Raw genomic sequence first — 288,358 nt, 5'->3', positions numbered from 1 at the left:
AAATATCAGCAGTACGTACGTCGCATTACTCGCATTAACCCCCCAGAGCTGTGTAAAGTTCGTTTATGATGGATGGATGCACTTTTTTGAGCTTCAACCTGGTTGCAATCCACTGCCATTATAAAACTGGACAGGACTTTTTTTTTTTATATATATAACTCCGATTGTATCCGTCTGAAAGAAGAAAGTCATATACACCTATTACCTAGGATGGCTTGAGGGTGAGTAAACCATGGGCTAATTTTCATTTGAAAGTGAACTAATCCTTTAATGAAATAAAAGGCCACTTAAGGTATAGTTCACCCCAAAATTTAAATTCTGCCATTGATTACTCACCCTCATTTCGTTGCAAACACATAAGACTTTTGTTCATTTTTGGAACACAAATTAGATTTGGATGAAATCTGAGTTTTCTGTCCCTCCATTGACAGCTACACAACTACCACTTTGATACTTCAAAAAGTTCATGAAGAGATCGTAAAACTAATACATATGAATTGTAGCCTAGAAATCTAGACGCACCCTAGCGGCAGCAAAATGTATTTTGCTTCCAGGGTAGTCTAGCAACTCTCCATAGACCTTCTAGCTGCAAAAACCTAAATTGGGTCAGGCCAATCACGTCGTGTATAGAGTATGCGGGGCGGGCTTAACATAATGACGACAGAGTTGCGGCGGTTTCCTGCTACTTGAAAACAAAGAATGACGGCTGCTTTCGAATCGGCTTTGGCCGCGACTCTGGAGGACTTGGAGTTAAGTTTTTCTTTGAGAAAAGAGCAAAGAACGGCGCTTAAGTCATTCTTAAAAAAGGAAGATGTGTTCGTAGTTTTGCCGGCCAGATTCAAAAGTTGAATCTATCAAGTAACGTTAGCTCCGCTGTTGGGAAAACGCTCTGGTTGGTTGAAGCGCTGTCCTATTGCGTGCAGAGGGAATTTGAAAGACAGCCGTTTATCCCGCCCCTCGGATTGAGCCGTGTCTATGGTGAGTTGCCAGACCTAACATCTTGATGTAGGTCTGGCTTGCCAGGCTATATGAATTGAGTGGTTTAGTCCAAATTTTCTGAAGAGACACGATCTGATTCAATCTGTTCAGCATATAAAGTGATCGAGTCTCTTCAGATAATCTTGACTAAACGGCTCATTTAATATGGATAATATTAAAAAGAAAAATATTAATATTTAAAACTTTATAAAGTTTTATCAAAAAGATCTTAATTTGTCTTCCAAGGATGAACGGAAGTCTTACGGGTTTGGAACTACATGAGGGTGAGTAATTAATGACAACATTTAAATTTTTAAGTGAACTATACCTTTTTGTCCTTAAAAGAGTGCACTTTCATGACTACTTAAGTGGTCAAAAACACTCTAAAGTTAAGCTAATTACATTTAATAGAAATTTTAACTATAACACATTTTCATTAAATTGCAATCAACTTGCAGTTAGGTGCACTTAAGTAGATATTTTTTTAAGTATATTATTTCCTTTTTTTAAAGTATGCTACTTATTTTTCACAAGGGATGCACATTCACTGATCAAAATTTGATTAGATTAGATTATTGTATTGTAAGTGTGAGTTTTTAAAAGCCAGTTGTAACACTCAAACGTAGTAAAAAATAATCTTTATAAACTATATCCATTTATAGTTCCGCCTTCTGACTTTCACGGACCCTCATTCTGCAACATCAACTTCTCTGACTTTCTGTATCTTTTTGTTCAATAGTAGCCTAAAGAATTTGACTTTTCTCACTTTCAAAACACCCCCCTATTTGATTTGACTTTCGCGACCTGCATAAAAAGGGTTTCCCGGCTCTCCTTTTAACTTCTCCAAGAACTGCTATCTTTGGCTTTACAGAGTCTCAGTCGATGAGGCCCCATTTTCTTTGGATTACCCTGTGAAGCCCCAAGGTTAGCTTCTGTCATTGATCTTTGGGGTTGACACTGTCTAAAGGGTGACCCATACGGGACGGGACCAGCTGGTGCCGACGCTGTGCTCTTGGTTGGGGACAGAAAAGTCAGAGGTGATGGACTCAAACTGTCTTTTTGGTTTTTCGGTGGAGGCTCATATGCAACCTTTGCCTTCCACTCGGCCGGGGGCTCGGGTAAGAGCTTAGTCTGAGCGGCATAGCGCAGGTTGGAGGCAATAGACTGTTGAATGTCCAGATATGTAAAAGCTTCATCCACGAGCCCCAATGGGTGGCGTGAGGCAGCTTCCCACGGGCTGGGCGGCTTGTGACCCCTGTCTAGCCGGGCAGTCTGTGGCTGAACAGAAGAGGGTTGTGATGCAGATCTGGGTGATGGAGAAAAGGAAACCGACCTTGGACTGAGACCTGCTGCTGACAGTCTAACAGGTGGTGACAAGGATGAGCTCCTAAGCCCCTGAAATGAGCAAACAAATAAGTTTAAAACAGTTTTCATGGGAATAAACAATCATAGGTGCAGATTCAAATCAATAGTAAAGAGAGATAAAAAAAAAGGGGGATCACTGATATTACACAGAAAAAACGTTGGTGAAGCAATTTTCACTAGTAAATTTTACAATTAATTAAGAAGCAGAAAGTAACACTGAATTAAATGTGAAATAGTATTTTCTTGTAAATCATATTTCAATAATCTTTGTTTTATTTACAACTTTGAACAATCTTTGTACATATCCACATACAGTGTATGTGGATATCTACAACAATTTTCCACCAGGTTTCCACACTGAGTGAACAGATAACTAAGCTTAACCAGAAAGACTGTGCTGCCACCTTCAGGTTAAGATATGAACGTGCAGGTCTCTAATTACTACAATTCACTTGAAAATCCAACTCTGCAGGATGAATAAAATTAGCATAAAAAAATTAAATAAAAAAAACTAGGCTATCTATCTAGGCTTATTTGCTTTAAAAACAAAAACAAAGGACAATTGGTTATGAGCTAGTCATGAAGACATGAGATTCTATTAATGATACATTTTAGTGAGTTTGTAGTATGACAAATGCTGTTGCTAAAATCTACAGAGCCCCTAAATGGACATAGTGGTGGGAAAAAAATGTATGGGAGGAAAAATGCTTTTGCGTTCTTTTGCAAATGTTTTGCGTTCCCCCGAGAAACGTTTCATTCGCTCACAAAACCTTTAGTATTGAAATATGTATAAATACAGATATTTTTCCTCCCATCCCATATTTTTTTCCACCACCACGTCCCTTTTGAAGCTCCATACTGTAGAGCAGGGATAGGCAACTCTGGTCCTGGAGGGCCACTGTCCTGCAGAATTTAGCTCCAACCCTAATTAAACACACCTGAACAAGGCAATCAGTGTTTTCAGGATTACTAGATAGATACAGGCAGGTGAGTTTTTATCAGGGCTGAAGCTAAACTCTGCAGGACAGTGGCCCTCCAGGACCGGAGTTGCCTATCCCTGCTGTAGAGGTTCCATACTACGGATATAGGGGGGAAAATTACTTGTCAACGATTTTGCATTTTTTTGCGTTCCCCAGAGAAACTTTGCGATCAGTCGCAAAATGTTTACATTCCCCCGAGAAACTTTGCGTTTGCTTGTAAAGAACACTAAGGTTTTGCGAGGGAACGCGGGTTGCCTTTCATAGTTCACTTAACGCTGCGATAGCCGTCGCTATGTGAACACCTTCGGTGTGATGAATGTCTGAAGCCCTTATACCATTACGCCATTTCATTGGCCAGTAGCGCTTAGCACTGCCTGGAGAATACGTGCTATTTCATCAGATTTAATTTTCTTCAGGAAGCGAATCTTCTGTTGCCCATAAGAAAGCGTTTTCTCGTGTTCATACTTTTCAGAGCAGTTTTCACTCCTCTCAAGCGGACACGATGAGCTATAGGAGATGTTTCGATCCGTGTGACAGGTTCATAGCAGGAGGAGACACTCATGACATATGCGTGCAATGTTTGGGCCTTCAGCATGCTCAGGCGGTGCTTAACGATTTTTTACCAGCCGCACCCCTAGCCCAGCCCCTTAAGCCTCTCCCCTTCTTCCAAGACATCTACCATGAGGTATCAAGGTCTTGGAAGCAGCCCTTTTCGGCGTGCATTACTAATCCCACTGCCGCTAACTTCGCCACTGTTTCCAAGATGGCGGAGCAAGGTTACGCGGCGATGTCGGTCATGGAAGAGACTCTCTTCGGCTCCGACTTGGAAGTAACGGCCCCTGCTGCCATCCAAGCCGTGTTAGTATTACTTCCGCTTAGTCGGAAAATCTTATTCTACGGCCTTACTCAAAGCTTATAGAGCAGACTTGCATAAGGAGCTGGATGAGGGAGAGGGCCTGACTCCAGAGGCTGTTAAGGAGCTCAGATGGGCTACTGACTTGGCGCTGAGAGCTACCAAGCATACTGCCTGGGCAATAGACAGGTCCCTCATCGTGGCCTCCTGGCTCCAGTTTTAACCATCCCACCGCAGATTGCGCCTCAGGCGGTTTTAGGCTGAGCCCTCTCGACAAGCAACGCCTCAGACACTCCATGCATCCCAGCCTTCGGAGTTCGGAAAAAAGCCCTAGGGTCATGTGCGCATGGCCCGTTTATGACGGCGCTCAAAGCTCCCACTGTCGATGCCCGATCGGGCGATTGGACAGCTTCCTGTTTTAGAGCTTACCGTCACTCAGGTACCTCGGGGTACTATGCAAGGAGATCAGTCTATATTGATTAGATCAAATGTGGTCTCTTAACATTGTCCTTCCTGTTTTCGCAGACGCCAGAGGCTCTCTACAATCAGAAGATGTATTGGTACCTGTGGTTTGGCAGTTTCCAAAAATATAACGGTTAAGGTCCCTGGCGGATTACTTGGCAAAGCCTGCCCGAGATCTAACAGTGGGTATCACATACCGTTTGGCACGGTTACACCATCCAATTTCGGAAAGGCCCACCTCCTTTCAGTGGGATTCTTCCCACAACAGTGTGTCCCTGGGATGTCTCAGCTTTGAGTCAGGAGATTTTATCACTCTTAGAGAAAGGGGCTATATTAAATACCGAATACAGTGTTCAGTTATTACAGAGCTGTCTAAGTCAGTTCAGGACGGGATGTCCGGTTCACGTAGGTTTAGAACTCAGGGAACCAAGGTTACATACGTAACCGAGACATTTCTTTGGGGAATGCAAAACTTTTGCGAAATATATTTTTTTCCATTGTCATGTCCCTTTAGGGGCTCCATAAAAATCAAATGCAAAATTATGAATGTATTTATTTTGTAAAATTAATTGAATGTGTTGTTTTAAAAAGGCAGTATTTCTAAAATGTTAAATAAAGAATAGTTTCAGTGGTTGAATGTTCAATGCCAGTAATGACTGGATTAATGCTGACAAATATATCGGTGTTGCTGTTACACATTTTCATTTAGTCTCTGACTTTGTATAAAAAACATAAATGAATAAGTCTAAAGTGATATAAAAGTGACAGGTGCCATGAGGCAAAGTGCTCTCCTCCTCTGCGTTTAAGTCATGGGACCAGAGATCACATTTCTCCAAATATAGCTCCTGGAGCAGGCCTTGCAGGGCATTCATTCATATCATTTCCACTTTTCCCCAATTATGAAGTACGTCTTACTTAGCTCCTGAAAGTATGATGCAACACAGATTTAAATTTAGAACAATACTCACGGCTTGCCTTTAGGTCGTACTTATTTTAGGCTGTCAAATGATTGATTAGAAACATATCACTTTACTGCAAATAAAACTTTTGAAAGAAGGATTGAATAGGATGTAAATAATAATAGAACATATCATTTCATATACACCTAGAAAAATATCTGGATTTATAAAATTACATATCTGAAAGGATCTTATGTTAAATGTAATCTACCTTCATTGTGGGAGAGCAAGGATTGAGGGTTCAATTGTAACAAAATGTATCACGTTCACAAATAAGCTACAGTAAAGTAACTGGTGGTATTAAGTAAATAAAATGTATAACTGAATTGAATGATTAAACCTAAGAAATGTTTTATGAACATTTTTCCATTAAAATATCTACTGACTTTTATTTCTTGTATTAAAAAAGTATCTGTAATGATTAAAAATGATTGAAGTTAAGTCTTTACTTACCTTATTTAAACTGACCACTACTGAAAGATACTTTGAAAAGAATTATGAAAGCAGAGAATAGTGAGGTGGAAAAATAATGCAGATTGGCAAGATGGAAGTGATTGGTGCTTCGAAGTGATTCAGAAAGATGGTGCATGCAAAAACAAACAAACAAAACTGAAATAGTGATTTTAATGGCACGGTACATTTTACAAATAGTGTACTATGAAGAAAATATCACACAAAAAAATGAACAGAAGACAGCAAAAAGAACAGAAGACAGCAGTCAAACTAAAAATAAATAGTTTTAGAACTCGTCCACTTCTTATATCTGTTTTATTTGACGTTCTAGTTGAACTGATGAAAAAAAAAAAAAAAAAACCTTAACATAAATTCCTCCCTCAAAAAATAAACAAGATTCTACATAAAGGCTACTTATCTTCATAAAAAGTAAAAATGAATAGCTCTCCAACTATGTACCAGCTGTTAAACATTGAAACAGTGACATTATTCAACCTACTTGAAAAAACTCACATACTGAGTACATTCATTTCTTCTTTTATGAAGAAAGTCTAAAACATTAATTACAATTTAGAAATATAACAGTGTTTTTTCTCAGAAGGTGAGAGATGATTGAACCTCCACCATAATACATTATCTCTCTGTTATACAGTATCTCCTTGCACTGTTAGCCAGAAGTTAATACATTGTTTACTTGCATATTCCAAATATCATTGAACTGTTCATATATTTATTTCTGTCTGTCAACTGAGGTATTGTAAAATATTATCATATACACATATGCTTGTGTGAAAGTTGATACTGCAAATCCTTTTATGCATTTTAAATATGATTATATAATAATTGGTTTTTAAAGGATTGCCAGCAAGCAATAGCCGTCATTTCACCGTCTAGGTTAACTAGACCCGATAGAGTCTGGCCAACTTCTAGCCAAAATAACCTTGAATTTGGTTACATGTTGTTTTTGCTAGAGTAACTTGTGCGCGATGTATGATATTCCATCATGTAAGCAAAGTCAACTGTGATTAAAAGTTATTTGGTTTCATTTCTTTGACATATTCTATGCGCAGCCTTTGCGTCTATTCTTGGGCTATGGTTAAAGTCTATTACGTTTTTACTGACAGCCCAAATTTTGCCTTGTTTTAGCCTAGACGTCAGGGCTGTGTTTGGACGGCTATTAGACGTCTTTTAAATGTAAAATTGCTTGCTGGGTTACATCCTTAAGTTGTATTGCAAATCAGTTACTCAGTAGCCCTCATAACAGACCCTTATATCTATCTCTCTTTTTCACCTGCCATAATTTTCCCAACATTAAGCATCCATGTTTCTCTTCTCAAACTCACACTCAACACTGATTCCCTTTGACAAAAATTGTCTAACACATTTAATTAGTTGTTTTTGAGCTGACTAAGTACAAGAGCTTTTTACCTGTTGCAAGACAGGCTATAAAATATCAGTATAAATCAGAGCATTATTCTAACATCATGTGATGTCATTTTGAAATGTCTATGCCCTCTTCTTTGTTGCTTATTTGACATATCTTAAACGTAATTTGTAACAAACAATATTTTGGTTTGGAAGTTGGATATGTTCTACAAAAAGTATCTGAATCTTAGCTTAGTTCTTGTTTTTACCTTAGTTCTTAAGGTAAAAACACTAGGAGAAAAACTATATCACTATATCTATTTTTCAGCAGTGCTTGGCTTCCACACCTGAGCCGCACTCTTCTTGGCTGAAAATTTGGGCTTTGGAGCAGCAGTAATACTGCCTCCTGAAGTGGAGTCAGCCCTGGCTGCTACTGGGAAAGATGGCACAACATAAGAACTAGGGGCTGGTTGGTAGGCCAATGCAGGTCCGGCTTGATATACTGGATTAGGACCTGCCTGATAGGAGGGTGGGGAGGGCTGTTGGTAGGGAGGACTTGGCGCTTGTTGGTAAGGATTTAAAGGAGGTTGTTGGTAAGTTTGTTGGGGGTTGTATTCTTGTTGAAATGGGACTTGATGAGGATGTTGTTGATAAGCATTTTGGACAGGCTGGTAAGTAGCAGGAGGGACTTGGTGGTAAAGGCCATCATGCATAGGTGACTGATCAGCCATTCCATAGGGTTGCTGGGCCTGCTGTGGCATAAAACCATAAGGGGGAGGACCTTGATTAAATGTCAATTGCTGGTTTTGATTTGGAGCACCTAGTGCTTGGGCTTGAATTTGGGCCTGGGCTTCAGCTGCTTTTTGAGCAGCTAGCTTTTCAGCTGCCTCCTTTTCTGCAGCAAGTTTCTCTGCTGCTGGGCCATAGGTGAAAAGGGAGGATTTCAGCTGATAGGGCTGATGTTTCATGACATCAAGAACATGAAGAGGTTTCGGGGCAGGTTTTCCCTTCTCTTTGCTTTTGTTCTTGTTTGTTGTTGAAGAGCTAGAGGGGGGAGGCTGCTTGATAGCACCTGGTGGATATGAGGGTGAATGAATCGGATTGTATGCCAAAGGCGGGGGAGCCCGGCAATTTGGTGAATATTTAAAGGAATTTGGCATAGAAGGAGAAGGTGAAGATGGTCTTGCCTTATTTGACTGCACTGTGGTAGAATCCACAATGTACTTCTCCATTCTGGATTGCCTCTTGGCGAAAAGTTCAGCTCCTTTCCCTCTCAAGGCTGGCATCTCGAAAGCTGAACCAAAACCAGAGGTTGACATAGTACTGCTTGTTGGAACAGGGGATGGTACCTTTGTCCCAGTGGTATATGAGTTCATTCGTCGTGGAGGAGTGGCCTGAGTGGTCTGAGATGGACTCCAAGGCTTGATTTGTTGGGGAGGCAACTTCTGGTTTGCAGTTTGGGCTATGTTTCCAACTGAACCTTGCTGGTGTTGGGGTGCCCAAACATTTACAGCTGGTTGAGACTGAGATTGTGGTGGTACCCATTGGCTCACAGGTGGCGGTGATGCCTGCTGTTGAAGTTTCGGTGCCCATGGAGGATGCGCCTGAGGCTGAGTTTGTGCCATTGGCTGAGGCCAGGGAGGCTGAATTTGATTCTGTTTAGGTGTCCAAGAGTTCATTACTTGTTGAGGATGTTGTTGAGAAGCAGGTTCTTGTCCCCACTGTGGATGTGGTTGGGACTGGGCTGGCATTGGTGGCCAAGAATTCATGGGTTGCTGCACTGGTGCTGTGGGCTGAGGTGGTGGTTGAGTCTGTTGAGCCCATGGAGGCTGTGCTTGAACTGAACTCTGTGGTTGAGTCCATGCATTTGCAAATGGCTGTGTTGGCTCTTGCTGTTTAGCCTGAGAGACCCAAGGTGGTTGGGGCTGTGACTGCCTCTGAGGTTGAGCCCAAGAAGGCTGTGGCTGTTGCTGAGGGGGTGATGCCCTATGTGGCATTAACTGAGATGCTTGGAACTGTTGTTGTTGGGTCCAGGTTGGCTGTTCCTGAGCTTGATTTTGATCTTGTTGCCAAACATTAACTGGTGGCAGTGCAGGTTCATGGGGCTGAGACCATGGGGCTTGTGGTGTTGACTGATTTGGCCTTGGTACCCAAGAATTGATTTGGGGCTGAGGCTGTGGTTGATGCTTGGATGGGGGTGAAGTTTGAGGCTGTGCTACCCAAGAAGCCTGGGATTGTGTTTTAGAAAGCACTTGCAATTGTACTTCTGAAGAATCCTGAGACTGTATCATCCATTGTGGCTGTGTTTGAGATGGGACTTGCAATTGGACCTCATTTGGACCCCAAGTACTTACTGGAAGCTGCTGATGACCTTGAGTTGGAGCTGGATCCCATGATCTGGCAGACGGATCTGGCTGCGTAACAGGTAGCGCGACAGGATGAGCAGAATTAATTTGGAGCTGGGGTTGTTTCTCGTTCCAGGTTTCTGGTTGCTGGTTCGGGTCCATCTGAGATTCTGGTTGTTTCCAGGCATTTCCTGGAGCAACCTGTTCAGGACAGTGTTGAATAATTTGGGATTCAGGGGCCAATGTAGGTTCTATTTCAGACATGGTTGGGACCCCTGTTTCAGGGGCAGGAGTAGTCTCAACCTCTGTGACTGGAGCTTCTGCGGGTACTGGGACACTGTTTGCGGTTTGCTGTGGGATGGGTTGGTCAGTAGTTTCTTGTTGAACTGACCATGGGGGAGAAGCGGGGTTAATGTGAGGTTTAGGAGCTACTGGTGGTGGAATTTTGTGTTTCATCTTAGGAGACTGAAGAAAGTTGCAGGCTTCAGCTCCTAAGCTTAAATAATCTTCTTCTGGGCAAGACTCAAAACCTGCCTTCTTGTCATTTCTGTTGAGGAGATTCAACAGAGCAGGATTAGGTGAAACCTTTGGAGACTCTTTGAAAGTGAACATAGGTTTATTGACACTCCTCCTGGTATCTTGCAAGATACCAGTCTTGATAGCAGGCACAGATATACGCTCATCACGGGAAGCAATCTGTTCACCTTGTCCCAATGAACACCCAGACTGCTCTAGATTATCTGCACTTGTGGGGGAGGAAAATGGAGCGGCCACTCTATTTTGAATTGAAAATGGTTTGGCACTTCTGTTTGTGACTGAAGCATGCATTTCGTTCTGCACTTGCTGATCGAACGTGCCATTCATATGATGTGAATACTGTTGCACTTGCTGCTGTTGGAAGTGTTGTTGCTGATTGGATGATTGGATGTTTTGATAAATGTTTTGTTGCTGGTAGTCTTGCTGTTGTTGATACTGTTGTTGCTGTAGCTGGTATTGTAGCTGCTGCTGGTAGTCTTGATACTGCTGCTGTTGCAGCTGCTGTTGTTGATAGTACTGATCTTGGTACTGATGATGTTGTTGCTGTTGCTGCTTTTGAGCTGATATGCTGTGGTGTAGATTTACATCCATGTAATTTTGGGTTTCTTGTGCATTCAAATAAGTGCGTTCCTCCATTTGTTGGTATGTTTGATGTGTCTCAGGCACCTGCATCGCTTCAACAGGGATCCCCTTACGTCTCATCTCTTCATGTTCAGCTACTATGTCATCCATGCGCTGTTTACGCTGGGCAAACATGAGGGCTCCTTTTCCCTTGGTCTCAGGTAGTGCTTCCATATCCTGCTTGTTGTCAAGCTTGCGCTCTATCTCAAGTAATCCGGTATCCCAATCAAAGCTCACAATGCTTTTCTGAACAGAGGCATTGGTAAAAAAATCCTCATCAATTTCTGTTTCACTTGTGGCTAGAACAGTGAACTCAACAGCGTGCTCCTCCTTGTCGTCTTCGTCGTCCTGATAATCTGGCTCGTCCTCACCAGTACCGTAGCTTACAATTGTATACTTCTTGGCCCTCTGTCTATGCTTCTTAAACATCAACACCCCCTTGTTATTAGCGTTGGGGGCAGGGGCAGACAGCAGGAGAGCAATGCGCTTGCATTTGGACTTGGCCTCTTTCACCTGCTTCTCTGAAAGGCTCTCACTGCGCCGGAGCCCTAAGAATGACACAAAAAGCAGGAGTTAAGGGTATGGGGCGGATGAGGTCATAAAATAGGGATATTGCAAATGGTTGGTCTTGGAGGCCTAATTCACTGAACGTATATGAAGCATATAAATAGCACTGTTATGTGAGCAGCCAACAAGTCATTTCAAATGAGAGGTCTTGAACTGACAAAATACAAGTGTCAAGTAAGAACCATGTCGCTAACCTATTTTTATTTAATGTGAAACCAAATACATAATTGTTTGTTAAAATATACATGGGAATATATGCAATTGAGATTTTGTTGTTTAAAATGAAACAATGCATGACAATGTGTATCAACATGTGTATCAAAATGTATTTTAGGAGAGTTGTGTCTTCTCCGCTAATCAAATGATGGATCCCAGGAATTTCCTTATCCCCTGACCCACATTATTCCCAATGACCCAATAAATCATTCTCCAAACAGAGATTTGATAACAACCTCACCAATTAACTAAATCTCTGATCCATGTATAACAGCCAGACATTAACATAAGCCATTTACAGCTGTGAATGTGTCTAGAGCACGTTAGTGAGGCTGAGCCAATAGCAGATCCAGCAAAGAAAAAAAGAGAGAGAGAGTAAAAATAGCCCTGGGGCCGTGTGTGGACTTGCTAGTGCCAGACTGCTAATACAAGCCCATATGTGTAGCTCCAAAAGCTGTAAAAAACTAAACCCCTGCCCTGTTATAGTCAATATATGTACAAGTTCCGTAAAGACCCATATTCCCACCAGACTATGTCAGTCCATTCAAAATAGGTTTGGCTAAAACATGATACATTTCTGATTCTTGTCTTTCCAATCTCAAGGTGGCGATAGCCATAGATGAGTGCTCCTTCCATTTCAGTGCTGCTAAGATGGCCAGTTTTAAAGGATCGGGTGACAGGCCAGAGTTGCACATGTCGATGTCTGTCAAACGGCACTTCTGCAAGCATAATTAGCATGCCCATGTTTTATTCTTAACTTTACTAGTCATGTCACCCTGCAAGCCCCCACCCATCACTACATTGAATCACTGCCATGTTCTTTTTTGTTCTATCTATCTATCTATCTATCTATCTATCTATCTATCTATCTATCTATCTATCTATCTATCTATAAAAAATAATTTATATTAAAGTATTACAAAACATTTATGCATACTCTTCACTGAAAATATGCATAATACAGATCATAACAGAAAAAGTAATTCTAAACAGGGGTTAAAAAGAAACATACAAACTGGACATGAATTGAGTTTAAAATTTTTAAACCATAACTTTAGAAATTACAAGCACAAATAATCCACAGCTGACTCCGTCAGTTCACTGATGCAATGTTTATAACCTACGATTTAAAAAAAGAAATTATTGCTATTTTGCAAACAGATACCATATCACGCTATAACAAGCAACTGAAAATCAGATGTTACTTACTGGCGTGCTTTGCCCGGTGCTTGTTGGGCTTGTTGACCTCCCTCTCCGATTCAGAGTCCCACTCCTCTGAGGGAAGTCCAAAGGACACAGAAGAGGAGGTGGGAGCTTCTTCAATGTGCCCTCCTTCTTCCTCACCAGAATCCAACCGTTCACTGGCCTCTACCCCCTCCTTTCCAGAACTGCTTTTAGATAACTGCTGCACTGTCACCTCCACCTGTCTTGGCAAAGCAGGGGGTTTGCTAACCAACACACCCCACTGACCAAGGGGTTGCCGGTCTTGTCGGGGTATATATAGAGGGCTATCTGGAGAAAATGCGGTGGTGGTATAGTTGACGCTCTCATCCGTCTTTCTATGATGGATGTCTCCCACAAATCCGCAAGCACTGCCTAATGCAGCACAATCTGGCTCTTCCAGGGTGGTCTTGGAGAGCGAGAGCTGCAATTCGACCACAGATCCTGGGGTTACATCCAAACTGGTGTCTCCACCACCCTGGGCATAGGTGCCTCTACCTTTATTCCTAGAAGCAGGTATTTGAACTTGCGTCCGGACCAATCGAGTCCCCACAGGAAACTCCCCATCGCTGTCTGTTTCCCCATAATATGCTTCATCCTGGGACTCAGAGATGTATAGTTTCTGAGGGTCTGGATGAAGCCTGGATGGAGATGGGATCCGAAAAGTGGTACTAACCACTTCAAGGCTCTCTTGAGGTTGACTACAGCATCTGCAGGGAGAAGTCGTAAAATCATGTTATTTGCAGTTAATCCGTCTACTTGTTTATAAAGCAAATCATTGATTGAAACTAAGAAAATTATCTTAACTTTTAGTTAAAATTGTGAATCATTCAATTTTCTGTGAATCATGTATTAGTGTTTTATAAATCTACATTAATCTAGGTGAGTGATTTTGTAGTACACAGTGGGTGATTTAGTACGTCTGTTATTTCAAAGGGTCAAGACAGTCATAAACAAGACTTTTTACCGATGCTATAAAATGCGAATAATGATACAATTTAATGCATCACAATCAGTCTAGTATGAGTGACAAAAGAGGTGAGGAGTAAATACTGCATTAACCTCTAATGCTTCTAGAATGAAAAGACCAAAGCAAGGCCTAAATCCTTTTTGCTAGACTAAAAATCTCATATCGCACAAATAAAAGATGCAATACATTGAAACAAGTAAAGAATCAACCATAGTGCATCAAGGAACATTTGCCCAAGTAATAAAATACCTTTTGACAAGCAGCTGTAGACAGTCAGCAGAGGCTTCAATGAGATCAATAGCATCTGAGAGACTGAGGTTAGAGCAAGGCTTTCCATTCACTGATGCCAGTTCATCATTCTCACACAATCCAGCTAGGGCAGCGGGACTACCATCCTCTATCTAGAAGAAAGAAATATCACATATTTATTAAAGGGTAGCTTTAGCAATTAAAACTATATAATGTAACATAAACCTAAGGTTATGTAGACATTGCAATGCACATAAAAAAGTGCTTTTAGAATGTTATTTGAGTACAAAAATAATTACTTGAGTAGTAGCTTAATGTACGCATATAATTAAGAAGAGGAAATACATTTCATAATAAATAAATAAATTGTTTTCATGAAAAAAAATATACTGATTTAAAAAGACAAAAACACATTTTTACACTCAAACACTAATACTGGTGAACTGGTTGTATGTATGTGTGTGTGAATCAGGTGAACCTTACGTTATGGCAATATCTGAAATTCTTGTCCTTGTGTGGACATTATTTTGGTCCCCATGAGGAAAAGAGCTTATACATTTTTGTTTATATAAATCTAAAAAGGTTTCTGTGATGGGTAGTTTTAGGATTAGGGGATAGAATATACAGTTTGTACGGAATAAAAATCATTATGTCTATGGAAAGTCCCAATAAAACATGAAAACCCAATGTGTGCGAGTGTGTATTTGTAAAACAATGTGCACATAATACTGTTCATATTGGATGAAATAAAGAACTATAACTCCATCCTTGGTTCATAGACAGTGTGTCCTAATTTAGACCAAGAGCCTCTAATTTACGCATCACAACAGCTGCATGTCAACTGACTAAACAGTGCTACAGGCCAGAGCAGGTCTATGACCCATAAACCTTGCATACAGAAGCAGAGACACTTCAACGTTAGATTTAATATCAGCCTATCTGTAACTTTAAGTGCATCACAAATCAACTCTCAACTATAAGGTCAAGTCATAAAGCAGAATAATTGTTCGGCTAAGATTGCTTGATTTAGCACATGGTATTATTAAAACGTTTATGCAATGACACAAGATACAAGCTGGCAACTGAAATTCTCTATATTGAACTACTGAAATCTTAAATATTTTCTTATGGATGACCTGAGTAAAAAAAAGTAACAGAATAATTAAGTCCTAAAATGACCTTGTTTATTCAAACATTTGCATTATAAGTATAATGGCAGCATTATGAAAACAAATCTATTTATGACCATCTACCACTGATAAAATACCTTCACCTAAAATAAACTTCTATGATAAATCGCCTAAGATCCTGAAACTACAGATGTCATGTCATGCCTCCTGAGGGCATCATTTATACTGAGCAATTTCAATCAGGAACTGTGAGATTAGTTATTTTAAACCTCAGTAATGTCGCAACTCACCAGGCATGCGCACACAGCTGCTCAGGCCAAAATAAATAAATAAACACATTTGCATTCCATTTCAGGTTTGTACAACAGAAAATTGTTTGATTTGATAAGAATGCTTGAGTTAGCTATATCTTAAGTCACCATGAAATCAAAATGTACAATTCATATATATATATATATTTTTATGGAATATTGTAGTATTTATTATGACAAATAATAATATAATAATGACTTATCCATGCACATTATTGTTATTATTATTAATTTATGTGCTCGATATTTAATAAAAAAATTAAGCGACTTATCTTCTCTTCTCTGATGACATCTTTACTGGCGTGACAACCTGTCACTCACACGAAATTGACCAATTGCAAACCACAACCATCCACAGACAAAATCAAGTCCCGCCCTACACTTTTTCTTGTCCAAGAAGCCATTTCACTCAAAACAAGACTATCGCGACTTCCATTTCATGGCGACTTTAAGGTTATAAATGTTCTTTATTGTCTGCCTATCATGCTGTAGAAAGGGTCCCAATGATGTCACTTAGCCTACTAGGTTTCACGATTTAATAATACAAAATAAAAAAAAAAACCGTTTTATGGGGAAACAGGTGGCAGCTTTGTTAGAACAAATTGTATTGTTAGAGAAAAACTAACTTAATTTGTTGAGTTAGTTTGGCATCAATTGCATTTACAGTTGGTGATTTACTGTAATCGATATCTAACAACAGTTTGACTACGTTGTTTTACACAGGCGAGTCCCTCTCCTATCTAGCCTAAGCTTTTCTAGCTCATAAAATCACATTCTCAAACAAAAAAATTGAGAAAAGAGACATACATTTTCAACATTTTATCACGTCAATAAACTTTGTAAGAAACTACACCTTTGGTGATAATAAGGCAGTTCACATTATAATGATAAGTACTATATAGCCTATACTATAGCTTATATAAGCTGCACACTCTTGGGTCCTGGGCATCAGTAAACAGATGACACTAATGCAATAATAATTTTTGATTGCCTTATTAAAAAGCATATTTAAAAAAAAAATCCAGTTTCAAAACAACATGCTCGAAAATGCTGGGCCTACTGTCTTTAGAAGACAGTATATTACCTATTAATCAACACTAGAGGGCAGTGTCCAGTCAGTAAAAGACAACTCGTTTCATATATTATTATTCTTAGATGAAAAGTAAATGGTCGTAGTGACATTAACATATTCGAGACTCACAAACCTGCCACAATAACTGTGATTAACCACAATTATGCTGAAATGTTCTGTCTTTAGAGGTTTGTCTTCTCTTGAATATTTAGACTAAATTGTATGCCTATAAATATATGTCCAAATCGCACAACACGGCCACAGAGTGAAACATTTTTCATTAACACAGCTGGCTCTCTGTAGCTTTACAATACATTATGGTGTAAATATTGAAAACATCACACACTCATATTTACTATGCAAATTCATTAACGGTGTGGCCTAAAAATCTGGCTACTCAATCATAATATTTTGCACACAAACAATCCTCAAGCCTTTTAAAGCCATTGGCATGATGCCCAGCCAGTTTAAAGTTGAAGGTTCTTTAATTGAATAAAACCATGGAGCTGTTGTGGGATTGTTATGAAGCTGTAAGGGAGACAGCTCTGGTCACCGTATAAGGGCTTTTCAGAGGGACAGAGACGATATAATCACTGCTCAAATGGACAAGAATACAGCACTTCTCATCCAAAAAAGGAGGGGAAAGAACCAGCTAGCAATTGTACTTGTGACCTTTGCTTTAAAGACGTACAGTACACTTATTTTGAAGCGTTGACTAACATACTAAAGCACATGTAAAGTAATTGATTAAACTTTTAGTAGTAGTGTGTTATTCGATATTACATTTAAAGTTAATAGGCTTTTAAACACTACATTTTAATTTAAACATTACAAATGTTATATGTTATATTTAAATACATGACACAAGTTTCAATAAAAAATAACACTGAAGTATATTTTAGTTTACCATAAATCCTTGTCAATACATGCTGCAGTACTTGAACCATAATTCAAAGACAATAGAAGTAATATTGAAATTACATATGAAGATGTACTTAAGTGGGTCAAAAAACAAACTTATTTGCAGCTAACTGCTTTTAATAACATTATGTTATGTATGCTTTATGTTAGGCAACGCATCAAAATAAGTGTACCTTAAAGTATGACAAAACATAAAAAACAAAGTAAATCTTTTAATTTGACATTATTACAAAGTGCACTTTTTACTAAATGTACTGTGTGTGCTGAGAAACAGCCATGAAAATAAACTGTCTTTAAGTGGCCTTTTCTACCTAATAACCTTAGGTGACTAATATTGCCCCCCCCCCCCCGTTTCTCAGATTGGATTTTCTGAGATAAAAAGTCGCAATGAACTTTTTTTTTTCTTTTTTTTTTTCATGGCGGAAACAAGCATTAGATACAGTTGCAGTACACACTAAGAGAGAAAACTGAGACAAAATGTTTTTTTTTTATCTTATAAGAATGTTAGTTCACGCAAGTGAAACGGGTGAGTGTGTAAAGCAGGAAATCTGTGAAAAAGTAAGTCTTAAAAAACTGCGGCTTCAAACCATAAGCATTCTTATTTTCATTTGTTTGAAAGCAAGGCTGCTTGTGTCATAGTGCATTTGTTACTCAAAGATTGTAATCAAACATTATTTGGCAGAAAATTTTGGAAGAGAAAGTCAAAAGCACAATTACTTTAGTTTTCTTCCCATACAGTAAACACAGCATGCTGGAAAGTTTTCATGCCTCTCAGCTTCTGGTCTCCCACAGCTTACAGCAATTATCTTTCAGTGTTTCCAACAGATATTTCAGGTAAAATGAACCACGGTGGTCCAAAGACTGTTAAATCCACATTATCTGGACTTCATAAACTTGTGTTGCATGGGTAAGTTAGGTAGCAGTTTACCGCAGCACACAGGAGTGAATCCAGCTGTAATGTTCAATCCAGCTCATTACTCTTTATTACAGAGTTCTGAAAGCCTTCCAACGCTTCGTTATGAAAATATTTATGTAGGTGCATGTTTAAGAGACTGTATCAATCTGTACTTGTAATGAACTCACATTGGTCCCTTTTGTAGCCCCTTACATATGCCAAAAGATCCATGTGCAAGAAGACAAAATAAAAAAGCAAACTAAAGATTTTTACCATTGTGTAACAATGCGGTACAGCATATACAATTTATGAAGCATGCAAATGATAAATTACTGCATGTCTATTATTTGTGATATAAACATAACACACATTAATGCATAAATACCCTACTTTATTGTATTGAATGCACACTTGTAGTATACTTGAAATCTTGAAAGTACACTTAAAAAATTGTACTCGCAGATAATATAATACTAATTTAGCAAAAGGTCACTTAAGTAAACTTTTAAAAGGTGCACTTTTGTAATAAAGTCAAATTAATATATTTTAAAAGAATACTTAAGTGCAAACTGAATATGTTTTCAGACACTTAATTGAATGTTAAAGGGGTGGTTGAATATGATTTCACTTTTCTAACTTTATTTAGTGTGTAATGTTGCAAACGTTACAAAAAAGTTACAACGCTCAAAGTTCAAAGCAAAGGGAGATATTTTCTGTTAAGGAAATTTCTTTTTTAAGGACTACAACAAATGGCTGGTAAGGACTACACAACATTCCTCCCGGCTTAGTGACATCACTAACCCTAAAATTTACATAAACCCCGCCCCCGGGAACGCGATTTATAGATTATCAAGACAGAATATGCTACACATAAGCTACATAAATTCACCAACTAACCATTCAGAAATGTTGTCTACATGTTGTCACTTCTTCTCGAGTTTCTCCATCATTGTCTGACTCCGGTTTGAACATAAAAGGCTAAAGGTTTTTGAAATTTCCAGTGCATGTCTGTGTGAGGTAAAAGGACACAAGCTCTTGAAGCTCCGCCCCCTGTACTGGGAGCAGCAGCTCATTTGCATTTAAAGGGACAGACACAAAAATGGTGCGTTTTTGCTCACCCTCAAAAAGTGACAACTTTAACATGCTATATAAAAATAACTGTGGGGTATTTTGAGCTAGAACTTCACATACACACCCTGGGAACATTAAAGACTTATTTTACATCTTGTAAAAAGGGCATTATCCCACCCGTTTGATTGCAATTAAATTAAAATGTGTTATAGTTATATATATTAAATGCAATTAGCTGAAGTTCAGAGAGCTTTTTGACTCACTTAAATAGAACTTTAGTACATCTTTATATGCAATTTCATAATTAGTTCTATTGGCTTTGAAATAAGGATAACGTGTATTGCCAAGCATTTATAAACTAAAATATACTTTAATGTCATTTCTATTGAAAATTAAATATACAGCATTTGCAATTACACATATGTAATTAAGTTGCAATTAATTTACATGTGTTTTTTTTTAGTAGTCAACACATCAAAATTAGTGTAGGCTACTTCTTTAAAGAACAACAAAAGGTCATTAAACCATAATGATTTAATGTGAACTTTAAAGTAAAACTTTATTTACATAAGAAGTCTTTTAACAGGAATGCTAAAGTGTGCTTCTTTTTCACAAGGGTACGGAAATAATGACTATTGACATGCATACAAAGAGCATAACATATTTTATACTCAGTTGAACACCATTATGCATCACACTGAACAGCCGTCCATCATGAACAGTATTTATCAGCTTTATGTTAACATACATTTTTAGGCATGTTTCTCTGCCGACGAGTTTGCTCTTAGATGAGTCAAGTACAAGTTATGTCTTCCAGATGACTTAGAGGAGCATGGGGTCAGTCCACAAAGATGGAAGCACGTATCTGTGAACGTTCAGCTCAATCTCTCTCATGACAGCGCAGGCAAGTATTTGACTGCTAAGCTAAAAGGGCGAGCTCACATATGTCAACAACCTCACAGAAAAATCCTTGTTATCAAATGCTTTAAAAAAAAAAAAACACACACATTTTAAATAACAAAAGATATCAGGTATCAGATATGCTTCAGGATATGTGTATTTTAATACTAAGGTTAAACTTGTGAGAGATTTACCTTCAATTTAATTTTTTAATGGTCTCTGAAAATTCTGAAACATTTAAAAGATGAATGCATGAAAAATGCTTAAAAAAAAAAAAGAAATCAATTTTATGTGCTAACATTTTGAGAACATTGTTAAAGACCAGATAACTTGAACGAATGTTCTATTAACATTACTGTTTATTCATACATCTTCGAAAGAACCTTGCCAGAACGTTAGCAAAAGTTCTGAGAACATTCTGGGATGTCCTCTGCTTGTCAACAATGAAATGGACGTTTTCATTGAAAACTCGATGACAACCTACAGCTATACTGGAATGCATGATTAATATTTAAAGTGAGGGGGAAGAGATGTGATAGATTAATTAAAACAAGGACCATATTATTCATCAACATGTACATCCCAAATAAGTTTAGAAGTTATTTTAGCAGCATGTTTGCTTATTGTTTAATTATGCAGTCCTAAAATATATAAATTAGAATAGACAAACAATAGTTTCACTCGGATTTATGAGTCAAGGCTCTGTGGGTACACTGCATTTCTCCAGTAGAGATTTATTTTAAAGGTTTTAAAATTATAATGACACAAAAAACAGAAGCTTTCTTTGCCAGCTATACTTTTATGAGGGTTTAAAGGAGAACTCCGGTCAATTTTAACATTGAGCTCATTTTTTTGTACATTTGGAGTGCTGTCAATACAGAGAACAACGACAAAAATCGGTGTTGCCTACACCGAGTTATTCTATTTTTAAAATTTGCACCCTATTGACTTCAATGGGGCAAGTAGTAAGCCTGCTTTTTAGCCTCTTAACATCCTTTAAGTGTCATTACAAGTGCACAGAAAATGTGAGTGATTCCTTCCGAGTGAACACGGGTGGATCTGACTGCAGTAGATGTTAGAGATATTAATAAAAATGAAGTTAATTCAGCCAGCGCTCATACCTTTGTTTACATCCTGTTTTCGGTGGAAGGCCATAGTAATCGATTGTCGAGTTCACGCGCATAGGTTTAGTACCTATGATCACGCGCGTGAACTCGACAATCGACTACTATGGCCTTCCACCGAAAACAGGATGTAAACAAAGGTATGAGCGCTGGCTGAATTAACTTCATTTTTATTAATATCTCTAACATCTACTGCAGTCAGATCCACCCGTGTTCACTCGGAAGGAATCACTCACATTTTCTGTGCACTTGTAATGACACTTAAAGGATGTTAAGAGGCTAAAAAGCAGGCTTACTACTTGCCCCATTGAAGTCAATAGGGTGCAAATTTAAAAAATAGAATAACTCGGTGTAGGCAACACCGATTTTTGTCGTTGTTCTCTGTATTGACAGCACTCCAAATGTACAAAAAAATGAGCTCAATGTTAAAATTGACCGGAGTTCTCCTTTAACTTGTGTATAGTCAAAAGTTTGCTAATTAGGAGTTTGCCAAAGCTAAAGTGTGGGAGTCTATACTAAAACCAGCCTGTTAGGGGCCATACTAATGGCTATTTCTGGTTTACTGAATTGTAAAATATGTCTATATTTTGCGCAAAACACTTTATGGAGTTACACATAAATGAGCTTTTCAGCTGACAAAGAAATGATTGCTTAACTATTTTTCCACTGGCCAGGAACACTGATCATCCAAAATGACCACTAGGTGACCCCAGACTCAAGTCTTGACTGTTATTGTCAATTATCTGTCAGTTCTTGTACCTATACAGTAGCTACATTTACCAGAGTATTTCTTTTGGTGTATTATCAGTTACATTTGCTGGAGACAGAGTTGGAAAACATCTATTTGTATTTTTTATGCAAGAGTAAGTTCCGGTCCTCTAATCCGATTAGGGCGAGCGGTGTTCCAAGTGTGCTGTATAAAGGATAGTTCAATTCTGTCATTAATTACTCACCCTTGTGTCGATATGATAAGAGACTCGATCGCTTTATGTGATGAACAGATTTGATTTAGGCTATTATATTCACATGTAAACATTCATCAACTCACACATCAGTTGAGCTTCAGCAAGAACCAATGAGGTTCGGTTGAGCTTCTGTTTATGGTGAATAAAAGCCTAAAGTTAATGTGTTCATCATATAAAGCGATCGTGTCTCTTAAGGAAATTTGGACTTAACCGCTCAATTCACATGGATTAGTTTTACAATCTCTTTATGAACTTTTTGAAGCGTCAAAGTGGTAGTTGCGTAGCTGTCAATGGAGGGTCAGAAAACTCAAAAAGATCTTAATTTGTGTTTCAGGATGAACTAAAGTCTTACGGGTTTGGAACGACATTAGTTAATGTACAGTTGACAGCAGCCATTGACTTCCATAGTACTATGGGAGTCAATGGGGTCCATCAACTCTCTGGTTACCAATACCAACATTCTTTAAAATATCTTCTTTTGTGTTCAGCAGAAGAAAGAAACTCATACAGGTTTGGAACAACATTGTACATTTTTGGTGAACTATCCCTTTAAACATAGTTTAAATACTATTTCATGCCTTTGAAGATCTTTTAAACGTAAATAATTTTGAGTAAAAACATACAGTATGTCTTTGTCTCCACATGCAGGGTCAGAGACCGTGTTGAGAACAGTCAGAATATTCATATATTCTAATTTGACACTCACAAAATCTGCTGATATAAGAAAATAAGTTTTACTAACGCTCATTATCACTAAATCAACGTTTCCTCGATAGTAAAAAAGATCAACAGATGATTCCAGCCTCTCAATACTAACAGTTTAGATTCTTGATTTCTATGGGAGTGATGACAGATACCATGTACTTGGCCAACAAACATTGTTAGCTTTGCTGTGACCATATAAGGACCCTTGCTGAAGTCTGGGACAGGCAGAGACTGCACAGCACAGATCTCCCTGTAAAATTCAGCTAAAGAAAAACAACTTTGGCGGTGAACATTTATCAAAACAACTGCCGATTTTGAACTCAGCGGGTGGCCACTAAGATATGTTGTCATTATGCAAGAATCTGTTTACAGCATTGCCCATATCCATCAAAGACAGACATTGTTTTGTGTTATTTCCTAAATAAGAGAAGAACTATATTTATATATAAAACCTTCATCCATGGCCATACACTGTAGACAACTCTAAGGACCAGCCAATTATCTTCCACATATTCTCAAATGTACTTTAAACTCACCTTTATCCAAGACTGTATCACCAAAACTTTCATGTTGCCTAACATCAACTTCAGAAAACTTTCACCCTGATGAAAAGAACTGCTTAAGCCAGCCTAGGTTGGTTTGCTGGTTTAATCTCAGTATGTCCACGCTGATTTAGTCTATCCAGCTAAAAGTGCCCAAAACCCTACTAAAGCTAAGACCACCAGGGTCTTGTGAAAGGGCATCTGTGTGCTTTATTATAGCATTTAAATCCTCCAAATGAGATAAATAGGAGAAACAGCTAGCCTACAATGGTAATAGCCAAAACTATGGATATCCATCAGCGTCATCAGGTCCTCTGCCAACAGGTACTAAAAACTGCGTCCTCATCATCACAATAGTAGCCTATAGTCTCACCTCAAGCACCTGGAGAGGATGTTGAGGGTCTTGCGCGTTCTGGAGGAGTCTGAATCCCCACGGCGCGCCGCCACGCAGCGTCACGCACACAAACTCCCCCGTGCCCATGGTCCTCCTGCAGCGGTCCTCCAGTGTGAGAGAAGTCCAGTTTGTTCAGTGAGATATCGGAGGCTGGCTTTGGTGGGTGTAAATCCACAACATCTGGAGTCCGGCCCTCTTTTCGGCGTCATCCTTCAGAGACTAAAGGAGAGGAACTGTTCTTGACTTGCACGCGGGTTTAACCGTCACTGGAAAGCAACGCACCACATACAAATACGTTTCAAGTACGTATTAAAAACGTTGTATTCAACTTTGTGAAAAACATGCTACACCTGAAGTAGCGTGCAGTGGTGTTCTGAAATGAAGAGGCAAAGTCCTCACAGTTTATTTACCCCCACCCCACATTTCCTGGTTAAATAAACATTAGCTGCATTACATTAAAGAAGAAACTAAATGCAATTCTATTTTGTATTTTTACATTAACAATATTATTAATGTTCTATTTATTAAAACCAAGTATAATCTCATCAAAGTAGAGTTTTTAAGCATTTTTACATTTATTTCAAAAACAACTTTAGTTATGAAACAGTAATAATTTAAACAATATGTTTCATTTGTGAACTGAAGTTCAGCTGTTCTAATAGTCAATTTATTTTCATGCCATTTCAAGTTTGATTTTGACGTGACAAAGCGATGATGGCTAAGTGGCTGTCTGTGTTGTTTACTTACTTTTTAATTAGTCTTCCCATTAGCTGATTAGCAAAAGCAGAAGACAGACAAGAGGCAGGATTTGTCGCATGAATCAATCATATCATACGAGCGCGATGGTGGCATTGCCTCCTCTCAGATGACATTTCCTCATTCATTCTTAATGACCCCCCACTGAACCCACTGCATGGGGTCTGCTAAAAATCAATGGTCTCAGGGGAGGCACGAGAGACGCAGTGTCCCGCTGTAACTTTACCTGCTGGTGTCGCTGTTGGACAGTGTTACTATAGAAAACCGTGATTTATACACTTTTAATGTCACATTTTGTAATATGTGAGTTGTTTAATTTTTGTGATATGGATTATTTTCACATTCATTTTTTGGGGGGAGGCACTGCCTCCCTTGCCTCCTCGGAGGAAATGCCCTGCATATTTCTAAAAAGAGTATTTATTTCAGAAATAATATGCAATAAAAAATATAATTCAGTGCAAACTGAATGTAATGTTTTCGGACACTCAACTGCATGTTAATTGCAATTAAACAGAGTAAAGTGTTCTCTGGGCAATTCTGTTGGCCAAACCAATATTTTGATATTATGTATGTTAGCTTTTTCACTTTTGTTGTTTCATGAATTGTTTTGTTGTTTAATTATTGCTGAAAAACCTTGCCATTCATTACATAGTTTTTTTTTTCTACTTTAGATACCATTTTAAATATCCCCGAAGGTATTCTTCTCAAAAATATTCTTCCATTGTGACTGGACAACAACACTTTTAGGTAAGTCAATGTTAGAAGTCTCACAGAGCCAAAGCAGTGTCAGTGGTAATCAAGATGCTCATTAGCAAAATCAGATTAAATCAATCAGAGACACAAGGACAGAATATTTAACATGCTAAATGCCACTGTTTATATATCTGTGGGAGCTCAAAAAGATAAGCGGCAGTGCTAATATTAGTAAATTGCTGTATAATAAACTTTATGAAGTCCATTTTCCCATATCTTATAATATGAGAAGTGTGCTTAATTGTATTTATTGCGCACTTTTACTTCAAATCTTAAAAGTGTATTTTTTTAATCTACTTGGAGATAATATCATACTAATGAAACAAAAGGCCACTTAAGTGTACTTAAGGACTATATTTCTTAACACACTTAAATACACTTTCAAAAAGGACATTTTTGCATAAAACTGTACATACAGTATAATGTAAATTATGATGTTTTAATAATCTTTTGCTATGCTTTAAAAAAGTAGCCTACACTCATTTTGATGTGTTGACAACACACTGAACCTTATGTAAAGTACTTAATTTTTATTTAATTTATATAATAAAAATGTAATACATTTTATTTTATTTTAGTGTTATTCAATACTGCATTTAAAGTTAATTAATTTAATAGGTAATAGTTCATAATTTTAAAATTTATCAAATTGCATCTTCAGCTTCACAAATAAAAATAAATTACAAATGTAATTATAAATAGGCTATATTTTACATGACATACAAGTTTCAATAAAAATAGTCTATTTGTGTAATAAGAACTTTTTCTAAAAGTAGGCTGAAGTGTACCTCTTTTTCACAAGGGTATACTGAGAGACACAAAACAGAAATTATATATATATATAAAAAAAAAGGCTGATCAAAAGTAGTCCTTAAGGTCTCATAGTATAGTTTGACTTGGATGTATCTGACTGTGACTTATATAAGTTTCTATTTTCTATACGGGAAAACAAGAAACCTGAAATAGTGAATTAGAAAAGTATATGTTATAATGTCTTAAGAATCCCTCAAAAAATAGGCTACAAAATATTATAAATGTTTCTCCATAGTGACTGGAGCACTCTCATATTCATTCAACATATTGTGCACAAAACGAAACAACAGAAAAATATGTCCACGATGAGCAATCTAGAATAATATTATATTATTTTGCCAATTTATATTAATTATTCATCAATTTCTCATTCTCTGTATCTATACAGGCCAGCACAGAATGGCTTCTGCTCGCTACGCACATCTGTGTACTTGCTGACGTGTAGTGGTTCCCACCAGTGTGCGCATGCGCAGAGGCGCCTGCTGTATGACGCCGTGTACGCGCAGACACCGGTGCGCTGTGCTGGAGTTTGACGTGGCACTCTCGGCACGCAATTCAACATCAACAGAGGAAAGGACGCAGTTCATCGTTTTCTCTCAGGTAAGTCTCTATTATTTTGGTATGTACTAATAAACAAACACACTAAAGGTGTTTTTTTTTTTAAAAGGCACCCTTATTTTGAATGTAGGCTAGTTTACTAGCGCCATTCTTTAAATCATGTAAGTTTGGCTTATACGTCAGTTTCCGTCTCTAGCAGAAAATATTTCGTAACTTTGTATCACTGGAGTGACAGCTGGTGCGCGCGCTTCCTTATCACCGGTAATCAATCGATTCTTGCTGAAGTGTTTCAATATGGACTTTATTCAGTAAAGTCAGCTGTAGCTCACTGAAAGATTACAGGTCTGTCATAACGGTCTTTGACGTGGCAGTTTCGGGCAGTGGCAGACTGATACTGTACTGTACTGTATCACTGAAGCATCACTGTTTCTTCTCTGTTCTGAATATCGTGTGTGTTGAATAATATTAGCACAACTTGATCTTTCCATGAGTCTAAGTTCTAAAGGCCTCTTACAGAAATACTGACATGATTTCTCAGACAGGCCACTCTTGACAATAATGAGAGTAAGACCAGCCATGTTCAGAGGACCAGAGGACAGTTTAGTGTTTATTTTCTGGAGTTTTTTTTATATAGCTCTGCTGTGTTACATATGTAGTAGAATTTTTATTTATTTTGATAAAATGTTAACTATGCGTACTGTGGGTCTATAATTACATAATAATCGTAGTTTTTTTTTAATGTGGATTCAGTTTTAATTAAGTAAAAACCTGATAATTGAATAGATGTGAAAAAACAATATTATATTTGAGAAAACCATGCATTTTACTGGTTTATTTAAAATAAAATAAATATGAGTCACCTTTATGGGAAATTCCTTGCATGAACCAACACTTGTTTGCCTTGTTTTTCTTTTGAGTGTTTTATGCTGCATGGTATGTTGCGAAGTTGCATTTAAAAAAAAAAAAAATAGGCCATTTTAGGTCATCATGTGGCCTTCCGTTCTCTTACCACCATTATAAACACCAGCACATTTTCATGTAACAAACAGAGTGAAAATCTCAGATAGGTTGATATATTAACATTACATGATTTAATCAAATACAGAGTTAAGACATTTAAAATATACAGTTACCAAAATGCTACCATATTATTTACGGTAAGTTATTAAGTTAATTAATGTGATGGCTGAATATATGGCCGGTATATTCACATTTTGTACTGTATGTGCTGGTTTGTATTCTTGACCGATTGTGTTATCATAAACTCCTCTTATCTCAGTCAAGTGTCAAAGTTTCCTGATCACACGTGCTTAGGGTTCAAATAGGCTAATGATATCAGGGAAACTCAAAACTGTAGAAAACTTTTCATTATCTCATCTTTATACCCTAGGCAATATTTTACCTGGTGCCCCCATGCAACACAGCCCATTTCACCCCATTATTGTTTTCATGATATTATTTAGCCTATGTATGTATGTGTTAAAGGCTGATGATGGTTAAACTAGTGTGAAGAAAATAGTGTCATAGTCCAGCTTAATTAAGTTCAGTGATGGTTCATTTTTGTTGTAAAAAAAGTTCTCAATTTAGTTCATTTATATATATAGCCGCTCTGGAGAAAACAGTGATGTCATCGCCCAGATGTCATTCATGCACAAACTATTCATTGAGCACCAGCAGCAAAAGTGTTTGTTTTCCAGTTGATGGCAGTAATCTCCCACTAAACTATGGCACGCTTCATGTTTTCACCATGAATGAAACTGAGACATGTAGATCTTCTTTAATGTGAATTTTACATAAAATGTTGCTAGTTTAAATAAACCTGTATAAACCTCTAATTTCGGCAAATACATTTTTTAAATGTCTTATATCCCCCCAAAACCGCTTAACTTTTGAGGAAAACATTAATAAAAAAAAGTGATAGTACATAGCATGCGTCTAAAAACTGACGAGAACTGCATCTGGAGAACCCAGAACAGCTGTTACTAAGGTAACAATAACTGCCATTAAATTATAGTAGGTGTAACGTGTGAATCTTTTGTTAGTATTATGCTGAATGCAACCGATTTGAAGTAACCGTGTAAAGGTGATGTTTCAAAACTAAACATTTATGTCTATTTCTGCATTTTCTGGTAATGTCTATTTTAAACCTGCAAAATGAATAACATTTGTTGGAAACATGTGGGACGTGACATTGAAAACATATAAAGTAGATTGTAATTCAGCCTGTTTTTTTCTTCTTCTCCAGGTCACCTTTTTTTTTGTCCCAGACTGGAATGACAGAGGTATAACAATAGGATGAGTCAGCAAGGTTATGTTGCCACCCCTCCATATTCCCAAGCCCAGGCTGGAATGGGGGGATACTCTACTGGATTTGGGAACCCCCCACCTCAATCGCATTATGGGGCCTATGGATCCCCACCACAGGGTTATTCTGCCCCACCGACAGGTAAAATGAAAATTCTTACGTTGATATTTTTTAACTCGTTTTAGTACTGGCAAGTTTAATATTGGAGTCTCAGCAAAGCCTCAGCCTAAATGAACCGAGACAAACCATTAGGAAACTGCTCTTCATTAGTTTCATCTGATATATCATCCCTTATGTTCTTGTAAGGCTGCTTGATTATGCCAAAAGTTCATAATCAAAATTATTTAAGGTAATGATATGATATGTGATATAACCAAAATAGTATTCAAGTCATTTTTTTTCATGCATCCAATGTATTTTCTAAATGATCACTCAAGATAACCTACTGTGTTTATGTGAATACTCACCATTTTACAATGGTCACATTACATGATTTGACTGATTTAGATGTTTGGGGTGAAAGAGGGGCGAAAGTGCACCTCTTTACAGAAAAACAGCAGAATCCAAATACTCTGTTGTTTATATTCTGTGTCTCTTTTTATTCTTCACAGTATTATGTACTCACATTAAAATGAATGCTGTTTTTCTAGGTGTGCTCAAGCCACCTGGCTCCTCTCCTTCTGGGATGCCTCCAATACCAGTATCTAACCAGTATGGTGCTAACATTCAGCAGAACGGGGCCCATCCCAACAGGTAAACACTTCTTCACTATTGTTGAAAGTGAATTACTTAATAATATATATTACTAATATTATACTAATATTTATTTTTTACTCCCATCAGTTTCGCTCCTCCTGCTGCTTCAGCTCCATCCATGTCTTCTTATGGGCAGCCTCCTCAAAGTGCTTTTTATAGTATGGCACAATCCCCACCTCCAGCTCAACAGCTGACTAATCAAATGAGTTCCATGAATATTGCAGGATATGGTAAGTTAGATACCATTTTATATTAATTTGAAGTTCAGATAGTGGATGTTTAACTGGCCCATTTTATACCCATGCACCGTGATCTTTAGGTCAAAGGCCAATGCAGTCTCCTTCAATCTCAGCAGCGCCACAACAGTTTCAAACATCACCACCACAACAGTTTCAAACATCACCACCACCTGCAATGGGACATCCTCCTCTTTCTCAACATGGACAGCAGCCTCCTTCATTAGGGTCTCCTCCACCAATGGCCACTATGGGATCTATGTCAGCTCCACCTATGGGAATGTCTGGCCCTCCTGGTCCAGGTGTCCACCAACCACCACTTGGACCCCAAGGCTATCAACAGCAACCAGGTTAGAACTAGGAAATTTTGCAACAATGACAAAGAAAGAGTTCATTTAACTTACATTTAAAGGTGAAGTGTGTTGTTTGTAAGTGTTAAAATGCTGTTCTGATTTTTAAACGCTTTGAACACCTTTTACACTACTGGTCAAAATGTTTTTGAAAATATTTAAAGTAATAATAGTAATTTTGTTAAATATTATTACAATTTAAAAGAACTATTTAAAAATGTCATTAATTCCTGTGATGCAAAGCTACATTTTCTTCAGTGTCACATGTTCAGTTATGCTCAGTTATTATTGGTACTCAGTTATTCATAATGGTATTTTTTTTAATGCCATTTTTTTTAAATCAATGTTCAATACAGTTTTTGCTGCTTAATATTTTTGTGGAAAATGTGTTTTTTTTTTTTCAGAATTTTTTTTATGAGTAGAAAGTTCAAAAGAACAGAAACACCCCAAACTTTTGAATGGTAGTGTATCATGATTTCCACGAAAAAAATATTAAGCAGCAAAAACTGTTTTCAACATTAATAATAATAAGAAATGTTTCTTGAACAGCAAATCAGCATATTAGAATGATTTCTGAAGGATCATGTGACACTGAACACTGGAGTTATGATGCTGTAAATACAGCTTTGCATCACAGGAATAAATTACATTTTTAATTGTATTAAAATAGAAAACTATTCTATTGTATTACCATTTCAGTCTTATCCGAGTCTTGGTGAGTCTATGGCCATCTCTTGCCATAAACGAGAGACTGTCCATGAATTTTTTTGGCAGGTCTTTCCCCTATTTTTGATCAAATAAATACAGCCTTGGTGAGCATAAGAGACTTCTTTCAAAAACATTACAAAATTGTAATTATTTCAAACTTTTGACTGGCAGTATACGTATTAATCCTTAGTCCTAGTAAACACCAATCCACCTTCACAGAGTTTGCTCAATCTTTGACCGGCCTCAGCCCAACTCAGCAACATTTACTTAAGCAATGGTGTGAGTTTGGGACGGGACTATCTGTCTGACCAAATGCAGAAGGATGGTGTGTTGTGTTTGCAATACCTGTTTGAGAACTATCTGTTTGTTGATGTAGAAACTATACACTTCACCTCTACACTATTTTTAGGGGCAAATGTTAACAAGCCTAAAAAAAACCCATTGTTTTTGCTTCTGGTCTAAAGGAAGCCCAATTGCAGGCCCGTATGGTGCACAAATGGCAGGACCACAGATGGCAGGGCCACAAACAGGCGCTTTCCCAGGAGGCTTCCCTGGAGCTCCATCCCAAATGGCAGGCCCTCCTCAGAAGAAGCTGGACCCAGACTCTATTCCAAGCCCGGTAATAAAAAAGAGAACCAAATGCTACATTACAGTGTAAAAGTATTTTTATCTGTGCACATTTCAAGGTACACTGACTTGTCTCCTCCAGACGCAAGTGATTGAAGATGACCAGGTTAAGAGAGGGGGCCAGGTGTACGTCACAAACGTTAGGGGCCAGGTGCCTCCTCTGGTCACCACAGATTTCACAGTACAGGATCAAGGTAAGCATCTTTTCACTTCACTCTAAATATTAGCATAAAAGTACTTTTGTTTAATATATAAATGTTTTGTTCTATTTTAAGGGAATGCCAGCCCAAGATTCATGCGGTGCACAACATATTCCTTCCCTTGCACTGCTGACCTTGCAAAGCAGTGCAAAGTGCCTCTGGCAGCCATTATCAAACCCTTCGCTACCGTGCCCAAAAATGAGGTATGCAGCATTTTAGCAGCACTCTGTTTTTTTTTTTGCAGTTCTTCAGGTTTGGGTTTATGTACTAGATTTCTATAATTTTTTTTTACATTTATTCATTTAGCAGACATGATTTCTAAGTGAGGAATGCTACAACATAAGTGACCATTTCTAAGGAATTTTTAGTTTTAAAATGTAAAAAAAACATGAGGAAAGCACCTCATTTTTAGTGCACAAATATATATTTATATCTTTAAATGCAAACTGAATGTGATGGATGTATTCGGACACCTAATTGCAGATGAATTGCAATAAAATAAATTATAGTTTCAATTTATATGAAATGCATTTAGTTGAGTTTTTTTTTGACAAGTACATCTTCATAGGAAATTCCATAATTGCTTCTATAGTCTTTGAAAAATGGTTATAGTATACTCCTGAATGCACTGAAAAGCATTTATGGTAAACTAAAACATTCATTAATGTAATTTCTATTGAAACTTACTTGTATGTCATTTATTCAAATATAGGCCTATTTGTTACACATTTGTTATGAAGTTGCAATTTAGTACATTCAAAATATATCAACTTTAAATGTAATAATCAATCAAATTTCAGTTACATTATTACCCCTGTCAAAAGATTATTAAAACATAATTATTTAAAATGCGCTTTAAAGTAAAATTTTAAAAGTGCATTTCTTTAAAAAGTCTACTTAAGTGTTCTAAGAAACAGTCATGAAAGTGCACTCTCATCAAGTTTACTTAAGTGGCATTTTATTTCATAAATACTATATCATCTTCAAGTACAGTAAAAATATATATTTTTAAGATTTTAATTACAGTAAAAGAGCACATTCAATACAATTAAGCACACTTCTTTTTCACAAGGGTTGTTCTAGGGGTTTGCCCAAATGAAAATTTGCTTCAAACCATATGACTTTCCTTCTGTGATAAGCAAAAGGAGATGATGACGATTTTTTTACTCTTTTCCATGCTAACAAGGGAATGATCCAAAAATGACAGAAAGAGCACAATAAAAGTACCATAACAGTATTTTATATGATTTGTGCTGTATTCCCAATCTTCTGAAGTCATACCATAGTTTTGTGTAATGAACAGATCCAAAATTAAGTTATTAACTTATAACTTATTTCTCTCCACCGAAGGTCTCTACTATCTTTTGTGTTTGTTTTGAATATGCACATAATAATTCAGCATCATCTTAGATTTAATGTGATTTGAGAGGGGGTTTTTTTTGTCCCGTTTGTACATCATTCACTTTCATTGTATGGAAAAGAGTTGTGTGAATAATATTCTGCTAAACATCTCCTTTTGTGTTACATGGAAAAAATAAAATCATACAGATTTGGAACAACTCAAGTAAATAATCCTTTGTTTTAAGAACCAACACTGTTGTCGATGGTGTTGTCTTTGGAAAATACTGCCTTTGGAATATGTTCAAACCCTAATTCATGGCTGTCCCCAGTTTATTGTGACAGTAGTTTAATAGTGGTTTTGATATCTTCAAGACTGGTTTAACTGTGGAATCTTTCATTGCTTTACCCTTCATCATTATACTTCAGAGCCTTTTTAGGAAGTGTTAGTATTCTCATGAGAGGCTAGTGGGTTTAAGTGCAGTCTCCAAGGAACGTGTCAGATAAATAAATTATTGTACTGTCAAATTAAGGAGGAAATCACTCCACATTTTGATTTTGATCTATATGACTCCATATTGACTGAAAAAAGAAATTGAAATTCAATATTATATTAGCTTAACCTTTTTTATTTTTTTATTTTAAGATCTATGTATTTTATATCTTATCTTTGTAAACATCATTTGAACTGCACAATAACCACAACGCTACAGATCAGTATGATGTATTTGTTTGTCTTCAGTTAATGAAGGTAACAATTTGAAATTTTCATCTAAAATGAAGTGATTTAAAAAAAATAAACAGTTGTATACATTTGATTAAAATACAGTAAACGTAATATTATGAAATATTATTAAATGTAAATTAACTGTTTAAAAAAAATATATATATGTATGTGTGTGTGTGTGTGTGTGTGTGTGTATATATATATATATATATTATATATATATATGTGTATGTATATATATATATATATATATGTGTGTGTATGTATATATGTGTGTATGTATATGTATGTGTGTGTGTGTGTGTGTGTGTGTGTATATATATATATATATATATATACACACACACACACATACATACATACATACATATATATATATATATATATAAATTTATTTTTTATATTTTTATATATATATATATATATATGTATGTATGTGTGTGTGTGTGTGTGTGTGTGTGTGTGTGTGTGTATATTTATTTATATTATATATTTAAAAAATTAAATAAAAATTAGGAAAAATCCAACCTTTAAGGACACCAAATTTTTTTTGTGAATGAATAATGTATCGTAAATAAATAAATGTTCTTCCTTAAAATACATGGTGCATAAGTGTGTACACCCCTATGTTAAATTCCCATAGAGGCAGGCAGATTTTTATTTGTAAGTATTTAAAAAAAAAATTTTTTTAGGATACTATGCATCCTGATAAAGTTCCCTTGGCCTTTGGAATTAAAATAGCCCCACATCATCACATAGCCTTCACCATACCTAGAGATTGGCATGGTTTTATTTCAGTTAGCCTAATAGCTAGTTTGATTTGCATTGAGAGATGATCTTATGGAAAGTACCCCATGCCAATCTCTAGGTATGGTGAAGGCTATGTGATGATGTGGGGCTATTTTAATTCCAAAGGCCAAGGGAACTTTATCAGGATGCATAGTATCCTAAATAAAAAAATTAAAAAAAAATTAAAAATAAAAATCTGCCTGCCTCTATGGGAATTTAACATAGGGGTGTACACACTTATGCACCATGTATTTTAAGGAAGAACATTTATTTATTTACGATACATTATTCATTCACAAAGAAAATTGGTGTCCTTAAAGGTTGGATTTTTCCTAATTTTTTTAATTAAGGCATTAAGTTCAATTTCCAAAATATGATTTTTTATTCCTCTTTTTAGTCAACTTTAGCATGGGTGTATTCACTTATGCATAGCACTGTATATACTTTTTTTTAATTTTTTTTATGTAACCCTGTTATGGCAAAACTGAATTTTCTAACATCATTACTCGAGTCTTCAGTGTCACGTGATCCTTTAGAAATCAATCACATATGCTGATTTGCTGCTCAAGAAATATTTCTCATTAATATCAATGTTGAAAACAGTTGTGCTGCTTACTATTTTTGTGGAATCTGTGATTCTTTGATGAATAGAAAGTTGAAAAGAACAGTTTCAGAAGTCTTTTAAATAGACCTTTGTAACATAATACATGTTTTTACTGTCACGTTTGATTAATTTAATGCATCCTTGCTGAATAACAGTATTAATAAAAAAAATGCTGACCTTAAGCTTTTGAACAGTAGTGTTTGTGTAACTTTATAGAAGCTTTCTGTTTAAAATGGTACAGCATATGTTACAGTAGTACTTATTTGTCATTCTCACTGTGATCTGCTTGTGCTCTATAGACTCCTCTGTACATTGTAAATCACGGTGAGACTGGACCAATCCGCTGCAACCGCTGTAAGGCCTACATGTGTCCTTACATGCAGTTTATCGATGGAGGACGACGCTACCAGTGTGGCTTCTGCAGCTGTGTTAATGAAGGTTGGTACTGTACCATTGGACACTGCTGAGATCTTTTTTTTTACACACAGCATGTGTACTCTGTGTTTCCTGTCAGCATATGGTAGGGATTATTTGTCTGTGCAATAATAGCAAAAAAAAAAAAAAAAGTGTTTCTAAAAATGTGTTTCCACTACCTTAGTTCCAGTGCAGTATTTCCAGCATCTGGACCATATGGGGAGAAGAATGGATATGTATGAGAGACCAGAACTGTCTTTGGGCTCATATGAGTTCAGTGCCACGTTGGATTACTGCAAGGTATCAATCTTCATAACATTCAGGTTTAAACAATGAGAACTTGCTTTTTGTTTTTGTTGTACACTTTTTATAGAAATCTACAATAGTCACAGTCAGATTCTATTAGATTAGTAAGGTTTATTATTAATAGAGTACATTTGATTTATCTAAATAAAGTCAATTTCCCTCTAGACATGTAATGGTATAAGAGAGTGTGCAGATTATTAGAGAATGTGTGTTTTGCCCAAATGGGGTCAGCTTGCCCCGGGAAGCAGCTGAGAAAGGTTTCTTTCTTGGCAGTCACATCACATATTTTGTTCAGGCATATACAATTAAAGGGGTCATGCACTGGCTTTTTAATTTTTTTTATATTGTTGTCTGAGGTCAACTTATGACGTTCGCTTGGGTTTTACATTCAAAAACATCAAAACGAATGAATGGTTTTGAGCCTAGCTCCTGAAACGCTCGGTTTTTATGGGCGTGCCGCATGTAAACGCCCACTGCTATGATTGGATAACAGTTTTGCATATTCATGTAATGCGTGAATTGGTGGGCGGAGCTAAACAGACAGTGTTGAAGTAGGCGTTGATCTTCTTCTGCGGAGGCGGTGTTTGATACCCTTTGACGTCATAGATCCCCACTTCGTTCGCTGTGCCTGGTGTCAATAAAAGCTTTTATTGGGCTAACAAGGATGTTTTCAGTTCTGAAACTTACAGGATATAGTATGATGACCTCTTATATGTCAAAATGATTTCTCAGTTCATCACCCCTTTAAATCTTGAGAGTAAACATATGATATGTTTAAAATGAGGACAATTAATTTATGCTCAGCATACAAAAAAAAATAGACCCTTTAATTGATTATACAGAGGCAGGTTTGAATTAAGTGAGTTGTACATTTTTAAGCTGCTCTGTCAGCTGAAAGTTAACTTGCTTTTTTGGAAATACATAGTATGTGTAAATACACAATATTAATGAAAATTCAATACAAAGTCAAAATATTAAATTCAACTTGCAGTATCTGCAGAATGTTAAAATTGTAGTACTGCCCTATATAATTACAGTATAAGCTATTTCACATTACAGATGTTTACATATAGTCCACAAGACAAAGAAAAAGTGAAAAGAAAAAATTCTATTAAAAAAGCTATTACAAAAGCTGCAAACATTCACTGATGCTTAAGAGTCAGTGAGTGTAAACTTTTGAAACCTTTGATGCATTGTGTATTACATTCTCACGGTTCAGGGTGAAAAGTAGCTTGTAATCTCAAATGAACTTGATTTCAATTCATTTATCGGACTAAAGAGATCCATGACACATTTTTGGCCCTAGTCCGTGCCTGGGTTCCTCATCTCAGCCTGACACCATAATCTGCTGTCTGGGCTCCTATTTCTCTCAGATGTTTATTAATACTTGAGGATCAGCTCCTGCAGTGTTTAATAAAATCATCACAGCTCATCTTTATTGCATAGGCCGATTGGGAGTCAAAATAACCACTCTTTACCTTGATCCTACTGCCTGTGTTTGGGACTTTGTAATGCGTGCAGCTTGCCATTTCTTTATATAAAAAGATAAAAAAGCTTTCTCATGCAATTGATGTGCTTTTACAGAATAATTGCTAACTTTATATGTATTCTCTGCCATATGAAATGGCTCAAATATGTACCAAGTCTGTAAAAAAACAAGCAAAAATAGCCACTTTGAAGTTTATGAACTAATAATTCATTCTGTGATGTTCTTTTCTGTCTTTAAGAATAATAAGCCTCCCAATCCTCCTGCCTACATCTTCATGATCGATGTCTCTTACAACAACATAAAAAGTGGACTTGTCAAACTAATATGCGAGGAACTGAAGACATTGCTTGACCGACTTCCAAAGTAAGTTGAGAGATAATGTTTGCTGTCTATATTTAAAATGCATGTTTGTGCCGTTTTAAAGGCTTTTTGAGCCGCACAAAGACTGCTGTTTAAATATGAAGTCTGCATGTTCTCTGTCTCGTTTGATTGAGCATCACAGTTTTGTCTGTTAATGTATACAGTGAAACTGCATTTTGTTTGCCAAAGGAATTGTTAAAAAGTTTTTTTTTTTTTTACATTTTAAAATATTAATTAAGCCTCTAGCACTCTTCTGTCATTTTTTATCAAAAATGTTTACGTTTTAGTTTTTTAGGATTTATACTTCCATCAGAATGGTTCGAAACTTGTTTCAGCACTTGCTATGTGAACACACACACAAAAAAATGATGGACATGATTTGAAAAGGTGAAATGGTCCTGAAAAAAAGAGTCACACTTGTGCTCCTCGTGGTCAGAAATGACTGCTTTGGAAATGAATGGGATTTCATTAATCTAAATTTCATCTAGTGGAAACGTTCGGTACTGCGCCCAAACAAAATCTTACTGAAAGCTCTTTTTTTGAGATGTCATCAACCTCAGATTTGGAACACAACTGGTTTAGATTTATAGCTTTGATTTTCTCACAGTCTAAGAGTAAAACATGTTTTGAAAATATATATATTTCATATATAAATAGAAAATAGTATTCTAGTATAACAATAACTTCTATAACCTTTTTTTTAATTTCCCCTTTTTTAAGCTTTTCTCTTCACATTAATCTGCCAAGTGTCTTCTTTAAAAAGAGACCAAAGCATTTAAGATTTATGACAGTTTAAGTTGTAAATGTAATTTTCAGGTCCATGCTCTCAGAAAGTGGTTAACAGGTAATAAATGGATTATAACTACTATATAAATATAGTTATAGTATCATAAAATCCCCTAAAAATACAAAATCTTAAATAAAAAAACATTATCAAACTAAAATATAGTACATTCATTTAATTGAATTGAAAAAAAAAAAGGTACTTTTTGACCACCATGGAAGGGTTAAATGTTAGTTTTATGCATTCATTAATTATTGATAGTAAATTATAAAACACAGAATCCACAGAAGCAGACAACACAAAAGATCTGAAAAAAAATAAAACAAATTCTTAGGGCACTATTGTTTTAAACATTTTTTTTAAATAATTTCTGAATTGGTTAGACATCGTTTTGATTATTAAAATGGTCATAAAATCCAGAAAAATAAATAATTTTTTTTGTGTGTGGAATTGTGAAAAAATAAAGCAGATTTCATAGGGTCTTACATGTGTCACACTGCTTGACATGTCAGGTTAGCTTCCCATGTGCTTCTTTCAACTCTGTAATGGCCAACAGGCTTAAAATTGTCAGTGCGAATAGATCATTATAATAGCATTTTATTGTTTGGACAGTTTATCGTGTAATAATCCAGGTTTGAAAGAAGATATATGATTGCTTTCATCCCCCATCTCACACATTGAGATGGGAGACCAGCTCCAGGTGTTTGGCTTGGAGGATCTGTGGAGTAAAGTTGAAGCTTTGAGCAGAAGCAACCCCTCCGTATTCTTTCGGCACCTCTTAGGTGGAACACATGTTCATCTCAGCTACTATCAGCCTGGAATGTGAACGAATCCAGCTGAAAAAGAGCCACGATCCACTGCCAAATATGGTAACTGGAGAACAAGCAAGCAAAAAAAAAAAAAGAAATAGGGAAAGAAACAATTCCAATATCTCATCTTTTGAAAATGTCTGCCTGAAGGAAGTCAGGAGGTTGAACGACTTTAGTACTGCAACATTTCCAAGCATTTAAAAGTTTCGTGGGACACATGGCTCCAATTATACCGTTTATTTGGGTGACAGCCAGCTGAAAGGTGAGCTTTGATTCACCTCAGAAGAACTTGCATATTTCAGACTTTTTTTTCAAACTCCCAGTCCTTACCTCTCATCCGCTGGTTCCTAAGGGTACGTCCTTATTTGTTTGGGAGCTGACCTCACTCTGAAAGCAGTCCGGTAGTGCACTCCAAATAAGCCTGTGGTATTATATCTGATTTCTCTCCTCTGTTCCTGGCTGTGCTTGCTAGATTACTTAGTTAATGAAAACCACATTGGACACTCTGAGCTGATGGGGTCGGTTAAGATGCCTGATAGGGTTTGTGTTGGAGAGTTTGTCTCTAGTTTAATGACAGACTTGGCATATATGGACTGAGTGATCCAAACCTTCGCCATGTTTTACAATCTTGTAAATGTAGCTATAGAGAGCTACAAACCCCAGATGCAGATGTCAATGTGGGATGCTTGTAATTTACTGGCCAGCACAGCTTAGATGCAGCTCTCCACTATCAGCTATTACACAGTGCTCTGGTATACACTCACCTAAAGGATTATTAGGAACACCTGTTCAATTTCTCATTAATGCAATTATCTAATCAACCAATCACATGGCAGTTGCTTCAATGCATTTAGGGGTGTGGTCCTGGTCAAGACAATCTCCTGAACTCCAAACTGAATGTCAGAATGGGAAAAAAAAGGTGATTTAAGCAATTTTGAGCGTGGCATGGTTGTTGGTGCCAGACGGGCCGGTCTGAGTATTTCACAGTCTGCTCAGTTACTGGGATTTTCACGCACAACCATTCCTAGGGTTTACAAAGAATGGTGTGAAAAGGGAAAAACATCCAGTGTGCGGCAGTCCTGTGGGCGAAAATGCCTTGTTGATGCTAGAGGTCAGAGGAGAATGGGCCGCCTGATTCAAGCTGATAGAAGAGCAACTTTGACTGAAATAACCACTCGTTACAACCGAGGTATGCAGCAAAGCAGTTGTGAAGCCACAACACGCACAACCTTGAGGTGGATGGGCTACAACAGCAGAAGACCCCACCGGGTACCACTCATCTCCACTACAAATAGGAAAAAGAGACTACAATTTGCACGAGCTCACCAAAATTGGACAGTTGAAGACTGGAAAAATGTTGCCTGGTCTGATGAGTCTCGATTTCTGTTGAGACATTCAGATGGTAGAGTCAGAATTTGGCGTAAACAGAATGAGAACATGGATCCACCATGCAGGCTGGTGGTGGTGGTGTAATGGTGTGGGGGATGTTTTCTTGGCACACTTTAGGCCCCTTAGTGCCAATTGGGCATCGTTTAAATGCCACGGCCTACCTGAGCATTGTTTCTGACCATGTCCATCCCTTTATGACCACCATGTACCCATCCTCTGATGGCTACTTCCAGCAGGATAATGCACCATGTCACAAAGCTCAAATCATTTCAAATTGGTTTCTTGAACATGACAATGAGTTCACTGTACTAAAATGGCCCCCACAGTCACCAGATCTCAACCCAATAGAGCATCTTTGGGATGTGGTGGAACGGGAGCTTTGTGCCCTGGATGTGCATCCCACAAATTTCCATCAACTGCAAGATGCTATCCTATCAATATGGGCCAACATTTCTAAAGAATGCTTTCAGCACCTTGTTGAATCAATGCCACGTAGAATTAAGGCAGTTCTGAAGGCGAAAGGGGGTCAAACAGTATTAGTATGGTGTTCCTAATAATCCTTTAGGTGAGTGTATGCTAGTTGGTGAAATGTGCACATTTCTTTTTTTGTTTTGTTGCTTTCTTCTGCTGAACACAAAATAAGATATTTTGAGGAATGTTGGTAACCAAAGAGTTGTGGGTCATCATTGACTTCCATAGTATTTTTTTCCACTTACTATTGAAGTGAATGGTGCTCCACAATTGTTTGGTTACAAACATTCCTCAAAACATCTTCCTTTTGCGTTCAACAGAAGAAAGAAACCCATACAGGTTTAAAACTACACGAGGGTGAGTAAATGATGACAGAATTAAAAAATTTGGGTGAACTATCTCTGAAAAGGCTTAGAAAAGTGAAGTTTTGGGAAATTTGTTAGCATAGGCTAAATGCAAAGATATAGTTCTTCTATTAGTTTTGAGTGTGACTTCAATGTCCTAATTCTTTTAGCTTTTCGCTATTATTATTTATCTTTTTGGTGTTACTGATCGCTTGATTTGGGTGATACTGCAGATATTGATTGATTTTTCTGATGTTCTTTGTGTTTTAAAGAGAGGAGGGAGCCGAAAGTTCAGCCATCAAAGTGGGCTTTGTCACCTACAACAAGATCCTGCACTTCTATAATGTGAAGAGTGCTCTGGCCCAGCCGCAGATGATGGTGGTCTCTGATGTGGCCGAGATGTTTGTACCTCTTCTCGATGGATTCCTCGTCAATTTCCAGGAGTCTCGGCCTGTCATCAGCAAGTATGATCATTTCTATCTGAAGACACTTCTGGGCTTCTTACATCGAGTCATATACAGTATTCACATATATCTGCATATTGGTTATTCGATACTTAAACATTACATTCATGCATTTGGCAAACGTTTTTATCCAAAAGTGACACTGCATTTAAGGTATACATGTAGCCTATGTATACAAAGAATTATGCATACATCACTAACAAAGCCACACATGGAACCATTTTGGTGCTACAGGTATGAGTGTTGCCTTAGAAATATGAATAATTTCTCAGAGAATGTCAACAGCTACATTTTAGAACAGCTAGAACTACAGACTAGTGTGTGTGTGTGTCTCAAACCTTTATATCTTCACACACACACACACACACACACACACACACACACACACACACACACACACACACACACACACACACACAGACACAGACACAGACACAGACACAAACACAGACAGACAGTGAAAATATAATAGTATATTACAACATTGCTCATTATATTTTAAGGTATAGTGGAGGATTTTCTTTTTCCGGGTGGATCATCAAGACTATTGGTCCTCCTAGTTGTCAATCATTCTGGTGATATGTTTACGTAAGGCCGTCGTACGTGCTCGTCCCTAGGTAGTTTTCACTTTCTGCGCATGCGCACTTTCAGGTGTATATGTGTGGTGAGCCGTTTATATACTGTCTATGGTGGTGAGCTACGGTTTCAGCCATTCATTGAAGCTCGCCGTTCTCACCGGGTTTTTTCAAAATGTCTGAGGGTCGCAAGAGAAAAAGTGTCTACGAATTGTATGACAAGAAGAGAAAGGTCGCTGAAGAAAGAAACAAGACCAGAGTGTTTTTGGGAGAATAGTTCACACGCTGGCGTGCGCTAAAAGCACAGGTTGGGCTTCCCACTGATGCCTCAGTCGCGACGTTTCTACTCGACAGGTAAAGTTTGTCATGCTATTTGGAGAAATCCATTTAAAATTACTGCTAGTAAAAGTTAATGTAAGCTATGATTAGCGATGCTAGCCCTGGCACAAGTCACGCACCGCGCAGACACGGTAAACATCTCAATTTGTCTAAAGTAGCCTTATGACCAAATGGTAAAAGGTATCACTCTGAAATGTTCCAAAACCTTGTGTGTTCATTTTTGATAATTCCAATGTGTTCACCATAATATTTATTACACAAATGCAACAAACTACTTCTCCATTGCAGATCATGTCTTGAGTCCTCACTCAATCGATCAGTATAATAAGTCAATAAAACACGGAAGGGCATTTGACATCTTGTCTTGCATGAATGTTTTTGAGTTAGTTTATAATTTGCAACATAATAGTGCAAATCTTCTTTTGGAAAGTAGGCTTGTATGAGCCATGCCAACAGCAACTTGTAAACAGAGCATGCACGAGGAGAACTAGGCTCGTGCATGCTCTCTCGTGCACACGTTTAATAGGCGTTCCCTCTCGGGAGCAGGTAGAGTGTTGCGCATGTGCATTTTTTCAAAAAGTGGAGAGGGCGGTTCTTTTCTAAAATTCATGAAAATCCTCCACTATACCTTTAAGAATGGCTTGACTTTGAGGCACACGTTGCCTATTCTTGCTGTTAATGTAATTTTGTGTATTATTTTCTTAAGCCTTTTAGATCAGATCCCTGACATGTTTGCTGACACCAACGAGAGTGAGACTGTTTTTGCACCAGTCGTGCAAGCTGGTGTGGAGGCCCTAAAGGTACATATTAATAGGCTGAACTATTTACCAAAACTATTTACTCCCTTTCTAAACGTACTTGCATACTTAGTTTTTATTTCTACATTGTTTAACAAAAGTGCACTTAAATACTGCACACAATCTTTATTTGATAAACACAGTTGTTTCTAGGGTCGTCATTTAAATTCACAGGCCTGGGACAATGTTTCCACTTGTCATCCCTGGCGACAGCACTGGTTGTTTCATAATCTCAATGACATGTTCAGTCTGTGACTTAAGTTGTTTTTTGGTCATTTGTTTTTTGATCTTTAACAAATAAATTTAATCAAGTTCTCTTGATGCATCCAGATCCCCCAAAAAATTTAAATAAAATAAAAAATAATATATATATACTGATATAGTGGCAGTGAGAATGTTTTATGATTTTATTAGTGCTGTCAAATCGATAAATCACATCTAACATAAAAGTTTGTTTATATATATGTGTAGTGTGTATATGCACGCACACACACACAGTGTATATAATATTTATAGAAATATAATAGTATATATACACACACACAAATTTTAATGTTAGATACGATTAATCACATCATTTTGACAACCCTAGATTTTATATTTTCTATATATTTTTTCTCTCTCCTCAGGCAGCTGAATGCAGTGGCAAACTCTTCATCTTCCACTCCTCCATCCCAACAGCAGAGGCTCCAGGAAAAATGAAAAACAGAGATGACAAAAAACTAGTCGGTACAGAAAAGGAGAAGGTGAATATTTATTGAATATGAAATTGAATGAAATTTCCCCATTCAAAAATCTCAGCTACATACTTGCATCTGCGTAAAATAGTATTAAACATCAAAATCCTAAAATGAATGATTTGTTTGTCTGTGTTGTCAGACTCTGTTCCAGCCTCAGCGGGGGGTGTATGAGCAGCTGACCAAAGATTGTGTGGCTCAGGGCTGTTGTGTCGACCTCTTCCTGTTTCCCAACCAGTATGTGGATATCGCCACCATGGGCGACGTGCCCTCACATACTGGAGGCTCAATCTACAAGTACAGCAACTTCCAGGTACAACATGTGCACACACTGAAACAGAGACATCTTGAATATGGTATCAAATAGGGGCTGAACTCTGGGTTTAAATTGCTGCCCTCTTGTGGTCAAACCTCAAACCTTTTTATCTTTTCAGGTGGAGGTTAATGGTCAGCATTTTCTCAATGACCTCAAGAGAGATGTGGAGAAGTCCATCGGATTCGATGCAGTCATGCGTGTCCGTACTGGCACAGGTAATAACATTCTAGAGAAAAGTACTTGAAAACTATGTAAGATTAAAACCACTATGTACACTACTGTTTAAAAGTTGAGTAGGATTTTATTTAATTTTTAAAAAATTTGGCAAGGATGCATTAAATTGATCAAAAGTGACAGTAAAGATTTATAATATTACAATTAATTTCTATCTCAAACAAATACTGTTCATTTGAACATTGTATTCATCAAAGAATCCTAAAAAAAAAAAATATTAAGCTGTTTTCACCATTGATCATAATAAGAAATGTTGCTTGAGCAGCAAATCAGCATGTTAGAATGATTTCTGATGGATCATGTGACACTGAAGACTGGAGTAATGATGCTGAAAATTCAGCTTTGCCTCAAAGGAATACATTATATTTTAAAATGTATTCAAATAGAAAACAATTATTTTAAATGGTAATAATATTTCAAAATATTACTGATTTTAAATTTTTTCATTTTTGATCTTAACAGCTTAACAGACCTATTTCTAAAACATTAAGAAATCTTACCGAACCCAGACTTTTGAACGGTAGTGAGTGAATGTATGGCATATCTTAATATCTGCATGATTCTCAAGGCTTCAGGGCCACAGATTTCTTTGGTGCCGTACACATGAGCAACACTACAGATGTGGAGATGGCAGCAGTGGACTGTGACAAGGCCTTGACGGTGGAGTTTAAACATGACGACACACTCAGCGAGGAGTCTGGAGCTGTGATGCAGGTCAGTCTTCATGTATAACACTGAGCTTTGAGACAATGACAAAGACAAGACTGTTAAAGAATAAAAAAAAGACATTTGGGAATACTTACTGCATCAAAACTGGTATCACTGTTCGACATAATCTGTAATACAGTTGTTTGATGCATAATATTTTTTTCTTGGTAACTCGAGTGCATTTGAGTCCTCATTGAACTGTTTTGTTGTGATGCTCTTGGAATTCACTTGCTGGTAAAAGCAACACAAATAAGTTTTTTTTGTATTAATTTTTTTACTCTGGTTTCCCAGTGTGCTTTGCTCTACACCACCATCGGTGGACAGAGGAGGCTGCGAATTCACAACCTCAGTCTGAACTGCAGCACACAGCTCTCTGAGCTCTTCAAAAGCTGTGAGACAGATGCCCTTATCAACTTCTTCGCCAAGTCAGGTGACCAGCTTTCTAACTCTTACAAGAACATACATGAAAAGTTCATGCTATTGTTACAGATTTGAACATAACATGTGACATAATGCTAATTATTTTTTTTTTTTATCAATCTGTAAAATAATTTTCAAGTCTTCTCCAGTTGTGCTTTTGTCTTTTTTATATATACATTTATTTTTTATTTCAGTTTGAGTAATTATAGCACTTATTTTATTTCAGTTAGTTATTCATTCAGTGATTGTGGTGGTTGCTTTTCTCCTTTAGCGTATCGGGCCATGCTCAACCAGCCACTGAAGACGGTGAGGGAGATCCTGGTAAACCAGACGGCTCACATGCTGGCCTGCTACAGGAAGAACTGCGCCACTCCTTCAGCAGCCAGCCAGGTCAGTGTCACACTTCACATTCATGTCCATCCGTGTTCATATGACATATACACCCTTATAAAAACATCTTCTCCCGTCATTAATGCTTCACACACATATCATGTGTGAACTTATTTAAACTAAGTTATAATGCAGCAGTGCTATTTTAGTATAAAAACAGCAGATTATGCACAATTACAAGCAACTAACCCTAAATCAAACCCTTATCTAACCCTAATTAGTAGTAGGTAAACAGTTGATTAATATTACTCAGTACTTAACTGTAATACCCAAATATAGAAAAAAATGAGCAAAAATTTTTTTTGACCTCCCAGATATTGTTTTAGGAGGCCTCTGATGTAGAAATGAAAGCGTTTTCAGATTTTTTACGTTTTAGTAAGTTTTTAGGAAAATGTTGTAAATTTGCAACGTTGGCCATTGTTGGGAGCAGAACTTCTGTGTTTGTACTCACTTTGTCTGAACAGATATACAGAACATTTAAGCATTAATTTGCAGGGTTGATTGCTTACTTAGCCCCATAACAGTATATATCATGAGTAATAACCACACAACAATCATAGTTTTATGAATAAGCATTTATTAATAAAAAATATTGGAAAAAAATAATTACAAAACTTATCGTAAAAAAAAAAAAAAAAAAACTGTGGTTTGAAGGCAGTCTGTGTTCACTTGCAGTGATAGTCCCTAAAACAGTTCTTTTCATCTGTTAAGCACAGGCGAACATTGCACTTGCTACACAGTGTGTTTGTGTATCCATCATAAAAGACCTTTCTGCGCTGGTGGCATTCTGAAATGGAAAAAGTAAAAAATAATGAGGTTAAATATGTGAATAATACATATGGGTCTTACATTGTAGTAGATAAACTGAAAGAATAGACAGGGTGGTAGACCATGTGGGTAGAAATCTAAGTATTTCCATTAGCATGCCCATAAGTATTATAATTTCAATGAAGTGATAATCAACATTTCACTACATTCAAACAATACTGTCTATTGCAGCCTATTATGCTCTCTACTTATCATACTAAAGGAACACATGCATCCCCCCAGAGCACTTACAGGTTCACATTCAAGACCATTCGCACCTGTCCGGACAATGCAACAGGCATCCCAAGAATTCCAGAACATTCAGAATCTGTTTTTCTATCTCCTAATGCTACTAACTGCTGCTTGGGCAACACTGAGAAAAAATGGCTCAGGACCATTTAGAAGTTAAAAAACAAACAAAAAACTACAAAGATACAGGGAGTTTCAAATACTGCTATAGATGCTGAAGTTTCAAATATTTTTTTCAATTTGTGATCATTTGAAAAGTGCAGTGTCCTTATGTAATGTGTAAGGTGCACAGGCTATTTTGACTACCACTCTGACCCAATGTTGTAGAATTACAACATAGACATAACAAGCTCTAAATCAAATTTGATGAAAGTTTTCCAAAATAACTAAATATGTACATGTTCTAGACATTGAAATAAACACCCCAAAAAAATATTTAAGCAATTTTACTTACTTTAATCCTGACAAATCCAGTCATGCAAAAAAAGGAGATGAGCTCAGCGGGAAGTTTGCAGGTAGAGTGAGTTCATAGCCAGATGACCGGACCTATAAACACTTCTTCTATCCAATAGCATTGTGAAGACAAACAATAGGACCCATTAACTATGTAAATGTGGTTTTGAGAGAAAAAAAACATTTGCAGGCATTTTTTCTGAATTGTTAAAAGTGATGTTGTAAATTTGCAACCGTGGGTCTTATGTATAATTACACTATAACAAGGACAGCTTATAATAAAATGTGATCTAATTTAGTTTAAGTTTTAGCCATTTTGTTATGTGCTTTTGTCATTGTTATTAGTTTTCATTTGAATATTTCTATTTAACTTTGATTTATTATTATTTCACTCTGTTATTTTAGTTTTCAACTCATTTTATTTCACTAAGGCAATATTTCAAGTTTTTCAATATTTATTTTATACTTTATTTAAATCAAAGTTTTAGTTTTAGCTCACGTTTGAAATTCAGAAACCATTTTTTAGACATTTTTTATATCTTTATTAACTTTATTTTTTAGACCTTTTTTTTTCTTCAGCACCAGGTCTCGGTCATATTTTAATTATATTAATAGATTCATATCATCATCTTTGCACTGCACTGTAAGAAAAAAATCGCTAGAAAAACATAATATCCTAGCAGAAAATGATCAGTACCTTTTTCGTTACATTTTCAGCTATTTCCTTCAACCATAAAACACAATGCAATGTGTAAGTCAAAATAAGGGTAGAACACCTGTAAAAAAAATATTCATATTCACTCATTCTCATCCTTTTTCAGACTTTTTTTGAGTGTGTATCTCTGATTTGACATGTAAACTGACTGCTCTTCTTGAACATTTTACCCTACAGCTAATCCTGCCTGATGCGATGAAGGTGTTTCCCGTCTACATGAACAGTCTGTTGAAGACTCCATCTCTTGTGGGCAGTACCGAGCTCTCCACAGATGACAGAGCCTTCTACAGATTCATGGTTATGGCGATGGGAGTGGAGGAAACCCAGGTCCTGCTCTACCCTCGGCTCATCCCGCTGGTGAGTTACACACATAACATGTATATTGTTTCTATCATTAACTTCAAACACTGTGCACTACAGTTTAAGCATTTGCTCTCTCTCTCTCAGCACACTATGGATGTGTCCAGTGAGTCGATCCCAGCTCCAGTGCGCTGTTCTGAGGAGCGGCTCAGCGAGTCAGGCGTGTTCCTGTTGGAAAACGGGCTCTCTATGTTCCTCTGGCTGGGACAGGCCTGCTCACCTGATCTCATCCAGAACCTCTTCGATGTGCCCTCTCTCGGCCACCTGAACTCAGAAGGGGTATGACATTATTCTTAATAGAATAAAACCCATTAATATTTAATCTCTTAATAGAACAATACTGACCAATACTTAAATCTCTTAATAGAACGAAACCAACCGATGTTTAGATCACTTAATAGAACTATACAGATAGATATTTAGAACAAAACCAACCAATATTTAAATCTCTTATTTCAACAATACTGACCAATATTTAAATCTCTAAGTGCCTTGAGTGCTCAGATGTGTGCGAGAGTCACTGCGGCACTGATATATGTGCTAGACAACACTATAAATACAATATAGCTAGATCAAAATCTGGAGAATCACTTGAATCAATGTTATATATCGTCATATCTCCCAGCACCAAAAAGTTTGCTGTGGTAAAGCACTAAGCTATTATTGACATAACAGTATGACTTTCTGTAAAACTGCTTTGAACCGATGCATATTATGAAAAGCACTTTACAATTCAATTTGGCTTGATATATAACAATTTGAACAAAAAAAATAGACATAGAAGAAAAAAATGATTTATCCTATACAGAAGTTTGAAACTATATATGTAGGTGAATAAAAAAATAAAAAGCTTTGGGCAACTATTATTTAACTTGTGCTTGTACAGTAACTTATCTTTGTTTAATTGGATTATATCTCTAACTAATAACCTTATTCCTCTTTGCACTTTTGATCTCACTGCTTGTGTTGCTTTAATGAAGGAACTGCTCTTTTAGTTCGTTTCATTATGGAAACCAGCGTCAGAGCCGCAGTGGTAACTGTAGAGGTGTAATTGTCTTTCAGCAGACGTCATTACCTGTGCTGGATAATGCTCATTCCAGGAAACTCCATTCAATCATCTCCAGCATTTCGCAGCAGAGGGCCACATCCATGAAGGTACAGCTCTCTCACCATCTCCTCTCTCCTGCATCTGTCTCGGTCTTGTTATAAAGAGGTTCGGTGTTACTGCGATTTTTCAGCTTGTAATGTGAATAATGTGACTGTGAGGCAGTATTAATACAATAAAATGAATATAAAAATTAGACATTTAATTACTGCAAACTTTATACTAGTAGTTTCTCATATATATATAGTAAATACACTACCGTTCAAAAGTTTGGAATAATTGAGATTTTATTTTAATGTTTTTGAAAGAAGTCCCACCAAGGCTGATTTAAAAATACAGTAAAAACAGTAATATTGTGCAGAATATATAATTTTCTATTTGAATATATTTTATAATGCATATCATTTCTGTAATGCAAAGCTGTATTTCCAGTCTTCAGTGTCACATGATCCTTCAGAAATCATTCTAATATGCTGATTTGCTGCTCAAGAAACATTTCTTAATATTAATGTTGAGAACAGTTTTTGGTGCTTAATATTTTTGTGGAACATTATACACTTCCATTCTAAAGTTTTGGGTAAGGATGCATCAAATTGATCACAAGTGACAGTCAAGACATTTATAATGTTACAAATTATTTTAATTTAAAATAAATGCTGTTCTTTTTTGAATTTTTTTTGTAATAATGTGTAATAGACCCATTATTAATAATTGATCACCAATAATGATTAATAGTAAGTAACTGAGCAGCAAAACGGCATATTAAAAATGATTTCTGAAGGATCATGTGACACTGAAGACTGGAGTAATGATGCTGAAAAGTCAGCTGTACCATCACAGGAATAAATTATTTTTTGAAGTATATCAAAATAGTTATAGCATTCCACAATATTACTGTTTTAACTGTATGCAGCCTTTGTGAGCATAAGAGACTTCTTTCAAAAGCATAATAAAAGAGTATTTTTTTTCTTTCTCTGTCCTGATCTGTGATCAGCAGTGTAATCGATGTGTCTCTGTGTGCAGCTGCTGATAGTGAAGCAGAAGGACAGAGCAGAGATGTTGTTCCGGCAGCTCCTGGTGGAGGATAAGGGTCTTCACGGAGGGGCGTCTTATATGGACTTCCTGTGCTACGTCCACCGTGAGATCAGGCAGCTGCTTACTTAACTCTCTCTCACACACACACACACACACACACACACACACAGATAAGTGTGTTATAGCGCACAGGCATCTTCTCTTATAACCTCTGCAGCTGCCTATGATATATGAACAAAATCTTTTTCTGCAGTTGATTATGACCTTTGTGCTTTATTCCTTTCTGTTTCACATGAGGGATGCTGGTAAGTGGGTGTTTAGATTGAACACCTTCAAATGCTCCACATCTCTTTGTTCTGAGAAGCCATTATGTTGAGAATCTCTCAATGACTTTATTAAATCATCCCTCCAGATTTAATTTACCAAAGGGAAACATTACTTTGAAACCTTCACACAGTCAACACACAGCAAAATGAACAAAACAGGCTCGTAATGTGTGGATTTGAGTGGAAAATCTGTGCTGTGTCTATTAAATTAATAGATGACATCTTTGTGACTGGAACTATACAGTACCAAACTTGCTAATATATATTTTTTTTGTATGACTTCAGGGAGGACACCATCACACATAACTGAAATCTAGTCATGTACAAAAATTAAAACCATTTTTTTTAAAGAACATCTTTGTCTTAATTTTTTTACTCGCTGTTATTTTGCTCATCAATGTTTCCAATACTTCAAAATGTGTAAAGGGATGCCACACTGCTTTTCAACATCATGCCTGTGATTTCCATAAGACTTGGGCGTTCCTGTTTAACCATTAGACATTTAAAGAAACATATCAGAACACTTTCTTAAATCAAAAGAACTGAATGTTGATTAAAGGTGGAACGTCCCTTTTATTTTGTAATTAATGTCAGTCATTATTTGTCATTTATACAGTTTTGCTCTTTGAAACATTTCCAAAGTTGAGATGTTTTATAAAGTGAGCAGTTATTATACTAAATTTGCCTTATTTTTTCTGACTTCTAATGGTACGTCTCTGGACCAATACTGTACATTTTATTACAGTTTGAGATCAATTTTAAAGACTCGTAAGCAGCTATACCTCAGGTCACATGCATTTAGCCTTTGTACCTGCTCATTAATGCTTTGGATCGGACACACGTGTGCTTCTTCGTACTGAACACAGAAAAGATTCAGTTCTGTAAGCCAAAGGCAGCCTGTCATGTACATTTCAATCTGAAGCCTTTATACAGCTGTTTTTGAATAAAGGTATAGTCCCTGTTAACCTTGTAAGCGTGTATGTTTCGTGTTTATCTGAACTCAAATGAATGGCTTAATCATAGCTATTTTGTAGGCATTAAGATTACCAATGATTCCATATACAATGAACCAGCAGGGCAGTACATTCTGAGCGGTTTATTGACTATGTTACAAAATGCACTCATCTAGTTCCACAGAGAAGCTTGGGATAGGCACACAGAGCACTAGATCTGCTCCAGACAGCGCTTCCCATCACTAAGGGCCAATCACTAACACCGTAAAGCTGGTGTAGGCAACTCTGGCCCCTGAGATCCATTTTCCTGCAGAGTTTAGCTCAGTCAGAACCTAATCAAACACACCTGAACAAGCTAATAAAGGTCTTCGGGATAACTGGGCTGCGTTTAACTCCACTTTTAGATATCGGGAACTTCCCCTCGGGAGAATGCCTGCCACCATTTTAAAGTGCGTTCTACTTCGCCAAGTGGGAGAGGGAAGTTTATTTGGACAGACCCCTGACCCATCGATTTTGACCGAGGGAGCGAGTCCGCTCATGTACACATCAGGCAGATCCATAGACCACAATGCAACACGATTGTGACGTCACAACAGCAACTCCATAGCAGATTCCAAGGCTGCAATCCAAAGTTTAAAACTGCTGCCTTCGCAGGATGCATTCCAAGGTAGGAAGGCATCAAGGCACGTCTGAATCCAAAGTTAGCTTGAGTCTCTTGAGATACCTTCATCCGATCAATTTTTGAAGGCATCATACAGTAGATGCGAATACTTTGCTGCCTTTGATATCCCACAATCCAGTGCTTTGCATTCTGTGACAGTTGAGCTAAAAAATAAATATGGCATCTGAAAGTTGTGGATGGTGGTCAGTTTGTGTGTAAATGTACATTTTTTGACCAATGTTTTCCACTTTTGATGTCATTTCTAGTGAGAAATTATTGTTGCTGAAATCAAATATTTGCTTAGTTTTCACCAAAGCTCACTCTTTTGCTTTAGATCATTAAACCATTATGCTGTCTCAGAAGTCTGTCCGAAATCAGTTTCGTGAGGTACCTTCGTTCTTAAGGCAGCGAGGCAACAAGTCAGCTGCCTAAGTTTTCAGAAGCAGCCCAAGTGATCAAGGGCTTAGGGCGTTCCATTGCAAGGATTCCTCAAGTAGTGGGCACTCGTGCAATGTAAGCTCATCTAGTCATCCTACTACCTGCCCTCTAGATCCCATCCCCTCACACCTTCTACAAGCCATCTCACCTACACTTTTACCAGCTCTCACACACATCATCAACACATCTCTGTGCGTACTGGCATTTTCCCCACCGCATTCAAGCAGGCTCGGCCCCACTGCTTAAAAAACCCACATTAAACATGTCACTTGTGGATAGTTACAGACACGTCGCTCTCTTAGCATTCATAGCGAAAACACTTAAACGAGGTGTTACAACCAGGTGTTTTCAATCAATCTTTCATCTCACAGAATAACCAGCTGGATGTCAACCAAACTGGTTTCAAGAACTGCCATTCAACCGAGACTGCATTACTGTCGGTCACTGGATGGCGAAAGCTGATTCCAAATCTTCAGTTCTCATTCTCCTGGATCTATCTGCTGCCTTTGACACTGTGAATCATCAGATCCTTCTGTCCACCCTCTCATCACTGGGCATCACAGGAACGCCTCTTCGCTGGTTTGAATCCTATCTCACATGTAGGTATTTCAGGGTTGCCTGGAAAGGGGAGCCCATCAACTGATCACCGGGGTTCCTCAGGGTTCAGTTCTTGGACCCCTCTTCTTCTCCATACACACTACATCACTGGGACCCATCATACAGGCACATGATCTCTCCATACAGGCACAGCTCTACCTTTCATTTCAACCAGATGATTCCACTGTAGCTGCATGAATCTTAAGCTGTCTGGAGGACATCTTGCCATAGATGAAGGAACGTCACCTGCAGCTCAACCAGGCAAAGACTGAGGTTCTCGTCTTCCCTGCCAATCCGACTCTACAGCACAATTTCACCATCCAGCTAGGTTCATCATCAATTACCCCATCAAGTCGGCAAGAAAACTTGGGAGTAATCTTTGAGGACCTGCTGACCTTCAAAGACCACATTGCAAAGACAGCTCGGTCATGCACTACACAACATCAGGTAGATCAGGAAGGCCTTTCCTAACAGCATGCAACACAACTTCTTGCCTTTGATATTCCACAATCCAGTGGAATCCAGTTTCCATCCAGTGACATTTGAGCTAAAAAATAAAGATGGCATCTGAAAGTTGTGATTGGTCAGCCTGTGTGTAAATGTATGTTTCTGACCAGTGTTTTTTTTCTTCTGCTGTCATTTCTAGCTAAAGATTAGTATTGCAGTAATTACCCAGACAGTAACATAGTGTCGGCCCAGATCCGGGCCACATCTGGTACATGTGGTTTCCACGCGGGATCTGGACCGACACTAGGTTGCTGTCTGGTTAAATATTTGCTTAGTTATCACCAAAACTCTCTGTTTTGTTGTAAATCATTAAACCTTTATGCTGCCTCAGAAATCAAATCAGTTTCGTAAGGTGTACCTTCGTGCGCAAACGCTGCCCGCAAAGTGATAAGGCAGAGAGGCAACAAGTCAGCCGCCTTTCAGACGCAGCCCTAGAAAGCTACAGGCTGGTGAGTTTGATCTGGAGCTAAACTCTGCAGGAAAGTGGATCTCGATGGCCAGAGTTGCCCACTCCTGCTGTAAAGCCTTCTTCACGCTCTACACATGCAGCTGGTTCTCACGTCGCTTGCAGGAAATTGTGCATTATTAGAATGTTATTGGGTAACCTCAAATACAGCAATCAATGACAGCATTGTTTTCAGAAAAGGACTTAAAAGGATCATGTTCAATGCTGTAACTCAATTACAATGAAGTCAGACAGAAAATACAGTTTGGGATGAACATTAACAAAGAAAGGCACTGATTTCTAGAGTAGGGAAAAGCTCATGCACTCTTCTCCTGAAAAAGCTAATGTCATTCAGGCATGCAGGCATCGCAAAACTAAAAATTGACAGACAATCAAGTGTTCTTTTTAGACAGTTAATATAGAACCCAAAACAATAAACATTATTTGCATATTCTGAATAAATAAGAAAAATGTAGGATCTGAAAAAAAAAGAGATGCATCAAAAATGCCCATTTGTACGGAGCCCCTAGAGGGACATGGTGAAGGGAAAAAATATGAGATGGAGGAAAAAATATTTGTCAATGCTTTTGCGTTCTCTCGCAAATGTTTTGCGCTCCCCCAAGAAACTTTTGCTTTTGAAAAAGGTTTTGCGGGCGAACGTTACGTTTCTCGGGGGAACGCAAAAGCACTGACTTATTTTAATCTCATATTTTTTTCCCACTACCATGTAACTTAAGGGGCTCCGCACTTTGTAACTTATGAAATATCTACACACATTTTAAATACAAATCAGTGTAATAATTTATTTTCTACAAAGCCCCTAAAGGGACAAAAAGCGTTGACAATTTTTTTCCCCTCCATCTCATATTTTTTTTCCTTTACCATGTCCCTATAGGGGCTCCATACTTTTCAACCCCGATGTCTGGACTGGCCTCAATTTATATTTCTTATTATCTCTCTCATTCTCTGGTATACAGGTTATCTTTAGACTTCCATTAAAGCCGCATGATCACTTTTGAGATCAAATTTTGAGAATTATCGTGTGGTAAATGCTCCACGTGACTAACCAAAATGCATGTTGAAGGAAACATACATCCAAGGATTCAGCTTAGATTCGTATACTAGTTATGTTATGATTATGATTGTAATGGAAGCTTGTTGCAACTGGGCCCATGTGTTTCTAATGACAGCATTAGAATATTGGAAAATCTAAATATTGACAGTTTATTTTGGCGGTGTGTTATCGTGTAATTATCCAATTTTTCTCTACATGTATGTTGTCAGCCACGTTGTGCTGCAACTGAAGTCACTTACCACTAGGTGGCGACGGTGGAGAACTCTTGTTGGACTACATTTATAATTGATTTGTTTTTATGATTTTCCCACAGTTAAATCATATTCGATAACAATTCTGTGGGAGGTAATATGTTTTAACATCCTGAAATCAACTGAAGATGCTAATAGACAGGTTTATACAATGCACTGAAAGACACGAGACATTTCTTTGACATTAACAGAGCTCTTTTGCAGACACAAATACTGATGGTCAAACAGAATAAAAACACAGGCTACTGTACGGCTACAGGCAGCCTGATGCGCTTATAAATAAACCCACACAGCAAGATGCTTTGAGAACAGTGATACAGTGTTAGAAACATGTAAACATAATGTGACATTTTTCACAAGGACTTTAACTAAGATACATATAAGCAGCATTACTTTGTAACAGTGTTTCCTAAGACAAATACAACATGTGTGCTTTGATTCGCTTCCAAATCTATAATATAACATCTTGTTCTAGTTGGCAAATGATTCTGAAAAAAAAAACAAAAAACTGTAAAGATCTATTTTAAATATATTTTCGAAAACAAACATCTTTATTTTAATCTTTCCACCTGTTTTGGCTGGACCCGCTGTTGTAATAAGAACATTCTGGAATGATTCTGTAGAAATGTAAAGGCTGCAGATTCACATGTTTGTACTTATGGAAAGAAAGAAGGCAAGAAGAATGAATTATTACTGACTGTTGTGCTTAAGAACACCATTAATCAAGTTATGTGATAAATTTGTACTATGCCATGTACCTTTATGTGTGGCACATTAGTAACTTAACAAATGAGTTGATGTGACAATGAGTGTTAAACCATGAGGGCCAAATGGTTGTTCAATCAATGAGTAATCATTGTAATTGTCTGTCAAATATTCTTTGTACATTTATGAATGGAGGGCAAATGTATGAAATGTACCTCTAGATGTAAAATGGCTTCTAGTCATTTTCAATTTTCAGAAAAAGCTGATTTATGAATCTATAGGATGGATAAAATAAATAAATAAAATAATATTTTTTATCATAAATAAAAAAGGTAATTTTTCAATTGCAGGTTTATATCTCACAATTCTGACTGGGTTCCGTAAGTAAAAACTCCATTCATTTTCTCCATAGGGAAAGTGATTTTTAATGATAACTTTTAAAGAAACCTACTGTGAGCTACGAGGTTGTAAATCAAATCAAATAATATTGTTTAACAGCGGAATTTGTGGTGAAAAACTACATTATCCATGATGCTGAACAGAAAATTCCACTAATCAGAGATCAAACCAATCAGAAGAGCTCTTTAGCTCCGCCCACTCCCATGAAGCACGAGTAATCGAGTCTGCCTCTTAAAATACATAAATTGTTGTTTTTATATATTCATATTTTGCAATAAACTTAAATTATGCTGTGGGATTGTAGTTCTTTTCAGTCAGATTTGTGAGATAAAAAGTCACAATTACCTTTTTATTTATTTTTTTCCATGGTGGAAACAGGCTTTTCATAAATTGCTGTACTCTAAACGAAGGTATAATTTTATATTATAAAAAAAAAGAAAATTTTCTTTGATATTAAAAATGCTGTAAATTTTGGTTTATGGGTGATTCACTGCTAGTAATCAGACGTGTCTCATCGAGGACTTCGGAGTTTGTGGAGTATAAAGGTGGTTATATGAGCTGGCCCGCCAACAGAGTCCATTCAGATGTTAAATGACGTTCTCAAAAAGCTGCATTGATCTCATGATGTTCTCATCCTGTGGGGAGCAAATGGACACACAGGTAAACACTTTAATAATGGACAGTCCTCAGGATGACTCTCTGCCGCAGGCTCAATGAATAAGAAGCTTTTCTCTTTACTCAAGAAAAAACCTATTGTAAATGTTTTCAAGAAAGGCATTCATGCAGAACATCACATTCATACCAAAAATAGGCTTACATTTTGACAGCAGTCTATAAATTCATCTATAGTGACCACTCCATCCCTGTTTTTGTCCATTTTCTGTCAAGACACAAAAAGGGTCACAAGGTCAATGTGCTCATTTGAGCTTGCTCACAGTTGCTTAGAATTACATCTAGACAATCTATGATGACATTAGCAGAAACTAGATCTGTAAGATTACTGTGATGCATAACAAGACATAGATAGGAAAACATTCTGGAAATGTACTTGCTTTACCAGTAAATACTGCGGTGAAGTACTATTCAGTCCCACTTTATATTAAGTGTCTTTCACTGTACATACTCTAATGTATTATACAATACACAGTATATACATAAATATATATACGGCCGAATCACAGCTGTGCTGATATACAGCCATATCGCACTGCTCCTTGTGTGGTATAAAGTATATATATGGACAATATGTGTGTGTGTGTGTGTGTGTGTGTAGTAGTAGTAGTAGTAGTTAAAGGCACCTAATATAAAGTGTGAGCCTATTTTCTATTTGAAAAACAATCAAGATGGAATAAATTAGATATGGGATATACTGAAAATAATCAATCTCACCTGGAAAAATATCTCCACATGCTGTCGTGGAGTTTCCTCTTTGAGTGTGGGATATGTGCATCTTCCCATCATGTCATAGATAGACTTTATGATATCTAACATTTCCTGTGAATACCAAACAATAGACAGGCATGTTGTTTGTTGGTGTTTTTACATAATCGCTTGTCATGTGAGTGATTTTCCGACAACACTTTGTAATAAGATTTAATTAGTTTATGCATCTTCATGAACCGACAATACACTGGAAAAATCGTGGTGTAGAAACATTTCCACTCAGAAATTGCTTGTAAATTTCACAAACAATTACAAAGAAATTGCTAGAAAAACTTAATTAAATCTGTAGTTAGTACAATATACTATTTACTTTATATACTAATTAGTATAATCATTTTTACAGTGTGCAAAATATTACAGCATTTATTAATCTAGGTAATAATAGTTCCCTTTCTGTCACTCACTTCGACGTTGTTTCGAATGAGAGACAAACACCTCTGAGGTTTTTTTTAGAAAAGGCCAATGGAATTGGCGTGTGGAATTTGCATCTCTGGCCACGCCCCTGGACATATGGATGACTCGTCTGTGCTTCCACCTTCGTGTGTGACAGTACAGTCTGAGTAGCCGTGCTTTCATGGGCCGCCGCGAGCATGGGGCTCAAGTGGACTCATCCGGTCGCATTTGGATGATTGGTTCCTGGGGTCTTTTCCTCTCCATTTTGGCCTTCCGTCCACACTGAGACAGCATTTTCATTAATGAAAACAAAGCTTTTGAAAACGCTGTTTTCGCGCAGGTGTGGATTGTGAAAACTGAGGTATTTGAAAATGATGACGCATGTTTAATCATGTGACGTATATTGAACCCAAAGATATTCATGTTTATACCGGTATTGTGCCTGTTATTTGCTATTCACTTTATAGTCCCTTTCAGGATGTCCCTTTCTCCTCGCGTCTTCACGGAGGTCGCAGAGGCTGCCCTTGCCTCGCTAAGGGACATGTGTATTTGCATACTTTTCCTTAAACAACGGGCTAATCCTAGCCCACTCGTGAGAGTTGTTGTGTGCACACAGGGACCTGGTCCTAGATCACCTAGCCTGATTGGGACTTCAGGTCAACTGGGAAAAGAGCAAGCTCTCCCCAGTGCAGAGCATTTCTTTATTTCGGTGTGGAGTTGGACTCGCCATGACAGCACGTCTCTCACAAGACCGTAAACAGTCAGTGCTGAACTACTTGAAACTGTTCAAGCAAAATAGCATGTAACCATGACATGCTGGTCTTTGGGGAAGCACAACCTGATTGTTAGGTTCCTGTGAGGTGCATAGAGGTTGAATCCTACAAGACCTTGCCTTATCCTCTCTTGGATCTTTCTCTGGTCCTACACTTCCTCCTGATGAGAGAGATGAGAGCTTGTCTTTGCTGTGTCCGATGCACGCTTTTCACATATACCTGGACTGCGTGCAGAGCTTCAGGAAATATTAGCAGCTATTTGTCTGCTTTGGAAGCAAGCAGAAGGGGAAGTCTGTCTCCAAACAGAGACTGGCCCACTGGATCATGGACACCATACTCCAGGCTTATCAGACCCAAGGTGTACCGTGCCCATTGGGAGTAAGAGCTCACTCCACTCGGAGTATCACAGCCACGTCAGCTCTGGCGAACGGTGCTCTGCAGGCTGGGCTACACCACTTCGCAAGATTTATAATCTCTGTATGGAACCAGTTTCTTCTCGAGTCTTAGGTAACAACAGGTAAAATTCGGGCAACTGGTCCAGTTAGAGTTTCCCTTGAGTGGTGAACCCTAGGCCACCCTTCTACATCATTAAGCACTGTATGTATTCCACATACTTACCTCCCCTTTTAGGTAGGATGTGGTCTCTATAGTGTTCTTTTCTCAATGAGAAAGAGAACGCTTCTCAATTTTAACAACCAGGTATACTTCGGCCTTGAAATAAAACTTCTTTTCAATCAGAAGAGGCCCTACGGCTGGAGTGACCTCTTCTTAGAGATGAGGAGGTCCCCTTCTTAGGGAGACCTGATGTCATTTACCCTGGGAGTTGGTAGGTTGCGAGTTAGCGTAGCTGCACTTGCTGTTGGCACGTGGAGGCTTGCCTACATCTGTACCGCCATGTCTCGTGACACAGTTCATTTGTGGCAATTAGTATAAGCACCCCTTGTGTCTCTCATTTGACAACGTCGAAGAGTGAGCGACAGAAAGGATACGTCTCGGTTACTGGTGTAACCAGGTTTTGCGTCCCTCCTGCCACAACTTGAACTGTCATTGAGGGGTTGAGACACCATCTTGGCTCCTCAGAACAAACCTGAAGTGTGTGATGCATGCCTTATATACCCTTATGTCCATTCCACATAACAACTCCATTGGCCTTTTCTGCAAACATCAGAGGTTTGGGGCTCCCAAGTGCGACCCCTAGTGTCTAATCGACACAACACCTCGTTCCCTCCATCAGGGAACGGAGGTAACACCAGTAAACCGAGATGGTTTCAAGTGATTTAATAATGTATGGTGTGGGTTACCCCTCAATTTATTTCGGCATGTCGAAATAGCGTGACCTGCGGTGTTTCACTAAACGTTGGAGGAAATCCTTTTGCTTTAATATTATTTGATAAAACCTGAAATATTAAAACTATTTGTGTATGTTAAAAGAAACTCTAAACTAGAGCAATAAATGCTGTTCATTGTTAGTTCATGTCACCTATCAAATTAATTTGTTAATGAAATGACCCTTATTATAAAGTTTTACTGATTTTCTTCATGTTACCTCTTTAGTTATATATCCATCTTTATTTATATCGTACAGGTTAAATGCCCAGTTAAGCTTCTCTTGAACGGTGCCTCGTAAGAGAATGGAAAGGCCCATGACAAAATCCTGTGATAAAATGAAAGAAAACATTGAGAAATCAGTATAAGTTGCATCACAACATAAATGTGTAATTTACAGCTAGAACATGATTCATGATTATTCTGCTAAACAAACTGTTTCATTTCACAAGATGATGTTATACCTCATGGTATTTTAATGGTTGTATGATCTCACTTATTCAGTCGGCACGCAAAGGGCATAATGAATGGTTTGAGTTCACATTTCTCTTATGTGAATGGAAATAAATGTCTTTAATAACCACATAACCATTTTTCTCCAAAAGATGAGAGAAATTCTTTCTGGCTGAATTTTTCACATGAGCATTCAATGTTTTTAATTACCAGATATGACAAAATAAGTCTTAGTGGGAGCAAAACGGCTAAAGGACAAGCCAAGCGTTGTTATTAAAAAACAAGATGAGGATATTCTCATTTAGTTTAATTACTGTATCGCTGGGGACCAGCGATGTTTGTTTATAGCCAAAGAATGAAATCCTTGTTATGTGCAAATTGAAGGTTCAGTGGTGTTTAAAATGTTTCCTAATGTCTCAGTAAGATTCAAATAGCACAATATGTTGTCAGTCAAGACATTGATGCAACAGTGGTCAACTTGAACAAATCATTTATTTCTGTAATAGCTCCAATTGTGTTTATGGGTAGTTGGTGCATAACATGCCACTGAGGTTTTTTTTTTCATTTTTTTTTCAGGTTTTTAGGTTAAAATCAATAGGGGAAAGAGTATTTAGGTGCTCTGTCTGGTAGAGCTGCACGATTCTTGATTGAGAATTGAGATTTTTTCTTCCACATTTTAAAATAGAGATCACTATTCTCCCACGATTCTGAATATACAACGGAACAAAATAACATATCATATATATATATATATATATATATATATATATATATATATATATATATATATACACACACACACACACACACACACACATACATATATATATATATATATATATATATATGTGTGTGTGTGTGTGTGTGTGTGTCCAAATGTGAAACTGCAATCCAGTATAAATGCTGTATTATTAGGTTTACTATTAATGCCATGCATGCAAGAGAGATTGCATTCAGTCAGAATGCTCCATTAGTATTATTACTTACCTCAAAACTGACAGAGCCATTGTGGTCAGTGTCGAATGCATCGAACAGAAAATGAGCATACGTTGATGCATCTGAAAAATAAAACAGAAAACTGCTTAGCTTCAGTCACAGCAATGTCATTAACTCATTGCACAGCTAATTATGTTCAACAACCAAGGGGATGCATACGCTATGATCCATTATTCTATAAATAATACAAATAGTGTGTGTATGTGAATGGGCAGGAAATGAGTAGAGTCACGTGAGAGAGATTTGTCACAAACCCTGACAAATGATGTAGAGAAGCTCAAACCTATAATTATAAAACTACTCCTTTGACTGTGCAGTGGCACAAATCATGTGACTCGAAAGAGAAGAGAATCACCATTTCCTCTGAGAGACTTCCAATCAGATCAGTGGTGTGTGTGGTGGACTCCTGAAATGATGGCTTTTTAGTCCTATAAGGTCATGTTTGATTTCTATTTTATGTTATACAGTTTCTAGGTTGAAGACATGGGGAACATCATTCACCTTACACTATCAATAACAAAACAATATATTATATTATTTAAGGAATAATCTACAGCTAGCGTATGCATTAAATGTTTTTAATGTTTTTAATGCACATTTAGCCTTTGATTATCCCACTTATAGCTATCATGGTCATTTGCCAGCACTGACAAGTTAAAGCTGTTACTGATGTTTGCAGCACAATATTTGACCGGAAGGATAAATATAACGGTTATTTTCGTCAGTTACATCTTGTTAGATCTAGCATTCTGCTCGCTTTGAATCAGACACAGCAATAAAGTAGTACAGTAAAATGACATTAATGTGAATTAATTATCGACAGAGAGAGTGAGAGAGATGTGTGTGTGAATTACCTGCGTCTGTGCAGCATCTTTCTAATAATAGTGAAGCTGTGAGGTTCAAAAACAGCGATGTTACCCCCTCTCTGCTAAGAAATATAATATAGTGTTTCAGTAGCGAAGATATTTATAGTTGCAGGGCAGCGTTGAGAAATTTCTGTGCTCCTGAATGTTTCTGTGTGTGTGCAGCTAAATCTTCGAGCTCTGTGCGCGAGTGCATTAATATACTGGAACTACATGTGCATTAAACGGTTTTATCCAATGGTCTGTCTGAATACTCAATTATGATTGGCTGGAAGGTGTGCATTAAAACTGTTAAATGCACAAGTATTTCTAAAAGTTTAATTCCATGTGTAACTTTAATTATTTGTGAAATTTACCAGCGATCCTTAAGAAAATTCTTGTTTTTAAGTAAATCCTACGCCAAATATTTTTGAGAGTACTCCAAGTTACACCAACAAAATTTAATAAAAGGTCAGATCAGGTTATATTAAAAATCACACTATACTGTATGTGGTGTAACTGTAAAGGAAATAGTACTAGAGAATATATGACTTTAAACACACTCACCTCCCTGTGGAAAGAACTGAGAGTAAATTTCCTTAAATGTGTCTTCATTGACCACACCACTGGGGCATTCCTGCAAACACAGATACAGGCATTTCCATTACAATCTTCTTGAGATGATATTGGGGAGTGATTTGATGCGCATACAAATCCAAATATGAAAAGACATCATTCCTAAGCAATAAACACAATATCCATTGTCCATTCTCGCCATTGTGATGCATTCTAATGTGCATCATAAATGAAAATGAGAGTGAAAGTGCATTTGCTGCATTGAACATATCATATTATGACTCTCCATTTCGAATAAATGAGCTCAGAGAGATAGCAAATGCTTGTCAGACTTGAAATTTGCCCACTCTGTAATATCACTTATCATTAGATACTGATAAACCTCATATACGATTTATAGCATTCGACATCGAAGTTTGCATTTGATTTTAGTTGATGACTTGTACTAAAAACGATGCTCTGAAAATGAGATTGACCTCTTCAAGATGACCAACCAATAGCTTAAGCTGTCAAACTTGTCTGATGAAACGGTCTCACGTGTTTTAGTTAAGTAACACGTTTATGAGTGGCTCTTCTGAAATGATCCTTTCAAGCCTGAGCATGCACTGAGCATGCATTATGAGAGGATGGCTGGTGCCTCAGAACATCAGCAATGCAGTTTATTTATTATTCTTGTTAAGGGAATTGTGATGGCTGTTATCCAAGATGTTTACTGAAGCCAAAAACATATTTTATTATTTTCGAGATTGCAGTAGATATAACAGATGTACATTAGTGTTGTTATTCAAATGTCATAAACAAGTGATAGTCTGACAGTTAAAGCGATTACAGACTAAACTTTATAAGACCTGTATTTAGCAAACCTTTATTAGCCAGTTACAGCATTACTCATGTGCTTCCCCTGATATGATAAACCAGCTAAAACAAAGGGGAATCACTTTTTTAACAATACATCTCCCTTGATGACAGACATGAAAACAATATAATGTCTTTGTCTCGAGGAAGATGCCACCGCTTTCTATTTTGAATAGTTAGATGTATTGTTTTAATTCACATGTTTATACCAAAAGAACGGAGAACTCTAATGTTCTTTTAACTAGTTTATGGAAAGCACAATACAGGATTCTGACATCTATATAACATTTAACTTTATAAGGAGAAACAGATGAGTAAAGTAGCAAAGAAAGTGTAGCAGCAAAGTAGCTTTAATATTCAATTTGAGGTCATGTATTCATCCTGCCTGTTGCAATTTAAAGTGAGTAATAGAGGTGTCATTTTTGCTGACAAGCTGTGCATTTATATGATGATAAATACAAAACATCTCACACAGTAGAAAACAAAGTCAAATCTGATGTTTATGTCCATTTATTCTTATTTTGACCATCATCAGCTGTTTTAACTGGGCTTTTATGCTTGGAACTTGTGTCCTATTCATTTTGTCCTTTAAAAACATATTTTGTAGTTCCATATATGGCATAATTTAAGCATTCTATCAATACTGCACTCCTGCAGTGATAAACACACGATTCTGTATATCATATGAAGGATCTTAACAAATGATCAATCCAAAGGCACTATCAAACTTTAAAATGTCCGGAACTGTGTTATTTGGACCCCAGGAATGAGATTTTTCAAGATGATTGCTGTTGCTTTATCACAAATGGTTTGGGAATTGCAGCAATTATGAAATACGCTTTTAAAGTATAACTATTTCAAGCAAGGTAATTGCGGAAAATTGCTCAGATGTCCTTAATCCACAATAAAGAGAGGTTTCAGTTATTGTCTATGATCACAAGTTACTAAATAATCTAAATCATCCACTTCATTTATATATAGATAGAGAGAGAGAGAGAGAGAGAGAGAGAGAGAGAGAGAGAGAGAGAGAGAGAGAGAGAGAGAGAGAGAGAGAGATTGCACTCACAATTGCACTCACAAAGAACAATTTTATCAGCGGAAATAGTTCAGAGTTGAGCATGACTAGAAAAATGTACATCTTGTACAAATGTACGTCTCTTGTAAGATGTTCTTAATTTCCCTGTTTTTCTCAAGGAAATGAAAAGCACAGTTTGAAAATTGTCATATATTTCCAGCCTTGCCTTACATTTCCAGGTTTAGACTGTAAAAAAAGATGGACGAAGCATCTCCATTTTCTTTTCACTGTCAAAAAGTGAAGCCAAAATGTCCCAGAAATGGTCGTTGACATCATGCGCCGTTGACGTAATTTGGAGTCCGAAGCGGCGGTATCAAGGGTCCCGCCCCCAAAGACTCAAACACAAGCACAGCCGTCAATCATGACGTTACACCTATTTATAGCATCAAATAACTAACTAAAACCAAATGCTTGAACATACATCACTGTGATGCGAACTATCTAAAATGACAGAAACTATCTTTGGGAAAAAAATTATTTAAAGAGTAATTGGTAGTGGCAACTCATCAGGGGAGGCAAGGGAGGCACAGCCTACCCAGAATTTTGAGGTGAAAATGGAAGAGGGACATCTCAGAATGTGTATTTTTTGTTTGTAATTTCACCATTGTAACACCATAAAATATTACTGAAGTCGGAACTACCACTGCCCAAATGTGCCGAATCTACCAATGTAATTACAATCGTTCGGAAAACTGGCGAGTCTGAGGAGAAGGGGAGGGGGAAATCCATAGCCGGGGGTATACAATAGGGTTTGATGAAAAACAAACTGAAATTTAATGTATTATTTAACGAAATTCTTGACCTTGCCCGTTGGTCTTCTCTGCACAGCTGCACGACGTGCCACAATTCACTCCATCTCGCCCAGAAAAAGCACACAAGCTTTGAGAAATCAAGATGAACAAAAACACATGAAATACAACTCATGTACTTTCCTTTCTTCTCTGAGGTGAATATATCTGTTGTGTTTGTCGTCGCAAGAAGTTATTTCATTCACATTTGTCAACATTTTTTGTCCATTTGAGCGAAAGATCTGAAAAAGCCCGTACATTTACCCGCCAATAGACCCTCCCCTCGAAGAAATAAAGTGGTTGAAAGTGAAAAGAAATGGATTAAAACACCAGGTGTAAATGAGAATGTGTCTCCCTCATCTACCTGCGATTCGATCAACCAAAACGCATCTTAAAGGGCCCCTATTATGGATTTTTGAAAACGACCTTTAAAGGGGTCATATAATGGTACATGCACTTTTACAAGTTGATTGTACTGAAATGTGTGTTGGCAGTGCCTGTACACAACCATCATATAATGATAAAAATCCATCCAGTGTTTTTTTTTTAAATCTCCTTATATGTTTTCCCCTGTCTCAAATCGAGCCGTCTGACCGTGTGACGTCACACGGTCGGACGCCCCTCCCACGATTGTTAATTGACAGCAGCGTTTCAACACAGACCCGCCCTGAGCGAGCTGTCATCATAGTCCGCCATTGTTGATACGCTGGAGCAGAATGGCGTCTAAGCGATTGTGGTGTTCTGTTCTTGGGTGTAATAAGGAACACAGCAGTCATTTTGATGTTGCTATATCCGAACCGCTGAAGACGCAGTGGCTGAGTTTTGTTTTCGAAGGGAATATTACCCACGATCATCGTCAATGCTTTCATGTTTGAGCAAATCATTTCTCACCAGACTGCTTTATAAATGAGGGTCAGTATAAAGCTAAAGTAAAAAGTTTTTCACGACCATTAGCTGTAACATCAATCTGTCAATGAACTAACGTACACATCAGTAAACACCTAGCATTCGTATCTCACTACTCTACCCTGCCAGTACATACAAAGATAGATCAAAGTGACATTACGTTAACCAACCATTCAGAAACGTCCTGTTCGAGCCTTAATTGTCGAACTTCTTCGGGGCCGTCATCTTGTTCCAGGAACTTGAACTGCAAACCGGCAGCTGATTTCTGTGGATACTGGATAGCATCATGTCGCGGAGAAGCTGTGCTCTACAATGTGACGGTAAAGCCAGTTTGTTTTCACTGCCCAAGGACGAGCATGTGAAGAATCAGTGGTCAAAATTCATCTTTACCATGATACCACAGCAGTATAATCCTAAACTTTTGCTGTGTTCCCTTTATTTTACTGATAGACGACTGCTTCTCAAATCTCAGAGTTCAATGCAGGATTCACAAACCGCTTGCTCTTGAAAGATGGTGTTCAAAATACTTTTTGTATTTTGTTGGTTTGAGTTTCGTATTGTGTTGGTCTCCTGCTAACTGATTACTCACATTATTACTGTCTTACTGAAATACTTCTGCTAATCAGTTGTGGGCCACTATTACCTAAAACTGTGTCTATTAATGCAGATTGTCTGTCGTTCTCACAACTTTGAGTAAAGATTAAGCATGGAGCAAGATTTGTTTTACCAACATTTATGTTACATCAGTCATTCACGCTAGAGCTCGGCTAATGTATGCACTGTTATTGATACAGTTTCCACATGTTCACCGAATCACTGCAATTAGTAAAATAATCGGTTTTGTTGATGGACATACACTTGTTAATGCTGATGGTGAGGAATTACAGTTGCAACATCTCATAATGTACCTCAAACTGAGTAGCGTGTCACTGAGAAACGTCCTGCTCGAGTTGTCCTTGCGATGGAGGTTCGGGTTAAATTAATTCTTCCAGTGTTTCATCATCGCACTCGCGCTCGGATTGATATGGTAAAATCAACGTCATTGTTCGTTACTGTCTTTAGTTTACGGTGTAGGAAGCCTCGGGACAAGCAGAGCTGATGTTGTTATGGCAGTGGACGTTTTTGTTTTCGACACGCGCGCTGTACACGATAGACCAATCACAACAGACTGAGCAGCCTGGCCAATCAGAGCAGAGTAGCTCACGGAAAGAAGGGATTTAGAGAGATTGATTCATCTGACGAGTCGTTTGAGAATCATTGAAAATGTGGTGACGTTCAGATGTATATTATGAGACAATTAAACAGTTTTTTTACCTTTGATGCATGTAAACCTGTTAAAGGAGACTCCAAAACAACATTAGGAAACTTTAAAATAGCATAATAGGGGCACTTTAATACCAGGTGTAAACAGGGCCTCAGTGAAAGTACACAGATACTTTTTTGGGATTTCTAGGCATGTATTTCATGTAGTGTTTTTGTTCATCTCGATTTCTCACAGCTTGTGTGCTTATTCTAGACGAGACGTAGTGGACTGTGGCATGTTGTGTAGTGAAGGTCAAAAATGTCATTAAATAATACATTCAATTTTAGTTTGTTTTTCACCAAACCCTATTGTATACCACCAGAACACTTGGAATATTCGACCGACATGTGTTGCATGGGATCATTCTGTGATACTTTTGTGTAACGGAAGCAAGCTAGACCTGTGAGTGTAAAACTCACTCCGACTGACGCTAGAGACCACTCTCTTTAGCACCCTTGTTAGCACGTCCACCTCCCAAGCCGGAGATGCCGGTTTCAAATCCTGCTTGGAGAGGGTTGAGTAGTTCTTGGTTACATTTGAGTCTTTTAAAAAAATCTTTATGTTGGTTGCTAATCACTGCCATTATATGGACGAGTGCGAGCGGTACATAAAAAAAAATGATGTAAATGATGACTTAATTTTCATTTTAGGGTGATATATCCCTTTAAGGACTTCACAATGGGAGACATTGTAATGTTTTGAGCTGAATAAGAGTCCATCTGCAGGGCAACCTAATTGAAGTTTATAAAGTGTACACATGTAACAGAACATGGCAAAACTCTCAGCAATAAAATAACATGAAAATCAAATAATGAGAAACCAGCCACAGGCATTCAGAGCCAGATATGAAACCTAATTACAGTATTCCCTTTGCGGTGTATTGAGCAACTAGAAGAGGAGGACTGAGAGGTGGTGTGTGCTGAGCTGGGAAAATCTTGCAGTTTTTGACACAAGCACAGTACAGGAGGGATTTGTTCTTTGATCATTCTTCAATAAAAGACATTGTAAAACTGTCTGTTACACTTTCAGAAAACAGTTTGAATCTGCTGGCCCGGTTAAAGGGATTCAGTCATGCATAAATGGATTTACTGTACAGAAACATTGTATATCTTTAATATACAGTTTGAAGACTTTGTGAAAGCTTGACCTCGTGATGAACTTCCACTGTCCCTTTGTGCATTTCATCCGAGTACAGTGATGAAGCCAACGTAATCTCTGCTGTGTGCTCTTAAAATTAGAGTTTAGGACCTAAAAAAACTGTATTTATCAAGTTTTCTGGAACAAATCAGACTCAGTGGATGCCTCTTAACACATTCAGTTCATCCTCATTTTCCCTTGAGACTTACATTTAGGACATACATAGGCTATAGATGATAAGCTTCATCTTTTTGTTGCAAAATTTTTAAGGAGATGGATGGACTAAATACCAGTATAATACTATTACACAAAATTTATTGTCAGTTTTCTTTCTAAAAGACAACTACCACAAGGCCATAAACATGTCTTTTAAACATGTCAGGGTGTAATGGTCTTTTTATTGACTATTTATGGGATAGTAAAGTGTCCATCGTATGCAGGTCATCCGGGTACTTTTTGCCTACTCTTTTATGGAGTACTGTAAATTCTGAACATACTTCTTTTGTCACATACTGAATTTCGCCTACTAAAGTAGTGAAGCAGCCATTGTCTCCTAAAAGAAAGAATCGTTTCTGAAATTCCAGTCTCATTTCCTGTTATATACACACATGACAATATAACCAATTGCATAAGGCCTATGATCTTCATTGGCTGACCGCGAACAATGTCTTCTTTGACCCTCGAACACTGTTGTTAGCTGAGACAGGAAGAGTTTGGTTTGTGTTGTTGACATTCCATCGACTCCTGCAGTGGGAGTCGGGAGTCGGAGTCAACTCCGAAAAACTGGAATCGAACACCCCTAAATAGGCGTTTTGTTTCTGACATGCACTGTAAGCAGTAGACCAATCACAACAGACTGGGCCAGCTGACCAATCAGAGCAGAGTAGATCAATCAAAACAGACTGGGCCAGCTGATCAATCGCAACAGACTAGGCCGGCTGACCAATCAGAGCAGAGTAGATCAATCAAAACAGACTGGGGCAGCTGATCAATCGCAACAGACTAGGCCGGCTGACCAATCAGAGCAGAGTAGATCAATCACAACAGACTGGGCCGGCTGACCAATCAGAGCAGAGTAGATCAATCACAACAGACTGGGCCGGCTGACCAATCAGAGCAGAGTAGATCAATCACAACAGACTGGGCCGGCTGACCAATCAGAGCAGAGTAGATCAATCACAACAGACTGGGCCAGCTGACCAATCAGAGCAGAGTAGGCTCACAGAAAGGAGGGGTTTGGAGAGGCTGAATCTTTAAACAAACCGTTTTCAGACTCTTTGAGTGATGAGGTGATGTGCAATATTATGAGAAAATGTACGTGATTTTTGACCTTTGAGGCATGTAAATCTAATGTAGGAATTTTATTTTATTTTATTTAAACAATTGAACGTGACAGCTATAGTGATCACAATGAATATTGCACATTTTCTTTAATGGAAAAGAGCAGATTAACATTTTGATATCTCCTTTTGCATTGCTATGGAAAACATAAAGGTGAGTAAATATTGACCCAAAATTCCTTTAAAATGTTGAAGATCTGTTAAAATTTTAATTTAGTTTTATTTTATTTGTGACGGGGTTAGACTGACCAAAATTAAGCTTAATGCTTACAGTACATTGTCACAACATGCATGTTTTACACAACCTTCTGCATCCAGATTTGTTTTTTAAATAAATAACAACAAGAATAGTAAGAAATGTGTCCTCTGCACCATCAGTTACCATGGGCTGTGGTACACCAAAGAAGCCCAACAGGAAGTTGACTTCTCATCTTTGACATAAAAGGCTGTGTCTGAGAAAGTTCTATGTTGTTACAGTGAGCTCTGGTTAATTAAAAGAGATTGTTGTGTGTTGCTGTCATCCACTGTCTCTTGTGCACGCAGCGTGAGAGAGACCCTGTGTAATTACCTTTTAAGAGACACACCGCTCTCATCACAAACCATCACTGCCAAAGTCTTCTCAACATTATCAAAACTCCAGGAGCAATGCAAGGTTCATGAACACCGTTAAGATACACAGGCAGTAATTAAAATATTTTTTCAGCTTACTGAACCATGTTCATTCACCGACTGCACACAGAGGATCAGAGACAGGTTATCTGGCATATTTGGGTTTCAGTTTACCACTAATTCATTGGAGTCAAAGGATAATACAACTGGAATGACACACAGGAAAAGTCTTAATGGAGGCGAGAACATTGTGAAATACTTTGTTAGTAGTAAAATATACTACAGCTTATTTGCAGATAATCAAGTTTAATTTAGATCCTGATCACTTGTAGAGTGTAATTAACCTAGTAAGAAAAAAGTATGACCACCATCTCATCATCAGCAAAATCCACTATGAACAGATTCTTTTGCATGATCTACAAGGTGAAATTCTCCTAAACAAACAGCCTCAAACTGTCTCAGCACTATTTGGTTTATAATAGCTTTTTTCTTTTCTTTTTCTGAACAACTGACCTTGACAGCCAGTGATCACCATGAATTTCTTGTATTTCCTTGTATGGAAAAGAGCAGATCTGACATTTTGATATTTCGTGTTCATCTGTAAACATGAGGATTAGATATTGACATAACTTTCCATTTAAAGGGTTAAGATCTGCACAGTTTGTGGCTGGTAGGATTTGTAATGTACAGTAATACTGTGAAATATTAGTATTACTATTATTATTATTATTATAAATTATTATTTATAAGAAATTATTATTACAATTTAAAAGAACCGTTTTCTATTTGAATATTTTTTTAAATGTAATTTATACCTGTGATCAAAGCTGAATTTTCAGCATCATTACTCCAGTCTTCAGTGTCACATGATACCTCAGAAATCATTCTAATATGTGGATTTGATGCTCAAAAAACATAAATCATTATCAATGTTGAAAGCAGTTATGTACATTTTTTTTTTCCCAGGATTTTTTGATGAATAGAAAGTTCAAAAGAACAATTTATTTGAAATAGAATCTTTTGTAACATTATACATGTCTTTACTGTAACTTTTGATCAATTTAATTCATCATTGATGAATTAAAGTATTCTTTCTTTCCCCCAAAAAATAAAATAAAAATTCTTACTAACTGTTTTCAACATTGTGTCACAGTGTCTGGTTTATGTTTCCCCGGGTGTCCACTAGAGGTCTCTTCCCCATACTGTCACCATTCACTCTGGAACTGCATTTCCCATAATCCTTTGTCTGTTCTCATCACTCGTGATTGCACTCAGCTGTTCCCTATCACATTGTTAGTGTCTGTGTATAAATACCCTGTCTGTTTTAGTCCTTGTCACGGAGTCATTGTTTTATTGTCACCACACGTCAGAGGTCTGTGTTTCTGCCTGTTTCTGCCTGTTTCTGCCTGTTTCTGCCTGTTTCTGCCTGTTTCTGCCTGTTTCTGCCTGTTTCTGCCTGTTTCTGCCTGTTTCTGCCTGTTTCTGCCTGTTTCTGCCTGTTTCTGCCTGTTTCTGCCTGTTTCTGCCTGTTTCTGCCTGTTTCTGCCTGTTTCTTGTTTTGTTTATTTGTATTTGTATTGCTAACATGGAGTTTGAACCTTGCCTGGATGACGATGAGTTGGATTATACTTTAATAAATCATTACTTCCATACTGCTTTTGGATCTACCTATTTTCCCGTGTGTCCCTGTGACACATTGATAATAATGAGAAATGTTTCTTGAACATCAAAACATCATATTAGAAGGATTTCTGAAGAATGAAAACAATATTCCACTGGAGTAATGAAGCTGAAAATTCAATTTTGCCTCACAGGAATACATTACACTTTACCATATATTCACATAGAAAACAGCTGTAATATTTCACAATATTTCTGTTTTTTGTATTTTTAATAAAATAAATGCAGCCTTGGTGAGCAGAAGAGACTTCTTTTAAAAACAATAAAAATCTTACCGATCAAAAACTTTTGACTGGTAGTGTATATATAAAAATCTTACTGACCCCAAACTCTCAAACCATAATGTATGAAAGGATGATTTCTGCCAGTTCTTAAACAAATGCTTTTTACCTAATTGTGCAACATTATTAGCAAAGATACCAATATTGAATTGTATAGCAAGTTAAACAGGAGGGGTTTAGTCAACACAATGATTCTTCCCAAAAGCTCAAATGAACATGCTCTCAATCCGTGTTTAATATTTCTCTGTCTGGTATAAACAAAAGTACCAGTAATAGTGAGAAATTAAGGATCAGTAATAAAAAGCAGCGCTGTCTGCCTGTTTCCAATAAAAACAAAACAAAACATTAAACCCTTTCTCTTTGACTAACACTGGCATACTTTGAAATACAGAAAAAATGTTAATAGATGAATAGAAAATTATGGCAAGGGTCTGACTATAACTGTTCAAAAGGCTGTTATCATGTGCCAACAAGTGCCACTTATTTATTCACTTTGTGTGTTTTTCCTCTGTAATCAGGCATGGACCAACAAAGCAACGCATCAACACAAGAATAACAAGCTGTAGTGAAACCAGGCCTGTCCCACATGACACACTTGAGGAGTTGCAGACTTGCAATAGCTGTTGCGTGTGTGTGTCTGTGAACTTCACGAGACTGTGGGGTGGACAATTTATATTTCAGAAGGAGCTCACGTGCCCCCGATATGCCCTTTTGTTCAGCTCTACAATTACACCATCAAAGTGTGGAGTCAGAGGAATAACGTGAGGCCTTGGGGCGGCATTTGGAACAGGACCCTTGACAATGATTTACTAATTAAATCTATTTTGAAGGATTTTAGTACTTCACAGTCAAAAATCAAACAAGTAGAAACGTGAAGTGGAAATGTCAGGTGATATTAAACGTGAAATAATACAAAAGCAAAGAGATTTAACATTTACAATACAGAACACAACATTGGAAAATGAATAGTGTTGGGAAGGTTATAGAAATGTAATGGGTTACAGAGGTTAGCCTAATATTGATTTCTCTCTAACAGAAGCAAGAATACATTTTAGTTTCATTCTCACTGGCAACTTCTGATTTCTGGATGAAAAGATTTGTAAATTTCCAACACTGGAACGCATGTTTGTCACTTGCCATGGTGGCATCTTTCAGACAGGTTGTAGCTTAAAGCTTTCAACGGGAATGTGGATTGATGAAATTGACAGACTTGGTGCGCTGCAAATTCAAAGAAGAGAACCAATAAGCATCAGAATAGCATCGCTTCACTAAGCGGCCTTTAACGCAGGAGGCATCGTTGGACAAAGAAGGCTGTCGTGTTTACAACTGTAACAATGAGCGCTTATCAGGAGCAGCTAAACGCTGGATTTAAAAAAGTATGTCAAGTCTGTAAAGTTCGCAGCATAGACTCTTTAAAATACTTCCAAGAGTTTTACACACCGATCTATTATTGTAAGGACATCGACGTTACATTTTCACACCTCTAAACATGACGCGGAACAAAACGAACAGTGATTGGTTGCTTCACATGTCAGTCAGACGGCCTCTGGGCGGTCCTTGGCCAATGAAAGCTGCTATGGAGTCCAGACCTTCTGCTGTCAGTCTGAAGGTCTGGCAACGCGAGACTAATCAGGACCCGGGTTAAAAACCCACTGATATAGAAACTGGTTCACAGAGATCATTGCCCCCTAGTGGCGAACCACTGAAATTTTGTAACATTTCGAAACAGTTATGATATAGCGAAGCCTCATTTACTGAAATCATGTGATTTTGCGCTGAATAACTGGTTAGAAACAACTGATTCGCAAAGGTTTTTAAAGCTTCACAAAGCAGTGTTTCAAAAGTGGCCATCACTATAACTATAAGACAGGGTGCTAGCAAAACTGTGTAGTCACCTGTCAGCGGCGTGTGTGTGGTCTTAAGGAAGAATTCTGATTCCTCCCCTTGAGAGTCTGATAATAAAGGACCATTGTGCCACTCTCATGCTCTGTCACCTGACAATTTAGGTCAAGTTAATTCGGTGTTGTCTCATTACATTGTGCACCAGAGGTAACAAAGGACATTTATGCCTCAGGGACACTCTAGAGACCTTTCCTGACCTGATTATTGTAGCAAGCGTGACAGATTTTCTGCCAAGTTTGGCATGTTCCACATCAAACCAACATTCAAAAGGAAAACTTTGAACTAAATGCAATCTAATTCAAAATAAGAGAAGAATAAATAGGAATCAAACTTTGCATTTTAACATCAGATATGTTGTTAGAAGCATTATAACTCACATTCTTGAAGCCCCGGTAGAGGATTTGAAGCTCTTTGCGTGAGAAACGCGTTTGAGCCTCCAGCAGCTCCAAAGCTTCTGGTCGATGCCGTACAGCAGAGAGCTCCAGTTCATCCTCAACACTATCTGTAAAGAAACACAAAACCGGATTATGATTCAACTACTCATCTTAACAGCACTGATCTAGTTATTAATTAGTTAATAACACTGATTAATTAATAATTAGCGTACCAAATAATGACAAAACAATTGAGGACTTTATATTTCACAGGGGATATTAGATGTTCAACATTTAATGAGATCCAAAATATATATTTTTTCTACATTAGTACTTATAAAACAAATTTGACACGAATGATCGTTGACTACTAAAGCCACAAGTGACTGTATGAGTGAGTCATTGAATCATTCACTTCAACCAATTTGTTAAAAAAACACAAGTGACTGACTATATCCGAAATTGCAGTACTTTTTTTTTATTATTATTTTTTTTAATAAGTACTTACTTTGCAACTGTCAGAAAGTATGTACTATATAGTATAAATGAGTGTAGTATGAATGTAATCTGGACGTACTACATTCGTCATAAGCTTCACAGGCATTCACAAATACTCTTTCATGGCCTCATGGTATATAAAAGTGTGAAAGTTTGATGCAAACTTTAAAATCTCAGTGCTAGTGCTACTTTTTGCACACTTTTATAAATACTGTGAATTTTGGACATTACTCTTTACACATAATGTTTTTCGCCTACTATATAGTAGGCAAGTATGCATATTCAGTTACAGCCAGTCTTTATGAGTGAATCACTGAATCACGTCAACTGATTTGTTTAAAAACACTGATTCATTTATGACTGAAACAAGTGAATGTCTGTATGAGTGAATCACTGAAGCGTTCACTCAACCAGTTTGTTGAAAAGCACGGATTAATTTATGAACAAATACTGTGTGTTGCTCACAGACTTGCAACATTATGCTTTGGCTTTGTTTGAAACAATTTTCCTTGTCAAAGCAAAAATACACAAAGTAACTGAGTATTGTGTCTAAAATGTACATTACTCAACATTAACTTGTTGAACTGTTGTATAAAAGCAGCATCACACATTCAATATTTCAAATATGTTCCATTCATTCAGAGGTTCAAGATGAAACCTCAAATATCTTTCTAAGACTTTCCATCTGTCCATAGTATCTTAATGGGTCTTGGTGTCTCAACCTTATTAGCCTTAAATCTAAAAAAGCTTTCAGCTCATATTTAAGCCCGTTCACACCAAGGACGATAACGATAAAGATATAGTTCTAAAAATAGTTCTCAATATTAAAGAATAGCAGAGTTCACACCACAGCTATAACGATAACGATGTAGAGAAACGGTATGGTTGGGATCACTTTCGGAGCGATTTTTTTCCAGCTGTTGAACGATAAAACACTGACAGCCAATCAGAATTCATTGTAATTTAAGGGCTCGCGCATTTAAAACGGCAGACGACATTGCGGAGAAGTTAATCGCCGAGGTCCAGAAAAATCGTCCACTGTATGACAAGTCAAGCCCCTTTTCAAGAAAATGTATTTGGAAAACAATCGTTCATACCCTCTGAATAAATGGTAGAAGTGGGTCTCGTTTCGTTCGTTCCGTTCCGACAACACTGTCTTGCTTCCTTTGAAGTTGTGGTAAAAAAGACAAGGTGTTGTTTTTATTCCATTATATTGACTAACTTACGTCATCTGAATTCACTGTTAGATTATTAGATCGATTACACTAACTTCACTCAAAACATAGCATGCTGAGGACATCTACTGGTTAAAGCCGTGCAAATGCAACAAGAACCGCAAAAACATGTCCAATAACGTTGTACACACTTTGAAACAGCAGCGCACGAGCTTAGAATAAACAGACCGTTATCGTTCATTGGTGTGGATGCAAATACAGTTATCGTTATGGTTATCGTTCTTGGCCCCTTTCAGACATTGCATTTCTCTAGCTCAGATCATCTAGCATATGATTTGACTTGTGCCTGAGATTTACACATTATTTACACTCCTAAAGGCTAAATAATCTTTAAAAATAATCACTGTGGAGCAGGAGCCAATAAAACATTAATCAATGGGAGGTGATGGTGGCTATGGAAGGCACAGTGATTACTTTGACACCTGAAGCGTGGAAGACAAATGGCAGACATATGACCCTGTGATCCACAGAAGACGACTCGTCAACCGTTTGGCAAACAGAACTGACATGTATAAACATCATTTTCTCATCCCAGAAGCGGCCCTCTGGGTGTATAGCAATCAAATGTGACAGGCTAATTGTAGCATCATTACCACTTCATGCTAACAGCCTCGTTTTCATAAAATGATGGATATGTATTTCAATAACAGCATTCTTTGGCATCTAAATGTGTTCGTTAAAAACACAAAACGGAGCATTTAACAATCAGCAGTTAATATGACATTTCATCATTTGCTAGTCTACTTCAAGAATTCAATACAATTGATATTCGCTACAATTTTGCAGAGGGTATTCAGCGGATATAACATATCCAGTATAATACTCAGCAGAATGTCTTTGGATTACATAAAAATAATGAAAAGAGTGAGAGATACAGAGAGGTCAAACATGAAATAGTTAAGAAAAGTTAAATAAAAAGAAATGAAAGGACTGAAATTACCCTTGCGAAAAACAAGTCCGCTTTTAAGAGTACTTATTATGGAAATAATAGGCCTGCACTTTAAAAGAATAGGCCTGCTGTATAATTCTATCAAACAGCACTCTTCAGCTAATTGCATTTAATATAAGTTTAAATTATAAATTAGATTCAACATTACATTAATTTAATAGGACATCTTTACATGCAATTTCATAATTCTATTATATCTGAATTATGGCGAAAGTGTACTGCTGAATGTGCTGATAAGCATTTATGATAAACTAAAATTATTATTTAATACCATTTCTATTGAAAATTGTATGAATTTAAAATATACTTGTAATTACACATTTGTAATAAAGTTGTAATTTAGTACATTTCAAATATATTAAATGTGATATTGAAAAATACACAGTTCTTACAAGTACTTTACATGTGATTTATAATGTTTCCTCAACAAATCAAAATAAGTGTACTTATTTAAATATCAACAAAATATTTAATGATTTAAAATACTTTACAATATTACAAATATTAATATATATATATATCTAGCAAGTACAAGTACAGTTTTTAAAAGTATACTTTTAGGATATGAAGTTTAACAAATTTAACAAATCAAGTGTACTTCTTTTTCACAAGAGTATGGACAATACGCTGATAGAAATAGAGCTGTTTGAGGACAGATACTGGAGACTTGTGTTGAAAGAGGACTTGCTTTGTGTACTGATGGATGGGGCTTTGGTAGAAGAGCATAGGAACAGCTTCTTGAGCCGTGCCGTAACACCACGCCTGCTGCCGTTCGGAAGGCAAGCGTTACCTAGGAGATACAGCGTGAGTGTCAACACAGTAACCATGGTCGAACGGAGCATCGGGCGGCGGCATGCTGACATGAGTTCATGAGGCATGGGTGTGCAGTTTGAGTTTCGTGCAGATCCAGGATCAGTTTTTAGCTTTGTTAGTCTGTTAGAATAACTTGATGACTTGTTCTTTTTTTTAACGATGCTGAGCGAATGATATTTTCTATTCTCTAAACCTCGACCCAACCATCACATAAATCTTTCTACATCTTTTGATTTTCATAAAGACTTGGCTTATTAAGCTGGTTTCCTTGTGGGTACACTTTGCTGGTTCTCACAATGTGCAGTAGGTGATTTTACTGTCTTTGTGGAGACATTAGATCCCTGCCATGTAATGTAACTTGCTGATTAACTACCATAGTATGATGCATCGTTGGAGAAATTAATCAACTATTCACGACTGTTTCTCGAAATTGTAGGAACATGGTCGCTCCTCTGTCGTTTGAACCACATTGATTCAGCAATAGGACTGTCGTTAATAACGTCACACGTAGGTGGTAGAGTAATAACTTCTCCAAGATGCTGCTGTAACAATCATGGCACCTAAGACTACTTCACTGTTATTGTTCAGAGTCATTTTGCTTTATTTGATGTTTGATTCATCGTAGTTCCCTTGCGCATTTTACGCAAAAACAGCAGTAACTGTTGGCACACTAAAATATAACTTAAAATGTATATACAATGAAAGATATGGGGCCGACGCAGCCCGACGCAGTTATCATTTTCACGTCCTGTGCCACGTTGTTTAAGTTGCAAATGCATTTGCGCCCATGGGCGTGCTGGTCTGAAAACGAGGTGTGTTCAGGCGCATTGTTGGCGCGTTGCTATTTTGAGGCAACTGAAATAGACTATATATTTTTTGTTATTTAAAGAGCGCATTAGTAATGTGCGGCTATAGGTGGATCCACAACGTGCATCCACTTTGGTTCGCACACGAGCAGATCCGTTTCCAGTTTTTCCATTTGCAAATTGCAAATGGCTTTTAAAGGGAATGGGAGATGAGACTCTGATTGGTTTATCGCACGTTACGCCCAAAAAACACCCATTACTCATTAAGAGAATAGGGACAACCCTTTTAGACCATGCGTCGGGCGCAGACCATTTTTCAAAAGTGGATTCGGACACGCCCTAAGTGTGCTTGCGCCCTGCGCTTTAGACCATGCGCTTAGATCGTTAAAATAGTTATTGTGCCCAAGAGCATGACCTATTTACTGTAGGTCCACATGTCATTTAAGAAACTATGCTTCTAGCCACAGCTCGAGAGCTGTAGTTTCAACCGTGTAAGTTTGCGAATGTTCGTTAGAATTATGGTTCCCTTTCTGTCAGTCACGTCAACGTTATGCCGACTGATATTAGGGGTCTCACTTGGGAGCCCCAATCACCTCTGAGTTTTAGAAAAAAACGGCCAATGAAATTGGCAAGTGGAATTTGCATGCCTAGCCACTCCTCCGCACATACGGGTATATAAGATGGCGGCATGCATCCACTCTTTGTGTTTGTGCTGAGGAGTTGAGACGGTGTCCTGGCCATACATCGGAGAGTTCAAGGTTGTGGCAGGAAGGACATAATGTCTCCGTTCCCTCCATCAGGCCTCATCGTGTCTCTTCAGTCAAATTTGAACTAAACCGCTTAATTCATCTGGATTCGTTTTACGATATCTTTTTGAAAAAACTTTTTGAAGTGTCAAAGTAGTAGTTGTGTAGCTGTCAATGGAGGGACAGAAAATTGCATTTGTGTTTTCCGAAGAGAACGGAAGTCTTACGGGTTTGGAACGACAAGAGGGCGAGTATGAAAGAATGAACTAACCCTTTAATGATATAGAGCATAACTCTCTTTGTAATGACAAAGAGAGTGCTTTATAACTTTAGAGACCTTTTACATGCTCAAACAGCAATATTACACACTAAAGAAAGTTGAAAATGTAAAAAAAGCATAATAGGTCCTCTTTAAATATGTTTATGAATAAAATCACTTGTCAGTACGATAAAGATTTACAAAACAGCAATTCAAAAAGTATCTCAAGGTCCAATAATCAATTAGTAATCGGATTTCTTATGGCATGTTTTCTCATTAAGGACAAAACATGCCTATTGCTGCACTACAGGTAATGAGTGTGGCCTTCCCTTCAAGACACGTACGCTTATGTAGCAAGATTGAATTTCCTGTGGGGAGATGCTGAGGTGATTTCGAGGGCCGCAGATGAGGTCAATACATCTGATCTTAAATCAGGACCATGCAGGCTGCACACTTTGTGCTTTATCTGAATGGCAACAGTGTGTAAAGCCATTTACGTTGTTTATGATGGTAAATGAGATAAACGGAGCAATCATGAAATAAACGTACTAAAGTTAGGGTTTGGGTCAACCTTTTATCTTATTTGCACTTGTTTATAAATCATTATTACCCCATCTATTTATCAAAAGCAAATAAGTATTTCGATTTTTATAGTCTTGCACTACTAGTCAAAAGATTGAGCAATAAAAAAATATAAAAAATATTTTAGATCTAAATGTTTATGCTTAAATTCTTGAAAATAGTTTTGTCGACAATGTTTTGTAGCTTTGTATTAATTTCTTGAAAAATAAATAAATACAAACATAAAATAAAATAATTTGAGATTTTCTTTTTTAAAAGCTCGGACAAAAAAAGCTTGACAAAATGTTTTATTATTATGATAAAAATCTTTTTCTCTGAATGCTTATGCTTAAATGCTTGAAAATACTTTTGTAGATAATAGTGTTATATTCATTTCTTTAAAAATTCAAAAAAAAAATTAAAAAAAAAATCATTTTAGATTTATTTATTTATTTAAATGGATGTTGGATCCGATCGTGAAGGAAAAGCAGCCAAAAATTGTCAAACATACACTGAAAATCTTTCAATATGGTTCAAAGAAGCATCCCAGGATGCATCTCATAAAGCTGGATGATAAAATTAAAGTAAGCTTTTTGCTTTTTTTTGTCCAATGTTTTGATCGGTAGTGTACTTCAAACTACTGGTGATTATTCTCGGTGCCGACTTATAAATAACAGAAGAATTATTTCAGTTATTTCAGAAGAAGACCTTGATACTCAGCAAGAGAGGAAATGATTGTAAGGAGAAAACACTTCTTTTGAAAGACGGTGCCCTTGAGTTTCTATCTAGCAGCGGCACAGGGCAGTTATCGCTCCGAAAGATGTGTCTGGGTGGTAACAGCAGTGGTCACCATGGGGGCTGCTGGGTAGTCATGGTACTTTTAATAAAAACCTCAGCTTAAATTAAAGATCCACCCAAAAATAACATAAGTAGCTATTTCACATGATACCATGCTGCATGTCGCCCCTGCCATGAGAAAAATACAGTATGTGCAGTGTTGCATGATCATTCAGCATGCACATAATAAATGCAATGATGTCTCATTCATAAAGTCTTGGGATTTCATTCTTAGCTATTAATATATGTATAGGTTAATATAACTATAAAACATGCCATGCAGGTAAAAATGTCCAAATCTAGCACTGGAGGAGTCCCATAGTAGTAAGTTAAGTTAGAACATAACTTCAAATGTGATGTGACAAACTATTCATCTTTAAAACAATGTTAAGGTGAGATTATTAATACATAAGGATGCTTTATGCCTGATATCATTCCATCAATGCAAGAACAAGGCGAGTCGGTCATGATGCATTTTTGCCATTCTCAGGAAAATTCTTGCTGAGGTCAACAAAACTCTGATATGTGCAGCGGGTGACAGTTGGCTCATATATCCATCAAATGTGAGATTTATATCTATCCGAAAACATGCCTTCAAGTCTTTTCACATATAAAGCCTGTAGAGTCTCTGGCGTGCAACAAAAGTTTCAGCACGATTACCACAGGAAAGATAGTAACGAGACTCATGAACCAATGCAACACGTTTGTGCTTGAGGGTCATTTCCAATGATTCATACGCCTTTTAAGTCTGGAGTTGTGGCATTCATAAACACTGAATTTCAATGGATCATTACAATACGCACCAACAATAATTGATAATAGCTAAGCAGCAAATCAGCATATTAGAATAATTTCTGAAGGATCATGTGACACATGTGAAGACTGGAGTCTGCTGAAAAGTCAGGAATAAATTACATTTTAAAATATATTCAAATAGAAAACAGTTATTTTTAATTGTAATACTTTTGCACAATATTTTACTGCATTTATGATAAAATTATAATGCAGCCTTGGTGAGCAGAAGATAAAATATTGAATATTAAATATTAAATTATATTATCACTGAATAAAGAAATAGATCAATTAAAAAAGGAAAAATAAAAAGTGCTTAATAGAAATTGAGACATTAATATCCAGTTTCAGTACAAAAATACATCTGTAAAACACAGGACATATGCTACTATGCTGCAGTGGTCACACAGTAAATTCCCAAATTAACTGAATGTTCACAGGTTTCTGATGCAGGGCTTGTTACTTCTGCTCACCATATGGTACAATACAGAACTGGTTCATATCAGAGTGATGAAGATTGATTATTGGCAGAGATGTGGGTCTACAAAGCTAATTCTGTATTGCATCAAGCAAAATTTTTGTATTTGTTGTCTGGAAAGGCCAAAGTTACTCCCTCTACTGTAGGGTTCCCAATATAACTATTGCTCATACTGAAGGTTAATCTACAGTTTTGGGGCCAGATTTACAAAACAGCGCAAATTAGCATGAGAGTGCAATTCCAAAAAAGAGTCGATGGGACAGGAAAGTTCTGTGCGTGATCTGCTGACGACGTGCAAATTAAAGAACACTGACGCAGCCGGATCATGAATGAACGGCGCTCTCTTCCACCCTTAATACCTACAACTGAGGTGCCCTTGAGCGAGGCACCTAACTCCCAATTGCTCCCTGGGCACCGCAGTGAATGGCTGCCCACTAATCCGGGTGTGTGTGTCCACGGTTTGCAGTGTGTGTGTGTGTTCACTACTCACTGCTCCTAATGTATGTGCATGGGTTAAATGCACAGGACAAATTCCGAGTATGGGTTACCATACTAGGCCTTTACATCATTTTCACTTTTTTAACTCATTGCAACCACCTAGCAATGACCCAGAACCGCCTAACTGCCACATAGCAACACCCTAGTAACCACCTACAGTGGGGAGAACAAGTATTTGATACACTGCCGATTTTGCGGGTTTTCCCACTTACAAAGCATGTAGAAGTCTATAATTTGTATCATAGGTACTCTTCAATTGTGAGTGACGGAATCTAAAACAAAAATCCAGAAAATCACATTGTATGATTTTTAAGTAATTAATTAGCATTTTATTCCATGACATAAGTATCTGATACACCAGAAAAGCAGAACTTAATATTTGGTACAGAAACCTTTGGTTGCAATTACAGAGATCATACGTTTCCAGTAGTTCTTGACCAGGTTTGCACACACTGCAGCAGGAATTTTGGCCCACTCCTCCATACAGACCTTCTCCAGATCCTTCAGGTTTCGGGGCTGTCGCTGGGCAATACGGACTTTCAGCTCCCTCCAAAGATTTTCTGTTGGGTTCAGGTCTGGAGACTGGCTAGGCCACTCCAGGACCTTGAGATGCTTCTTACGGAGCCACTCCTTAGTTGCCCTGGCTGTGTGTTTCGGGTCGTTGTCATGCTGGAAGACCCAGCCACGACCCATCTTCAATGCTCTTACTGAGGGAAGGAGGTTGTTGGCCAAGATCTCGCGATATATGGCCCCATCCATCCTACCCTCAATACGGTGCAGTTGTCCTGTCCCCTTTGCAGAAAAGCATCCCCAAAGAATGATGTTTCCACCTCCATGCTTCATGGTTGGGATGGTGTTCTAGGGGTTGTACTCATCCTTCTTCCTCCAAACACGGCGAGTGGAGTTTAGACCAAAAAGCTCTATTTTTGTCTCATCAGACCACATGACCTTCTCCCATTCCTCCTCTGGATCATCCAGATGGTCACTGGCAAACTTCAGACGGGCCTGGACATGTGCTGGCTTGAGCAGGTGCAGTTAATACAGGTAATGAGTGGAGAACAGGAGGGCTTCTTAAAGAAAAACTAACAGGTCTGTGAGAGCCGGAATTCTTACTGGTTGGTAGGTGATCAAATACTTATGTCATGCAATAAAATGCAAATTAATTATTTAAAAATCATACAATGTGATTTTCTGGATTTTTGAGATTCCGTCACTCACAGTTGAAGAGTACCTATGATAAAAATTACAGACCTCTACATGCTTTGTAAGTAGGAAAACCTGCAAAATCGGCATTGTATCAAATACTTGTTCTCCCCACTGTACAACACCTTAGCAACATGGCGGTACATTTAGGCAGAAAATTATAGTCTTTAGAAACTCTACACTGAAAAAAATAATTAGTGTAGGATTTACTTTAAAATAGTTTTTTTACTCAGAAATTGCTAGTAAATTTCACTAAAAAAATACAAAGAACACACTGAATTAAATGACAATTCTTTTCTTTTTTTTATGGCATATTGTCAAGTCAAGCATTATATAACACTATATCAATTTTCTAAAAATATAGCACATTTATGTGGTTGAGTATATTATGAAGTCTGGATAGTTTCATTGTTTCAAAATTTTCCCTTAGAGTCCTGCATGATTTTACAACTCATTTTATGACTTCCTCCTTCCTGCTGCCACCTATCACATCTCTCTTTGTTTCTCCACATCTATAATGTATATGCACCTCAGGCCGGACAAGTGCGGTTTTATGAGCCTGGACACTTCACAGCTTTCTGTCCCTCAGAGAGTCAACACCTCACTACTTTCCAGTCTGCTCCCAGACATGACCACCCGCTCGTGGCGTCAAAAATGCAGTCTCAGAAACAAAGGAAAAAAAACAGGTCATTGTCCAAAGAGGCCACAACTCAAGAACGACAAGCTTTCTAAGTTACACATAAAATAACACACCCGGGAGCTCCATTAGACACTGCTTAAATCAGTTTTATTATGGATTTTGACAAGGTCAAAAGAGTAGAGGCAATTCAAGCTCCCACAAACAGAGACATGAATAAAATGATCTGTCTTGAAGGTGTATTACTTACTATATGCGTGGCTACTAAAGCGTAAAAGGATGTTGATTGCACAGGAATTACTGATTGGGTTCAAACTCGCACAGTATTGAAATGGTACACATTGGTTCACTATGGGTTTGGGTTCGGTACAAGTTAAGCTCAACTGACCTTGACTTGTCCCTCGTTTTCTTAAAAAATTTATAAGCATTATAAACCACAAATACTGTGGGGATTGAGCTAAAAGGCCCACTGAAATAGGAAGACAGGGCGGGACATATCGAACAGCTCCTCCCCTTTTTTAAAATAGCCAATAGCGTTTCGTTTATATCACAGCTCGGCCAGTGCTGTTGAGCTCGGTAAAACCTCAGTTTCCTCCTAATCTCTAACAGTTTCTCCTCCTAATCTCCTCCACATCGCTTTAAAATAGCATTCTGTGAAGAATTGAAATGGGTCCGATACGTTTTCTGATCTACATCGACTCGATCATTATGATCCGCTCTGTGCTATCGTGTCTCTGGACCTGAGCAGACCGTGTGTGTGTTGCGGCGGTTCTCGTGACACTATTGTAAAACCAGACTTCATTCGGCCAAATGAAAAGCATATTTACACCGTCTGAATCGTTCCCTATCCCCTATATAGTGCACTATGTGTCATTCACCATGTAGAGAATAGTAAATGTGTAAACAAGTGACCGATTCTATTTATAATGTATGAGGCGGGACGCTTTAGATTCTAGAGAGTATTTGATTGGACAGTAAATCTGATGAGAAGCTGAAGTGCAGAGAGATGTTATCAAAATCATTTATCCATATTGGCAGAAGTAAGAGACTGTAAGTTCTGAATGTTAATATCTTCTAAATACGAAGTTTTTGTTTTGGAGCACAATAGCTTATAGACAACAATAAGACTAACATATTCATACTAAAAGCAAAAAAACTTCAATTTTGATATCATGGAGACTTTAACTTCTGTTGAACCTGGAGTATTCCATTAAACTCTTTTGAAAACATCTGTGCCTTGCTGTCAATTACCACAGACAAGAGTGACTGATTAATCGCTCGGTTTGCAGAAACAAAATAAAACCATGCTTACTGTATCGTCAGGTGCTTACAACATCAGTCTATGCGATAAGCTCATATTATTTTTTTATTCACATGTGTGTCATCTGAGTTGTAAAGCTGTCTAAAATGATCTTTTTAGCAGTGTTACTGTTACAATATAGTACTGTAATAATACTGTAATTCCATTGGATTTTTCTTCATGTACACTTTTTCTGGAATCCTTGTGTGTGTTGTGCAAGAATTACAGGTTTACATGGTCATGACAAGAGTTGAAACACTAGATAACTAAGCAAAATTATTATTATTTTTTAATTATTTTTTTTTAATTTTGAAAAGGTTGACGTTTGCTCATGTTCTCATTATGCCTGGCATGCAGACAACTAGAAAATCATAAAGTTTAAAGGACTCTGCTTCTGAAGGCCAATGAAAAGTTCAGCAGCATATTTCATTGGTTTTGGCAGTGCTGATTTAAAAGCTGTTATGTGAGCACATTTCCCCTCCCATCACATCCACCTGCTGAACTTCACTGGCAGTAATGGACACATGTGCAGATGTGCTGTAATGAACCAGTCAGAAACGCATCTGCTGCTGCTCAAAGATGGACTTGAATATGTTTTCTGCACATTTAGCAACACAAATGACATCAGACACCTAGGTAATAACATAGCAGGTAATGGCGCAGAAAATGGCAAACATGATAGTGATGGATGGACAACGACACTGAGTTAAGGTTCAATTTCAGTGCTTCAATTCATCTGTAACCAAAAGCATTTTATGGCATATGTGTCATTATTTTTGTGATTCTGTTTAATGCCGCAGAAATATACTTCAGCTCAAGTACTTAACAACATCATTGTAACATATTTAACTATGCAAAGCCTGAAATATAAAATAATAGTCAGAAAAAAGTTGATTGAACCTTTAGACAATATACACTGTACAGTATGTATATATATATACTGTATATATATATATTTTTTTATACATCATGCTTTTATGGCTCATATAGTATGATATAGGACAATATGGAGCTCATACTAGAAGCAAAAAAAAACCTACATTTTATTCAGATGCACAAACTAAAATATGTAATTTTGTGCAAATGCTGATATTTATATGGTAGAAAAGATGAAATTCTGTTAGCTTGTAATGTAAATCAATGCCATATTTGTGTACTAATGTATCATATTTGATACATGATTTTTCTAAATAATGATGTATGGCTAATCAAATAAATGTACGTTGCTTCAGTCAGTAAGTGTTCATCTTGAAATATCACTAACAATATAAAAGTTATTCTTACGTTTACTTTATGCAAATCAGCAAAGATTTCACAGCAAAAAGACACATGTACCACAATTTTAGAATGATACTAAAGGCTTTTTATTTGCTAAAAAACTTTAAACTATCAAACAGAGGACAGAAGGCATGTAGTTTGTGTACAAACGCAACGTTTTGATTTTGATCATGTTGATGATTTAGTGACCTCAGAATTAATTTGCATATTGAATAGGCTTTACAGGAATAAATAGATATTTTCATGAATAAATGTTCAGATAAGAGAACGAAACCTTGAAAAAAGATTTATTTCAAACTAACAGTGAAAGGTTCATGTGACGTGTCCAATAATGACAATAGCCGGTTTCACGCTTACATTACGAGGTCAGACTACTTGACATGTTGACTTAAAGAAGAACTTACAGAACATATATGGCACTAGGCACATCCTGAGTTTAGTCTGTTTTAAAGGGATAGTTTACCCAGAAATGAAAAATGAAAGTCTTCACTCACCCGCACGTCGCTCAAAAACTGTGCATTTCTTTCAACTGTGTTACATAAAATAAGAGGATATTTTAAGGAATGTATACGTATTTTTGTCTTTACTTTGGAAGTCAATGGTCAGCAAAACAGAACCGATCTTCTTTTGTGTTACATAGAAAAAAGAAAGTTTGGAACGACATGAGGGTGACTAAACAATTACAGAATTTTCATTTTGGAATAAACAATCCCTTTAACTGACAGCCCTAATATCTACATATACTCCAAACCCATTTGTATGCTTGATAGATACATCAGCAATCCAGCTGTTCTGTTTTCTTATTTTGCACATGGCAACATTGTGGGGAAATAGCTGTCCCTTTTCATCTGTAATGACACTAACTATTAACGTCAATACCTATTTCAGAGGCATTCGGTCTCTATTATAGGTCACTGCTGTGAGGCGTATGTTTAGATGCTAATAAAACGAAGCTTCTTATATCTTCTTTGTCTGCTTTTCAGCCAGAAACGTCGGCTCAAGCTTCAACACCAACCAAACCTGACATCACATTTACCGTTTACCATACACACTGCTTGCTTCCCGTTTGGTTGAATCTACCATGAATGAATGGTTTGTGTTGTTTGCCTAGGTGTACAGGCAGAATGAGGCAGCCACAGTTGTCCAATGGTTGTCCAATAATTCAATAGCTGTGTCCATCCACCTATTTTTATGCTAAATTTGTGTTATCACAAAAAAAAAAAAAAAAAAAAAAAAAAAAATACTCACATGACTTTGCCTCAACAGTGGATGTGGTTGGTCTAAACAGTGAACCAATCACATTGGTGTGATTTGTTTTATTCCAAACCATAGCGAAATTCCCTTTCTACAGCTAATTTCTTTGGTTAAGGTTAAAGGTGGTCTCAGCGATTTCAGGCCCAAAAATAAATGTTCAAATTCATCTAATCTTTTCTAAGGATCCGATAGCTGCATTAAATTTATATAGCTATAGTTTTTTTCATGATGCACGAAACGGGAGGGAGGGAGGGGTGAGCTAACTGGGTTTGTTTGGGATCTCGCTTCAAACACAAACAGAAGTGACGTCACCCACAATCGCTGATACCACCTTTAAGGGTGATGGATAGAGTAAGGGGCTGTTTACACTACACTGTTTTTTTATGCATTTTGGTCGACAAACTTTTAATGCGTTTTGGTCATTCGTTTACACGACAACGGCGTTTTTAGTGCCTGAAAACGCGAACTTTTGAAAACGGGTTTCAAAGTGAACGTTTTTGAAAACGGTCTCCGTGTAAACAGCAAAAACGCGAATCTCTGAAGACGATGACGTCATGCACATGCGTATTAAGTGTTTAATCTATGGTGTTTCATCGCCATCTAACGGCCTGGCAGCGGAACAGCGTTTTTAGTCGTTTTCGCAGATGCGTGTGAATGGGGATCGTTTTGACAATGGTGTCGTCTGTACGCGGAAAACTCAAAGGAAAAACTTCTCCGTTTTAAGCATCGTTGTCATGTCACCCTTAGAGATTAGTGTTTGGTGTAGGCAATCACCATAGTGATTGACATGACCAATGAATGAAATCTTTAGTATCAGCTGTGGGGCGGAGTTTCCGTTGGCCAGTTTCCCAGGAAGTGACGTTTTTGTTCTCTTGACCACAGTGCTTTATTTACAAATGTTCTGAGCGATATTACGATTTTGTGCACAAGTTACATTCGCAACTTTGCGAATGTAACAGCTAATGTGACACTTAGTATAAATACTGGTTAGACCATCAGAATAAATATCTGATATATTGTGTGTAATGAGGTACACACAATAAATAACCCAGTAAACCCACCAGTATAAATTACTTTCCCTCTCCACATTTATATTCAGGGTGTTTTATGAAAGGCTTTTCAAGTTGAAAAGTTGAAAGAGCAGCCAAGTAGGAAACACTAATGAAGCACACATGGCCAGTAGACACAAAGGACAGGCCTTTCTTCCCTCAGTATGATCCGGGACAAACAATACTCTCACAAACAAACACATTACTAGGAGAGAGCTGCGTCAAAACAACCGTGAATAGCTCCTGAATGACCTTCATTGTGATTTGGTCAACGACATGAAAAGACGACATGAAACGACAGCCTTTTTTGAAAAATAATGAGAACGAAAAGACAACACATACAGTCATCTATGTCCAGATCATTTCTGGTCATTTTGTTTGAAGAGTTCAGCTGGAGATGGATGATCTCTAAAGCAATTCTTTGCAATCATGTGCTTAGAAAGACTGGATTCTGACACAGGCTATTCTGCTGTAATACAGAGCCACCGAGTCTGACTAAACATGTCTCCTTTTGCCATTATTCAGTCTGCTTTTCTCTGAGAGCTGTCTAAGAGACTGCTTTAAAATAGATGCTTTCTTTGTAATGGAACAAGCCTAGTGATTGACTATAGCGACACAAAAATGTAGCTACCCGCTGCTCTACAGAAAATGAGCTAAGCTAAGCTAAATTGACCTGAAAGGAGATTTTGTACATTGAATTTGTAATTTTTTTTTTAACTCAACACTTAACTCTAAAACCTAGTGAGCTGCATACATGTGAGGTGCTGTCTTTTATTTTATTTTTTAAAAACAGTACTTTAATATACTATTAATGAAATAAAAGGATACTGAAGTGTATTTAAAGAGACTACACTGTTTCTTAAAACTTTTAAAAAGTACACTTTGTATTAATGTCAAATTAAATGTTTTACTTTTACATCATTACGCTTTAATAATCTCTTATATTGCTTAAAGAAATATAACATTTTGTCATGAAACTCTAGATGGCGCAGGCTGATACGTCCTCGACTCATTTTTTTAGCGATCGCATCGTCATCTACATAGCCCAGCTGATTGGCTGCTGTGGCAGCATAGCAGATCAACTATGCCAAGACCAAATACATAAACATTGCCATATCCATTACCATGCCAATATCTCAGAGAGTTGTCATGACAGAAATACCCTTATTTTGATGTGTTGACTAACATACTTGATAAAGTACACATGTAAAGTACTTGATTATAATCTTACCGATGAGCCAAAACATTATGACCAGTCACAGGTGAAGCGAATATCATTGATCATCTCCTAACAAGGCCACATGTTAAGGTCTAGGTAGATCAGATGGTAAGCAAGCAATCCGTTCTCATTACCAACGTTTTGGATGCAGGAGAAACGGGCAGGAATAAAGATCTGAGCGACTTTGATAAGAGCCAAATTGTTATGGCAAGGCGACTGGGTCAGAGTATCTCAGAAACAGCAATAGTCGTGGGTTGATCCCGGTCAGCAGTGGTGAGAATTTACCAACAGTGGACCGAGTAGGGACAAACCACAAACCGGCGACAGGGTGTCGGGCGGCCGAGGCTCATCGATGCATGAGGGTTTTCATGATGGTTATGGAATGTGTCACAACCATAGACTGTAAAAAAAACGTTGGACAGCTCGTCTGTAGAAAAATTAAGCCAAAATATCCCAGTAACGGTCGGTACCAACGGTCGTTACGTCGTTCGGAGCCCGAATCTGCGCAGTACTCGGTTACATCCCATTTTAATAGCATCAAATAACTAACTAAAACCAAACTCATTGGAAAAACAAACACTTGAACATACGTCTACATGATGAGAACTACCTACCGTCCCATTTGATTATAAGGAGGGTGTGGGGTTTAAGACTTATACTGTAGCCAGCCACCAGGGGGCGATCGAAATGCTTTGGCTTCACTCTTCAGGACTTGTGTTGCACACTTTTTCAAAACCATAACCTGTAAAAAAAATATGGATGTAGTGTCCGTGACGTCACCCATAGGTTTCTGAAGAGCATTTTTGAAGCCCAAAGTGGGCGGAGCCGGCCGTCGCTTGGCAGCGAGTCACCGTGCGTCAGTCCCGCATAACAGAAAATGGATAAAGAGGCGGGATTAGCTGAGGTGACGTGACGGCTAACAGACAGCAGACTAACGGCTAGTAGTGATGGCAGTGGCAATCCACCTGTCACTCAAGTGGCCACGGCCCTTAATTATGCAGAACTTTAAGGCTTAATATAATTTAAACGGATGAGTTATAAAACAAATTCACCCCCCTCACAGTTGTCAAGAAGGGCAAAATTAGCTCTATAGACCAAAATCACTTTTTGTACCAGGCTGTAAACATATTTTTTTCTGCTTTAAAGTTGGGGGGTCTATAGCGGCCAGTTAATGAATGGCAGTTTATGTCACTTCCGTGTTGGATTCAAGAGAGAGACTGGAAGGTTGCCGCTTGGTCAAAACACAATTCTATAACCAGATATTAAGGAGCAGATTTGGCTTTATTTTAGACTTGTCCTGTGGCATTAATTAATGAATATAATGTTTAAAGTGATATTTTGTTACCCTGAATGAAACCGTATTGATTTATGAGAGTGGATAATTAGCCTTACAATTGGCCCCACAGTTACAGCCAATCCCCTGATATCTGAAACACCGCCAGCACAATTTCCCCATCCAGCTCTACATAATGGTGAACATGCTTTAATTAAAGAATTTGTTCTCTTGGTACCGCTTCAAGTGTGACAATATGATTTATGTGCTCCTTGCTGTAAAAACCTGATAAGCAATTATGAAGGAAAAGGTTAGTCTGTGTAAGTTCTGGGCGGATACAAGTGTTGAAGTCGTGTTGAGGCTAAAGCCAGTCGGGAAGCAGATGAATGAGGTACACTTGACTATCACTGATCTCTTTGTTTGTGATCAAACACATTATCAGTTTGTCTTTGTGCTACTGATAGTCTCCATGTACCTCATCTATCATTTAAGATAAGAAGCCTGACATTGGTGACACCCCCTTTAATGAAGCCGCTGCTAACAAGAAGAGGTCAGCGCTGTCAAGCTTCCACCGGCAGATACGGGAAGCTCCTGGAAAGCTAAGCTAGGATAAAATTAGACTTTCTTTTCCTGAGCAACTTTAAATGGAGGATTTGTTACAGCTAAACAAAACAAACACGCAAGTTTAAGAATGATAACCACATTGCAGAAAAAACCATTTGTACAAACATGTGAGCTCATAAATATTGGAGGCTGTGCATCTTCGTGTTATGAATAATCATACAGTATGCTGGTGCAGGATTAGTTGGTATAATTTCCCCACATTAATTAAAGTCATGAAAATGCTGATGGAGGATATTTGCCTGCATTGTTATGATGAAAAATAATGAATTAAAGAGCCTTGCGTCTGTATTCATCTGCATGCACCACATCATCTTCAAAGCAATGAAGTGAAAATAGGAAAAAGAAAATGTTTGAGAAACAGTATCACTAATTACAAAGTCTTTTAACAAAGCTTCCCACATCATAACTGTTTGGTGTTTGCTAAAAAAAACACTTATTTACCAAATGTGAGATTTAGTCGCATCAACCAGATCCAGAAGTTTACATCTACAAAGGAAAGAAATCCTCATATTTAAAAAAAAAACATGCTCAAGCAATTTAATGTTGTAAATATGAGCCATTTATGCCCTCATACTGAAGAAAAATTATGAGCTCTATATACATAATCTGTAGATATTTGAATACAGAAACTCTCTATATAACCAGAGACACAAAGATATAGAAATACATCCCAAAAAGAACACTTTAGAATTGTACTTATTACAGAAATAATATACTTTAAAGGGCACCTATTATGCCCCTTTTCAGAAAATGTAAAATAAGTCTCTGATGTTGGATGAAACTCTGATGAAGTTTTAGCTCAAAATACCCAACAGATCATTTTTTACAGCATGTTTAAAGCTGCAGTCCGTAACTTTTTTGGTTTAAAAAATTATCCAAAATAAATTTTTGAGCAAGTACATAACCAGCCAGTGTTCAAAACTATCTGCTTGCTTTAGCTCGATTCAAAACGGTAAGGTTGTAATAATGTTTTTAATTCCAGTGGTACTGGTGGATTTCCGCGGGAAATGTTAACGTCTTTGCGTCATTACGTCACATCTGTACACATAAAGAGGTGTCTCGGCTAGTAGGCTATATTGCGTGTGAGGATGTTGGAGGTGGAGATTTATAACCTTTTCTCACAGCACTTGATATAATTAAACTTTTCAATTTGATGGCGGATCCAGAAAGGTTCAAACGACAGTCACCAGTGACAACTGGAGATTCATCCGTTGTGAAATGCAAAAGACTTCGGACTTCGGAGTGGCTACAGAAAAAAAGAGACTGCAACCGGGCCCATGCGAAAACAAAGATAATATCGGAAGACATTTCAATGGTTCAATTATGTAACCGTAGCGCACTTGTTCGCTTAATTCATACAGTTACGTTGTACTGAACTACAGGTAGCCCTAATACACATTAAATGTAGTCACGCAATGCTGATGTTGTTAACATTAACAATTTGAGAACAAAATATAATTTGCACGGTTTGACGTGATAAGCGATCGTTAGATTTAATCAGTGCGATTAGTTTACCTAGTTGGTCAGAACAAAAGTGGACGTTAGTTACTTGTTCAGATGACATTTTCTGGTGAAAATTCTTATGTTGGTCATACTTCCAAAAAGCAGAATCTGTGATTGCGAATGCCAGTATCCACACCGGCGCGGCAACTGACAGCCGCACATTCTCCTCAAAACATTGGATTCGTCCGTGCTGTGCCGTGCCGAGGCACAACCCACATAAAGTTGATAATTCCGCGAATAACTGCAATTGCAGATTTCAAACAGAGATGGCGACAAAGAGGAAAAACTACAGACTGCAGCTTTAAATTGTCACTTTTTGGGGCTCAGAAAAAAGTGCCGTTTTAGTGTGTATCAGTGACAGGGCTGTAGTACTCGAGTCCGGACTCGAGACCGTTTTTCTATGGTCTCGGACTCGCTGGTATTCGGACTCGTACTTGTCTCGGTCTCGGCCACTGGTCTTGCCAAATATGGCTTTTGGTCTCGACCGAGTCCAGGTTTTTTTATTATGTTCCCAGTAATAACGTATTATTGTAGTATGCTTCCCGCAGACTTCCGCAGTAACCTCCGTAGATGACGACCTGCGTGTGTTATTTATTTTCTGCTATTTGCTGCAATACCGGCGCATAGCTGAAATAACAGATCCGTCTATTCACTGCCGATTATAATATCAAATTGCTATATGGACTAGTGACTGTGAATATTAAAGACTGCTATCAAAGTCTGATTGTTCAGCGAGTCTCTGCAAATGAGTGCAGGTTCATGTACTACACATACTCAAGTACACGTTCATCTTCAGCATTTCATCGTCAGATACGCTCAGAAACCCGTCAAAATAAAAGTTCGGTTTAACGTGAAGAAATTATCACAGATATATTTTACTGGAGTGAAGCTATTGTCATTTAGTTGCTCAAATGCTCAGTACTAGTACCTAGCAGTGGTAATAGTAGTAGGTTGGTGTTTGTACTGTATATCAGTTCTAACACTGCTATTATGAGGTATCACCATATGTCATCATTCTGTTTTCTTTAGATTAGAAGATTATATGATATCAAGGGGAATATCTATACTTTAAAATCCTGGGTGTTGTGACATTGTTTTTGCTTTTAGATCAACAAATAATAACCCAAAATGAGTGTCTTGATAATGTCATGCATAAGACTTTTTTTTTCCTGTCCTGTCCTGGACTCGGTCTTGACTCGGACTCGAACCTTTTTGGACTTGGTCTTGACTTGGACTCGACTAGTCCTGGTCTTGGACTTGTCTTGGACTCGACAAAGGTGGTCTTGACTACAGCCCTAGTATAGTATAAGAAGTATAAGAAGTGTGCATTAAAGTCTTATCCATAAACTCTCTCTCTCCCTTTCATTATCATCAACATACACAGCGAAGTACACAAAACACTTGTTACAACTAACAGTAAACAAATGTATACACACCTTTTCAATAGGTGCTTAATAAACTGGTTAACTTTATATCCGTAAAACGACTCGATGAGCTGTCATAAAGTGCCCGCTCTCACTTTCATTTCTGCCGTGATCAGTAACGTTAGCCTATCATTCCAGAGACTGTAAGCTGGCTCACAAACTCCATCCTCGAGATGAGACAGTGCTTATGATTTATGGGGATTTAAAAAAAATGGTGGATTTTTATCATTATAGGGTAGTTGTGTCCACACACTGCCAACACACATTTATGTTCAAACGCCATGTAAAAGTGAATTTTGCATAATAGGTGCCCTTTAAAGAATGTACTTCAGTGCAAAGTGAATTAAAAAAAATATAATAGAGAAACATTTAAAATATAATATTAACTTTAAATGTAATACTGAATAAAGTTGACATTATAATCAAGTAGCCTTTACATGTGCTTCTTCTTTATTAAAATAAGTGTGCTTTTTAAAAGCACGACAACACAGTGATTTGAATACTTGAATGGAAAACATTTAATCATTAATATTAAATTATCTGCAAGTACACAGGTGCACATTCAATACAATTATGTGCACTTTTTTTTTCCACAAGGGATTTGAAAGTGACCTTATGTGATGTTTCCTTTCACCCCAAACCCTCAAAAAGATTACAATGCAAAAATTCTGTTGATCAAAGTAATGCATTTTCAAGACTTCTTGACAGAAGTAGAGAAAAAATAAAAAAATAAAAAATCATGTACATCATGAAATATCCTCCTTCTGTGTGATCACTATGGGCACTTAAAAGAAAAGGTCAGACTTATAGCTGTCCTCTTGAAATAGAAGCTGGTAAAAGCTTTTAGTCCTTTCTGCTGTGTGACCTGGCTTGGACAAATGAGTAAATATAGGCAGCTCAGACATATACAAGGTCAAAACTGTGAACTGAGATTCTCAGACCATCCAAACCTCCTGCAGGTGCGAGCATCTTCTGCCTACTTTCAGTTTGACTTAATATCGCATAAATAATAAATAAGTCATCTGAAATGAACATTTTATAATATGAAAATAATTCTATAATCAATAATTACACTGTTGACCCTTCCATTACCCACCCATACCACCAAACCAGTCCCTAACCTTACCCATACCCCCCCACCCAGCCCCCCTCTCAATAGCAGCACAAGTGTTTTGCAATACATCAACAGAACAAGTACACTGTACCTAACAATTATTCTTTAAAAAAAAAACACCTAATATAAAGTGACCAAAATGTCTAATAATTTTGTTGTCATTTGGTTTTCTTCCCTTTTTGCTATATGCACCACACAAATTCTCTGTTACTCACTATGAAAAACAATTTTATGCATCAAATTAAAAATAAGCGCAAGTTTAACTTTTTGCCATTTCCTTCTAACTAGTTCTAAAGCTTAGAAGCTAAACTTTTACCACAAAGCATGAAGCATGCATTCTATCTCAACTTTGCCAACAACGGTTGAGTTGATAAAAGAACTGAGGGTTGTTTGTAATTGTTTATAATAATGCTAACAAAATGCGAAATAATATATTTACGTTGCATATTATACAAGCAAGTAAAAATACTTCATATCAATGTTTCTTTCTGTCGTTCATACACACACATACTGCTACATGTTCCCTGGGTTTGTGTTTGTGTTGAGGTGGAGGTGACAACAGCTTTACAAATATGCAGAGACATGCAAAGAAAATGGCCGACAACAACAGACTACTGAAACACAGGGGTATAAATACACAGGAAAACAAGGGGCTAACAAGGAACAAGTGTGAACAATGAATCACTATGGAAACTAATGAGGCTAAGGAAACAAAGGCAAACAGGAACTAAACACAGGAAGTGAAACACTGGAACAAGGAAAACCGAAAATACACTTCAAAATAAAAGTCTATATATTAAAACCAAGAAACACAAAACCATTAAAAATGTAACACATGCACACTTCATTAATTGCTGCACTCTTTTGTTTCTTAATTAGACAGTTGTAGAAGTCTGCGAATGATTCATTGAAAAACTTGTCTATTGGTAAGCATGTCTCATGGTCAAAGACTGTCAAATTCGTCCCTGTGCTCAGTTATAGTACTCAAGCAAGTTAATAAGCTAATGTTTCTAACAGCATGTTATTCTTTCAGGTACTCTCGCAAACACAAGTGCGTATACACATTAGTTTTGTCAAAAGTATTGATATTTCAATATATATTGATACTAAAATATCTGAAACTGTTCCAATACTCATTTTCTGCAGTATCGATACACTGATACGATACCAGCTACACGTTCTCACTCTCTCAGATGCCGAATTATTTCGTGGCTTATTGCGCTTAAATGAGCAAATACATACAAAGTGATGTCAAAATGTCAGGTATATATTGCAGTTTTCCCTGTGGTATCGAAAATGGTATCGAATATCGATATTTTTCAAGGTATCGTATCGAAGATGGAAATTCCAGTATTGTGACAACACTAACACACTTACACACACTTATGCATATTCAAAGGATGCAAGGCCTTCATGAGGACAGACAGGGACTAAACTGCAGGATGACTGGAATATGACGAGCTGCTGCTGCTTTCATATGGGAGTCCACAAACTTTGGCCCATGCTTGCTGTATTGTCTATTTATTATATCAAAACATATTTTTCACCAGCATGATATATTTTGATGAGATTAATGCATAAAGCCCTCTGGAGTCTTATGTCTTGGCCACTCAACTACAACCATGTAACCTGAGGCGCAAGTCAAATTTTGATCATGACTTGAGAGATTTGACTGACTTGAAAAACAACATCTTGGATCCAAGTTTCAATAGTATATGTGCTGAATCAGAGCCACTGACTGACAGAAACTCCCTGCACTGGGATCAGACCACACTGAATCATACAACATAAAGCTTGTGAAGCAAGTAGCAGTAGAATGAACTCTCATCATAGACCTATAAAGCAATAGCAATCATAAAACCTTGATGTTCAGTTCAGTATCTGTAGCCACAATAGAGAACGGTGTATACATTCACAAACATGAGCAAATAAATTCTCCGACATTCAAACTCTGAGAACACAGACACTAAACCAAAGTCATAACCTTCTGATTTTATCCAACTCTCAAGAGAGGGTAAAAGAGAGATAAGGCACATTCTGAATTTTGAGAGTTCAGTGATATTTGAAGATCACTGCACTTTTATTTGATTTTCGCTGTCTGCAGCAAAATAAATCGAAATTGAAGGGCTGCCACTAAAGTTTTTTTGGGGTAAGCGTGGTAAAAACTCCTGTTTTTCCATCATTAAATAAAAGCATTATTTTGCACAATGAATGAATAAATGTTTAAATAAATAAATGTTTGAATGAATGAATGAATAAACAAATGAATGAATGAATTAACCAATTAATGAATAAATGAATGGTAGTCTTTGATTACTGAGAGGGTAAGCACTCCTGTTTTCATCATTATATGAAAGCAGTATTTAGCTAAACAAACAAACAAACAAACAAACAAACAAACGTGTGTGTGTGTGCAACCATATAGATGTTTTGTAGTCTTTGATTACTGAGAGGGTAAGCACTCCTGTTTTTCATCATTACATGAAAGCAGTATTTAGCAAAACAAACAAACAAACAAACAAACAAACAAACAGACAGACAGACAGACAGACAGACAGACAGACAGACAGACAGACAGACAGACAGACAGACAGACAGACAGACAAACAAACAAACAAACGTGTTTGCAACCATGTAGGTGTTTTGGAAGTCTATGATTACTGAGAAGTTAAGCACTCCTTTTTTCATCATTATATAAAAGAAGGATTTAGCTAAACAAACAAACAAACAAACAAACAAACAAACAAACAAACAAACAAACGTGTGTACAACCATGTAGGTGTTTTTCTGAGTGGGTAAGCTCTCCTGTTTTTCATCATTATATAAAAGCAGCATTTAGCAAAACAAACAAATAAACAAACAAATGTGTGTGTGTGCAACTATGTAGGTGTTTTGGTAGTCTTTGATTACTGAGTGGGTAAGCTCTCCTGTTTTTCATCATTATACGAAAGCAGTATTTAGCAAACAAACAAACAAACAAACAAATCAAATTGATTGTGCAACTGTGTAGGTGTTTTGCTAGTCTTTGATTACTAAGGGGCCAAAATAAACAAACAAACAAACAAACAAACAAACAAACAAACAAACAAATAAATACAATTAACAAATCAATACATACAAAATAAATACTTTAAAATAATTATTTAAAGGGGTGGTTGATTATGATTTCACTTTTCTAACTTTAGTTAATGTGTAATGTTGCTGTTTGAACATAAACAACATCTGCAAAGTTACGACGCTCAAAGTTCAAAGCAAAGGGAGATTTTCTTTTACAAAAATCACTTTTTAAGGACTACAACAAACGGCTGGTAGGGACTACAAGAGGTTCCTCCCGGGTTAGTGACATCACGACCCTAAAATGTATCAACTAACCATTCAGAAAGATCCTGTTGCATTTGACATGTTGTCACTTCTTCTTGAGTCTCTCCATCATTGTCCGACTTCGGTTTGAACATTAAAGGCAGAACAGTTTCTGACATTTTAGTGCGTGTCTGCGTGAGGTAAGCGGAGCTGCTAAGGACACGAGCTGTTGAAGCTCCACCCTCTGTGCTGGGAGCAGCAGCTCATTTGCATTTAAAGGGACAGACACAAAACGATGCGTTTTTACCCACCCTCAAAAAAGGACAATTTTAACATGCTATAAAAAATTATCTATGGGGTATTTTGAGCTAGAACTTCACATACACACACTGGGGACATCAGAGACTTATATTCATCTTGTAAAAAGGGGCATTATATCACCCCTTTAAAAACATTAAACCAGACAGATAATTATCATAGAACCTCAGCCCTGTTCCTCTGAACTAAATTTCATCCTCAGAGCTGTTATAAATGTGTAAATCTCGTACAAATACGTGCCAAAGACATAGGGCAGAAGTGAGGGTACTGCACCGTTGTGGCTGTGATTTTCTCTGTGTTAATGGTTGGCGCCGCTGTTAATTTGACACGGGAACTTTATGAGTCCCTGAGTCACACTCGTCGAGTGCATGTGCACCTGTGTGAGTGCAGGTCAACTGAACAATATTTATCTTCACTGACACACTGATTGGGTGCGACCTCTTGTTGTCTGGGCTTTTGTTCCACAGTGCTTACAGCCTTAATGATTAAATGACCCCTGATCTAGGGTCAGTAACACCTGTGAGCTCATAATTGAGATCAAGGCTAAAACATTTACTGAGAGTAGCCGTCTGTGACTGGGGTTCATGGACAGATATCATCTATGTTAAAGAGGGATGGAAGCTCAAACTAAGCTGGGAAAAGATGTTGGCATTTAGAGTGGCATTAGATAGGCAGCGTGATATAATCCTAAAACGCTTGTAGTGTTTGACATTTCATAAACTTAAAGAAACACTTTAGTAATAAGATCCATTGTTCAGCCGACATCCTATTAGCTCTAATACTGACAGTAAATGAGCCATTGAAAGGAACCCACAGAGACATGGAAAAACACAACCTGGAAAATGAAGCATTTTAAAAGCAAACTGGGTGGATTGCAAGGCGTACAATTGTTGGACAGAGTCTGTGATCGCAGTAGTGCACGTAATCACCAGAGCAAGCAAGCACAGAAAGGAATGATCTCTGGCCTCTGATCTGATGTCTGAAGCCTCCCACAGTAAAGGAACAGCATGATATCAATGTGGAAGGTGCCTCTGTAAGGCAGTGTACACACTCCAGCTAAATTCAGTTGTCAGTTCACCTTTTAGTGTATAATCCCCTTCTGTACTGTTCAGTAATCTAAAAACAAATTATCTCCCCCAAAAATATCCCTGCAGTGTGTATGGATCTGAACTGAGCAACTAGTTGTTAATGACGTATTTTAACACACATCAAAGATGTACCTCACTTCTGCACATATGTGGTGCAAGAAAATTACAGGATATAGAGGCAAAACCATCTCTGAAAGAGGTACGAGTCATCAGCTGCATCCGAAATCGCATACTTCCCTACTATAGTAGGTGAAAAACAGTATGTGACAAAAGAAGTCTGAATTCCCAGTACTCAAAAGTGTAGGCAAAAAATACCTGGACGACCTACTTCTCCTGGCGAGATTCTGAAGTGTGCATATGGACACTTTACTATCCATGAGGCCACGGGAGAGGATTTATGAATGGCGGTGAAGCAACGCAACTGACGCTGGTGGGTCACGTGATAATGACAACATGGTGAATGTAGTACGTCCAGATTACATTCATACTATATAGAACATACTTTTTTTAGTGGTCATGAAGTATTACTTATTCAAAATAAGTACCTACTTAGGAGACTATGCAATTTCATCAACTCATTTTTGTTGTCAGATCTTCCTAGAAAAAACAGCGAACAAGGCCATAATAAACCGAGATAAACCCAGATGCTTTATACTGAAAAAGGACCAAAATTGCAATCCGCACCTGTCTATTTTATGAACTCCAAAAACTGGACCGCTTTATGAGCCAAGCTCAAACAACAAGCCCAAATAGGCTTATAATAAGTGGACATGGCAACACTTCAAGTGCACACTCTGCAAAGCAAACATATAAACAAAATGCAATGCCTCTGTACAGGACCGGCGAGTGCACTTCTGCCGCTCTAGGGCGAAACACAATTGTGCCGCCCCTCTATTTGCAACGTATACCAGCAACAACACACAAAGACCAATATGCCATATAACGCAAAACCAGCAACAACAAAGACCAATAGTCTATGCTATGCCATACATATAACATAAAACCAGCAACAACACACAAAGACCAATAAGCCATAGGCCTACATATAACGCAAATAGTGCGCAACGCGAGTGTGCCCAAAATGTCAACAATATTAAAGTTTATGCAGGAGGCAATGCCTGCTGCCATTTTTCTTTAAGCAGTCATGACAGCACTTTTCAAAATAATCACATTTCAGCTCCTCAAATTACCATTGCAAATCTCTTTACACTGTCCGTGGGACATTTGGTACCGGGACGCACAGAAAGAATAAGTCACTTACCGTATTTTAGCGGAGTATAAGTCGCATCAGTCAAAAAATGCGTCATGAAGAAGAAAAAACATATATAGCCAAATTCGCATTTATAAAAAAAAAAAAAGGTTACAGACGGGACATTTCTCCGTTACGGACGTGAGCGCTCTGAAAGCAGCACTAAAAGACTGCTTTAAAACTTTCACAGAGACCTCAAACAGATAGCACAAAGCCTGTCTTTAAATTTAATTTCGTTTTGAATTAATTGTATCTTAATTTTAATCAATGTTTCATCAACCAATTGCCTGGATTTAATAAATAAGAAGTAAATATATTAGAAAATAGATAATCATGACACGGAGGCGCCGGCGCGTGAACTGGAGCTAGTCTCATAAATTACTTTAATTACTTACCTCACAGACCTCAGACGTATAGAAAGCTTGAAATGTCTACTTTTAAACAGAACAATTCAAAACGAAAGAAAACAGACTGCTGCTTGTGTAATCCGTATGAAAGAGAGTCAGTAAAATGATCCGAACTTCCAATCACTAAGTCATGATGACTCATGAGTCATGACTCGTGAGAGCAGGGGGTGCGGGTCGCCGGGTCGCCGGGCGGGGCGGGGCGGGGCAGCGGGCGGCAGCTCAGCAAATCATACAGCCTATTTTGTGAATTGTTCATTCCCGGTTGGCACACACATTTTGCCGCCCTTACAAAAGTGCCGCTCTAGGCAATTGCTTAGCTCGCCTATATGGACGCACCAGCCCTGCCTCTGTAGACAGCAGTTTAGTTAAAACTGCAGAACATTATGAGTCTTTGGTTGCTGTATTATTATTTGGTCAAAAATAGCGGATAACAAACAAACAAGATGGAACTTTGCAGTGTGTACGTGTCCTAAATCTCTATGTGTAGATGCACCCAACATACACCCAATTTCTGGTCACCAGCATAAGGTATATTTTGCATGGGATTCTGGTTGCTGGTTTACTGGTCACCACCAGCATGGGAAGCAGAAGGAGTGCTGCTTGTGGACCGGCTATACCAGCTCAGTTTTGCTTGAGAACAGTATGACTACGTTGGTCCACCAGTTTGAACACCACTATATCAGCTCTACCCAGCCTGGACCAGCATGGAATTCATGATGGAAATTTCAGCAGGGATGACAAACCTCTGTACAAAACAAACAATTTTACTTTCATTGAGACAAACCAATTAGATGTACAGCTATAGCTTGCTATCTAATACTAGACAAAAGTTGTGGACAAATATGCAAAACAGAAATATGTCAATACCCTCATTATACACGCACTCTTTATCCCTTTTTTCATATTTCAGTTTAATCACTGGGATTTTTTATTGGTTCTTTTTGCCATGCTTAACAACGGAAACTGTCATCACTTCATTTCCCTTCTTTTCTTCTGTGCAACACAAAAGCAGATATATTCTATATTACAAGACCTCTGTAAAGCTTTTCAGATTTCCACATTCAAATTTCCTGTTTTGGTAAAGTTCATGTACATATTTTTGTCCTCCAGCAAGCAGGATTTGTTCTCTGCAAGTTCAGTCATAAATGTGTCATAAATGTGCCAGATTTTGATGCATGTGAATGCTATTGTATGACTTCAGAATCAGATGAATATAGTGCACAAATCACATGGGTTACTCTTATTGTACATTTGAAGCATGAACACCTCAGTTCTGTTTTTTATGTTAAAAAGCATCTTGCAGATGAGTAAATTATGACAGAATTTTCATTTCTTGAGAACTATAACCATTTCATTCGATATACGTTGTTTAGAATTAAAATGGAAATAAATACAAATTTGGAAGAAATGTACAGGAGAACAGGAGCATAAATGAATACATGAAGAATTAAAAGAGAAGAAACTGATTCTGCATCTTTTATGGTGAAGGCAAGCAGCAAATAATATCATATGTTATTATAAAAAAAATTGAAAAGCATGAGGAAAAAAACTGATCAAGGATTTCTGAGCAGGTAAATTTATTGAAGTGTTGATTATTTTGGTTTGTTATGTTTTTTGTTAATTGTTGAATCTAATATTTGGTAACACTTTACAATAAGGTCCCATTAGTTAAAGCATCAACTAACACCAAGCATTATATTAGGAAAACCAAATGCGTGTCCACCTGGCTCTCAAAAGACGCACTACTCCTGACGTATTCACATAAACACTTACAACTTGTCTCCAAAGCCATATTTCTATTGCATTCACAAACCTAGCAGCAGACTATTTGCCATTTAATATCTTTCCATGCACACCAAAATTCTCACATATTTCCAAAACTTCTAAACAGTTGCTTTATAATCCTAGAAGCATATTAGTCAAGGTCATTCTGACAGGATATCAAAAAAAGATTGTATGCATCAACTCTTCATCATCTCAGTCTCTCTCTCTTACCCTCTGAGAAGTTGATGAGCCCGAGCAGATGAAGCAGCTTGAGCGAAGCGCACACGATCAACACAATGCCGAGCGTCTGCAGACCCTCCGTTTCCCACATGGCGTTCACCGCGACCCCCTGTTCCTGCTCCTGCTCATGCCACCTGCCTGACTCTCCTGACCCCGTGCCAAACTCCTCGCTCCAGTTCCGTCCAGCCCCCAGCATGCACTGGCCGGGCCGCCCCAGGCACCCTCGTGGTGCAGCGCTCCACTCCTGCTCCAAATCCAGCCTGGGAGGCTGAGGTTCAACTCTCGGGATACGAGTCTCCCAACACAAAAGAGTCAGAGAGACCAGAGCGTGAGTTTGAAATGTGTGCCGATGTGCGAGAGGTTTCGGAGTGTGTGTGGGGTGGGGGGAGAGAGAGAGAGAGAGAGAGAGAGATGAGGGGAGGGAAATGAAATGAGATGAGATGAGCGAAATCATAGAGGAAAAGTGAGGAGAAAAGTAATATTCAGCTGCTCTTTCTTCATGTCCTCACTTCTTTCACTAGTTTAATCTAATTATCATCTAATTTGCATCTATGGATGTAGACCAGCATGAAACATGACCTGTCATTCAACACACAACATGCTGTGGACAAATCAATGCATAATGAACTCGTCCTTTAAACAGTTTGGCTGTGCGTTTATTTGCACAATGTCTATACTCTAAGGAAACCCATTGATTACATGACTGAAGAGGAAAGTCTGTCTTGTTCAATAAAGTGCACTCAATAAATAACCCTTAGAGGGACAGTTCACCCCCATATTAAAAAAATCTGTCATTTTTTATTTATTCACCCTTCTGAATCCACACTGCTTCTATGGTCTTCAGGATAAACACAAAAGGCGAATTGTGAAGAATCAATACACTGTTTTTTCCCAGTAACCACAGGCTAAAAAAGCACCATGGAATTCCTTCTGAAGTCATACCATAGTTTTGTTTGAAGAACAGAGTTATTCACTCTCAAAATAAACCATTCATTCATACATACCCTTATGGAAAAAGAAGTGTGATTAACTGTATTGAATGCATTTGTAGTGTATTTTCAAATCTTAAACGTATATTTAACAAAAATGTACTTGCGAACAATGTAATTTTAATGAAATCAAACACTTAGCACATTTAAAACAATGCACTTTGTAAAAATGTCAAATTAAAAGGTTTACTTTGAAAGTATTTTAAATCATTAATCTTTTGTTGTGCTTTAAAGAAGTACACTTATTTTGATGTGTTCGCTAAAATACTAAAGCACATGTAAAGTACTTGATTGCAGTAGTGTGTTACATTTAAAGTTAATATATTTTAAAATACAGCTTCATCATTACAAATGTGTCATTAAATACATCAATACAAGTTTCAATAGAATTGTCTAAGTTCAGCTGACTGAATTTAACAAACTTAAACTATAACACATTTTCATTTAATTGCAGTTTACATGAAAAACATCACATTCAGGTGCACTTATTATATTCTTAAAGTATTTTTATTTTTTTTAAAGTATGTTAAAGTGTAGTTCTTTTTCCACAAGGTTATGGAAAGACCTATGTGAAAATTCTATACAATTACAAAATCAACAGCATATGGGCTTGATGAGGGTGAGTAAATAATGACACGAATTACTTTCAACTCATCATTCCATTTTTCCCTTTAAGCAAACAAAATTAAACTCACTATAGCTTAGAACTACTACTTTTGTGCTTATATTGACTCAAAGAGACCGTGGATTTACTACAGTATAGCATCCTTAAAACTACTAGGCCTACTAATGCTTCCTCCCTAAAAATACACGACTACTGCCACCTTCTGGCCCATAATATACAGTTGAGAGATGCCAAAGGATTGTAACATTACACTAAACTCATTGATTTCACACTCTTACGAGATTCATTATACAGCATAATTCATAAACAGTTCCATTTGCATGTATTACAGTTAATTTAGCAATTCCCAATATCTCTAACTGCTTAAAAGTCTCGTACTAAATGATTTTATTCCTTTTTTGGAGCAAATAATTTAGTGAAGGGTTATTAATGTGGCTCATGTAATTATTCAGATTATGCCTTCAGCCATTTTTAATTTTGCTCATTGTGTTTTCCCCCCTCCATCTGCCTATAATAGCATGGTTTTAATAAAACTATGACACTAGCCTTTAGGGAATCAGAGGGAATAATTATCAACTCATAGTTTCTGCCCAAAAGGTAAAACAAATTGCACATTGTATCAAAAAAATCGCAGTAAACCACAAACATAAATCAAAGGACACTACAGACACCAGCATTCACTCCATCGACAGCTACAGCAAGTGTCATAATGGCAGTCGCCTCCTGTTCTGTGTTGTCTTTCTGTGAAATCTTAAAGGTGACGTAAAATGTCAGAGAGTGTTGATGGAGAGCCCTTAGTTGGGTCGATTTCTTATCTCTGTCAAGCATAGGATGTGCCTCAGATGTGAACGCTCTTTGTTCTTCGATTTCTGCTGGTTATAAAATCGATTTAAGCGAGAGATTACATATTTCTTTTCACGGTCAGAGCCTCCCTGTCCTGTGGGGACTCTTATCAAGCCTGTCCAACGGAGGGTTATGTGAGGAAAGCCTGTCCTGATTCACACAGCAATACAAGCTCTGCTCGCAATTCAACCTTTTAAAAATATCCTCATTTAAAGTGTCAGAGGAGCGACGTAGCGACGGTGACCTGTAGCTAAAGACTCTGTCAGTGAGGAAGCACACAAGTCCGTCACACATTCACATTTGTGATTATTGCTTGTAGATGACATCATGTGCAGAAATACCTGCCTAAAGATAAGACAACGCCTTATGAATAATACAGGAGGAACTCAGACTCTGAAGTCACAGAGAGATATGAAAGTAGGACTGCATGATAATAAAAAAAGATTTTCGATTTTTTTTTTTTTTGTGTGTGTGTGTGTGTGTGTGGTGAAAACCATCCTTTTAGAGCAACTCAAACCTTTCTTTCAGTAACCATAGTGAAAATCTATGGAAAGAGATTTATTTTAGGCCACTGCTTTTTGACCCATTGAATATGACTTTTATGGTGATTATTATTAAATAAAAATCAGTGCTGTCAAATTGATTAATCGCATCAAACATTAAAGTTTGTAAACATACACAAATATATATATATATATATATATATATATATATATATATATATATATATATATATATACACACACTCTCATATATATATATATATATATATATATATATATATATATATATATATATGAGTATATATATATATATATATATATATGAGTATATATATGAGTATATATACACTCATATATACACTCTCATATTATATATTTTAACAAAAACTGATTGTAAAATAGGCACTATGATTATAAATAGTCACTATGATTATCTATTATTCACATATTTGAGGTATAAATAACTACATTCTCATCTAAAAAAAAACTCTTAAAACTACATTTCGTGACACAACAACAGTAGTATTCGTAAAAAAATATGGCGTCATGACAGTCGCTGCAAGCGGAGTGATAAAAACGGTGAAATGGTTAAGAGTGCTGTTACTGGGTGAATATCGCATGGCTGGAAAAGGCTCTCAGCCAATCAGATTCGAGAACCAGAAAGAACTGTTGTATAAATATATTTATAAAACGGTTAGTTCCAGTCCTTGATTCTGATTGGTCAATAGCTGTGTTTTACCCAATGGTTCTATGCATCACTACACAACACCCCAAGCAACCACTCTTAGCAACGTAAACATTATGTTCTCATTGAGTATTGTGAGAGATGGAGCAAACGAGTGTACCTGCATTTACAGTAGATATAGCATTTTCCTTCAGGTTAGTCCTATTCGTAATAAAAAATCCATTTGAATGTCCGCTGCAATATCTTGTCCTTTTAACAGTTGGGGTTTCCCCGTGCCCTGACACACTAGTCATTTATTAGTTGCATCTTGCTTATCAGTGTTCACAATCAAAAGAAGTTTCAGTCCTTTCAATATAAAAGTCTTCTCTACTGACTGACTCACTCATAAAGACAGTCTTTGCCGCCATCTAAAGGAGAATTGTTTTTACTTCTGTTGCTGTTCACATTGTGTGTGTAAAAGGTGATAAAGGTGTTTGAAACAGCCGTGTAATGCCTCAGGTAGGCTATAATCACATGCTTTATAGCAATATCCACTATACCACATGAACCAATGTTTGTTTCCAATATGTAAAAAGCTGTAAAATTAGCCCATCATATCCTCAAATTCCCCAAAGCACTGTGTGAAATATAAGCAATTAAAGCTTGTGAAGCGCGGCTACCCTGAGCAGTGCTGAATACACAATTGAGGGTGAAATAACAGTTTATGCTCACAGACCACAAAGCATGAGAAAAGTTGTCAGGTGTCTAGCTCTATACCTGCTATCCAAAGTGTTCATTACATTCACTGAAATATTTTTTAATGGTTCAAATTGAGGTTTAACTGAGGTTTAATTCAAGCAGGACACTGGAGGACCAAATACCAAGCTGCAGCCATGTTATTTGATGCAATGAAAATGATGCAATATTCAGTAAGAAAAGCAATGTTGTTAAAACTGATGTTTGATATGAGAGTCTGTGGCCTTTGTCCAGGAAAGCCGGCTAATGTGGTTGGAAAGAATTATATTGCTGGCAATTGGTTGAGACAGACGGCTCACAACCGGCACTTCCATCTATCTGTCAAGAACAAGTCAAGTCACCTTCATTTATATAGCGCTTTTAATAATAATAATAACAATAATACTAATACTAATAATAATTAATTAATAGGTATGCACATTTGAATATATTTGTGTGCAGGCGTGTAGTCTTTCTTTACAAATTGACCTAAACAAATTACTTGTCTGGCCTTAAAAATTTATAATACAGAATTATTTATCACTTTCGAGTAGCCATGTGAACCGGAACTATTTTGTCAACGTTTTATCTGTACTGAGGTAAAGGGAAGGAGGCCTTCATTTAAATACCTAGGGTTTTGTTTATTTTCTTCTAATAGGGTTGAAAAATAAGCAGATCGAGCAGTTTTTAAGGCCTCTCTGTACGCAATCGTGCTCTTTTTCCATGAAATGCTCTAGTTAATGAAAAAACTCTAGTTTTGTTTTCTTCCATTTTTCTGGCTGCTATCTTAAGGGCTCAAGTGTGCTCGTTGTACCACGGCGTTGGACTATTTTCTTTAATCTTCTTTAAGCGCAAAGGAGTAACTGTCTAAAGTGCTGGAAAAGAGAGTCAAAAGTTTATGTCGCACTATCGAGTTCTTCTAAGCTATCTGGGATGCTGAGGAGATGAAACTGATCAGGAATGTTATTAATAAAGCAATCTTTAGTAGGAGAAGCGATAGGTCTAAGATATTTGTAACACGGAGTCGGCTTTGAAGCCTAGGCTAAATTAAGTATACACGAGACTAGATAATGATCTGAGATGTCATCACTCTGCTGCAGAATTTCAATGGCATCAACATTGATTCCATGTGATAATATTAGATCTAGAGTATGATTACGACAATGACTAGGTCCTGATGCGTGTTGTCTAACTCCAATAGAGTTCAGAATGTCTTTAAATGCCAATCCCAATGCTATCTACATGCATATTAAAATCACCAACGATTAGGACTTTATCTGCAGCCTGTATACAGTAGCCAGCACAAATTCCAAACGTGATTTATCATTTACATTAGATAGTGTTACATTAAGCACCAACACTTCAAAAGAATTATATTTGAAACAAGACTTCTCTGTAATTCTGAAGATATTACTATAAATTACAGCAACACCTCCCCCTTTGCCTTTTAGACGAGGCTCATGTTTATAACAATAATCTTGGGGGGTGGATTCATTTAAAGTAATGTAATCGACTGGTTTTAGCCAGGTTTCTGTCAAACACAGCACATCTAGGTTATAATCTGTGATCATATCATTAACAATAAGTGCTTTTGAAGTAAGGGATTGAATATTCAGCAACCCAAGCTTTATCATTTGTTCATTTGTTTTAGATCTGTTTTTTATTTGTTGAACATCAATACAATTTTTACCCTTAAATAGGTTTGGGAGTTTTTTGTATTTTCTAATTCGGGGAACAGACACTATATGATGATATCTAGGTGAAAGAGTCTCTGTGATGGGATTTATCTGACCTCAGTGACGTGAGACAGCTAGCAGACGCTCGGTTTAGCCAGTCTGTCTGCTTCCTGACCTGAGCCCCAATTCATGTTTGAGCTCTAAGACTATGTGCCTTATTACTAGAGAGAAGAGCAACACCATCCCAGGAGGGATGAATATCATCTCTTTTCAACTTGTCAGGTCTGCCCCAAAAACTTTTCCAAATGTCTATGAATTTTATATTATTTTGCGGACACCACTTAAACAGCCAGCCATTGAGTGAGGACAGTCTCCTAAGTATCTCATCACTCCGGCGAACAGGAAGGGGGCCAGAGCAAATTACAGTGCCTGAGATCGTACTTGCTAGTTCACACACCTCTTTAATGTTAATTTTAGTGATCTTCGACTGGCGAAGTCGAACATCATTAGTGCCGACATGAATAATTTACGAGAATTTACGATTAGCATTAGCCAGCATTTTTAAATTTGCTTTGATGTCAGGCGCTCTGGCTCCTGGCAAACATGTGACTATGGTGGCTGGTGTCTCTATTTTCAATAGAATCACCAATTACTAGGGCACTTTCAACAGGATTCTCAGTGGGTGTTTCACTGAGTGGGGAGAATCTATTTGTTATGGTAATCGGAATGGAAGAGCGGTGTTTTGTCCCGCGACTACAGCGTCTCACGGTCACCCAGTTGCCCTGCTGCACGGGCTCTACAGCCAGAACCGAAAAATGTACAGAGTTCACTAGGCTAGTCGCATCCAAAGCAGTATCTAAAGACCTTGCATTCTTACTATCCTCGATTAAAGTTTGGATGCGTGTCTCTAGTTCTGAAATCTTCTCTGTCAGCCTGACTGTCTCCCTGCATTTATCACATGAAAAGCCCTCTGTGCTGACAGAGATGGCTATGCTATACATGTGACATGAAGTGCAAGTGACAATAACAGGAGAAGACATTACTCACAGTGTTTGTTGACTGATCCTACACTTTAAAAACTAAAGGTGCCTCAAATATCCTGTCCGATACTCAATGAACTTAAAAATGTAATTTAAGTGCCTCAAAGCTCTTTCTCCTGTAGTAGGGTTACTGGAGGAGCATTGACAATCTTTGCGGTTCTTGCTGGAACTTATGGGATCCTTTAAGCACTTTGTATTCAGTTCAGAGGTTCTGGAGTGACCTTTTCATTACCATGAGGCCTCGAAGTGCTTTGGGGGAAATTAGAGGAACTCAAATTCTATAAAAGGGTTATTGTAAGATATTTCAACATTTAAGTGGTTCCTGGAAGATCTCGTATGTTAAAGCCAGCATCTGGAGGAACCCAATGGTTCTGTGAGGTCACGATTTTTACTATCCTATTATTATTACATTTACATTTAATCATTTAGCAGACGCTTTTATCCAAAGCAACTTACAAATGAGGAAAGCAATAGAAGCAGTTAAACTAACAATAGGACAACAATATTTAAGTAGTATACGTTTGCAGTATACGTTTATTTTTTTAAACAGATATAAAGTAGAAGAGAAGAGAAAAGAAAAGAAAGCATTAGTACTAGTAGCCACGATGCTAACTAATATAATGAACTTTATGCCACAAATGGAAATCATTGATTTATTGGTTTTACATTTTTTTAGTCATTCAATTCAGCGTATTGTGTACAACTGTGTCTTCAAATTGCTGATATAACTAATTTAGCTGATTCCTGTTGTCGTCATTGGCGTTTGTTATGAATAACACAAGTGGTTATATAGTTTGTTCTGTTTTTGTTTACTTACTACAGGTGCCCTCATTCTCTCAAATACCATTTTAAAGCCCTTTACTGGCCCATAAATATTATGTTGTGAATGGATATAATCAGCTTTGTTCTATTGTTTCCCCAGAACAACCAGTAACATTAGGCCTACATTTCTAAAATAATCTGAACATTTCAGACTCAGAGGCAACAATGAATAACAGTAAGTTACCTGCACCACATGCAAGCACTTTATTTATGAACTTTTCTGTGTGAAATTGTATTGTCTGACAGTGTACTTGTGTTTTTTAATCGGTTAATCTCTGAAAATCTTCCCTCATGCTCTCAAATCTCATTCATGTTATTTTTACATGTAAAATAATATCACAGGTTTGGCGAATCGGCACCTATAATGCTATGCATTTTTTCTTATACCTTAATCATTTGCATTTGAATATAAGACATTTGAACTCTGAAGTATAATTTCAAGTTTAGTTTTTTTAGACAAAAAAAAAAAAGCTATTATATGGCTTCAGAAGACTTACAACACAACCCATATAACACGAGATGTGGACTCATTTGATTATTTTTAGGATCTTTTCTGGGACATTTTTGGAGCTTAACAGAATATTTATCCATTTTTACATAAATTGTTGCATTGAATTGAACTAGACAAGTGTACATAAGAATGGTTTCATGAATTTTTTTTCTGCTTGTGTTTAATGCAGTGAAAGCGAATGGTGACTGGGGTTGCATTATGCCTGAGATCTGCTTTTGGGTTCCACAGACAGAAAGTCAAACAGGTTTGGAATGTCACAAGGCTGAGGAAATTATTCTAATTTCACAACTATCACTTTAATAACATTACTAACAGTACATTTTGTACTTTGCAGGGATCTTGGTAAGCTGAAGTACTAGTTTGAACAAGAATAAAAATCCTCCTGTAGACCTGAAAATCATTGAAATGCCTGGACCATCCACCAGAAAAGAGGAAAAACAAACGGAAAATTAAGCTGCAGCATCTTTTCACTTTCCATACCTCACATGTCCCTTGTGAAGATTTTGATTGATTGCATTTTATGTTGCAGCGATTAAAGGTGCGGTCACATTTGTGAATTTCATGAAATTACACAGGCAAAAAGGTCTATTGACCATTGTCAGCAGTGTAGCGATGTAATGTATGAACAACGTTTCTGTTGGTCAAATCCAGCGGATTCCAGAGACCAACTTGGACCCATAGTGAAATTTTTGACCACACGCAAAATTGCAGATCGTGTTATGGAAATGACAGGAATTCACCAGTGAAAATTCACAGAACAACAGCTAATTTTACTGCACCTTAACTCTGTAATGGAAAATGTTTTCTGCTTGTTGTGACAAATAAGGAATACTGTTTCCAGGACAAAATATGTTCTGACTGGCACAGAAATTTCTTGTCACTGGAAACTTTTTCGTGTTGCACCTGGTTAGGACACAGTGTTTTTGACATTTCTAAGACAGGAACATTTGAAGAAAATTGCATGGCATTTCATTGTCATGTTGTCAGCACAGATATATGGGTAGCTTTTAAATGTCAAGAGCATTTATGTTCCATCACCTGTGGAAAATAATTGTTCAAAAAAAAAACTCTGGACTGAAGATGAATGACCTATCAAATTACTATAATTTTCTTCAAGCAGAAAAAAACAACAACCTAGTGCAGGGCGGAATAAAAAAGGCATGCCTTTAGACCAGTGTTCTTCAACCCTGCTCCTGAAGGACCCCCAACACTGCACGTTTTCTTTGTCTCCCTAATCAAACACACCTGATTCAACTCATCAGCTCATTAACCCATGTGATAATGAGCTGATGAATTGAATCAGGTGTGTTTGATTAGGGAGACAAAGGCCGTTTCTCAATACCAAGTACGCAAACTTCGGACTTGAGTCCTTGGTAGTTCGGACTTGACAAGTTCGACTCAGGAGAACGAACTCCCGAGGACGGGAGGATGCGAGTCCGATAATTCTGCAAATGGAACAGCGCCGTACTTGATAGCGTCACTCAACTCGCTCTGGTTACTCCGGTTATCTCTTTATATATATATTTAGGCTACAATAAAACAAAATATGTTATAAACCACCACTCTGCCTCTTTTCATTTTCATTATGATTCAATCTTAAACATATTAATGGCCACACAAATGTGGTTCAGGCAACGCAATTGATTATCTTCACTGCATATATGTATAACAACACACAATATAAAACACAACCCTGACTCTTTTTGTTTTCATTTTTAAAATATGATACATAAAAAAACATTATAATCTGACATTTAGCAAAAAGAGACAGGGTTGTGTCATTTTATTTCATTATATATACATACAGTGAAGAGAATGTAGGCAACATGTATAATAAAATATTTTATATGTTTTATATATATAAAATAAAATGACATAACCTTTTTTGTTAAATGTCAGTTTTAATGATCAATAATAGCCATTATAAAAGTATAAGTAGCCTAAAAGGTATAAGAAGATAGCAAACGATTCAGTCAAACATAAGTCAGCTCTCTAGGCTACAACGTTAAAGTTAAATAGACTAAATATATAAAGCTATGAAACTTCACTTTGCCCTCAGCCAAAACGGTTTGCCAGGGAACAAATTATAGATTAATGAGACAAATAAAATAAATAAATAAATAAATCGCCCGTTAGATTTATATCTCATGTTAAACCACTAGACTAGAGACATCCGAGCCAGCGGCAAACGTCAGCAGCACTAGCCGAGGAAAGGCTGTTCTCGGCGGGGTACATGAGCGCCGGGCGTCCGATTGCCTGGATCTCACAACTCCGAAAACGTAAGATCAAATTTTCAAATAGGCGCTATCTTTATAAATAAACCAAAGATTTGAGCTTTAAACAACTATATTCTCGCCTGAAATACTCTTAAAACTACATTTCGTGACACAATAACAGCATTTACATTTACATTTATTCATTTAGCTGACGCTTTTATCCAAAGCGACTTACAATTGCTATATATGTCAGAGGTCGCACGCCTCTGGAGCAACTAGGGGTTAAGTGTCTTGCTCAGGGACACATTGGTGTCTCACAGTGGATTCGAACCCGGGTCTCTCACACCAAAGGCATGTGTCTTATCCATTGCGCCACACACCCCACACCCCAACAGCAGTATTTTTAAATTACGCGGGGTTTCTCCTCTGCTGTTGACGCTTGCTGGTTGGTGTGAGATGCATTCTGGGATACCTGGCTGTCTCAAGTCCTCTCGATGCATCCTCGGTAAAAGGGGCGGATCAAGAACACATCCAGGGATTTGAACTGGACTTGGCTAGATGTGAACTTTGAATTGGAACAGTACTCGGGCAGCGACTGATGACGTTTCACAAGACCACAAGAACACAAGTACAGACAAGAACGCATATTGAGAAACGGCCAAAGAAAACGCGCTGTGTTGGGGGTCCTTCAGGAGCAGGGTTGAAGAACACTGCTTTAGACAAAAGGATTGAAAAAGATGAACTAATAATGAAACTCAAACAAAGAATGAGAAGGATGATCAGTTTGACATATTACCAACTGGCAGCATTTCCATCCAGAAAACTGGTTTATCAGTCAAAATGACAACAGATAATGATTGTGTGTTTTTGTGGCTGCTGCTTCAGACTCTTCATCTGGAGCAACAAATCAAGTTTTACTTTTTAAATGTTTTCTCAATGTAACTATTCAGACAATTCTTTGAAAACGTCGATGCATGATCCATGTGCTTAATACACGGCTTGTACAGTTACAGAAACTTTGCAAATCTTAAAGTCCCCCTGTAATCAAAAATGTTATCCCTTAAAACCTTTTTTGTTGAAAAAAAACCTATGCCTTAAAATAGCTTGCATGTAACTCTACACTCTTGCCTCATTTAGTATACACGGTTCTATGAATATGCAAATTAACCACGCCACCACTCACTCACACCAGATCCACTCATTGACGTGATTGGTTACAAGGTAGTTTGTGACGTCAGAAACACCAGCGATTTCAAACCGGGTTTTTGAGACTGTCTTTGGTTCACTGCAGTTTCAAGGAGAAAATACTGACTTATTAATTTGCACATGGTTTGTATTAAAGCATATTAAAACACCACACAGACGTATAAACAACATTAAAAGCTTGATTTTCACCACAGGGTGTTCACCACACGTGTCAGTTTAACCACAGGTTTAGGGCAATTCATTATTATTATTTAATGGAAAGGACAGTCAATTCAGGATCAACCTGAGGTTAAATGCATTGCCGAAGGTATTAGTGACCACAGGAATGGAAACTAAATGTTTGTGCCGACAATTCAAGTGCATGGCAGCATTGTCACTCATGCTATTAATTGGCCAAATCAAATACAAATTGATTAAATAGATAAAACATGACTGATAAAAGCACATTTCCATAGCTTTGCATTTAAAACTGCAATTATGCTCAATATTTGAAACTAAACTTCCTTCTGTTAACAGGATTCTTTTTTTCTCATTTCAGTAATCTCGCTTTCATTTGGTTTCAGTCACAGCATCCAACCTGGACGGAAAAGCACACCTGCGACCATTTTTTTTTTCTCTCTCTCTCTCTCTCTCTCTCTCTCTCTCTCTCTCTCTCTCTCTCTCACACACACACACACACACACACAGTTTATTATTGTGACAGAATCTGTTTGAGCACAAAAGAAAAGAATAGGATATAAAAGTATGTTTTGTGTAGAAGTAGTTTGTTTTACTTTTTTTGGCATTGTGGTTGAAAAACCGATTAGCTACCTAATTTAAATCCTAGACTGGATGTCAAAACCAGGATCCTAAAATGCAATTTATTGCTGTGAAATTGTAGTTTATGCTAACACATTATATGCCAAGACATCATTACCTTCTACCTATTTTCCTTAATGCATGTATTAGTTCAGGCTTTAGGACATATTGTGAAATAATATTAGAAATGAATAGGAAAAAAAGATGAGGAGTGACTGCCATGATTATAGTCTTAAGATGCATTAAATCACCATTTTAACAAAACATGTATTGCCACCAAGTGGCAGAAATGAATTACTGCAAGACCATTCATAAACAAATCTCGACCCAAAACAAATGTTCAAACAACTCTCCTAAACAACAAGAATCTCACTGTATTGTCTATATCACAAAATGTGTGCAGATAAAATATCAGATAATATTACACACATAGCAGATCAGCCATAGCCATAACACTTTTCTTCTGAAAGCATAATGTACCGTACACACAGAAGGACAGCAGATGGCCATGAGAGCGCCCTGGTCTTGGGCCTGACGGGTGACTGATTCGTGCCAGTGTGTGAGCATTTGGTTTCACACTGATTTACACATGGACTAAGACCCTTCTCAATACCCTCCTGCTCGAATCCTTCACTTCACTACCACGAATGGACTTGTTTGACCCTCCCTTTTGAAAGAGTGTCATCACAGTATCCATCCAAGATTTGAGTGATGGCTGTAAATGCACATTTGTTTTTCGATACTTTACCTTCCCTTGTGGAAAAAGAAGGACACCTTAGCATTATTTTATGCTATTGCTGAAATAATACACTTTAAAAGAACTTAAGTGTGAACTGACTGATGTTTTTGGGCATAAAATTGCATGTTAATTGAAATTACATGAAGATGTTTTATAGTTTAAATTAATATTAAATGCAATTAGCTTAAGTTTAGAGTGCTTATTTTGACCCACTTAAGTAGGACTTAAGTCCATCTTTATATTTAATTTCATATTTACTTTTATTGTCTTTGAAATATGGTTAAAGTGTACTGTCGAATGCACTGACATCTCAACTTTAATTTTATTTCTGTAGAAACTTGTATGTCAATTAATTACACATTTGCAATAGTCAACATGAAAATATGTGTACTTCTTCAAAGCACTGGTTTATTAAAACACTTTTTAAAATGTGCTTTGAAACTTTTAATTTGACATCAGTACAAGAAGCACTTTAAAAGTGTACTCAAGTGTGTCTAAGTACACTTAAGTGGCCTTTAAACTTGCAAGTACAGTTTAAATATATATACTTGAAGGACTCTACAAGTGCACAATCAAAACAATTAAGTGCACTTCTTTTTCACAAGGGTTATCAAAGCTGTCATCTTCAATTTACTGCATGCACACTGGGAGCTCTTACTTCACTTTCTACTTTAATCTGCTGCAATCCCAAAAGTGAATCTAGCTTCAGTTTCCTCTGTTTAAGATCCTGTCAGAGCCATCATCTCTGCTCTCATGTCATCTGATATCATGCCTGTGTCATTTGGTGGCACACTGCCTTCACTCACTGTCACTCCAGCAGAGACGAGGTGACTTGGGTGAAAGAAGCCATTTGCATCTGACTGTGCAAAGTATCTATTTTTAACTACAACAGGAGATTCAGAATCAGATTCAGATTATGTCTTGATGGTCCCCTTTAGACATTCTGTTGTCTATAAGTAACTTTGCAAGTCAACTTATTTAACCCTAATCCTATACCCCTAACAGTCTACTACTAAACTAATACTCTAATGAGAGTTAGTTGACATGTAGGTCCAACGTTACGCCAACAGAATATCTAAAGGGGACCTTCAAAATGAAGTGTACTGGAGCCTAAAATCTCTTGGCCAGCTATAAAGACAGCCACAACTGTGTCCAAAACACCATCTCTTAAAGGGACAGCTTGCCCACGCATCCAGCCTCAAAGATTTGCTCATTATTTACTCGATTTTAGTTCTCTCATGGACCATAAATGAACAGAAAAGAACTAAATTTAAGTTATTTACTGATAATCTTTCCTTCCAGTGAACTAGTAACCACTGAGAGTCATTGAGTTGAATCTGAGTCATTGAGTCTGATTTGCAAAACTGGATAACTTGATTCACTGAAAAGATCTGACCCTGCGTTCACTAATCAGACATCGTCATTTCTCTCAATTACTGTTATTAATGTAAGAGTGAGTTTGGGCAGATTAATATATATTTTTTATTGAATAACAATAAAGTTGTGGAAGACTTGGACTACTTTTCAGCAGCTTTTGTGTATGTTTTGTTATTTAGTTTAAGTTTTATTCTTTTTTTCTACAAAAGATGCAAACATATATATATATATATATACACTGTAAAAGTAATAAAATCAATAAGTTATGACAACATATTTTTATGTTGCTTTAACTCATAAGTTACATTTTTATAAGTTATACAATATTCAACTCATTTTTTTAAGTCAGTTTAATGTAATTTAGGTTGAAATTACTTAAACAGTTAATTGTACTTATTTTTTTACAGTGATTCTATCTATCTATCTATCTATCTATCTATCTATCTATCTATCTATCTATCTATCTATCTATCTATCTATCTATCTATCTATCTATCTATCTATCTATCTATCTATCTGTCTATCTGTCTGTCTGTCTATCTATACTGTATATATTGCATTGGTCATAAAGGGTCAAGTGTCAAAATGGTGCTCACAATGATCTGATCTAAAATAAATAAAACATAATAAATCCAATCTTTACAAACATGGTAACCAAACACCATGGCTTGAGAGAAAGAGGAAATGTGATTTCAACATTGTAATAAATATTAATGATAAATCAGCAGAAATGCCAGTGGCTTTGGCAGCCTGATGCATTCGGCTTGGGAACGCTGCCATCATTACGTTCATTTGAATAATGCACTGCAACTGCAACCGTCCAATTAGCTTGATCTACAGACTATAAATCACAGTATTAATGCTAATGTTAACACAAGCAGCCATTGTTCAAACTGTTTCAACACACTTTTTAAACTGATTATTTAGTGATGTCATTTGATTTATAATGTCTGGTATGTGTATGGCATTAAACTTTATCTTACAAATATGGAGCTTTTATAAAATCTCTCTATAGGGAGTGATTAAACTTCTTTGAAGTAAATTTGTCGCTTATTATGAAGCAGTGTTACCATTTTTCAATCAAACCAGTAAGTCCACTCATAATAAGACACAATAACTCATATGCACGTGTAGGTTAATAATAGAGATGATGAAACAAACCATGTGCTCTGAGTCTGCAGCATCTCTTACAAGAGAATGTTTGTGGAAATAAAGCATGCTACAAGCTCAGAGCAAAGACAGACTTTGAGTTAACAGACAAAATAATTTATGGCAGAAACCAACTGAATCACACGAAAAGTGATACTGCACCCAAATGCAGGTTAGAAATCAGCCCAGCCACAGTCCGTGACGAAGCTACTGCATGACAGACACTTTAGACCTTAGTCAGGTTAGATGCCATATTGAACCTTTTATTCGAAAAGACATTTCGTCAGCTGAACAATCGAATTGTTGTTAAACAACTGTACAATCCATTGAATGCACTGTATTCTATTCCAAACCTCACAGCCCTGTTTTCACTCCTGTCAAAAATATAATCTAGCACTTCTGACTAAGGTCAGGGAATACATACCAAAATAACACACTGCTCACCTGTGAAAAGGAAACTAGAAAGTCTATAGTCTCAACAGACTTTCAAAATAACAGAGAACAATCTTTTAGTTTGGTAGGATTTTGCTGAACATGAAAATTATACTTTCAACAAGTTTTTTCAACAGGCTCTCAAATCCAGAAGGTGATATTTTATTTTATTGTGCAATCTTAGAACATTTATTCATCTTTCAGTGATATTAAACACTATTCCACTGTCCCCATTGTTAATTTGATTACAATTCAGTAAACTTATAACGATTTTTTATCAGTTAAAAATAAATAAATACATCTCACATTATCAATGAGATAAATTATGCATCATTAAACACTTAAGTACACTAACTTGAAACTACAGTACACTAAACTTTCCCCATCTTACTCTTATGAAAAAGTGGACTTAATTATTGAATGTAGTGTAATTAAGTGTAGATTCAATACACTGATGCACTTTAAATTTTAAAATATCTTAATATTAATTAAATTAAAAGCCACTTAAAGTGTTCTTAAAGAGTGTACACTTTCATGACTGTTTCTTAACACACTTAAGTACACATTTAGAAAGTGCTCTTTGTAATCATTTTAAATTAATACTTGTACTGTAAAGTATATTTTGAGTTTACATTAAAGAATATTTCAGTTAACATAAATGCTTCTACATTCAGAAATATAGTTTAACCATATTTCAAAGTCAAGAAGTAATTCTGAAATAACATAAATATACTTAATTCCTACACAAGTTTAGCTAATTGTATTTTCAGCTAAATATATTTTAATTTATTTGCAATTAATATGCAAATAAATATCTAAAAACATTACATTCAGTTCACACTTAAGTATATTATTATTTCCATAATAACTATACTTTTTCACAAGGGTAAACTTTGTCACAAAAACTCACAGGAGCACCAATTAATAATTTTTAGGATAACACTTTATTTTACAGTGTCATTGTTACATACGTTACATGTAGTTACTTAATATTACTCAGTACTTAAATGTGTAATTAGAGTGTAAAAAATACAACTTAAAATAAAGGGTTACACAGTACTTAAATATATAGTTACACTGTAACAATGACACCTTAAAATAAAGTGTAACCCTTTATTTTAAGGTGTCTTTGTTACAGTGTAATTATACATTTAAGTACTGAGTAATATTAATTGACTACATGTACTTACTAAAGGGTTAGGATTTGGGGTTACACTTTATTTGAAGGTGTCTTTGTTACCCTGTAATTATACATTTAAGTACTGAGTGATATTAATGTACTTACTATAGGGTTAGGATTAGGTTTGGTTTAGGGTTAGTTACATGTAATAATGCATAATTTATAGTTATTACTATAGTAACTACATGTTACATATGTAAGAAAGACACTGTAATATAAAGTGTTACAGGGATTTGGTTTGGTTTAGGATTAGTTGCATGTAATTATGCATAATGTATAGTAATTACTATTGAGACTACATGTAACGTGAAACAAGGACACTGTAAAATAGTGTTACCAAATAAAGTGTAACCTAATTTTATTTAATTGCAGGCTAGCATACACACGAACGAACGAATGAATGAATGAATAGCATAACTGAAAACCATATGGACAAAAATGCAGGCTTTTTCCTGCATCTTTTCAGTGAATCAAACTATGTTTAGAATCCTGCAAGTTTCTATTCTGAACTTACATTCAGAGTGCAAATTCAAGAGAACCATTAAGCACCAGACCTACATACAACTGAACATATGTTTCAGAAACTACAAATGATTCAGACCTTACAAAATATCTCTACTGTGAAATTCTTCGAGAGGAAAAATAAAGCATAAAGAAAGCTTCTTTGTGCTTACCATCATAGCTTGTTTCTAAAAGTCCAAAGTGCTCCAGAACCTTAACAAAGACAACAATCACAACCAGGACCGCAATCATCTCTAGTCCCTCCAAGTTCATGATGATGCTGACTGGGTCAGGTCATGTTCTGACCGCTGCACTGGACAGAGAGCTCTGCCTTTAACATCATTCAAAGTGTCTGCATCTTCTAACTGAGAACAGATGAGAGGAGAGCAGAGGGGGCGGAGAGCCAAATTAAAGACAGGGGGGAAAAACCGAGCAGAAGGAGGGACCACGAGGGGAATCAATGAATAGTGGCAATAAAAGAAAAAGGGAGGAAGACCTGGAGAGAAGCAAAGCCTGATCTTAAGCCCTAAAAGCAGGTGAAATCCACAGCAGATCTCTCTGAAACATCACTCTCCAGTTATCTTCCTCCTACAGACAGACACTGTGCTGATAACACCTGACGCGCATGTAACGAACCGTCATAGCCGGGCCCGTGAAACTCGTCTTCACACAAAAACAGCATGTGTCCGTCAGAGGAAACACCTCCAGGCTCTGCCACGTAGACCATATGTTGTCAAGGAAACAGTTTTTTTTTTTTATATATATATCAAATCATGAAGAACAAACCCAAAAGGACACAATGGCTGTATTCCTGGCAAAAAAGCAGGAGTGTGCGGAAATGATTGCGCACCGTTCAGAACGGCATCAAAACCTTGTACATTCCCATCCGATCTCACGAGGAAACGTAACTACGAGTGTTGGGGAAAGTTACTTGCAATGTGTTACATCGTGTTGCTCCCTAAAAAAAGTAACTAATTGTGTTAGTTACTTTTTATGGAATTGTTACTTTTGCGTTACTTTTTCTCACCTGGGCTGAGCTTGATTGTTTTTGAATCATCTATTCTTGGCAAATGTAAAGGTTCTCTCACATTATAAGTGAAAAAATAAGCCTCAGGATGAAGAAAATGTAAATTCACTCCTGTACAGTAGAGGGACAGAGGACACAAGTAGCTTCATATTTTAATTTAAAGAGGTAGAATTTAAATGGAAATAAATCCTAATAATTTCATGTAAGAGCTGTTCTTTTTAATAATACATGTTAGTTAGTATTAATTAATATTAAAACTGTTATGGTATATGTAGAAAATGCAGTTGCAATACATCTCTTTTTCCTGCCAATTAATTTCCCAACAAATGAACTGAAAGCGAACCAATTCTTAAAATATGAATTTTGTCAAAAAACATTGTTATGCAAAGCTTTATACAGCATGTTTTTTTAGTGTCATTCATCATTCATCAAGCTGATTAGTGAGGAGATGTCAGTCATCAGATTACCATACGGCCTTTTCAAAACTACAAAACGTTTCTATTGTTTAGGCGTTGTTTTCTAACTTTACAGGTATCCCCTTATCCACATGAATTATTTGAGCCACTGGCTCTAGTGGGTAAGTGATTGTTGTAAATGGCTTCTTTTTTCTTCTTTAGAATGGTCCTAATCACATTATCGTGGAGGATTTGATTAAAACAAGAGGCCTTTTGATTCGCCTGCTAATGAAGGTGTATTGTTTCAATTAAATTAGGCTTGCCGTCTAGCACATAATTGCCAGAAATGGCAAGGTCACAATGTCAGTAAACTGGGATTTATTCATCTTTTTTCTTTTGCACATTACGTCCTGAACAAAAGGCTTGTAACATAGACCAGAACTTTAAACGGCTGAGATGCCTGGAATTGATTGCCATTTGAATGCTATTTTCAACATCGTGCCATGTTGAAACATCTACATTCTGACCCATGATGCACTGAATGGTGTGAATTAAGCCTGGTTTGCACACTAACCCTAGGTTTCACAGACAAGGCTTAAGCCTAGTCCTAGACTAAAACTCATGTTTTAAATAAATGTCACTGCCATTGTTTTGTCTCGAGATGCACACCACTAATGTTTTCTTTTTTCTTTTTTCGAAGGCACGTTTAAAAGCTACGTAAATGTCCTAATTTAACTGAGGCCTAATCCTGGCTTAATCTAAACGCTGTCTGTGGAAAAAGGTGTCTTGGGTGTTCCACATGCACAGCAAATCTTTCATTCTAAGGCAAAGAGGGAATGTTGAATATTGTCATCTGAATTATGAATAAAAATGTAAAAAAAATAACTCCCTTAACTCTTTAAAATGAACCGTCTAATTTTAATGGGGTGGTTAATTATGATTTCTCTTTTCTAACTTTAGTTTTAGTGTGTAATGTTGCAGTTTAAGCATACACAACATCTGCAAAGTTACAACGCTCAAAGTTCAAAGCAAAGGGAGATATTTGCTTTTAAAGAAATTGCTTTTTAAGGACTACAACAAACGGCTGGTAGGGATTACATGACATTCCTCCCGCGTTAGTGACATCACCAACCCTAGAATTCTCCATTCAGAGTAATATGGGTGAACTGTCTTTGTATAGTCTTTGGTTTGAGTCACTTACATGCATTTATGTTTTTACTCCACACACTTTATGTTTAGTTTTTTTTTTAAATAACTTCCTTTTGTGATCTGACGTGGCTTTAGGGTTGCCAGGTTTGCGTAACAAAACCAGTCCAATTGCTATTCATAACCAGCACAATCATATTCAGGAAAGAGGTTCCCCGGTACAAATTGTGTTCCGGGGATAAAAAAAATAAAAATAATTAAAAAAAAACTTGTGGCAACAGTTTAAAAGTAGCCCAATTCCATGGGAAAACCGCGGACTTGGCAACATTGTGTGGCTTCCTATCACAGAAAGAGTCTGAAAATATATTATTTGATAGTATTCTATACAGTGGTAAAGACTATGATAATTAGCATTGCATTATAAATATACTTTATTCTTATAAAAATACCTAAGATGCCTTGAACACAGATAAACCATTTTGTAGCAATCGTATGTTTATTGTCTTCATGTTTCATTGGTCAAAACGTCTCTATCTGCCTTTTATTCAGCTGCTGCTGCAGCGATATCTGGATGACTTTGTCCATATAATCAGAGCCCGTCTACGGAGAGCCTGCCCACTCCCTATTAAGCTCTATTGTACCGAATTTTGGTTGTAGTACCACCAGAGTTCCACTGGGGGCGATCGCCATGAGTGCAAAATGAATGGGAGTCTATGGGGCTAGACAGTTAAATTTGTCTCTTTCACCCGATTGCCGTTGAGAGATCTGATTGTAGATTTTGCAAGTTCAACATGGGTTTTAGGTCGAAAGTTGAATGAACGAGTACTTAAGTCCTTTTGATTTCTTACAGGTTGAGTTGTTGTTGCCCATAACACGCTAGCATTCTGCTAATGAACGCTGATTGGTCAGTGAAGGACTGATTACGACCAGAGATACCGCTTGATGGCATCGTGTCATCCGCAGCGGGACCAGAAACAAACAAAACAAAAACTCTTCTAGCACGTGTGTTTACCTGTGTCAGCTGTGTTGTCGATGCCTCGAGTGAAAAGAAAGTGCAGAGCGCGAACGCACCAGAGTGAGTGAAGGATTGCCGTTAATCAGTATCTCTGGTCGTACATGTGTATGACGTCATTGACACTTTAAAAGTTTTTAAAGCAAATAAGTGACTCAAAAAAATCTAACACCCAGCAATGTGTAATTTATTTGCATCTCCTTTCGAATACAACATTCAAATTACTAGACAAAAAATTATATCCTGAGAAAAGTGGATTTTTATTGGTATAGCGCCATAGACCTCCATTCATTCTGCACTCGTCCTGTGAGCGCCCTCATATGGAATCAGAGAGGAACTGCAACCAGTTCAGAAGCCGGAAGTGTAGTGAGAGTGAAACTTCTCGCCATATTAGACATTCTCTGATATAATGGATTTCCTGGAACTTCATAAGTTTTATGACTCACTTGTTAACTTTCTGTGCGAGGGCGCCCTCTGGCTTCCAGTATGAATGCAACATACATTACATTACATGTGTGTACTCAATAACGCTCAAATCACCCTATTTGGGGTAAACACAGGAAAAATACTTATCTCTAAAGAAATTTAGATATATGTGAATTTAGACATATGCAAATCCATAAGTTTTTTTTCCCCCAGTGTACAAGAGAAATGCACAGGCATTAATATATATTATTTCCAATGAATCACTTGAATTGGTCCACAAGTCAAAAATGCACAAGACACTATAAATATGAAACATTTTTCACTCATATAATTTCCAACATAGCCAATCATGTGCAGCGAATGGCACAAGCTGAGACTAAAGATTAGCACGACCAGATTCTGATTGCTCCACAAGCACCCAATGCATTTAATTATTCCTCCTATTGTGCTTAAGCACGTTACATCATGTGCATACTGGGTGAGTATGCATTCATGACAGAACACATACAGTGCCATTTGATCTTATTTAGACGGCTTTCTGAGGTCATGAAATACGCATCTACAAATCAAGTTGTTCCAAAGTCAGGTGTCCATAGAAACACAGAAAACAAAAGGATCCATACACAAGTGCAGATGGGGTGTCTTCATACACACAATATGTTCATGTGTGAATCCTTCATTCACACTCCCCTTTCACTACACAGGTGAGAAAGAAAGAAACAGATAACACACACACACACACACACACACACACACAGGCTGTCTTGTCTGAATGATTACTTTAGCGAGCCGCACAAAGGCTGCCATCAGTGCCCTGAGCTATATTTAGAGGGAGCTCAGCTGCTACAAATAAAATGGTAACAGATAGGACCCTAATGGCAGCGGCCGCAAGCACACTACACAGAGGTCATTGCTATGAACAGCACATGATTAAATGTTTTGTTTTTTTTCATCATGAAAAATGCAAGGCTGAAGATTGACAAATGGATGTAAACGTCATCAGAAGCACGCTAAGTGAATAACACGTTTAGCCTGAATCTGGATTGGCAGAATCATTTAATAGACATAATTCACTCAGCACCCACTTTAACAGGAGATTGTTTCACCAGAATAAGGAGGCTGAGGTTCCAGTTCACCATTTTAACTGAAATATTTCTTCTGTAATTATGACAAAGGTGCTTGTTTTCAAACGTTTTTCCATTAACAGAAAAAGGGAGTATTGATATACTATTAACAACAATTCAGTTTTTGATTCCTGACGTTTCAAGAACTGTAGGCCTATCGCATGTTCTTCAGCAAGAAACATCAGTTATTGAGATGGAAGGGGGAAAGTATTTTAGTTTACATATGCTTTTTTGTGTTTTTAGCATTCTAATTTTGAGTTTTTTTTTTTTTTCGCTTAGGAAAGGTACTGTATACTGTCTCTCTCTCTCTCTCTGTCCATATATATATATATTATATATAATCATTTTTTTTCCTCATTATTGTACACACAGCACCCCACATTGACAGAAAACCCCAGAATTGTTGACATTTTTGCACATTTATTAAAAAAGAAAAACTGAAATATCACATGGTCCTAAGTATTCAGACCCTTTGCTCAGTATTTAGTAGAAGCGCCCTTTTGATCTAATACAGCCATGAGTCTTTTTGGGAAAGATGCAACAAGTTTTTCACACCTGGATTTGGGTATCCTCTGCCATTCCTCCTTGCAGATCCTCTCCAGTTCTGTCAGGTTGGATGGTAAACGTTGGTGGACAGCCATTTTCAGGTCTCTCCAGAGATGCTCAATTGGGTTTAAGTCAGGGCTCTGGCTGGGCCATTCAAGAACAGTCACGGAGTTGTTGTGAAGCCACTCCTTCATTATTTTAGCTGTGTGCTTAGGGTCATTGTCTTGTTGGAAGGTGAACCTTCGGCCCAGTCTGAGGTCCAGAGCACTCTGGAGAAGGTTTTCGTTCAGGATATCCCTGTACTTGGCCGCATTCATCTTTCCCTCGATTGCAACCAGTCGTCCTGTCCCTGCAGCTGAAAAACACCCCCACAGCATGATGCTGCCACCACCATGCTTCACTGTTGAGACTGTATTGGACAGGTGATGAGCAGTGCCTGGTTTTCTCCACACATACCGCTTAGAATTAAGGCCAAAAAGTTCTATCTTGGTCTCATCAGACCAGAGAATCTTATTTATCACCATCTTGGAGTCCTTCAGGTGTGCTTTCATGTGTCTTGCGCTGAGGAGAGGCTTCCGTCGGGCCACTCTGCCATAAAGCCCCGACTGGTGGATGGCTGTAGTGATGGTTGACTTACTACAACTTTCTCCCATCTCCCGACTGCATCTCTGGAGCTCAGCCACAGTGATCTTTGGGTTCTTCTTTACCCGTCTCACCAAGGCTCTTCTCCCCCGATAGCTCAGTTTGGCCGGACGGCCAGCTCTAGGAAGGGTTCTGGTCGTCCCAAACGTCTTCCATTTAAGGATTATGGAGGCCACTGTGCTCTTAGGAACCTTAAGCGCAGCAGAATTTTTTTGTAACCTTGGCCAGATCTGTGCCTTGCCACAATTCTGTCTCTGAGCTCTTCAGGCAGTTCCTTTGACCTCATGATTCTCATTTGCTCTGACATGCACTGTGAGCTGTAAGGTCTTATATAGACAGGTGTGTGGCTTTCCTAATCAAGTCCGATCAGTATAATCAAACACAGCTGGACTCAGATGAAGGTGTAGAACCATCTCAAGGATGATCAGAAGAAATGGACAGCACCTGAGATAAATATATGAGTGTCACAGCAAAGGGTCTGAATACTTAGGACCATGTGATATTTCAGTTTACTTTTTTAATAAATGTGCAAAAATGTCAACAATTCTGTGTTTTTCTGTCAATATGGGGTGCTGTGTGTACAATAATGAGGAAAAAAAAAGAACTTAAATGGTTTTAGCAAATGGCTGCAATATAACAAAGAGTGAAAAATTTAAGGGGGTCTGAATACTTTCCGTACCCACTGTATATATATATATATATATATATATATATATACACACACACACACACACACAGATATGTGGCCATTCTGGAAACATTCTGGGAAATGAAAAAAATAAAACTTTGTGTGAAGCCACTATTTATTTGTCAAGGCATATACTGTAGCACCTAAACGTCCGAGACAAAAATGATTTATTCTAGCTCTGTGGTCCCTAATCAGCTTAGCATTGGATTCTTAACACTTGATGAATGTGCCTGCAACAAGAAAGTCTGCTGGCTTTTGAAAGTAATGAATATCATCAATAACAAATAACAACACAAATATGAATAAAGGTGAATGAAAGGTGAGCTTAAACAGTCAAATACATATGAACTCTATATTGAGCATCACAGTTCTTGAATTGATTCAGATTTAGTGCAACAGGACTTTGCTGCCCCCGAGTGACAAATACAGGGAAGAGCAATATCATTTGATAATATAAATCATTTTAGATAACATTGCATACAATCAGTGTTAGAGAAACCTTCAGCTCTGTAAAGATTACATAGGGAGAAGATGCTAAAAGCAGCTTTACTTGAGCATTTCTGCTGTTGGTTTAGAAAGGTTTTCAAGCTTTTAGTGGTGTAAAAAGGTCTTAATCCAGCACACAAACAACAACCAGTGCAGTCACTAAACACAGCTGTGATGCAGTCTGCTGCTGTCTCTGTACATTTTTAGAAAGAATGTACTGATCCAGGGCTTATTTAAACCCAGATACACTTTAGAACATTCTGCACCCACCAGATCAGTTTTATGTGTCTGTAAATTGTTACAAGAACAAACCGCAATCTTGGTGTAGGCTATTAAAACTCAAAAGTAAAGAGAGAGAGAGAGAGAGAGAGAGAGAGAGAGAGAGAGAGAGAGAGAGAGAGAGAGAGAGAGAGAGAGCAAGCAAGCAATGTAAGCGTGCATAGTGAGTGCAAGCAGAGTGGCAAATTAATGGCCGTGTCCCAATTCAAAAGGCTGCATCCTTCGAAGGCTGTGATTGTTAAATGGGACGGTCTAGCCTACGAAAGACTGTTCTTGTTCTTGCAATTTCTGTATATAATAAATAGTACAAACTATATGTAATCGCATCTTAGTAAGATATAAGTCACCATTTGAACCACTTTAAAGTTTTTATTTTTACATTTGTATCATTAGATATCTAATATTTAGTAAACCTAATAGTACGTTTTGGAACATAAATAGTTGAGAAAGATAACGTTGTGCAACAGTATATTGGATCCGTTCATAAACTCTTAAAGGTGGGGTATGTGATTTGCAAAATGCAAATACACAACTCAAATGGTCCTACCTTCTTTCCTTTGACTCCACCCATTCGAAGAACTTGGACATGGATGGGGGGAGGGGGGTATGGTACGACCGTTTGATTGACGCACTTACTGTCCAATGATTCTAGGTGGTCTTGGAAATGATTGGCTGGAGTTTTTTGAGTCCTGCCCGTTCCACAGATGATTAAATTGCTTAATTTTCATTTCAGTGCTTCTAACTCAGTGGCTGTAAGTGGGTTAGGAATAGGATTTCAAGTGATTTTGAAAAAATGCCCAAAAAAGAGAATCACATACCCCACCTTTAAAGTGACAGCAGCCTAATAAACCTGCTGATGTCTGTCATGCTAATCAAAGAACAAGACAAAGAAAATCACTCTCTGCTCTTGACTGAATAACTTTTGTAAACTTTAATTTAAGCATTATTCTGTATTTAAAGCCGTGTTTATTTCATTTGTCTCTTTATTCTATTGTATTTCTTTGTGCTATTGTTTGCAATTTGTTTATTTGTTCTTATTTTAGTACTGACTGTTTACTTGTCTTTTTTTGTAAATTTAGTTTAAAGTTTCAAATCACTGTGATCTGTGTAAGCTATTGCAACAAAATTACCCAAATTAAATATATAAAAGACAATTCTGAAATAATAATAATAATAATATCTGTTTGGTAGTAGCCTATATAAGGTTGTTTTCCCTGTGGTATAAAAAATATATATAATTTAAAATGTTTGCGATTGTCACGCTGGTTCTCAAAGACGATGGAGGCAACGGGTATACAAAAATAACAAGAAGATTTATTTCCAACAACGATTGTAATCCAGGATACGAGACAGCATGTGACGTGTTACCAGCGTCCGTTACGCCACTTCACTGCAAAACAAATCCTCTACTGTGGCCTAATGGGATAGTTAAGTGTCCATCGTATGCACACTTCAGTATCTTGCCAGAAGTAGTAGGTCATCCGGGTACTTTTTGCCTACTCTTTTATGAGTACTGTGAATTCAGACATACTCGTTTTGTCACATACTGTTTTTCGCCTACTATAATAGTGGAGAAGTATGCTATTTCGGATGCAGCCCATCTGTTGTATCCTTCATTTCACTGGAAACGAAAGACGCATTTGGACGACGCATTTGGACGCCGCTAGGGATCGACCGATATGGATTTTTTAGTGCCGATGCTGATACCGATTTTTTTTCCATCAGCCTTAGCCGATGACCGATACGGGCTGCCGATTTTCTTGGCCCGATATTTGGAGCCGATACTGCTTTTGCTCACTCAATTTACATCATAAAAATGACACAATGATGATAACAAATGTTACAAGTCTCAATTTAAAAAAGGAACATTTATTGAACTTAAAAAAAACAATATTTGACAAATATTAAAAACATGTGAGGTAGAACAAGTTAAAAAAAAAAGTTCAGTGCTGAAAATTCTGAAAATAAATATTTAAGCATAAATAAAATAATTACACTTTTGCACACAGTAGCAACAAGCAAGCAGCATAATAAAGTGCAAACTGTACTATACAACGTCGGCATTATTTAATCCTATGACCAGTGTTCGTAACAGCTGCCGTATGCATATGGATAGCCCCAAACTTAGCTATTCCAGCTCCCTAAATACAATGACAAGCAGTTTTATAGATGAGGCATTCGCGTTTTCCATTTGGACCCACAAACTTGCTTAGCTATAGTTGCACGCACATATAGAGCAACGTGTTTCCACTTTCAAAGTGTATGGCAATATTTCAGCTAAGTCAAACAGTTAAAAGATGCTTCGTCTTGAAGAGGCTTCCAGCACTCTGCTAGTGTGGGAGGGGCAGTGCATGGGCTGCACGTGAACTGCAATCTCCAGCAACACAGAGCTGCCTGCAGAAGCCTGTCTGTAAATAATGCCGGGAAAAAAACTATCGGCGAACGCAGCAGCCGCGTATCGGCCGATGCCGATACACGTAAAACCCGCAAATATCGGCCCGATATATCGGTCGATCACTAGACGCCGCATAAGGAGCCTTCAATTTGGGACAGCCTTCGTTGCGCCACGGTGACGCAATAAGCCTTCGAATGCACCCTTCAAAGTATGCAGCGTCTGAATTGGGACGCAGCAAATGGCTCGCAATCAAAAGCGTCCGTCTGCAAGCAGCAGAAATCCACCTTCACGTGATGCACATACAGTAAAACCAAGTGTCGCTCACTCTGCTGAGTATAATAGCACCCTCTATATGTACATGATTGGGCGCTTTAGCGAGATTACAGTCGTTAATCCAGAGCCAAACATATCATTAAAAGGCCTCTATCTGAATAGCCATGTTTCATTCTAAAACGAAATACATTTGAAAGTCACATGGGAAAGAAAAGATTGAATTAACACAGGCTTTCAACCAAAGCACTCAAAGGGCTTTTGTCTTTAAGCACAACCCAATTTAAATGCTAATTTAATCACTTCTCTAGACCACAACATTCTTAATCCACTTCATTAACATATATACATGGGGTACGGTTACGGTTAAGATAAATTAAGTCAAAACCTTCAGAGTTATGCAAGCTAGAAAAAAATACAGTTAGAAGGTAAAGGGATCATGACAAGGAAACCGAGAACCATTTAAATAAAATACCAGAATAGAATGATTTTCATGATATTTGGTTTCCGTTAATGGCGCTCACATGTGCAGTTTTCCTCCGATGTGGATGGAACATAAAATAACAACAATCTGAACGTGTTCATTACGCCTATATTAATATTCATCTGAAATCATCCATAAAGTGCCACCACTGAAGTCTGATTCTAAAGCTAATGACTCTTATAAGTCGGTTCTTTTAGTCAATCAGAAACATATAGCTCAAAATTGTATTTATTTATTTATTTAGTATGGAATCAAAAACAAAGAATGACCAGTGAAGTCCAATTCCTGAGTGAATGATCAGGTTTATTTTTTAAATCAAAAACAGTGCGACCAGTGAGGTTTGATCCCTTAGCAAAAGACGTTTATCAGATGATAAACTGAGCTGCAAGTCATGAATTTTACCATGTCAGAATACATATAACTGATGCTTTGTTACAGCATATTGTTCTTAAAGTAATGAATGAAATGTGTTGATATTGGTAATTAAAGTTGCAGTAAGCGATTTCTGTTGAAAGTGCATCAGACCAAGCACCAAAACACACTTGTAGCCAATCAGCAGTAAGGGTTACACTCATTAGAGGGGAGGTTCCTGTGTTGCATAGAGTGGTCTTGAATTTGGGGGCGGAGCTATCAAGATAGGGGTGTGATGCTTTTGTGTAGGGGCGTGTTTGTTTTGATGATCTCAAATATCAACAGTGTTTCTCAGAAATCGATTTCTGCACATTTGAACCTAAAACTATAAATAAAAATAAATAAAAAATAAATATGGCAACCAACTGAAATACATTTATGTGGAAGTCATTACATTACTAAAATTAAAATTGAAATAAAAATAAAAATAAATAAGAAACAAATAATCAAAAGCACAAAACAAAATTACAAAAACTAGATTGAACACTATATATAGAAAATACAAAAATATTACTTTTTATTACAAAAATACAAATATTTTAGTGTTTTGTTGTTTTAATAGTGTTATTGAAATGATATTTATTTCTCAAATTCAAAAGAATTGTTCATGGAGCCAGAATGATTAAAAAAAAATCATAATAGTTAAATTCATTACCCATGTATGAAAAAAGGTAAAATATGCCATAGCAAACCTATGGTATTCTTTGAAGTGCCTCGGAATGCTACGAAAATACCATGATACATGAATGTGGTATTCAAATCTATGATAACACTTTACAAAGAGACACACTAGACAATTTTCAAATCTTAACCAATTTTAAAACTGTGGGAGACTTCCTCCGAAAATCCTCCGAATGCACACACTAGAAGATTCGTCCGGACCGCAAAACCACACACCTGTCGATTGTAGTAACATTTTCAGAGTAAGACGAAATCTCACAGAGGCTCACGAGATCAAACGGGACTTGAGAAGAAAAACAAATGGAGGACGATCGACATTGTCAGCTGTTTTGTCAACATTGTCAACAACTCAGTTTTGTTTAACGGGAATAAAAACAAAGGAGAAAAAAGAATATGAGTGATCTTCTTTCTCAATACTCAACACTTTCGTGGCATGATTGTGTGGGCTCTGACGTGATCAGGAGCAGGAAAATAATCGTAATAATGACACCACACAATTGAGGATTTTTTGGACAAAAAGTCGATTGCGAGAAGTCTCGAATCGGGCCACACACCCCAGATCGTTGGGGGTTGCAAATCAAGCCCAAAATCAGGCTTTAAATCTTCAAGTGTGTGGCCAGCTTAAGGATTTGCTGAGTTCTGACAGGTGCAGGCCATTAAGAAATCACTGGTCATACTGAACAGGTGTTGCCTCATTTTAACAACACAGAAGAGAAACTCTTAAGCTAGGTTTATACTCGACGCGTCCGCACGAGCGCGAAGGTGCGCGCGGCAAAAATGACGTCATTGCGGTGTGGGCGGTCGTGCGCGTTGGGTGCGCAAGACCCCATTTCGCTTGGTGGTGTGCATGGCTTTAGGCTGATTTATACTTCTGCATCGGACCTACGCCGGAGCCTCTACGCTGTAGGCAACGCGTTGGTTTTCATTTATACTTCTGCGTCGTTGTCCGCGTTGACGCGCAATTACACTTGCAGAGGGAGCAGGTCCTAGCAAACCAATCACAGCGCTTGCGTCCGCGAAGAGTTGACGCGTTGTTACATTTTTGGAGAGGTGCACGTCAGGGTACGCCAAAGGGTACGACGTAGCTAAGGCGTGAGTTCGACGCAGAAGTATACATTTTTTGTAACAGCGCACACGGCTCCGCATCCGAAGATGAACGACTTCGAGCCGAATCTGTCCGAGCTCGAACTTTTCACCACACCGACACCCAGTTTGCACTTCTAAATTAGTTTAGATTAGTTTTAAATTAGTAAAAATGAGCATACAATAGCATAAAAAGTATTTTCTCAAGTAATAATCTCAGGGTTTACTGGGTTTTACACGAATCTTTTTGTAGTGTGGTATTGGTGTCCTAAAATAAACATTGTCACGTGTGTAGCTTTCTTCTTCTCACCGCTGATTCCTGATGGTTTAGAGGGCATTTACTCGAGTCGCCCCCTGTCGTTTCAAAGAATAGTACAATGGCAAGCGCGTCAAGTATAAACGCCTTGTCCGTTTGGGGAGGTGCGCGCGCAGTCTGCGGAGACTCACGCTGCGGAGCCAGGCGAAAGTATAAACAAGGCTTTACGCTGTGTCCTAACCAGGCATTAAGTGACAAGTTTGCAGTGCCAAACAATTTGTAAATTGGATACATCCCTTTTAGTATTTTCTTTATGGATTGGGTGTGGTTGTAAACTGGATGTGGTTACATCTTTTCCACAGGTCATCGTGGCTTACAACATGTTAATTTGACTCTTGGTAACATGTTTGACTGCGTAAGTCTGCGTGAATACGGAGATTCATGTGTAGCACCACCGCCCGCTCCTAGTGACAGCTGCTCTCGCGGCGGTGAGTTTGGAATCGTGTTCCTTCTGTTTGCCCTGTTTATAAGTGTAAACACCAGAAGGGCCAAGACTGAAGGAGCGAGAAGCACAGCACATTCACTCCCCCACAGACAAGAAGAAAACACAAAATCAATTAGCAAACACAGTGAGAGAACATCCCGTGTCCCCTGATGACGCTGAGACCGGATCCTTCTGCAATGTATGATGGCACACAAACACACAAGCTCTTCTGGAGTGGACTTCACAATCAAAGAATTTTCCAGCGCTTGATCAGGATGAAGTAGGACTGTGTCCTCTTAGTGCACTTCAAAAGCACAAGTATATTCCCCCTAATGTATTGGGATGGTGAAGAAGGCTTTTGTCAGAGCGGCGCTGGTTGAATAGAAGCTCTTGTGATGGCGGACTGGCAGGCTGCTAAATAAATGGCAAGCATTTGAGTGGGACTGGAGTGGCTGGAAAGCCGTCTGTTCAATGTCTCTGAAATCAAAGCAGGCACAATCATCAAAGCCCTCTGGATACACACTTACACCGGGACACTGAGGACTGAAATACTCCTCACAAGTGGACACATGCATACACACTCGTCACACGGACTTCATGCTCATGAGTCACTCTCATAGAAGCACGCACACAAAAGCCCTTATGAAACTGAATAATACTCTGAAATATTAAAACTTTGCTATGGAAAATGTCACAGGGGACCGCTGCCATTTTGTTTCAAACAAACGAGGACCAAAAATTGGTAAAATGAAGGGCTGAAAAGATAATAAAGGCAGATGAGAGAATATTACATCACTCAAATAATTGGCATGCTTTTATATATAATTATGTAACAATAAAGTTTATAGACACTTACGATTTCAGAGAAGCATAAGGGAAGTTAATTTAATGCTACTAAATTATGTAACAGTTTGTTCAGGTCATATATATATATATAATATTATACAGTGTATATATATATATATATATATTTTGATGCCTCAATACCAGCTGTTTCTATGGGCCACAATATGTAAGTCGTTGTCATTCGAGCAAGTTGACTTAGTGTGTAGCCTACAACTGTAGTTAGACACATGTATGAATTATATATATCTGTATGTCTACTTTAGCAGATTATTTTGCTAAACTAACACAATACAACAAGACACAGGCGTCAGCTAAGAAATAAAAAAAGTTACAATAGTAAACGTAAAAACGGTACCATAGTTAATACCTGTAATATTGAGTTAATGCATATAAAAACGCACACCAACACATTCTCACCTGAGACAGGTTATCCCATTTCTTCTGGAATTTAAATTGGCGGTTTTACAACCAGAAACTGCGCAATGTTGTGCCATCATTGATTACTGTGAGTAACAACAATTTGACTGTTCCAAGATGACGAGCACGCCGACGTGTCTGGAGCGGAGCGGTCAAATGTGGAATCTACGTATACATATCTATTGACTACCCTCTCAGGAGTTGCTGGAGAATAACATCATTACTGGTGAAACATCTACTAAAATAAGAGATTTTTTGTCATTTAAATATTGATTACAAAAAATTTTATATTTTTTTGCAGCATCTACAGAAGGGTCTATTAGGGCCATGCCAACCAAAGAAAAACAGATAAACCTTCACCCCTTAGGATTTCTCTCACCAGTGAGTGTGGAGAGAGTTAAGAGAGGGACATGGAAATCCTGGAGTGGAGCTGGACCGGAGTGATCAAAATTAAAGTATCATGAAAGTGAAGTGCACTTAAGCAAACTTTTATTTCATTCTCTTATTTTATCTTATTATCAGCCAGTACAGTTTTTTTTTAAATATACTTCTAATTTTTTTAAGTACACTACAAGGGCACATTCAATACAATTAAGTGCACTTCTTTTCCTCAAGGGCATAATTTTTTCATGTCGAACATTTGTAAATGAACCTCTTTGTGGTATATATGTCGCCTTAGATGCACCTCTTTGCAATGTATAGATCATAATAAAAGCATGGTTCGTGTAATAAATCATACAACATACTCCTAACATTCAAATTCCTCCACAATAACAAGCTAGACACAGTTAAAATAAACTTAGTCCAAACAGACTGCTCAGCTCCCAGTGTGGGAATCTGGGTTCCTCTAATTTCTGCTTACAATGCACAAAACTGTCTTCTTTATGATATATTGCCCACTAGAAGGACCACGGCTGCCCATTCATTTTATTCCCAACCTGTTCCACAAACCATCCATAAAATATAGGTTGGGAATGAGACACTAAATATAACTATCTCCATAGATATAGCTGCTGCGAAGTTACCCACTACACTTCGACCTTCATATCCCAAAGCTGGAGAGAACTTGCTTATCTAAGTGGTGTACTTTGAAAACAATCGTCAGTTTAATGCTGTAACTATATTGTGTCTCAAGTATATTCAATTAAGGACATTTTTTCATCTCAACTATTATAATAAATTCCAGTAGATGTTGTCCTATGTTTACATCTGTATGTCTATGATGGGATAGACTGGAAAACTTAAGCCTAAAGTCGCCAACCTAAGTCTAACCAGCTCAAACTATGCAGAAACATTACATGCAGGTTTTCACTGTAGGAATGTCAGAACAGCGTTTCAGAATTTTACCTGGACATCCAAATAAAACATTTGGACCTGCAAAAGCGTAACAGCAAAATCATTTCAATGGTCAGCAGTAGTGGTCATCTGTTGTTCTGATTTTCATAACGCTTCTGGGGTCAAAAGCGATTGGGGTCATGACATGGATTTTTCTATTATTTTATGTTCCTTGAGGTTCACTTATAATGTTAATAAAGTTATATATGCAAAAAAACTCTTGTTTTCAGCCCTCATTCTGACCATCTGTCTGAAATGATCTGTTTTTAAGGGGCAGCTCATTTAAAGGGTCATTCCACCCATTTGAACATTGTTTTTTATTTAAAGTGGGTCATATATGTAGTCGAAATGTAAAATAAATTTTGAATTTGGTGCCTTCGTGACCGAGGGAAGACAAAAAATAACTTCAGGACGCATTTGTATGAAAGACAACAACTCCCACAATGCACCACATTGCACAGCTCCACAAGCCACTCCCACTTATCCAGAAAGCGAAATCACTCTTCCGTCTACAAGGCTAGCTAGCTACCACCAGAGCTTGAAATTCATTTCACACAAAATGTCTAGTTAGTTGGCGAACTCATTAGTGCATTACTCCTCGTTTGTATTTCTTTCGAAAAGGTGAATTATTGCATGGTACCTGGATGTTCAGTCAGAACATATGCGGTGCGAAACTAGGATAGTTCACAACACAACGACCGTGTCCTCGTCTGATTCAGAGATTTCGTCCAGGAGAAATTGTCATCGTTGAAATTCTTTGCCACAGACGGACTCTATCTCTGTGTTCGTAGCGGTTCGTAGTTACATAGTGAGATCACCGGCGCCACCAGTCCGCCCTAACCCGAGCCAGTCCGGGCTCCTCGTCCGCGGCAGGCAGGTCTTCTGCCTCGGCTGCTCTTCGCTATAATGCGGCTTGTAAAGGTAGCCACAAACACCTGATTCAAGCATCAGACTTCCGAAATCCTCTTCTTCTATATCATATTGAGCACTCTCCTCCGCTATTGTCATAACTTTACATCTGTCTCCACAGCGCCTGTTAGCTTAGCTTCAAACAAGATGGAGGATATTGCTTTCAGTTTCAGAGAGTAAAGTCCCACCCACTGATCTGTAATAGGTCTGTAGCGTGAGCGGGTCCCGCCCCCTGGGAAAGATGAGGAACTAGTGCTTGTAGTCTCAACAGAAATCCCCCCCTCTTACACTTCCTCCTACAATGACGCAAAATGACGATTTTTGCGTCATTGTAGGAGGAAGTGTAAGAGGTAAATAACGGATTTCTCCCGTCTCAGGGGAAAATGAGAGAGTGTTGCACGACCATTCAATAGTATGACTGGGTTTCTAACAATGCAAAGCTTAATGCAAATGGGTGGAGTGTCCCTTTAAGGCTTTTCAGTAAACGGCCACTGTTATGATTGGATAACATCATTGCATAGGAAACATTATCAACGCTCACTCGCTACTGCACATTTACTGCCCTCGCTATGTGTACGGATACATAGCTATGCAGCAAGCTTAACACTCCTCCAAAAAGTACCAAGACAGAGTTGACTTGAATTGCATTTAATGGAAGCGGTGTAAAACTGCAAAAACAACAATAGAAATACATTAAATCTACACTGTGTATGATTTTCTCCCATCTAGCGGTGAAATTGTATATGACTACCAACTGAATATTACTTTCTAGCCCCTCCCATTCCGAGGGCGTTTTAACTCCTACGGTGGCCGTATTATTTCAAATCTGCCGGCAGTCGCGAGTAACCTCCCCCTTGCATTCGTCACGGTGCCACTGAGTGTAAAACCGCGAAAGGCGAAGCTTGAATTTCCAGGTATGTCCCTCTTTGGCGAATGTATTTTCAAGATGGAGGCGCAACATGGCTTCCGCCATTCGAGCGACTCGCTCGTATGTATTCTAAATGGCAGATTCTACGCTTACGAGAATACTTGATTAGTTGGTAGAAGTAATTACACATTAATGAGCACATATCATTTTGAAAGAACAAAGTGTTTTTTGCTAAGAATCAACTTAAATAATTACACAGTGTAGCTTTAACTTACAAGATGAGCATAAACGTCTTCTAAAACATCCATTTTCAAATATAGATAGCGTAGCATACATAATAGCATAGACAACATTCCAATAGTCCAATTTGTACACACATCTAACATCTTCAAATACAACACCACGATATATGACAAACACCAAAGAACTTTCAAAACACTTACAGACAATGCCTTTTCAAGAGCGAAGTATGAATGGAGATGGAAATCATTTGTGTGCTCTCTAGAATGCTTGACAACAAATAAACCTTTAATGTCCATTCTCTAGAGCTAACCACAGAGTCCTTTACCGTCCTTACTCAAGAGAATAATCATTTCAGAGATTGGTCGCAAAAGCAGCTTAGAGCAACCTTCTCCGACAATTTTCACTTCGACCTTCCTTACTTTCCCGTCATCACTTGGCAAAGTTTTGGTGATTAAGCCAATAGGCCAGCCATGTCTTTTGGCTTGAACATCCCTTAGCAAGACAATATCTCCTTCTTGCACATTTGTTTTCTCATCTGTCCACTTTTGTCATTTCTGCAGACCACAGATATACTCACTTCTCCATCTTTTCCAGAATTCATTGGCCAGATGCTGGACTTGTCTCCACTGCCATTTATAGAGATTACTATCGTCATACTGCCCTGGAGGTACAGAATGTGCTCCAATTTTTGCTTAAGGAGCAAAGCAGGAGTAAGAATAAGAGGTTGTTCTGGATCTGAGGACACAGAAGTTAATGGTCTTCTTGAGTTTACTATGGCAGTAACTTCGGCCATAAAAGTTGTTAAAACTTCATGTGTACAGTAAGTATAGCAGATCCGAGTTTGAGAAGCATGGCATCAAGAATACAACGAGACACTCCAATCATTCTCTCCCAGCTACCTCCCATGTGTGAGGAATGTGGCGGATTGAACAAGCAAGTACAACCTTGCTCTGAGAGATAGCTTTCTACAGGTTTGTTGGCATGCATAGAACCAGCCTGTAGTTCTTTACTGGCCCCTATGAAGTCTGTCCCACAATCAGACCTCAGTTCTTTCACAGGTCCTCTGATTGCAAAGAATCGTCGAAGGGCATTGATAAAACTAGATGATTCAGTGATTTCAATGTGAATAGCTCGTGTGCTCATACACATGAAGATGACTGCCCAGTGCTTGCTATTACTTTGTCCTCCACGTGTTCTTCTTGCTGTGACAGACCATGGACCGAACACATCTAGACCTACATAAGTGAATGGAGGATCGGTGCTCAAGTGATCAACTGGTAGGACTGCCATTTTCTGCTCTTCAGACCAACCCTGTAACTTACGACATGTTACACAGTTGTGTATTAGACTGCTGATGCGTCTCTTGTCGGCGACAATCCAGAATCCAGCTGCCCTAACACCTCCTTCAGTGAAATGGTAGCAAACTCTTTCGTGGTAGTGTCTATTGAGTGGAGAAGTAACGTGGTGTCTACCTGGAATTATAAATGGATGAGCCTCATTTGATGGAAGTTGTGCTTTCGACAATTTTCCTCCAACTCGAAGTATACCTTGAGCATCAATAAATGGACAAAGTTTGACAAGGGGACTTCGTTTTTTAATAGGTTTTCCCTTTTTGATGCTCTGCATTTCCTCTGAATAGGTCTCAATTTGAACAGCAAAACTGATTTTAGTCTTTTCCTCATCCAATTGGACTGCACTCAAAGCACGATTTCAAATGTGACATTGATTTTATACAACAGTTAAAAAAAACAAAAGGGTAACATTAAAGGTGGGGTATGTAATTCTCTTTTTTGGCCATTTTTTCTAAATCACTTACAATCCTATTCCTAACCAACTTACAGCCACTGAGTTAGAAGCACTGAAATAAAAATTAAGCAATTTAATCATCTGTGGAACGGGCAGGACTCGAAAAACTCCAGCCAATCATTTCCAAGACCACCTAGAATCATTGGACAGTAAGTGCGTCAATCAAACGGTCGTACCATACCCCCCTCCCCCCATCCATGTCCATGTTCTTTGAATGGGTGGAGTCAAAGGAAAGAAGGTAGGACCATTTGAGTTGTGTATTTTCAAAATCTGCCGGCCGTTTTGCAAATCACATACCCCACCTTTAAGTGATGTACTACATTTAAAACAGTATTGTCAGTAGGCTTATTGCTCTATTTTACAACGAAAGCCACGGCAGAACTGCAGCACACAATGGTGATTCGTGAACGAATCTGTGGCTTTCAACGAATCATGAGATTCAATGATCCATTCATAAATACAGCTACTTCCTTCGTTACTGAATGAATGACTCGATGACTCACTCATAAAGACAGTGAGTTACCGCCACCTACTGGCGATTTTAATATAATATTTGTATTAAAAGTTTTTTAACATCATTGCATATTTGTTGAACATTGTTTTATTTAAAGCATTATTTATTTTTAAAGGTATTTATAAAGGTAAAAAATGAAATGGAAAAATCGGTTAAAGGGGGCAAATATTGTCCCTTAATGGAAAAGGTGTGACTGCAGTCTAAGTGGAAGAGAGGGGGTCCCAGGGGGTACAGCACTCTAAAAAATTAGAGAACCACTGAACTAAGGAAAAGGGAAAAGTGCTACTGCTAAAGAGTGCAGTGTCAATGCAGCCTGTTACCTTGATTCAAATTTCTCATAAGCTTAATTGAATTGGCCTAGAAAGAATAATTATAATGACATTTTCAGTCTAGAAACTACATATAAAATAGCTCCCAAAATTAAAGTCGGTAACCACAGTTTGACTAAAAGTAATTACTAAAAGTTGACAAAAAATGCAAAGACTTTTCATCAACTAAAACTAGACTAAAACTATGAAAGACAAAATGACTAAAATGTGACTAAGACCAATAAGCATTTTCATCTGAAGATGAAGTGAAATCAAAAATGGCTGCCAAAATTAACACTGGTCTAAAGCACACGGTGCAAGTGCACTTAGGGCGTGTCCGAATCCACTTTTGCAAGTTTAACGATGGGAAAAATGGTTGGCGCACATGGTCGAAAAGGGTTGTACCTATACTCTTAATGAGTAATGGGTGTGTTTTGGGCGTAACGTGCAAAAAAAACAGTTTTTTTTGTTGGTCAATGGCGCAGTCTATTTCAATTGCCCCAAAAAAGCAATGCGCCTGAACACACCTTGTTTTCAGACCAGCACGCCCATGGGCGAACAGATGGGCGCATACAGCGTAGCGCAGGACGTGAAAATGATAACTGCATCGGGCCTGGCGCTGCATTGCGCTGGGTGTATGATAGGGCCCTTTATATGTTAAAAGATCAAGGCAAATTTGTTTTGTTATGTCAAGACCCCTTTAAAGAACACTTTAAGACAAAAAAATTCTATATAAGGAGAAATGTCTTAAATCATTGCATAATACTTTAATGTTTTATGGGTTATTTTAATTTAATTCCAGTGATAATGTGTTAAATCATACAATTTTATTAAAATTAAAAATTAATTGAAACAAAATTAATTAAAACTAAATCCCTAAAATGATCCCATGATGGAAACCCCAAAAGGTTCAATATATGAAGTGCCAGACCGAACCCTTTAAGGTTCTATATAGAACCTTTTCTTCTAAGAGTGATACCTGAGTTAATGGTACACTTATTTACACATATGGCAAATATGTACATTTAAATGAATAAAACCCAAAAAAAACTAAAGGAATTCTTGCCAAAACTAGTACTACACCCACTGTGCAAAAACAATCGGTACAGTTGGTCTCATGTACCACACGTAACAACATAAAACTGTCATGTACTTATGTGTTCTCTCTCTACGATGATGAAATGTTATGATGCAGTTGCACTGAAACTATGGTTCCGGTACACATTAATCAGGACCGTTCTATGGCACACATGCAGTTTCATGTAAGAGATATCAAACAAAACGAAATATCTGCACGATTAGCTGGGATGCAGTAAATAAGGTAATCAGGACGGTGTACATTTTAGAAACTTGCAGCTATTTTCACCCTTTTTACTACTTTGCATTATGTAAATGTACGAACGACTAACCTTAATCATTACAGGCATGAACCAGATTTAACAGAGAGATAAGAAATAGTAAACAGGACAAATTATGACAGTGCCTCAGATTTGCTGGTTCTGGTGAAAACCATTGAAAGAACCTTCAAGATCTTTTTGGGGGTAAAAGCACAATGCTAAACTCCACCGAAATGAGACCACAGTGCATGAAGGAGAGTGAGATGTCAGATTTATGTGGATTATGTGGAAGGTGAATGAGACTTAATTTCACAGCCTGATGGCCTGGTAGATATTCCATAAAGAGTTCCTATAAAATCAAGCACCACATCACTAATGGTCCATTCACTAAGTTAATACAGGAGAGCGTTTGTCCTCATGCCTTTGAATTTTGAAGGTGCTTATACACATTGAAAAATGAAAGAATACACTGTAAAAAAAAATATTTTGTAAGTAAACAAAGAGAAAATTTCAGTCATTCTACTTCAAAATTTCATGTTTAATCCAATGTGTAATGTCGTCTCTGTGTAATTATTTGTGAAATTTATAAATCATACACCACATTTTGTTCAGAGTAAACTGCAGAAATAAAGATAAGCCTTCAGTAATTAAGTAATATTTCCTCTTTTTGTTTATTACCTCTTCCCCGTAAGGAAATCTCTGTTCTTCTTCGTAAAAGCCCCTTGTACACCATTTCTGAGAAACCCTCCATTTGGACTCATTTGGCCACACAACAAAGAAGCATAAAACCATGAATCATCACTGTGTGGCAGTGCACTCTTTTCTCAAGGCGAAAGACAAAAAACACCCACCAGAGGAAGAATACGTAAGCTATCTTATAAGATATTTGAAAATACCATTCACAGTGAGGGTTAAAAGGTCTTAGAGGACTAGTGAAAATTCTTTTGAAAATGTTATACATTTGTTAAAAAAAAGTAAGGTTGCCCTTGTTAACGTTTGTTGTTAGTGAACATGAACAATGAAAAATACTTCTAAAGCATCGATCAATCTCACCTTTTTCTAATACATAGTTAAAATCAAAAATTGTATCTGTTAATATTTGTTAATAGACCTGAGCTGATATGAATTAACAATTAACAGTTGTATTTTTATTAACTAACGTTAACAAAGATTCATAAATACTGTAACAAATGTAATTGCTCAATGTTAGTTAATCAATGCTTTATCTTACATTAATGGGACCTTATTACAAAGTGTTGCTAAGTATTACATTTCATTGAAAAATTGACCTGATAGTGTCTTATTATTTGGTAATAATTGAATGGCAGCAGCACTCAAGATGCACAAGCGTGTAAAACCTGATGTTCTCCAGCATGATTTAAAGTGATAGTTCAAAAATGAAAATGATGTCATTAATTACTCACCCTCGTGTCGTTCCAAACCCCGCAAGACTTTTGTTCATCTTCGGAACACAAATGAAGATCTTTTTGAGGAAATCTGAGGGCTTTCTATCTCTCCATTGACAGCTACGCAACTACCACTTTGACGCTTCAAAAAGTCGTACAGGTTTGGAACGACATGAGAGTGAGTAATTAATGACAGAATTGAAATTTTTGGGCGAACTAACCCTTTAAGATGATCCAAAGAGCATCTTGAGCTTCAATGGAAGTCTGATTAATCGCATTTTTCAAAATCTTGAAACTTTCTCTTTTCCAGGATTAAACTAATTTAAATCCTTAGACATTTGAACCCCACTTTACAGCATCTCTATGTCTAATTTAACAAGTATCTGTTGCAAAACTATTCAGCATTTGTGACTTATTGTCACATAATAAAAGTGCTCTTTACCGCCTACCTGTCCTTTTTCTCCTTTGTTTGGTTTGAAGCGAAAACACCACCATCAAAGCGCCCATGTTGCCTCCTCTCAGCGCTTCAGAAATCCAGTCGTGGATGTTTCTCTTCAGCGTTTTCCAGGAACAACTGTGGCTCTCCTCAAGTGCAGTTTGAGTCCTGCTTTATAATTCAGTCGTGGACGTGGAGCTTCTCAAAGATGTCTCCAGCAGCCTGCCTCACCAGTTTCAGATGAACCGGTGGAGATTTTGAGTCTTTCGAACCAATGCCTCCAAGCTGCTCCACTTTGGCACAGTTGAACAGCAGTTTAATTAAGCTGTCTGTGCTTTCAGCGAGTTCTCGTCGTTTGCTCCGCTGCCGTGCCCCCACTCTTTCAACAGACACTTCTTCGCAGGAAACGAGGAAGAGCGGGAGGGGAGCAGCAAAAGGAGGAGGAGGAGGAGGAGGGGAAAAGGGCACAGTGTGAACTGAGCACTAGCTGTTGCTGCCCGAGAAGGACTGAGTGTTGTTGTCAATCCTGAGTTCTGTTCGCTCGCTGGCGCTGGAGCAAGCGAAGCCGGCGCTCATTAAAACGACAGAGACTAATGAATAATAATAAGTCTTTTCAACGGCACACACCCTTCGGTAGAACTCATATTTCTCCTGTGAGAAATGCAAAAAAGCACAGCGACTAGAAAATTGGTGGGCTGCTGCTAAAGTGGAGCGACTTCTCCGAAAAACACATTAATCGTGCTTTTTTGGAGATTGCGGTGTAAACAACAATTTGATCTTAATCAACAAAGACGTATTGGCGTGGTAATTGCTTTCTTGCAATCGCAAGAGGTGTAATTTAAGAGTAGTGAGCATCCGAGAGGGCGCTTAATCATGAATCCGGGAAGAGGCAGTGTCACACGGGGTTTTCTCAGAAAGTAACGTTGCGTGAAGTAAACACTGACTTTCATGGAAACTCAAACCGGGGGCTGGAGAACAGAAAGAATGCATCTAGAACACTATGTTTCACATGAGAATGTGTTGCTAATCAGTAGCTTTAAGATGAGAGACTAGCCGGAACAAAGTAGGCAGAAATGATGATGTGTGGGTGTGCAAATTGCAAACGTAAAGAGCCTTTGCTTTGAGACACAGTTCAAGCCGTTTCCTACTCATTCTTGCATTTGACAGATGACAGCTCATTTCTGACAAAAGGAAATCTGCTACATACGTTTGAACCACTTAAATGTTATTCAGTTCTTTTTCTATAGCCTAAAGTACTTTGACATTTCAAATCTGCTGGTCTCTTTTAGTGGTTCTCAACTGGTTGTGCTTTGAGCCGCAGTTTTAGGACTGCGATTTTATATTGGACATCAAGTAGTGACCAAAAACAGTACCAATCTTACATGATATGTGAAAAACTGCAAGGTTAAGAGCATATACTTTGCATTGTTCTAGTATCAACAGGTATTAGGACATTTAGCATTTACATTACTGCTAATCAGTCATCACTTGATTACACATTGTATTACCTTGTTATGATATTATTTTCCTTCCCTTGTCATTCAAGGCCAGGGCACATTTTGAACAACCAACGTTGTGCTGAACTTGACAAAATTGATCTGCTGCTGCAGCGGCGGCCAGCAGCTTGTGAGTTTTTTTCTGGTCAGTTTCTGGTCTCATTGACTTCCATAGTAGGAAAAAAATATACTATGGAAGTCAATGAGACCAGAAACTGTCTGATTACTGATATTCTTCTAAATATCTTCCTTTCTGTTCAGCAGAAGAAAGAAATTCATACAGGTTTGAAACAACATGAGGGTGAGTATATGATGACAGAATTTTCATTTTAAAGTGGAGTATCCCTTTAAGGCAGTAGAAGGTTTTGCGCGCTTCCACATCCCGCGCAACTACGGATCTCCCAGGAACATTCATTATATATTGCTGCGTACATTTATCTGTGTCGGAGTTCTGAGTAGTAACCTACCTAGATGCGCATGGCATTCACGAGCACGCATGGTCGACTGACAACGAGATTAAGCAGCTGAACAAGAATACGGCTGTGTTCCAATTGTTCTCATCTCAGCTCCGCCGAGACAAAATAGACATGCCATTTAAAAAATCTTTAATTTATTGTCAGAAATATGTTTTCAGAAGCATCACTTTCATACAATTTTTTGTGACATAATTTCCAGTAGGCAACTGACTGCAAACAGGCACATCAGGACACAAACGAGCAGGCTTATGTGCCGGGGCTTTAACCACTGTGTGTATATATATATATATATATATATATATATATATATCAAGATTATTGTGGTTGGTGCGAAACCATATACTTCAAGTGAATTTGTTTTTAATGATTTTGATCATTTTCATTCAAATCAATGATTTTTGAAAGAAATATATTACATTTTAAAATATATTATATAAATAGAAAACTGTTCTTTAAAATTGTAGTAATATTTCACAATATTACTGTTTTTAATGTATTTTGATCAAATAGCCTTGGTGAGAAGACTTCTTTCAAAAACATAAAAAAATCGTAACTAATAATAAATTATTATTAATTACGAAGTCCTTAAAGGGACATGGTGGTGGGAAAAATATTTCAAAGCTTTTGCGTTCTCTTACAAAATGTTTGCATTCCCCTGAGAAATTTTACACTCCCTCGTAAAAACGTTTGTTTTCCCCCGAGACACTTTGCGTTCTTTCACAAAACCTTTGCGTTCCCCCAAGAAAAAGTTTCACGGGGGAATGCAAAAGTTTTTGCTAGGGAACGCAAAGGCATTGCTTTTTTTTACTTCCATCTCATATTTTTCCCATCACCATGTCCCTTTAGGGGCTCCGTAATTAATTAAGATTAATTATTACTAATCTAAATTAGTACAAAATGTTATAAAAAAAAAAAGTGTAACGTTAAAATATAAAGTGAATAAGCAAGCATGCAAGATTATTAAGTGACCCTTATTTTGTAAGTGAATCTGTTTTTAATGTAACCAGATTGTATCTTCTCTTAGTATGTTCATGTCACAACACAAGCTGTCCATGTTGGCATCTGCCTAATTTGGCTCCAAATATCACAACGCTTGTTGCCTTTGACGTCACCAACAGCAAAAACTACAAAAATAAACATGGGAAGCATTTTCTCCTCCTTTTTATTTATTTATTTATTTTATTTATTTGGCCATATTCAATGACTTTTTCTTATTTTTATTCAGCATTTTCCCTGTAACCCTATCAGAGCACACCCGGGACCCATTTTATGGGTTCACTGGCTTATCACCATTCACTGGCTTATTTATTTATATTTATTATATTTGAGTTTTTAAGGTATCTCAGTGCCTATCAAAAGTGATAAAAGTGCCACAAAACTTCATATAAAGCTCCATCACAAGCTTCTGTCAACACAACCAAGCACAATGAGCTTCCCCTGAAGCACCTTGAGAGTTCAGCTAACCTCTAAACACAGTAAGTCCCACGCAGATACACAGCTCAAACCATCCTTCGCTTCCACCCACACCTCCGTTCATCCATGAACCCAGCGACCCTGTGCCAATTCAACACAGAGAACCGTCATCAAAGGCCAATTTTCTGAGCGTGTCAATGGCCACTTTGGTAAGCTCAGTGTGTGGAAATGATCTCCACTGCAAAACAGAACGAAGGCACCTTTCTCACTCTGAACGCTTTGATCTTCTTTCAGTGCCCATTTGTATAAAATTGATTGAGATTTACGACAGATTTCAATAAAACTGAGTAACACAGGAACGGCTTCCTTTGGTACAGAGGTGAAGGGAAGAGGGCTTGCAAAATGTCTTGGAAAAGCAAATATTTAATAACCTTCATTCCATAGGTTGAAAGCATTTAAAATAACCAGCTTTCTGTAGTCCCAAATGATAAAACAATCACTAGTCATGTTTCCATCCACCTAATTATTTAGTGAATTTTGGAATATTGCATAAAAAAAAGCTGCGATGGAAACGCCCAGATGCTCATAAACTCTAAATGCGCTCATTTGAGTCTGATACTTTTTTTATCCTATAAGAAAACATGCGTACGATGGAAACACATTTACCAAATAAATCCATGGATGTGCAACAAAACAACTCATATGACTTTGCATCAACAGAGCATGTGATTGGATAACTGGACTAACAGGCGGACCAATCGCATTGCACAGCAACATCTTGAATGATGTCAGTCTGGAATGCCTGAGCCAAACGCCCGTTTCACACATACTCCGTTTGCAGTCCGTATTTGATGTTCATCAAAATGAACACAGATTGACCTGAAAATTTAGTAATTTCACCATAAATGCGTTTAAAGGTGCATTAAGCAACTTTTCATGTTAAAAATACCCATTTTTCTAACCCATACTTGCTTAAACAATTGCCTGATGGGCTGAATGAGCCCTTCTATGATCACTGCGATTGCCTCTATAATCCTGTACAGTAAAATAAATAAGAGGGATTCGGGACGGAATCGACTGGGCGTGACGTCATGCGCGTTCACGCTCACCTGGCTATGTCTGGCAGGTTTGTGTATTCGCCGCCATTATCCGCATCAGCGAAGACAACTCCAGCGACTTTTGCAAAAGTAGAAGATGGATTCAAAGAGACCGGCTTCTAGTTCATCCCAAACCCCAACGCAAACTCCACATAACCGCGTGCACAACTCTGGTTGCAGTTTCGCGTGTCGCCAGAAGGGGGCATAGTTCTGCAAAAACTCAGAGACTTGCGCAATGCACCTTTAATTAAATAAAATGTAGTAATCTCACCATAAATGTTTTAATTAAATACTTTTTTCACCGTCATCTTTTTACTTTAAGAGCGGGGTAAAGCAAGGAAAACTACAATTTACCTCAACAAGGCGAGTCAGGCGACATAACAGCACTCATTCGTGGAGGTGGAAAAACAAGTTATTTGTGACATGCTAGATTTATTGTATTAAAATTCAAATGCAAAAGCAAAAGAAAAGGCATGAGAGTCGGCTGTTTTTGTCAATTTTAAGTTGTAATTTAAAATGTTTGCGATTTTAATATAAGTACATGGTTAAATATTTGACCACTTGCTTGAGCAACTTAATATAAGTAGTAATGCATGGAATAATAGGCCTATGTTGTTTAAATTGTGTTTAAACGTGCATACGTCAATTAAAGAGTGTAGGCCTATGTGTAGGCTACAAAGAGAATCGCAATGCTGACAAAACTTTTTTAAATAAAAGTTTCTGCATAACTTCTGGATTTGAAATAAAAATAGTAAGTATGTGTTTGTGGTACAGCCGCGGATCAGTTATGCACTGCAAACGCAGCATATGTGAAAGCACTATAGCGCGTGCTGCTCCTGCACCGCATACGCACCACAACACACGCAGCATACGCACTGCAAATGGAGTATGTGTGAAACGGGCGAAAGTCTGTCATCAAAATGATGTGGTATAAAGACCTCCCAGAAGCATCTCACATGATTGCGTTCACTGATATCAGGAATACAAATGCAAGAGAACATGACAACATTTATTGCATTGTGGCGGAAAGAGTAAAAATGTTTTTTTTTTACTTAAGTAAAAGTATTGCTACTTAAAAGTGCATTGCGCAACATTTCATGTTAAAAATACCCGTTTTTCTAACCCATACATGCTTAAACAATTGCCTGATGGGCTGAATGAGCCCTTCTATGATCACTGCGATTGCCTCTATAATCCTGTACAGTAAAATAAATAAGAGGGATTCGGGTCGGAATCGACTGGCCGTGACGTCATGCGCGTTCACGCTCACCTGGCTATGTCTGGCAGGTTTGTGTATTTGCCGCCATTATCCGCATCAGCGAAGACAACTCAAGCGACTTTTGCAAAAGTAGAAGATGGATTCAAAGAGACCGGCTTCTAGTTCATCCCAAACCCCAACGCAAACTCCATGTAACCGCGTGCACAACTCTGGTTGCAGTTTCGCGTGTCGCCAGAAGGGGGCATAGTTCTGCAAAAACTCAGAGACTTGCGCAATGCACCTTTAAGAAATAATTTAGAACAATTACAAGTATAAGTACTGAAAAATAATATGACTCAAGTAATAAGACGTTTGCTGAAAAACTACTCAAGTTACTACGTTACAAATTACTTTAGTATTATTTGTCTATTTTTACCCAAAACAAGGTGATGTTAGCAATATGGAGCGCTAAACACTCACACGTAATTTCTGTTTCAGGAAGCCAGAGGGCGCCCTCACGAAAGTCCACAAGTGAGATTCATGAAAGTATCAAACTTATGACGTTCCAGGAAATCCCTTATATGGACATCAGATATCGCCACAGCTGAATAACATGCAGGGCCTTTCCAAATACCCACACTTGCGGTCTTGAGAGCGTGTGCACTCGACTGGAAGTAAGTGCGCAAGACTGTCCCGTGTCTAAAAAATGGCAAAATGCAGTGCCCTGAACGCGCACTAAACGCACACTATCTTGAATACCGCATCAGAGTGGTATCCGAGGCTAAGCGTATCCCATCATTCATTAGGTTCGGGAAATCGCGTGCCCCAAAATTACGAGATAGAGAGGAAAACATTCCACTGTAAGTTATAATTAAGTAGATATTACATGTAATTTGGTAGTAAAACAAATTGTTAAAGTGTCTTTTCATTGGTGCAAAGATGAGTAGGATATGTGTATTTTGTAAAACATTTGCAACTGCTTTTTATCACTTAATTAGAAGCACCACAGGTTTAAATTTTGTCTTCTGTTACATAGGCGACACCTGACCAGACATTCAGAAGTTTCTTTTAAAATGCAAAGAATTGAAAATCAAAATAAAGCTCTGTAAACACTTGCATTTTTACAACACTACAAGTGTGTCCCATAGGGTTTTCAAAAGTTCTACACACACTTGCAGTTTTCACGCCTACTTGAACACTACAGGAAATACGCCATGTAAGTATGAGCCGAGCTTTCTATTTACTTCAACTGCTCAGTGCTCTGTAATATCAATGGTATGACCCATTTCAGGAGCGGCCAAAATTACAACTTAAAATCAGAATATGAGCATAGCTCACCTCACTTATATTCACTAAAATATTAAACTTTAGCGATACTGATTCAACGCGAGCGTCAGTGATTGAATGTCAAAGCGCGGTTTGAATGCCCCATCCCCAGCTGAACTGGAAGTTTTGATTGGTTTTGCACCCGAGTCACCGGTCTGTTATTGGCTGAAGTGCACAAGTCAGCGCCTGTACTTTGTACTTTTGGTAAAAAATAAATGTAGCGAAGTAAAAGTAAAGGTACCACAACTTAATTATACTCTAGAAAGTAGATTTAATTTTTTTTTTTTTTCAAGTACTGTAACGAAAATATTTGTAATTAGTTACTTTCCACCTCTCGCACTCTGAGGCGCAAGTCATCTATGATGTACGAAAAGAGCCTTCCCTGATTGTAGCAACTTCCATTTTTCTTACACGCCAATTTTCCAGGAAGTGGCAATTTTTGTCTCTTGAACACATGGGATGGAAATATTCGCAAATGTTTTAGGCAATATTCCAATTTTGCACATACAGTAGCATAAGTTTACACCTTTGGATGGAAACCGCTGCTAAGACTCGATAACTGAATTACCTATCAAATCTGTGGTGCTGTTTCTATGAGGGGGCATCATTATTATCTTTCTGGTTGGGTTGTATCCTCTTACTTCAAGTAACCACAGTCACAGAGATGGTAATCAACATGCGATGAAATAGCTAATCCTGTGTGCAGAGAAATTCATATGTGGTGGAGGTAGAATGAGGTTTTCAGCACCACGGACAGCGGCACAATAGTTACTGTATGTGACCAGCAGACGGGCTAGCATTACCAAAAGACATGTTTCTCCATGTACTTTAGTCAAGGTAGATGCCATACTTCATTTTTCACAAAAGAAAACATGGCTGTGTAGGATAATGTACAGTCTGTGAAGTGAGAAGACCTGGGGTGTGTTCTGACACTGTTTTCACCAATATGTTTGCCATTGTTGTTGGCAATTTGATTATTGGCAACAGATTTGTATTATCTTAAAAGTATTTTCCTCATAAAATAGACTGTTCTTTAATAAGCTGATTATATAAATGAATAAATGAATGAATAAATAAATAAATAAATAAACCCAACCCAGTATTGAAGTTAGCTGCTATCAAACACTAAGACTCACAGGATACAGGAAAAACACAATATTCGAATCTGTAACCTTGTTATTTTGTCAAACGTAAAATAAAAAGAATGAATGCTGATTGAATAAATTACTTACTTCATTTCAACAAGGAATTGTCTAAAAGCTGAAAAGAACTAAACTATATGGCCACACAGTGGCAGTATGAGACAAGATGTGGTATATTTGAGAAAATCCATGTTGTGTTCCATAAGCACAGCTCTATAAATTATTATTGACTGGTTTAACCTCAACTGTCTTTTTGTCATAATATTATTAAAAACTCATAATTCCATTAAACAAATATGTTATGTTCTAGTGTTGAAGCAGTGGAACAACAAAAAAGTAATGTTTCCCCCACATGATTTACTGATGCCATTGTAGAAATATGCAGACGACTGTAATGGAAGGGTTACAGAGATAAATTGAGTAGAGCATGCTGCTTAAAATAATAAATCTATATTATCAATATGCTCAGCTCTGCATGAGGTATTGGCCGAAGAACTTCAGGGTTCATGAGGAGACCTGCACCTGTTTATTTAAAATAAAACAGCTTTTATTAGACAACTGATGTGACTGGAGTTCTCATGGCTGTGTACATCATGTTAAACCTACATTTCTAAAGTAGCATTTGTTTTATTGTTAAAACTCATTTCATGATGGGGAAACCGCAAGGCTCAGTTTAGACAACAGAGGGCGGTCTTGTAACACCAATGCATACGTTTAAAACCATTTTCTCCCCTGTATTTCTGTTTTTTAATCTAGATCTTGATGAAAACTGTTTAATTACTCTACATATGTAACATACAAACTGTATATAAAGCCTCCTTCACTATCTCCAACACTTATTGTGTATTACTATCTTTTTAACTGCCTTTCATGTCATATTAGAAGAAGAATTGAGGGTTTAGGTACACAGATGAGCCAATACATTATGACCACCTGCCTAATATGCTGTTGGTCCTCCACATGCAACAGCGCCAACCCACCGAGGCCCTGAAGGTGTCCTGTGGTATATGGTACCAATACTTAGTAACAGTTCCTTCAGGTCCTCTAGGTTCCAGCACATCACTTCCACCAGGGAACACAGTGTCATGAAGGAGTCTACCCGATCTACAACCATGTTTAGGTAGGTGGCACGTGTCAAATTTACGTCCACATGAATGTAAAAGAGAACAGGACTCATCGTACCAGGCGAACTTCTTCCACTGCTCCTAGGTCCAGCTCAGACACTCATATGCCCATTGTAGGTGCTTTCGACGGTGGTCAGGGGTCATCATAGGAACTCTGATTGGTCTGCGGCTACGCAACCCCATACGCAGCAGAGTGCAATGCATTATGTCAGGGGTGGCGAATTGCTCCAACCCTAATCAAACACACCTGAACAAGCTAATCAAGGTCTGACAGGTTACTAAAACACCACAGGAAAAGGTTGGGAAAAGTTACTTTTAAAAGTAATGCATTACAAAATTGCGTTACTCCCCCAAAAAGTAACTAAATAACTAATACTTAGTTACTTTTTATGAAAAGTAATGCATTAGATTACTTTTTCTCACTTGTGCTAGGCTTGATTGTTTTATTTGTATTTTTTTAACAACAAAAAAAGTTAGATTTTTGACAAATGTTAAGGCCCTTTCACACCAAAAGTTAAATGAATAAGCCTCAGGCTGAAGGAAATGCATATTTACGCCTGTACAGTAGAGGACGCCGCTCAAACAAACCTTTCTGGATTCTGGATTAAAGAACAATAGGATACAGGAGAAGGAAGTTCAACTCTCTTATTTCTAAATCTAATCTTAAGTCATTTTTGCTTATTAGTATGGTTGAATTAGACCATAAAAGGTCAGCAGCAAAGACAATGGTTAATAAAGTGAGATTAAATACATAGTTAATTATAAAAGTTTTGCGTAAAATTCTGAGATAGCATTTTACTGTTTTTATTCATTTTGAGGAATACTGAACGCTTTTGTGCAAGTGAGATGCGTAAATGCATGTTCACATTTCGTCTAGAACTAAAATAACCCATCATGTTTACACCGCACACACAACACCTTCTCACTTTATTTCTCTCAACATGAGGACAGGAGAGCTGTATGTCAATAAATTACAGCGTTACTTATTTGAAAAAGTAACTTAAGATATTTTGTTGTAAATTGAAAAAGTAATGCATTACTTTACTAGTTACTTGAAAAAGTAATCTGATTACGTAACTCAAGTTACTTGTAATGAGTTACCCACAACCCTGCAGGAAGATGAGTTTCTATCAGGGTTGGAGCTGAACTCTACAGGACTGTTGCTTTACAGGACCAGAGTTCGCTATGTGTTGTGACACATTCCTCCTGAAACCATCATTAAAGTTTCGTGTGACTTGTGCCACAGCAGATCTTCTGTTGGCTCAGACAGATGGGATAGCCTTCATTGCCCTCGTGCATCAATCAGCCCTGGACACCGTCGCCGGTTTGTGGTTTGTCCCTCCTCGGAAAACTGTCGGTAAATTCTCACCACTGCTGACCGGGAGAACTCTGATCCTGTCGACTTGCCTTAACAATTTGGCCCTTGTCAAAGTCGCTCAGATCTTTATTCCTGCCCGTTTCTCCTGCATCCAACACGTTGGTTATGAGAACTGATTGTTTGCTTCCCATCTAATCTACCCGGACCTTAATACATGGCCTCGTTAGGACTGGGAGATGCTCAACGATATTCACTTTGCCTGTGAATGGTTATAATGTTCTGGCTCATCAGTGTACATATAATAAGGCTTATAACATCGCTAAATATTTATTTAATAAAATCTGTTGCCTGGAACCTCCACAAATTCTGAAACCTGTTAGCATACAATATGAATTTACAGCAAACAGAGCTTTGCCCAACAGGACAAAAAAGTTCTGAAATAATTAGCATACTGGCTAGTGCAATGTGTAAATCCAGAAGACTGGCATTGCTGGTGTTAGTTCTGTTAGTATTAACTGCCAACTGCTCTCAGCAGCATGTGCCCTGGGCAGGCAGACACTGTTATGCCATCACACAGATGCCTCTTTGGCTAATGAGAATAATGACCTGCTGTTTCTAATTACAGCCAAATTAAGACAGTGGCCTTCAAAGGACACACATTTAGGGACTTCACACACTCAGAAGCAGGTGCTTTACACATGATCTTTTGTTTAGGTCCACAACTGTTCCTAATGGAGGCCTTGAGGGAAGTAAAAATTTCCTGTAAAGGATGACCTTTGTGAAAAAGAAGTGCAGATAATTGTATATTATTGAATGTGCACTTATAGTGTACTTCAAATCTTAAAAGTATATATTTAAAAAAACCTGTAAAAGGCCACTTAAGTGTACTTAAAGAGTACACTTTTATGACTGTTTCTTAACCGTACCATGAGTCCAGCAGGCGTAATGATATGACGCAGCACCTGAAAATAGTCCCCAGCTCGGTAACTTCCAACGTGACCGGGACTAAAGTTTGTCTAACCTATTAGACCTATTTTCAGGCGCTGCGTCATATCATTACGCCTGCTGGACTCATGGTACGGCAACAAAGTTTCTTGATTATTACGCAGGAATGAGAGTATAGTTCCTAGCCATATCAGCCTAGAAAAACGCAACTTTACATTTTCCGTCGGTCTTAGTACACGATGTAACTACAGAAGAGTCAAGTTTTAAATAGGATAATTTAAGATTTAAATATCGAAACTCTTTGGTCATTTTTTTGAGAGAGATGCTAATGGTCTAGTCTGATTCAATGATCTATGCTAAGCTATGCTAAAAGTGGTACCGCCAGACCCGGAGTTCGACTGAATGGATTCGAAAACGGTAAAACTCAACTGTTTAACTCTGGGGGAGTTGTAAAATGAGCCTATTTCCAAAAAAAGTGGAGTATCCCTTTAATGTACATTTTAAATAATTATGTTTTAATAATCTTTTGTCATGCTTTAAAGTACACTAATCTTGAAATGTTGATTAACATACTAAATCATATGTAAAGTACTTGGCTATAATTTCAATTGTAGTTTGTTCCTCGACATACAAAAGTTAATATCTTTAAATCTAAATTGCAACTTCATTACAAATGTGAAATTACAAATATATTTAAATGCATGACATACAAGTTTAAATAGAAATTATATTAAAATATATTTTATTTATACCACGCTTTTCAGTATATTCAGAAGTAGGCTACACTTTAACAATAGGCCTATCTCAAAGTCAATGGTGGACACAGACATTTTGACGATGGGTCCTGTCTCGACTTTTTGACTCGTTTAGAATCGCCTTTGACCGCTTCAGAGTGGCTGTCTATGGGCATGCACGAACATGTCCTCAAAACAACCCTTAACGTTCGTTTTCAAAACTGTGCAACTCACCGAGTGGTTAGTGGTGTTCGTTGATGTTCCAAAACAAGTAGCGTAGCGAAATACAGTTTCAGTCGTGTTTTATTTGGCATTTTGTAAAATCCCATTGATTTCTGTTGGAGGACTCATTGCTCGTTGATATTACTGCGCTTCAGACTCAAATATCGAGCGGAAGTTTATACGCGGTTGTCTGAAAAAAATAGTTCCACTATAGCAAATAACACGGATTGAAATCATACATTGCGCCGATATATTTGTTTTTAATCATCAACGAACACCACTAACCACTCGGTGAGTTGCGCAGCTTTGAAAACGAACGTTAAGGGTTGTTTTAAGGACATGTTCGTGCATGCCCGTAGCCAGCCACTCTGCGAGTGAAACGAGTCAAAAAGTCGAGACAGGACCCATCGTCAAAATTTCTGTGTCCACCACTGTAGTTCATCCAAAACAAACCAGAAAAGAGACTCAAAGTGCTAAATACTGGAATTATCCTTTAAGTGGGTCAAAAATCACTCTAAAGTACAAACTAATTGCATTTAATATAAATTTAAACTACAATACATTTTCAATAATTGGCAATTAACATGTAATGCCCAAAACATCACATTCGAACACACTTTAAAAATATTTGTTAAAAGTATATTTTAACGAATATACTCATTTAAATTTTGTATTACTTATATATACACATTTTTATTTTTATATCTTCAGTTTTCATGTTAATATTAGTTTAAGCATTAGTACGTTTTTAGTGTTTATCAGTAAATATTTATATTTACCGTTATCTTATCTTATTTTATTTCAGTTTTAGTTTACTTTAAGTCATTTCAGTAATTAAAATGTAAATGTATTTATTTCAGTTAGTTGCCAAGGCAAAATTTCCATTTTTCGCTAAGTTTTTTTTTTAATCTAAAATTTATATTTAATTTAATTTCATCTTTAGTTGTCACAGTTATTGTTGGTTTCGTTTTCCAGGACTTTTAGTATGTTTCTCTTTGTTCCCTGTTTCCCTTGTTTCTTCCCACTAGTCATTAGTTACCATGGTTGTTCAATATATGATTCATTAGAGCACACCTGTTTGTATTTGAGTTTGTTATCCTGTGTATTTCAGGTTCCTTAGTTCATGGTCTGGTGTTGCTTGTGTTTAGAGCACACTGTTCCTCTTTAAAGTGTTTGCTTTTCTTTAGTTTATTAAAGTTAAACTGCTAATTGAACTGCTATGCCTCGCCTCATCATCATTGTGGACCTAACCAGTGATAATAATTCAGTCAACAACAACAACAAAAAGTTATTTGTTAACTCTGCCTGTATAATCCCTGTGTATTCTTGCAGGTCTTAGCAAAATCTTGTGTTTTGTTACTCTGCATTTCTGAGCATTATCCTGGTTTTCTGTGTTTTTTTTATTCTATGGTCGTTAAAAAAACAAGACACAGAAAACCAGGATAACGCTCACAAATGCAGTGTAACAACATAAGACTTCACAAAGAATGACAGAACACAAAGGGCTTATAGGCAGAGTTAACAAGGTAATGAGACACAGCAGAATGTAATCAAGCAGTGGGTTATGGGAAATGTAGTCCATGAGAGCACAGGAGACAGAATCTGTTATTTAAACTGATTAAATTATATATAGAAAGCGATCAAAGAACGCTCCCTTTACAATCGCTGCAGCTGTCAATCAAACAGCATAATTTTATCAGTGACTGAGTTCTGGGAAAAGCCAGAACAAGCTCTGTGTCTAATATCAAATGCAAATGCGTTTATAATTACGTAGTTCTCTTGCAGCTAAATTAGCTAAATAATCCACAGCAATATTAGTTCAGAAGTCAATTTAGTGTTATTGTTCATCACGGAAAGCTTCGCACTAAGCAATAAATGCAAATCTCCATTCTTATTTCTCTTCGCAAACACTTTAATCCTGTTTTGTCCAATTTTATTACACCATCTTGCACCTTTTACACTTTGTTTCTGACCAATAAATCTTTGAGACCAGGCATTTGATTAAAAAAAGAAGAAGTCCCATTTAAAATTTTCTGATGTAAAAAAGATCTACAGTTTCATTTGATTCAAAACCTGAAGCACAACAACGACTGACAGCCACATCCATCGTGTGGAATATCCAGAGACATGATGATGTATGTTGCAGTATAATACGCCACTGGTTCGTGGTTTACCGTGTTCCAGAGCCACTCACACTGTTGACAGTTTCTTCATGGGTGTAATTCACTGGGTTTGACAGTAAGTGGCTGTGGCCCTTGTAGATTTTGAGCTGTCACAAAGCAAAGCTGCACTGATAAATGTCGTCTGCAGTGTGAAACTGTTGCATGTGTGTGTGAGAGAGAGAGAGAGAGAGAGAGAGAGAGAGAGAGAGAGAGAGAGAGAGAGAGAGGCTAAATACCCAAGAGGTGGTCAAACGCTTTAAGGTTTAATGGAAGAAGTCAAATGAACCTAAAGACAAACACTAAATACCATCAGTAAAAGGGTAACAGCCACCATCAGGCACAGCTGAGCCTCTCTCAGGAAAATTAACACAAATTCCACAGGTACTTTTAGACCTCACAGGCTACAGTATAGCCTTTTTACCTATTTATAGCACAGTGCAATTCAAGCACACTTGGGAAACCCTTTCCTCTGGAGATAACTTACTGACTGAAACCAATATGCCTGCCTGTAGCTCAACCCTGTAACGGAGCACTTAGCCTGGGTATGCTCCTGCCGCGCTCTTTTTACACATCACTGCCATGTCTCATGATGTATGCTCTGCCATGCAAATGAGTTGCATATCATAACATAATTGGCTCAGACTTGTTATCTGCTTGTGTACAAATGACTCTAACTGACCCTTATTTAATCCATGCCTTACAATTGTTACTGACCAATCGCACCTTCGTTCACCATATTGTTCACCATCAAGATATTGCTGTCTAACATAAGTCTAGGGGAGTCCTGTGTTTAGAAATTTTATTGACTATAAATATTTAACAACATTATTATCATTATTATTATTATTATACATATATAAGCATATATCCATCATATTCTCTGACAAATATAAAAATGTAATGGCTTATTATTGTTTTTAACTTTTTAAATATTTAGGAACAACAACATTATTATTATTATACATATATAAGCATATATCTATCATATTGTCTGACAATATATTGTTTTCAACTTTTTAATATTTAATAACAACATTATTATTATTATACATAAGCATATATCCATCATATTGTCTGATATTGTTGTCTAACATAAGTCTAAGGGAGTCCTGTGTTTGGATAGTTGTAAATTGATTTTTATTATTAATAATAATAATAATAATAATTATTATTATTATTATAATAATAACCTTATGAATTGTATATCTATTAATTAAGTAAATAATAATAATAATAATAAAATAAATAAATAATAATGAATTATTGGCATCAATCAACAAATAATAATTAAATAATAATAGTAATAATATTGAATTATTGTTATTAATACAATAAAAACAACAACAAAAACAACATTATTATTTGTAGTACCTAAAGTGGATAAGTATGTTAAAATAACACTTTGATCAAAACAGTTGTAAAGTTTAAAATTGATTCTTTGGAATAATGATAAAAAAAAAAGTACAACAAGACTCTCAACTCTCTTTAAGAAATTGCATAGGATCAGTTTTGATTTCATATTGTCTTATATTCCTCAGGAAATTCCAATCACTACTATCGCCACATTTGGCAACAGTTGAAGAAACGCTAGTTGGAAAGCTTGTCAGATCTAGCAACAGTAACCAAGGGGGTTCCCAGCGGCAACATAGTGTCCCAGATATTGCCCACTTCCGGGCCCTGTGCAATCCACAAGATGTGGGCCGGATCTGGGCCGACACTATGCTGCTGTCTGGGTTGAGACTTAGCAAAGAGCCAGCTTTTGATCTTGAATAGTGGTTTAGTTTACCCTCTGGTTCTCATTTTCCAGATTATCCCTTATTGGTCCAGTTGAACTCCCTCCATATTCCTCTAATTACAAGCCAAACACCTCCTTATTTGCACATTTATGTACCATTTCATATTCCACATTTTCCAAAGTCTATTCATCTTATTAATGTATTCTGTTCCCTAATTACATACAAACATCTAGTGTACTCCTGTGGGTAAACCTTGGTTTATCAGCACTAAATTAATCATACTGCACAGACTGTTGATGTGTTATAGGCCTGTGTTCTGTCCATTCTCCTTCTTCAGGACACGCTCAAAAGATGACAGGGACAACGGAGTGTTTCCAGCCCTGGCTGCATTGACAGTGTGTTCCAGAATGACACAACCTTAATTTATTTACAAGCGTCCATGATGGACATGTTGACACCTTTTGATGATTAATGGTGCAAACAGTTGGGCGAATGCGGTGCTGCTGTTATCTGTACTAATAAAGCTGAATCCAGTGAATGAATGCAGTGCACACACAGCTGATGATGGACAGTACAGTTGTGAGATCACAAAATGAGGCCGGAGATGTATGTAAAGCCAGCCATGAATTAATCATGAGGCTAACCTGACTGGCAGAAATGCATTCCTGAATTATGCATCAAGCTTATTAATATTGAAGTGATGCTGTGTTTCATTTTATCACCCAGTGAGGGTGAATCTGTCAACTTTACATGTGTTTGAACATTTTTTTTGGAGGGGATGAGATAATGTTTTTATTTATTTATTTTTGATAAAGAGATTCAGGGTAGTACGTGCATGACGTCAAAGCTAACAGGTCGATACGTCTTCATGATAAAGAACATGCAACATCTGACATTCCAAAACACACTTCTCTGACTGTGTCAGATTCCCGGGGAAACGTGAACGCATTATAATAAGGATATGTATTTTTCAGCATCTCTCTTCTACAGCAGCATTTCTCCACCTCAAACCGAACAATAATCTCACTGAAACGTTGTAGTATTATTTACACTATACGCTATTCTATCTATCCATCCATCGTATATATGAGTGTGTGTGTGTATATATATATATATATATATATATATATATATATATATATATATATATATATATATATATATATATATATATATACACATATACATATACATACACACTGTATATGTGTGTGTGTATCGTGATTAATTACATTGTGGCGAGATTAATGATGAGTGACACATGCGCGACGCACCGGTCTCGTATCTCTCACGGAAGAGCGGAAGCATAAAAGGAAGAGTGACGACAGTGAAGGACGAGAGAGGACCAGGCCTGGACTTCTGTTGTGTTTTGTTTTATTATATGTGACTGCAGTCGTCCGTAACTGAAGTAAACTAAGTTTAAAATGAATTGTTAAAAATAAGTTACAAATTAGATTTTAAAAATAAAAAGTTGAAGCACTAATATTACTTAAACTTAAAGGGATACTTCAGGATTTAGCATTAAGCTTTGTATTAGTAGAAAACCTGTAGTATTTTCAAATTACCATGCTTTCCACCCTCATATCCCCCTGAGACGAGAGATTTATGTATTTTTTTGTCTGAAAAAAAATCCTCCGATGACGCGAAAATCGTCTGAGGATTTTTTGGCCAGAGGCTAAAGACTACAGCCAGTAGGAGGAGCTGTCCCGCATGTTTTCCACCCGCCCATAGGGGGTGGGATCTCACTCACAGAATGTACACATAGTGTCAGCCATCTTTTTTTGGAAGCTAAGCTAGCAGGCTCTTGCTCTGTGGAGAAAGCGGAGTAGTAGGGGTTACCATCCTCTTTCTCCCGGACATGTCCGGCCGTCGAGATCGTCCAAAATGTCCGGGATTCGGCTTTTGCTCTCTGCAGTTGCCATTCATTATTTACATGCACACCTTTTGTTTCAATCTAACTGAATTCATTCCGATTGGTGAATCTGAATGTAGTGTTTACATGAACGCTAAACGCTAGTGGTCGGTTGATGTGCGTTTTAACATTGCTAAGAAAATTCCCACTCCTCCGTGAGAGATACGAGACCGGTGCGTCTCACAGGTGTTGCTCATCAGTAATCACGCCACCGGCCTCGCGCCGTTCTCCCGCGCCCCTCAGCCTCGTCCTGCTCGCCACAGTAAACATTATGAATGGCGACTGTATACGCAAAAGCCGAATCCCGGACATTTTGGGTGATTTCGAAATCCCGGGCAGACTCGTCACGGAGATTCATTAGTAACTGCGCGCCCTTACCGGTAATTAAGGCCGTGTGTCCACCAAAGCGTTTTTAGCCAGCTGAAAACGCTAGGCGCTCTGCTGAAAACGCCTAGCTGTGGGCGCTTGAGAGCGTTTTGCCAGCGTTGCGGTTTTTTTCAGTTGAGACGGTTGAGACACTTGCTTGTTATGATACGGAATATCCGCGAAAGTCTTACTAGTATCTCATTTCACAGTTCACACATATTTTGTTTCTGTGTTGATTCTATATTAAAATGTCAATACAATGTAATGTATTTTCTCTGGCTCTTGTTTTAAATGATTTTGTTCCGTTATTATGCTTGTTGTTGTCATCTGTTGACGTTGTACAAGCAGAATCATGTGGCGGACGCGGTTGGTCGGTGTGGTATTAGTCCCGCCCCTCCTCCACTGTGATTGGTCGGTTGGGTAAAAAGTGACAGTGATGAGCGCAGCGTTTTACCCAAAGTTGAACATTCTTCAACTCTCGGCGACCTGTAAAAAACGCCGAACACTCAGCGCTTCAGCGTGAAAAAGACGCTCAGCGCCTCGTTACGCTCATGGCGTTTTAAAAACGCGGCGCTCCCATTGAAAACAATTGAAAAAACACGCCAGCCGCGAGTAAAAACGCTTTGGTGGACACACGGCCTAAAGCCTCTGTTATACTCCAGTTTGGACGCGTACACAACAGCTGTGCACAGCTCGGACGCGGACTACTTGTATTTATACTTTCTGCTGAGGTCCGCTCGGTGAACGCGTTCAACGCATGCGCAGTAGATCGGTCTGGACAGTATAATCGATAATATTTTTTATATTTATAGTTTATATTTGCATTTATGTCAAAACCTAGACACTTTCAAACATCAAAATGACATTTATTAATATGTATTCGTGTCATAATGACATATAAACATCTTTTCCTATTCTATTTTGCCTGGAAACGCTTCCAACAGGCTTGCGTGAAAAATAGGCACTGGTTCTATTTCTAGCATGCACACGTTTTCCGTTTTTTCAAATTTGGCGTCCATGTTATTTCCATCTCTTTCGCGGTTTTAACCTAATGAACGCGCGCCCTTTTGTCCGCGCGGTCACAAAAACTGGGAGGCACGCGGCTGTCCGCAACGAGCCTCCGCGCGCACCCCCGATGACGATTTTTACGTCACGCGGACCCTCGCGCCCTCGCGGTCGCGGAAAGTATAACAGAGGCTTAAGGCTTGGGACTGGCCTCGTAGAGCAGCGAAGCAAGTGCATTCTGGGAGATGTTGTCTTGCATCCACATGATTTCTAAGTCTAGAAAGCTCTAAATTCAAAAATTATTTTACATTTCTTCTACATAAATGACCCATTTTAAATACACATTCATCTTTCCAGAGGTGAAGTATCCCTTTAAACTCAAATAAAAATAAATGAACCTAAATAGAAATATAAAAAAAAATAATCAGAAATAAATTAACCAAAGCACAGAAACTTATATATAAATATAAGTGCTGTCACATCGATTAATCATGATTAATCACATCTAACAAAAGTTTTTGTCACACACACACACACACACACGTTTAATTTTAAATTTGTGCTTTGGTTAATTCATTTCTGTTTAGGTTAATTTATTTGGTAACACTTTACAATAAGATTCATTTCAGTAATATTAGTGCTTCAACTTTTCATTTTTAACTTTTTTAAATTACATTTCAAACTTATTTTCACTTCAGTTAGTTGCCAAGGCAACATTTTTAAATGTTAAAGTTTAAGTTTTCACCTAATATTTCTATTTTATTTTATATCAGCTTTATTTCACAACACTGCACTGAAACGAAAATCACAGTATAGAGCAAAAACAGCAATGATGATACACTGACTTTAAGTCACTAGTATATAAATAATAGGCTGTACAGTTTTATTCTATAGAAGTACAGTGTGTTCTGATTGGTGGAATTCTCTTCTGAATGGTGGCTTGTGTCGTACTTCACTGGGAATTTGACTTCTTTTTAATAATTGACAATTTATTTTAATAATTAAGCTGAATTTACACAGGCTTTTAAAAAGTCTTTGATTTAAAAAGCTCAGAGAAAGTCTGGACCCAAAGGAGAACCTTTCATAAATGATGAATGCACCACTATATTGAGTTGACTGGCTCTTTAAATCATGATCTCCCTGGATCTTGAGTGATAAGCATTGTAATATTTTGTGTTGCTGTTCAGTGGAAGTCAATGGAATCTAGCTGGAGGCCTTAGGTCTGCAGTGATGTGAAAACAAGAGCTGAAGAAACATTCGGGGTGTTAAAGGTGCTAAAGTGCCATCTGCTAGACAATAATAAATGACTTGACCTCCAAACTTAGACTCTCAAAACTGTACAAAAAAATATGAAAGCCAATACTGCAGATCCTGCTTTTTCAGGTTCTTATTTAATACCATATAATAAAAACAAGGATCACAGTTCATAAATTATGCGCACCGTTTATTTATAGTATCTTATTTGTACATTATAGTCTCTAAATAATTAATCCATGTATACAGGATTGTCCATCACTCAAACAAAAGATGTGCTGTAATATGTGTTATGCAGTGCACAGGTCAGATGGGGAGTGAGTCATTCTGTGATCAGATCAATTCAAAATTAATGGAGTTTATATCCTGCGTCTGTGGCTCAGGAACTGGGCTAAAATGAGGTTAACTAGGATTAAAAATGAGGGAACCAATCCCAAATAAACAGGTGCAATTTGCTAGAATGGCAAGCATCACTATTATTATTGCTCAAACTGTACCTATTATGCTTCCACCCAAAACTGTTGCACATTTATGCTACAGACACGAATGATATTGTCACTTCATGGGTGCGAAGATGAAGGATGACGAAGGAGATCAAAATAATTGTTTATTAAATCAAAATAAGAAAAACGAAAGGCACAAAACCAACAAAACACCGTGCCTACACACAAACACCAGACGATGACCTGAAGGATCAGGAGAGCTTAGATACACAAGATAACAAACAGAATACAGGTGTGATCTAATTAATGAATAACCATGGTAACAAACTAGTGGCGGGAAACTAAATAGATAACTAAAACAGGCAAAACAGGAACTGAATCACAATGAAACCAAAACCGAGCATAACTGTTACAGATATCTCACATCATGCATATGTGGTGTAACTTTTTTTTTTAAATGTATATATTATTAATATCTTAAGATTGATTTAAAATATATATTAATGTGACTAATGGTATATGACTACCAACCTAAACTAAACTAAATGAAATTCTGTACAAACCACAGAGTTACAAATGGAAAACACATGCCTTGCCATAAAGCATAATTTGTGCAGTCATGGTTAAAAATGTGCAGAACATTCAAACATGAAAAATGTAATAACACTGCTATATATAGCAGTTAAAAGGTTAAGTTGATAGACACATTGAAAATATGTCATACTCCTTTTATAATTGATAAGTAAAAAAACAAAAAAACATTCTTTGCACATTAAACATTATAATGAACCACTTTATAATCCTCCACCCTTCTCTTTTTAACCGTATTGGGCATCAGCAGGGAAACAGTGTCCTGTCACAATGACTCATGGCTGCCTTTCACTGGCCATTACATCACGTGATTTAGTAGACTCACTAAACCCTGGAGCGGCATCTTCAGCATCGGTTAAACAAGTACTGCAATATAAAGTGAAAGCAGGCAATCAGTAGAATTACGACATTTAGACACTTCAGAGTCAAACTCGTGGCCTCTTAAGAAACCCACGGAAAATGGAAGGACACTTATTGACTAAATATGAGACAAAAGAAAAAGCACATATTAACAGAATAAATGCAATGTAAACGTATTGTATAACAGGTGAAACTATAAAATATTGGTGGATGGTGTTTTGTAAATTGTGTTCCTTTAGTGTAGTGTTTCTATAGTCAAAGGAAACATTTTCTTTTTTCACTATATAATACATTATTATTAATAATAATTTGCATATATATAATGTTAATTAAACAAAAGTTATTAACTAACATTTTCACAATCTGTAATGCTTAAAAACAACATAGGATCACTGACAGATACCTTCAGACACAATTCACTGCAGTTTCCAGCTGAAATTAACACTAGTGGCAGTAAAACACCAACAACTTTTATTCATTTTCATGCAGATTAGGATTATCGGTAATAAATAAAGATTTATTTTTCTGCGTTTCCCTATACAGAGGCGGTTATGAGTACAGTATTTTCAATCGCGATAGCATTAACCTTTAAGTGGCACTCACCAGACATTTCATTTCCCTACAACAACCAACCGAATGCGCTTTTAACGTCACTCACTGGACATGTCACTTTGAAAGTGTAGCAAAACGTGTAAGAAGCAACGTCATATCGTTTTGCAGAAATGTTGCCACTTACAATGAGCCTGGGTTGGCTTGAAAATAGAAATACAGATACACTATATTGCCAAATAGTATTGGGACATCCCTCCGAATCATTGAATTCAGGTGTTCCAATCACTTCCACGTCCATAGGTGTATAAAATCAAACACCTAGGCATGCAGACTGCTTCTACAAACATTTGTGAAAGAATGGCTCGCTCTCAGGAGCTCAGTGAATTCAAGCGTGGTAACGTGATAGGTTGTCCATTCATGAAATTCCTCATGACTAAATATTCCAAGTTGCCAAGTGTAAAGTTTGGTGGATTATGGTGTGGGGTTGTTTTTCAGGGGTTGGGCTTGGACCCTTAGTTCCAGTGAAAGAAACTCTTAATGCTTCAGCATACCAATACATTTTGGACAACTTCATGCTCCCAACTTTGTGGGAACAGTTTGGAGATGTTCCTGTTCAAAAATGACTGGGCACCCGTGCACAAAGCAAGGTCCATAAAGACATGGTTAAGCGAGTTTGGTGTGGAGGAACTTGACTGGCCTGCACAGTCCTGACCTCAACCCGGCAGAACACCTTTGGGATGAATTAGAGCGGAAACTGTGAGTCAGGCCTTCTCGTCCAACATCAGTGCCTGACCTCACAAATGCGCTTCTAGAAGAATGGTCAAAAATTCCCATAAACACACTCCTAAACCTTGTGGAAAGCCTTCCCAGTAGAGCTGAAGCTATTATAGCTGCAAAGGGTGGGCCAACTCCATATTAAGGCGAGACACTACAGGTGAATAGGGTAAAAATTTTAAATAATAGATATCACCATGAAACTTCCTCAGCTGATTACTTACACAAGTATATAAAAAAAATGTATTACAAGTTTTAGAAATTTGTATGTTTAATTTTGCAAATTAGGCATTATCTCATTAAATATGCACGGTTTTGCATATATTTTTGGTTGATAGATCTGAACATATGATAAAGCCAGGTGCAAAATTATTTTTTCATTTTGTTTACACACAAGATGAAAATAAAAACTCAGAGGGATTTCAGGATATATGCTTTCATTACCTAGGGAATCAAAATATACTGTCCATAGCCATAAAAAATTGATTTTCGCCATATTTTTTTTTATTAAAATGTCACATAAATCAGGCCAGGAATGATTTATTAACAAATCCCTCTGAAAATATCTTCAAAATACTGCTAAGTGTATAACTGGAAAGTTTGGTGTACATAGGTACTACATAGGCTGAGATGTTTGTACTAGAGAATGACAAAAAACTCATTTTGAGAAAACGGCAGTTAAAGATTTAAACAGCTCTAAATGAGAAATCGTCGTTAGTTTTAAACCCCCCTTTGGACATTCACGATTGGTTACTGATAGAAAGGAAATGCCCATATGTGGGTTACATAGTGTGCAGGAGACTCAGAGCTTTACAACGATACCGGTCATGACAGACTTCAGTTAACAGACGGATCTCGGCGTGTCGCGTTGGAATGCTAACTTCCTGGTAAATTCGGGAGAAACTTACTGCCGCAAGTAAACAAAATGTAATAAAATAAACATCTTAATGTATATTTTCAACGTTTTCTTTATAGCAGCTTGAAAGAACACATATTGAAGGAGTAAACTAGCCCAAAATCTCAAAACTGACCACTGCATGAAAATCGATGTTTTTGCCTGTCGTGTCTCACCTTAAACCCTATGGATCAGGAATGGGATGTCATTAAAGTTCATGTGCATGTTAATGCAGATGTCCCAAAACTTTTGGCAATATAGTGTATTTTTAAAGAAAATATCCAGTATGTTCTATGTATCTGTCCACAGACCTCCAGGGAAACCCCTGACTCTAGATACATTTTTCTTGGTTTGATCATCTCTCCAAAAAGTGAGACTGTATATACTGTCTTATTCTCAACAGTGCTACATTCTCTCGCTGGCCGAGCACATTGATTGCTTGGTATAAAAACACGTAATTGTTGGTGACTTAGGCTTTTAAATTGCCTAGAAGCTTCAACAAGTACAATTTGTCCTAGCATCACTCTGTCTGGGGGCTTGAGGGGCTCAAAGGAAATGTGAACACTCCAAATGATAGTGAGAATATCTGTCTATTCTGCCTGTTCTAAGCAAAGAAACCAATGCTGATTGCATTGATGAAAGGCTTTTTGAATGTGCAGCGTCTCTTGGATTAAATTATGGAAACGGAATCTCATTTAACATGAAAGACATTTTGACCCAAGTGGAGAATCTGGTTCCAAACCCAAGAAAAGAGCATTATTTAAACTTGTAGAGTATTTCTGGGGGATAGAAAAATAATGATTGGTTTTTAAATAAAACAATTAGGATAAAAATATGATTCTCTTTGTCAGAGTAGTGAATCTACAGTTCATTCCAGTAAACAACTGATAAATGATTATCCATTTCATCACAGAGAACAATACTTTTGTGATCAACCAATTTTGTGGAATATTCAACTTTTAACAGCCAGTTAATGTACAGTATATTGCATCATATTAAGCGAATGGCAGCATCATGTGTTAGTAAAACAGCATCAGAGTCATTCATGTTTCATTTCTTTAAATGACTCCATTCAGCGATCAGCCTCAATAACTAGAGGAATTCATCATGGAGTCGTGTAGTAAAAAAATGATCTTACTTCCGTCAGAATTGACAGTTTCTTAATGCGTTTCCTGCTGCTCGACACTTGATGTGAAATATATCTCTCAACACTGCGCCTCACAGGCTAAACGACTAATATGATTATTGGCATTATCTATTCTCCTAATGCTTTTTTTTTTTTTTTTTGCAACGTGATTATGTTTTTATAGCCCACTGTGAAACGCTGGTTTGGTTTTGCAGATCATCATGGGAGGCATATTTTTCAATTCAAATAGCTTCCTACATTAAGCATGGAGCTGTGGGAGGTGCAGTTGAGCTCCATTGTGCACAGAGCAAAGCTGACTATGAATATCTCCCGAGACTGATGTTTTACATCATGGATTAAAGGTTAGAGCTGAAACACTTCACACTGATAAGCATTTGAACAGAAAACACCTCGACAAGGTCAAGAGCTTTATCAGCATTCAAAATGAAAATTGACTCGAGTGATGAGAGGACTGGCTGTCATTGAAGTAAAACTGAATCTCAAAATGAAGGAAATTTAATATATAGGGCCCTATAAAATCAGTATTATTTTTTACTAAATTCAGGTTTAGTTTTCTTCTTCCAAATTCTGAGTTTATTTTTGTAATTAATCAGCTGTATGATCAACTGAATCAATCAATCTTTTAAATTTGTAGTCAAATGAAAATATAACAATTAACAATTCCATCTGCATTTTCTGCATCAGAGACATTATAGGCCCATGTACATGGTCAATGTCACTAAAGACTCAGATATCCTTCAGCCACATTTATTCACAGGGCCTGAGAGTGTAAAAAAAAAAAAAAAAAAAAAATTTTTTTTGTGCCAATGACATCATAGACCTTTATTAGTGAATGTGACCGAATGACTTGAGAGCACTTGAGAGTTCTGTGAGGTCAAAGGGAGAAATATTTTTAGCTATAACATGTCAGTTCACCCAGTTCAGTCCAACATCTGTGAAGCCAATTTAAATGTTCACTCATGCTTCCATCATACCAATTCTATAGTCATTTCTCTATAATTGGTGACGGAAGACTGTGACCATTAATTTGACTGAAATGACCAGCATGCAGTTTCTAGGGGCCAAATGCCTAGTTTAATAATAGCATCTCACCTGGTCATCTGTTGTTTTATCATTGTTTTGGCAAGTAATTTTTTTTTTTACTGAAATACCTCTCTCTGCCAAAGCAATATAAGAGCTGCTATTATCAGCGTAGCAATTAACACAGGGTGAGCTTGTTTAGATGTGTTCCTTCCAGCTAAACATTAGCTGTTTTTAAGCTTTTTAACAAGTGCGCCACACTTGCACTCAAGTAAAAGAGCAATGGATCAAAACGACAGAAAACTTAAAAGTGACAATCGTTCTTTTTTTTTTTCTTCCAGAGAGCATTAAAATACATGTCATTATCACTGAGACAATGAAAGTGCAGTAATTGGAAAAAAGCAAGTAGAGTGAGTAATTAGTGTATTGGATGCAGCTCAGCTCTTCGAGATGTATGAGATAATCAATGAGACCATTAATGCTGATAAAAGCATTCACTATATGCTCAGTAGATCTTGTTCATATTCACATTATAGTCAGATAAATCATACATTTTTTCTCTCTCACAATAACAGGATTGTACAATACTTTGAAATCGATACAGGCTAGGTCAATTTTTTCTTCAAAACAAATGACAAAATGCATTGTGGAATCCCATAAACCATAAGCACTTGCGCTGGAATAATTTAATTAGGTATGTTTGGGCAAAGCATAGGGAGGATTTATAAATAGATGTTATTTAGAATTAATAGATCTGTGGGTAGTGCTGCTGATGTAATTCTTTTGTAAATAGTTGGATTTCATTTGAAATTCCATTATGGAGATTAACTTGGACCCTGTTCATTTATAATCAGGTTTTTGTTTTTTTTACTAACATAATTAAATTCACTGCAAATGAACACATGTTCCACTGCGAGTATGCTGGGGGAATATAATAAGCTCCATAGCACATGTATGTTATCTCACACCATGGAAGTCTGTTTCTCAGAGTAAAAAATTAAAAATAAAAAGCATAAAATAAGAAATAAATTCAAATTGTGATATATTAAGTTGCAAATGTGATGTATAAAGTCGCAATTACGAGAAAAAGTCTCAAATACTCTACAAGATATCAAGTCACATTGTGTGATATAAAGTCATAAGTCACAATTATTAGAAGTCTCAATTACGGGATATAAAGTCACAGATTAACCTGAGATAAAGTCACACTGTGGGATATAAAGTTGCCGTTATGAGACAAAGTCTCAATAACTCTATAAGATAGGTGATAGTCAAAATGTGAGAAAGTCATAATTGGGTTAAGGTCGCAATTACGAGAAATAAAGTCTCAGTTATGAGATATTGAGACACATTCTGAGATAAAAAGTCACATTGTGAGATATAAAGGTACAACGTAAAATAAAGTCATTATAAATGGGAGACAAAGTCACAGTTTGAGATATAAAGTGTGAGAAACTGTATAAAGTCATAACTGGGAGACACAAAATCACTCGCAATTGTGAGATATTAGCCCCTTTCACACACTTCACTGGTAAATTACCGTTCAGAGATCATGTGAACAGGACCTTTTCAAAAATACCAGTACATTTTTTCTGGTAATTTGCCAGTATGAGAAGTTGTGACTTTACCAGTAAATTACTGGTATGATGCTCTGTGTGAACAAAGAATGAGGATTACTCGTATGAGGTCTGAACGCGCTGACATACAGGGGGCTTCTCATTTCTTATTTGTGCATACTTGTTTCCTTCCCTTGCTTCCTTTCCTCACGTCTTAGCTCCACCCCCTTAGGATACGAGGGAAGGATACACCTGTGAATCCTCTCTCATGACTCAGGAAGCTTTCTCGCCTCCTCTGCGGTGCAATTAGAGAATTGAGATTCAAGATGGCTGAGTTCAATCGTGGTCACGGGCTGGAGGACAGAGGAGCAAGGAAACTGCTTTGGGCCAATCAAAAAGTTCTTATAGAGATGACGCAGTTACTACGCAATGTTTATGTAGTGGAAGGCTGGCACTCGAATAAGGAGGCTAAAGACCTCAGCTTCTAACACCAGTCGCTAGAGCGCCTTGAGATCAGGGGAGTGAGGTTCACATGCACAGCTCATACTGACCTTCGACAGTTACACTCACCCCCCTAAACCTCACTCCAATCCGGGTCACGGCACCAAATGCAACCCCTTGGTCTCCGGCGTGGCAGGCGGGCGCTCTAACAAGGAGGCTAAAGACCTCAGCCTCTAACGTCAGTCGTTCCCCGTTTACACGCACAGCTCTTCCTGGCCTATGACAGTTACATTTACAGTAAGTTCAACTGCTTTTTAATAGTTTCTATTTTCTATGTGCACTAGATCGCCATATTTGACCGTTGCGCCGCATCTTGACACTTTTTCAGCATGTTGCGCTCGAGAACCTCCCTTCTTTTCTATTCATCAGCATTTCGACCGTGTAGTTGGATACTATTATGTATTACTACTATCTTGTTTTTAAGAGAAAAAACACGTTCTGTGTAATCATCCCCTTACGCCTGTCACTTAGAAGTAAAAAATAAGTGTCAAATTGAATAGATAGTGCAACTAAAGCGCTTCTCCTCATGCGGGCGAATGAAGGCAACAGCGCTTTAAACCGCGCATTTGAAGATAATTTCCGATGACTAACATCACAGAATTTACCGGTATTTCGGTCAAAACCACTTGAAAGCAAGCCTGCAACCTTAGCCGAAAAAAGGAGACAAGAGGCCGTTTTTTTTAATGGATGTCAATGGAGGCTTCACTACACTGAATAAACCGCTTTTTTAATTAATCGACAGCCTATCGGCTTATCTTTAACGTATTTGCTCTTAAACATTCGTTTTGGATTTATCTATTTTTAGAGTTTAAATGCTGCTTCATAAGAAAAGTCACGGACAATTCTGTGATAGGTATGATTCCGTGCACTTTTCATTCATTTCTATGGTATCTGCCAACAGTGATTGACCGTCGCTCTGAACTAAATTCAATGATGTGAAGGATGTAATGTGTTTGGTTTAATAAGGCACACCTGACCCAAGTTACCCGTTACGCTTTCACCAATGGTAGAGCCATGGACCCTCGTATCTCCCAATAATAAGGCCATCTCTGTGTTGGTGCTGATGTGTAAAAAAAACAGTAAAAAGCCAGAATGCCATTTCTTGTGTGAACAGCATATTTGTGTATTTACCAATAAAGTCATTCTAGTAATTTACGGTAATTTAATTGGATTACTGTGTGAAAGGGGCTATCAAATCACATTGTGAGATATAAAGATACACTGTGTAGATAAAGTCATAATTTCTCACAATTGCGCCTGTGTCTCCAAATAAAGTCTTAATTACAAGATATAAAGTCATATACTGTATAAAGTCATAATTGGGTGACATAAAATGTAAATTATGAAAAACTCGCAATTGTGTCAGAAATTGGCAAAAAAGGGCTGAAACAGGCTTACATTACCCACAATGAGCTTTGTAGGCTTTAGTTTGCTATAATCTGGCTATAGGGCTGCAATACTATTACAGTTCATATGGAAATATACCAGAGATGACTGTTGTACAGACACAGCAGATCATAGTGATTCCATATTGCAGTATTTTCATGGTCCTGTTTACAGTATAGCCTATGACGGTCATTCATTTGTAATTAAAAGGGCTATTATGGTAGACTATGGTAAAGCAACTAGTAGCCAGAAATTACTGCAAATTCAGGAACATTTAGGCCTCTCAGGCACAAGTTACTCACAGTTAAAAAGTCTCCTTGGTCCTAGTCCTTGTCACATTGCTGTGTTTTACAACGGCTGCCCGGCTCCTTTGAGAATATTTCTTTGCTAATAAGAAAAATGGGGGAGAGAGATTCTATTCCTGCAGTCTTTATGGTGCAGTGCATCTGTCATGGAGATCTATGGCTGTAATTCTCATTATTAAGCAGTCAAGCAAAGCTGTGAATTCCTTGCTAGCTAGTGTGGCTTTGTATAGTCACCATGAAGATGTATACCCCACAAACCACAGTGACCAAAGGTGGCGCGTCAATGTCAAAAATGTAATCAGTAATTTGGCCTCATGTAATGAGGTTTTGCGCATCGATCTCTGATCTCTAATCTCTTTGTTGGTGATGTATCTGCCCTTGTTTAAAAATCAGTGTGGATGCAGGTGCCACTGTGTTCCCTTGTTCATTGAGTCTTGTTGTGAAGGTGTGGGGCTTAATTAAATGATCTAGTGGTGCTAAAGGAGGCTTGTTAACTTCACTCAAACATACAGTAAGCAGACTTAAAGGTTTGCATAAAAAAAAAAAGCCATTTTGTGGTAAACGAACAAGATTAAAAATGGATACTCTTCGTGGCTGACAAGGAAATCAATTGTGAATTCACTGTAAAACTGAAATCAGCATACAGGGGGATATAAAAGACAAATAAAACCAATAAGCTAAATTAGTATTTTAGTTTTTAGGTAAAGTCAATACTCCAAGCTCACTACAGGAACATGCACTGGAGTGTTTCAGCAGAAGACGACCATAAGCCTCGAGTCTCTAATGCAGTGAGATGACTAAATACATATTATTGGCATTACTTTGCATTTAAATTGAATCTGAAAATGGCATTAGTTTCTCAAAAGTCTAATTTTGACAAACTGTTCCTTACTAATACAGCCACTGAATGGCTCAGATCATGTGCTCTATTTCAGATTCATGGTCTATAGGGGTCTATGTCTTTTTATTGATAAATCTGTATTAAGCATATATTCTACTGCAAAACTAAGGTCACTGGACATCTTAGGGATGCAGTTGTGTCCTGAACATCAGCTGACCTTGCCGAGGTGAGTCATTACTGTAAAATAAATGCCTTCCAGAGTCTCACGGAGTTCACATTTCTGACCTCAATTTGATGTTTCAGCTGTGAAAAATGTGTTCTTATTGTTTGTGAAAAACTCATTTTCAGTGGACTAAAAGCGCTATATAAATAAAGGTGACTTGACTTCTGTAAAATGTTGCAATAACAACAGTACTGTATATCAGTGTGTGTATTGCGGCTCAAACTTTGACAATCTATAGAACAATACAATTCAGGTTTATTTTAGATAACTAAAACTAACACAAGCTAAAACCATAAAAAATGTTTTTTAAAGATACACTATGTAACTTTTGGCCCTCTAGTGGTTAAGAAAACAAAACTGCATGAATTTTGCGGAAGAACATTGTTTTGGTTGTGGTTCGGCTCTGCTTGACTGTGCAGATGAATATGGTAATCATACTGCTCAAAAAACATTCACCTAGGCTTAAGAGATATAACTAGTTTAGATGGAAAGAATCTCAAGCTGAAAAGCTGAAGACGTTACTGTAACTTTACCCATTAATACAGTAGACACGGTACTTCCTTGCAGAAATTCCAGCACAGCGCTACAACAACCATAATGAAATGACCCTACACAATAGATAATGCCTTACAGTAGAGATGCACCGATTGATCGGCTGGTGACCGGAATTGGCCGATTTTCACGTGATCGGCGGTGACCAGCGACCGGCCGGTCAGTCTGACAAATGCCGATTTTATGCCGGTCAAATGCACTCGGGCGCCGCATGATTAACATCGCGCAACATCAGCATCACACGTGCACACGGAACACACATGTAGGAAACCTCGTGAATTACGTCCGCTCAGACCGCAAGTGCGTATTTTTTCCCGCCGTGCATGTTAATCAATGAGTGCATTAACAACGGGAGCAGGAGCGTCGCGAGCAGTGGAGCGCGGGTTTCGGCGCCGAGTCTATTTGCTGCACTGCTCACGCTCAATTAAAGGGAAAGCACACTTTTGATGGACAAAATAGCCTAAATAGGGTTTCACAAAAAAAGTGCCCAAAATGCACAGAATTTGCGTGTTTTAACAAGAACTGGAGTAGGCTATGTCAGAAAAGAAAACGAAGACTAATATTTATAGAAAATGTACCCATTTAAACTTGTTTTATTATTCAGTTTGTACAAGTGATTGCAATAGGCCTGTGTGTGTGTGTGTGCTTTGAGAAATATCTTTATACTGCAAGGCTATATTTATTTTATTTTTTTATTTTATTGCCATTCCCTGTTTTCATACAGAAGTTTAGTTTGCTAAATACATATGTGAAAAGGAAATGGTTCTTCCATAACACTGCACTTTAGATGTGTGTGAATTACCCACACCTGGAGTAATTTATATAGTTCTATTTTATAGCGTTTATCTGTTCAAAAAAATATGTACTATGCAAAAAATGTTCTATTACAGAAAAGATATAAAATAAATATTTGTGTGTGCTGTAAAGTGGTTAGAAAAAATGACATTGGAATCGGTTAAACCTTAATGAAAAATCAGAATCGGCCCAGAAAATTTTAATCAGTGCATCTCTACTTTACAGTGAACTCTGTTCAATAAGATACCTTAGTCACCTGTCGAGTAATAAAAACAAGATCTCCACATCACTTTTACAGCATTTCAAATCCCTCAGTTCTCGCCATCTCCGAAAAGCCAAGTTAATGTTGATTCTTGTTTTATTACAAGCTCTTTCGTGTTCTCTCTTTGCCAGCAGACTCTCCTCCGTTCAGCGTTTTATCTTTAAAACGGGTGATTCCCCAGAGGTTTGAGCATGTTTATGTCAACCTTTATCAATCATTGTGACAACTATGCCACTCCCCCACCATATACACTATTTACGGATATGACGAGACACGCACGGCCAAGTGACATGTACACAATTTACAATTACAATTTACATTCATTTCATTCCGAATTACAATGTAATTATAACCGGCTTACCATAGCGAACCAGGGTAAGACAAAAACACATTTTGGAAGGATTGATGATTATTTTTAACAAAAAAAGTTAGGGCAGAGAAAAGAAAGAAACAAAATAAAGGGGCATTAACATTAAACAGCACTGACTAACGCAAATCTAGTGTAAAATCCTTTCTGCATTAAATTGTGTTTGACACGGCTTGAAAATGTATTCATGGAAGCCTGTGTTCACCCTGAGAAGAGACAGATACCTTTGAAAATAGATGAAAGTGAAATGAAAGTACAATAGAAACTGAAATATAAATAATACTTTCTTTAAAAAAAAACTCTTCAGAACACAGTTCTATTGATGAAGCAGGCATCAAAAGACATGTGCAACTATTATAGTTTATAATATCTGCTATAGATATTCAGCACTGAATTAGGAGTGGGAGAAAAAAAAAATTATGCACCGTGATTTTCTCTTCAATGATTATGAGAATTGATTTGATTCTGAGTAGTTTTTAGTTTGTAGTTTTTAACCACAGATGCAAGACTGAACTATGTGTGCTCTAGAAACAGTGCACACACACGTTTAATGGGGATTTTCCATAGACATGTATATTCTATCCTCGACACTAACCCTACTCCTAAACCTTCCCATCACAGAAAACTTTCTGCATTTTTTATAATTAAAATAAAAACATCACTTAGTATTAGGGCTGCACGATTAATCGCAATAAAACCGCACGCGATTTGGCAAAGGCTGCGATTATTTTATGCGGAGCTTGTCGGTGCAGTGCGGCTGATTGGTAGTAAATACTGCCCCATTTTAACGCCAGAGGGCGCTCTCATGCAAACACGATAAATATGCCCCGCCGCAGAAGTACAATAATGTGCATCATTCCAGGAAATCCCTATCGCTGTAGCTGAATAAAAAAGATTGAAACGCTTTGATTAAACATGACTTATAAATACATGACTGCCTTATTCTGTGTAAGAAGGCACATCATCTCACAGAAGGATGCTCAACTGTCGTTATGAAGTGAGTTTGGAGTAAATGCATGTTATTAAATGTTGTCTGTTGTTGGACAAGAGGTTCATAAATCATAAAATAATCTTCCATAAAGTTCGAAAAGTAGTTTTACCTTCCAAATGCTTTACAAATGCATCGTTTATGCCATTTGGAATGCATTAGGCCTATATATTCAATACATGAAACTCACTTACTGACAGACGGTTTCTTTCAAATGCACAAGTGTGTTTTGTGAATCAGATCGGATCGTGAGGTGCCCAAAGATCCCTAATTAGAGGCCAGTGATTTTAAGAGTGTAACATACAGAGTGAGGGCGGGACTTGTCCATGGGGAATTGATTGGATGGTTCTGGTGTGCTATTGGTCGATCTCATGTGAGTAACAGGTTGTCCCACCCCCGCCCTGAGAGCAGGATGGAAAGGGCAATTACAGGAGCAAGAAACAGAAACAGAAATCGGATGACCTTAAAGAGATTGTCGCAAACCATTTTCCAATGTATGCGGCGGGCAGATGTGACAAATGACACAAGTCTTATGGATGAGTAATAAAATGATTGAAAGAAATGAAAAGGACCAAGTGCGCAGACATATAAAGTGCACTCAATTTATGAGCTGACTGAACACACCACCTCCACTGCTGACAGACCAGTGGCGTTGGTGTTCAGAAAGCCACTAAGCGCTGGGTAAAGGTTAAGAGTTTTTTCTTTCGGTTTAGTCTCCTGAATCCACCATCACAGAACAATTTCTGCACAAATGGCCGCTAAAAGTGGTTAATCTATTCAATGTAAGGATTCATATGAAGACCAGAAAGCATGGGTGCTTCTAAAAATACCCTCTCCATTCTGTGGACTGAAGGGATTTTCATTTACAAACATTAGTGCAAATGAGAAAACTGATTACAGTAACTGTAGGGGCTGGAATGGAAGCGGCTGAAATGGGCTGACTGGAAGCTGCAGTCTGAATCAAATGGCAGAGAAACAATAAAGCTCTGGGCTCCCAAAGGTCTGGGGAAAGGCTCAGATGATTGCATTGTGGCCAAGACGGCAAGAATTTCTGAGATAAGCCTAAGAGCATGTACCATTCATTCTTAATGTTATTTGGCTGAGATATAACCTTGAGGATATGGCAAGCAACACCACTGAAAAAGCTGCTGCCAACAACAACATGGAAACATCTTCTTCATACACATTTAACAAGATCACATTCTGTGTAAGAAACAGCAGTATTATTAAGACCTGCCTTACTTGTATTTGTGTTGTTGCACGGTTGTCCAATGATGGGGTGTACAACCATCATTGGCTGTTCAGCCGAGGTATGGTCTTTATAAAGACGCCGCTGGCACTCGACAGAGAGCTCATTTCTCAGCTTGATCCCGATAATCAAACCTGTGTAGTCCCAATGAAAGTTGTTCTGATTCTTACACAAGTGGATCATGTTCAATTATGTTACAAACATGTTAAAAGATCTTGGAGCATTTGGGTCTCCTGCCTCTTTATTTTGGTGAACTTGTTTGTGCTTTGTTTTTGGGAGTAAAGTAAGCCAGTTGTATTTGATTAGGTTATTTAATTTATCACTTTTTTTTTTTTTTGTATTCATTTGGTTTGTTACTTTGGCCTTTGTTAACACTGAAGGACTTGCTCCTTATTCCACTACCTACTTGCTATTCTAATATTACAGTTCTCTCTGCTTAGTTCTTGTGTATCTGTATGATTATCGACTGGAGTGATTTGTTTTTTGGGATTCCACGACCACTGCCCTTTAGAGCGTTCTCTCTACACACCCAGACCCGGGGCATAATCCTCAGATATTGCTATGCCTGTTTGAAAATTATTTTGAAAATGTAACATTTTAAGCATGTAGAAGATGTAACAAGAGTTAAGAAGTTATTTAATTGTATCTTTCATAGTGTTCATAACCTCAAATACCGTACAGGAAGTACTGTACATAACAGAGACTCATGAGAGGGTTTAAAGTAATCCAAGGCTGACAACATCATCCTCTAATTATTCACTGTACATCCTATTAATTATGCAGCGTTTAATTAGGTTACGTTTAATATCTATTTTGAAACAGCAATGTGGGTTACACACATGCAAATGAAATTAAAATGGGAAAACGGGCTCTGGATGGCCAAGAAATCTTTTCTTACCCTTTTGAAATATAGTTCTCCACACTTTGAAAATGTAAATTTTTGAAATAGAACAAAAAAGAAGACATATTTAATGAATAACTTTACATACAACGTAAGTGACCACATACTCAAAAAGGTCAATCAATCAATCAATCAAGCGGAACAACATGACCAAATTTTAAGTTTTGAAACTTAAAGATTAAAAACATTTAAAGACAGTGTTATGCAGTCAGACATAAAGCGATGACGCTATAAGAACAACAAAAGTACAACACGTGCTTGTTTTCAGACTCATCTCCTGTGGCTCTGGATTCAAAGGTCAGTGAACTCCGGCACAAGGGCCACAGGTTAAGGTCAGTGTGCTAGTGCTCACATCACTAGTGACTGATGCCATTTAGAGTGTGATACTAATGAGACACAGGATGGAGGCCATAGGCTCTTACTCAAACTAGGCAAAATGTAACTGAACTCATTAAAAATTCATGTGGGAGTATACAAGCAGTGATGCTGTATGAAAAAAAAGGCATGTGATGGGATTGTCGGCCTGCAGCTGGGCGATTATAATCAGTAATTGCATAGAAGTGTACAGCAGTAGTAGGGGATGCAGAGATCACACAGCACATTGAGACAAATGATAAAAATAAATAATAAAAAACAGCCTATTTTATTGCTTGGATTTAAAACCTTGTGAGCTGCCTATGGAGGCTTTATATAGTACAGAATGCACACTACCGACACAAAGACAACTTCCATGATAAAAAAAAATGCTTAAAAACCAGCCAAACCAAAATGGTCTGTTGACTGGTTTTAAGCTAGCCAATTTAAATCAACTCAGGCCAGCTTAAATCAGCTAAAACCAGCAAACTATTTTTCTAGACGGGTTAATTATGATGCCTTGTTGAGAAAAATCTTGATAAAATAATATTATTATATATAATATTGAGGTCAATAGAACAACTGGAGTCACATGGATTACTTCAATGATATCTTCACTACCTTTCTGGGGCTTCAAAGTGGTAGTTGCGTAGCTGTCAATGAAAGGACATAAAGCTCTCAGATTTCCTTAAAAAGATCTTCATTTGTGTTCCGATAATGAATGAAATTAATAATTAATAATTAATAATTAATGACAGTTTTCATTTTTGGGTGAACTAAACCTTTAAGTCTAGTTTACTAAAATATAAAACACATTTTTTTTTATTTTTTTTTACAGTACAGGCCATCTTCAGCAACATTTATATCTTATAATTAACACACATTTCTTTAGGACAAAGAATAGATGTCGTGGTGCCAGAAGAGAAGTCTCTTCACAATGGCAGTAAGACACACTCCATTATAATTGCCATGATGACCTGCGAAACCACCAGTGACTCTATACTCTTCAGGTCTAAATGAAATTGTCAGGAGTAGAAACTAAAAAACAACAAAAACAACGACTTTTCCCCAATGCAGACAGAAGACAGCAGGAAAGTCGAAGAGTCTCTGAATAAATGAATTATACCAATGAGATTGCATTTGGTTTTCATCCAGCTTCTTTCTCCAAGCATTGTGGAACAATGTTTGTGAGCCATTGATCGAGGAAGATTATTTTCTATATTGTGGAAGTGAGAAAGGGTGTTATGAGAATATGATATGGAGAAGCTGCCCTACTTCCTCTACATTGTCTGGGAGACAGATATCGAGCGGCTGGAATTTAGAGCCTGAGGTTCATTTAAAGTGTCTGCTGAGTTTAAAAGCAAAGACACGATTAATGTTTCATTGAAATGTGCTGTGTGGTTTCAGTGATGACGGACAATTTGACAAGTGATTGCCAGCTAACCACACACAATAAATAAACCTTCAGAGAACAGAACCTAGCGGATATATTAAATATATAATTAGTCATACAGGTGGTGTTATTTTCATCTGTTCACTTTAAATGTAAAAATGAACTCAAATATATCTTTAGATACACTCTTTAAGGGATAGTTCCGTAAAAAAATCTAAATTCTGTCATCATTTACTCACCTCCATGTCGTTCCAAACCTGTATGGCTGTCTTACTTCTGTGGTACATAAAAAGTTATTCTGATAAAAATGTAAGTGTTTTTTTTTTTTTTTCTCACTCTATACAATGAGAGTCAGTGGGGTCCAATGTTGTTTGGACCCCAACATCATTCAAAACATTTTCATGCACGTTCAGGGTCTTCCTGTTGTAATGTTAAGTATTTCTTGCCAGCCCTGCCGTTGTGAAAAAGAGTGTGCTTACTTGTACCAAAGACATTATAAATAGAGAGACGGTGCAGTAATATTACTATGAATGAGAGAAAGTGTACCAAATACGCCCCCCTCAGCCAGACTGAGAGGCAAAAGAGCTGCTGCGTAACTGGATTTAATAGGGGAAACCTGCGAAAACGATAAAACAAACGATTATCAGTTTAAACTAAAGGTTGGAATTTGGACTCGATATAGTGTTCCTTACAACTTACCAAAGATCCAGAGATCCATGGATATTGACATGCAGCCAGGAATCGTGTTTCCTAACATTTATTTGTGCCTGATTTCGATGCCAGGGAAATACATAAAGCAAATTTGCCTGTGAACGCTTTATATAAATACAACATAGGTGGGTCACTTGATCACTTATATCAATGTTTATATCAAAATCACATTTTGCTGTCTTTAGTCCAGTTGTTTCTATGAATTGCAGTGATCCATTTGCTTCTCTGTTCTGTAGCTTTCAGCAGTCTGTAAAAATATACCTCAGATTTCTCGTCAAATCTAGTTGTACAGTCAAGCTCTTTCCCGTTATAAGTGTGTTTTGTGTGTTTTTCGCGGCATTCACGCTGAAAACCAATGCTGACGCTCAGTCTTTTTGCCACTTAGTGGGGGTATCCGCAGTCACTACGGCCAACGGTGACATAACGCACATACCTTCTAAATCAGGGGTGCCCAACCCTGCTCCTGCCGATCGACTGTTCTGCACAGTTTATCTCCAACCCTAATCAAACACACCTGAATCAACCAATTAACATCTTCAGGATCGCTTGAAAATTAAAGGCAGGTGTGTTTGATTAGGGTTGGAGATGAACTGTGCAGGACAGTCGATCGGCAGGAGCAGGGTTGGGCACCCCTGTTCTAAATGGTGGAATAAGCCCTGCCTTCTAAATAAAAGAGCCAATTGGCGATTGGTAAAGTCATCGCATCACTGCAGCTGCCGTTAGAAGCTCCGGCTGTTATAGAAACAGTCAAGTGTTCTGAGAGTGCACCCCTATCATTTGGGGTGAACTATTTCCCACTTTTTTTTTATGGAAATGCATGCTCAGATCACAAACCTACACTAAAAACTAGTAAGTACTGCACCACTATCCAAGCTAAGCTTTTCCCGACAACACATACAAGGCTGTTTAATAGCAGCTCAGCTGCGAGTCTGTCTATCAAACTGAAGTGATAGGGCATATTAAGCCACAATGAGCTGGCATCTTGGATTAAATATTCAGTGTTTGGTCAAGGATTATGTGGGCTCCTGGAACGGCATCTCAGAGGACAGCTGGAACATGACCTGGTAATAGCTGTCGAGAAACCAAAGAGACGAAACCTACACGACTCATGTCGCAGAGATTGTCTAAATAAACACACCAGACTGACATGACTACAGGCTCAGCCTTCACGCAGTACGATACGGCTTCCTTATGCGAAGACGCACAGTTTTGCAAGTAAACAGACAAAAAGAAATGGAAGCTAGAAACTGTTTAATTGCGAATTATGACCGGTAAGAGCATCTGATCCTCTCTCATACTCAAAGAGAGAGCTTAATGTCAACGAGTTGAAGGATTTTGGCCTTGTGAGACCTCCGCAAATTGCATTGACAAACCTAATCAAATCACTTGAAATCTATAACCATCTACTTTGCTGCATGCTAAAAATGTCTATGTGCACCTGAGAGGTTTGCGTGAGAAATAAAACGTGATAAAGTTCTCCAGATGCTCTCAGGCAAGATTGGAAATATGAAGGCCATTTTTGTCTCTTTTTCCTCAAAGACAAAAAGCAGACGTTGTTCCAGATCCTGTGCCAAGTATTTCAACCGGTTCCCCTAAAAATGGATGATATATTGCAGCGGTGGACGCGTGTGACAGCAGAAAGCAATAAACTGGGGGGAAACAAAAAGGCAAATGTCATTTGTTCACAAGAGAGAGATTTCGAGCGTTTAGGCGGTAAGAGCGAGGCCACAATGTGACAAATAGATGGACACAGCCCTCTGGCTCCATGTAGCTTGAAAATCAGCCTTTCAATTCACAGTCTTCAGGGTCCAAAAGCCTGAAGAAATATGCAGCTCGCACTGTCCTTTCTGTGGGACATTTGAACATTACGGTACAAAATGTAATTGGTTGTTCAAAGTCATTTACAGCAATGAAATAGCAAGAGGTGTTATACTGCTGGTGAGATAAAACAAGGATTTCATTTTCTTTATGATCTTTAAAATCAAGACAATGGACTATAAAGAAAGGAGAAGACATTTTTAAAGACACTACACGGTTAAAAAAAAAAAGCAACTATCCATTTTCCAGTTCACTGGATCTTTGAGTCACAAATACTGAGACATGTGAATTACTAGAAACTACATAAAAACCCAACTAGTCAAACACAGTTGTCTGATGATATCTTTGCTTTGCAAGGTGAATGCACATTCAGAAACAAAGATAGCATAGCTCACTTCGCATATTAAAGGAGTAAAATCAACCTAGGGTCCTTTGCACCATGACCTCGAGCCAAACAACACCCCCTCAGAAGCCTTTTTTCCCTTGGTTGAACATTATTAAAGTTAGAGCTTATTTAGAGATATCAGCCGAATGGCTTAGTGCAGGCGCTAATGGATCCTATGATGTATCTCGTAAATTACCCCACTAATAATGCCCAGAATGGTACCAAACTTATACATTAGTACAAATAGGTTCTGTGCTCATAAAAACGAGGCATTGGAAAGTTTGTAAGTACATCAGGAGTTTTATAGCACGTCATTATAAAAAAGAAGAAAGACCTTTGTCCCACTCCAAAAATAAATAAATACAATATACACAATAACTGACTGAGAATTGCAGAATATCTCCAAGGACACAGATTTCCAGTGTCCCTCTGCTGTATTCTACGTCAGATCCAATTAGAATCAGGCTCAGGTCAGACTTTAGAATGGACTGATTCTTTCAGGTCATCGATCAATCCTGATCACTTGAGCAACAGATATTGACACTCAGTGTCTGTGCATTGCTTTCTAAGATAAGAGATATAGTGTTTGCCTTAATACAAGCATGAATATATTGAAATTATAAATGGCTCCTTAGAAGATAATCAGTTTTTGGCATTCAACCAAAATAATTTCCTTTGCTAATGGTCATATTCAAATTTCATGTGACATAATAACTTCTCAATTATATCATATTGTGACCAAATTTAAACCTGTTCGAAATCGCCGTCTTTTTTATTATTTATTATTTTAAGTGTAAACAGAGAAAAGAAAGACTAAAATAAACAAGAACACTGTTCTACATCCATGTTTGGACAGATTGTCTTACTGTGTCAGCCGAATCAATACAGCACCGTAACAAGGATTTCAAGTGAAGGCAGAAAGACGGTTTCCAGCAACTTAGAGTCAGAAAAGCTGTCAGTCTGTCAGACGATCAATATTAAAAGTCATTTTCTGTGACTCAGCATAATATCTGACATTGGGCTCGTTCCAAGAACACATCCTTTCCAGCACGTTTGATATATCCTGGTAATTACACAAAACAGCTGACATCTGGATTCATTCATTTTTCATGCTTTTTGACCCTTAATCCAATTAAATCACTATTTGGCAAATGTTAAGCATTAATAAAGAGAGCAGTATAGCTATTTACGCAGTGGAAGAGTGTGCAACACCAGACAAATATGATATAATACTGTTCATAATGATGGAACAGATTGAATGTGAGATTGAATGAGCAAAAATACTGGCAGCATGAATTTCTGCGTGAACTGATCAAATTCTTTTTTCTTTTATGAGCATAAACAAATTTATTGAGCTTTATTCTTAAAACAAGAAAAACGATTTTCCAAAGGAGAAAGAAGCATTAACTTAATTCAAGATATTTGCTCTGAAACCTTAATGTCTTTTTTTGAGTTATCATTTACTCACCCTTGTGTTTTTCTAATGCTGTATGCCCTTCTTTCTTTTTTTTTTAGACCACAAAAGTCCTGCTCACACTCGTCCATATAATGGTAGTGAATAGCACCCAGCATCAAGCTTTTTAAGACATCCGCAAAAGTATCCGAATCCCATGTAACGTGTCATATATTCGAAGTGTTCTGAAGTTATCTGATAGGGTTTGGTGAAAACCAAACCAAAATGTTACAAAAATCCTGACCTTGGCCATAGTTCTTTGTGAGAAATCAACATAAAAAACAACATGAAATATAATGCCTAGAAATCCCCAAAAAGTGTCCTTGTACTTTCTTCACCAAGTTAAATATCTCTGGACCGAAACTCTGTTTTATCTGATTACAGTCAGAATGACAGTTGAAAAAAAAAAGAGAATAGGATGACTTCTTGTTATATGACAAACACAACAGATATATTCACCTCAGAGAAGAAAGTTCATGGATTGTATTCCACTTGGTGTTATCTTTGCATATCCGTGCCAATGACCAATGGCCAAGGAAGATGTTCATGTAAATAATACATTCATTGTTGGTTTGCTTTTGGGATTGGTGAAAAACAATATCATATCAATATCACTATAAAATCACAAATGCAGGAAGGTTTCTTCAAGCGCCTCGGAAACGTTGCCGCAGTTCTTCTGGATTTAGTCTGTCTCAGTTTATTCTGCTTCTTCATGTAATCTCAGACGGACTCAATAATGGTGAGATCAGATCTCCGTGTGTTGTCAGACTCAGATAATTACAATTAATGTTTGGAAATGTAAACTGGTATTTCCTACTGAAACACTACAGCAAACTATATAACTGGATTAAAAGCATTTCTTTGGGGCGGAAATACTAGCGTGCCTAAGATGTTTGCACAGTACTGTATGTTGAGAGCATTTCCTTCCCCATTAATGGTAGATAAAGTAATATCGTGATACATATTGACATCGTATGATATGGAAATGAAAAAGTGTGATGCTGGTCGCTATTCACTGCCATTATATGGACAAGTGTAAGCGGGACATTTAAAAAATATATAATAATTCTCCTTTTGTGGTCCGAAAAGGAAAGGCAATACGGCATTAGAACAACACCAGGGTGAGTAAATGATGACTTAATTTTCATTTTAGGGTGAACTATCCCTTTAAGTATTTCTGCTTATATATCTTTATAGGAAATAGTCTATATCATTGAAAAGAGAATGCAAAGAGAATACACTGATTTTTCAGATTATTGATCTAAATGAACTGCTTGACTTATATAATGCATGCTCAAAAAAGTAAGTAATAACTTAAAAAGGACAGCCTGTCACAAACACATGCCTTCTATCAACACATGACCCTAATCAACAAGATTTAATGAGGGAAACTTTTTCTTTCGGTGTCAGTGATTATGATCAAACACTACATCAGTCCCGCCTACAGAAACCTACTTAAACCAGTCCGCCAGAAGTAGTCAAGTCTTCACTGCAGGTCTCTTTATCTTTCAAAAGGGTCACAAATTATGTACACAACACATTCTAATGCACCATATTCATAAAAAATAAGACCAGCAAAGCAATGCATGCCAAGCTTTGCCATCCGTGGTCTTTGTTGTCAAACGCACCCACACATTCAGACACACGTTCACATGCCGCAGAGATGCACTGGATATTCTTCACAAACACAAAAGATACACAATAAACGTGAAATAAAGAAAGGGAAAGAGTATCAGATAAATCAGATAAATCCCATGACTTTTTGCTTGGATTAGCTAGAACAAAACTTCCTCATACTGAGGTGGTAAATTAACATAACGAGTGCAAAGAGAACAACTATTAGACCATTAATTCTCTCTGTAACAAATATATTGTAATAATGAGTAATAATGAGAATAATGAGTTTTTTCACAATATATATAAATAAATAAATAAATAATGAAAGAATGCAAAAACATATCTGGACAAAATAAACCGTTTAACAAGGTCAGCATACTCATTACATGCATTTGTTTTGATGCATTGCTGAATTCCTGCAACAAGCCAATTCATTTCAGAAATATGGCTCGCTTCCCAAATTATCGCCACACAATTTGACATTATTTGAAGACACAGTGGGAAAACTACAGCAGGATACTCAAGGACAACATGACTACATTTGCTGCAATCCACGAAGAAGAGCCCATCTCTCCTTGAAACAGCTGACACATCAATTTATATTTGCCAAATGATGGGGAAAATTTGTTTGCCTCCTCCTAATTGCCAGTAGACTGGGATTAATTGACATGATTAAGGTGATTAGGAAGGAGAAGATAGATAGAGATTATCAAAGGTCAGAACCCGGTTAAGAGATGCCTGCAGGTTGTTTGAGCTGCACTGCCTCAACTTCTACATCAATACTGTATATAATGCTAGATTGCACCAAAGTATTTTATACGCCACTGCAAATCCAACAAAGAACAAACCTGCTTTTTACAAGATACAAAACTTTGGAGGAGGAGGAAATTGCCAATTTTACCTGCATTGAGTGTGCCAGTAATAAGTCTGAAGAGGTACTGAGCAAACTTCAGAATCTCCCTCTTGCATCTTTTCCTGCAGCTGCTCATGCTGAGGTTTCTCTCTCTTCCCGCTGTTTAATCCTCAAAAGGTTTGTAGACAGAGGAAAACTTCCTCCCCGTGGCTGCGCTCCTGCCTGAACCTGCTCAGCTCGTGCGTCTGTGAGAGTCGGCTCATACGGAGCTGCACGAGGGGGGTCACTTACTGCCGTCGGGTCATAAATATTTCCTCTGGAGCGCTCGTGTGTCCCAGAGGTGCTGAGCGCTCCCTTCTAAGCGGTCTCCTCTCTTTAGCCGTTCACACTCTTTCTGTCACACACACACACACACACACATTTGTAGTAGAGTGGCTGCTTGTGTGTCTCAGCACCATCTGTGGCTGTTTCAACCTCCACGACCGTTTCTGGGAAGGCGGTGCCAGCGTGGCCTCGGAGCGAAAGCACAAGAGAGAGAGAGAGAGAGAGAGAGAGAGCGATGAGGAGGAGGGGCAGGAGAGGTGAAAAAAGAGAAGGAATCAGCATTGACAGGCGATTATGGAACTGTCGTGTTGCCAGTTACAATGCTACAACACTTCAGAGACGCTCTGGGTGAGGCATCTCTTGAGTGTCACGGTATTGAGGGCGAAGGATTTTTAAAAAAAGTGGAAGAAATGGAGAAAGGGAGGGACGGCGAGGTTAAAGATAAGAGAGACTACAGAGACAGCCTGCTCTTGCCTGAGAGAAAGTGAATGGGACGGAGATATGGGGAAGGAAGATAAAGGTAAAGGTGCAAGAAAGCAAGTGAAAAGAGATCTGGACAGAAAGACAAAGGGACTGAGGTGTGAAAAGCAACGTGAAGCAACAGACAGGACTGAAGGCAATATAAAGAAACACAGAGAGAGAGAGAGAGAGAGAGAGAGGTTAAAACTGATGGGAAACACCTTGACATTTTCGAACGGCAGGTGTTCAGATGGTAGAAATAAAGGTGGAGTTCATAAGGTCAGTCCTGATGACTCACAGTCCGAGGTACTTATTTTACAAAGCCACATCAAAAGACTGGGACTCGTCCATGAAAACAGCTCTAGGTAACATTTTACTCCAAAATAAAAGTAAAAAATAAGGTTGTTATAGAGCTGGTAAGTCCCGCTCCCTTCGCTAACCCCGCTGGACCTCTAGGTTGAAAAATCGTCAATGCAAGTGAATGGGAGAAAATAATTATTTTCTGGTCCCGTTTTAACTGTGCCATGAATGTGAACATATGTTGTCTGTGAATTTTGTATATAATCTTTCATGTTACGAGTTTGACAGTATATGGTATGATTCTTCGGCTAGCAGTTGTGGAAAAGACATAACGAGAAAGACTACATGTCGCCTATGTGACGTCACCCCATAAAGTTGACTTACCCGTGGTTTTCGCCAAACTCAACGATTTTGTCCTCTCCCTGAAAGAAGGCGGTGAAGTGCACCAAAGACACAGTCATGTTTAGCGGGATCCGTGAGCTAGTGTCCGTGTGCGAATGGTGGTGACGTTTCAAACGCGTCGAAAGCAGCGAAGAGTTGCTCTCACACAAAGTCTAACCGTATCAAACTTCTACCCGATTAAATTGTAGCATTCTTCACACGAAAGATTATATAAAAAATTCACAGACAACATATGTTCACATTCATGGCACAATTCAAACGGGACCAGAAAATAATTATTTTCTCCCATTCACTTGCATTGACGATTTTTCAACCTAGAGGTCCAGCGGGGTTAGCGAAGGGGGCGGGACTTACCAGCTCTATAGACCTTATGTAGCCCCGCCTCTTTTCAAAGCTGCGCTCGTCGTGTTCTGTCTTCTGGTTTGCATTTCCACAGCATGAAGGGAAGATCTTACGGATTTTAAAGACTTCCCGGTCAATTAGCATTTGTTAGGACATCCGCTTCAAACATTACAATGCTCGTGATAACTTTCGTTAACTCTACAATGAGTAAGTCCACTTCACCAGCTAATTACTCTTCCACAGCGATGCCATAGAAATATACAGACTTCCGGGAAAAACTGGAATTTCAAAGACAAAATTCTAAAGATGGCTGCGCAGTTGTTTCGCTGACACATAAGGTATATAGTTATTTTATTATTATTGTTTAAAGCTGCACATGAAAGGCAGTACAACAAATATTACAGCGATGTATTAACAGTTTATAGTTTAAAACATAAATGATCTGTAATGGGAATGAGCTTTTATTGTATTATGGCATTGAGAACTCTTTTAATTGTTACAAATGAAAATGTCTGAAAAAAGCTGACAAAGTACTATAATGTCTAATTTAAAGCTAAAAAGAAATATTCAAAAAGCATAGGTAAGCACTTAATATAATTACTAAAACTAAAATTAAAAACTGAAAATATAAACAAAAAAAGGTAATTCAAAATATGAAAATTGTCATAATTTACTCACCCATGTCATAAACCCATTTACTTTATTTTCTTTTTTTTTCTAATGAAAAAAATATATACTTTGGAAGAAATGTTATGCATACAATAATTAATACTAAATGGGTTGTCAAGCTCCAGCAAGAACCAAAAAAAAAAAAAAAAAAACTCCTTTAAAGTGCCATAAAAGTGCACCACTACATACTCTTCTGTAATTATAACATTTGTGTGATTAGTGATGCACAAAACCAAATTTCGCCATTTAAAGAATGTAATGATAATGTTTAGTTTTAGGTTACGTTTACATGACAACAATGTATTAAAAATGGAAACGTTTTTCTTTTGTACAATGTTGTCAAAATGATCCCCACTCACACTAATCTGCGAAAATGATTAAAAAACATGGTATTATGCTGCCAGGCCAGTAGTTGGAGATATGATGTTGTAAAGAAACACTATGTGCCTATAGACGCATGCGCATGATGTCACCGTTTTCACAATAATTTGTAAAAACTTCAAACACGTTATCAAAATTTTGCGTTTTCAGGCCCTCAAAATGCAGTTGTCGTGTAAATAAACAGCCAAAATGCATAAAGTTTTCAGTTAGAAACTGTGTTGTGTAAACGGCCCCGCACTTTCGTTTTCACTGTGTTGTTCCTGTTTGCCTGTTCTGTTCTCTAGTGAGTTTCCCTGCTTGTTAATCAGTTCCCACACCGGTTCCATGTTATCCTGATTACACCCCCCATGTGTTTAAAGGCACAATATGTAAGATTTTTACATTAAAATATCCAAAAACCACTAGCACAAGTGTTATATATTTTGTTGACCTGTGTACTTACATTATTCCCAATGTTTCCAACAATGTTTAAATGGAGAGAAATCAGCTATTTTAACCAGTGTTATGGACCGTGTCTTTGTGTCGTCTGTCAATGACGTCATATCCACGCTACCGTTGATTTCCGTAGAAATCATGGAAACACCAAAGACGCTTTAATACAGTATGTGTTTTATTAGACAGGGGAACAACTGTTTGGATATACATTTATCAACAGAAAACGAATCATTGATATACAGCGCAACACGGCTAGTCTTATTGTTTGAATCACTTGTTTTCCTGATTTTTTTACCATGCCTCAGAGACAACATTATTTTGTCACGTAACCTAGCATAATCAGAGACAGCTTTCTCCATCACACAATATATTATCAAAAAAATTGCATGTCATTTAGCAAGTCATCCGGTTGTTATTAATATGATTTTCTAATATTGATCTAGATTACAGCAAAGTGCAACAAGTCTCTAATACCAGCCACCTAGTAACGTTATATAAACTTCCAACACACTCAATGTATTTAGTATGATTGTTTTAATGTAAAACAGAGCTGTGTTACCCCACATACGCAACGGAAAGAGCGGAAGCGGGCGACTGCAGCACAAGCATAATAAAAGCTCAGAGACCGGTGTTTCGCGCAGGTCTCTCTCATTAGCATTCACTCTCAAGGGCGTCCTCGGCGCGAATACTTTCCATTTACATGATTTACATGAATACATGATTTCTGTCCGAGTCCACCGGATTCCTTTCCATTGGCTGTGGAGGTGAAGTGTCAAAACGACAACTCCCATGATTCCACGCTCATGAGTCATCAACCTACACCATTGTTTTGAATAAGCGACCTTTAGTGGCGAAACTTACATATTGTGCCTTTAAGCCTTGAGTTTCCTCAAGGCTTCCTCAAGGCTTTCCTCAAGTTTCCTTCCTGCGTGTTTATTAGTGGTGGCGAGATGAAGCTTCATGAAGCTTTGAAGCCTTTTTCAGCTTCGAAAGGACCCAGCGACAAAAAATTGTCAGGAGTGTGTCAAAACGTGTGTTACATGGTTCATGTATACACACACACAAACATGTATACATAAATAAATAAATAGTTATTTGAAGAATTTATGCTCAGTGTTGTTTCATTATTTTGTAACTGGGCAGTGCTTTTGTTTTTCTTGTACGGAAATGATAAAAGAAGGTGAAAGTGATTAAGGTGGACTGGAGAGAGAGAAGTGGAAGTGCGCTTGTAACAGGAGACACATCGTTCCGCCCAAAGTGAACCCCTTCTCGAAGCACTGCACTCAACCGAGGCTTCCAAGGTCACCTGTGACGTCATTTCACTGAAACAACGCAAGCCTCAACACAGAGCTCTGGGGAGAAGTTCCTGACGTTCTCGACACAAGCTTCGAAGCCTCCGTATCAGGGATAACATCACTAGTGTTTATTTCATTTATTAATAAAGTGTTCCCGAGTTGAATTGTTCTTGTTGAATTCTCCTGCACTGTGTGATTTCTACAGCCACCAACCCTGGCAGAGATATGGACATTTTTGTCCTTTTTGGAGCTTGACAGATACATATTGTTGTTGTACACAGGGGTGTAGCACAAGATCCCGGGACCTCTGCTTAGGCAGTCCTGATGGGCCCCCATGCCCCCGGGCTCTGTACACATGAATCTGTAGGCCTAGATGTTTATAGGGTAATAACTATTAACTATTAACTGTAATGCCTAGAGTAGCCTGATAATTTGTCATGTGTGCATATGTCTACACACATTTCAAACATCCTTTCCCAACATTCTCTAGCCTACTTTACTGTGGTTACTAAGTTTAAGCTAAATTATATTACAATATTTTTTTTGTGTATATATATATATATATATATATATATATATATATATATATATATATATATATATATAACACCCAACGTAGGCTATAAAACAGCTTAAAATACCATTTTAGTTTTCTAATCACTACATGAACAAACTGCTTACTGTATGATAACCAAACAAGATTTGATTCAGTCATATCTTATTTGCAGAATGAAGACAAAAGGAACAGATAGCTTATACATGTTTCAAATTAGGCTATTATAATGGTGTGTTGTATGCAAACAGCATTGTTAGTGTACAGTTTATTTATGTAGCCTTTACCTCAGATTACATGTATAACCAAATTATCATCTGAAAGTGTATGTTCTGCTCTTTCAGTGAGTTGTCTCAGTTCATTTTTTGGCACTTACAATCGCGGAGATATTCAAGCAGTTTATCACTATAGATTTTGAGTTCTAGTTTGTGCTCACCTTTCTTTGAAAAGAAGTCAGTACCAATAGTTTCCCCTCATTTTGTTTTCTTTCCTTCTCCTGTCTTTCCTTTCTTTTTTGGTGGCCTGATTTGGCTTTCTTTGAGAAAGACATTTCTACAGCAGAAGTCTGCGCTCCACCAGATGCTCAACTAACTAACATAAACAAAAAGCGTGCAGATGGGCTAAACCATTTGGCACATTAGCAAGGGGTGGGACCGTGAGACCTTAGATAGTCTTTACTTTTTTGTATACAAAATGTATCAGTCAATCAACCAAGTTATTCAGCCAATACACTAACTTTACATTTCATCTGACATTCATTATGAAATTTAATTAGGAAATGAAAATATCCAGGTAAAATAAAATATATTCCAGACTTTAAGGGCCCTCTCTCCCTTTGGGGCCCTGGTAATCAGTACTGGTTTTACCCCCAGTCCGAGGCCCCTGGTTGTACATGAGGGCAAGTAAAATATAATTAATAATTAGGGTAAACTAATTCTTCTATTTTCCACAAACACGCTATCACGTCTCGTATATCTTGTTTTGGTGTGTAAATCTTTTTGATTAAATCAGAAATTCTGCTGTGATTTGCAGTCTTTTATTTTACACATGGAGGAAATTATTTGTGTTGATAATGACAATGTAATCGTGTTTGTTAAATGTTTAGATTTTTTGATTGTTGGAATCTCTATTGTTGAGTTTGGTGTAGAATTATGTCTTAAAAGTTTTATGCAGTTTGTCGGTGGGTGTGATTAAAGTCCCCCTGTGGTAAAAATCAAGCTTTTAATGTTGTTTATTTGCCTGGTGTTTTTAATATGCTTTAAGACAAACCATGTGTAAAATTCATAAGTCAACACCACTGCTGAGTATTTTCTTCTTAAAACTGCAGTGAACCAAAGACAGTCTTAAAACCAAGTCTTAAAAACACACTTTGAAATCACTGGTGTTTCTGACATCACAAGCTACCTTGTAACCAATCACGTCAAAGTGTGATCGTCAGCGAGTGGATCTCTGAACTGGTGTGAGTGAGTGGAGGCGGGGCTAATTTGCATATATTCATAGAACCGAATGAGGCAAGGGTGTAGAGTTACAGTCAAGCTTTTTTAAGGCATTAAGAATTTTTTCAAGTAAAGAATGTTTAAATATGTAATTTTGGTGATCAAAGGTGAGTTTTAAGGGATAAAATGATAGACTGGGGCACTTTAACATATCTAGAAAGTGTATATTGTACAACCACGTACAATATACACTTTCTAGATATGTTAAAGTCCGATATGTTAAATATCAAGAGCGATTGATGATATTTAATTGTAAGTTTATAGTAAATTGATGATTTGGTGATTTCAACCATATTTAATATTTAGCATTAATTAAACCTGCATGTTAATTGTTTGTGATGTCAACAAATAATTAATTGTATAAATAGTAGGTGGAGACATTAGATTACCTCCCACACTAAAGGCGGCCTAAGGAGCGATTATCAATCATCTATCCATCAAAGCCTCATTTCTGACCCATGATCTATTACTGTGAAAAACAAATAAAAAAGAAATTTGCACCAAGTGATGATCTTTTTATGTGTAAAATACTTTCATTAACATTCCAGTGGAATCTGCGGTTCATTATAGCAGCTCTAGGTAGAAGCAAGCCATTTAGATGACAGATGAAACGGCTTGTTTTGTATATGAAAGAATAGTTGATTCCCATTGGTCATTCCTGGTTCAGGCAGGCCTATTTCAGGAAGAGCACTCCAAAACCAAAAGCTTTTTTTCCACGAGTGACTCGCAGAAGATTTAGACCCCTCTCTGTCCCTGGCGCTCTCAAATAGGAACGCCGTTTCCGCAAAGAGGCGTGTTGTTCTGAAAGGAGCACTGGGTTGTTGTGACAAGAGAGAAAAATGTGGGTGAATGCGAAGAGAACAGATTTTCCATACAGATTATGCTACAATGTGTGCACACTGTCACTGCAGTGCACGATTCATACTGCTGCTTCACAGCTACACGTTTGACATGACCTTATGAATAGCATAATAATAATTCATGAACTCAAATTAATTTCATGTTTTAAATCTAAGGAGACATGTGGCATTTTACTATCAAGCATTACTAGGTGCTTTGAAAGGTCAATGAAGCAGCTTCATTAGATTTGCATGCACTACTGTAGATTCAGCATAAAAAAAATATACACTTTTAAAAAGAGTCCTTTTTATGAAAATATTATACTTTAAAAGAATATACATTCATTTCACACTTACGTATAATGTTTCTGGACACATTGCATGTTAATTGCAGTTAAAAATGTATTAGATTTTGACTCTCTAAAATAGGACTCTTTACACTCTAATTTCATTTCTACGCGGTTCTATGAATATGCAAATTAGCTCTGCCTCCACTCACTCACACCAGCTCAGAGATCCACTCGTTGACGATCACACGTTGATCTGATTGGTTACAAGGTAGTTTGTGATGTCAGAAACACCAGCGATTTCGAGACTGTCTTTGATTCAATGCAGTTTTAAAGGGGAACTATGTTTTTTTTTAAGCTTAATTTACCTTAACTGAACAGCTTCGGAGTCATTGGAACGGTTATATGACTTTTTTCGGGTTGAATGGTGGCCGTCTCGCTTCCCTCTAGCGCCTGAGAGCAGAAAAAACACCCTTGCAACTTTGGGCCGGCGGGAGTCGGCAACGAGTTTTTACGACAGTGTTGTCAATGATCTATTCTGAAGCTGTAGGGGGAGCTCTATAGAGAAATTGCCAAAACTGCATAGCGCCGCTTTAAGGAGAAAATACTGACTTATGAATTTGCACATAGTTTGTCTTAAAGAATATTGAAAATACTACACAGACATATAAACATTAAAAAACTTGATTTTCAGCACAGGGAGACTTTAAGTAATATTTCATTAATATTATAACTGCATTTAATATTTGAAATGCACTAGAATTAACTACATTTAAGCACTTCTTTTTTCACAATAATAATTTCACAAAAATAAAAGTATATCATTACAAAAAGTAGTAACAATTTCTATGAACCCTGTTAATATTATGCGTTTTGAACTAATTAATGCATTAAAAAGTTTTTATAATCTGTTCTGTTATATTTAAAAACATAATTATACATTTAAATTTAATTTAAATTCAATACTTATTTAAGGTTATTTCTTTTGTTTTAAATTATTTATTTTTTTAATCTAAATATTCAAACATAATCACTCATACTTAAGGTTAAGGATTTAAACAAACCCTTAAACTTCAGTATTAATCATGACTGATAAATGGTCTTTAATTGTTTGTTTTATTGACATTAATATAAAAAATAATATTATTCTCAAATTGTGATATTTGTTGAGGGGACTTGTGAAATTACCTTCATAAATAATCAAAATTATGATTTCCAACACCCTAGAGTTATGAAGGTGATATTTGCACAGGCAACCACCACCATTTGCTTCAAAAGATGGATTATCTAGTTATAATCAATAATTCATGACAAGATATTATCTGTATATTATGTGTAATATAAGAGATTACAATGTGTATTAAGGGTATTAGGAAGAGCTTTAAAATGTATGCCATATACAGGCTTTACGAAAATGTCTGTTCAGCTTTATTTTTAGCCTGTATCTGTTTAGGGCGGATCTGTCTAATTCAGACCAGACTAAGCAAGCAACTGCAAATGTTCCTCATTACCAATTAGCAGCTGCTACGCAACCCTCTGAAACGATCAATCTGCCTTCAATTCAAATCCAGGCAGCTTTTGAGGAGCTGCAGACATGCCTCACACACAGCTTGAGTGATAGACTTGCTGAGAATGAAGAGTATTCGCCAGCTACCGGCGTGTGTGAGAACTAGCTTCCGCACCTCTTTGCATTCATCCTCCCGCACGCACCTGCTCACACAAGCACACACACACACAATCTCAAAAAGGACTGGTGCCATGACACAGTCTAGCCAAAACACTGCCACCAGTGCCAATTACTCACTGATATTTTTCCTTTTCATTTTTCTAAAATCACCTATAGCCAGATTACCTTAAAAATGTATGATTTAAATATTCCAAACATACCCTTGTGGAAAACGTGCGCTTAATTGTATGCGCACTTGTGTTTTGCCTTCAAACCTTAAAAGTAGTTTTGAAAGCCTAAACTTGCTGATGATATAAAAGACTTAAAGACAGTACACTTTCATGACAGTTTCTAAACACACTAAAGTAGACTTTTAAAAAATGCACTTATGAAATGTCAATCTAAACGTACATTAGAAACATCATGTTTTAATAATCTTTTGTTGTTCTTTAACAAGAACTTATTTGGTACACTTATTTGGATGTGTTGACCAACATACTGAAGCACATATAAAGTGTTTTATTCAAATTTTAACAGTGTGTCATTTAATATTACATTTGTGTACACACACACACACACACACACACACACACACACACACACACACTTATACATTTTCATTTAGTTGCAATTAAGTGTCCAAAAACATTACATTCAGTTCTCACTTAAAGTGATAATTCACCCAGAAATGCAAATTCTGTCATCATTTAGGCTACGTTCACACTGCAGGCTGAAACGACCCAATTCCGATTTTTTTGCCCCTATGCGACCTGTATCTGATCTTTTCATGACAGTCTGAACGACACAGATCCGATCTTTTCAAATGCGACCCAGGCCACTTGGGTATGTGGTCCAAATCCGATACGTATCCAATCTTTTGAAATGCGACTTCAGTCTGAACGGCCAGGTCGCATGTGTCCGACCCGCACGTCATAGATACGCGACAAACGTCATAAGTCTGCGTTGAAGTAGTCGTCGGTTTGAAAACTGAGGTAAATCTGCCAAACGGGTCGACCTCGACGAGCCCGTTAATTAAAAAAATAAAATAAAAGCCCACGGCCACCATCATCATATATCCAATGTGAATAAGAGTAGACTAACGTTAGTTAACTTATTTGTGCTGATATTAGATAGGTCAGCGGCTGCTGTCTGGCTCTTGTGTAACGGTCACTGCGTGCGCTCGTGTGTTGTGTGTGTGTGTGTGTGAGTGAATCCCAGTTAGTTGAAGTTTAGCTACTTCCGCAAACAACAAGTGACGTCGTTGACTGTTGAGTACTCTTTTGCGCATGCGGGTCACTTCTGGGTCATTTCACGTTCACACAGGAGATCACAAAAGGTCGCATTTAATTGGAAATGTGAACGGCCTTGCAAAAAAATCTAATTTTTTCAAAAAATTGGAATTGAGCATTAAGCCCTGCAGTGTGAACGCAGCCTTACTCTCCCTCAAGTTGTTCCAAACCTGTATGACTTTCTTCTCCTGAACACAAAAGAAGATATTTTGAAGAAAGTCGGTAACCAAATGTCTGATGGACCCCATTGACTTCCACAGTAGGAAAACAAATACTATGGATATCAATGGGGACCAGCAACCGTTTAATTACCAACCTTCTTTAAAATATCTTCTTTTGTGTTCAGCAGAAGAAAAGGAAATCATACGGGTTCGGAACAACTTGTGGATGAGTAAATGATGACAGAATTTTCATTTTTGGGTGAACTATCCCTTTAAGTGTATTCTTTTAAAGCATATTTTTCCACAATTACCCTTTTTAAAGGTATGCTAAAGTGTACTTTTTCATAGGGATAAGCAAATATTTTTTTCATTTACATATATATGTAGTGGTTAGCGAATATGCTAGTGAGCAAACTCAGAAAAACATCAAAGACAGTGTTTTGTTTTTTGGCAGAATATGGGAAGTTTGTTTCAGACTGGTTCAGCAGATTTGTGTGGAGTGATGAATCACAATAAAACACCAGAGCGGTGTCTTCGAAAATCTGCTGAGAAATATAATAATAAATGCATCTCTAGCACAGTGAAGCATGGAGGAAGAGTGTCACTGAGTGGGGAGCCTTTTTACCTGCTGCTATTGGTGAGCTACTTAATTGTGAAAAGTCATTTAACGCTTTGGAGTGCAGGAAAATATTGCAGAATGGCTTGCTTCCCACAACTGAAAAGTTGTTGTCTAAAGAGAAATGATCAGAAGATGTAATTTTTGGCTCCTGGCCAAATTGTGGCGGCTTGAGAACAAATCCATCAGGCTCATGGTTTGGCCTGGTCATATATAGCCTATTCCGTGCTCAAGGGTATGCATAAAGCTTGCTGCAAAGCACCGGAAAAAGTAATGATTATGAATGTGCCAGGGAAACAAGCTCAAGGAGCAAGGAGACATTTTAATTATGTATTAATAAACGAGCATTTTGTTTCGACTAGTCTTATAATATGGTCTGTTATTTTAACAACTATAGTACATCCGACAAATGGGTTAATAAAGATTACCTTTGCGATATAAGGGAAGTCTCATTTACAGTGTTTCTTTCCAATCATATAATCTTTACTTATCTTACTTATGTCGGGTTTTTTTTCTTTTCATTTTTTTTTTTTCACAGACATATGTATGAACATAGATGTAAGTGGGTTGTTGCAAGTATGTAAGCACATGGTAGGAGTGTGTGAATATGCATGGTCATAGATGTATGAATGTATATATGCTTGTGTATACGTATGTGTAAGTATAATTATTGCACATATGTATATTATACATGTACATATAGTTTATCTTTATGTATGTGTGTATATAAAATGTATAATTTGTATGAATTCTTATCAAGTTAATTTTATTTAGTCATTTAATTTTATTTATTTTTCTCTTTCCTCACATTTATGTATTCATACGTTTACATGTCTTTTTTAAAGTATTCAGTACAACATGTATGACTTGTATTTGTAACATTCAGGAATGAGGGCAATGTGAAGTCTTGTTTCAACATACCGTATTGCTGTTAATTGTTCCTTGTTTATGTAAAGCTTAATTAAGAATAAAACAAAAATAAATAAATAAATAAATAAATAAATAAATAATAAACTAGTGTTTTCTGTGTCGGCTACAAAGATAAAGCTGGCGATGCTGACTCGTCATCTCCACAGTGAACGTGCCTATAGAGAGAGAAGTGGATTACATAACATACGGATAACATAAGCAGAGAGTATTTGTTTTAGATTTGAATTGGTTTGTTTAAAAGAAGACATTTAAGCTTTCTATAGATATATTTCTGAGACAAGTAGCCTATACGCTAAGTTTCGTTTCATTTTTGTGATGCCAGGGAGACAGAGACAGCAGATAGCACATCCTGCGTGTTTTCTTTATTCTACAAAAGGCACAACGTTTTCTTGTTATTGTAAGTTTACACAAATAAAAGTAGACCCTTACAGTTTTGAAAGATGTATTACTCTAGTACAAAAACATATTTTAGGTTGTTTCCGCGTCATGCAGTAAGCGTGCTATACTTCAGCTTCCACACTCTGCACAAACACTTGGATATGAGCCAAAAAATAACGCACATTTGTCTGGGTTAACATTAGAGCGAGCGGCGGAGTAAAGTTGCTACTACTTGCATGTTTCAAATGATAATCCATATTTAAGGCTGATGGATGATAGGCGAACGCTTGGATTTCCAGCCTGTTACCACAGTTTTCTGCGACTAACCGACTAATACAATTTTGGTCGACTAAGCCTCTTTTATTTGACTAACGGACAGTTGACTATTAGGGGGCAGCCCTACTAATTTCCTGACCAGTGATTTGTGATTAAAATGGTTAAGACCATTAATAAAACACTAACTATTTAGCCAATTTTGGCTTTGCCCAATTTGTTTTTGCCCAGGAGTGTAGATGTAAATGACACAGTACTAGTATATGACAATCCACAACGGTCATTATATTTTTTGAGCTTCAATTCTCTGTCATGGAAGCATTTCTCGAAACGTTCTTCTGCATTCCGAGCTGCAACTGCAGTCCCTCACCGTTGACCCTACAGACAGGCGACCCAACTCATACATCACCTTAATGGATTCCCCATGCAGTCCAACTCGTGTTTGGTGTAATGTATTCTCCACATAGAGGAATTCAACAGCCTTATACAGTAAAGGGACATGAGGGCCCGCTGTGTTTACATTAAGCTGGGTGTCTGTGACAAGACTCTGATGATTCGATAGAGCAAAGACGCCAATAGCACAATGGACAGTGCCGTACCTCAGGTTTGCGGACCAATCGGATCAAATCAAGTCAGCCTATTCCCAGCAACACACACAGTCCTATTTAAATTTAGCTGCACAAAGACGAGGGAGTGAATTCAAAAGACAAAAACAGTTATTGATCCTTAAAAACAGGTCTGTGAAAGTGCTTCCTTGATCGTTTTACTGGGCCTTAATGCATTTACTGTATTTAGTGCCCTAACACACTATGCCAACACTGAAACAGAAGCAAATCGTTTTTAGATTTTTTGATTGATTCGACATACATTTTTACCTTTCATTTTCTCTGAATCAGCATAGTTGAATAAAAACAAAACAAAACATACCAATGCCATGTGACAACCAACATCAGAATACTATGAACATTCAAATCTGTTGGTCAGTTATTGGATTATTAAAGTAATAAGGACAGTAAAGTGACCGCAATTCCTTTTAAATCAATGCTTATGAACATCTAGGAATATCTAGGGACAAAAAAGGCGCAAGCTATTAAAAAAAAGAAAGGTCCTAAAAGCCTAGTGAGTGGATCAAGCTGATAGTTAATGTGATGAACTACACATGTGGTTACTCTGTGTGAACTTGAGGAGAACTGGCTTTACATCCACTAAAAATGACCACGAAATCATTTGCATCATTTGTTTGCTGATGCCATTTGGTTCTTTTGGGGTATTTTGTTTTTAATGCAATACATTTCATACACACTCTTTCGTGTCCAAAAAAGGGCCATATTTAAAAAGTGTGTCTCTACAAATCCTGCCATTTCAAACTTAGCAGATGCTGCTGATAAGGAGAAAAAGTCACATTCACAAAAGGTCAAGCACAATGGGAGTGCAGAGACAGATTTCACATTTTCTGCCTGTGACGTGTGTCGCTACAATGTCTGCAGATACAGTCACAGGGCTAATGGTGTTCTCATCTCCTGCATGTCCTTCAGTGTCCTTTGAGTGTTGCGTGACCTGGTTTCCACTCTGGCCCTCGCAGGGCAGAGCAGAGGAAGCAGGACTCCCTGACTTAACATACTGCTGAAATATTGAAGATGTGTCGCTGGACTCTTGCATCGACACCACTGGCCTACTGGGAGTATAATGCTCAGAAATAGTGGAAAATCAAGATGTGGGCAGGGAGAGACACACATACATACAGTATATGAGACTGGCACGTAAGAAAAAGCAGGGTTTTCCTAAAGTAATCAAATAAAAAGAAGCAGATTTGAACAATTGTGGAGATTCAGATTGGACCCCATGAGAAATGGTTTGGTGAACACTATTTTTTTCCTGCACTGTCATACAAATCATTGTTTTCAGTTAGTAAAGGCCTTCTGAATTTTTGTAAGAAAAGTATCCATAATTATAACTTTATAAACTGTAATAACTAGCTTTCTGTAATGTCTGTCAATCAACTCGTTCACGAGAGAGTTGGGTTCTGGCGTATGACGTAGGACTTCGGTGAGAGTAGACGCCTCAAGCTCCTCCGACATTTCTCTTTAACAATTCTCGTTTTAGACTTCTAAATCGTGACTGGTATTTTGTTTTGCTCTGTGCTTCCACGTTCATCAATACTTCACACATCGGGTCACCTCTTCAGCCGGAACTAGACTCGCGTACTTAGGCCGTTAATGGAAGCCAGAAATGTTAGTTTATAAAGTTATGGATATTTTTTTACAAAACCGAATTGTTTCGCTTCAGAAGGCCTTTATTAACCCCTGGAGCTGTATAGATTACTTTTATGATGGATGGATGCGCTTTTTTGGCCTTCAAAAAAAAAGGTACCATTCACTCCCATTATAAAGCTGGGAAGAGCCAGGATATTTTTTAAACGGAACTCTGATTGTGCTTGGCTGAAAGAAGAAAGTCATATACTGTACACCTAGGATGGCTTGATGGTGAGTAAATCATGGGATAATTTTCATTTCTGGGTGAACTAACCCTTTAAATTAAAATAATGACTTAATCAGTGAAAACATGTTTTGTAAAATATAAAACGATTGATTGCCAGGGTGACCTGAGCACCTGAAGGACACATTTTTAAAGTGTCCTACAATGTACCTTCAGGGGAAAATTTCAAACTTGACAGTCTATGAACCTGTACGCCTCAAGAGAGTGTTCCCCTGCCAAACATTCTGACAGCATAGCTTTGCCTGGGGCACTTCAATAAATGTCAGCATCATTTGGAAAATTGTGTAGGGAGGAGAGCCCATTGGTATACAGGAGGAGTTAGCCCTTATGACATTTTCAGAAAACTAGATTTGATTGAACTGACTGCCAAAACCTAATGCACTCCAAGTATGATCGCAATATCCTGCACCGTCAACGCTACCACACAGAAACAAACCTCGGCTAAGGCTGCAGGCCATGGAAATTTTATGAGATGGCTTCAAGTCTTGATGTGCTGACACTTTCATTGATCTTCGCTCTGAAGTAAAAGTGCCACTACACATCTGCAAGTAAATGTGCCTGATTGCATCACTTTTCACATTCTCTGGGGATGCAGAACAAATGCGATAAGAATTTCTACATCCAGAAATGTCTTTACCGCAACAATAACAATGCTAATATTGCATGTCGATATTTGATGTCAAATTAAACTTTCCAACGTTCAGGCTTCAGGTCCAAAACATTTAAATAATTCCTTCTCATCAGTGGGCTGTGATCAATTAAAAGTCAAGAAGTCAATGTGATATACTCTAATCTTAGCTGAACATCTAGGCAAGAAGCCAGGACAAAATACACCAAGAGAAATCATAATTTTCTAATACATAATACAAGATGTGTCTGTCAATACGCCGTGGAGTCAGAGCAGCCCTTCTCTGCAAGATCTGCAAAGCACTATTGATACTGTTTCTACTGTATGTGCCTTCTAGCATTTTCTATTTCAAATCCTTGTCTTTATTGGTGCCTACTAGGTGAGTGCACATACACAGCCTTGAGGTGTTCAGTCGTGAGTGAGAAAAGGCATGGTTTATGGCTGGGAGACACAAAAACATGTACAGGAGCAATGCTGCAACTCTCTAGGGTGTTTTAAAATTATCAACAGCAGAAACTAACCAACATCAAAACTCAGTCTCACTAGCATTCATTTGGCAAACCATTCATACAATAAAGAATAATTTGCAGTTTGCAAGTGACATGCATTTATAGAAGACGATAAATCTCCAACACAGAGCCAAAGTGACTTCTATGAAGATTAATGAAAAAAATGTGAAGGCTGCCCTCAAATGGGCTTAAGTCGATTTGAGAGTATATGGAAGCAGCACAATGGAGATTGGTTTCGAAAGGAAGACCATTAGATGAGGCTTTTAATGCTGCGGTGCCTCATAAACCTCAGGAATAATGGTGTTTGCTTCCTAGAGTGCTGGAACCGTGCTTGATGCGTTGGGAATTAGCCAGATGATTGAGCATTAGAGAGCGCACTGAGTGATCAGACTATTTCAGCTCTCCAACTACACGACATAAATGATGTAAAGGGAACAATAGCTACGGATACTGTAATCGATACAGTACTCTGATACAGAGAATTAATGTACATTTACTGTAATGTATAGCAACAAAGTGACGTAAATAAACGTTCACAACCTCATGTTCACCTCCCTTTGGCCGCTTGGGTCACTTGAGAGTTTACAGTTTGAAATACACCAAGAATGCAATGTAGCAACATACTTAAATTACTTCAATAAAATTACTTCAGTATCAAAGTATTATATAAAATACATGAAAGTCAAAACATTTTCAAAGGAAAAAAAGAGATAAAAGAGATGGAATTGTTCTCACAAACAAAAAAAGCTGATAGAGTTCATCAAATCTGATGACTTTATTGAAACTGTAGAATTCAGTTTCAGGCTCCCTTTGCCATTAATGAGCTGGAATTTGAACTTAACTGGCCAACATCAGGGGTTGAACCCAATTATGCACTTAGAACAGGGTTCTCAAGTTTTATCAAAAGCTTGGAGTGAGATCACATGCGGTTAGGGGAGTAGCCCTAATGGAAAATGGGTTTCATAAAGAAAGGCAACATTTTAAACAAAAAAGTAGAATTAGAGTAAATTGCTATACACTACCAGTGGACTAGCCTACACAAAAATTCAGATATGCAGAATTAGAAACATATCTGTTTTATATCAATATTCTAATCAATATTTTCAAACAATGTAAGTTTCATAAGACTGTATATGAAAAACTATGTAAAAAAAAAAAGTATATTTAATTGACTACTCAATCAAAAGAGTTAACACAACTACAAGCCAAGTATAGTTTGAATTCTTAATTATTCTTTTAAGTATATGTGGATCAAAAGATTGAGTTCAAGTACAGGCCAAATATACCTGGGCCCGTATTCATAAAGAATCTTAATGCAAAGAGTAGCTCCTAGTGACAAAATTCTAAGAACATTCTTAGAAATGTGGGCGTTTACTCTTAAAATTAAAGAAAAAATCCCAGTAAAGAAAAAAGTAATTCAGAAAGCATCTTAACCCTTAAAAGAGGTCTTAAGGTCAAAATTGTTAGGAGCACGGACGAGGACTTTTCAGAGGCTGAAGAGTTTCTTTAGCAGAGGAGAACATGGCAGAAAGACGAAGGAGAAGAAATGTGTTGCAGACAATGGATGACAGTGAGTTAATAAGGCGCTATAGATGAGATTGTGCAGGGATCATGTTTGTGACTGATCTTATTAGAGAGGTGCTAACATCTCCGACACAGCGCAGAAATGCCATAGCGCCAGAAATGAAAGTAATCACTACATTACGATATTTGGCAACTGGGAAAATGCAACAATGCAGCAGTGTGTAATGTACACAGTCGCATGTAATTTCAAAGTGAAGGCTTAGAATAGACCCTATACTTAAAATCACTCTTTTTTTCCTTCTTGGACAACCAGCCAATCACTGTCTTCAAAAGATTGTGTCATACATAGCAACGGGGGTCAACCCCGCCTCCTCACTAAGAGGAGTTTTGTCTTTTCCTTGCTCAGAGTTGCTCTCAGATCGGCCCCGAATCGCTCTTAAGCTTAAGACTCCTATGTAAAAGTTTTTAAGCTAAATTAAGAGTTTTCTGAGAGAATTCTTAGAATCTTTATGAATACGGGCCCTGGACTTTTCTCTCAGTATAAATCAAGTACACTGAAATGTAATTTTAAGTATATTTCTGAGAAGTATATAAAATGTAGACTGAAAGTATACTTTCTTATTTTAAGTTTAAAAGTATACTAAGTGTGAAAAACACCAAGCTTACATTAGCTACTGCTATACTATTCCCCACCAATTCACAAGCACAAGAGAAAAAGTATTTTGTACTTACATTTAATACCCCTGGAACTCAATGGAAGTTGATTGAAGATGGCATAGTTGGTAGTGTTGTTATAACCAGTCAACTGAACCAACAATCTTGTCACAAAACTGACAAAACCTTGTCAAACTGACAAAATTCATCAACATTCTGTGCATGAGCTACTTTCTGACATTCTAACTGAAAGTGGGTGAATATCAAAATACATGATAGAAACATTTTGTTAAACCACTTACAAGTGTTATGTTGACAACACTATTGAAACAATCACTTTTTATTACAACTGTACATGAAAAAATAGGCCATTTGGCCCTGGACTAATAGGGTATTCTATTTGTCCATTCTATTGGCTCTATTCTATTTTGAAGACTTGTGCTGGCTGCACAAGTCTAATTTAAGGCTCTCACAAATAAATAATATGGGTATATTATACATTTTCTGAGTCATCAGAGTGCCTTGAGTATTGAAGTTGTTGAATTTTGTGTCCGTGGTGTTCTTTCATGCCACAGGGAAAAAAAAGCATACAGTTTAGGCGGAAATTGGGAAGAAATGTGTGTTATTTCTGGTTTAAAGAAGTCATGTGACCTCTGCGTTTGTCAGACAGATTCAGTACTGGGCTTAGATGAAAGCCTAAAAGGTCCCCTTTCCAACGATACCAAGCACCATATTATAGAATATTGACAAAATCCCTAGCATGAGCCTAAACCAGATATACACCAGATTTCAAACACGGAATTTATCTTAGGGGGTTAGTAACTTCATGAGCTGAAAAAAGTGATTTCGCTACCACCCCTGCACTGCTATCGTGATTTTTCTAGTACTAGGGGTGTATACCTTGCCAAAAATCACTATGAGACTTTGTCCCCCCAGATGATACCAATGGACCAAATTTGGGGCCCTGGCTCATGGACTAAATTATTTATTGTGTGGTGGGACATTGTGAACAAATGACATATTAGAGTAGCCTATTAAGGTGTGTGTGTGTGTATATGTGTATATGTGTATATGTGTATGTGTGTGTGTGTGTGTGTGTGTGTGCACAAGAGTACACACTTCAGCTTATGAAATGTGTTTTGTGTTGTAAGTGTTTGTTGCACATTTTGATGCCTTGATAACAGGGGTAGGGGGCTCCCACTTAAAGCACTGTGGCTCGATGCCAGACATTTTCACTGTCATAATGGATGACAGTGTTCCGTCCAGAGCCAACCTGTTTCTAAGTAGTTGTAGAGTTTTTGACTGCATCAATAATAATGTATACGATGGGCTATATATGAAATGTTCTAGCCTAAAAACGTTAGACGAGCTTTCTTCCAACTTACCTTCTCCATCACGACGTGTGTTCGCGCGATGTTGTTGGTTACCTAGTAACGAACGTACGGTGGCCGAGAATGTTCCGGCAACTTCCGTGTGTTCGCGCATCTATGTTGCCTAGTAACGAACGCAATCTGGCCGAGATACGTGCTGGCGGCAGGAAACTTCACTTTGTGTGCCTGCGCCTCGTATCCAACGTTATATATAAAGCTTGCAGGACAACTTGGTTGTCGTGAGAAATACACGGTGTGGCGTGTGAGCGTGTGAATTGAATTGCGTGTGTCTCACGGCCAATGCGTGAGACTTGAGAACCCTGCTTAGAATGTTTCTAGCCCTGTTAAGAAGGTTGTTTTGGGTCATTATTAAAACATTGAATAATTCTTCTCAAATTATTCCCCATTTTTCACTGCACATGCTCTTCTTGAGCTAATTACAAAAACGCACTCATGCAGCTTTTTATAAGCTACTAAATGGGTAAAATAAAAGGGACAATGTGAAATGTCTTTAGATAAACACATACAGAACCCTTGGGGAATATTAAAAACAATTCACTTTTAGCCCTTGATGTTTTTCCTTGGAACTTGAGTCTTTCACACAAACTTCAAAGGGGGAAAATGAAGCATGAAGCAAATATATATATAGGTTGGACCGTGGACCCATATATGTGCAGCCTGGTGGCCAATTTAACATTCCATCTGCAAGAGCAGAGCCTGAAGGTTGAATTAGCAGGACATGTATCTGTCATTCCGAAAACAAATTGATGCTGTATTGGCCACAAAAGGAGGCCCTATACCATACTAATAAATTATTGTGGTCTAAACCAAGTGCTTCAGTTTCATTGTCCAACTAGATAGATAGATACAATAAACAGATGTAATCTAAAACTCTCCAAACCACTGTCTATGTAAGCATGAAGTGTGCACATTTTCACTGAATTTTCACTGAATTCACAAAAAATGCATAATACAGAATGACCTGACGGTCAAAAAACAAGAGACGTGGACTGAGATATTTTTTCCAATAAAAAGGGGTGCAGTTGAGTGAATTAATTTATTTATTTGAACATTTCTGACTTTATTAACATGACCCTGAACTGTGCTATTAATATAACATCAATCCCCCAGCAGGAGAGGAGACTCTGGGCAAGACAGCAGCAGAAGTGGGATGGGGAGGGAAGTAAAACATGGGGAGCTGCTCATAAAAGGTTAGCTGCAAGGACACAATTCATTCTCAATGACAAAGGAAGGTATATCAGACTGCATGCAATCCTCTGGAAAGAGCATAGGGATAGAAATGCTTACAATTTATTTTGAGGGTGTGGAAAGAGTCAGTTTAGATTCCATCAAGGCTTTTCTTTAATGATTAGCTGTGTTGATTTGAAAAAAAGGCTTAATTCACCACTTTCGCTAATAGTGATTGGAAGTCAGATTCATTTCTGTGAACAAAACTTTTGTTTAAATGAACTGGTTCAAAAACCGATTCAGCTGTTCATTTATGTCATCGCGTAATGACGTCAAGAATATATTTCTAACAACTGGTATGTTATGGTATGTGACGCTGAAACATTCAAATAAAGCCATATGAGAGCGCATATAGTTGACTTTTAAAGGGATGGTTCGCAGTAAAATCAACCTAGGGTCCTTTGCACCGTGACCTCGAGCCAAACACCCCTTTAAGGGGGTGGTTGAATATGATTTCACTTTTTTAACTTTAGTTAGTGTGTAATGTTGCTGTTTGAGCATAAACAACATCTGCAAAGTTACAATGCTCAAAGTTCAAAGCAAAGGGAGATATTTTATTTTAAAGAAATTGGGAATTAAGGACAACAACAAACGGCTGGTAGGGACTACAGGAGCTTCCTCCCGGGTTAGTGACATCACTAACCCTAAAATTTACATAAACCCCGCCCCCGGGAACGTGATTTATAGATTATCAAGACAGAATATGCTAATCAATGACTAGAAGATAACTACACATAAGCTACATAAATTCACCAACTAACCATTCAGAAAGGTTGTCTACATGTTGTCACTTCTTCTTGAGTCTCTCCATCTTTCTGACTTCGGTTTGAACATAAAAAGGCTAAAGGTTTTAGAAATTTCCAGTGCTGTCTGTGTGAGGTAAAAGGACACAAGCTCTTGAAGCTCCGCCTTCTGTGTCAGGAGCAGAAAGCTCATTTGCATTTAAAGGAACAGACACAGATACCAAGAATCAAGAACCAAGAATCAGAGTAGATTCCAAACATTTTGGAATCGAACAGCCCAACTAAGGATGTCAGAATATATTTTTCCTTTATATCTTTAAATAATGTATATTTAAATTGGATTCTAAAGTCTGCTGACAGAATGTTTAATTGGAAATTTTTATTTAGAAATTTAACTTTTTAAACAAAATATACAACAACAAAAAAAAATCTATAAATAAAAGAATTAAATATGCATATTTTTCTCAAATGATTACATGCATTTCTCTAAACTAAATTCAATACTTCAATAAAATAATTATATGATATGATTATACATTACAAATATATATTATACAGTATATGACAATTTGGGGTACATTAGCATTCTTGGAAATAAAGTGTTCTTTCACCAAGCAAAAGTTTACAGTACACTTAAATAACTTCCCTTTAAAAAAATCCCTTTAATTTCATTGCATTTTTGATTTACTCCGCTAAATTCAAATCACAATTCTGTAACTTGTTTTCTGTTTTATTTGAAATTGAATTCAAATTCAGGAACTGAACAGGACTGTAAAAGGTATTCTCTATTCTAAGTGCTGTAGAACCCTGGGAGACTCATTCTAATAACTGAACAGTATAATAAATGAACGGTATTGATTGTTTAACAAAGCACACAAAAATCCTTCTTGAATGAATTATTCATCATGTTTCTGAATTCTACAAAATATAGCCCCTTTAATCTCTAAATTTACTGTCATAATCTAGCTGGAAACTACAGATCCACTTCCCAGTTAATTATCAACACAAATAAATAATGTAGTCCTAACATAAAAGGATTATGTTATCTTTCATTTAAAAAAAAATGTAAGTGTATTAAACAATTAAATTGTTAAAATGAGCTGATGCAACAATTATTGAACATTTTGTGAAAAGTAATTTGAAGCAGGAATAGATCCTGTATATAATTGAAAAGCTTTGAGGACAGCTATTTCTTTGAGCTGAGACTTGGTGTGAAGGATCACCACAATAGTTCCCTGTCAGTGACTTAATTTCTGCAACTTCACATCATCTGAAGACATTTTTCAGAGAGATTAGATTAGATTAGATTAGATTAGATTCAACTTTATTGTCATTACACAAGTACAGGTACAAGGCAACGAAATGCAGTTTAGGTCTAACCAGAAGTGCAATAGCAGCAAGTGCAGGATATACAGTGGTTCATAAGTGCAGAACATGGATATGTACTGAATAAATATAGAGTTGAATACTATTATAAACAAAAATTTACAGATAGATTGTCCTATGAATATAATATACAGATAACTCTTACTGTGAACAGAATTTACAGCTAGATATGTACTGAATATAATAATATACAGATGGCTATTACTATAAACAGAATGTTTACAGATAGATATGTACTGAATATAATATACAGATGGCTGTTACTATAAACATAATTTTACAGATAGATATGTACTATGAATATATATACAGATGGCTGTTACTATAAACAGAATGTGAGCATAATATACAGATGGATATTACTATAAACAGAATTTTACAAATAGATATATGTATAAGTTAGGCTAATGAGCAGTATAACAATGGATTTAAAGTAGTGCAAATAAAGTTTGGACAGAAGCTATCCGAGTGAGTGCAGTGGAAAGTAATTGCATATTACAGTTAAGGTACGATATTGCAATGTATATATAACAGTCGGTACTGTAAATAAACAGTCGGCAGTGCAAATGAGCATATTCCAGTCAAGGTAGTAGTGCAAGATGCATATGTAAACAGTTGTTACTGTAATAACAGTCAGCAGTGCAAATTAACATTATAGTATTGCAAATAACAAAATGGAGGCAGGTGTGAGGAGGGAGAGGAGAGTCAATCAGTATATGAGGGGAGTGGGATCAATGAGGGTTAGAGTTTAATAAAGAGACAGCTCTGGGGAAAAAACTGTTCTTTAGTCTGCTGGTCCTGGTTCGGAGGCACCTGAAACGCCTGCCGGAGGGCAGGAGAGAAAACAGTCTGTGGGCTGGGTGAGAGGAGTCCTTAAGGATGCTGCGAGCTCGATGCAGACAGCGTTTCCTCTGGATGTGCTCGATGGCAGGTAGTGGAGTCCCAGTGATGCGCTGGGCGGTTTTCACCACCCGCTGCAGTGCCTTGCGCTCTGCAACAGAACAGCTCCCATACCACACTCAGAGAGAGTGTGGTATGGGAGCCACACTCTCACTCAGAGAGAGTGAGAGAGTGAGCCACACTCTCACTCTCTCTCACTCAGAGAGAGTGAGAGCTTCAAGAGAAACTACTGAGGGAATCAATTTAAGCTCCTTTGGGGATTCAAAAGAAACAGCTGATGTGAATGGTTCTGATTATAATGACAGGAAATAAACAAACCATAACAAAATAATTAACATAAGGGAATATCATTCTGTGTAGATAACCTTGAATGACTTCACTGTGCCAATGTAAGCACTTAAAACTGAATCCGACGTTTTGTATTGCCCTTCAATTTGAGAATTGTAACTGAGCACTGACCTCTCTAAACTAATTTTCCCTCTCATTTTATGTTAAGTTAGATGTAATGAATCCGAATTTCCCTAGTGGGAATCTGCATAGCTGTCTATTTCAAGAACATAATGCCCATGCTTTATTTTACGCAGGGGTTTTGAACAGGACGCTGATAAGAAAAGTTCACTGTAACCCTGCTTAATACTGCAATTGAACCCTCTCATTTTGTCTGAGAAACTTTACCTCTGTTTTGGGGCCACAATTTTTCAGGCCCTTTGTAAACAACCAATTTCCACAAAAACCAGAAGTTAACAGAACATCTGCCATTATTTGTGCCATACGATGACATCTACACTAATTTGTAAATACAACAAAGATTACTGCTGCAGAGCAAGTACAGGACTTGCTATGCCAATACATACACAATATGCTGCTGCTCTACAATATAGCATACATTAATTACCCGTAGCAGATCTATACAGGTGGAGCTGAGGAAGGTGAAGGGTTTCTGAAAGCGTGCTGCAACTGATACAGCAAATGACCAAGAATTTGAAGGTTAAGCAAGCGAACTCATTGGCTACTTTTACAGCAGGAACCAATCAGCTGTGCCCTAGAGAATGATGTGATCGCAAGCAGATTGAGTTAAGGACCCATCATTGAAGACAAACCAAAAGAGAAACGTTTCAAGGACCACACAACAATATACTTGCTGAAAAATGTGAAAAGTGAAATGAGACAAGAAAAAGGAGAGATACCATTAATAAATAGCTTTGGCCATGTCAAATAGTTTTTGAAAAGAGCGTGCAGTCTGATTTGTTACATCAGGCTCTCTGTCGGAAAAAATCTTACCTAGTACGAAACAAAATGTAAGACGTGAAATGATCTAAATAGAAGCACTGCTTATGGAGACTCAAAAACCAGAAGACGAAACATAAAAACTGTAAAACTGTAAATCCACCATATCGTCAATGAAAGGAACACTGACTGTTTTTCTCATTAATATTCATGAATGCTACAGAAAACTTTTATACGTTTTTTTTAACGGTAATTATTGTTTTTAGCATGGCTTGTGGTTTTAATCAACAGTCTCAGCCAAAACTAACTCAACAGATGCCCGTGTTAGCTTTCCATGAAAGCACTGCAGAATATCCCAGCTGAGCATGAACACCCCTGAGGGACCATTTACTGCACTGGCCACATTACACAGGCCATCGGAGACCTGAAAAAGTTCAGCCTTGAGCGGTTTATAATATATACAACATGAAGAAAAGGCACAGAAAACAATCAGATTAGTGTTTGTTAGGAGCTTCTAAAAGGAGAAAGTGAGAATGGGTTTGAGAGCGAGAGGGAAAGAGTCTGGTGGTAATGAGAAACTTTGGGCAATAGCGATGATTACTTCATAAATCACTCTTTATGTGGCAACAGGGGACTCACTGTCTCAACCCTGAAGGTAAAAAAAAAAGAGTGCAAATGTGAAGCAAATATCCTACTTCTCTTACATATCCCTGAGCTATGAAAGACATTAAATACAATTTCCCTCAAAGGATATGTGGGTTCATTAATCTGTTTCTACAAAGTTGGATAATGAATAATTATTTTTTCAAAGCAATTTTTTTTTTATAATTTACTCCCCTTCATGTTGTTAATCCTGTTAAACACAAAGGGAGAACACATAGTGACCACTCATATGGACTACTTTTTTACATTTTTATACTTTTCTTTGGAGCTGTTGTTTTATGGCACAAACTGCATAACGATTCTTAACATTTTTATACTTTATACTTTTTACAGAGAAATAAAACTAAATACAGGTTTGGAACGATATGAGAGTCAGAATATTCTTGGGTCAGCTAACACCAACTGCTATGGCTGCCATGAAAGTGATCAAGGAGAAAAAAAAAGTAAATTTACAAAAAAAGAAGTTACTTTTTCAAATAAGTAACAAGTTACTTTGTTTTTCCATTCATTGACTGACAGCTCTCCTGTCCCTATGTTGAGAAAAATCCTAAGTTCACAGGCACTGTATTGTTAAAGGTGTAAACATGATGGTTATTGTAGTTTTAGACTAAATGTAAGCAGGCATTTACTCATCTCACTTAGTATTTCTCAAATTTCATCTTCATCTTCAACATTTAGTATTACTCAAAATGAATAAAAACAGTGAAATGCAATCTCACAATTACAAAAATATGCTTTATGTATTTAATCTCACTATTAACCAATGTCTTTGCTGCTGACCTTCGATGATCCACTTCAACCATAACAATAAACAAAAAAGACTTTAGATAAACATCACATCTGTGTTTCATAAAAAAAAAAAAAAAAAGTAAGTGTGTTGAACTTTCTTCTCCTGCATCCTATTCTTCAACTCAGAATGGCAGAACAGCTGAAAAGTTTTTTTTTTAACTGCGCCCTCTACTGCACAGGAGTGAATTTGCATTTATTTCAGTCTGAGGATTATTCAGATCACTTTTGGTGTGAAATGGCCTTTACATTTGACAAAAAATTGTTATTTGTTGTTATTAAAAAACAAACAAGTAAGCCCAGCCCAGGCCAGGCGAGAAAAAGCAACGCAAAAGTAATGTAACATTACTTTCCATAAAAAGTAACACCATTAGTTACTTTAACCCTCTGATGGTCCTCGGTCATTTCTGACCGAATAATTTTCTGTTTTGAAATTTTAAAAATCACAGCTTCATCGGAAGGTTGTGAAACTTGGTGACTTTTCTGGCATTAGGTATGTGAATACAAAAAAAAATTGAGGTCATGATCCGAGCATGCTAAGTGGTCGTAAACAAAAAGAGTCACACTCGTGGTCTCATAAGTGGACCCATAGGAAATGAATGGGAAATTTACAAAAACACAAAAATTCTCTGAATTTTTGTCTGTACAATCTACAAATCGGACACGATTCAAAAAAAAAGTACACCGCAGTAAAGGGGTGACACTCTACAACATCAAGAGTGCAAAAAATTCACACCCACCCACACACACACACATACAAACACACGTTTATACACATACACAATCAATAAATTCAGATTACAAAAATCTGTTTTGAATTTTTAAAAATCACAGCTTCATCAGAATGTTACGAAACTTGGTGACTTTTCTGGCATTAGGTATGTGAACACACAAAAAAAAAATTAGTCATGATTTTGGTCTTCGGTCAAAATTACCCCCATAGGAAATGAATGGGAAATTGACAAAAACACAAATTCTCTACAAATCAGCCACGATGCAGAAAAAAAGTGCTCAGCAATGAAGGGGTGAAGCTCTAAAACATCAAGAGTGAAAAACATAACATAATTAATAATTATAATTAATATATGTATATATAATTAATATAATAATTATTAAAATTATTAAAATAATAATTAATAAAATGTTATAAACCTTGGCAAAAAGTATTATTTGAGAATTTCTAAAAAAATACATTCAATCCACATCTTAAAAGTAAGTAATTTGGTCTAAAAACAACTAGAATTCACAAACATCTCCATTTAGAGCTATACAGGCATCTAGTGGTAAACCCATGCAATAACATGTTTTATTTAATTTTATGTTTAATAAATTGATTAATTTTTTTTATTTTATTTTTTTTCTGAAAGCCTAGTCTCTATTTTACCCGAAAATACTGCATAGAATTTTTTTATTTTTTTTAAATCAAAAAAAAAAAAAATCATTATTTTCAATGGCAAAAAATGGACTATAAATATTGCATAAATATTAATAAGTTCAATCAAATTGTCTCAAAATTCTAAATTAAAAAGAATAAATATTATAGAACAAACATAAATTGCATTGGTTTTTACTGGGATGGAGGAAGTTTCATTTTTAGGTGTCCGGTCATTTATGACCGGGAAGGCCCCCAGTGTGACTGCTAAACGAAGACCATCAGAGGGTTAAGGAGTAACGCAATATTGTAATGCATTACTTTTAAAAGTAACTTTCCCCAACACTGGTTATAGCATAAGAATTATGAAGATTTCAGAAGCTTGTGATTTACATTACAGAAGTAGAATACCCTGGTAATCCAGAGTTCTCGCGAGAGCACAAGTTGAATTTGCTCAGCGAGTTACTCTGGTGTCGAGTAATGATGCTCATTAAATATGCCCCTCGATCTGAGCTGCACCAATCACATCGGGTTATCTGATATAGGCGGGCCAGAGGCGAGCTAAACAGATGAGGACAGCGCTGTGACGTCGAAGTCATTAGTAAACATTGCAAGATGGCTATGGATGAACACCATTTGTTTGAAACGGCTTTGGCCGCTACAATGAAAGATTTAGACCTTTTCTCTAAAAGAGGAACAGAAGAGGGCGTTCGAATCGTTCCTTTGCAAGAAGGACGTTTTTGCTGTTTTGCCAACCGGATACGGTAAGAGTCCAATCTACCAGTTAGCTCCGCTGGTAGCTAAGCGATAACTTGTTGTGATTGGTCGTAGTGTTATCCAATTGCGTGCAGGGAGATTTTCAAATGCATGCTTGGTGCCGCCCCTCGAGCTGGCAGAGTTTCATTAGTCGACGCCAGACCATTAATCTTTTAGATTTAGGTCTGGATTTCCAGGCTAGAAGTAGAAAGCAATGTTATAGAGAAACACATTAGAATGCAGTGCGCTGCTATTAAAATATTAGGTTATGAAAACTGCAGTTGGCGCTCTTGACATTTCTGAATTATTAGGCATGACTGATGCTCTGTTCCCATCAATTAGACACTGAATGAAGTCATCATTAATGGCAGACAGGAGCAGCTAAAACTCTCATAGTCAATCACTGGGCTAATGTGGAGACAGTAAAGGTTACAAGAGGTGAAACTAGCAGGATCGTTTTGTCTGTGACATTGATAAACTAGCACCTTTGACATCAGTCAGATAAGTAATGAAGGGTCGCAATCAAACATAATCTATGAGAGCAATGAAGGTAAAGAGAGGTTTTTGTCATAAATTAATGTTCCTTCCAATCTATCGACTTAAAAGCCATTAAAATGAGAGATGTTTTCACTTAATGTAACTTGATTGTACATGTAACAGATCATGCATCATACAGTAGATCATCAATTATTAAGTGTATATTGTAAATTCAGAAAGGGACAAGGAAGAAGAAAGGTTCTACATAAAACTCTAAACTCTATTTGTCCTTTGTGTCAGAAGTTGCGCAAGCGCTTGGAGTGCGTCAGAAATAATAAAGGGTATCAATTTACTGTCGGGAATTTGTCACAGCATCACTGAATATAATGGGTTTTATTGGCTTTTGTTGCGTCACTCACATCTGGTCTAGACATGGCATGATACTCTCCAATAATTAAGGTTTCAATAAAGGTTTAATCCAAATGTGCATTCATAATATTTTAAGGGTTATATTCTTTCTAAGAGTGAATAAACAGGCCATTTCCCTTCTTGCCATAAAATACGGTAAATTATGTTTCTGGTTTGGTGTTGATGGAGTCCTTAAAGCAGCACTAGGTAACTTTTCAACCTTCATAATATATTTCCAAGACTCTTGTGATGGTACATCGACTTACAATAGGTTGAATGACATGTCTGCCATAGCCTGACGGGGTCTGTCGTTTTTAATCGTACTTTTAAACTTCGGGGTTCGGGTAGTAACCCCCACGCACACAAAAGAACTACAAAATTCGACTGCTTTACGGCATAGGCTACCTCACTTCCCCCAACACGTCCTCACATGCTGTTGGACTTGTAAGTATATTGCTTATATTGTATATCACTCGGACAAGCTTTCACTCGTTGGTGTGAGCTAAAAAGCACCTGGCGTTCTTGTTGATGGATTAGTAACTTAGACATCTTCGGAGGCTAGCTGTGCTTGTTCGATGTCCGACGATTTGTAACGCGTTGTGTTTATTCCCCAATCGAACTCGTGTAACTGTCTGTCACACGTTCTACCGTCCACAGCATTACTTGATAGACAAAAATAGGACAAGAATGAGCATCAAATAGAAACAACCAGCTTACGGGGTGTTCGAGGCACACATACAATACAGACTGCCGACAGTTAAACAGGGCGCGCGCAGCTCTTAAAGGGGCCACACCTTATTTCCACTCGTTACAGCTTCCATCCGACTGAATGGGGACCGGTATACAGGGGGGAGGGGATCAGGCCGTGAGTGAAGAGACTGCTCTGCGTGAGTGGTATTTACGACAGTAACGTTAAATACAAGTAGTCCACAGCGACTTTAGGGGTCGTTGTTTGACCGAAACGGAAATCTTACCTAGTGGGGCTTTAAATGGGCAATTCATTGTTGACAAGATGGGATTTTAATAAAACTTGGCTGTCTATTCAGTAGAAATTAGGACTGTTGCTTTAACGTGTTAATTGAATTAATTAGTTATGGTTATTAATTAGTTATTAATAAAAAAAAAAAATTTATGCAATTAATGCACTGTTTTTGCTCAATTTGCCAATGAAAATATTAGCCTACATATAAAGCCACGGCAGAACTGTTATGCGTCTTCGAGCAACACGGTAGGTGTGTTCGACTTGAAGTGGCGCTGAGCAGACCGATTGATGTACGACATCGAAGTCGAACTTTGACGTCATACACCGATCGGTCTGTGCAGTGCCATGTGTTTCATTTCTGAATGAATTTGCATTTTAAAGCGAATCAATCGGGTGAACCAATGATTCAATGGCCCATTCATAAAGAGAGCCATTTACTGAATGAATCAGCCGTTTGAACAAATCGAATGAATGATTCAATGACTTACTCATTTTGACATGTACCGCCACCTACTGGCAGATTACATTTTTCAATAGTTTGCTCTCATGTCGTTTCAAACTTTCTTTATTTTGCGTAACATAAAAGAAGCTATTTTGAAGACTGTTGGTAACCAAACTGGATCAATTCAGATGCAGCTTCTGAAAAAAAAACAGATATTTTTTGTAATATCTAATTGATGCTTTTCTCATTCAATGCAGTAATGACTCAATTATCTTTTGGGGAAAATTTCTCAGCCAGATATGATGTGCAATTCATTTGTAATTAGATAAAATAAAATAAAACAGCCCTAGTAGAAACATGATTTTTTTTTGTAAACCTGGCATGACTAGAGAAAAAGGACTGTGGCATTCCCTATTGCCAAAAAATAAATAAATATAAAATTTTATAAATATAAAATTCACTATTCATTTTGGCACCTCTGTCGATCCGATTGACAGTAGGCAGCAATAATAAAAAATGAAGTTTGATCCGTAGTTTAAAAAAAAGACCTGGACCTGTCAAAAGTCCACCATTTGGCTGACTTTTGCCGACAAATAAACGGGGGTATCTGGGTCCAGGTAACAAGGAGAAAGTAAACAATGTACAGTCATATTTACTACCAAAATTGTAACAATGCAAAGCTGGATGAAAATCTTTGAACTTGTCATTTAAGTCTAACTGATAGGGTTATGGGGCTAGATAAAAAAAAATACAAAACATTTCTCTAGACATACAATATTCGGTAAAAGACTGATGTGTAAAATTTTAGTTTTCCTAAGAAGTTTCCAGTTTATCATGGCGCTGTCCAAATTTCCACAACTTGATGTCTATCAAGCTATCTCAGAGTCAGAAACCGAAGTCTTGGAAGATACATTTGAATCATCACAATACAATCCTGCAAAGGTCACGATAGCCCAATGGTGTTCACATTGTGGCACTTGTCAGATAAGGAAATTAAACTGTAATCACATCAACCTAGTAAAATGTATGATTTTCCACATGATGGAGCAAGCTCTGTTGCCTGTTTGGATTTGGATAGATTTGTTTTATGTTATGTTGTGGCATTTTCTTAAAGCTTCTGTCAGAGATGTTCTTTTTTTTTTTTTAAGCACATTTAGCATCTTATCTTTCATTTTGGCCTAAAATGAAAGATTGATGGACATTTATGTCTGCACCACAGAGATGAGCTAACTGATGTCCTCACCTGTCTTGTCATCGTGAAAATACATTAATGTCACATCAAGACACAAGCCACTGGAGGGACTTTTTTATTATTATTTTCAGAATGAGAAATGCTGAGACAAGGATGTTTTTAGTGGTATATGTGCATTTTCTCAGTTTCTATTATGAATAAAAAAATATATGATAAAAGAGTACTTTTTACAGATTTAACACTTTAAAAGAATATATTTCAAGTGCAAACTGAATTGTAATGTCCTAAGACACTTAATTGCAATTTAATTTAAATATATTATAGCTTAAATTTATATTGAGTTCAATTTCAGATGTATTTCAGTGTGCTTTTTGGACCCACTTAAAGGTGCTCTAAGCGATGTTGGGTGAAGTCACTTCTTGTTAACGTTCGAAGTATTGTCAAACAAAACGGAGGCTAGCTCGACCCTCCCTCCTCCTCATCCCGTCCCCTCCCCCTCCCTTCCGTGCTTCCTGAAGCAGTCATGAACCATTTAGAAAAAACAAACTGGATTTGCCCACCTGTCCAGCAAAAACAGAGCCACCTGAATGTCGGATTGGAAGCCCTTCTGCCGGCGGAGTTCTCGCCACCTTTTAAACGCTTTTCCGATGTAAATTCGGGACTTCGCGCCTTCTCCTTTTCCCTCTTCTTTGTTATCTGTTCATCGGAACGTCGTCTCTTTGGTCGTGTGTCGGCCATATAAAAATTCTCAAGAATATACATTTTTAACGTTAGTCGTTGTCTAGGACATCTCTCCTTTTCAACCCCCACCCCCAAATCACTCTTGTCGGTTATTGGCTGGAACACTGTTTGTTATGTTTCGTGGTCCAGGCTGGGCCAGTTTGTTTTTCTTGCTGTTTGTGGAGCCTGGGCTATCTACAGAGACCGCGTTTTTTACAGTGTGTTCAACAGGCCGCTAGCGGATAGAGAGGAGATGTTTGCTGGATGTGACAAAAAATGTCTTGGCCTAAAAAACGCGTTACATCGCTTAGAGCACCTTTAAGTAGGACTTAAAGTTCTCCTGCAGTCAATTATTTTTATCCCAAACAAATCTTTGATAATCAAAATGACATATTTAAAAGTTTTTTTCTCTCCCCCTGTGAAAATTATTTCTTCATGCCTTAAATTAGCTTGAATTTAACTCTACACCCTTGCTTCATTTAGCATATGTGGAACCATGAATATGCAAATTGGTCTCCGCCTCCACTCAATCACACTAGCTCAGACTACCTGATCCACTTGGTCAACTGTAGTAAACTACACAATGGCAAATGCAAATACTGGTTTAATTCAGCAGTATACATTTGAACCAGAAACAGATTCAGAAAAAGAGGAAGAGCAATTTATACAGGATCATCTACAAGTCGGACATATAACGGTAACTGATATGATTAGCCTTTGGTTTGACCACTCAAACAGCTAATAATGTGCTGCTAATGTTACACAAACCAACCCTGCGTCCAAAAAAAGCACATACTGTCTGAGTATAGATACATTTGAATTTGAACTTACTTCGCAACCTTTAAAAAGCATGTCTTAAATGCCACTTAAGTGTTCTTAATAAGAGTACACTTTTCATGACTGTGGCCTTTTATTTCATTAACACTATACTATCTGAAAGTAATTATTTTTTTCTTCTAAAATATATACCTTTAAGATTTATAGTACAATAGAAGTGCACATTTAATACAATCAAGCACATGTTTACACAAGGGATATTATGCAAATCAACATCTTTTCCCCTGAGATGTTACATGACTATCATTGCAACAAATGTTTGTCCAATAAAGTAATAAATCTACAGAAAATAACTGTCAGTCTGCACCCAGATTAATCTGAAAGAGTTTGTCCCCTAGACCTTCCAGCTTATTAATGTGCAGTAAAATATATCGCTTAAACAAAACACGTTCACAATCACAATCTGAGTTTACTATACAATACTGTACATTACCTCTGAAGGCGGCCTGCTTGAGATCAGTATATACAACAGTAATCAGCACAGAACATTTCTAATAACAACATTCAAGTGGTTTGTGATTAAACAAACTTAAATCACCTTGGTGGCTTGGTGAGCCTTGAGTATTACCCAAGAACAGTGTGTGGATTAAATGCACGTTTCTACCATGATTGTTTTATTTGGTATCAGAATTGTGTCATATAATAAACTAAATGTGGATCAAAACCGATGGTAAAACTGGGTCCCATCTGCTCAAGCCAACAGGTTTGCAAAACAGCTGTATGGAGATATCAGTAGAAGGCAGCTCATGTTGGGGACAGACTCCTAGACCAGTCTATACAAAGAAATGCACCGTAGACAATACAAATCTATATTTTCAGACCTTTACCCTTTATATATGTTTTTATTATATGGAGGAAACAAGCTTCCATAGTAAATAAAAAAATAAACAACGCAATTGCGAATTTCTCTCTCTCAATTCAGACTTTTTTCTCAGAAATGCGAGTTTTTATCCCACAGTTCTGAAGATCTTATATTGTAAGATATAAACTGAATTGTTAGAAGAAGTCGCAATTACCTTTTTCTTATTCCGCGGGAGAAACAAGCTTCCGTTAGTTTAATGACTTTATTTCACAGAAAAATGAGGGCATTTTCATTTTTGGGTAAACTATCCCTTTAACTGTTCAAACCAGCCTAAAAGAAGATATTCACAATCCCTTTCCCTTTTCAGCTGTATCAACTAAAATGGACTTGTCTGTCCAAACAGAACGTGTATTATCTACAGTCAAAGGCCTATGGTGTTGACACAGTTTTTCCATGGCCTGGTTTGTTTAGCTGAACCTTTGAAAAAGGTCTGGAGCTGTCGGTCGACCTACATTCCCTCAAACCAGACTCCAAGCTGAGCTTAAACACGAGACTAATCTTCCCTCTAGAACCCAAACAACAACCAGCTGAACCCACTTACAGTAAAGGGACTTTGGGGGTTATCAGCGTTTCATGGAATGGTGCTTTCACAGGAGAGGTATCTTATTAACTCATCATGCGCTTCACTTGAGCTTACTCAAGATGGAGGAGTGTTACACCAAGGAGATCTGTTTGACTGTTTTCCATTATATTTTATGAGGAATTTTTCATAAATCCATGCTTCCCCAACAGGATTTTGTGAGATTGTAACAGGTGGACCTCAAACCCTCTAGGGCAGGGTATCCCAAGCGTTTGTGTGTTGATGGAAAACTAATAATTATTTAAATCGAATGTAACATTGAAATAAATAAATTGGCTGGACAATTAATCATAAAAGTGAAATATTATTGTAACTTGTACTGTAATGTTAGTCAGTTCTTGTAAAATACAATCCCAATATCATTTTTGGGCCAAGTTGTGCAGAACTTGGAAATCTGAAAACTTGGAACTTTGAAAAACAATCAAAAAAGATTAAATATTTTATCTATTTATTTGTATGCCATACATACGTATTGTGGTTATCATCAACCAATATCTATGGCCATAATTAATATAGCTCAGGATTTATAGAGAATTTAATTTTCAAATATAATAAAAACAAGACATTGTTTTACTGTGGGAAATAGCCATGTTGCCTTTTTCTTTTTACAAATAACAGATATGATATCTGCTATAGCGCAAGTTTTACATAAACAGCGACCCTGAACCCCATACATGGCAAAGCCATAAACACACAGACCATGCATCAACCTCTCACATCTTCACACTGAAGCGAACATCTTTCCTGGAAGTAAAAAAAAGGGGAAACTAACTTGAAAATTCTATTACAGATTGTGTCAGTAAAAGATGGACCCCTTTAAATCGCTCAGCATGGCTCACTGTAGAAAATGACACACACACGGCAGCTCCATCTATCACTGTCTCGCTTTTGTGAACAGCTGCCTCTCTATATTCTTCTTTCACTGATTGCAGGCTCACACCTAATGCGATGCATTATTCAGAAGCAACACCCATTGCATGAATACATCAATCACAGCCGTGATGCAAAGGTACTGCTCTCTTATAAGCCAAAGAAATAAGCAACTTATTATATTTTGTATTGAAATGTGGGTTATATTTCGATACCCAGATGAATAGCATGTACATACAGTAACTGTTTTTTAAAGAAGCAGTTGTTTAAGAAGAAAACCTTGATCAAGACCTCAAAACAAGGTCTCATTTTCATTCATAAACACTATTTATTCCATCTTTGTTAACATCCTTCCTCCATTAGGAAGTGTGCTGATGAGGCGTGTAATCAAGGGTAAACAAATTGTGATGCCTAATTATTTGAGTCTGTCCTTACTTAAGTATGAATATTAGATTGCAGTGCAATTAGGCCAAATTTTGTGTGAACGTTCCCACCAGCAGACTTTCTCATAAGCCACTTTCCGACCGGAGGATCCTTTTCACAGTTCCTAGAACTATTGGCTAAAGTACCCGTATGTTCCTGCGGTGCGAACACGGCGACTAGGAACGACTTTAGTTCTAGGAACTCCATTTGGAGGAACTAATTTAGCTCCTACTTCAGAGTAGGGTCTAAACCAGCACTATAGGAACTACCCGTGACGTTAGTGTACGCTGATGACCTTTTTCATATACTGTGTACTTTCTATAACAATTTGATCTAATAACATGTTAAACAGTACTGTTAGACAGATCGCTAACTAATGAACACAGAGAATGCGAGCATTGTTTGCTCTGGCGTTCTCAGCGCCGTCAAAATAAAGGTCCGTCGCTCCGTCAAAATAAAAGTCGTCGTGCTTGCGTCACTCCCTTACCCCTCCTACCAGTTCCTATGGCCGCTTGGCCAGTGCGAACGCAAACAGCAAAACCGAGTTTGGGGGAGAGTAGTTCATAGAACTGTTTAGAAGTGGACAGTTCCTATAACTAAGTTCCTGTAACTACTTGGTCGGAAAGCGGCTATAGATACAAAGGACATGATGTAGTGTGTCATAAATTTAATTAAACATTTCAAAAGTGCTAGGCAGCCTGGATACCATGGACCAGATTTTCGCCTCAGCTAGGGAACCAATCACAGAACGGGGAGGGAGCAGCAAGACGATGACGACATAACCGCGCGCGCGATCTGCTTGCAGTCGTCGAGATGGATGCTGAGGAGTTGAAGAAAATAATAGCTAGTGGAGATTGTCACAGGTTGTCGACAATACGTCATCAAAAATCAAGTCCAGTGTGTGGGAGAAATTTGGAGTTAACTGAAGAAAATATTGTGAAAGGCTTTGCTGCAAACATTTTCGTGTTGGATAGCCGCAAATGTGGAACTTCATCCCTGAGGAAGCACGCAGAAACTGTGGTAACAAAGCAGTTCTATCAAACGGTATTTTTCATATTTAACACTGTTAAGTATGTGTGGTGTGCAGGGCGTGTTTGAACCCAAAATGGTCAAATGTAGGCTAGACGAAATTGCGTGGCATATAGTGTTGTAGCCGCGTCTGTTCGATTGGTAAAATGTTATAAGGCTACTCAGTTTTGTGGTAACGTTAGCCATGTTCTTCATGTATCGGCCTTTTGACAGCAAAAAGTTTTGAACCTTTTGTTCATTGTCGTGTAATAACTTCTGTATGACCTGGCAATAAACATTTTTGTAAGTGTGTCTATAATGTGATAGTCTAAACTGATTTTATTTCGGGTGCGGGTCGGGTGTCGGTTCTATTTTAAGCGGGTCGGGTGCAGATTTTAATTAGTGCTGCTGTTGGGAAATGGGTCGGGTGCTGTTTTAGGCACTGCAGGTGCGGAATTACAAAATCGGACCCGTGCAGGACTCTGGTGTACACATAAATCTCTGACCCATCGTCGTCTTCTTCGTTGAATTTCTGTCGCTCTACATACATCATCTGGTATAAATTGAAACGATTGGCTATGAGCTACGTACAGGCGCATTTGATAGACATTTGTAGCGCCCAATAAACGGCTCTGGGCATTCGTAAACCACGCCTCAAATACGAGAAAATGAACATGTGGTTCCCAGACCACGTCTCAAAGAGAAAGAGGTCTGACGTTAGCCAGGCTAACAATATGCAAGAATTTTTTGCCGCTAGAGGGCGCTACATTCCAAACAACAACAACGGCGTAGCTTGATGACGATGTGAAGGAGCGTGGAATGATGGGAACTGTCGTTTTAAACTCCACCGTGGATGTAAATCAGTCAGACGGGAATCGAAAAATCATGTTCATGTATGAGGTTAAGTTCTATTTTTATAATGACATGCTTTTTGTGGCGAGGGGGGCGTGGTTCAGCGCGGTCTGTAATGGGAGAGAGAAGAGACGAGCAAGTAGGTCAAGTGCAAATGACGAACACCTGTGTCTTATTGCAGTGATCCGCGTGGAGAGACCGCTTATAAGCCGCGCTGGAACGAGAGAGAGACTGAAGAGAAAATTGGACGCAGAGAAAGAAAACCGGTGGATCCGAGCTCTCATTTTTGAACTGTTTTGTGCCGTCGCGGTTGCCACGGTGAATGCACGTTGTGCGCGACTTTTGTTTTTTTGCTTTATTTTAATAAAGTACGAGTCCCAGTCACGCCGACCCCTGTCTTCTTCCTTCCTGACTCTTGAACCTCATCACACTTTTATTTCATTAAAATGAATTAACCGCAAGAAAAGTAAGGTTTAATACTAAATTGGTTATCATAGATGTTACTGTATGTCGAATTCATTGTTGTGATAACGCGGCGCAGTTTTACGTGTTCTAAACAATTGTTGTAAAAGTACATTCGAACATACCCACATCATTTGCCAAAATACTGATTAATCTTTATGTATAACACATGCTATATTTATTTACATGGCCATAAACACCAGACGTGATAAACAATGTCAATAAACTAAACACAAACCTAAAGCAATAATACTTCCCTTACATAAACATAACTATTACCGAATGCTACATTTGGAAAATATAAAATTAAGCATGCTTTGTCGACAGAACCAGCTGCAATCGGTAAAGAATAATTGTGTTCCACAACGACTGCAAGAAACAAGGTAACGTTTGTTGCTTGATAGACGCTACAACTACAACTTCCGCATTTGTCCAGGACTCCACGCAGTACGAGCGGAAACCGAGGGTAACGCGGATATGACGCAATTGACTGGCAGCTCCCCCCTGCTCTAACGCCCCGTTTCCTTGGTTAAAATCGCAATTTTCTCACGATTTAAAAAGAGTTGGAAACATTTGGGATATTGTAAGTAATCAACTTAACAAAATATATAACACTGGCCTTGAGATTATGGGATATTTTAATGCAAAATTCTTACATATTGTACCTTTAAAAGATTTGAAACAATTTAAGGGGGGAGTAAATGATGACAGAATTTTCATTTTTAAATGAACTATTCCTTTAAGATTTTGAGACAATTGCAAAACAAGGGCCCTCAAAAATAGTCTGATCTTCTGGAATTATTTTGAAAATATAGTTTCCATTTAATTTCATCATGGCAACCCTCACCCTCAAAAGTCTCCTCTCAAAAAGTCTTATATAGAAGACATCTCAATTAATGGATCCCTTTAGGCTTAAAACACAATTATTTCAATTTTCTCATTCCATTTACTGACTCATTAATGGCATACAACTGCAATAACCAGTTCAAGTTCGCATTTATATGATTGCTTTAGGTTAACAGCTTGATATGCGCATAAACAAACCTCTTTAAACATAATTTCAACACATTAAACTGTCATTACAGGAAAAAATTAGGCAATAACTGAATCAATGAACTGAAGGTGGCTCGTCATCAGAAAAAAAAGCTTTCATGTAATTGCCGTTATGCTATTTGCAAAGCCTTCAAAAGCAATAATCTTTGACATCTAACAAATTGTTTTTTTCTTTTTGCCACAAAAGACAGACGGGTTTCCTCTGCTAGTGTCACAGCAAATTGGCTTTAAAGCAAATAGTTTCTTAATAAAACGTTCCATGTAACCTCTTGACACCTTAAAGTACTGTCGCTACCACATCTGCCCTGATATTTACAGCTATTTGTGATGTAATGCAACTATATAATAAAACCATGATCAACTAAGTTGTAATTTTACACTCATCCAGACTTGTTTGGATGTATTTTACACTGAAAAAATAAATAAAAAATTGGTGAAGGATTTACACTGAAACAATTCAGGGCTTGCTAGTAAATTTTACAAATAAATAAAGAAACAGCAAGTAACACATATGGCGCTTTTCCACTGCATGGTACGGCTCGGTTCGGCTCGGTACGGTTCGACTCAGCACGGAAAGGTTCGGCTCGCTTCGCTTTTCCACTGTGTGGTACGACTCGGCTCGGTACGGCACGGTTCGGTTCGCTTTAGCTCGGTTGCTTTTCCACTGCAGTTAGTACCGCTTCAAAGTGGGTGGGACTGATCGTTATAGTTGCCGTCTCTACTGCCATGACATCATCATATTAAATGCGAATTTTTCATTCCGGGTTTCCCCATCCGCTCCTCGGCAACCAACGTCTGCACGTTGCAGAACGTCTGCACCTCGTCCAATGACCACGATTCAGCCATTTCTTTTTTTTAAAGTTTATACTATTTTTTTGAAGCAAATACTTTTAAAACAGGCGCTACAGCGTTGGCTGTTGTCTACTGGCTATTTAAATCTAGCGGGTTTAGTGTCTCGTGTTGTAAATACAATGACGCTGGTAGTGATGATTCTGTCTGACCAATCAGTGATCTGCAGTGTTTCCACGTCACATTTTAGTATCGGTACGGTACGCTTGGAACCTCAACAGAGGTGGTACCATTTAAAGCGAGCCGAAGCGAGCCGTACCGTACCGTACCATGCAGTGGAAATGCGTCATAAGTGAGCCGTACTGAACCGAGCCGTACCGTACCATGCAGTGGAAAAGTGCCAAAGCGTGCCGTACCGAACCGAGCCGTACCGTACCATGCAGTGGAAAAGCGCCAATAGACTTAAAGATACACTATGTGCTTTCTAGTGGTTAAAAAAAACTGCATGCATTTTGCAGAAGAACGTTGAGGCCTTTGTACTATTAAAACATCTTGCAAGTTTCATAGCATAAAACATCCTCCTCATAAACAAAGCATTTATTTAATCAAGCTCCAAAAATGGCTTGTTTTGTTATTGCGAGATCTGTGACATCACACATGGGCAAATACATTTGCATATGACTGCCTCAAGAGCAAAACATCGGTGAATAGTTATACATCATCGCACCATAGGCGTGTCACGTCAAAAACAAATAGAACCCATTATAATAATGACTTAACGCTTAAACGGAAGAGTGACAGAACGTTCGCTTTGACGTGTCCAGTTTAAACAGCTCGTTTGTGTGTCTATACAGACTTCAGAAGGATCCCATCGTCTGAAACAAGTGGATGGTTTACTTATTATTATTATTTATATTATTATTATTATTATTATTATTATTATATGTTCATTCTGAGCATTTTGGGTTGTAAATAAAGCACAGTGTAATGGAGAGTTCACAAAGAAACTTTTGTTGAAAGATGAAGCAGTCAGCTGTGTTGGATCTGATTCACAAATCGTAAGTAAATGATTTCATAATGCTTTATCTGTAAATGGTTTTTCAGCATATATTTGTTTTGTTTTTGTGATTTTTAAAAAAAAATTAAAATTATAAGTGAACTTCAAGTAACATAAAAAAAATAAAATAATCCATGTCATGACCCCTTTAAAGGTATGGAAGGCATTTTGTTTTATACACATTTTTTGTTATACTGTTAAAACTCGCTTCACATCCTGATAGCAATCAATATTTTTTTTTTTTTTTTTTCATCCAATCACTGCATTAAATCCCAATGCGACAATACGATGTCCTACCAACTTGCTTGTCAACATATGTATTTCCATACCTCCATGCACCTGCTCACACAGACATCACGTCATCAGCGCCTTCTGTAAGGCTATGCAGAGTTAGAGAGACAGTCATCAGCCTTATACAGTTCCTCCTGAATGAAAACAACAAGCTTATGCTGCGTTCACACCACGTAGTAACTGTAATTACGAGATGGCAACCCGTGATGTTCTACCTGGATCGGTTCACGTCGTCAGACTCGGATTTATTCATTTGTTCGTATTTATTCGTTTGTAATCAATGGCGAAACGAAACTGCAGCAGTCAGGTGGTACTTCTAGACCTCTGTAGGTTGTTTACGTTCATTATTATAATATGTTATGTGGTTTGAGACCTGGTGTAATTTAACGCCGTCTCTCGTCCCGTGACGCTTTGTAGAATTCTGCTCATGTTCATGTGTTTCGAAGGAGGCGTGGCTTTGGAGAAGTTTGGAAGGGAGGGTGGGATCTTATCATAGACAGTAAAAGAAATGGACACAGCGACCCCATTGGAACTCAATTGAGACAAGTGAAGCCCATTTTTAGCGATTTTTAGCACTTCCGTTTCTGACGCGCAGACTCAAACCGAGCAAAGCGTTACGCGGACTTACGCTGTCTTCTAGTAGCTGTGCCAAGAGAAATCTGAATCATTCCCTTCCAAATCTTGCAGAGACGGAGAGTGTGAGTAGGAGCTGTCCATGAGCTTGGAGCAGGAGCAACTTTTGCTAGGTATTCAGATTAATTATATTGTCATTTTGCCTCCACGTCCCCCCGATTGCCCGCGAGCTTCTCCTCCCGTCCATACGGTAATCTCTCTACTGTGCGACAGAGAGTCGCGTGGTTATGACGCAATCGTTAGCCTACTTTTACAAAAACTGCTCCTACGGGGCCATAACATAAGCTACAAGGTAATGGAGCATTTTATACATTGTCGTGTTTCTTTAGAAATAAATAATGGACAAATGGAGTCTTCAAACGCCTCAGATGTAAAGTTATTCGCTGTCAAAGTGACGCCAAAATGAATGGGAGTCAATGGGATGCTAACTGCAGGTGAAGTTCTGCTACAAGATGGTGGCACGCGGCCGACTTCAACTTCCGGTCGACTTCCTTGCCGCCTGGATCTTATGCATTCAAAGCTAGCTTGCTATTGCTAGCCACTCCGAAATTGCCTACCTGACCTTTAATAGACATGGTACTTCCTTGACAATAAATTCCAGCACAGTGCTACAACAACTATAATAAAATGTCCTTTCACAGTAGATACAATGAACTCTGTTAGAGAGCTACATATGGCAATTTATCTGTTCAATCAAATACCTTACTCACTTACTGTTGAGTAATAAAAATGGCATTTCAAAACGTTTCAAACCCCTCAGTTCTCGCAATCTCCGAATAGCCAAGCCAATGTTGATTCTTGTTTTATTACGAGCTCTGTCACGTTCTCTCTTTGCCAGCAGACTCTTCTCTGTTCGGCATTTCTTTAAAACGGGTGATTCCCCGGAGGTTTGAGATTTAGCTGCACCATGTCACACTTTCTCGCTCGCTGTGACAAATAACCTACGCAACTCCCACATCGTCCACGTGTCAAAGTAGCAGGAGCTACTTCTCTCTATTTACGGATATGACGAGACGCGCTCGGATGAGTGACATATGTACACAATTTTCTGCGAAAAACATCCCACCTAGGTCTAAAATATAAACTTATTATAGGCCTACCATAGTGAAATCAGAGTAAGACAAAAACATATTTGGAAGAAGGATTGATGATGTATTAAATTACATTTTAAATGGTTAATTTTGAACAAAAAAAAGTTACATAGTGTAACTTTAAACATGACATTTAAAGTAGAAAGACCAGAAACATACTCTTGGTTTAAAGGTGCTCTAAGCGATGTTGGGTGACGTCATTTCTTGTTAACGTTCGAAGTATTGTCAAACAAAACGGAGGCTAGCTCGACCCTGCCTTCTCCTCATCCCGTCCCCCTCCCTTCCGTGCTTCCTGAAACAGTCATGAACCATTTAGAAAAAACAAACTGGATTTGCCCACCTGTCCAGCAAAACCAGAGCCACATGAATGTCGGATTGGAAGCCCTTCTGCCGGCGGAGTTCTCGTCACCTTTTGAACGCTTTTCCGATGTAAATTCGGGACTTTGCGTTCCTTCTCCTTTTCCCTCTTCTTTGTTATTTGTTCATCGGAACGTCGTCTCTTTGGTCGTGTGTCGGCCATTTCAAAATTCTCAAGAATATACAATTTTAATGTTAGTCGTTGTTAGGACATCTCTCCTATAGCTAACTTCCCTCTTCATGCTTCTCTCTCCTCCACTCCCCACACCCCCCTTCATGTGCACGCGCACTAACCCCCCACCCCCCACCCCCAAATCATTCTTGTTGGTTATTGGCTGGAACACTGTTTGTTATGTTTCGTGGCCAAGGCTGGGCCAGTTTGTTTTTCTTGCTGTTTGTGGAGCCTGGGCTATCTACAGAGGCCGCGTTTTTTTACAGTGTGTTCAGGGGACAGGCAGCTAGCGGATAGCGAGGAGATGTTTGCTGGATGTGACAAAAAATGTTTTGGCCTAAAAAATGCGTGACATCGCTTAGAACACCTTTAACTTACAACTTCAAAATCTTTTTTTTTTTTCTTTTTTTTAAACAGTATACTGGATGTGAATAATTCTTTGCTAAAGATGCATACTTGCTCTTCTGCTATTTTTTGCTATATCTCTATAGTGCTGTTAGCAGTTGTTTAGCAGTTTCCATTAACTCCATTATAAATGCATTTCTTAATTCTTGAAATATGTTTGATTTTTACTTCACTTTTCAGCTCAACCAGTTTATGTTGACTTTAGAAGTTAGAACAATAACCCATAATTGTAAGTAAGAAGAACTTGAAGTATCTGAAGCATCATTGCCTGAGGCATATTGGTTTATTCTGGTGGTTGGGACAGTTCTGCATTGACTGGCATGCACTTATGCGGTAGCTTGGCACTGACTGTAGAAGTCTAGGTTGGCAGAGTCCTTGTTCTTGTCACGTATGTCCAGAGGTAGGTGTTAAAAGTCTTCCACAAGACTGCCAAATGAAATTACAGTATCTGTCAAGTTCAGAAGTGTAACGGTGCACAGTCTCCCAGGTACTTCCAAAATAATGACCCTGAGAATTTCATTTTAGATTGTGACATTATTCTTCAGTCTATACTGACTCGGTTTACTATTACTCAAAAAATTGTACATGGCAAAATAAAAAAATGACAGTTTGACATGCATTTTTAATTGCTTCCTTAGCATTGTTTCCATGTCTTCCATTCAGTGCGTTAACAGCGGGTTTCTTCCTGCGTTGTGTTTGCATGACACTGATGCTGGGCCAGTAATTGAAGATTATGACAGGCACAGGTGACTACAACGTCACCTTTAATGCTGAAAGTCATCTCTGCCTGCAGGCAAGGGAACTTACAAGGGTTCACCATATGCCATATCAATCATTCCTACTATTTATAGATTGCAGAGCCATCACTGGAATACAAAATTGGCTGAAGTAGGTTACCTTCAGAAAGTAAGGGTTTGATCTAGTATAAACCTTACAGATGAATAACCTATAGGTCAAAGTCTATAGCCAGTAGTGAATGCTAAATGAAAATGCTTTGGAGGTTATACACAAAATATATATTATATTATATTATTATATTATATTACAAGTGAAAAGTGAATTTTTTTTCTCATGCTCACCAAGGCTCCATTTATTTGATCAAAAATACAGTAAAAACTGTAATACTGTGAAATACTATTACAATTCAAAAGAACTGTGTGAATATATTTTAAAATGTAATTTATTCCTGTGATGCAAAGCAGAATTTTCCGCATCATTACTCCAGTCGTTTTCAGTGTCACATGATCATTCAGAAATCATTCTAATATATGCTAATTTGCTGCTAAAGAAATATTTCTTATTATCAATGTTGAAAACAGCTGTGCTGCTTAATACTTTTGTGGAAACAAGGTGAAATAAGTAGGGGTATTGGGGTAAGATTTTTAAACTAAAAATAATTAATACTTTTATTAAGCAAGGACACATTAAATTGATCAAAAATGGCAGTACAGACATTTATACTGTTGCACATATAAATGCTGTTTTTTTTTTTTTTACTTTCTATTCATCAAAGAATCCTGAAAAATGAAGTACCAATGTAGTAGCAATGAAATTAAGTAGCAATGTTTACAACATTGATAATAATAAGAAATATTATTAATACTATACCTGAGCACCAATAATAACTGATAATAATTGAGCACTAAATCAGCATATTAGAATGATATCAGCTTCAGACCATCAGAGGAGTAAATTATATTTTAAAATATATTCAAAATGAAAATGGTTATTTTAAATTGTAAAAAAAAAAAAAAAAAAAAAAAATTACTGCAGTATTTTTGAACAAACAAATGCAGCCTTAAAGAAATCTTAATTACTCCAAACTTTTTACCTGTAGAGTGTATATTATTTAATTATATAATACATATTTTACACACATTTTTGACATTTCATGTCAAATAAAAGTATGTTTACAGGATCAATGTCAAGGTCAATGGTCATTTCAGTTGTCAGTTGTGATAATGGTACTGTAGTTGTGGGCAGGTCATAGATGTGCACAAGCCCAGTGTCAAGTTTCCTAAAGACATGTTGTGTGACATATCAGATGACACCGACAACGGATCCCGTCTGTCAACCAACAGGCCGATTTCAAGCTTGCCCATTCAGGGCTAATGCTTGGCTAACAGCCACACTTAACTGCTAATACTATCCATCATCTCCACTACATCCCCTGTAGAGAGTGAACTGCCACCATATGAGGCCATTCGAGCTAATGGAAAATTCATTTGCTAAGTCTTCCAGCAGACGGCAGCTAATGTTCACAAGGCTACGTTTAAACTACAATGCTAATTTATGGGGACACTATACTGATCTTTGCTGTGCTTTCGTCAGTTATATTATGTTAAAATGATAACTTTAGTAGTTAAGTATTTAACAGCATTTTTACCCAGATCTGTTGGGAAATAATAATATGTGGCATGGTTTTAATTGACAGGAATGATAAATCATACTACACTGTAACAATAAATGCATGAAAAAAAGTTGAAATTTATGGTAAAAAAAGAAAAAAAGAAAAAGAAAAAAAAGACAGCTGTGTTTGCCAGAAATTTACTGTAAAAAAAATATGGTAGCAATATTTTAGCTTTTATAGATTCAAATTAAACTTACCTATACCGATCTAAAATCAGTTTTTTACTTTTACGATATATCGAAAATGAAAAGTTCATCACAAGTAGCTTCTCCACAAGCTGAGGTAAATATTATTGAAGATCCACAAATACAAAACACCATTATGGTAACAAATGTGACACTAAAATAATTCAATAAACATTTAAACAACATAAGATATGAAGAAGACACCATGAGAGAATTCTTCTACAAGCACCGCTGTGCCCAAATACTTTTCAGCAGACTATTTACCATGATTTGCAAGAGATTCTCCAACAACACATTTAACTAACAAAATCTAGATAAATTCTGTGAATTTTAGAAACCAATATACAACAAATACTTATGAGAGGCATACTTTCATAAAAAAAGAAGTATATTTCAAGTTCATTTTATATAATAAACTTAAGAAAAGTTAAAGCATATTAAAATCATTGCACTAGTATTATACTTGTAAAATGAACTGGCTGTTAATTCGAACTGTTCTAGTCCAGCTCCTGCTGTTAAACCGCTTCCTATCAATAAATCACATTAACTGTGTGCTGTGGTCAATAAAAACATTGAGACGAAAGGTCAGTGGCTCCTGTTTGCTTTAACAATTGTATTCAAGGTGACAAAAAGAACATTTTATTTATTCTTAACAGCTTTTTTCCCTAACTTCACCCGTATATCCCACCTCAGTATATAGCAGAAAAGTGTTTTGCAATACAACATGAACACAATAAGAACACTGTACCTACAATTATTATTTTTAATGCAAGTACATTGTTAAGACACCTAATATAAAGTGTGACCAAAGGATCTTGATTCTAATTAACCACCTACTTTTTAAATATTACTGATTCACTTTATGTCAACTGAGTAAATGACAATGGCTGGCAATGATATCTCCATATTCATGGCATCATTTAAAGGTATAAGGGAGGATTTTTTACTTCCGGGTGGATCACCTATACTATTGGTCCTCCTAATTGTCAATCATTCAAATCATTCAATCAATCAAAAAGTGGAGAGGGCGGGTCTTATCTAAAATTCGGAAAGATCCTCCACTATACATTTAATTATTTTGTGCTACTGAGCTTAATCTGAACACAAAGGACATTCATCAACATGAAGAGCTCTGAGAAGTAGTTGGGGAATCGGGGAGACAGTAGAGACCGCATGAAAATACACTGAGTATCTGGTAACGTTACAATACGACTTTAATAAGCAAACTGTATTACACAAGTGGTTCTCCACCAGTAGTTTGTGAAGCCAAACTGGGTCTCAGGTCTGTCTTGCAAGAGTTGCTCAACGATAGATATATATATATACACATACACACACACATATAAACACACACATACACATATACATACATACATAAAATATATTTTTTTTTTCAATCTTTGAAATGTTAAAAGTATACATTTGTGTGATAAAATCTGTCGAATTAAATGAAAACCAGCTGCGAATGACTCCCTTACACATTCATGTGCGTATTACCAGTAGTATATTAGTATTCAGATTTTTCATTCCACAAATAAGTATTCACAAAATAATCCACATTTGTTACAGTGGATACAGTACTAAACGCAATATTAATGACAGAAAGCTGTAAATAATTAACTTTAACTAGGCCTTGGTTTAGATGATGAATGACTCACTTTAAACCAACCCATGCATTAAACATTTTCTTCTTCCCACATTTTATTCACTGCAAAGTATTAAAGTACACTACAGTTATAAAAGAACAGAATCAGTTTAGAATCATATCTTAGCTGTAGTCGTATTATAAATACATTGCCAACTACTGGGCAAAAAATACAAAATATCCTAGAAAGGGAGGCTACTTTAACAGTTTTAAAGAAATGTAATGTTAAAGATTATATCAAAAACAAACTCATTCGAAACCTGTATGACTGAATTTCTTCCATGCAACAAGAGTTGCATATAGCACACAATGAAACACAGTGAAAATGAAAGGTGACCACAGCTGTCAAGCAAGAGGTCAAGCTTTTCGGTGAACAACAACATGTATGTCTGTTAATCACAAAGAGCGTATCATGGCTTGAGAAGACTTGGGATAATCTGAATGAATCATGATATATACTTTTATGATGCTTTTATAGCGCTTTTTTTGAGGTTTATACCTTTGTGAAAAAGAGTACACTTAATATACTTTAAAGGAATATAATTGAGTGCAAACTGAATGTAAATGTTTGCATGTTAATTGCAATTAAATGTTTTATATTTTAATTTTATTTTACATGAAATAAACTTCAGAGTGCTTTTTTGACCCACTAAAGTAGGTCTTAAGTACATCTGTTTTTCATAATGACTTCTATTGTCTTTGAAATGTGGTAAAAGTGTACTGCCCAATGCGTTGACAAGCATTTATGGTAAGCATTTATGGTAAATTTCAGTATTTGTAATAAAGAAGTTGCAAATTAGAACATTTAAAATATTAAAATTTTTATTTAGGCTACACGAGTTTAAAATTATGTTCTAAAGCACATCTTAAGCATGTTATAAGTGTACTTAAAGTATGACATAGAAACATAGTGATTTATATGTACTTTAAAGTAAAACTTAACTTGATATTATTACAAAGTGCACTTTTTAAAAGTGTGTTAGGAAAGTCATGAAAGTGGCCTTATATTATAATATTATCTTTGAAGTACACTACAAGTGCATATTCAATACAGTTAAGCACACTTCTTTCTCACAAGGGCACCTTCATTCCTTCTTTATATAGTTTCACCATATGGAAGAGAGCAGCTTCTACTTTTGTGATGCACAGAACAGAAGTTATACATTTGGAACAACATGAGGGTGAGTAAATAAGGATAATAATTCAAATAATTCCAAAAGTTGCTATATAAAGTCTACAACTAAGGATTTGAGCTTTAATAAATCAGCTTGATGACAGCTTGATTGAGGTATGAATATGACTATAATATTTTTTTTTCCCTACTATAAATAACATACTTTCTAGTAATGTTAACCACAAACCTTATTTTAACCACTAATCCGATAAAAATCCATGGGACATTTCAATAGCGAATTATGGAACCCATGGTGAATTAGCCTTCCAGTATGGCTTACAAACTGACAACAGCCCTATTGTATTCGGTTTTCTGTTGGTTTAGTTTAGTCATATACTCTATGGCTGAGTGGATGAGGAAGCGTATGGATACAGCTCCATCCAGTGGTCAGAGTTGTACCACAGTCATCTGAATGTTTCAATCATTCCATGGATGCTTTGAATTGCACAAATTGCTCATTTTAGACTTTATTTCGTACAGTATTTATCAGTGTATATAGACCAGTGCTTCTCAACCAGGAGCCCTCAGCAAACTTTCAAGGGGACCTTAAGATGATAATATAAATATAACAATATAAATAAATGTTAAAAAAAAAGCAAGTAAAGTGAAATAGGAATAGTATGTGGTACTGACAAATGCTTAGTTAGTATAGTTCACTTACACAAGAGTTCTAGTAACTAAAAAGGAACTGTAGAGAGTACTTGATAATTTACTTTAAATAAAATATAATTACCATTGTTGTGTTTTGCAGGCTGAATGTTGAAGTCTGTGTGACTCAAGTATGATCAATTGCAAGATTGTCACAAATATAGAGGGATTATATCAACACAATTAAAAGTTTCACAAGGTGTGTAGGACATAAGTGTTAGCAACAAAATTATAAAAGATCATTAATTGACATGAAATATGTTATACATCATTCACATACATATACATACATATATATATATACACACACACACATATACATATACACTTCTCTTCCTTTGAAACCGAATAACTGATTTCTTGTTGCAATCACTGCATCAATGGGAAGAGAATTACAAGTTCCAAGTGCCCAACCAAAGGGATCACTAATCGCCATAATGGTGACTAAAAACATTTTAGGAAAATCAACATCAATTTATGAAGTCAGCTTATGTGATGTTCTCTCAAATGTATCAGTTGTATTAAAATTTCAACATTCAAGATGACTTTGGGAAATGAGTGAATGCAAACAGTCCATTAAGTGAAAAGTCCATTAAGATCTTCCCCGCCTCAAAAATCACACTCAAACTAATCAATTAATCTGAACTTGGGTTTTCTTAGTAAACAAAGCTTTGTACTATTCACATACTGATTACTAGATTTTTACAATTAAGTTAAGACATTAAGTAAAGTTAACTGAAAAGTGTTAGTTAGAATCACTGTTGGATTTTACAGTGTAGGAGTGCCCATCATTTATAACACGGTTTGAAAACAAAACGAGGGCTATAGGGCTTTCAAATATTGTAATGGTCCGGAGTCAGAAAGGTTGAGAACAGCTGATTTAGACAAATCAATTACCAGCCTCCGTACCAAATGTTAAAACTCTTTCTGAACAATCTTCAAGACATTGTCATGTTTTGTTAAATTTGTTCTTCTCTCTGAGGTCTTAAATTAATAAATAAATAAAATTTGACAAAGCAAGAGTAAATAGCTCACATCAAAGAACAATTGACAAATTGTCAATATAACTTTTTCTCTTCATTGACTTTTACATTTGACTGGATTTAAGCAGAACAAGTTATTGGAGAATTCCAGCAAGCATCACCAGAGATGTTTTCAATGGAAGATTGAGCTGAGTCATGAAAAAAAAAAAGTGCATGGATGAATACAGTAATACCTATAACATGCATGTACAAAACAGGTGAATTTAATGTCATGCCGACTTTAAGTCCTGTTTGTTTTACATTGTAATTATTTAAAATAGATATTGCAATGTAGAATCCATGTAAGCAGACTCATAAATGAAATAATGGGTTAATGACCAAATCATTGTCTTAACAAGAAAGTCATTGAATCATTCAGATAAACAATTCGTTCAAAGCGAAGCAAGCGACTGGCTGCATCCAAAAATCACATACTTCCTTATATGCAAAAAACAAGATTATGTCCAAATTCACGGTACTTATAAAAGAGTAGGAAAAAAGCACCCGAATGACCTACTTCTTCCGGCAAGATTCATGCATATGATGGACACTTTTTGCCACCGGAGAGGACTTATGAATGGAAGTGAAGTGACGCACCTGACACTGGTAGGTCACTTGATAATGACAACTTTGAGAATGTAGCACCTTCATTCTAAACACAGATTTCCTTAGTGGTTGTGAAGTAATTACTAATTAAAAATAAGTACCAAGAGAGTATGAGTCATTAATTGAACACAGATTTGATTCATTCAGTTACGAAACATCACTGTGTTGCTCTGCTCAGAGACGTGCAATGGCTCTTCTGTGGATCTGTTTGGAAATATATTCTCGTTAGCAAAACAGACAATGTTCTAATAGTCTAAAATGCAAGTCACCTAATATTAACTTCTTGTTTATTGAACTGTTACATTTGCAATCATGCTGATATTCGGGAAAACAGCACTCTTGCTTGTGTGGTATTGCTAAATTATCCTGTCACAAACATTAAAAACAAGAACTCATATAGGGATATTTTTTGCCCATATCTTAAATTTTGGGGGCATTTTTATTCATTTTGGTGCCCCAAGCCCCCATTAATTTCATACTTTGGCCCTGTCCCAAATGGCACACTTCATATGCACTTTCAGTCTTGCGGTCTTACAATGGTCATTGAGTCCGGAGGGTGTCCCATTTGTCATTTTAGGTTTCAGAAGGGTGCTCTCGAGCGCTCCCTTTGCGGTCGATATGCGCCCTCGATGCGAGCTCCGCAGCAGACTTCTTCTCGATAGTCAAAGTGGCGTTACGTCACAAAAGTGCGGACTCAGAGGAAGACGCGAGCGTTTAGGGTGCCATTTGGCCCAGGGCCTTTGGTGTGTGCGTGGCATGTTGGCTGTAAACCATAGACTGTAAAAAACATATGGACGCAGTGTCCGTGACATCACCGTAGGTTTCTGAAGAGCATTTTTGAAGCCCAAAGTAGGCGGAGCCGGCCGTCGCCATCTTGGCAGCGAGTCACTCCAGGATAACCAAAAATGGGTAAAGAGGCGGGATTAGCTGAGGTGACGTGACGGCTAACAGACAGCAGACAAACGGCTAGTAGTCACAGCAGCCGCAATCCACCTGTCACTCAAGAGGCCACGCCCTTAATTATGCAGAACTTTAAGGCTTAATATAATTTAAACGGATGAGTTATAAAAAAAAAAAAACTTGTGTTAACCTTTTTTTCTCCTGTAAATTTGGGCATATTAACATGGGGGTCTATGGGATTGACTCTCTTTTGGAGCCTGTCTCTAGAGGCCAGTTGATGAATTGCAGTTTAAGCCACTTCCGTGTTTGGATTCAGAGAGACCGGAAGGTTGCCGCTTGGTGCAAACGGAGGCCCCTTCTGTTGCAAGACCCGTTTAACTCTAAAATCGCCATTAACATAAATATAAAGGAAATCTGCAGCTGTAAAACGAACCAAAATAGTCAATAAAGAGATCATGCAATGACCATAAACCTTCTCTGCCTTGCAATTAAACAGCTTCATAAAATACATTGAAATGCATCTGTATTGCAGATATATAACATCCAGAGCAAGCTAGATGCCTAAAACCACTTTTAATAAAGCATTTTTCTGCCGTGTCAGTTTAATCCATCTTGAAGGTTATGCTTCTGAATACAATTATAGAGTCAAAGCAGATTATGCTGCACAGAGACAGGCCAGTGTTGAGCCAGCCAAATAAACCCATTGAGTTTGTCCATTCAGCGAGGCTGGACACTGACAGCAGCGTCTGACACTATAAAGGGCCCAGCTGTTTCCCGAGCCGGTGTGATTACAGCTACACAGCGCCTTAGATAATAACTGTCTTATGAATAGAGACACAAATACATATACACACATACAAAACACAGGATGCACTTACATCACGCAAACATAAACATTCAAATACACACATAATTTGATCTACATATTCATCTAATATTGGAATGAACCACATACTGGATCTATATAAAGCATGCCATTTCTTTTCATGTCATACTGAATTACCCCCACTTGAGAATTTCAGAAATCTTTTTGAACAACATTCCCTCAGCATCTGCTTTACTTTCATTAGTATCGTTTCCATTACAGTTCCCGTGGACTTTGCCAGAATGTCTTTTTTTAGCTAGCAACACTCACTTGGCAGTTTGGAGCTACATTTGGAAGCAGTTTCATCATTTCACACTGTACGGAGACTGTAATCAGGAATGAGATGGAAAGAATCCACTTTAAACCAACGCAGTAACATTTAAAGCAAACCAGAGCTTGAGACTAACACCACAAAGTCATGGGAAAATGAGAAACTGTAAATTTACAACTCTAAAATTCAGGTTTTCTGATGAAACAAAACTCTACTTTTCAGCCAACTCAGTCTATAAGAGTGAAATTGGTGCCAAATATTAGTTTCAAATGAGATTTGAAGAATATGATACTGTTTGTTTTAGCATCATTCAGAGACTTCTGAAATGAGATCACCAGCTGTTGAGCCAACTTGCATCAGAAGTAAACATTTGCCTCATCCCTGACTGCAAACTGCAGCCTTTTTTTTTTTTTTTTGATTCAAAATCTAAATAAACGTTTTCATAATTTTTTTCACAGAAACAACAAACTGGTTCACAAAACGGATAAAAAAATAAAATAAAAATGCTATGCCTATAGGACAGGGGAAATATCGTGCAAGATCTTGACAGTTCACCCAAAAATCATAATTTGCTCACTCTCATGTCATTCCAAACCTGAATGACATTCTTCTGTGGAACACAAAAGAAGATAGTTTGAATAATGGCTGTGGTTAAGTCCTTTCCTCACCAACTTCCCTCCTTGTTCACTAGGAAGTACGTCATTGCTTACGTTGCACGAGTGCCCACTACTGGTGGAACCCTTGCAATGGTTATAAATGGAGTGCCCTAAGCCCTTGATCACTCGTGGATAAATTAAGTGCGAGCAGTGCGAGTTTCTGTTGTGTCACGTCACAATCGTGTTGTGGTCAATGGATCTGTCTGAAGTGTACATGAGTAGACTCGCTCCCTCGGTCAGAATCAATGGGTCGAGTGTCTGTCCAAATAAACTTCCTTCGTCCACTTGAAGTTGAACGCACTTCAAAATGGCGACAGATTTCCCCAGAGAGGAAGTGCTTAGGGATATTCATGAGTGTATTTCTAAAAGTGGAGCTAAACACACCCAAATGTTGATTAACAAATTGCTATGGTTACCACTAACTTTCATCGTATGGATAATTTGGAGACATTTCTCAAAATATCTTCATTTATGTTCCTCAGAAGAAAGAAAGTCATACAGGTTTGACACGACATAAGGGTGAGTAAATGATGACAGAATTTTCATTTTTTGGTGAACTATACCTTTGAAATACACTTTTAATGTGTTTTCAGTTCTTTAAAAAAAAGGCTTCAAGCAAATGTAGTCAGTGTAAAGAAAATAACTGATGGACTTTCCTGGTTTTAAGAAATGCACAAATTAGCCTCTGGTTTAAGACATTTAGACTTTTTTGGGGGGCGGTAAATGGCACAAATACCAGTAAATTGAATAGAGCAAACCTTAGTAAATCACCTCATGTGATTCATTTAAACACTCTCCTGAAAAGGGAAACTCCTACAAATGCACATACAATAAGATCAGCTGCAAAAATAACCCTGTTCACACCTTTTAACCGTTAATTTTTCACTGTGTGTCTTCAGTAAACCCTGACAGTAGTTTAATGCCAAAAGAGGCGCAAGCTGTTAGTAAATCTGTCCCTAAAATTAACATTCTCATTTCTTAATATTTAATAATTACATTACAAATACAATTATTTTAGTAACACTTAATTCAGTTCTATATACTACATGTTTAACATTATAGCATTTACTAATATATATATATATATATATTTTTTTTTTAACTAGTCTTATGAATATCTTATGCAATTTTGTTTAGTACAGTACTTAAAAACAGTTAAAAAATCCATTAGTTCGATCAGACTCTCCCAAATACCCATTATGGACTAAACTTAGCATTCTCATTCTGGGTGGTAGCCTACTATACAACGAGTCATTTTCTTGAAGAGAGACTTACCTTTTTTGCTGGAGGAAGCCCAGGAGATGATCCGTCTGAACAGACAGCAGTTGAGCAGCACTTTCTTGGAAAGGCCGTGATCCTTGCCAAACTGAGACAGGTCTTCATCCCACTGAGTCCTCTTGACTGGGGTGGACATTGTCACGCTACAACTAGTCAAATCCGGTAGCTTCTGTTAAAATGATGCCATTGGATCCTACAGTTTCTTCTTAAGACTTTATACTATATAATAAAATATGACTGTTCGGTCATTGAACCTTCTGCAATAATAACTAATCTAACTAATCTATAAACCTATAACAACACTTCCCAAATATTATATTACGCTCTGCATTATATGGTTACTCAACTATGCCTTCACCCAACAGAGAGATTGTGGTCCCATTTTATATTGAGTGTCTTTAACTACTATGTACAAACATTAAAATGAATGAATCAATTAATACTTTCCCAACCCTGTTCCTCGACTCGAGGCACACCAACACAACACATTTTTGAACACATTCTAATCAAACACATCGGATTCAACTCATCAGCTCATTAGTATAGACTGCAAGACCAGAAATATATGGGTCAGATAAAGGAGACATCCAAAATTGATGTGTCTCTAGGAACAGCCAGGGTTGGGAAACACTGGTGTACATACATTATTTTACTTATATTCAAATATCTGCATGTAATTACGGCTGTAATTACATATTTAATTCTTAAACCTACCATTAACCACAAAACCTGTCCATAACCATACCAAATCTCCTCTCAATAGCAGCAAGTGTTTAGCAATACAACATTAATACAATAAGTAAAAAAATAAATGAATGCAAGTACATAGTAGACACCTAATACAAAAAGTGTGAGCAAAATTGCATCTTAGTATGAATTCATAATACAGATCCCAAAACTATGTTCTATGCCAGAAGGGTTTGAATATCCTCTTCTATAAAACAGCAACTAGTAGGAGTTTAGCAACAGATGAACATCTACACACTGAAGAATACATCAAACTACAGGTACACGAGGCAAAAAGCTCCCGTTCTACTTTAGGGTGAAACTGAACTACTTAATTCTGCTTTAAATGAAGCAGCAAAATTAACCCACAAAAGAGTATTGCACTCTCTCCTCCACTGAGAGTATTTTCTTACCTTGTGGCTTAGAGGAGCTGCTGGACCTTCACCGGCTTCACAGAAACACAAAGATGCTCAGGTTTCACGCAACTGAACTCTTTCTCTTATTTCGTGTGAGAAAAGAGGAGGGGAGGTGATCAGACTGTCTGCTGGTGGGCTCAAGCCTTTATCCGCCCCTCTCTCACTATAGGGGACAGCAAAACATCATCAGAATCTGCACCTGAGAGCAGCCAATTAGAGAGCGGCATGATCATTCATGCAAATGACGGACATTTTACTCACAGGACCCGTGTCACATGTGCACACACAAACAGAGCCAATAATGAAGTGTTGGATCACAGACAGATTCCCCTGCTGCTCTGCTGCCATATTTAGCAACATTTAGACCCTCCGCCCCAACCAAACCTCCCATAAAATCACTCAGCATGCTGCATTTTCACAAATCAACAGGGACAACTATACCGAGAATACTCGCACCCTATACGCACCTGATCCTGTCAGCAATGATTTCGTTTCAGATGCTATACAATAATGACCATATCATTTTAAGGTCTGAGTCACCATGAAATAAAAATTTACAATTTATTATGGAATATTGCAGTGTTTTTTAGAAATTATTTATCCATACACATTTTTTTATTCATATGCCTCAGTCTTTAATCAAAATAACTTCCCCTCTCTCTTGCAGCAAAATCTCTTCTCTTCTATAATGACGTGTTTATTGGCACGGGGGGCGGGGCAACCTGTCACTCAACATGAGATCGACCAATAGAAAACCACAACTATCTAACCAATTCCCAATGGATAAAATCAAGCCCCGTCCTACATGTTGTCTTGTTCTATCGCAACTTCCGTTTCATGACAACTTTAAGTCTTTATTCTGAAAAAAAAAAAAGAATAATTAATTTATACAGTACTATTAGTTAACATTAATTTACACCAAATAACAATGAACAGTATTTTTACAGCATTTATTAATTTAGGTTAAAATTAGTATCTCCAGATAATAATTTAGTTTAACATTTTAGTTGTTTAAATTAACAGTAATGTCTTATGAACAAACATGAATTAACAAAAGTGTTTTTAGAATAAGTGCTAGTCTTTATATCTCCTGCAATTTTGCTTCTCTAGTAAATTTATCATGGAAGATATTTTTAAATCAAAAACGAGACAAAAAAAAAAACTGACTAAGAAAATTCTTTCTGCAGCACAGCTGTAAGAATAATACTATATTAATTAAAACATTTCAAATAAACTAAGATGTGCATATTCTTTGAAATGGTCTCTTACTGAACTGTTGACGCTGGATCTTGCCATTTATTTCAATTCGATTTTAGTCACAGTGCACAGTAATTTAATCAGCTCATTCATTCTCATTCATGTCCTTGATAGTGGCACTCAAGAGCACAAGGATTGTGACTGAGAGACCGCTATCTTGCTCATCTGTATCTGTCATCTTGTTCATTATAATATATATATATACCGAAAATGTCATCAGATGCGTGCGTTTTGTTAACTCAGAGCACAACTTACATCTTACGGTTGTATACTTGCCTGTAAATATTACAAATTCATGCAAGTATTTCTATTTTGCATAAAGAAGTATCCTGACAGCAAGCGAGTCTATGTTTAACTTCACACTTCAATGAACGAGTGCCAATTCGTTCGCACATGCGCGCCAAAGATAGTGCAGATTAGAATGGGAGCCAAATATATTTTGCTACCATATTTTGCATCCAAAAGCAATACTGACAGACTTATTTAATGTGTATATATAGCCTATATATAAATTCAGGTAAATTCATATATAAATTCAGGTAAATTCAGACACTTTGCCATTAAGATGAGTGGAGAAAAATATCCCTATTGTCCTGAATTAACCCTATATAAAATTATAGGTATTCCATTTAAAATGTTTTAAAACACATAAGATTGACAAGTCAATCTAATCAACCAGCGGTATTATTTGGATTTCAGGAAACCAGAATATTGACCTATTTATGACAATCAAATCAACATTTGATTGTCATGACATACCTAATTTGAAAAATAAAAATGACAAAATTTCAAATGACCAATATTTTTAACATAAACACGGTCGATGACAGCATTTACAGAGTGTACAGGAATATCAGCTGGATTTCAGTCCATCTGTGGAATTCGTCCTCCGATCAAAATAACCTAAATTCACACAGGGAGGTTCACATTCACAGGAGCATTAGAAAGATTGATCTGTCAAGCCTGCATAGAGAAATCCAGTAAGAGCTTCACAATATCATTATTATCCTCGCGCTTTTGCAGGTTCTGTTTTCGGCTATTGCGACTGATTAAATCGCAGAGATTATTACTAACAACAAATACATAAAGTGAACAAATGTAATAAACAATATAAGTCTGGGTTTGTATCATGATGCATTTTTGACATTTTAGATATTAACTAAATGAAATCGACAATATTTACGACATATGGTTCACTTAGTGCTGTGATTTAAAATGAAAATGCAAGCTAAATGACGCACCACTGCTCTTTAGTTAGAAACCTGTATTGATCTCAAGATGAAGCGAACCCTGATCCAGAGAAATTAATAGATACCACACATCTGTTATATTACAGATAAAGACAGACTGCAGTGAATTCTGCTTGATGTCATTGAAAATATGAATTCAAGCACTAAATCAACTTGATTTTTAAGCATTTTGAAAAGACACCCAACAAAAACACATAAAACCTGGGGTTTTTTTTTTGGGAGATACAGGAAAACCGGTCTTAACGCATAAGCTTGTCGGAGAAAGTGTTAACAGTACATAGTTGTAACATGGAAGTGCAGCTTAATATTATTCAAAACAAGATCAAATATAAAACAAAGGCATGGCATGAAACTCAAAACAAAAACATGGACTTACAAACAGTGGTTACAGGTAACAATACTTGACAAAGTAACAAGGGAAACATGAGGGCTTAAATATAAGGACTAATGATACTAATGATTCCTCTTATCTGACCCACCGTACCAGCTAACAAAACCATGTTCTACAAACGTTTTGCTAACCATCCCATTAAGTCATGAAAACGTTATTTCTGAATGTTTTCTGGACGTTCAAAATGTCGTGCCACATCCTGTCTGCTGAGATAACTTCTGATTGATTTATGAAAAATGTTTGGCAAACATCCGACCAAAATGTTTCAGGAAAATGATTGAAGACCAGATTACTTTGAATGAACGTTCTATTAACGTTACTGGAAAACATTTGTTCATAACTTTGAGAGAACCTTACCAGAACGTGAGGCAAAGATCTGAGATTGTTCCCTGTTTGCCCCTAGTTACATATGCTGTATGAATGTATTAATGACACATCTACAGTACGAAGCAGCAAAAAAGTAAATTATAATGTTCTAGTAAGGCCGTAGCTGGGATATCCGGGAAACCGGTGCAGGTTGTTGCTGTGGGCCCCCTTGAAATCACGTTCCATTTGGGGGCTGTGGTGGTCCCCCTCGGTTGAAAATTGCGTTCCGTGGGGGTTTTGAGTCACTAGCGACGGCCCTGGTTCTAGTAATGTTGAACTAGACATGCAAAAGAATGTGGGTCACTACATAGCAGACAATTGAAACCCATCTCAGAGAGTGTGCGGGTGTGTGTGTGTGTGTGTGTGATCTATCACACAATCGAAATTATTCAACCCCCATTGCATATCAGGTTTATTGGCAAAATTGTCAGACTTTCAGCTGTTTGCAATGAACAAATCAAGCAAAAGTTCATAGTTCAAGTTCACACACATAGCTCAACACCATTGTTTTAACTTTGAACTTGTAAACTATGCTTCCAACTGTGTCTCTAGGAACATTTAGTGCCTTCACTATCTTTTTGTATCCTGTTCCTTGTTTGTGAAGGGAGATGATATATTCTCTTAACTTTTTGGACCATTCTTTTGACTTGGCCATATTTCTAACTTGCAGTCAAACGTGACACTCAACAAACCTAGCCAGTTCAGATATTTCATGTGTTCTAGCTCAAGCAAACCTGCTGCAACTAATGAAGCCCTTGATTAGTTGCATCAGGATGCTTGACAACACCTTTTTTTCCAGATTTGTGTGGTTGTGAGGGATTCTATACAGGGGTTGAATCATTTTGAAACTGCAGTCATTAAAAGTTGCATTTTCAGTTAAATTTGGGGAAACCACTTGAAACATTTGTTGTGTTGAGCTATTTCAATTACTTTTGTTTGATTTATTCATTGCAAACAGCTGAAAGTCTGTAAATGTTGCGAGCACACCTGATTTGCAATGCGAGTTGAATAATTTCGATTGCTATGTATGCATGTATGCATGTATTTGACAGCACTAATCTAAATACATGATCAATTGTTTTCAAAAATACAGTGAATTAAATTTTATACATGATCAAAAAACAAACACTAAAGTTGTAAACAAAAGTTCAGGAAGAATATGTATCATCTAAACCTATCAAATCACAAAACAACAGCCGGTTAACTCACTGCTAGTTCTATACATCCCATCACTACTTCCCTCCACCTCTCTTTTAGTTTGTTTATATTATCTATACATTAATGTCTTCATTCAGTAGTGCAGGGCTATATATATATATATATATATATATATATATATATATATATATATATATGTGTGTGTGTGTGTGTGTGTGTGTGTGTGTAAAATCAGGCCGAAAAACATAGGATTTGGCACATATTCACTCTTAAGATAACAAGAAGTACAGTATTAAACTATATTTGCAATTACTTAGATCACAAAGCAAAACATGGATCACCGCAACATATCTTCAAAAAGAGAGTTAATTAGTCCAGTACTCACAGACAGCAAAATCCTGTGCCATTAATACACAATAATTGGATTTAACTGAAAATGTGAAACATTCCTCTTATCCAAAGGGGCCCGTTTATAAGAAAATAAGAAGATAACAGCATTCTGCATTAACATCTTCAAAAGATAATTTGTTTACTGAGCCACAACACTGCTATGCTATGATGTTTTATGTTATCTCATGTTAAATACAATTTTGTAACAATTACAGCATTTATTAATCTATATAGTTCAATGTTAACATCAAAATATATTAATTTTAACATTTTAGTTGTCTAAATTAAGATTATGTAATGTGAACAAACATGAACCGAACTAACTAAGTATAAGTATATTTATAATAAATAATGCTGTAATAAAAAAAAATAAAAAAAGCTTATTGGGTAAGAAAGAAAAGTGCTGCAAGATATATTATCTGAAAACTTATTTTAATATCTATACAATTTTTCTTCTCTTTTTCGATATTTTTTAAATCAAAAACAAGATAAACTACAAGAAATCATATGTTAAGACTACAAAGTTTTCATGTTATGTAGTTGCAGATAGTGTGCACAGCGTTGCCCTAATTTTCTGAGGTCTCATCATAACTCATTATGACTGTGAACAGTGGAGGTCTCTAGTCCCTCCTCTACTGCTCTTTCAAAGTCACTGTGGTCATGAGTCTGACAGTTGCCGTCTATGGACTCAGCAGGTCTAGACAGAGAACTGTGAACATCAGCTGAACGCTGCGCAGCCATTAACAGCAACCTTGGTCCCCTTCAAAACAGCAGCGAATGGCACAAAGCCATTTGTTTCAGCCTGGTGTTACGTGGAGCAAAAAGCCGAGTTGAGTTCAAGTTTGAGATTTAAACACAGTCTTAGACTTATAGTGAAATTAACGTTGCATTAATGATCTAGTAGAGCTCTGCAGGGAAATTTTTGTAGGCCCAATCCCAGAAACAAGTTAACATTTTAGCGCGTTCAGTTCCATCATCCCAAAATCAATGGGATTTTTAAATGGGATTTTAAATGCCTGAAATGAGGTCTGTGGTGAACACAAGTTTAAGATATTTTCACATTTCATTCAACATCAGAAAACACACAAGTAATACCCCTTGTGGTTTTATAAAGGCTTTTACTTGTCTCAAAAAGGCAGTTGTTATAAAGTGGCAAAATGGGACTATAGAGGTTGTCGGAGATAATACACATCATCACGCCAAACAGGTAAACTCATCTTCACACAAGTCCGCTTTTACAGCCTCAAAACGCAAAAATAATTCTTGCAAATTATTAGAACTCAAACTGGCTTTTGGAAAATGGCTTCATTTATAGCTTACATTTAGCCTTCAAAATTCATTATATCTGCATTCATTTTTGAAGATTATCATGATGAACAAAACATGTGATAATCAGAAAACTATTGTTGGTCACAGAGCTTGTTTTCTGCAATAATTCAAAAGCCAATAGAAAAATCTAATTGGGTTTTTGTTGAAAGAACCAGGGGGGTTTTCCTACAAAAACATGTCATCTTTAATAGATCTGGGAATGATAAAGCACAATGGATAATCCATGCTTGTTACACATACATTTATGATTTGTAATGCTTTGCTGACATCTATTTTGAATACTTCTTACTCTGTATACTGTAGACCAAACATAATAGTTCAGTTTTACACCCATGGTAGTTTAAGCTCATAGACTCAGACACACACACCATCCCACTGCTTTCCCCTGAAGGGGACTGTGAGCCGATGTGAGGGGATGTCCACATCAATTATTTAGCTAATCTACCGAGTAACAAGAGATAACATCCAACATACTGCCAGTCAACCTGTTTCAACAACCCAAAAAACACACTCAGTGGCGTTGATTTAGTGCTTCAATGTAAAACAATACTTACTCCTACAGGTACTCTTGATATGACTAAAAATGTATTGATTAAACTGCCCCTCCTGTTCATTTGCGATATATGATATAAAGCATGTTCCTGAGAGATCACATACAAATTCAAATAGCCAATTCATAATAGAAGCTGAACCCTATTTTCTTCTGTGAATTTAAGTCACAGAACAACAGTTACTATCACAATCAACAATTGCTTGAGTCTCCATTACTAATCCAAAAACATGACATGTTTCAACTGGCAACGACGTCTTTCAGAGGCAGTCCGATTGTGCAGTAGGCCATTGTAGTGCAATGAACAATATGTTAATCAATCAGTTTAAAAATCAGTAAATCAGTTTTTGCTTCGCCGAGGAAAACAGTTCAAAATCCAGACATAAGCAGAACCGTTCCTGGACGATTCAGCATTTTTGAACAAATCCATGAATAATTCAATGACTCATTCATGAAGACGATTTGCTGAAATGTGGAAATGAATACGAATATACTTACCGTTTTTAGCATAATTTTCTAAGGAAGAAATAGTTTCCAGCAACCAACCTGTTGAATAAATGATTCTGAGACTCGTTTATAAAGACACTTGTCGACACCCACTGCCATATGATGTAACGCTGCTTTAACCACGCTGCTCTGTTGTATATCTTTTATTTTTATAAACCATATAAATGTTTTTGAATATAGCAGGAAGTATTTAAAATTAACGGGGTATATTTAAGCAAAGTGCAAATATCCCACCTTGTTGGCAGAGGCTATTTACATAAACTCCGCCCATTGACTAATAAATAGCATCTGACCACTATTTGCACTTATTGCAAAGAAAATCCTGCTGTTTTTACATAGTGTAAATAGAGTCTATTGCTATTTGCACTTAAATGCGTGTCAAAATTAAATACATGTCGTAAATCAAACTTAAATAAATTGAATTGAAGGTAAACTGCAACTTTTATTTCACATTTGATTCTGGAGATCCTTTCTGGAACATTTATGTGTAATAAAGGTTTATAATTGCGAAAAGCAACGGTATCATTAAGCAGCTAATAATGGGAAACACAGATCATATTGAATTTAATATAAAAAGTGAAATTGTTTACCCAAATTACAGGATAAAAAAAAAAAAAAGTTTGTAATGCATTTTAATGATTACATTTTTCATTTCAGTAGCCTTATAGTTTTTATTGCATGTATTATGATTGTCCCAAACTTACAGCCATGATAAAATCTTGAATGTTATCTACATCTATCATTCATGTTATATTTTAATCAACACTAATAAAACAGATATAAGCTTCAATTAAAAAAAATACCAGAATTGCTTATGTGCACATATTTTTCAAATGTTCACATTCCTTTTTCTCAAGAAAAGATTGAACTTTACAGAGCCTGTGCAAAATAAGAGTCCTCATTCTACCCGAGGAAATTTAGTGTGCTCCAATTTCCCCCTGGTCTCCACTATATAAAATGATGTTGAAATTTAGCCACTAGATGCCAGTGTTGTATATCAGTACATTCAAAACTAGAATGAGCTTCAAATTACTCTGAGTAAACAATTTACTGCTCTGCGAAGCCCAATAAAATCCCACATCTGCTTCTACTTCATTATTCAGATTGGTGATGATTTATGCAAAAATCACTATTTGGCACTTCATGAGATTACAGGTAGGGAAGGTAAACTGCTTAGAAGAGTGCAGAGATATTAGTTCTGTTACCTTGGTTACAGAGGCAGGCAATTCGGACTAACTTTGCTTAAAAACCTGTTATAAAAGGTCACTAAGTGTTAATGCTGATGGCTCTAAATCTTTTGTTTTCTATAGAACTATATCTATCTATATACTGCATATATATATGTGTGTGTGTGTGTGTGTGTGTGTGTGTGTGTGTACAGTATATGGTCTTAAATTATTTTAAAACTTCCTTTATATGGCTTAAAATCTTGGATTGAGGGCACATATGTTCTGCTCGTGACAGAAAAGGAAGAAATCTTTAGTGATGCTCTAATATATTCAGGTGATAAGAGAGTTGCATCAGTGGCTGCATTTGATCTGTGACGGATCTGTTTGCACGCTTGTCTTTAGATTCTGTCATATCTTTGATCTTACAATAGACCAATTCAGTCATGAATTATACAACTTCAACTGTAGATGGTGAGAATGACAGATATGAAGGCATCAAAACTTACAGTTTATGATCAGAAAAAAAGATCAATTGATATGTCCATCAGAGACAATTAGTGCTGCAAAAAGTGTATGAGAGCTGCGGGATTACAAATTACATTTATGACACCACCCAAAGGTTTCGCGATTGAGAGGATGAAGTGCGGGTCAAATTCACAAGGAAAAGGCAAGTAATGAAACCAAGACCAATCCGAAACATTAACCTTCATGGCAGCTTAACATTCATTCAAACCACAGCGGACGAATGCTGAAGTGTGCGTTTAAGAAACTGCTCTCCATCGCGATCGCTGGCATGACACCAGAGTAAACTAAGAAGACATATATGGCAGAATATGTGGCATAAACAAGCCTGGAGGGAGCTTCTAAACATGAAAGCGTGTCCGTTCTCCTTTTGGCCCCAGGCGTTCATAAACAAACGCCTTCTGTTGGCTCTTCCCAGTGAGTTTATTTCTGCCGCGGGCTCTCGGCCCTCCGCCGCTCACGCCTGTCCTCGCTCCGACGGCAGGACGCCATCCTGGCAGATGCTCATCGCTAGCTCCCGACGGGAAAAACACAAGTTGGCTTCACAGCAAACAAAACCTGGTGGAAAAAGCCCGATAGACCAACGGGAATTACTTGTGGCAATTAATCCTTGATTTTCCAAGGGTGTGAAGTGGATGAACACACTATATTGGGGCTCAAAGCCGCATAAATATATTTAAGGTGGCAATTCCAAGATTTGGAGGTTGAGTTTGTGCTGTTTAATAATATTGTGTTTCGTCATGAAATCTGATTCTTGTACTACATTTTTATGGAGCATTGTTTTCTCTCTAACACGAGAATTGAGAATTGAAGGACTTTATTTTCTCATTGGAAATACAATTTTGCAAAAGGTATACATTGCTCATGCACTTTTCAAGTGACTCGTCCACTAGAGGTGCTATAAGTGATGTCATTTTTTATAATACTAATAATTTTTTACATTTACCATATATAGCGCTTTTCTAGGTACTCAGAGCACTTTACATATGGAAGGGAGCAGTGCAGCATTCACCTGGATGATATTGTGCCAGAATGCCCACCACACACCAGCTTATTTGTGACATTAGAGACAGTGATGAAGCCAATCAGTTTTTATATTGGGATGAGTAGGAGGCCACGATGATGGACAGAGGCCAATGGGCAAATTTGGCCAGGATGCCGGGGTTAAACCCCTACTCCTTTTCGGAGGACATTCTGGGATTTATGACGACCACAGAGAGTCAGGACCTCAGTTTAACATCTCATCCAAAGGACAGTGATTTTTTTGACCCACACGTTGCGTTAGGACCAACACAATCTCATGAAAATGTGTATCTATAGCACGAATTGTATTTATCGTGCAATTTATATGCAAAAAAGAGTTTTTACATGCATATGATACGCACTGTAAACCCCTTGGGTAGGATTAGCGGTGTGGAGTACGTGCGTATTAAACGGAATAAAGTGCGTATCATATGCACGCGGAAACTGCGCATCATATGCACGTAAAATCTCTTTTTTGAGTATAAATTGCACGATAAATACAATTCGTGCTATAGATCTGCACTTTCATGGTTAGGACCCACACAGACCACAGGGTGAGCACAGACCTGCTGGCCTCAATAACAACTTTTCCAGCAGCAACCTAGTTTTCCCAGGAGGTCTCCCATCCAGGTAATGACCAGGCTCAACCCTGCTTAGCTTCAGTGGGCAACCAGTCTTGGGCCACAGGGTTATGGCTGCCGGAGGGTCTTTTTCTCTATTGACGATGCAGGTTTACATTATAGCCTAGAATTTAAAAAAACGTGCCCGTAGGTACAATTTTGCTAAATGATAATGCATTGCTTGTAAAACGTTTCACTGAATTTTAAAAGTGAAATGTTAAACGAGAATATTTGATTACAGTTGTTAATACACAAATCATGGCAGTTCAGAAATGAAATGTTCAGTTAATGCTGTATCATGTTTGAAAATAACATACCACCTACATTAAACCCTACACTAAACCTAACTGACAGTGTTAAAAGCAAACGTGAGATAAAAATACAATTGTAATACAACCATGACATTTAGATAGCCTGGAAATCCAGACCTAAATCTAAAAGATTAATGGTCTGGCGTCGACTAATGAAAATCGCCCAGCTCGAGGGGCGGCACCAAGCATGCATTTGAAAATCTCACTGCACGCAATTGGATAACACTACGACCAATCACAACAATAAACCCCATACGCTACGCTTAGCTACCAGCGGAGCTAACTGGTAGATTATACTCTTACCGTAAAAACAGCAAAAACGTCCTTCTTGCAAAGGAACGATTCGAGCGGCGTCTTCTGTTCCTGTTTTAGATAAAAAGCCAAGTCTAACTCGTTCATTGTAGCGGCCAAAGCCGTTTCAAACAACTGGTGTTCATCCATAGCCATCTTGCAATGTTTACTAATGACTTCGACGTCACAGCGCTGTCCTCATCTGTTTAGCTCGCCTCTGGCCCGCCAATATCAGACAACCCGATGTGATTGGTGCAGCTCAGATCGAGGGGCATATTTAATGAGCATCATTACTCGACACCAGAGTAACTCGCTGAGCAAATTCAACTTGTGCAACATTTGGGTAACATTTAGAAGGCTTTGAGCTCTTTTATCGTGATTTGTGTTTTCATAGGACTCAAACGCAAGCGCTCCACATCACTGTACCAAGTTTAAATTTGTCAGAAAAGCCATGCATTTGGAGCTGGTTGTGTATTGTAAATGTCAACATGTATTAGTTTACAAATCATGTACTGGTAAAAAGCGTTTTGAGGTATTGTGCAAGGAACCATGTATTCTGGTTCTATGGCTGGTATAACCAAGTCTGTATTAATCAATAATCTGTCCATGTAATCATAATTTGTGAAAAAGGAATAAAATTTGTTGGTGATACTGCCTCTAGTGTTCATTCCAGCAGCAAAACTGCAGTGAAAATGTATTAGCTTTTGGAGTTTTTCATAGCCAAAGTCAATGAGCCTGGGTTGCTTTACTTACATAATCTACACTGATTGTTAGAGCAAATTCTGCAGAATTATTCAGTAACAAAAAAAAAGTTAAACAGTTGAGAGTACTACACCTGTACTTTTATAGCCTGGTTATCACTTTTTGTGATGATTCGGCAGTTATTTACCTGAGTAACTGGTGTGTACATATCCCTGCGTGCACACTGCAGACTTCCAACCATCGATCTGAATTTCAGACATATTATTATCACCATCAACTTCCAAAGCAGATCTCCACCTCCAGCATATGACAGATTCAGGGCAAAGTATATTCATCATCACCGCTACAGCTACAGGCTATCCAGCTAACAGAGCATAAAGCTCCATATGTGGTCACCATCTCCATCCAGTAAGAAAAGCTTTCGAAGAAAAGCTTTGTGTAACAGAATGAAGACTAATAATGGCACAAATTATTTGTTTCTGTAAGAGGCAATGCCATGGTTAAAAAGATCTTAAATAGTGACCCAAAGGAAGATTCGATGGCCATTACTGAAAATAAACAATTAGTAGTAGTAGATTTTAAATTATATAGAAAATTTCTGTGCATGTGAAGATATGAGCATTGTGTCAGTGTTTCCATTGCAACAAGAATCTTGTGAGTCCTAAAGAATTTTGGCAACTCAGCATGGCACCTCAGTGCGTAATCGGCACATTTGCTTTGCCAACATATGTAAAAATATTGTATGAAAGGTCATCATGTTGCTTACTGTACTTAAAGACGAGAATAATTCTTGAACAGGCATGAGATTAATATAATCCAAGATAGAATATCCGCCGCATGCCTATTCCTCCTCTAATAACTACACAGCTCTTCATGACAGAACATAACATGAATAATGATAGAGAAAATATTATAAACAAGAACACATCCAGACAAGCAGTGTGAATTATGGTAAAGAGCATTTCTTAATTCCTTTGGTGAATAAGATGCTAAAACACGAACAGTGTGTTCATGTAAACAATTATAAATGTCTTCTTATTGAATCCCCCCCCCGACAATTTCTTGTTTTTTGGTGCACAACTAATTGCCAACTAGAGCAATTAAAAGATCATTTTCTCCATAACTGTAGTTATGCTTTGCTTGGCTCCCATTCCCCTACTGTAATTTCATTGATGCTCATGTACAATGATGTTCATTGATGATCTGGGGTGCTTTGTCAATCTAGTCGCACTCTAGTCTTGTACTTTGCACTTGGTTTAACATTTATAAATGTATGGAGACAATGTTGATTATGAACGGTTGGTTGGCAATGTTAAGCCTTTAAAATAAAGACTTTCCCAAGTAGTACTGCAAAGTTCACCTGGCAAGTCTTTGGTACCACCCACTGATTATGCAACACAAAACTGCGTGACAATAAAAGAGAAAGACACATTGAGAAACGGACATTCGTAAGCCAACACTTCTGCAGAGAGGGCCGGTGATGCATTACTAAAGGATCTAAAGGCAATGACTCGCGTACAGAAGGCTACCAGACCTTTGGCTTCAGATGAAAGCTGCACTCTGCAACAAGGTCATCAGCCGATCAAAATATATTTAATAATGCTAAAGCAAACACACCTTTTGAGTCATTCACCAAGTGCAAATGAAACAAGCACAGTGTGTGACCTTTTGAAAATAAAAAAAAAAGCAAAAAAAATTATAGTCAGTTTTCAAGCCTCAACATTTGGAAACAAGTGTCTGCTCATTATACGTTGTAGTCAGCATGCCAAATGTAAAATACTTCCTCCGTCTCGTCTACCATTCGGGATTTTAAATATTCAACATGCTCAGCTCAGCAGACTCACACTCTTCTATATGTAAATATGTACTTAAAGATTAACACTGTTCAAAGCCACAACAGTTACATTTCCAACTGAGTGGCTAGCGTTTCCAAAGCGTGGGTTTGAGAATTAAGTAACTTGCAAAGTAAAATTGTCGCCTACCTAATACTCGCACGCACGGTCTTCTTATTTGTGCCAGTTTGCTTTCTCTGCATGATCAATGTTTGCATGTTTTTTTCTTTTACATCAAGTTCCTAAAAAATGAATATTTCATTATTTACTCACCCTCATGTTATTTCCAATTTGAATGTTATTTTCCCCCATAAAACACAAAAGGAGATATTTTGAAGAATCTTTACGCAGCTCTTTTCCACCAATAATCCATTGACAGTTTTTATCATGTTCAGATCACTTTCAGCATGATTTTATCCAGCTGATGAACGATAAAAACATTGACAGCCAATCAGAATCCGTCCTGCTGGAATGAGCTTGAGTATTTAAGTATTTGTATTTGAATATACGAGTATATGATTAATTATATAAGTGACAGACAAGCGCGCGCTTAGAATAAACAGAGTGATATCATCCACTGGTGTGGACGCTAAAATACTGCATGAAGATTCTTCAAAAATTCCATTTGTGTTCCACAGAAGAATTGTAGCAGAAAAAGACTGGAACAACATGAGAGCGAGTCGATAACAAAAACCTTTTTGTACATCATTTTTATTTATTTAAAGCTTTATAAAACATTTCTACAAAAGCTACAGGTGTCTAAGGGGTTTACATGACCATTTTCAACTAAAAACGTAAAACTTTAATGCGTCTTGGCTGTTCGATTACACGACAATGGCGTTTTGGGGGCCTGAAAACACAAACATTTGAAAACGGGTTTCAAAGTGCAAGTTTTTGAAATCGATATACCGTTATTTTCTCTATAAACAAACCCGCATATTTGTAAAACTGTGTCATCATGCACGTGTGTTATATGTGTCTATAGTGTTTCTTTACAAAATAACATCGCCAACTACTGGCCTGGCAGCATAATAAAGCGTTTTTAGTTTTCGCGGATCCTCGTAAATGAAGATCGTTTTTACAACATTGTCGTCTCTACGCGAAAAAAGCAAAGGAACATTTTTTCAGTACATCGTTTTCGAGTAAACATACCCTTAATTTACTCTAATCAACTAATTCACTTTTCACACTGGGCAATGATGTAGTTAGAAATAGGTCTAAAATTTGATGGCATCAGACAATAGTTCACGTTCATTTTTATATCCCTCATCCTCGTTTAACCTTTGACTAATGCCTGCATTGGTTGTGTCTTCTCACAAGATTAATCTGTAGCAGCTGTAAGAATTTCACCTTAAAAGACAAGCTTAAATGGCATTACCCTTGAAAGCACTCTAAACACAATATTTCTCTAATGGTAATAAACCTGCCTGAATCTGAAATTTCAAAGCGTGAATGTTAAGATCCATTATAGGAGAGCAAACACATTAATGTCATTGCAGATTCAAGATTTAAAGATCATCTCCTTGCAATGAAAATGCTAATTATTCTCTTTGTCTATGTTAATAACTTGTTTGTGAAGTAGACGAGCAAATGCAAGTAATTGTGTACTGAATCAAATTGTTTCCTTCCATTTAAACAAAACAAGCTTTATATAGGCTACTTTGTCATTTAGTACAGAACACATGGACTCTAGCAGAGGATAAAAAGTCACTATTGGACAACAAACCATTAGTACAAATCCTGTTATTGCAGAGATAACCATCTGATGCTTTTCCGCAATTGTTCTGCCATTATTATTGCAAAGAAATCAGTGATCTGTGAGGACTTATTCTTTTATACTATGCAAGATAATAGGAAATTAGAATTTTTCCAGGTTTGCACAAAGTACCAATGCACTTGAGGTCATTCCACCATCAGCAACACACAATAGGTTATATTAATACTGTTGTGTTTTCACAGTCACATTGGGATGCATATGACAAGAGTCAATTATATAATGAAGGCAGATTTTATCTAAAAGGTTCTCTGTTAAATGGCTATATACTTCATAGAACAATAGGGTTTTTGACATAAGTGGTATTAATATTTTATTAATAATCGAAATCTACTTGATATAAAAGAATGTAGTGCTGGATTTACAGCGATTGCTGGATGGCAAAGCCTATAATGTTCTATAAATATTGAGGGTTTGTAGTTTGGTAAGAGGTGAAAGTTTTTTTTTTTAGACATTCTCTGTATCATGGTCAGGGATTGTGTCCGCAGGCACTAGCAGTGAGTTTCATCCCACTTGCTAGGCTGCTTCTAAGGATGCGTTAAAAAAAAAAAAAAGATTATATATATATATATGCTGAAACACGTCGACAGTGAACAAACCTTGATGTTTAAAACACAACAGCTCATATTAGTCCATCTAGTTACTAGGCTATTACACAGCTTAAAGCCTGACCTTAAGCTTCAATATCACGATTTTCCATGCCAATATAAATATTTCAAATCTATGGCCAATGTAAAGTAACAGGTGGCCTGAATTGCCCAACTCGTTGTACCAGCAGCTGTAAGGAACCTCTCATTCAAAGAACGGCAAAAGTACAAACATGACCGTTAGGTTGCCAAACTTACATGCGAGACATGCATGATAAAATGTGAAGGTGCGCGAGAGAATAATCATGATTCATGCACCTTTAGTCCTACCACTCGACGAACTTGACGAGTCCACTCGAGATGAGATGCTGTCGAGATTCTTCTCCATTGTAATAATAGTCTTTGCTTCCAGTTTTGTCTCCGTGTGTAGCGCACTTATGAGGGGCAGACTGTGACTGTTGCGCTTCTGTTCAGCGTTAAACAACTTCAGCTGATGCTGCTGTCTGATGCAGTGAGGATGCGCGTCACCGGTCAGGCGCGCTCTCGCGGACAGTGTTGTTTTCAAATGGGTAGTCAACTTTTTATCATAAATCATGTAGATGGTCAATTGCTTAAATATATGCATGCAGTGTTGCCCTCACAGTTTTTATAAATCAAATGTAAATTCATGTCCCAGCTACACTTAATGTTGTCTCATTTTCCTGGTTAAATATTAGGCAACCTTACATTACATAAAAAAATACAATTCTATTTTGTATTTTTACATTAAAAATGTAATTAATGCTCTATTTATTAAAACCAAGTATAAATCAAGCTAGTGTTTTAAGCATTTTTACATTTATTCCAAAATAATAGGCCTAACTAAAGCACAGATTTAAACAGTATGTTATTTGTGAGCTGAAGTTCAGCTGTTCTTTTTAATAGTCAGCTTATTTTTGGATCAACAGCCATGTAAACACTGCTGGTCACATACACAAAGATGAATCTTTAATTTCACCAAGCTGATTGCTCACTAAACCCCACAGTCATCATGTTTTCAGGCCATTTCAAGTTTGATTTGACATGATATAACGCGGTGATATCCATCTAAGTGGCTGAGCTGTTTACTTACTGATGAAAATAACTGTTCTTTCGGTCACATATTGCGCATACAGTTTTGTAAAAAGAAAAGAAAAAACACAAAGGGATTTGGCTAAAAATATTAATGACTACACACCACACAGATTATTGTCAAACACGTGGTGACTCTGCTATTCACACTTTAGACCAGTTAATACAAAGTCATTTCAAAAGTATAAAGAGAATTCTGTTTCAACATTTTTATCTAATGCAGTGGGTTTTCAGTATCCAAATACTTTAGGGTGCCACTGTATATTGTATGATCCAGCAGTAACATTTACACTGAACTAGAATTTTGATCTAACATACTACTATAGCATGATATACTGCTATAGCCAACCGTACCACTATGCCTTTTCAGTTTGAGGCTTGCTACTCAGAACTGGCAGTACTGAGAACACACTGCCACTGAAGCTTGATTTACTGTTTCATGGAGAATGGAAAGAAATATATATATATATAAAAACAGCTCAGAATCCAGCAGATGGGATTTGACACTGTTGACAGCGTTTCGAATGGCAATAACTGGCGTTTACACAGTCTCTGGAATATACCTTCACTATTTTACCAGTATTGCTCAAGATGTTGTGCAGTTATTCTGATCTAACAATATTTGTATATTAGAAATTTTCCATCAAAAGAAGAATAAACAGTGTAATATCATCATTAAGCTGTTTCCTGAAACCATAATTAACGTAATGAATTAAACATCAGCAATCAAGGTCTACAAACCCAAGCTGTGATAATGAAATGCTGGTGAAAGGAAATGAGGAGCTGGCGAACACGTAGGAGGGCAAAACTCCTCACAGGAGAAATTAAGCATCCAGACAAACTTTATGTCTTCCAGACAAGAGGATAAAGAAGGATTTGGCTCCATTTGCTGAAGGCAGTAATTCACTGACTCCATCCCACATTTGACTGTACTGTATAGTGAGTGCGTACAAGAGATTGTAGCCTGGAGACTAAGAAGATAACGTCTGAGTTATCAAGTGTGATGAGCTTACGTAACTGAGGACCGAGGCATATATACGCAGAATATGGGAGTTAATGTGGACATGGCATTGAGGGAAACACATGAGAACGAGACTTGAAATCTTTCAATTAGCATTAGATGTTATTTCACTCAAACGTGCTCATTTAACCTTTCTGGCTCTCCAAACGCTCTGACAAGTCGGTCAAATTCAGCTGGAGATAATTAGCATTGAAAACAACGACGACCATGATGAAAATCAAATAATTTGCGGTTGTCCCTGGCAGGTGTGTTATAATATAGAATATAAATAATATAAAATAATACAATACAATACAACATAATCAATATTTAAATCTACAAAAGTAATATACAGTAGGCTGATACAAATATAATTTCCCTAAAGTCACCATACCTTACAATTGTTCTATGAATAATTAAAATGATACCATGGATTAAATCCAATTACTATGGATTTAAACACACACACACGCACGCACACACACACACTATTTATAGAATCTTAGTTCTGGCATGCAGGCGCTTCATATATACCTTACCTATATCCTTTTAGAGGTTCCTATCATGGAATCATTTTATGGATTTAACTTTAATGAATTTTGTTTTCATTCATTTTTTATGATTTTATTAAATAAACAGCTTGTAAACATACTTTGTCACTAGAAATGAATAGAAATAAAATATTAAACATGAAAGTATAAATCTTCAGAATTTAGTTAAGATACATAGGGTTCTATAGAAACCCATTAAACCTTTTTTCTAAGAGTGAGTTCTTAAAAAATACCATAGAATGTTTCTATATTATATTCTAAATCAGTTATATTTTACATTTAGATATATTTCTATAGACATTTTTAGTGTTTTTTTCCCCCCATTTTATTAGTTTTTCTTTTTAATATCTAAAAAGACGTATTTTTTTTATTCTTATTACAGTTTTAATTGTAGTTATTATTACTGTTGTTTGTTTAGTACAAAATAAAATAAGTTTAGGTTGTTGTTTTATTTCAGTTGATTCTCAGAAACAAAACAAAAAAAGAAAAAGTTTTTATGTCTTTGGTTTTAGTACACTATAATAACCCTGTTCTGAATGCTTTTGCAATGTAAAGTGCATATTTGTATTCATAGAAAACTTGATCTGTTGCAGCGGTGTCACAGATTCATGTATTTGCTTCTGACACGTAGAGCCATTGAGCTCAAATGGTTAAAGGGGGTTCGAGTCTGGCTCTCATCCTAACTCTTCACTGTCAGTAAAGCAGCAAAAACAAGCTTTTGTTTTTATGTCAGTGGATGACTGATTAATTATAACACTCGTTATAAAAATAATAGCAGGCTGACAGGGAAACATAACAACTTCTTTTTGAACACATCTTCAAGCACAAAACTAATCCAGCCTTCGCCGAAACAGCCATCTGTGCAGTTGGACACGAACCCATAGAGTCCCAGGCCCGCTGTAATGTCTTCTGTCAAACTTGATAGATCTAAAATCTCAGACATAAAGTTTGAATTTCTTTCCCAAGACATATTTGTAAGGCTGCAATGTTTTCTCATTGAACACAATAGCTGAAGAGCAGCTGACAGCTGCTGTCTGATCACATCAGGTGTTGAGTTGTCATATTAATATACAGCACTGGGCAGATTACTTGCAAATTATAGTACAAATAACATGACAAAAATTGTAGTTAGGTGCCATGTCGCCTCACCCACCCGGACTGTCAAGTCCCCATCAGCCAAGATGAATGTGAACATGGATTTTAATGATAATATAGAATAGACTTTTTTAAATAAAATCACAATTGCCAAGTGTATAGTCTGTTTCGCAATGTCACATTTAGATGGGCAGGTTTGACATAATAATCTATGAACTTCCCAAGCCACGGAGAATAATGCTCTAATATATATATATATATATATATATATATATATATATATATATATATATATATATATATATATATATATATATATATATTTATGTTTAGAAGGCTAGATAATTGGGTAAAGTGCAACGTGTTCTGTTCTAGTTTTGTTTTCACTCAGCTCTTTTCCCATTTTCCTTAGTTTCCCTAGCTGTTCATTAGTTCCCACACACGTTTCTGTTCTACTCGTTAATATCCTTATGCCCCGGTACACATTGTCCCTGATAGCACACATACATCACAGAGACGTCTATTTGATGTGAGTGTTTACATCTGGAAGACGTATTTTTTTGTGTTTGCTCATCTGCAATACGTCTATAGGACATTTCCTGTCAGATGTCAAATAGACGTTTAGAAAATGTCTTTAAGATGTTTATGATTGAGAATGTATGTAAAACTGACATCTTAAAAACGTCTATCAGATGTTTGTAAACAGCAAATGCTTTCCCAACGAAGTGATCTTTAACAGACATCTTGCAGACGTACGATTCTGGGCTGTCCCAGACGAAAGATGACCAATCACTAAAATGGAAATGGCACTAAAACTTAAAACTACTTACCTCAAGCTCCATTTGCAAAATTAGCATGCCAAATTAGCCTCTTTTCCCTAGCCATGGCCACACCCTTATTCTCCTCTTTCGCTTCCTCCTCTTCCTCCACATAAAAAACACAATTGCCAAAGTGAGACTCATTCTGCTCTATTTGTTTACTAGCTCATCCTGATTACGTTTTATTTGACTATGTACTAACTTGGTCGTAGCCTGCGATTCAATAGGTGTCATCATCGTACAGTTTACATATGTCGTACCCAAGTTTATTAGACCCATGTTGTACAGTGTGATTTGTGATCGCACAGTCTGTAGCAGGCATTCGTTTCCCTAGTACATTTGTCCAATATCATTTATATTGAATGTGGTTGAGTTCTGGTTTATCTCCTGCGATCTCCTGAGTTTTCTGTGAGGATTATAATAAAGACTCTTTTTGATTCTACTCCTTCGTCGTGCGTTTCTCTACGGCAACATCGTGACAAGAGGTGCTTTTGTCCCCAATTTTAGAAGCATCACACATTTATTTACATGACATTTACATGGCCATTCTATATTGTGAATATAGTCAAAGCTAAACGATATGAAACACAACAGGATTTTTTTAGAAAGGAACATTTAAACGAGTATAATATATAATCATGTGTAATAATCCATAAAAAAGTAACTAATCTGATTATGAGCATTTTAAAACATAATTACAAGTACACAATTTTTGGAATCTGATTACATGTAATCAGTTATTACCCAGCAACAATAAATGACACTAAAGCTTCTCTCTGACTCCAGACTCTACAATAAGACAAATGATGACATAATGAGTTCTCTGCATCACTTCCAGCATGTTATGTGCTTGCTTTAAACAGGTGGTGACCTAATTCCAGGTCTGTACACCTGCAGGGCTTGACACTTACATTTTTCCCTAGGAGTACATGAGCTCCTAAGTTGAAAGCACATTAAAAACTTTGTTTTTTGCAAAAATGCAAACTTTTCAAATGTGTTTTAGCTTAATAAGTGGATATAAAGAGACATTATAAGGAGAATACACAAAGTACACAAGGTTTTTAAATATTTCTGCTTCAAACTGTTTTGAATAATTATGTAATTATTTATAGTCCTACTTTAAACTGTATATAGGCATGTGACGCAACCTGTGACGGTATAACATTTTCATTTAACGATAATTGCTGGAGCTTCTATGTTGTATCACGTATTTAATTAGGTTAGAATAAAGTGTTGTCCTTCTAACAGGTTTAATTACTTTTTGCTTACAATAAAAAAAAGAAGAAAAAATAATCAACATTTAAATATACAATAAAACAATACACACACACACAAATGTATAAAGCAAACAAATGTTTCAAACAGATTAAAGTGCAAAAGAACTATAAAGAACAATAGGTAACACTTTACAGTAGGGTCCCATAACGTTAGTTAATGCATTAAGTAGGCTAACATTAACTAACAATGAGAAATAACTACATTTGATACAGTAGTTATTATTCTTTGTTAACGTTAATTAATAAAAATACAACTGTTCATTTTAGCGCAAGTCCATTAATATTAGCAGATACAACTTTTGATTTGAATAATGTACACTGTAAAAAATATCCCCAAGGTTTTACTCAAAATAAATTGAGGCAACTATTTGCATCAGACTTCTAAGTATTTTGAACTTATGTAAAGTCTATTTGGTCAAACACATATCTTCAACATGCACACTTAAGTAATGCCAACTCAATTTTCCTCGTAAACACAACTCAAATAGTTTGTGTAGTAAAAATATAATTCAACTGAGTAACGCTAATAAAATTAAACGTAAAAATAACTCAACGTATACTTTGGTACGACATGCATTAGCTCTATTTCACTATATGCAATAAGCAGTATACAATAGACTTAACACACAATACAGTAACTCATTGAGTAAAGCATTTCACATAACACCTATAGGCTAAATGTTGAAATTAACATGAACTTGGATTAATAAATGTATTTTTCATTGTTACTTCTGCAATAAGTACAAATAGCCTGTTAAGTCTTTAAGTATTGAGTATTAAATGCTGTGGTGAATACCATAGCAAATACATAAATCTAAATGGCTGTTTGAAACATTTACTGTCAGTACTGTTTAGAAACAGAAAGTAGCGCAGCCTGCTTTGTTTACATGGTTACCAGTGTAACGACTGCATGTCAGAGAGTGAATGTGCATTTTCATTTTCATTCCCTGTTTTTCCATAACCAAATTGAAAACCTCTTAAAATGATAAGACGTTTGTATAACATTTAAGATATTTAAGAAGTTTTATTCGCACTCATTCTCCTAAGTTCGCTCACATCTATTTTTAGTCGAATGCAAGTGAAACGCTCACACTGTCGAAGCCCTGACCTGTGATAACAATCTCATCCCATAATGCTCAAGTAATGTGTTTCGGGAGCAAGACCTTCATAATAATGGTGTCAGGTTCTCAGAATTATTGTCTTTGACCCCTGCTTTGGATGAGAGAACATGGCATCATTTATCCTCATCATTTATTAATTCCATACCCGTTAATGGTTCTCGTTCTCAACTAAGCTCTAAAAGAGCGTATTATCACTGCAAATATGACTCAAGTACAGTATTTACATGCATTAAGGAGGAGGAAGGTTTCATATCTGATTACTGTAGGTAACTGTAGATATACCTACACTTTAAGTCAAGCTAATTCTATCAGACACAGATGGTAAATCTTCATCTCTGAGGCAAACCTCAAACTCACTGCCAGATGGTTTGAAAAAACATTCACAAAAATCTATAAATATGCTAATTATTTAGCGCTACTCTGATATATGCTGATATGCACAACAGTCAGAAAAGCTGACAAGTTTGATATTGTATATATACCAGTCAAAAGTTAATATTAATTTTGTGAAATATTACAATTTAAAATAACTCTTTTCTATTTTAACATATTTAAAAATGTATTCCTGTGATGCAAAGCTGTATTTTCAGCATCATTACTCCAGTCTTCAGTGTCACATGATCCTTCAGAAATCATTCTAATATGCTGATTTGCTGCTCAAGAAACATTTCTTATTATTATCAATGTTGAAAACAGATAGAAACCATGATAGATTTTGTTCAGGATACTTTGGTGAATAGAAAGTTCAAAAGAAAAACATTTATATAAAATAGTTTTTTTTTTTTACTTTCGAACCCCCAACTTTTGAATGGTAGTGTATCACATTTCCACAAAAATATAAGCTGGAAAAACTTTTTCAACAATGTAATATGAAATATTTTTCAGCAATCGAACTCGGGTTCGGAACAGGCAATCGAACCAAGTGTGAAAGCGCCCAAAGTGTACATTTTTGAAAACTATACCGTTATCGTCTTCATGTAAACTACAAAAACGATGCGCATGCGTAGCTATTACATGTTCAGTCCATAGGCGCTTAGTGTTTCTTTACAAAGTGACATCGCCAACTACTGGCCTGGCAGCAGAATGCAGGGTTTTTAGTCGTTTTCATGGAACTGTGTGAGCGAGATCGTTTTGACAAAATTGTCGTCTGTACGCGAAAAACGCAAAGGAAAAATATTTCCCTTTTTTTAGTACATCTTTGTTGTGTAAACGTACCCTTAATCGCCATATTACAAAAAATTCTGAAGACTGTGACACTGAAGACTGGAGTAATGAATCATCACAAGAATAAATTACATTTTAAAATGTATTCAAATAGAACGGTTATTTTAAATTGTAATAACGTTTCAAAATATTACAGTTTTTACTGTATTTTTTAACAAATGAATGCAACCTTGGTGAGAATAAGAGATTTGTTTCAAAAACATGTCAAATTCTTACTGACCCCAAACTTTTGAACGGTTTGTACTATTTTCTTTTCTTTTCTTTATAGTTTTCTTTTATCCCTGGGATCCTACATTAAAATGATGAAACTTTCATGACTCAAAGCATTGGTGAATTTTAAGGGCATTTGGGACAGTAGGAATTACCATTTAACTCAGAAAGGCTGGCACAGTGGAGTTTGGTTGGAGTAATACAGTCATAATTGTTCCATGCATAATTCAGAGCCTTTTCTCATCGTCACATTCAGGAGGGTCGTCTGTGAGAAATATGATTTCAATATAACATGGGCTGAAAATTAAGAACATCTAGTCTTTTGCTCATTCTTTAAGGCCTCCAATGTGCATATACAGAAGATGACGTTAATGGATGAGTTCTATAATTTTTGAATGAAATATTCCTGCATGACCTTCACAAAGAAGTTAGAGTGCATGGGCTTTATCGGTGTTAACCGATAAAACACACTTGAATAACTTTCAGGATTTCTGTCCATGTGGAAGTGGATTTCTGGGACATGAAATGGATCAATTCATCTGGACATAGTCAGTGGACATCAAGTGAGAATGAACAACCCAATATGGTAAAACAAGGTCAGTGGAACATGCACTTACAAACTGATGCCAACAACAATCTCCTTTCCATTATATAAGCTATTTAACTATATCTTTATAAGCATCTCTTGCATGTGCACTTATCTTGTAACTGCATATGCACACATTAGTGGCGTATTTGTGGATGATGTTGCAGCAGTTGTTGCAGAATATGCTCCATAGTTTTGAATTTGAAAAAACATTTTTTTTCTTTACATGAATTTCATAATCCCTAAATATCATTACAATTTTGGGGGGAGTCACACCACATGAAAAGTTTCTACTTGAGAACTAACCTTGTCTTGTTAATAAAAGGTTAAATTATCTGCCATTTTAAGAGACTTATTTTTTTGAGAAGAGGGTTTGCAATGCTGCTCTGATATCATTTTCTGTTATTCATTTTTTTTCTAAAACTAACAAATCATTTATTTGTTTTCTAAAACTAAAAATTTGTACAAATAAAAAATCCAAAAACTTATTTTATTCCAGCTATATTTGCTTATTTAGATTTCAGCATTTGTTTTTTTATTTAGTTTAACTTGACATATACACACACATACATACACATACACACACATATATATATATATATATATATACATACACGTTGTATGTATGTATGTATGTGTGTATATATATATATATATATATAGAACCTTCAACATTTCTCACATTATCAGAGTTTATTGGCTATAGTTTAGAAAATGATAATAAAATATCAAATCAGTTGATATTTCACTGGTTTTGACCCACTTCTGTTAGACTGTCTCACAAATGAATTAGGTTGAATAGCTGTCAGTTGTCAGCTGTTAAATTTAAGTACACAATTAGATAATACCAGTTTAGATCAACAAATGACTAAGAAATGCTTAATTTAGTTCAGAGTCAGACTTTGGTGTAAAAGGTCGCATTAGCAATAAAAAAAAAAAAAAAAACACTTAAGAGTGTATATATTCAAAGTGTCTGAATAATTTTTGGTCCCAAATTTTTATACATTTTACTGGTAGTCAACTGTATGAAGAATTTTTGGGTATAATGTCACAGTTTACTTTATTTTTCGATCCTCACTTACACTTAAATGAACTATAATGTCCTGCACCCATAGTAAAAACATATCAAAAATTATATCTGGTGTCTGAAGAATCTTTGGTTTGACTGTATATACACGTACGTATATATAGGCATATTTAAAATGCTAACTAATTTATAATAATAAAAATGTCAACATAAAACAAAATTAAATAAACTTTTTCTAAAATTAACCAGAAAATATTAAAATATAAAAAATTATTATAAAAAAATTATTCAAAACATGAAAAAGACCTGTAATAGTAAGTCTATAGTAGTCTAAACAATAGAAGATTATGCCAAACTCCAAACAAACTATGTTTCTTTTTAAGAACTTTATTCTTGAAATTAGGCTTTTTTTCAGAATGAGGATCGAAAAGGCATCATGTCTCTGTCATTTATGTCCCTTGTTGTTTATGTCTTACGGTGTTTAATTGATGTCCGATGTTGCTGGGAGGATTCGCAGAGTAAGAATTTCACTGTAATGTGTGACAACTGTTTCCTGTACATGACAATAAAAAGTCATTAAGCCATAATTAATAATCATAACATGGTTTTCATTTGTATTTATGTCCTAGACAGGCACTTTCTCAGCTCAAGAAGTGAATCAACTTTAAATCCAGGGCAAGAATCCATCTGTGTGTTACGAAAGCAATAATCTCAATTTTCTTCAGTGTCTTGAGAACAATTGATATATGGCCTAATTTAACAAAGTGAAACCCCTGCGGACTTCATTAGCACCACTAAACTCACAAAATATCGGTTGTTAAAAGAACACTACAAGTTGCATTTTGATCCACTATTTTTAGGTGTGTGTGTGCAAACGAAGCATTATTCTATTGTCCTTCACTCTGTCCTGTATTATCCTGCAGAGAACAGCTCGACAGACTTGTGGCAAGTGAGACAAGGGGGAAGGTGAGGTGAGTGCACTACAGCAATTATATTCCCTTCACCACTAATGATGACAGGCAGCCCAACCTGAGAGTCAGCCATCAGTCACTGCACGGGTCTCTAACTCTGGAGGCAGCGGCCTACCATTTCCTCATCCCATCTGACTGGTTCCACCAAAGCAAGACCTGCACCTCAATTAGAGCCTCCATGAAATTGACGTAATGGCAGAAAGTGCTCCCAATTACTCCAAACCACAAGGCCTAAAGGAAGCTCTGAGAAGAAGTCTGAACTCACCTTTGAACTCTGAGACGAGATGAAGTTGGCTGCGCAAAGACATTTTTTATTACTTGACAGTCGCAATTGTGTGAAAACACATTAGAACATACGAGATTCAGCCATCATGTACTCAGAACGTCATGCATCTTCACATACAAAATAGACCATTTTTAGATTGACTATGATGATTCGCAGTCAAGTGGGACACTATATGCATTTGTAGGTACTTAAGTTTTGAACAAACATTAAAACGCAAATTCTTAACTATTTTTTACAAATTGCACCATTTGTAGTAAAATCATATAATAAGCTCCCATTTACTTGAAACCACAAGGCCAAAAAGAAGCTCTCAGAAGAGGGTGTCTGAACTCACCTTTGAACTCAAGAGATGAGATGAAGTGGGCTGTGATTTTTATTTTTTTATTTTGATGGCCGCAATTATGTGAAAACACATTCAAGATTCAGCCAACATGTACTCAAAGAGCAGCGAGTCATGCATCTTCACATACAAAAAGTCAGAATGAAATACAAAATGGGCTAAGGGGTACAAAAATAGACCATTTGTAGACTATGATGATTCGCAGCCAAGCATTTGTAGGTACTCAAGTTTTTGAACAAACATTAAAATGCAAATCTTTAGGAACTTTTTTTTTTTTTACAAACTGTACCACCAAAATCATAAAATAAAGATTCACAGTTACAGATAAAAGTCTGATTTGTAGTCTCTGAGAAGGGAATCTTGCTACACAGTAGTTTCATGCTTCCACAAGCCAGTCTTAATATTCCCTGAACTCTCCACGTTCAGGGGGGACAAATTTTGTTGTCTCTCTGAGTCTTTGGCGGGTCCGTTTTGGCACGCTAGATTCAACCCGTAAGACTTGGGCTGTACCTCCAGTTCAACAGCGAGGGGCTGTTTTGGACAGTCTTTAGTTTGGCTGGTGACATCGGTCCCAGATCCCTCCCCTCCTACTCCGACTAAGCTTCCATTACTGACACCGTTCCCCACATTGTTGCTGAGGCCGTGCCCAAAACCATTACCGAGGCGGACGCCTCCACTTTTGCTAAGGTGACGCGAGCGTCGCGGCAAACTAGCACTGGCGTCGCTGCTGTCCTGTTGAAGTTGGCTCTGCTGGCGCTCCCGGTAAGCCAAATACGCTGCCCGTCGGCTGTTGCGGGCGTGTAGGCTCTCGTGATGGTGGCGCTTGTGCGGGGCGCTTTGCACGCTGCCCTCCACGCTGGTTGGGACGTCGTAAGAGTACTCGCGCAAAACAGTGAGCCTGCTGGCCCGATGAGCTCTTGTACGGTTCTTGTGGTGTCGCCCAGAGTGCCCATTGATGTTCGCGTTTCCCGTTCCTGGAAGATTGTTGTTGTTGACTGAGCTGGGCCGATATTGAACCTCAACAGGTGCTACATGCATCTTAATCTCATTGTCGACTGAATGTTCAGTCAGGCTGTTGTCCAGTAAAGCCGTCCCATTGGCCGTTGAAGGGGCCGCTTTGCACTGAGCGGCTTCGACCTGCAGATTGGTCAGTTTACAGCCTTGGGTGGAGTTGCGTACACTCGGTGCGCTCTTATTGGTGCAGGAGGATTCAGCGCTGCTGGCCGGACACTTCGTCGCTTCAATGTTTCCCCTGGCCGTCAACACAGAGTCACTGGTAACCGTGACAGGCAATAGCAGGGAATCAACTTGTTCGCCGTAGTTACGGCGAACCAGGCAACAAGCTTGTGACCAATGACGACGCATGTCCTGACGGTTTACGCAATGGTGCGCCACAAAAAACGCCCCGAGGGCTAAAGCGACAGCGCCGAACAGGCAGGCGAACACCAAATCTGCTGGATGCTCCTGGGACACCGCAAGAGCACCAAACACCCACAGCGCTACATAAAGAGCTAGGGCTCCTGCAACGCCAATGAGTTGGGCCACAAAAGTATGTTCGTTCTCCAGAGCCGACATCAAAACCGGGTGTGCGGCGGCTGTGGAGGAGGAGGTCTCCAGATGGTCAGGTGTGATTTCGGTGGCCTCAGTCACAGAAAGGTGCTGCTGCTCTTCGGACTGTTCTTTGAGTTCAAAGCGGCGCTCGGGATGCCGTCGGAGCTGAATGAGAATGCTGAGGAAGTACATGCAATCCACGAAAACGATGAAGGCTGCCGGGCCATAAAACGCACCGAGACTGGGTTCCCATGCCATCCAGCAGCTGAGGAAAGACAACAGATTTTTTTTTTTAAGTTGGCATTAAATGGAAATTCTGTTTTTTTTTTATTTTCTGAGAATTTTTAAAGTTGTTTATATGTCTATGTGGTGTTTTTAATATGCTTTAAGACAAACCGTGCAAAGACAAAGAAAAAAACATGTCTCCACTGACGTTCTAAGTTGTTAAAAATGTTTCTAAGGATACAGATTTTTAGAAGGAAGACCAAGATGACGGACAGGAACATGGTTTGTGTAACATTAGCAACACATTACAAGGTTTGATAACAGTCAAACAAAAGGCTCCTCATATTAATTACTGTTATGTGTCCGATGTTGTAAAGAGGAATACATAAAACGCAACTTGTAGTTGACCCTTTATAATTTCTTCGAATCATTTTCTGGTTCAAACATATATGGCTAAATTAAACCAGTATTTCTACTTGCCATTGTGCAGCGTTTACTACAGTAAAGTTGACAGAGTGGATCAGGGGTCCGTTCTTCGTACCTCGCTTAATACATCTGAGATGATTTGACAGATTCCAGATCTTCTAAACCAGTATTTCTACTTGCCATTGTGTCCGAGATTACCGCACGTTCTTGTGTTAATTGAAATCAGCAGATGTATCGATACTCGAAACCATGATCAGCAATGCAGCGATTGGCTGGCGGCAAGACAGCAACGTAATGACATCATATTAAAAAAGAACAATCACACACCTGATGAAAACCTTACATTTCTAGACCTTTATAAGGAAACAGCCAAGCGACCAAATAGACTGTACACTAAAATACTGATGCTGACAAGCTGAGAACTGTTCCTGAGAACTACTTTTTTTGCTGTTTTATACTTCAGTAAATCGACGTCACATTGCTCTACTTGGCAGCATGAAAATGACATTTACATTATTGAATGAATTTTAATTTTACATAAACAGAACAATGCTAGAACACTGCCAACATATTTTATAAATCAAAGCAGCCGTCACTCTCTGCAGGTCTGCTTTTTCCCTTATATTTAAGTACATACAAGTTCTAAAAGGTTTACACTGGTGGTATCAAGGGCTTCATATTGTAGGAAAAACACTTATGAGGCACTTAAGAGTTCTGAGATGCTTAGCAGAGCGGTTTTTTTCTTCCTTTTGTCACGGTAGCGTGAGATTAATTAAACCCCAAAGATCTCAGATGGTCTGGATTTTCAAATTAAACCATGCTGTTACACAATCCAAACAGCTGTCACAAGTGAAAGAAGGGAGACTGGGAAACCAACAGGCACAAGGTGGGCAGCCAAAAATAGAGCAGCATAATTAGGTTCACACAACTTCAGAAGTCTACACTACTTGCTCCTCCATAAAGTATTATTCTGCACTTTACAGAGCATGGGCATGAGGCTCCAACGAGAGCAGAAACAATTTCTCATGGCAGAGAAAGACTATGAAATGACAGGAAATGTTCACATGGGGATTTGGAAAGCACCTTGAGGCACATACAAGCTGTATCTGTACAGTCGGTCTGTTGTTAATAGCAACGAAGTTAAGGAAACATACTAAACCATTGCATTTTGTCTCTAGTGGTTTTAATGTATCCACACAAAAATGTCTAACTGATTACACAAAATCTGTCAATTACAATCAATGCATTTTTCAAACAAAGACCCCTTTCCTGAATTGCATTGTAATGGATGGTTAAAAAGCCACGTGGGGAGTTGTGGCCTAATGGTTAGGGACTGGTAACCCGAAGGTTGCGGGTTCGATTCTCAATAATGGCAGGAAATGACTTGAGCGAGGCACCGAACCCCCAATCGCTCCCCAGGCGCCACTGACCCGGGTGTGTGTGTCCACAGTTTGCAGTGTGTGTATGTGTTCAATACTCACTACTCCTAATGTGTGTGCACTAACTTGGATGGGTTAAATGCAAAGGACAAATACCGAATATGGGTTACCATACTTGGCCTTCACATGTCACTTTCAAAAGTGTCCTAAAACTCATACTTACTAAGGTGCATTGACTTGACTTCCATAGTTTTTGATGTTAGCAGCAGCTGTTATTCCACAGACAATGATCGGTATGCCTCCACCTATTAAGTAGAATCTGTAGAAGAAAAAACAACAATTTAAACTGTTTAAGGCTACAGGTGACATTAAATGAGTTCACTAAAACTATTACAAAAACATTTCATTAAATGAAATAAGGCTTAAATAAAAAATACAATTTTAATATTAGATGAAAAACTTAAGGCTTAAAGTTCTAAAATAACTATCTAAAATAAAATAAGTTGAAGAGCTAAAATTACTAAAAACTAATGTAAAAATAAAGCTAAATAGAAATATTTAAAATGGCAAAGCACGTAACAAAATAAAGAAATTATATCAACTGAATTTCCATATGCCTATAAGTACTAGTGTTTCTGTATCATACGTTAGTTAAAGGCTGGATGCTATAGTATTATATAAATACAAAAAAAAAAAAAAAATCTTATATAATTTATTACACATCATAATTTACTCAGCCTCATGTCGTTCCAAACCTGTATGACTTACTTCTGCAGAACACAAAACAATATATTATTTTTGTCTATACAATGTCAATGGTAACCAAAACTGTTTTTTAAAACATTTTTCTAAATATCTTCTTTTGTATTCCGGAGAAGCAAGAAAGTCCTACTTGTTTGTAACAACATGAGGGTGAGAAAATGACTGAATTTTAGGGTGAACTATTCCTTTAAAGATCATCAGCTCACCTAAAAAAGCCCTGCTTACTGTTGTATGTTTACTGACACCAAGTGGAGAGCAGCGGGACTTAATTTAAAACAGAGTTTTGCCTTTTGGGCAATGCAAGTGTAAAACGAAAGTTCCAGAAAATGAAATGAATCGCATCATGTGTGCTTGCTTTTTTATTTTTATTTATTTATTATATTATCTATTTTTAATCACTAATTTAAATGAAATTATTAATTATTTGAAGGCCATTTTTATACAAATATATATTTTTTTACACTTCTACTCATTGATTACTATGACCTTTACCTCAGCATAGGTCTGGGTGGAGGTGGAGGCTCATCCAGCTCCTCGTAGCGTTTGGCCTTCCGCGTCACCTGTTTGTAGATGTTGCGTGCAGTTACGCCGGACCACAAGGCCGTAGCCAGTGTGGAGTAATGCAGCACTATCCCCACCTTTAGGATGAGACGTTAGAAAACATGAATTCTCCTCAAGGCCAATAAAAATGCAAATATTCATTTGTACTCATTGTAAGACTCTTTGTAAGTCGCTTTGGATAAAAGCGTCTGCTAAATGAATAAATGTAAATGTTTTCAAAATAGTACTTTAATACATTTAAAGTCCCCATGAAATCAAAATGGATAATTCTCTCTCTTTTTTTATAATTTTTTTATGGAATATTGCAGTATTTATTATAACAGATTTAAAGGGATAGTTCACCCAAAAAAGAAAATTCTGTCATTAATTACTCAACCTCATGTCATTCCAAACCAGTAAGACTTTCATTCATCTTCGGAACACAAATGAAGATTTTTTATGAAATCTGAGTTTCCTGTCCCTCCATAGACAGCTACCACTTTGGCGCTTCAAAAAGTTCATAAAGAGATCATAAAACTAATCCATATGAATTGAGTGGTGTAGTCCAGATTATCTGAAGAGACTCGATCGTGTTTATTCTCGTGTTACGCAGCAAGCAGGTTACTGCATGTCAAGCAGGTTCAGTGGAGCTTGATCAATGTTTATATGGGAATAAAAGCCTAAATTCAATCCATTCATCATATAAAGCAGGGTTTCTTAAACTCGGTCCTGGAGGGCCACTGTCCTGCACAGTTTAGCTCCAACCGTGATCAAACACACCTGAGCAAGCTAATCAATGTCTTCAGGATCACTAGAAACTCACAGCTAGGTGTGTTTGATCAGGGTTGGAGCTAAACTGTGCAGGACCGAGTTTGAGAAACCCTGATATAAAGTGATCGAGTCTCTTCAGAAAATTTGGACTAAACTGCTCAAAATTCATATGGATTCGTTTTTATAAACTTTTTGAAGCGTAAAAGTGGTAGTTGTGTAGCTGTCAATGGAGGGACAGACATCTCTCAGATTTCATCAAAAAGATCTTCATTTGTGTTTCTGAAGATGAACGAAAGTCTTACAGTTTTGGAACGACATGAGAGTAATTAATGTGAGAATTTTCTTTTTCGGGTGAACTATCCCTTTAACCGTGCAAATCATTAATACTTTATTTATTTATGTGCCCAAATAATCTTTAATCAAAATATCTATCCCTCTTGCAGCGATATCTCTTCTATTCTCTCGAGAGCGGGGTGACCTGTCACTCGCATGAGATCCACCAATAGTAAACCACAACCATCCAATCAATTCCCCACAGACAAAATCAAGTCCCGCCCTACATTTCTTCTTGTTCCAGAAGTCATTTCACTTGGATATACAGTACGCCAAAACAGGGAAGAAAAGACTACTGCAACTTCCATTTCATGCTGACTTTAAGAGTATCAAATGTGAACTTGAGAGCAGCATTGCAGATCTGTCTATACACCGAGAAACTTATTTAAAGATTTCATGTAAATATTGTCCCCCAAACTTATATAACACGTGGAAATGCAGGCACATACCGCTTGACAAACACTTGCGTTGTACGTTTGGTTAATGCCGCCCACAAACACAGCACAGGTGAGGAGAATATGCAAGCACAGGTTAACCAGCATGTGCCAGCACTTCTTACTTATACGCACTGACCTGCGAACACATGAAATATCACATTAAAACCAGCAAAAACCCATGCCTTGTACTTCATTAAAAAAACTAAAACAGCACTTACTTGTGGTGGTAGATATAACTGACTATGACTGACAGAAGGCAGAGCCCCAGGACGATGGCTGTGGCGTAGATAACAGGGTGAAGAGGTTTGAAGCTGTATGCGTCGTACCCGGTCCTGTTCAGATCCTGTTAGACAAGAGTTTATCAGCAGATTATATTTGCAAATGCATTCCAATACTCGATATTCTGGAAGGTACAAGGTGGGTGTTAAGGATGTGTGAACAGTATGCAATTACATACAGGTCTAGAGTCAAAGGAAAATCAGAACAAAATGGGAAAGCAGATCAATCTAGCACTAAAAAAACCTTGAAATAAGTCATTACATGACAAGAGGATGATGGGAACCTTGGGATTCACTAACAATCCTGCACATCTTTGTTTTTACTGTTATCTTAGAGATGCAGCAATATTACACAGTATTTCTTTCACACGTAGACCCTGTTGTATTATGTACTGTGCTTTTATATAGTAAATACTGGTCAGCAGTGTTGGTTTAGTATTACTTATATACTATTTATTAATATTTAGTTCAAGTTTTAGTAATTTTATTAACTTTTTTATTAGGGTTCTTTCATATATT

At 37.3% G+C, this 288,358-nt stretch overlaps 4 protein-coding genes across 12 annotated transcripts in view; 1 reads left to right on the top strand and 3 right to left on the bottom strand.

Moving 5' to 3' along the window:
* Positions 1 to 1,492: 1,492 nt before the first annotated feature.
* On the bottom strand, positions 1,493 to 24,292 carry synpo2a (synaptopodin 2a). 2 transcript variants are annotated; one of them, XM_084403746.1, is made up of 5 exons: positions 24,151 to 24,292; positions 14,142 to 14,293; positions 12,911 to 13,632; positions 7,763 to 11,466; positions 1,493 to 2,373 (listed from the first exon to the last, which is right to left on the bottom strand). In XM_084403746.1, exons 1-5 carry the CDS (start codon positions 24,256 to 24,258, stop codon positions 1,813 to 1,815), a joined length of 5,247 nt encoding a protein of 1,748 aa, XP_084259872.1. In that variant the 5' UTR covers positions 24,259 to 24,292; the 3' UTR covers positions 1,493 to 1,812. The 2 variants fall into 2 exon arrangements, with proteins under 2 accessions (XP_084259872.1, XP_084259871.1); XM_084403745.1 differs by having other exon boundaries at positions 8,603 to 11,466.
* Positions 24,293 to 26,965: 2,673 nt separating this feature from the next.
* On the top strand, positions 26,966 to 52,440 carry sec24d (SEC24 homolog D, COPII coat complex component). Of its 2 annotated transcripts, none has more exons than XM_084403754.1 (23): positions 26,966 to 27,093; positions 29,297 to 29,497; positions 30,007 to 30,109; positions 30,200 to 30,342; positions 30,432 to 30,698; positions 31,871 to 32,025; positions 32,116 to 32,227; positions 32,309 to 32,436; positions 35,991 to 36,129; positions 36,290 to 36,405; positions 38,139 to 38,263; positions 42,330 to 42,521; positions 44,142 to 44,235; positions 44,862 to 44,978; positions 45,112 to 45,282; positions 45,404 to 45,500; positions 46,088 to 46,233; positions 46,519 to 46,657; positions 46,919 to 47,037; positions 49,439 to 49,618; positions 49,709 to 49,900; positions 50,687 to 50,776; positions 51,750 to 52,440. In XM_084403754.1, the coding sequence occupies exons 2-23, from the start codon at positions 29,347 to 29,349 to the stop codon at positions 51,888 to 51,890; spliced, it is 3,117 nt and encodes a 1,038-aa protein (XP_084259880.1). In that variant the 5' UTR covers positions 26,966 to 27,093; positions 29,297 to 29,346; the 3' UTR covers positions 51,891 to 52,440. The 2 variants fall into 2 exon arrangements, with proteins under 2 accessions (XP_084259880.1, XP_084259879.1); XM_084403753.1 differs by having other exon boundaries at positions 50,684 to 50,776.
* Positions 52,441 to 58,588: 6,148 nt separating this feature from the next.
* On the bottom strand, positions 58,589 to 270,005 carry kcnip4a (potassium voltage-gated channel interacting protein 4a). 7 transcript variants are annotated; one of them, XM_084403779.1, is made up of 9 exons: positions 269,840 to 270,005; positions 80,537 to 80,642; positions 77,174 to 77,294; positions 64,912 to 64,981; positions 63,494 to 63,564; positions 62,274 to 62,381; positions 59,508 to 59,612; positions 58,936 to 58,998; positions 58,589 to 58,753 (listed from the first exon to the last, which is right to left on the bottom strand). In XM_084403779.1, exons 1-9 carry the CDS (start codon positions 269,907 to 269,909, stop codon positions 58,706 to 58,708), a joined length of 762 nt encoding a protein of 253 aa, XP_084259905.1. In that variant the 5' UTR covers positions 269,910 to 270,005; the 3' UTR covers positions 58,589 to 58,705. The 7 variants fall into 7 exon arrangements, with proteins under 7 accessions (XP_084259905.1, XP_084259900.1, XP_084259902.1 ...); XM_084403774.1 differs by lacking the exons at positions 80,537 to 80,642; positions 269,840 to 270,005 and adding exons at positions 252,348 to 252,499; positions 253,490 to 253,591 and having other exon boundaries at positions 77,174 to 77,298; XM_084403776.1 differs by lacking the exon at positions 80,537 to 80,642 and having other exon boundaries at positions 77,174 to 77,298; positions 269,840 to 270,003.
* A 10,798-nt stretch (positions 270,006 to 280,803) lies between these two features.
* The window catches only part of adgra3 (adhesion G protein-coupled receptor A3), a 46,886-nt gene continuing 39,331 nt past the window's right edge, over positions 280,804 to 288,358 (bottom strand). Inside the window, exons 15-19 of the mRNA XM_084405179.1 lie at positions 287,780 to 287,904; positions 287,574 to 287,697; positions 285,973 to 286,118; positions 284,942 to 285,037; positions 280,804 to 282,953 (exon numbers count right to left, since the gene is read on the bottom strand). Of these exons, the coding sequence (XP_084261305.1) occupies positions 281,501 to 282,953; positions 284,942 to 285,037; positions 285,973 to 286,118; positions 287,574 to 287,697; positions 287,780 to 287,904 (1,944 nt within the window). The 3' untranslated portion in view covers positions 280,804 to 281,500. The remainder of the gene's footprint in view (positions 282,954 to 284,941; positions 285,038 to 285,972; positions 286,119 to 287,573; positions 287,698 to 287,779; positions 287,905 to 288,358) is intronic.

This window comes from Rutilus rutilus (assembly GCF_951802725.1).
Source record: "Rutilus rutilus genome assembly, chromosome: 3".
NCBI classification, from domain to species: Eukaryota; Metazoa; Chordata; class Actinopteri; order Cypriniformes; family Leuciscidae; genus Rutilus; species Rutilus rutilus.
The sequence above is the reverse complement of the archived record's forward strand: the minus strand, read 5'-3'. Positions and strand labels throughout refer to the sequence as shown.

Coding starts and splice junctions, on each gene's coding strand:
- synpo2a (XM_084403746.1), bottom strand. CDS start 24,258: ATGGGCACGGGGGAGTTTGTGTGCGTGACGCTGCGTGGCGGCGCGCCG. Junction 11,467..12,910: donor GCACCGGGCAAAGCACGCCA/GTAAGTAACATC, acceptor TGTCATTCTTAG/GGCTCCGGCGCAGTGAGAGC. Junction 2,374..7,762: donor CCAAGAAGAGTGCGGCTCAG/GTGTGGAAGCCA, acceptor TGCTCATTTCAG/GGGCTTAGGAGCTCATCCTT.
- sec24d (XM_084403753.1), top strand. CDS start 29,347: ATGAGTCAGCAAGGTTATGTTGCCACCCCTCCATATTCCCAAGCCCAG. Junction 45,283..45,403: donor ACAAGTACAGCAACTTCCAG/GTACAACATGTG, acceptor TTATCTTTTCAG/GTGGAGGTTAATGGTCAGCA. Junction 46,234..46,518: donor AGTCTGGAGCTGTGATGCAG/GTCAGTCTTCAT, acceptor CTGGTTTCCCAG/TGTGCTTTGCTCTACACCAC.
- kcnip4a (XM_084403773.1), bottom strand. CDS start 108,082: ATGCTGGGGGCTGGACGGAACTGGAGCGAGGAGTTTGGCACGGGGTCA. Junction 77,299..107,877: donor GCTCATCAACTTCTCAGAGG/GTAAGAGAGAGA, acceptor GTTTCTTTACAG/ATAGTGTTGAGGATGAACTG. Junction 59,613..62,273: donor ATGGATATATAACTAAAGAG/GTAACATGAAGA, acceptor TGGTATTCACAG/GAAATGTTAGATATCATAAA.